The sequence below is a fragment of the Pelophylax lessonae genome (genome assembly GCF_965119305.1).
Source record: "Pelophylax lessonae genome assembly, chromosome: 5".
In the NCBI taxonomy this organism is placed as follows: Eukaryota; Metazoa; Chordata; class Amphibia; order Anura; family Ranidae; genus Pelophylax; species Pelophylax lessonae.
This window is the reverse complement of record NC_138772.1, coordinates 122,568,753-122,857,110: the sequence shown is the minus strand read 5'-3', so window position 1 is coordinate 122,857,110 and position 288,358 is coordinate 122,568,753. Positions and strand designations below refer to the sequence as shown.

At 42.4% G+C, this 288,358-nt stretch overlaps 1 protein-coding gene across 1 annotated transcript; it reads left to right on the top strand.

Annotated features, from left to right (window-relative positions):
* The first annotated feature begins 52,623 nt into the window (after positions 1 to 52,623).
* On the top strand, positions 52,624 to 251,234 carry ITGB8 (integrin subunit beta 8). The gene is made up of 14 exons (XM_082258511.1): positions 52,624 to 52,995; positions 149,931 to 150,016; positions 174,660 to 174,831; positions 189,074 to 189,320; positions 197,869 to 198,034; positions 202,447 to 202,605; positions 203,909 to 204,004; positions 204,086 to 204,175; positions 206,092 to 206,226; positions 216,943 to 217,351; positions 233,998 to 234,220; positions 236,638 to 236,741; positions 248,096 to 248,259; positions 250,228 to 251,234. The coding sequence occupies exons 1-14, from the start codon at positions 52,797 to 52,799 to the stop codon at positions 250,369 to 250,371; spliced, it is 2,394 nt and encodes a 797-aa protein (XP_082114637.1). The 5' UTR covers positions 52,624 to 52,796; the 3' UTR covers positions 250,372 to 251,234.
* The last annotated feature ends 37,124 nt before the right edge of the window (positions 251,235 to 288,358 follow it).

Here is a 288,358-nt window from a genome sequence, read left to right as displayed (position 1 = left end):
TAGAAGTGGGATAGTTAAGCTGACAACGGCGTCATCGGCACTGGCCATGTTGGTGGAGTACTCAAAACAGCGCAACAAGGCACACAGGTCTCGCATGGAGGCCCAGTTATTGGTGGTGAAGTGGTGCTGTTCCGCAGAGCGAACTCACGCGTGCGTGCTGCAGCTGAAACTCCACTATGGCCTGCTGCTGCTCGCACAGTCTTTCCAGCATGTGCAAGGTGGAGTTCCACCTTGTGGGCACGTCACATATGAGGCGGTGAGCGGGAAGGCCGAAGTTACACTGCAGCGCTGACAGGCGAGCAGCAGCAGGGTGAGAACTCTGAAAGTGCGCACAGACGGCCTGCACTTTCTGCAGCAGCTTTGACATATCGGGGTAATTTTTATGGAACCTCTGCACCACCAAATTCAGCACATGCGCCAGGCAAGGGATGTGCGTCAAACCGGCTAGGCCCAGAGCTGCTATGAGATTTCGCCCGTTATCACACACCACCAGGCCGGGCTTGAGGCTCGCTGGCAGCAACCACTCATTTGTCTGCTGTTCCATGCTCCTCCACAACTCCTGCGCGGTGTGTGGTTTTTCCCCCAAACAGGCAAGTTTTAAAACTGCCTGCTGTCGTTTACCCCTGGCCGTGCTGAAGTTGGTGGTGAAGGTGTTACGTTGACCGGATGAGGAGGCGGTAGAGGATGAGGAAGCGGAGTAGAAGAAGTTAGGAACAGGAGGCAAACTGAAGCGCCCTGCAATCCTCGGCGGTGGAAGGTGCGCCCAAAAAATTTGAAAGGTGTATCTCACACGTACCGATACAGACTATGCCGCAATTAAATTTTTTTTACCCCAAAAGGGTGTATATTGAATAGCGGAATAGAAAAAAGTATATAAAAAGGTCTATCTCACACGTACCGATACAGACTATGCCGCAATTTATTTATTTTTACCCCAAAAGGGTGTATATTGAATAGCGGAATAGAAAAAAGTATATAAAATTGGTGATTTTTCAATAGCACATGTGAACACAGCAGTGTCTTATGTTTTATGTCACGGTCAGCAGCAGGCTATGAAGGGGAAAAAAAAAAATTTCCCCTTTAATTTAGTAATTTTTAAATAGCAGATTAGAACAGCAATCTGTAGTAAAATATAGCTGAACGCTCCACACAACAGACTGATAAAAATATATTTTTTTCTCCCTCCTCCTCAGTGGGCTCAAGTGAGGGCAAAAATATCGTTCACTGCACCACCCCCCACACAGCAAAATCGATGTAGATCGCTAACGGACGATTGTTCTGTCCTGTGTTTCCTAATTAGGGATGATCGAACGGTTCGGGTCCACCATCGGTTCGACCCGAACATTGGGTGTTCGAGGTTCGGCCGAATTTAGAACTTTTTGCCCAAAAAGTTTGGAATTCGGCAACCAGAACCGCCCAAAATGCAATGCTTCAGGAAATGGGCTTTAAAAGCCCGTGATTGGTCCAGAACCATTAGCAAAAGCCAATTGAGGGGGCAAGAGAATGCTAGGAATGTGATTGGAGTGACTAGGGGGTCCCTAGACCAATCATTAGTGAATACGCCCCCCAGTATATAAGATCGCCCCCGCCATATTCCTAGCATTGTTATACTGGAAATGGAAGAGAGTGGAAGCAGTTCTGTTAATTTTACTTTAAAAGTGTCATTTAGCTATTTTTAGTGTGAGGAAAGGGATATCTAGTGTAGTTAGAGTGCTCCTTTACACTTAAGTTAGCTTCAAAAATTCAGTTTCTGTAGGGAAAGTGTTAAGTGTAAGGGGACCGTAGTGTAGTGTAGGGTTAACTGGCAGTGACTGCTATGGCAGGGTGACAAAACCCTTCCATAGCAGGGTGACCGCTATAGAGAAAAGATCATTTTTCTGAATAGCTTCAGCACACCCATATGGCTTCTCACCAGCCAAGCATTTTTTATGCTGCAGGGGCTGCCACTGCCAGTGCTTTTTTGAGGACATGTTTGATGTCAGACATGACATCTGAACATGTGTATAGGGGGTATATATAGACATATATGTCTGAATATATACCCCTAGACATATATAGGTGTGATAGTAGCAGAAATAAATGCTTGCACTAATGAAATCATTTACAGTAATATATTTCTGCTACTATCACACCTATATATGTCTAGGGGTATATATTCAGACATATATGTCTATATATACCCCCTATACACATGTTCAGATGTTTTGCCTGCCTCAAAAGAACCCAGAAAAATGCCCAAAAAACGCTAGCGTAAAAAAAAAAAATGCCCAGGTGTGTTTTTGCTGGCATTTTTTGGGGGGTTTTGGAGGCAGGCAAAACATCTGAACATGTGTATAGGGGGTATATATAGACATATATGTCTGAATATATACCCCTAGACATTTATAGGTGTGATAATAGCAGAAATAAATGCTTGCGCTAATGAAATCATTTACAGTAATATATTTCTGCTACTATCACACCTATATATGTCTAGGGGTATATATTCAGACATATATGTCTATATATACCCCCTATACACATGTTCAGATGTTTTGCCTGCCTCAAAAGAACCCAGAAAAATGCCCAAAAAAACGCTAGCGTAAAAAAAAAAATGCCCAGGTGTGTTTTTGCTGGCATTTTTTGGGGGGTTTTGGAGGCAGGCAAAACATCTGAACATGTGTATAGGGGGTATATATAGACATATATGTCTGAATATATACCCCTAGACATATATAGGTGTGATAGTAGCAGAAATAAATGCTTGCGCTAATTAAATCATTTACAGTAATATATTTCTGCTACTATCACACCTATATATGTCTAGGGGTATATATTCAGACATATATGTCTATATATACCCCCTATACACATGTTCAGATGTTTTGCCTGCCTCAAAAGAACCCAAAAAAATGCCAAAAAAACGCTAGCGTCAAAAAAAAATGCCCAGGTGTGTTTTTGCTGACATTTTTTGGGGGGTTTTGGAGGCAGGCAAAACATCTGAACTTGTGCACAGTACCACTATACACAAGTTCAGATGTTTTTCCTGACTGCAAAGATCCCAAAAAAATGCCTTCTATTAAACCGGCAAGGTGTTACAGGAGCGAAGCAAACCCCCTGTCAGAAAGTTTTCTAATACAAACGATCTTTTTTTTCTGGTTCTGGACATGCTACAGAGCTGAAACTTCACATGCACACCTTTTAAACCCCCCAGATGCAAAAATCCAAAAAAATTTTTTCAATAATTGGCTTTTTTTTTATCAAAAATTACAATTTTTAAGAACTTTTTTTGTGTGATTTTGTGTCTGGGGGGGTCTAAAAGGTGTACCTCTGAAGTTTCAGCTCTGTAGCATGTCCAGAACCAGAAAAAAGATCATATAGGTGTTAAAGTTAAAGGAGGGTCCCGACCCACATCCCTGTTCTACTGAAAAATTATCTTTTTTTTTTCATGGTTCTGGACATGCTACAGAGCTGAAACTTCACATGCACACATTTTAGACCCCCCAGATACTAAATCCAAAGTAAAAATCAAAAAATCTCTTTTTTTTTTTAATTATTCAATAATTGGCTTTTTTATCAAAAATGACAATTTTTAAGAACTTTTTTTGTGTGATTTTGTGTCTGGGGGGTCTAAAAGGTGTACCTGTGAAGTTTCAGCTCTGTAGCATGTCCAGAACCAGAAAAAAAGATCATATAGGTGTTAAGGTTAAAGGAGGGTCCCGACCCACATCCCTGTTCTACTGAAAAAATATCTTATTTTTTTTTCATGGTTCTGGACATGCTACAGAGCTGAAACTTCACGTGCACACCTTTTAGACCCCCCAGATACTAAATCCAAAGATCTCTCTTTTCTTTTTCTTTCAATTTTTTCCAATAATTGGCTTTTTTATCAAAAATGACAATTTTTAAGAACTTTTTTGTGTGATTAATAGTTAATGGGGCATGACCCAGAACCCTAGGCACTTTTTAGGGGCATTTATTGGGTTTTAGGGCTTAAAAATGGTGTTTTTTGATTACCGAAGTTCGGGTCCCATTGATTTCAATGGGGTTCTGAAATCCGAACCGAACTTTTGGAAAATTCGGGTGTTCTGGTCGAACCGAACTTTTCAAAAGTTCGATCATCCTTACTCCTAATCTCTCCCTGCCTACTCTCTCCAGCCTGTCCCTAAAATGCTCAAATATCTTTCCCTGCCTACACTCCGACCTGTCCCTGCATTCTTTTCGGGCACAATGTTGTTTTTCCCTGTCTGTCCCTAATCAGCAGCAGCCAGCACCGTTATGTGTGCTCTCTCCCTACACTACAGCAGACTGACGCACAGCGCGCTGTGTCTCGAGCTTATAAAGACCTGGGTCACATGCTTCAGCTGGCCAATCACAGCCATGCCATTAGTAGGCATGGCTGTGATGGCTTCTATGGCACACCAGTTAAACGCTTGTTGATTGGCTGTTGAAAGCCCGCCATTAAAAGCGCGCCATTACATACAAAACAGGAAATAAAATTACCGAACACGGATTTTCAACCCGAACATACAGTAAAGTTTTTGGGTCCGTGTCCGGGTAACAAAAATCCAATTATCCGGTACGGACCCGAATAATACAGTCCGTGTTCGCTCAACACTATAAGCCACCAAACATGATACAGTAAAACTTTGGGTTGCGAGCATAATTCATTCTGGAAACATGCTTGTAATCCAAAGCACTCATATATCAAAGCGAATTTCCCCATAAGAAGTAACGGAACCTCAGATGATTCACTCCACAACCATTTATTCATAAGTCCTTCAGTTTAGAGTTCATATAAAAAAAAGTATAGCAATGTGATAGGTTGTATAACCATAAAATGTCCATCAACAAATGGCAGCCTCCACAAGGGGATTAGAAGCAAAATCCAGCAGGAGCTACAGAGTATAAAAGAAAAGAGAGGCTGATGATTAAAAGAGGCACATCTAAGTATGCAGTCAACTGGGGTAAAGCTGTCCACATAGACCGTCCTCCTCACCGCCCTGCAGTAGAGCGATCTGAAATGCGGCTTGAAGCACTCGTGGAGCGCAGCGTGGAAGGGATGGCAGTGAGGACGGTCTATGTGGACAGCTGTACTCCAGATGCCTTCATACTTAGTTGTGCCTGTTTTATTCATCAACCATGTGAGTTGATAAATATTGTACCTTTATTAACCACTTAAGCCCCGGAAGATTTTACCCCCATTCCGACCAGGGGGTATTTTGCGATTCGGCACTGCGTGACTTTAACGGACAATTGCGCGGTCGTGCGATTCTGTACCTAAACGAATTTGACGTCCTTTTTTTCCCACAAACAGAGCTTTCTTTTGGTGGTATTTGATCACCTGTGCGATTTTTTGATCACGCGCTATAAAAAAAAAAAGAGAGTCAATTTTGCAAAAATAGCAATATTTTTCACATTTTTTTATATGAAATTCCCCCCAAAAAAAATGTAAAAATCAAAATTTTTTAAAATTTTCGGCCAATTTGTTTTATGCTACCTATGTTTGGTAAAAAAAATCGCAAAAAGCGTATTTTGATTGGTTTGCGCAAAAGTTATCGCGTTTACTAACAAAGGGAAAGATTTTTGTCATTTTTGTTGTTTTTTTTTTAACGCGTAATGGCGGCGATCTGCGATTTTTTTTGCGGTACTGCGACATTGCGGCGGACAGATCGGACCCTTGACTGACATTTTTGACACTTTTGGGGTTACCAGTGACATTTCTACAGTAATCAGTGCTATACATATGCACTGTTACTGTAAAAATACACTGGTAGTGAAGGGGTTAACTTTATTTGGGAGGGAGGGGCTGTGTGTGTCCCTAGGGGCGTGGTTTCTACTGTGATTGGCTGTGGCTTCAGCTGTAAGGACACTGATCAACGGATCTACATACTAGATCCGAGTGATCAGTGTCTTTGCAGCGAGGAGAATGACAGGCAGTTTGTTTACACAAGCTGCCTGACATTCTCCCTCTCCCCCGCCGATCGCCGAGTGGCCGGCGGACATCGGGTCCGCTGGTCACACGCGCGGGGGGGTCCGTGACCACGCGGGAGCGCGCCCCCGGGGGCGCGCGCTCGCTCCCTAGACCCTCACAAGCAAGCAACGTAGCCCTACGTTAGTTTGCCTGTGAGGGGCTGACCGCCGACGTAGATAGTCGTGCGGCGGTCGGCAAGTGGCTAGATGTTACCATATTGCTACACTTAGAGGCACCTCTCTTCTCTTTTATACCCAGTGGTGACATGACGCTACTTGTATAGCAAGACATCGCTTGTTTATCAAGTCAAGATTTATAAAAAAATGTTGCTTGTCTTGCAAAATGCTCTCAAACCAAGTTACTCTTAATCCAAGGTTTTACTGTATACTATATCTAACAGCTGATTATTGTTAACACCCTGTTAGTGGTAAATGGTTTGTCTCATCTTTGTAACTGAGACATTCTGCTGGAGAGCAGTGGTGGGTGCCCCCCCCCCTCCCACAGTTCATAGAAGGATTTATTTTTAAATAAATTATATTATGGCTAACAGTTTTTTAACATCTTAAAAAGATTGTAAAATCTTGTTTTTTTTTTTCATAAAAATAAGGAAACATGTTATACTTACCTCCTCGATGCAGTTGGTTTTGCACAGAGCAGCCCAGATTCTCTTCTTCTCGGGTCCCGCTTCAGCTCTCCTGGCCCCTCCCTCCCTTTGTGTGCCCCCACAGCAAGCAGCTTGCTATGGGGGCACCCGATCCGAGGCACAGCTCCATGTTTCCATTCAGACACGGAGCTGCGGTTCAACCTCGCCTCTTTCTCTCCTCATTGGCTACCTGACATTGATTGACAGCAGTGGGAGCCAATGGCGCCACTGCTGTGTCTTAGCCAATGAGGAGGGGAGTCCCGGTCGGCTGAGACAGTCATGGACATCGCTGGATCGAGAGGGGGCTCAGGTAAGAATTAGGGGGGTGCTGGGGAGGCTGCTGCACACAGAAGGTTTTTTTATCCTAATGCATAACTACATACTATAGAGCGGATGGAGTTGGATAAATGGAAATTTGTCATGTCCAAATATAGACAAAGAACACAAAAAAAATTCAGGCCTGAGGCCTGTATCTCCCCTTATGGACTGAATTGACAAATACCATATGTAAAAAAGTATAAATTTATTCAGACAAAACGGTATATAAAATCATGAAACATACATAATACAGATTATGTCACACATAGGAGATCATAAACATGTAACATCGGTTAAAACATAAAATGCATGTTGAACATAGATGCTAGAGAATACAATAGGCCTGACATGTTTCGGACTACTTGGGGGTCACGTCCTTCTTCATAGGCTGTATTCATATTCACATACATATATCTAAATGAAAACAGATATAAGTACAACATATTGCAATATAAGCGAAGTATCATTGTGAAAAAACGTTTTGTAAAGCAGTACTCACAAAAGCGTGAGGGATTGACGTGCATATCTATCCGTCAATACCGACACGGGAGATTAGCTGATCATGAGATGCTGCTAATGAACGGGTGCTTGAACTGGCAAATATGCTGCAGAACGTTGCATGGAATAGTCTTTAGACCCCTCAACAAACTGTGTCACGAGGACCCACGACTGGTATATAACCAGTCAACATCTCACTGTGTGCCAAAAAGAAAAAACAAGGTGGAAGTGGTAGGTATGTAACTTTAATAATGCAAGCAGTGACTAGATGCAGTCAAAGATAGCATAACAGAAGAAAAGATATGGCAAACTAGGTGTATTTCAAAGGTGATTAAAACATGCACATCTCAACCTCAAATAATGCACTATCAGCGCTGGTATATCATAAAATATACAAATCCAATAAATAAATAAATAGAATCTTTGGTATTGGTAATAACAATGTGAAAAGATTTCATGCATAAAGTCCCAAATAACAGGGTGAAAATCCAAGGATAAAGATCATCCACAATAGTGCATCCAAATCCCAGAAAGCCTCCACCTCACCGCTGTGCGCGCCTTATGGTAATAAACTTACCAGAGGCCACTTATGGCACTTTTCCACTGCAAGTACCGGCTAGTACCGGCTCGGCTCTACTCAGCCCTGCTTGGCCCGGTTTGCTTTTCCACTGCGGTACCGCATGGTATAGTGTCGGAACGGTTCGGTACGGTACGGTATAGGTTTGCTTTTCCACTAAAGTAGTACTAAAGTTAAGTGGGTGGGATAACAATGGGGTGGGTGTGATTCTCTGACCAATCGGTGGCTAGAAGTGACTGCATGCAAAGGATTGTGGGATATGGTACCAGTTTGGTACCTGTTGGAACCACAATCGAGTAGGTACTGTTTTTTCAGAGCCGTACCATACCGTACCGTTCGGTTCCATGCAGTGGAAAAGCAAACCTATACCGTACCGTACCGAACCGTTCCGACCCTATACCATGCGGTACCGCAGTGGAAAAGCATAAAAGCGTGCCGAGCCGGTACGGTTCTATGCAGTGGAAAAGCGCCATTAGTAAAGGCCTATATTTGCCAAAAGAGGGGATGACGAATCTTCAAAAAACCTTGGAACCCTGGATGGGACACTCTCCTCACACTGGTACTCAGGAGTCATTCAGCATAACCATGGTGCATGTAAGCAAATCAACAAAACCACATAGCGTAATACTGTATGACTCCAATTTTATTAATTATCCCAAACAGACAGACCCTTCAAATGTTGCACTCACATAACAAGCATAGGTGAAAGCATGTGTATATATGGGTAAACCTGTGTCCTGCAGTCGTTCCCCGCTAGTGTTCAGCTCGCCGCTCGGTACCTAGTCGGCCGACGTGAACTTAAGTTTGTATGAATTGTTTTATTACAGCGGGGCTCCAGCAGCGCACGCGCACGTCCCAGAGCCGAAGAAAAAAATCATGTACAAGTACGTGATTTAGCGCTTAAGGGCCGCCCTGCCGCAGTATATGTATGTGGGGCGGTCCTTAAGCGGTTAAACTAATGCAGCCATCACATCTAAGAATTTGTAAACTGCAATATAATAAATGTGTGCTTTTCGGTTTATTGCTGCTTTAAATTGAGCTGTGTTCTGAAAATGTGTCAGCTTTCCTATATGCCTAACACAGACAGGAGATTTAATCTGACCGTTTCTGTTACTGTACTTGTAGGATTTCTGTGAAAATACGGTGTTTATTAATACTCCTCCATTCTCTCTACATAGTTTTTGCCAATGTGCAAATATATATCAGTTACCCATAGAGAAGTTTTTTCTATGCTGTCAGTTGACATTAAAGCGGTATTAAACCCACAGCCAAAAATGTAATACTCCATATTGCAGCTTACCAGTCATTGGATGTGATGGCTGCATTCATTTTCTTTCTAGGCTTTTTTGCCTTTGTTTTTACCTGGTGATCTGGCCAGTAAAACACCTCCTGTATTAGAGTGTCCCCACCCTGGGTGAATGAGCATGGGGCACCTTTGGACAGCAGCACTGTTATTCTGGGGGGAGGGAGTGTTAGATGGACAGGCAGATTTAGATACAGTTAGAAATCGAAGCTGAATTCCAGCTAATTACAAGTAATTTCAGCATTTTGGGATGAAGGTTTCACATATGGTAATAAAAGCTGATCACTGTAAGCGCCCCTGTCAGTAGTGAATAGTTTGTCTCAAGCCTGTAACTGCTACATCTGTAGGGCAGCTTGTTCTTTTGAAAATCAACAGACTTAGTGCCCAGATCCCCTGGTGCAAGAAAAAAAAGCCTAAAAAAGAAAACAAATGCAGTCATTGCATCTAAGAATTGGTAAATTGCAATATAATAAATGTTTGCCTTTGGGTTTACCAATGCTTTAATGCCCTAATACAAATACCTAGCGGATCATAACTCTCATACCTTTCAGTACTCAAATACAGTACAATAATTAATGCAAAAGTCCTGTTGCACAAAAAAACTAAAAAATACAATATGTAAAAGTTGAAGTTGAAGTTGAAGAATTGCTGAAAGCCTTGGTGTATGGGAGATTTAATACATTCTCTTTTGGTCAATTTTTTGACTAATAGCGTATACCTATTTTCTTCTACATGCCTCTGAAGCAGATGACTACTTTTGTAAAATTTCTGCGTTATATATGCTTTTTATTTAAAGGCCCATTTCGGGAAAAAGCTTTTTTTTTGGTATCATCCCTCCCTCCCTCTTAACTGATCCTACTATGCATTTCTTCCTTCTTTTCTTGTGAAGCCAGATATTCTCCCCTGTTTCTCATCCAGGTCCCCCGTTGCTGCAGGCTCTAGGTGGGGGGAACCGCTTATCCAGTGCTGTGATCCCTTCAAGATTACTGATCCCCTGTGAGGACATCCTCCTCTTATGTGATCCTTCCGAGATTACTGATCCCCTGTGAGGACATCACCCTCTTCTGTGATCCCTCCAAGATTACTGATCCCCTGTGAGGACATCATCCTCTTATGTGATCCCTCCAAGATTACTGATCCCCTGTGAGGATATCATCCTCTTATGTGATCCCTCCAAGAATACTGATCCCCTGTGAGGACCTCATCCTCTTATGTGATCCCTCCAAGAATACTGATCCACAGTGAGGACATCATCCACTTCTGTGATCCCTCCAAGATTACTGATCCCCTGTGAGGACATCATCCTCTTATGTGATCCCTCCAAGATTACTGATCCCCTGTGAGGACATCATCCTCTTATGTGATCCCTCCAGGATTACTGATCCCCTATGAGGACATCATCCTCTTATGTGATCCCTCCAAGATTACTGATCCCCTGTGAGGACATCATCCTCTTCTGTGATCCCTCCAAGATTACTGATCCCTGTGAGGACATCATCCTCTTATGTGATCCCTCCAAGATCACTGATCCCCTGTGAGGACATCATCCTCTTCTGTGATCCCTCCAAGATTACTGATCCCTGTGAGGACATCATCCTCTTATGTGATCCCTCCAAGATCACTGATCCCCTGTGAGGACATCATCCTCTTCTGTGATCCCTCCAAGCTTACTGATCCCCTGTGAGGACATCATCCTCTTCTGTGATCCCTCCAAGATTACTGATCCCTGTGAGGACATCATCCTCTTCTGTGATCCCTCCAAGATTACTGATCCCCTGTGAGGACATCATCCTCTTCTGTGATCCCTCCAAGATTACTGATCCCTGTGAGGACATCATCCTCTTATGTGATCCCTCCAAGATTACTGATCCCCTGTGAGGACATCATCCTCTTATGTGATCCCTCCAAGATCACTGATCCCCTGTGAGGACATCATCCTCTGTGATCCCTCCAAGAATACTGATCCCCAGTGAGGACATCATCCTCTTCTGTGATCCCTCCAAGATTACTGATCCCCTGTGAGGACATCATCCTCTTCTGTGATCCCTCCAAGATTACTGATCCCCTGTGAGGACATCATCCTCTTCTGTGATCCCTCCAAGATTGCTGATCCCCTGTGAGGACATCCTCCTCTTCTGTGATCCCTCCAAGATTGCTGATCCCCTGTGAGGACATCATCCTCTTATGGTTCCTGACAGCACCCAATACAATAAAATATAAACATCCAATAGGAAGTGTCCATGTGCAGGTATGGATGTGGACACCTGTAGAAGAACAGTTCCAGAAAATAACCAGAAGACTCAGGGCTGTGGCACCACATAACCGCCATTTACAGTAAGTAAAAAAGGGCTTTTAGATAATGATTTTTCTTTCCAGCAATCAAACGGGGGGGGGGGGGGGGGCTTTAACCACCTGTTTTTAAACAGCACGGTAGACAAGTGGTTAAATCTAGGTCGCAGCTGCTTCTGCAGCCCTGAGCTTGGTACTGGCTTTAAAACTAAGCAAAGGGGCTGTCAAAGGGTGCTCCGCCCCTTAATCCCCCTCCCCCACATGCCACGAGAACCCCAATGAAAGAAAGTTGAATATTAGGCGGCAGGTACTCAGCCATGTTCAGGGGTACTCCAGTCACTAGAAAGAAAACACGCACACACCATAGGGGATTACATTTACCTTTTCTTAGTTGGTTATGACCACTACAGAGATTCTAATTGCACCTGTTGTAGTTAAACTTAACATTCCTATAGCCTTTGAGTTAGCAGGCCACTGACCATATTGCTCTTAGGTCTGTGTAATTGACTGTTGGTTGATTTATACCAAGTTGCTTTGATTTGTCATAATATGTTTAACTGATTTACTGCTAAGCTGTTTGTGACCTTATACCTGTGCATCCTCATAGAGTGGTAGCTTACTAACTCTAAAGCTGGATACACACTATACAATTGTCTATAGATTTTTTCCTTAAAGGCCTGTACACACGATAAGAAAATCTGTAGGGAAAATTCGTCCGACGACCAACTCCGACTTTTCGACTGACTTTTCGGCTGACAAAATCCTGATGTGCAGGCTATAAAATTTTTGTTGTCTGTAATACAACGTCCGATTTTCATCTCATTAGTACAGATTTCGACAGAAAAAAATCTTAAGAGCAAGACTAGGCAAGCTCAGAGACGAAAGAACATATACAAAGCAATCCAACACATGACATCACTTCTGAAGTAGAATTCTGTCGTATGGGAAAATTCGTATGAAAATACCCACTTTCCACATCAGACTAGCATGCCAGAAAAAACGGATGACAGATCGTTCGATAATCTGATCGTGTGTACGGGGCTTTAGATTTACCAAAACCATATATGAGGTCAAACCTAAACACTTTCAATTAGTATGCAATCAGGCGGGCCCTTGCACTACATAGTTGAAGGTAAATCAAACCACAAAAGTTGTATAGTATGTATCCAGCTTTAAGCCACACAGGTGTAAACTGCTTTTAATCTATGACCAAGTGTGTCAGTGACTGGGCAGTTGAGACAAGGCAGAACAGAGTACCCATTGTCACAAGCAGCTCCTGAGGGGGTAAGCGCTACACACTATAGAGTCTAGACAGTAGCGTGTGTTTTTGCGAAAACCTATCTACTAGCCTTTTAATTGTTGGAGAGCAGTGTTTTCTGACTAGAATCTTCAGAAGCGCGGGAGTTTCAAAAACCCATCTTGTGTGAGTGGTGGCAGGCCATGTATGTGTGCATGTCTACCACATTGAAGAATTCTCTTTATTGCATTATTGGCCATCCATTCTCCACCCTCTTCCTTGTATACATGACAGTTGGTGGCAGTGGTAGGAATTTAGAACATTAGTGCTTGAATTAGGCAATTCAACTTTGCACTAAAGAGTAACCAATTAGTAATTAGGAGTAACTAGTCTTCAAAAAAACTGCCCATTTTTTCCAAATACGTATTTGCAAACAGCTTTTCCTTCCCATTATGCTTCTCTATTTGGAAAATTACTATGCGAGCATCTTCAAGATGAAATCCAAAAAAGCTTTAGTGAACTATTATGACCAAAGTGGCATTGATGAAGGAAATGCTGATATTCGCACTGAGAATTATAAACACTAGAGAATGACGTAGAGCCTTGTACCACGGTGTCTGAGCCCAGCAACAGTACCATTCCAGATGACACCACATGATTTTATGTAGATTTGTTCTTGGACCCAACCAGTAAAAGGTTGTTGATACCTTAAAACGTCTACAAACTGCTGACTCCAGTTTTTAAATAACATAGAGTCAGAGAAGGACTGGGGAGATTTATAAAAACTAGTGCACCTATAATCTTGTGCAGCTGTGCATAGTAACCAATCAGCTTCTATGTTTAAGGCCCCTTTCACACTATCCATCCGTCGGACAGATTCAGTTTTTCTCAGCGGGGGATCAAGCCATCGATCCCCCGCTGAGCAGCAGGAGGACAGCTGTGTCTCAGCGCTGTGTGCGGAGACACAGCTGTCAGTTCCCCATGCATCTCTATGGGGGAAATCGGATGGGAACGGACCGTTGGTCCGTTCTCGTCCGATCCCATCCGCTGGACGGATGGAAAATAGGGTTTCCATCTGTCCAGATTTGACGGATCGGATTGGGTCGGATGTCAGCGGACATGTCTCCGCTGCCATCCGACGCCCCATAGGAATGCATGGGGGGACCGTTCAGATCTGCCAAAAAAACGAACAGGCGGGCCTGTGTGAAAGGGGCCTTATTGTCAAAGCTTAATTGAACCAGCTGAAGTTAGAAGCTGATTGGTTCCTATGCACAGCTGCACCAGATTCTGTGTGCACCCGTTTAGTAAATCACCCCCACTGTGTCCCCACAACTAAAGGAACCACACCTTTCTTTTGTTTGTGAAGGTCTGTGCTCTCGATACCTTCTTTTGGAGTCTTGAATGAACCTGCAGGCAGTATCAACTACTGTGTGAGTAATAGACAAGGTATCTGACCCCAGAACTTAAAGGAAATGCACGTGTAGCATTTGTGGATCTCCTGTTAGAATTAGATAAGGATGATAATAATGTGCATTTGTGGATCTCCTGTTAGAATTAGATAAGGATTATAATAATAAGGTCAAACAAAGCTTGAATCGCATCTAACCTCCAAAAGTTACCTCACAAAATTCAGGACTGTACAGTGGGGCCTGTATAGCTAGAGTGATGCTGTGAATTGCCTATGAATTGCCTTTCAGCAGTGGCTCAGAGGATTCTCTGATACCACATTTAGCAATTTGTTGTAAGTTCAGTTCTTGCACTTTTGTCATGTGGATGCCTTTGCTGCTAATGTATATCCCACTTGGGGAGCTTTATCGCCCCCCCCCCCCCCCAACTTTCTATCCTGGCATCCATCATATAGACAGAAAGAAGGAAGAAATCTCTGAAATGGGGACCCAAACCGTGGTAAAAACTAGAACACTGAATGGTATGTAAAATGCAAAAGGTGTAAGAATCCAAATGATGTGCAAATACAAAGTAAAAACTACGGTGCTATTTCTAAGTTCTGATGTCAGCTTCTGAAGTCATGCTTTGGATATTTGTTCTAAAATTCCCAATGAAAAATGTCATTCTTCCATCTGTGAAGGGGAAAAACACACTGCTAGATATACTTTAAATATCCAGCAACACCTACATACTTTTGAAAGAAGGAAAGCTAGACCGTAGAATAGATTGCAGATTTAGTGTTTACAGTTGAAGAAATTGATCTATGTGTGTTTTTAAGAATGCTTAAACTTAAATTATAACTAAAAGCATTTTTCTTTTCAGTTTTTCATAGAGTGGAGAGGGATTGGAACACCTTTTATGTTTTTATTGCTGTCCCTGTCCCCATTATCAAGATCCATCCTCTCCATTTGTCCTGTTTACTGGTATAACTGATAGTGAAAGAAAATGACAAATTTTAGGTTGTCACCAAAACAGTAATCTTACAATGAGAACATTCGTTAGGTTGTCACCAAAACAGTAATCTTACAATGAGAACATTCGTTCTGGTGACATCCAGAAATTCCCTCACTTTAGGGGATTTATCTCTCAGTTCCAGCTGTGGCTATAAGACAGGAATTGAAGGGAAATCTCCCCAATGGGACACAGCTGGCAAAAAAAAAAAAAAACTGAAGGAGCTATGATCTTCCCTTGTTCTATCAAGACTAAAGCCTCGTACACACGCAACAAATTTCCGCCGACCAGTCGTTCGTCTTTTGTCCAGAGTGGTGTCTGTTGGTTGGAATGTGCTCTAGACTGCACACGAATTTTCCCGCACGACAGAATTCTACTTCAGAAGTGATGTCATGGGTTGGTTTGCTTTCTTAGTGTTTTTTTCATCTCTGAGCATGCCTAGTCTTGCGCATAAGATTTTTCCCCATCTAAATCTGTACTGACTGCACGAAAATCGGACGTGTTTTGACAGTCGACAAAAATTTTATAGCCTGCACACCAGGATTTTTTCGGCCGAAAAGTCTGAGTCGGTTGTCGAGAGCACCATACTAACGAGCCGAAAATCGGCAGATCTGTCGCCGGTCGAAAATTCCCGGCCGAATTTCGACTCGTGTGTACGGGCCTTAAGGCCCCTTTCCCACATGGAGTCCATCAGGTGGACTCAGTTTTTCTCAGCGGGGAATCGATCCGCCGATTCCCCACTGAGCAGGTGGATGACAGCTGTGTGGCCCCCATTCTTCTCTATGGGGGAATCGGATGGGAAGGGACCATCTGTCCGTTCTCATTCCAGATGGATGGAAAATAGGGTTTCCATCCATTCGTTTTTGACAGATCGGATGTCAGCGCACATGTCTCCGCTGACATCCGATGCCCCATAGAGATACATGGGGTGTCCTTTCATATCCGCCAAAAAAACTGGATCTGAATGGACTCCCTGTGTGAAAGGGGCCTTAAACTTTAATGTTTGATTTTAATAGGCATACATAAGATGCACTTAACATGATTAGTACAATCAGCTCAAAACTATGCTGCCTGGCTGGCTATATATAAAAAGTATGCATATGCTTCACAAAAGCATAGATCCGGTGCAGACAGGGTAATCGGCCCAGTCTGACCTTTAAAGAAATGGGAATTGTACACAGCATACTGCCCTTGAACCCCAAAGCCCGTAATGACCACTAAGACCAATAGTCTTCAAATTTAGAGAATTCATTATAAAGTATTGGCTTTTCCCTATAATGAACAATGTGCTATCACTACTCCTACTGTACCCAAGCGTCATTTAAAGGTATTGGAGAGGATGTCTTGATCTGTGTTCCAGTAATTCCGCCACTGATGCTCCTTTATAGTTTATAATCCGCTGATTTAAATTGCCTTGCAAGACATTTTTGTGTTACACTAATCTCATCACTTATTATTCATACTATGGCCTTCAAACCCTGTAGATTGTACTTTCCCATCAACCACAGACAAGACCTTCATGGAATCTTTATTGCTTTTTACTTGTCTCAGTGCTCAAAATAATTATTATTCTATTCATTCAGCATAACAGTTGACATGAGAAACTAGATAAAAGACCACAGTTTTTTTTCAGATGCAGCCTCGACCTTGACAACAGAAAGAGAATGTTACTATCTTTTAAGGTGTTACACAATCATATTTTGTTTCAACTAAGTGAAACTGCTTTTTGCTAAGCAGTTTAATGAGCTTTCTTATATAATAGCTGGTCCAATTAACAAGAGACTTTCCCATCTGGTACTATTATCAGGCTAAGAGCCGGGTACTTTCCAACAGACTATGTAATACTTCTGTTTATCCTCTTAAACAGCCAGACAGACATGCTTTTGCTTTCCTTTGTGTTTGTCTGACTAAGAGAGATTAGGTAAACTTTTAATAGATTATTGTAATAAGGCCATTCAACGCTGTACTTCACAATATTTTACTCTCACCTAACCTGGTTATACCACCCAAGCCCTGCTGTATAAAAGCAATGGTTTCCATGTCTTCTGCTGGCAATGGCTAACAAGCCGGTAACACCTGTATAAATAATAGGTATTTGGTTCTATATTTTAGGCTGTATCTTTACTACATTATAACAAAACAATTCTTGATGCATGGCGTTTAGCGCATAAAGGAATTATTTCCATGGCTCGGTTCACAATAGGCAAATAAATAATAAACCTTTTTTTTTATTTGTGGGAGAAGTGGTGATATTTAAAGCGTAGCTCCACCTAAAAGGGGAAGTTCTGGTTGTTTCCACCCTCCACTGATACATTTGGCACTTTTTGGGAAGGAGGGGGGAGCGGGTTCCTGGTTTTAACAGGGACCCGCTCCCACTTCCGGCTCAGATCACCACAGTGGTCTGAGCTATAAGTTCGGCCCCCCTCCTTCCCCTGGAGTGCCCCAGAAGACTATGGGACCATTCACAAGGTACAGCATGGCTTGTGCAGTAGAAAATTGGCTGTGAAGCCTCAAGGCTTCACTTCCTTTTCCTCTTACTTGCTATGCCGGTGCCTGCACCTGTACCTGAAGCTAACTGAACAGTCGGTTCAGGTGAAGACATCGCTAAATCCCTGGACAAGTCAGTGTCCTAATAGTAAAAGTCAGTAGATACAGTATTTGTAGCAGCTGACTTTAAATTTTTTGGGGGAGCCTGGCGCTCCTCTTTAGGTACTGTCTGTATGAACAAAGTAATATTGTATTCCCTCAAAATGTTTTGGGCAGAGATATATGGATCCCCTGTTCCTAGAAGAAAGGTACACTATTTGGCCAAAAAATAAAAAACAAAATAGTCCACCAAATTATCAGCTTTAACCTTCCTTTGTGCACCGGTGTGCAGTCATGTTGGAACAGGAAGGGCCAACCCCAAACTGTTCCTACAATGTTGGGAGCATGAAATTGTCCAAAATGTCTTGGTATGCTGACGCCTTAAGAGTTCCCTTCACTGGACCTAAGGCCAAGCCCAACCCCTGAAAAACAACCCCACACCATAATCCCCCCTCCACCAAATGATTTGGACCAGTGTACAAAGCAAGGTCCATAAAGACATGGATGAGTGAGTTTGGGGTGGAGGAACTTGACTGGACTGCACAGAGTCCTGACCTCAACCAATAGAACACCTTTGGGATGAATTAGAGTGCAGACTGCGAGCCAGGCCTTCTTCCTAAAATCAGTGCCTGACCTCACAAATGTGCTTCTGGAAGAATGGTCAAACATTCCCATAGACACACTCCTAAACCTTGTGGACAGCCTTCCCAGAAGAGTTGAATCTGTTATAAGGGTGGGCCAACTCAATATTGAACCCTACGGACTAAAGCCCCGTACACACGCACCGATTGTTGGCTGTGAATTTTTGGCCAACGTCCGATCGGCCGATTGTCGGCTTGTTAGTATGATGCTTCCGACAACCGTCTGCAACTTTTCGGCCGAACAAAATCTGGTGTGCATGCTATAAAATTTTTGTTCAGTACAGATACAGATTTCGGCAGACAAAAATCAGATGAGCAAGACTGGGCATGCTCAGAGAAGAAAAAACAGCACATGCCATCACTTCTGAAGTTGGTTGTTGTTGGCCGACAAAATTCGTGTGCAGTCTAGAGCACATTTCAACCAACAACCAACCAACACAACAACTATGTGTGTGTGTGTGTGTGTGTGTGTGTGTGTGTGTGTGTGTGTGTATATATATATATATATATATATATATATATATATACTGTATATATATCCTAAAAACCAACAACCAGCCAACACAACAACTATGTGTGTGTGTGTGTGTGTGTGTGTATGTATATATATATATATATATCCTAGAAATAAAAAAAATTTCCCTTACCAGATTAATCCCCAGGTTGCTACAATGAAGTTGGATGATTTGGATGACATTTGCGTTGACCGCACAAGCATCAAAAGCTAGCATAAGTAAATGCAATGTCATTGAAATTTTTAGACATTGAGAACATGTGAAGAAGTCAGTGCCATGCTAATTTGTGCCCTTGTCAACCTGACTTATTTGTATTGTAATATTATACCTACAATTTATGGATACCGTTTTTTTCCTCTGTGTGTGTAGGAATGTAGCGTTGAAAGGGTAATAAAACTCTCCTAAAGTAAAATGTGTACATTTATATTAAGTATACCATTTTAATATATAAAATTCACAACATCGTGTTATTTTAAACAGTAGAAATATTTATAATGTGGGGTTAATATATATGGGGGTTCGCATATTACGTACATTTTACATACAGGAAAATGCTTTTCTTTTAAAAAATATTTATCCCCTCAAAAAAAAAACAATGAAATAAAAATATATGTATTCAAATTTGTTACAAAATTATTTCCCTCTCGGTCCTAAAAAAAAATGTATAATACATTAGGGTAGACTACAAAACCTAAAAGATATAATGTGCAGAACTGAGACATCACCAAAACCAAATTCTGGGGGACTCAAGCGCATAAAAAGTGTTCAGTAATTGTCCTGAATGCTGTACTCACCCTTTTTAACTGTTTACTTACATACAAAAAAGTTTAAACAATTCATAGAGTGTTCTAAAGTAAATACAAATCCAGGCAACATATAATCAATAGTTGCTACTACACACATATCAGAGAGAAAATCGGCCCGGGTGCACAGCAAAGCCTGTAGTTCATATAGTCCCAGAGAGCGGAACTCACGGGTCTTGAGACATTAATGCACAGTGAAGATTTTATTTTGACGTTTGAATGATGCACAATATATTATATCCTCAGGAGATCATATAATTTTCTAACACATACACAATGTGCAAAAATTAGAATATGTAAAAATGTAAACATAATAATGAATGAAAGTAAAAATTAAAAATGAATCGATCCACTGTATTTTTTAGTCTTCAGATCAAATAGTGTTACTCAAAAGGCTTTGGCAAATCAATACGTGCTCACCCCTTTGCTGATTTTTCAGTTGAAAATGGGTTAAACTACATTCAATGTTTGTATGTCTGATGTTTCCTTGGACCTCCTTTGTTCCTTTCATCAACTCCCAGAGAATTATCCATGCAAGGAAACAACTACCATAGCGTGCAATTGTTTGTTGTTCATTTGATGATCCAAAAAAATAATCATCTAGCTCAGGTGATTATTCTCTCATTTCTCAGAAAACTTTCAGTATTCTATAATCCCAGTTTATAATTTTTTATTATGATTTTAAAAATATATAAAACTTGAGTACACACCAGTAGAACATGACTTTATAAAAGAATGGAAGGAAAAGGGGCTTTTTTCCTCATGGGATAAGTGGCAGGTGAATAAGTAGGAAATTCTAGTCAGAATTTAGGCGTTTTTTTCCTCAGGTTTTTACCTCAGGAAAAGAAGCGGGATTTTGCCTAGGGATAGCCTAAGGAGGTGGGACAAGTTTTTACTGACAGGTGATAGGTTCACCTGTAGTAGGCACACCCCCTCTGCTAGAAGATTCTGGAAGTTACTGTGGAGCCTATATAAGATGTGTACTTTCCTCAGGGGACTGATTTGCCTCAGAGGATAGCAAGCTGTGCGTTCCCCACCCCTCCTCCCCTTATGTTGCGACTGTTATTATGTGGTAAGTCACCTTTGTAGCTATGCAAAGGGGGACCAGTGGTTTATTAAGTTGTTTGGGAGTTGTTTTATGAAATTAAAGCGGAGTTCCGGGCACAAAATCGACCTAATCGATTTTGTGCCCATCCGCTGGCTCTTCTTCACCTGAAAAGGAATTGGATAGTTAGGTATATTTTTTTTTTTTACTCACCTTGTAATTGTAGATAGAAAATACTCACCTATTCTCCACTTCCTCCCTCTGTGCCGCGGCCCGCGCCGTCACTTGCTCTTTGCGATGATTCCTGGGAGCTGAACGTCATCGCTCCCAGGAATCAATGCGACGGCACCGGGCCCGCTCGTCACTTCCGGGGCGACGCCGCATTCCCTGCTAAACAGCTTCTGGGCATGCCCCCGGAAGTGACGAGAGGGACCGGTCTGGGAGAAGAAGACACGGAAGAGGACGCAGAAGAGGATCGCGCCGGCTTCAGCTGCCCACAACAGAGATGGCAACGCTGTAGAAGAAATTTTATAAGTAAGTATTTCTTCTTGCAGGTAATTGCGAACCGGGACAGATCAGAGGCTAGCCATTGTGGAATATACTAGCCCTGACTGTCCCGGGGGTATGTTTATTGAAAAACTGTTTTTGTGCCCAGAACACCGCTTTAATCTGATTATTTATTGATATAGCCTGAGCTGTAATGGCTAGGCTGTTTTTAAAATGTTTTTTAAGAAAATAAAATTATTTATTTATGATTATTTATTTGTTTAAACCAATAATAAACTGCCGCGGCCAATTTAATCCATATGATAGTCTTGGGTTTTTATTTACAGTGATAAGGGTTATTTAAACAAACATACTGCCTACTATCCCATACTTTTATTACTTGAGTAACTCTATAGATCTTTGTCTATTTCCTGTTGTATATATTATTATATAACCTCAAATAGTATTCAAGATAGAAATGCATTGTTACTTTGGGGCACATTTGTTAGCTATAACCAAAGAAATGTCAATGTCTTAAAACAAAAGCCTGTCTCATTGGCTTTGTGACAGGGATCGGCTTTTCAGTTTTTTTTCCCTCTGTAAATATTTATTTGGCTTTCGATGTTTACGCAGAACTGCTTGCTTTTCCTCACACCTTCTAAATCTTTTCTTCTTCCTTATATGCTCACTGTCTTTCCATCATGATCTCTTCTCTTCTCACCTAATCTGAAACCAAACAAGCCATCCTCCTTTCTTCACTGGTCCATTCCTCTCAACAAAACATTTGACCTTTCAGAGTCACAGATCATCACCTCTCTCTTTTGCTGCTTAAGCTATCTCAAATCTCACCTAATAACCAAATAACTTTCTGTGTGTTTTAGACATGTCCTATACTTTCCTAAGTATCACCTGGAGCTTTACCAGCAGCTGCTATTGTTGGATTTTCACAAAGGAGATTGAGATCAGATCACTGAATAGCAGAATTTGGGAAGAACTTTAGTCTTTCGTGTCGGAGTGATTCGGTTTTCAAAGTGTACCCGAATGCAGCAGTTATTACAATTCATATCAAATTACTTATTTTCTAGATGTAATAATGATCCCTGTTACTCTTGAGTTTTTGAAAGTACAACCTAAAATTGAGTAAAAGGTTGGGTTTGTGTAGGTGTCCTCACCAATGACATTCAGTGTGATATTAGTTTAACATTAGTCCACCCACCTATGAAACCATCTCTCTGAGGACTCCTGCAGGGGTATACCCACCGGGAAGGTTAAGATCTGGCTGCTATGGTGCCCACAGAGGCTTCTAACCATCCAGTCCACTGTTCAGTGAGTACAGGGGCTTGGTCCCACCTTTGGGAGGTTAATAGCCTATGCAGTGGATGTTCAGGTGACTCTGTGAAATCTTTTCAGCCCAGGCCCCTTCCCTCCTCTGGAGTTCCTTCCTCGCCTATAATCTACAGGATCGAGATGCAGGGTATTCCAGTGATTCTCATCACAATGCACTGGTCCAGGAGGATGTGGTACTCAGACCTTGTCAGGCTCTTGGCAGACAATCCATTGGGCCCTCCCTATTTGTTAGGATTTTCTGTCTTGATTTACCACCTTGCTTCTTGGTCATTGGCTTTTATGGCTTGGCTGTTGAAGCCCAGGTCTGCAGGGACAAGGCCTTTTTGGTATGGGTCAGCCCTATGCTCCTGACAGTTAAGAAATCGATTTCTTGTAATGTCTTTCATTGCACCTCAAAAACGTACTTCACTTGGTGCAAGGCAAGATCCTCAACATCCAGCATTCCTTAGTGAGATGAATCCCATCTTTCTCTATTCTGGTCTGGATCAATGTTTGGCCTTCAGTTCAGGGATCAAATCTCAAAGTCTTAAGCCTAGTACATACGCAATGAATTTCCGCCGACCGGTCGTCCATCTTTTGTCCAGTGGTGTTTTGTTGGTTGGAATGTGCCTAGACTGCACACGAATTTTCCCGCACGACAAAATTCTACTTCAGAAGTGATGTCGTGTTGGTTTGCTTTCTTTGTGTTCTTTCTTCTCTGAGCATGCCCAGTCTTGCTCATAAGATTTTTCCCTGTCGAAATCTGTACTGACTGCACGAAAATCAGACGTGTTTTGACGGAGGACAAAAATTTTATAGCCTGCACACCAGATTTTTTTCTGGCGAAAAGTCGGAGTCGGTTGTCGGAAGCGTCATACTAACAAGCCGAAAATCGGCGGATCGGTCGTCGGACGAAAATTCCCGGCTGAATTTAGACGCGTGTGTATGAGGCTTATTTCAGAGACCATACTTTACTCATCTCTATCACTTCTGCAAAGGGGTTTCTTGAATTTGCAGCTTTAACCCACACAGAACCATTTTCTTTGTGCTAGAACAAGGTTGTTTTAAAGCCCAGTGCAACATTTCTTCCCAAGGTGCTTTCTTTCCTAACCAGAACATTGCTTTCCATCTCTCTGCCCTGCTCCTTAACATCTTTGTGCTGATTGAGCTTATCTCTCAGCTACAGATCCAACTCTCTGTTTGTAAGGTCTTAAGGGGACTACCTGCTTCTGTGCAGAAGCTGAAGCTTACACCGTTAGGCTTGTCTGTGTCTTCTTCCCATGCAGCAGCTTTCTAAGTGCAGAGCTCTTCCCCTGGGCAGCCTGTCTCATTTGCTAACAGAAAACATTCCCTTTGTAGGTAACCTGCCAACAAACTTAATGGCTGTAAGCCGCTGATCCACAAATGTTTTCTAACAGTCCTGTTCCACAGACGTAAATTGTTGGATCGACTTTTGTCGAGTGGGAACTGCCATAAATGCCATAAGTGGCTTGCTATGAGGGCACACTCAGAAGAGGAAGATCCAGGAGCACCGGCGGGGGCAGCAACAAGGAGTTTCAGAGCAGTTTAATATATCATGTTTGCTTTAAAAATAGACTAACCAATCACTTTAAAGGTAGAGCAGGAGTAAATAACATCGAAAAACTTTTGGACTATGCCAAACATCATGCATTATTATTATCTTTGATGCCGAGAAAGTCTTTGATAAAGTAAATATCACTTGACTATTTCAGGAAATTATGGCTTTCGACTTTCAAGGTAAATTTCTATCCTTCCTGCAATCCATATATGCTTCACTCACTGCCTGGATCTACATCTCCGGCCAATTATTAAACTCATCCGCACTCCAAAAAGGTACCAGGCAGGGGTACATATTGTCCTCCCCTTTTATTTAACTTTTCCCTTTAACCACTCTCCAGGTACCTAATAATGACCCCCTAGGATCCAAAGGATTAGTGTGGGTGGGACAAAACTTCGCTCCACAGCCTTCGCCGATCACATACTGCTTTTTTACCTCTAGACCTACGACAAACAGCTCTAACATACAAAACATATTTGATGAGTTTACATCCTTTTTTGGGACTTACATTACATTTTTCCAAGAGTCAAATCCTATTTCTTTCCAGACCAGCATTCAAGGTCGCTGCTGCAGGGTCAAGATTATCATTAACCAAGGATGCTATAACATATATAGGTATTAGGATTGGCAAATACCAATACCTAGATTGGTATTAGGGTTCCTCCTCTTATCTCTAAAATTGTAAAGGAATTGGAGACATGGAGTGAAGAGATGTTACCTTGTCAAAATGACTAACTTCACTGCCTACTGTATACCCTCCTTACCATTTCCTTATTTTTGAAACACAAAGATATTATAATCTTCCAAAAGCTACGACAACCTCATACTCTACCCCCACATGACCCCTTCTTATAGCTTTTTGGCTTCATTAACCAATCTGTGAACCTTCTACCAAAATCCCAACTTTCTGACTCAAAGTGGATGCATGTTTGCCTTCTCACCGCTGGGCAATCAATCACTAAAAAGTGGAATTCTTCTCTTGTTCCGACCAAACACTGATGTCAAATCAGTTATCTGCTATATCTATGCAAAAAAAAAAACTTGATGCAGAACTTAATCTTTGTCTAAATTGCCTAAGTGGTGAAATTACTTTCAGAGAACCTGTCAGGGACATGCTAGTCATAGCCCGGCCGAAGCTCCAAGGCAAAAGCCAATGCGGATGCACGTTTATGGAGTCCCCATCTTGTTGAGCACAGGCAAACGAGTGTTAGCGTGTGTTAGCCATTAACACTGGCGCCAAATGGCCCATATAAGGGCAGCAGCTGCACTAGTGCTTTGCTATCTGACCTGCAGCTTTATCCATATACCTGTTCCTGTGATCTCTGCTTGATTCCTGCCTTTGACCCGGCTTATCCTGACCATGCTTGCTCTCCACCTATCCTGACTTTGGCTTGCCTTAAGACTTTGTTATATCTTTCATCTGCCTGATATCCTTTTGCCAACCTCTGCCTTCACCTTGACCATGCTCTGCCTGCTGTTTTATGCTTGCATCTGATCATCCATTGCTGACCTGGCTTGTCTGACCCTGTATCCAGTTATCCATCTGCCCTGCTCTGCATGGTGCCTGGTGACACTGGTCCTCTATCCACTGTGTGTCTGCATGTACGGTTCTTGCTGCCATCCGCTGCTTCAGCTATACAGCCCAGCCCTGGTGACGCACCTGCCACACACCTTTGCGACCAACAGAGGATTTTGCAGGCACTCTTACCTCACGGCGCTCTCACCGCCATTGTCTCAACACAAGTGCCCCTTGGGTCGGGGCTGTACGAGAGGTCTCCCTCTACACGTCAGGTTCTGCCACAAGGTAAGTGACAGAACCTCTCTTTCCCCCCCAAGAGTGAGAACAGGCTGTCTATCCTTTTCAACACCCCCAGTGGCTCCTTGACAAAACCAAAGAGTATGCACCTACTTGGTAAGCACTGCATGAACTCTTCTCTATACCCACACTTCATGTCTCCTAACTTGTCAACAGTTTCAGCATCAGACTCCCTAAGACAACTCATAGTGTCAAAAACAGTCAATCACAATCATTGTGCTCTTATGTTTTGAGGTTCATTGTTTTCCCTCCCCCTTTTTGTTTGAAAACTTTCAAGTCAGCTCCCCACATCTCCAATGCTTACGTTTCTGCGAGGCCTCAACAGGACCAAGTGATCTATGATTTTAAATTAAGATCTCCTTTTATTGGCTTTATTACTTAGCCCTATTATATGAGGTAAAAGGAACTTGACCAGATCTCTTTTTAATTGAATTCTGTAATTGTTTATAGATAATGATTTAAACCAGCGCCCTTTTTACTTAAGGCCCTTTCACACTGATGCACTTTTGTTGTGCTTTATTGCTGCTGAAAAGAGCAAGAAAAATGCAATAAAAAACATTTCCCTTCAAATCCTGTGGAACACCAGTGCGGGTGTAGTGCATTTTGTAAAAGTCCTGCATGCTGCATCTTTAATGGCTTGTTTCAAAAATGCATCAAAAGCGCACCAGCAGTATGTTTTTGGTGAGTTTTTTTAAGTTACATGTTTGTTTTGCAGCCGTCAAGTGTCGTCACTGGGACGATGTCATCTACATCGAAACACGCAGGGTGGGGCCTCCGAGAGGGAAATCATCACACATGCCAAGTTGATTGACAGCCAGGATCTGTCACGTACCTGGTTGGTGAGCCGCTGATAGTGGAACAGAAGCCCCTCAAGTATGGCAAGGTATGAGTGCTTGTGATCAGTTCCATATTCTGCACTGGTAGTATGCAGATACTTCACTGGGAGAATACCAGGTAACCAGAGCAGTTGACAGCATGAAGATGTATCAGACTGGTAAGGCCAGTAAAAGATTAGCGTTGAGCTTGGTAGGCAGCCGGCTGCAGATGCATGGTAGGAATAAGAAGCCAGATAGCAGCGTGCAGGACTTAAGTAGATGTAACTGACTGGATGAGCAGAATCCAGGGTCAGGCAAGTCGGGTTGATAACAGACAGGCAGATCAGGCATAAAGGGCAGGCAGAAGAGTGGTCGGCTCACAAGCCAGTGACAGCAATGGTAAGCCAGATCAGGCAAGAACAGGAGGCAGAAGCAGAATCAGGGGACAAAGCCAAGGTCAGGGCAGGTAGCCAGCAAATGTAGTCAAGAGAAAGTCAGGTCAAGATCAGAGGTCAGGCACAGGAATCAGGAACAAGCACACAGAACACTATAGACCAAACAGCAATTAGCCAGTGCAGCAGCCCTATTTATTTAAGCCATTTGGCGCCAGTATTGGTGACAAGCGCATGTATGTGCACCTCTGTGCACATCTGTTTGGCCAGTTCCCCGCCTGCACATTATGTGCCTGGGAATTCCATCTTTACTATGGTGACACTTTCACTGACAGGATCGCTGCCCATAGGAATGCTCCAACTTGTGGTATGCATTCATGATTTTCATCTTTGTGAATGCACACTTTACATTTTTAAATAAAATAGTTTTATACAGTATTATGCTATGAGATCACACTTTATCCTTTCTCTTTGATAATTATTGTGGCTGTTTATCCTATATTATTGTGGCTGTTTATCCTATATTCGGCTCGTCTTTCATGTTTTTTTTTTTTTTTTATTGAACAAGCTGAAGTTAAAAGCTGATTGGCTACCATGCACAGCTGTACCAGATTTTGCACACTCCAGTTTTAGTAAGGGTCCTTTCACACTGCTCTGTAGCAAAATTGTGCACATTTTTACCACAATTTTGCTGTTTCAGATGCATTTCCTGTGCATTTTTTGGGTTGCCTGCACCTGTAAAAAATTGACATGTTACCCAAAAATGCACGAAAAAAAACGCAAATTATGCTGCATTTTTACTGCGATTTTACTGCAATTATGCCATGATTTCCATTCATTTCAATGAGAAGCTGTGTTTTTGGTGCAGTTTTCTAAACCCCACCAAAGATGCAGCATGCAGTACTTTTCAAAATGCACTGCACCCACAGCACAGTGGTGTGAAAAGTCCCATAGGATTTAAAGGGAAACATTTTTATTACATTTTCTTGCACTGTAAAAATGCAAGAAAAACATGTAAGGGCGAAAGGGGCCTCAATCAACCCCTATATGTTGATTGAAGGATCGCAGCAGATTATTTTACACCTGTGAATAGTTATGTTTATGTTTTTTGAGCTTTTGCGATTTTATGTTGAATTTTATAGCACTGCACTTTTTCTTATACAATTAGTGGAAGTCTGGTATCAATTATTGTGCTGGCAGCTTAGTTGTATGGTTTACATAAGCAAAGTGATTTTTGTTTTTTCTCTATATTCGTCCTGCATTTTGAGCAGCTGTGCTCTGGGAAGGACTCACCTAGGTTATCCTGACCAAAAAAGTTGTAGATAATTGAGGAAGGGCTACAAAAAAAACCTACCTTATTACTACATTGAAAGTGAATTTAGGTGAATTTCCAACCTTTGATATAGCTGCTTGATGTGTTGAAGTATTCTTATAGGTGAAAGGGGCACAAAACCCCTTAGTTGCTACTTAGTGCCCTGTCCTGTCCCTTCTTCCCTCCCTTTCCCCACCTTTTTCTACCCTTCTACTGTCTTTCTCTTTCTGAGTTCCTGTTGTTCTCTTTCTTAGCTTTGTTTTACACACAATTGTGTAAATCGTACTTTCTTCGACCAAGGAGTGACGTTTACGATACAATGATAAACCATTTCTCAAGAGGTGGGTGGTGTGGTCCTCAGACTCTGGCACAGTTTGTTCCCATTGGGGTGCTGAGGCCTGAAGGACCTATACCCCCCCCCCCCCCAAATTGGTCATCATTACATGACTATTTATATCAAGAAATTATATTACACGCTCTGTTAAACATGCAACTTATTGTTGGTTTGAAAAGTTTACTTGTCCTCCACTGTGGTGACTCTGTATCCAATGTTTTCATCTTTAATAATGTAAGTTTGTTAAGCATTTTTATTGTGTGCATTCAATAAAAAACATTTAAAAAAAAAGTGAATTTAGGCTACACATTTATTCCTAACAATGATAAAATGTCTTCCTCTTACAATATATGATCGCCACCCAAATACAGGTTTCAAAATGTAGATTGCACCTAATACTATTTAGTCAGCATAAAATTGTCTCTAATAGTATTCCCCAGTGCTGGAGATATAGCATAGGAATGGTGTCCTTACACATATTTTTGGGTTTTTTTCTAGCCATAAGCCAATGTTGGCTCTCTTGTGCCGCTATTGAATTATACTGACAAGTATACAAGTGCTTAGTGATTCTGCTTTCTGCTTGCTTTGCTGTAGTAAAATGACAAGAAGTATGGAAAGACTCCTGATTCATCTTGTGAATGCTGCCAGAGTGTTAATCCTCACATTCTGGAAGGAAAGCTAGCTCCATCTGTTACAGATTCTAAGAATAAGAGGAAAGTCTATTAGAAATTAAAGCATATCTAACCCAATGACAAAAGTGTAAAATATAGCCGCTTAGCAGTAGTCCTAAGGCTTCCTGTACACAGATGTAATAAAGTGTACACCAATGTGAGGGCTGTTTTTGCCCACACATGATATACCGGTGTTCTGTGCATCTGTGTGACTGTGCAGGCAGTCCTATTCATGCCTATTGTGACGCAGAGGCTGCTCAGACATAGCCACTGCTCACAATTTGGCATCCTTGTGGGTGCATGTGGGTTTCTGTTTCCAAAATCACAATGTCTGCATTCAGGGACAAATTGGGAGCAGTGGCTGTGTCTGTGCAGCTGCTGTGTCCCAGCAGACAGAAATGAGACATGGAACACCTATTTATCCCATGCGGGCAAACACTGAGCTTTTGAGCGTTTTTGGAGCTGAAAAACGCTCAAAAACGCCCAGGTGTAAATGGAGCCTAAGTCTATGGGCTGGAAGTTTGGCACTTACTGCACTGTCAGAGATGAATAAAATAAAAAAACCTGCGCTAAATGTGAATATGCGTAAAGAGAATACTGGTGAAAAAGCTGCTAAACACTGGATCAATAGAAATCCAAAAACAATATATAAAACAATCGTGTAGCGCTAATCTTACATGGTGAAAATACAAGTAAAATGAATGCATGAAACAAGTGACAAAAAATATAGGTCCCAGAATGGACGATGAACAAAGGTTGATATCCAAAGATGGAATTCCCAACAGATGGTGAGGCAGGAAGAAAGCACCCGTGAGGAATGGTACAAAAATGGCTGCTTACCAAAAAGTGTGGGCCCCCAAATTAATAGACAGGTGGCGGCCCGTCCTCCGCACATGGCAATCTTCTGCAGGCAGGGAGAGAGGAGGAAGACGGTGTGTGTCACATCTGTGCATTGTTGGAGTTGCCTGTGAGTTTGTGATTTAACCCCTGACTACCTGGAGGTAAAGACCAGAATATTGATCTGCAGATAAAGTGTTTGTGGCATGTCCATTAATTTGGGGGCCCACACTTTTTGGTAAGCAGCCATTTTTGTACCATTCCTCACGGGTGCTTTCTTCCTGCCTCACCATCTGTTGGGAATTCCATCTTTGGATATCAACCTTTGTTCATCGTCCATTCTGGGACCTATATTTTGAACTTTAATATTTTTTGGACTTTATTTAATGCACGTTTTCACACACCTTGTATGTCCTATTTTGTCACTTGTTTCATGTATTAATTTTACATGTATTTTCACCATGTAAGATTAGCGCTACACGATTGTTTTTATATATTTTATCTAACGTAACAGCCACCTTCACATGGGAAACACATAATTAAAAGTAATTTGCTGGTACGTAGCAAATGTGAATTAATCAGAGATGTATAGTAACTAAGTAGAACTACTTCACTACTGTGCTTAAGTACCGAAAGGCGGTATCTGTACTTTCCTAGAGTAGAATTTTTTTTTCCTACTTCCACTTTTACTTCACTACATTTTTTCAATGATTTCAATACTTCTACTCCAGTATTTTTTTTTTTTTTTTTTGTGCTGCATAGTTACTCGTTACAATTATAAAAATTACCACTGCCAGAACAGTAGATGGCAGGTTTCATGAAGCTCAAAACATGTGTATTATCAGCGCATACGAAAATAAATGCTACTGTATGCATAAATAAAAGCTGCATTTGAAATAATAAAAAACAATATGAGGTTCAAACTTTTGACTTCTTTCTTTAATAACTACATAACACAGTACTTGTACTTTTACTTTCAGTACTTGAGTAGCAATTTTTTTTCAAAACTACTTATACTTTTACTTTCAGTACTTGAGTAGCAAAATTTAAAAAAAAACTACTTGCAATACTTAAGTACAAAAAATGTTGAATACTTTAGTACTTCTACTCAAGTCACTTTTTGATCGAGCACTTCCACTTCTACTCAAGTCACTTTTTGATCGAGCACTTGTACTTTTACTCAAGTATGGGTTTTGAGTACTTTATACAACTCTGGAATTAATATTTTTTTCTGCTTAATATTAATTAAAAAATAATGTTTATTTTCAACCATAAAAAATATGGGAATGCAAAACCTGTATTAAAAATCTGTAAGGTTCTGGATGGGGCTTGGTGTCACTGTGGGACGAAGGGTGTTATTGAGTGGGTTAGGATCTTTGCAGCTTACATGATGGCCATAGAGGAAATTAGGTTCCTGGAGGGGCAGAGGAGCACTGTGGGAGGTTGAAGGGCACTATGGGACACTGTTGGAGGTTGAGGGCACTATGGGGGCTGTATGAGATTCTGCAACAGGCTGAGGGGGCACTGTAGGAAGCTGGACAGCACTGTGGAAGGTTGTCAGATACTGTGAAGGCTGACGGCTCTCAGGGGGCCTAAGGGCACTGTGGGTGACTATGGGAGGTGGGAGGAGGTGGGGAGGGGGGTACTCCAGGACCTGGAAGACAATGTGGAAGGTTAAGGCTGGGTTCACACTGATGGGGCCGCGGGTCACAGCAAGGGGCCGGGTGCATCCCTGTACACCGATTCAGGTGTGAATCAGGTCTGAATTTTTGCCTGAATTCGCATCTAAAATGGAACTAAAGATGCACAGGACCCTTTTCCAATGTGGACCACCCGGAGGTGTGTGAACCGGCTCCATTGAGGCTAAGAACCACTGATTTAGCAGATTCTCAAGTAGCCCTACTTGTACTCTGGGATCGACTTCTAATCAGTTCAAGCGGTATTTTCATCTGTCCATTCATACCTATTAGGTTATTAAATAAGATATCCAAACAAAATAAAGTTGGGTAAGTTAGTTATCAAAAAGCACAAGTAGTTACTTGGAAAAAAAAATTGGCATACTTCATAATATTTAGAGAGTACTTACAAAAAATGTACACACTTTAGGGAGTACTTGAAATAAACTAACAAGCACCAGGTGAGTCTTGGACATTGTACAGTGATGTCAGATTGCAAATGCAGAACTTTACAGGAGTGTTGCATATATCTAACCTGCTCATCTGCAACAGTTTAGCACTGGCAAGAATGGATTTTGCTCTCCCATGACTCATGGGGCACATGCTTATGTGAAAGGAGATCACAAACCTACTCATTTCATTGCTCAAATAAAGCAGCTTATCTGGGGTTTAACAGAATGGTCTTTTCTACCAGAAGCACTGCCTGTCAGATTGTATACATCAGTTGTTCTCAACCACCGGGCCATAACTACTCCCAGGCTGTGGCCTCCCTCCTACTGGGCCTCTAAACTTTCATAGTGCCTCTCAACCCTACATAGTGGACCACAGTACCCCTCAGCCCCTACAGTGCCTTCTACCCCCTGCAGTGCTCCCAAGCTTACTGCTGAGGCTCCAGGCCCCTACATTGCCCCAATCTCAAACACTGCCACCCCCCCCCCCCCCCCCCTCACCACCACACTAAGTCTGCTACAAAGTCCCCTAATCCCTTCCAGAAGTCCTCTTCCTGCCACAGTGACCTCCAACCCCATGCAGAGCTTTCCAGCATTTCAAGACATATTTTGCATTATCAGACATATTTTGCATTCCCGTACGTTTATTGTGATGGTATTAACTTTTTTTTTTTTTTTTTTTGTACTGCTGGGGTATGGAAGGTTTTGGAAGAAATTACCAGGCCCTAGTCTGAATAAGGTTGAGAACCAAAGGTCTGAATTACACAAACATTAATCTACTTATCATCATTTAATCAGAGAGAAACTGTAACAAAGCTAGTGAAAATAGTTCTTAAAGCTGTAGTAAACTCTCAATCTCGACTTGTACCTAAAAGGGAGCTTATAATAAATCTTACCAGTAAGTACAATGAATATTTCCTAAAGATGAGCCATTCAGAAGATATTCACGTCGGCTCCAGACAAATACCTGGAAGGAAGACCAGGCAAAGATGGAAGAACCAACAGTGGTAATGGCGTTCTGCTAGAGGGCTTCATTTAAGAAAGTAAGTCTGTCATAATGCGGCACATATTAGCACATTATGGCATTAACCTTAAGGGGCCTGGCTATTTTTTATTCCAAGGAGTTTACTACCGCTTTAAGGATGTGGCCTTCATATCTGATTGAGGAATGTATCTAATCTGTCTTCCATTGACATAGCCCTGAACATTTCTTTGTGCCTTTGATTATAATACTTGGTTTTAAAAATAACTTTCTGGTAATAAGTTATATGTTTTCTATTCTGATTTACCTTCACAGATCTGTCACCTGAGTTGCTCATTTTACTTTCACTTTTAGTTTTTGTAACGTCACCTATTTATTGGAAGTGGATCAGAGGTGTCGGGTGTTTTATGTGTTCATAGTGACTCAACAGCTAATTGGCCTCTAGCCTTAGGGAATTTTTCATTATTCCAGGTTTTGTTGATTTGTGTATGTCATAAGATATGATCATTCATTGATCACTGAAAGTCAGCCTCTAAAATAACTATGACAGCGATTAGAATTCAAATAAATGTTAATGTACTGAGTGTGCTTTCTGACATTGACATGGACTAATGATTAATGTGTTATACATACACCCATGCATTACCAACATGGGTCTATAAATACATGGATTTAAAAGGTATCTGAACCCAAAAACAACCATTTATATTATTTCAGCTTGTTGAATCTTAGATGTGGTGGCTGCATTAGAGTTCTTTTTTTTCCCACACATTTTTTAACTTTATTTTTGCCTGATAATCCTGCAATTGACACAAGTCCTGTCCTAAGGTGACAACCATTCTGAACAGCATTGTCATCCTGGGACAGGGAGTATTTTAGAACTATATATAACTATATTAGAACTACAAAATACCTCCATCTCTTCTCCATAAGGTGTTTTGTAGTTCACGGAGTGAGCAGAGAACAATGCTAACTGATAACAGTTCAGAGACAGATCAGCTCACAAGATTTCTGGCTGGGTGAACCGCTGAATTTCTGCATGGTTGTAACTGCCTCCAAAACAGAAATCTCCTTTTCTCATAAATTTTTAAAGATTAAATCTGTTTAAAGTGGAATTTAAAAATAAAAATGCCAACAGGAAAGTTTTTTTTTTTTTTTTTAATGCAAAAGAGACATACTAGATCTCTTCTTTATTAAAGTTTCTTACCTTACCTCAGTATACTGAGCTGTGCACACAATTTCTGCATCTGCCAAGATAAATGAACTTTTCATTAAGGCCCCTTTCACACTAGCGAACCATTCAGATCCGCCTGTCAGTTTTTTTGGCGGATCTGAACGGTCACCCCATGCATCTCTATGGGGCATCGGATGTCAGCGGAGACATGTCTGCTGACATTCGACAAGTCAACTCTGGACGAATGGAAACCCTATTTTCCATCCGTCCAGCGGATCGGATGGGATCGTCCGTTCCCATCCAATTCACCCATAGAGATGCATGGGGACCTGACAGCTGTGTCTCCGCACAGAGCACGGAGAACAGCTGTCATCCTCCTGCTCAGTGGGGGATCAGCGTATCCATCCCCCGCTGAGAAAAACAGAGTCCGCCTGACGGACTCCATGTGTGAAAGGGCCCAAATTGTTAGGTACCTGGCTATCCAGCTGACCCTCTGGCTTCAGTAATTTTGAGTTACTGACATGGGTCAAATACGTGGTTTTCATTTTACACACAAAAAAAAAAAAGAAAAGCTGAGGATTTTTTAGGGGCCAAAAGAAACCCCATACAATGGACTCACATCATTATTAAAAATGAAAACATTTTATTGGTTACAGGTATTAAAATTACACCATTAAAAACTCATCATAAGGTGTAGAGCATTGACATGCCCTAGATACATATTATTATTAGCCCCTGATACCAGAGCAGATCTCCTGTTACTAATCTACCAATATAAAAATGGCAAATGTAAAAAAAGCTCTATACGAAGATGAGATATTACAGCTGTGTGCTGTGCAGGGGAATAATCATAGGTTCCAACGCATTTCGTAGACCATTGCTTCCTCAGGAGTCCCAATGAAACTGGGGAATAAATGTGTGTGGATGGGTTGGTGCCTCCCTGCCACCTCTGGGCATGCGGGGCAACATTTATATTGTGTTATTGGTATATTAGTGACAGGAGGTTTGCTCTGTTAGCAAAGGTAAGTGATGGTATGTATCTATGGGATGTCAATGCTCTACACCTTACGATGGGTTTTTAAAGGTGTAATTCTAATACTTGAAACCAATAACATTTTTTCAATTTTTAATAATGATGTTGTGAGTCCATTTCCTGGGATTTTTTTTAGGCATGTATCTGTAATTTATAAATTTCATTGTATATAAATACATTTCAAAAATAGTATGTGATGCTCAAAAACTATATATATATATATATATATATATATGTATGTATGTATGTGTGTATATATATATATATATATATATATATATATATATATACAGTCAGGTCCATAAATATTGGGACATCTACACAATTGTAATCTTTTTGGCTCTATACACCACCACAATGGATTTGAAATGAAACAAACAAGATGTGCTTTAAGTGCAGACTTTCAGCTTTAATTTGAGGGTATTTACATCCAAATCAGGTGAACGGTGTAGGAATTACAACAGTTTGTATATGTGCCTCCCACGCACATATACTGTTGTAATTCCTACACCTTTCACCTGATTTGGATGTAAATACCCTCAAATTAAAGCTGAAAGTCTGCAGTTAAAGCACATCTTGTTTGTTTTATTTCACATCCATTGTGGTGGTGTATAGAGCCAAAAAGATTAGAATTGTGTCAATGTCCCAATATTTATGGACCTGACTGTATATATATATATATATATATATATATATATATATATATATATATATATATATATATATATATATATATATATATATACACACATACATACATACATATATATATATATATATATATATATATATATATATATATATATATATATATATATATATATATATATATATATATATATATATATATATATATATATAGTTTTTGAGCATCACATACTATTTTTGATATATTTTCATACTATTTTTGATATATCCCAATATTTATGGACCTGACTGTATATATATATATATATATATATATATATATACACACTCATAACTATACATTTTCAAAAGCTACCAACTGTTATGCCACTTATAAATTAACCCTCCTTATGACGGATCAATCTAATAGATAAAGTAGTATAGTATAGTATATATTTTAAAAATATGGTGGAAAACAGTATAAATTTGATAACACTTTAATAAATATGACATAACACACTATTTGCATTTGTGTATGAATATATAGATGCCTGAATTTGTTAATTAGGCACTCTATAATTACAAAGATATTTTGCAAAAAAAAAAAAAAAAAAAAATCTCTATAGCTTTAGTGCCGGTTCACATTATAGCGATGTCAGACATCTCACTGCTGTGCAATTGCATTGGATGTCTGTGTGATGCGAATTCAGCCATACAGATTGTATGGCTGAATTTGCATCACATTCAGACCAAAGTCGTGCAGGACCCTTTTTTTGGCACGAATCAGATTGCATGGGTGTTCACACCTATGTGATCCGATTCCTGTCTGAATTGACAGTTCGCACTGTGATATGCAAACGAATTTGGGGGGTGTCATTAACTTTGTATTGACACTCCCAGCAGTTCACATATGGCAGTGTGAACTGCGAGTCTGGTGCAATTCGGGAAACCACAGTGAATTTGCAGGGTTCCCACATCGCACCAGTGTGAACCGATGCATAGTGAGCTTACTTATCAGTAATGAAGGTTATCCCAAGCAGCTGGATCTTGGGTAAATCTTCTGTGCAGGGATGCCCCATCTTCATCTTGTCTCTGAACTTCCGCTGCTTGGGTTAAGAGCTTTGGGTTTTGTGTAAAAACACTCCCCGTTCACAGATGCCCCCCTTAGCACACCCCTTCCACTAATGTCCCCCACCATCCCCAAGCCTCCTTACCCCCCAGCACTGCCACCAATGTGCACCCAGCACACCTCTACCTCCAATTCCTCCACACCTTATCCCAGAACACCTCTGCTTCCAATCCCCCCTCCAGCACACCTCTCCTACCAATGCCTCCCCTAGCACATCTATTCTGCCCATGCTTCCCTAGCAGGCCTCTTTCTACAGTGCCTCTGCTGCCAGTACCCCCCCCCCCCCCCCCACTGCTACCTCCAAGGCTTCTTTCAGCATTTCTTTACCACTAATGCATTCCCAGCACACCTTTGCATACAAAGCCCCCCCTCCCCCTCCCCTCCCCCCCCCCCCAGCACACCTCTGCCTTCTGATGGGGACCCTTCCTTCCTAATCCTGCCTGTAACATGACCTGATAAATGGGGAGAAAATCTCATGACTCATCAGACTCTACCCCATTCACAGATTCCCCTAAACATGCTTCAGTCTCCAGTGCCTCTACCTCCATCAAACCTCTGTACTCCCCCAGCACTCCTCCTCCAATGCCCCTCAGAGTACTCTGCATCCAATGTCTCCTCCAGCACACCTCTGTCTCCAAATTATCAACCCAAGCACACCTCCGTCTCTGCCCCCCCCCCCCCCTAGGACACCTCTGTTTCCCATCTCCCCAGCACACCACTGCCTCCAATTCTCCCCAGGTGGTGTATCACTGCCTCAAATGTTTTTCTTCTCCTCCAGCTTACCTCTGTCTGCAATTCTCCTCTCAGCAAATCTGTCACCAATGCCCCCCCCCCACCAGCACAGCTCGGCCTCCAGTGCCCCCCAGTATACTTCTGCCTCTAATGTCCCCTTAGCATATGCCTTCATTTCCCCCATCTCCTGCAAACCACTATCTCCAATGCCTTCTCCAGCACACCTCTGTCTCCAGTTCCTCCCCCTGTATAAGGCCCTGTGCAAAGGTAAAACAAGAGATTAATGTAAACTTCAACACAGAGAGAACAAGAACTGCTTCAGGTGAAGTTCAAGCTGCAAACTATGATGGGTGGCCTGCAAAAGATGCACAGTGCCATAAATGCAAGCAAATGGAACACTTTAAAAAGATCTGGTTTACGTCCAGCGTTCGACAGCTTTATGCAGTTATTGCCCCAGAGTTTACTGTCTTAGGCGTAGATAAATTTGATGTTTGCATTCAAGATAAACTTTTGTGGTACACTATAACTAATACTCCTGCTTCTGCTTACAAGGGCTACTCTGATATCCTGATGCTACAGGATCTGCTGTCACTATTCTTCCCCGAGAAGCAAGTACTTCTATTGGAAGTACTTTGCAAATGAACTATTTACCACACCTACTCTGAAACTGGTTAGTTATCTTAAGCTGGCCATACACCAAGCAAATTTCAGTCATTTTCTAATGAACCATCTGCAATTCGATCAGTGGGCCGACCTGTCAGCCCCCTTCTACGCAACATCCTTCAATTAAAAAATCAAAAGGAGCCAAGCCAAAAATGGTCAGCCGAATAGCGTAATCATCCAATCTTTGGATAGCTGGTGAGGTTGGCTGTCAGAATACAATAGCCACAGTGAGGATTTATCCATCTGCACTATGTAGCGTGGATGGAGATATCTGTTAGAATAAAATCTATACTGTATGTGTATGGCCAGCTTTAGAGACCCTATTCCTGTGCCTGGTACTGAATGCTAAATTTTAATCACCTAGTAAGTATACTGGGCAGGGCTGCACTAAATCTACAGTTAGTGACTGGTCTTATCCCAACAGTTTCAGTTGCCCCTATGCTATTAATGTCCACATTTCACTACTCAGGAACACGTCATTGAGCTGTGCAAAAAAAAAACTTCTACACAAACTTAAAGTACAATCAGATGTGTGTGTTAGAAATTGAGACGCTTAACCTTCTCTGGAGAGAATCTATTTCCTAGAACTTAAGAAATTACAGAACAAGCTTGTCTTGAATGTCCAGTACAAGTACACATGCAGAACATTCTACAAAGCAAATGTCCAAAGTCAAAAAATAAATTGATCCCCGCTCTATTACTTACTACATGGTAAGATATGAACTGTACTTAGTTGATGGCTTTAATGTCCATGGATCTCATCTACTAGTAGCAGATTTTTTAAGAGAATACCTAATACAACCTGCACTTGAGAGTCGCCAAGGAATTTTAAGAACAATGCAAAGACTATGGGGTCTATAGTAATGGCAAGCATGGATGCCCAAGTAGTGCCATTCGGTCTTCCGTTGCTTGTCAGAGTCATGGCAACTATGTTTACATATAATCAAATGAGAGCACCAAACAAACGTCCAAAATTCCAAGGTTATTTACTGATAAAATTAATTCATAACAGAATATACCCAATGTGATTCATGGCCAAACATTCCCCCAGGGGCGTTTTATCAGTTAAATTAGTGTGCTTGTGTGCAAGATCATATGTTGGGCCCAATTGTTTCATATAAAAAAAAAAAAACAGTGGCGTGATTAGTATTCCAAAGTGAAGAGCGGGCATGGTTTTCATTGCGCCAATGGTGTAGCTAGGACCTGGGGCACCTTTGGGCACACCAACTAGAATAGTAATGCGGTGCACGTAGGGCACTGTGGTGAACAGTGGGGGTGGCCAATTTGTGTTTATAGTGGGAGGAGCTTAAGGGACATGGTTAAATAAAACAATTCTCTCCAAGTATAATCCCCCCTAGGTCAGTCTGTCCCCCAGTATAATCCTTCCTCAAGCTCAGTCTGCCCCCCCCCCAGTATATCCCTTTGCTCCAGGTCAGCCTGTTTCCCAGTATAATCCTCCCCCCCCCCCCAGGTCAATCTGTCCCCCAATGTAATCCTTCTCACCTAGGTCAATGTGCTCCTCAGTATAACCCCCCCCCCCCCTCCAAGTCAGTCTGTCTCCCAGTTTTTTTTTTTTTTCTGTTTCCTGAACTGAATGGGCTTGTGTCTCTGTTTTCAACCAGACTAACTATGTATTTTGTATTTCCCCCTGGGTCATTCTGTCCCCCAGTATAATCCCCCCAGGACAATCTGTCCCCCAGTCAAATGACCCCCCCCCAGGTTAGTCTGTCGCCTAGTCAAATCCTCCCCCCCAGGTCAGTCTATCCCCCAGGTCAGTCAGACTGACATAGGGGGATAGTACTGAGGGAAAAACTGACATAGGGGGATAGTACTGAGGGAAAAACTGACATAGGGGGATAGTACTGGGGGAAAGACTGACATAAGGGGATAGTACTGGGGGAAAGACTGACATAGGGGGATAGTACTGGGGGAAAGACTGACATAGGGGGATAGTACTGGGGGAAAGACTGACATAGGGGGATAGTACTGGGGGAAAGACTGACATAGGGGGATAGTACTGGGGGAAAGACTGACATAGGGGGATAGTACTGGGGGAAAGACTGACATAGGGGGATAGTACTGGGGGAAAGACTGACATAGGGGGATAGTACTGGGGGAAAGACTGACATAGGGGGATAGTACTGGGGGAAAGACTGACAGTATGTCCCAGTAAAATCTCCCCAAGGTCAGTCTGTTCCCCCAGTATAATCCTTCCCCCCAGGTCAGTGTGTCCCTCGGTATAGTCTTTCCCCCAGGTCAGTTTGTCCCCCAGTATAATTCCCTCCAGGTAGGTCTGTCGCCTAGTATAATCCTTCTCAGGTCAGTCTGTCCCCCCGTATATTCCCCCCCCCTTCCCAGGTTAGTCTGTCCCCTAGTACAATCCCCTCAGGTCAATGTAATAGTTGTTTTTTTTTTTTTAGCCTCCCCAATAGTTGCAAAAATGTTTATCAAATCACTGTTTTCACTAAAAATATTCTAAAATCATTATTAGCACAGGTAAACATAACGTAACTTACAAAATTATTGGTAAACTCCTACTAAGGCCTTATTTGCATGGGGTGTACAAAAGTGTACACGCGTGTGAGGGCTCTGTTTTCATGCATGGGGACTCACAGGTGTTCTCTGCATCCCTATGCAGGCCATAGCATTCATGTCCGGTGGGACATAGCGGCTGCAAGTACACAGTTGCTGCCCCCACTATGACATCCGTGTGGGTGCACAGCCTGAACACAGACAGCGCACCCACACCCACATGGATGTCAAATAGAAAGCAGTGGCCGTGTCTATGAAGCCACTGTTTCTCAACTGACATCAGTGGGACTACCTGCACAGGGATGCATGGAACACCTCCTTAACCACTTGCCGACCGCCGCAAGTACATATACTGCGGCGGTCATCCCCTCATAGGCAAAGTGACGTACCGGTACGTCACTAGCCTGTGAGGCTCTGGGGAGCGAGCGCGCGGCCACGGAGCCCCCCCCGCGCGTGTGCCCGGCGGACCCGATGTCCTCCGGGCACTCACAATCATCCGTGACAGCGGGAGAAAGGCAGGCGGCTGATGTAAACAAGCTGCCTGTCATTCTCCCCTGTGTAGGAACAGTGATCATACGGTTCTTCTATGTAGGACCGTTGATCACTGTTCCTACACCTCAAGCCACAGCCAATGACAGTTAGAATCACGCCCCTTGGGACACACACCACCCCTCCCTCTCAAAAAAAAGTTAACCCCTTCACTACCAGTGTAATTATACAGTAACAGTGCATATGTATAGCACTGATTACTGTAGTAATGTCACTGGTAACCCCAAAAGTGTCAAAAATGTCAGTCAAGGGTCCGATCTGTCCGCCCCAATGTCGCAGTCCCGCAAAAAAAAAAATTGCAGATCGCCGCCATTAAAATGACAAAAATCTTTCCCTTTGTTAGTAAACGCGATAACTTTTGCGCAAACCAATCAAAATAAGCTTTTTGCGATTTTTTTTTTTTACCAAACATATGTAGCATAAAACAAATTGGCCGAAAATGTTAAAAAAATTTTGATTTTTACATTTTTTTGGGGGAATTTCATATAAAAAAATGTGAAAAATATTGTTATTTTTGCAAAATTGACGCTTTTTTGTTTATAGTGCATGATCAAAAAATCGCACAGGTGATCAAATACCCCCAAAAGAAAGCTCTGTTTGTGGGAAAAAAAGGACGTCAAATTAGTTTAGGTACGGCGTCACACGACCGCGCAATTGTCCGTTAAATTCACGCAGTGCCGAATCGCAAAATACCCCCTGGTCAGGAAGGGGGTAAAATCTTCCGGGGCTTAAGTGGTTAACAATGGAAGTCTATTCATAATGGCCACAGCAGGTGGATGGACCTGTCAGTTTTCCCAGTCAAAGAGAAGGTCAAGATGATGGATAAATGATTGCCAACATCCATCAAAAACTAAAATACCAATACCATAATTGGTTGGAGCTTTAAATGTTACCCCTCCAAAACTGTTATTTGGTGGTATTATTTCAAGTCATGTGAACACAGTTCCCTACCTAATTCCTGTGGAGAATAAATGAAGTCTGACGTGACCACATTGCTTGGAATAATTCACAATTATACATAGGAGGATAACTTCTAGCCACAGACCGTGATCTCTGTGCATAATGAGGCCCACTAATGCTCACATTACTCTGGACAATCAATCTAATTGGATGGACCCATCTTTCAGATACTGTAACATTGCCCCCTGTGTGGGCCATCTGTATTGGGAGTTAATCCTACTTGTGTGGTTTATAATATCATGCTTACAGTGCTGTGACTGCAGTTAACACATCCAGAACCTGTGGTTGCATCTTCTCAGCTTTTAAAGGCACGCATGCATGCATTGATCATAAACGTTTAGGTAGCTGCAGTTAAAGTATGTCACTAATGACTGAATATGTGTGGAAATCCCTTACCTCTGTCAGCATAGTCTGCTGTTTCATATTTGTCACAGTACAACTGACTCGTGCCTAACAGCCTGGGACGGCAGCTGACAAGCTTTAAAGTAATGCAATTTTCCACGGGCACCTGCCATGTGTTCGAGGATGCTGCAAAACATGTTGGGATTAATTGGAGATCCATGATCAAATCAATGCAATCAGAACGGTCAGTGATGAACCATGTCCAGGAGTAACCATAAAAGCCAGACATGAGCCACTTGCCAGAGAAAATATTTCTGTTGACAGGTGTTCTTTGTACAGAATTAGGAGAAAGTCATGTATCTGACGGAGAGATATTCAGACCATGGCAGAATTCCTGCACTGGGATTCAGGCTGTCAAGAGTATGATTGTACTTATACTTTGGCTACAAGCAAAGTTTATTATGTTAGCTTGTTATGGAAATGTACTACTGAGACGTGGATATGCATAAATGTACAGCCCTTTTACCCTATAACTGATTTACAGCTGTCACAGCCAGTCAGGATCCTGAGGGACCCACCTAACAGGGCCACCACAGAAGATATATGGCTTAATTGTCCAGAACCTAACAAGGCTAGACTTGTCACATTTTGGTGTGGCATAGGTGAAATATAGTCAAATTAGGATCAGGATTTGGAGAGTTCGTGGCTTAATGTGTCCCCTAGTTTTATTTTAAGGGACTACCAGCCTGGTGCCTCACCAGTGGTCCAAGGGCTGCATGCAGCCTTACAGCACCAACTGAGCAGACCCCGCAGAAGGTGGTCTGTTTTGGTGCTTACTCCAGTCAAGTGAAAAAGGGGATTCCAATGGTAAATGGTTTGGTTTATTTCTTTCACACTATCCTACTTTTTCCTGTGCTGTCTAGCCCTTTTCCCTTTTTATGTATTTTTATGTAATGTACCCCTAAGGCTCCGTTCACACAGGCGGACTGTTCAGATCCGCCTGTCCGTTTTTTTGGCGGATCTGAACGGATGCCCCATGCATCTCTATGTGGCATCGGATGTCAGCAGAGACATGTCCGCTGACATCTGCTCTGATCCAATCCGTCAAATCTGGATGGATGGAAACCCTATTTTCCATCTGTCCAGCGGATCGGATCGGATGGGATCGGATGAGAACGGACAGACGGTCCGTTTCCATCCAATTCCCCCATAGAGAACAGCAGGGACCTGACAGCTCTGTCTCCGCACATAGTGCAGAGATAGAGCTGCCATCCGCCTGCTCAGCAGGGGATCGGCGGATCGATTTCCCGCTGAGAAAAACGGAGTCCACCAACGGACTCCACAGTGTGAAAGGGGCCTAACTCATACACATGGGGGACGGGTCTAAGGACCTGATAATTTTTTAAAGGGGACTTCCAGATCCTACGGGTAAGAGGCCCCTTATCCTTATCAACAGTGGCAGCTGGTGCTCCATGGGCCGGGGGGGGGGGGCGGCAGACGGACCACACCATACCCCCCCCCCCCCAGACCACACCAGGCCGCCGCACACCATACCCGAGACGCCCCGAGCCCACCCTTTTTTTTAGCCTGTGAGAGCCTCTGGCTCTAAACACATGGTTAAAAAAAAAAGCCCCATTGAACTCCATGCATCCGATGCCCCGCATATAGATTAGGGGGCCGGACGCATGGATAGGGGGGCAGCGCCCCTGCGCCCCATATACACCAGCCGCCACTGCTTATCAACATGGTACTCCCCCTATGTTGAAGGTATGTGACCTGTTTGATTCAGGAGGGGAAAGGTGCCCACAGGGCACAGACATACCTCTCTCATGCAGGGCACTCCTTTACTGGCACATAAATGCACAGGTGCTGCGTGCATCCCTGTCCCAGCATCCCCTTCATTTTTATTGGGACATGTAACTGTACAGACACAGCTACAGCCAATATGCAGGGCAGCTGATAAGCGGGTACAACTGGTCCTGTTATACTGGGCCTGGGCCCCATCAGCTAAACAGGGTGCCCAGGCAGCCTTATTATTTATTTCTGACTAAATTAATAAATTGATACTTGCTTGCCAGGGCTTAAATTAAATTTCCCTGGGCCCCATCGGATCAACAGAGGGGTTCAAGAAGTGGAAGCAAAGGAGGGAATTTTCTTTTTCATTTTCGGAACGTAAGTGGGAGAAAGTCTGTGCCGCATATTCTGCATCACAAGTCATAGTTCTGGTCCACTTCCTCTGCTATGCCTTCCCTGGTGGAGTGATGGGATAGTAGACAGGATTTCTTATACTCTAAACTTATTCTAAAAAGATGACACTGCACACTTAACTGTTGGATTTAAAAAGGCCACGGCCGTTTATTATTTGTTTAAATACTTATAACTTGAAACACAGTTCAAAGCAGTCAAAATAAACCCGGCCACTACTATATATAATGAATGTCAATGCAAGTCACTCCGATGTCGCCCCAAAGTAGTACAGGAACTACTTTCTAAGTCAGAGTGACTTGAGTCGCTCCTATTAGAATGGTTCCCGTAGCACAGAATGGACCGCGACTTGTCAGGCTGACCAGTCGCCTGACAAGTCGCGGTAGTGTGAACGGGCACTCAAACAAATAAATAATAAATAAATCTATTATCCACACTTAAATCAAAACATATTGTTAACACAAATTCAAGTAAGATATTGCCCCCCTTTGCAATATGCAAAGGTGACCCTACAAATAATATACTGGCCGCGACAAACAAAAAGGGGAGGGAGGTAGGGGAACAGCACGGTTTGAGTTGTGAGGTGATCTGAAATCCTGTCACTTGTGAGCCCCCTTAAATATCGCTGAGGCGAGCTCTGGAGGCGGGAAAGATACAGGAAAAAACAGGTACAGTACCTAATCTTCCTAGCTACAGGGGACGCTTGATTGGATAGGGGCTTATTCTAACCAACAGAATGCTACAGACCTTATCACCCCCAGCAACAAGGTTTCCTCACACTCTAAGCCCGCCAAAATAGCTCCCAGTTACTAAGCTTAGTACCTGTCACTATCCCATAGATAAAAGGGGGCTATTGAACCCCCTTTTCTTTCCATTCTTTGCACATACTCTCCCTCAGTATGAGTGCCGAGGAACGAGGGAGAGACTGATTTGAGGTGGCTGAGAGGGGGCAGAACTGAAATTGGGCAGCACAGTGGCTAGCACTTTCACCTAGCAGCAAAAGGGTCACTGGTTTGAATCCCAACCACGACACTACCTGCCTGGAGTTTGCATGTTCTCATTGTGCCTGTGTGGGTTTCCTCAGGGTACTCCGGTTTCCTCCCATGCTCCAAAGACATGCTGGTAAGTTAACCACTTAAGCCCCAGCCCTATTTCGGACACTTTTTGTTCACACGTTAAAACCAGTATTTTTTCCTAGAAAACTACTTAAAACCCCCAAACATTATATATATTATTTTAGCAAAGACTCTGGAGAATAAAATGTCGGTCATTGCAATAATTTTTGTCACGCGGTATTGGCGCAGCGGTCTTTAAAGCGCCATTTTTTTGGAAAAATTTTGAAAAATCACATTTCACTGCATTTAAAAAATACTAAACAGTAAAGTTAGCCCAATTTTTTTGTATATTGTGAAAGAACATGTCACGCCGAGTAAATAGATACCCAACATGTTACGGTTTAAAATTGCGCCCCCCGTGGGATGGCGACAAACTACGGTCAATAGAGATCTCAATCTGCGACGCTTTAAATTTATTTAACGGTTACCAGTTTAGAGTTAGAGTGTAGCTCTTTTTTAAAAATTATTGCTCACGCTCTGGCGATCGCGGCGATACCTCACATGTGTGGTTTGAACAGCGATTTCATTTGCGGCTCGACTTGCGTGTACGTTTTTTTTTGTGCGCGAGCTAACGGTGACGGGGGCGGCTAAATTTTTTTTTTTTTCCCCATTTATTTTATTTATTTTTTTAACTTTATTACAGTTTAAAAAAAAAAAAAAATCTTATCACTTTTATTGCTGTCACAAGCAATGTAAACATCCCTTGCGACAGCTATATGTGTGACAGGTACACTTTATGGAGGGATCGAGGGTCTAAAAGACCCTAGACCCCTCCACTACACTTCCCTGTATGCAAAACGCCAAAAACTGCGTTTTTGCATACAGCCGATTTTCAAATTTGCCGCCTTTTGCAGCACAGTAACCCGGAAGTGACGTCATGGACGCCGCCTCCGGGTTACGTCAACAGAGACCCGATCGATGCCGTTTCCAGCATTCATCGGGACTCCATCCAGCCGGCGGACACACCGGCTGGGTGCTCGGGGCTCCCGGTGGCACGGGAGCCCCGAGCAAAGCCACGGAAGGCGGCGGGAGGGGGGGGGGGACGTCCCCTCCCGCCCCCCGGGTACCGATCGAGCGGCTCCCGAGCCGCATCGGTCGGTACCGACGGAAAGCCAACCGTCGGCTTCAAACCACGGTACCGGGATGGTGTCTCTAGCTAGAGGCATCATCCCGGTACACTACCGCAAAGTTTACCGACGTAGACCTACGTTAGTATGCGGTATGTGGTTAATTGGATCCTGTCTAAATTGGGCCTAGTTTGTGTATGTATGAATGTAAGTTAGGGACCTTAGATTGTAAGCTCCTTGAGGGTAGGGGCTAATTTACAATGTATATGGAAAGCGCTGCATAAACTGACTGCTATATAAGTACCTGAAATAAATAAATAAAATCCCGGTGGTGGGGGACAGTGCACAGGTGAACTGCACACAGAAGGATGGTACGGTCCCCAGACCTCCCGTGCTGTGCTTATGATCATCATTATTATGATGATCACAGCACAGCAGGTGCTCCATGGCAGTCTCACATGACTGTTGGGTGCTGAATTTGTTATGGATGTACAGTGTTACAGTTTTTGAAACACCCAGTACAGCCATACCAATGTCTGCACCAAAGAGCCATGTGACACTGTGACAGAGCCATGAAGCACCTGATTCATAATGATGATGATCATAGGCACAGTGAAATGCTAGTTTACACTTGTGGCTGAGACACATTTTTACTTCCCCCAGCCACTCCTCTTTAGGACCCTCTCACCCAAGCTTTCCAATAAATTTTTCATGCAGACCTGATCAAAAGCTCCATGTAGGTCTATGGGTGGGTGGGTGGTCAGATGTAAGTGGATTTGTGTCTGTTTACACCTGCCCACCACCCATGTCCATTCAGGTCTGGAAAGAAAAATGAAATAGGGTTGCACTCTTCTCCTTTTTGCAGACCTAAATGTGACGGATGAGATGGAGCTTGATGTAAATGGACACATCCGTTTATATCTGGCCAGCCATAGAGCCATTTCAAGTCCACCTCTGTCCGCTGTGTGTATATTGACACAAACTGAGCTGGCACCGATGTCCAAACACTGACATCTGTCCCATTCAGCTCCATCCAGGAGGGGATCCACTCACACATTTATGACATGCTGGTATAAAATCACTTAAAGTGGAGTTCCACCCTGGAATACTTTTTTTTATTTATTATTTTATTTTATTATTTATTATTATTTTTTTTTTTAATAAAAATACCCCCGGGACAGTCAGGGCTAGTACATTCCATAATGGCTAGCCTCTGATCTGTCCCGGGTTGCACTTACCTTTTAGGACAAATACTTACCTTGAAAAAGTATTGTCCAGCGCTGCCATCTCAGGTGTGGGCAGCTTGAAGCCAGCGTGATCCTCTTCTGTGTCCTCTTCCGTCTTCTTCGGTCCCACGATGCACTGCACCGGCCCCGACGTCACTTCCGGTGCGCGCGCGTCATCCCTCCACAGCTTCTGGGCATGCCCAGAAGCTGTTTAGAAGGGAATGACGCGCGCGCACCGGAACTGACGTCCGGGCTGGTGCAGGCGCAATGATTCCTGGGAGCGATGACGTTCAGCTCCCAGGAATCATTGCAAAGCCAGGAAGTGACGACGGGCCGTGGCCGCAGAGGGAGGAAGAAGGAAGTAAGGTAAGTATATTTTCTTCTTTACGAGGTAAGTAAAAAAAAAAAAATATGCGATTATCCATTTGTTTTTCAGGTGACCCGGAGCGAGAAGATGGAGGTAAGTATAAATTTAGGGTGGAACTCCACTTTAAAGACAAAGCTGCATTTTGGCTCTTGATTTTTTTCAACACAACATGCGGTGAAAGTGGGCCAGGGGGGTAGGCGGAGTTGGGGACAGGGGACCATGTCAGGAAGGCTGAACAGGACCCCATGATTTCTAACAGCCCTGCCAATATGAGATCTGTGAGGGTGCAGATCCCCAAAGGCACCCTGTATGCATTTTGGGACCTGTATCTGCCAGCACTCACAGGATATATTGGGACACAGCAGCAGTGTCTGTGCAGTCGCGTGTCCCAATAGAAATATATAGGGCACCAGCTAAAGGCGTGCGCACAGGGTGTGCCTGGGCACAACCTAATCATCCTGTGTGGCACAGATTCCCCTGTTTAGACCCTACAAATATTGCAAAAAAAAATAATTAAAAAAAATAAAACTAAAAATAATAATAATAAAAAAAAAAAAACTACAGACACTGTCCACTGCCCTACTGACACTGTCCACAGCTCTATGGACACTGTCAGTATATATATATATATACACATGCACGCACACATATGTGTTTGAGCTTTGGGGTGCACACCCTAATGCAATAGGCTGCGCACATCTTTGACACTGGCAAGGGGATGCATGCAACATCTGCGCATCCCTGTGCCAGTAAAATATGTCCCGTGTCTACGCTACATGTGAATGCACCCTTAGGGGTTAAAGTGGAACTCCAGGGAATAACAAGATAAACAAACCAGCTGATGCAGAATGTAATCAATGTTGAGTCTCCATGGCTTTGCTAGTCAGAAAAGGGTTAAACTTACAGACACTGAAAAGCAAATGTGCTACACTGTATAGATATTAGAGAATTGTATTACACTTCACTGACCATCCAGCTACAAGAGATGGTGTGTGCTACAATGTTGCACATGTTCCATATAGAAGGGTAAAACCATTAGAGGACACCATGTATAGTAGAGATATCATCCTGCCTTTATAAAAAATAATAGGTGGTAGTTGAAGGAAAATGTGTCTTTATAGATAGCAGCCACTCTCTGGTGCCATAAGTCAGCATTGCTCTGAGCTCTGCATTGTACATGATGACATCAGAGAACCTGTGACAGCCCGAATGTGGAGAAGAGCCTGTGGGGATTGGTCTGGCAGTAAAGAGGGATTCTGCGGGAGCGGAGTATCGGATAAACAAATGGGCTTTTTCCAGTATTCTAGTCCTTAACAAACATTTATGCCTTGTTCAAACCAGCAGGTCATCGGAGCGTGTGAGCCTTTCTGGGTTTCCCCGCGCGTCACGATTTAGGGTAAACTCTTACATATACCCAGTGAAGGGGCTATCTTCAGGTGGTTCACAGAGATGAAACAAATTATCCTACATTATTGTACCTGTTTATCTGCAGTCTTCTCTCCTTTACATCCGTTCAAAGTGTGGAATTTATAACGCTCGTCTGAGCTGTCAGAAAAAAAAAGGGGTGTGGATTGCTGAAATTCTGCTCTGTAGATCTCAGTGAGAAGAGCTGATTGGAGGGGAGGGGAGGGAAGGGAAGGGACTCCCCCCCCCCCCCCCCCCTCCACACAGGAACAGAGCTGAGGCTGCCAATCAGCTGGAGGTCCCTCCACTGTCACCTTTTTTCTCTTGGTGTCAGGAAAACTTGTCAGAAGTCACTCATGCTGATAGCAGAGGAAAGAAGCAGCAGACAGAAATTATATTTAGAGCTGTTAACCACCTCCCGCCCGCACTATACCTGAAAGATGGCTATAGCGTGGGCTTACTTTGCTAAGAGGGCATCAATGGATGTCCTCGTGTGATTGCGCTGCCTGCGCACCCCCTGCGGCGTGCGGGCAGCATTCTCTGTGATTACTACATCCTTTGGATCAAAAATTGGGGTAAAAAGTCAATCACAGCGGCCTTTTACAACATAATTAGCTGTGTCTAATGACATCTGATCACGATATAAACACAAGCTGGTTATCGGCATTCCTTTCCTCACACTGACAGTGTAAGGAGAGGAGAGCCAATACCAGGCTTGTGTGAAAGGGAAATCTACACTGATAATCAGGGCATTGAATATCAATGTCCTCATTATCAGTGCAGTCCCAACAGTGCTGCCAATTAGTGCCCACCAATGCTGCCAATCAGTGCCCACCAGTGCTGCCAATCAATGCCCACCAGTGCTGCCAATCAGTGCTCATCAGTGTTACCAATCAGTGCTACCTATCAGTGCTGCCAATCAGTGCCCACCAGTGCTGCCAATCAATGCCCACCAGTGCTGCCAATCAGTGCTCATCAGTGTTGCCAATCAGTGCTACCTATCAGTGCTGCCAATCAGTGCCCACCAGTGCTGCCAATCAATGCCCACCAGTGCTGCCAATCAGTGCTCATCAGTGTTGCCAATCAGTGCTACCTATCAGTGCTGCCAATCAGTGCCCACCAGTGCTTCCAATCAGTGCCCACCAGTGCTGCCAATCAGTGCTCATCAGTGCTCATCAGTGTTGCCAATCAGTGCTGCCAATCAGTGCCCACCAGTGCTGCCAATCAGTGCCCACCAGTGCTGCAATCGGTGCTCATCAGTGTTGCCAATCAGTGCTTCCAATCAGTGCCCATCATAGCCCATCAGTGCTGCCAATCAGTGCTCATCAGTGTTGCCAATCAGTGCTGCCAATCAGTGCCCATCAGTGCTGACAACCTGACAGGGGATATAACTCTCCTTTTACCCATTCAAAATGAAAAAAAAAAAAGTTTTAACTTCAGTTTTCAAGCGGTAATAAAAAACAAAAACCAAAAATGTCATCTATTGCAGCTTAGCAGTCATTAGATGTGGTGTTTCACCTGGCCAGTAATAGGGCCCCAGTATTAAAGCTCCCCCACTCTGGATGAAGGAGAACAGGGGGTACCTTTGCACAGCAGCATTGTGAGTCTAGTGGAGGGGAGTGTTAGATGGACTATCAGCCCAAGAAGAGAAGAAAAGGAATGCAGCCATCTCCTCTGCCATCTAAGCCATTCTTGTTTTTGGGTTCAGGAGATGGGCATTGTAGGAAAAGTGGAGTAATCCTTTAGGAATGTGGGGTTCATGTAGTAGTGGGAGTTGCCGGAGAAGGGGGTCCTAGAACAAGGCCGGCTGTGAGAGCGAGCCAGGAGAAAACAAAGAAAAGTGGGAGAAGTGATGGCGTGACGTCATGCCTCCCCCCCAGGCCCCGCCCCAGTCACTAGCAGCCCAGGGAAGAGTGCGGGGCTGTGCACAGTGTGCTGGGATCCCGGCGGTCTCCTAGCAACTCCGACACCCCGACCACCGCTCCGCTCCTAATACACTAAACTTTGTGTGTACCTGGGCTGTGACATGCGGCCACCCGCTGCTGACTCGCTGGGACATGCGCGGAAGAAGGAGCCGTCATCGTCCAGTGTGTGAGGACACCTGACAGCCGCGGATCGGTGGGAGAAGACTCGGCTCTTTGTGTGCGGAGCATGGCATCCCGCGATCTCTAGGCTCATCCATGACAGCCCAATGCTGCCCATAGGGGATCGGACGATATGCCCGGAGGATCGTCCCCGGACAGCTGTCAGATTGGAGGACACTTACCGCCGTCCGATCATCGGATCCTGCCGGCTATGCGCTATGCTGGGGCCCCCCGCACTCATCAGTCCGCTCCGCCGGGCTCTGGCTCTATGGATCCTCTCTCTTCTCCTGGGACTGAGCCAGGCAGGTGAGTCTATGGACGGGTGAGGACAGGTGCCGAGCACATCGGCCGATCTCTGCATGCCATTAGTATAGGAGCACTGAGGGGTCAGCATAAGATTCTCCACTATCTCAGCCTGTCACATTGGGGATTATTCTCATCAGATCCGATAGATTCTAGAAAACCCCATTGTACATCCTTAGATATGATCAGTAAAATCACTGAAATGTCATCATAGGACATCATTATATTTCATGTGTAACCATCTGATCTAATCCAATAATGTGATCAAATTGGAGATCAGTTTGGAAAGAAAATGAATCACAGATCATTAAGGGATCGCTCAGATGGGAGATCGGTACATGCGATTACCATGTGAGCACTGAAGTGTCAGGACAGGATATCATTGTATCTTATATGTAGCCATCTGAGCCAATCACATAATATCACATTGGAGATTATTCTGATCAGTTCAGAAGATTCTATTGTAGATCCTTTGATGTGATCAGTAAGGACCCATTCACATGGGAGATCACTGGATCTCTTCCGGAGAAGGATAAGTGATTAGCATACAAATACTGAAGTGTCATCATAGGACATCAATATATTTTATATACCCTCTGAGCCAATCACATAATATGATCAAATTCCAAATCAGTGTGGTAAGAAAATCAATCATATAACCTTCCAAATGATCATTAAGGGCTCATTCTGATGGGAGATCACTGGATCTCCTCCAGACTGAGGGATAGGTAGGTGGGGGTTGGCATATGAGCACTGAAGTGTCATCATAGAACACCAATATATCTTATATGTAACCCTCTGAGCCAATATGATCAATTTCGAGGTCAGTGTGGAAAGAAAATCAATCCTATAACTTTCAATGTAATCATGAAGGGCTCATTCAGATGGGAGATCACTGGATCTCCTCCAGACTGAGGGATAGGTACATGGCGTCAGCATATAAGCACTGAAGTGTCATCATAGACTATCTTTATATCTTATATATAAAAATCTGAGCCAATCAGATAATATGATCAATTTGTAAATGATTCTGATCAGTTCAGACAGAAAACCCCATTGTAGATCCTTCAATATGATCATTAAGGACGCATTCAGATAAGAGATCACTGGATCTTCTACAGATGGGAGGTGGTGGGTACATGTGATTAGCATATGGGCACTGAAATGCAATCATAGGCTATCATTATATCTTATATATAATCATCGGAGCCAACAGAGATAATATGATCAAATTCTAAAATCGTTCAACAGAAAACCAATCATAGATCCTTCAATATGATCATTAAGGGCTCATTCAGATGAGAGATCACTGGATCCCCTCCAGACTGAGGGATAGGTTGGTGATGTTGGCATATGAGTACTAAAGTGTCATCATAGGATATCATTATATCTTATATGTAACTATCTGAGCCAGTCAGATACTATCTATCAAATTATTAAATATAATCAAATTCAAAATTATTCTTATCAGTTCGGACAGAAAAGCCAATGTAGATCCTTCAATATGATCATTAAGGACTCATTCAGATGAGAGATCACTGGATCTCCTCCGGACTGAGGGATAGGTAGATGGTGTTGGCATATGAGTACTAAAGTGTCATCATAGGATATCATTATATCTTATATGTAACTATCTGAGCCAATCAGATACTATCTATCAAATTATTAAATATATTCACATTTGAAATTGTTCTTATCAGTTCGAACAGATAACCCCAATGTAGATCCTTCAATATGATCATTAAGGACACATCAGATAAGAGATCACTGGATCTCCTCCAGTCGGGAGGGGGGGGGGGGTGATGTTTGGGTGCATGTGATTAACATATGAGCATTGAAGTGCCATGATAGGATATCATTATATAAAGCTATCTGACCCAATCAGATAATTTGATCAAATTTAACATTAGTTTGGAAAGAAAATCAATCATGGATCCATCAATATGATCATTAAGGGCTTATTCAGATGGGAGATCACTGGATCTCCTCCAGACTGGGGAGTACATGTGATTAGCATATAAGCACTGAAGTGTCATCTGAAGATGGTATTATAGTGGCCCAATATCTACACTTCTGATCCAATCAGATAATTTGATCAAATTGAAAATGACCCTAGGTTCCCACTTGTGTCGGGTATGAACGCTCACGTTATTCGGGAAATGCGCTTCTCTATGGCAGAGGCGCGGTGGCAACATTGATTCTCAAGGCTTGGGTCACATATTTCCATCTCTGTGCAGGTGCGTTTGCATGGGCACTGCAGCCCACTTGTTTGAATGGGCAATCTGTGGCTGTGGGAAATGCAGATAAAAAGTCTCTTCTTAGCTAAAATGCACCCGCAGGGCAGCTGCACAGAACACACTGCATTTTCAGATTCATGGGGCTATCATAATGGCACCCCCTGTGCGTCTGCCAAAGAGCAGCTTGCTTTGGCTGCAGGTGCAGCCGGAATACATGCGATTTACATATGTGTGAACCTAGACTAATGCAACCATGCAAATCGGTGCTGTGCGATATTTTTTTAATTTTTTTTTAAAGGTAGAGACTTCTTTCCGGCATTTCTGCAGGTAGGGCAGCCCATTGACATAAATAGGCTGCCTGCCTGCAAATCGCAGGTTGCACAAGTGTGAACCTAGCATAGGTGTATGGTGCATCAAATGATCGTATCCGTCTTCTGATTGTATTTCAGCAATATGATTGTGTATAAAAAAAAATCTCCATGTATGGCCGCTATTAGCGATGAGATAAAATAATCTCAGTGTGGATCATACAGAGCCAGACAACCAATCATAAAGTTTGTATTTTTGGGTATTTTGGAAAGTTTGGATTTTCTTTAGCCATTGTTATTGCAGATATGTACAAACATTCTCCATGATTATACTGGCCGTACATCGATTGTAATCTGGCTGACTCAGCAGGGACCGGCCACATTCTGATTGGTGTGTGGCAATCCCTGCCTGATTTGGTTGATTTCTGTGAAAGGGAATATTGTAAATCCGATGCAGCTAATGTTTGTGTATTCTGTCAGCTGTCAGAATACATTGCCCTGGCGCTGGATGGAGGAGGGGGGCTCCATCCATTCTCCTCCTTTGTGTGGATGGAGGAATCTGTTAGATTTCTTTGTTCAGTCTTCTGGCTATACACTTTTTTCTTTGATGCTGCCTGTGAGCTGAAATTAGTCAGATTCCCCCATCCATGCTAACTGCACAGATAAAGGAATCTTCCTTGCCGGCTATTGTACTGTGACAGCCCCCACCTGCAGCTGTCAGAAAGCTTGTAGTTAGCCAATAATATTTATCACCCTAAATCCAGACTTTGACAGTTAGGTATTATAAAGCTGAGTACTAATGAATTGTGATGATCCATTAAACACACATTATCACCTACAGAGAATACCCAGCACGCTGGAAAATGTCTGAGGTCAAAAGTCAATGTTTTTATTTTCTTTTTTCCAGAAAAAATGATTTTACTATGTGCTTATTATTGGTATTAGCTAGTAAAATAGATTGTAGGACTACAATAGTTGTGGACGATGATTGGATTACAAAGTGAGTCATCTCAAATGCATAATCAGAGAAGATCCCCACTATTCTGCACTATTTATTTGTATAGCACTGATAATATACGTCAGTAATCCAGAAAAAAAGAGTGATGCTGAGCACCCTGCTCCTGCGCTCAGAACTAGGTCCTCAGGCTGTCTCAATCTTGGAACCCACACTTGGCATCCCAAATGGCTAAGTCTTGCTGCCCTCTACGACCGGGGTGGTCGAAAACACTGTAAAAACAAACACAAAGAAAGGGTGCATCAGCCTAGCGCATTATCCTCAGCGGGCTTTTTAATAACAGAAGTTAAAATCATCTACTCACAAACATGCGTGGTAAATCAGCATATCAATTCCAAAAAGCAGCATCAAATGGAAAAGTCCAATGTCTCATATAGACGAAGGGCTGACACGTTTCGAGGCCGTGTCTTTTCCTCAGAGCCTCATCAGTCCCTGCCTGCAAGGAGCTTACACACTAATGTCCCATATTACAGACAGGTGCCAATCAATTTACAAGCAATGTTGGAGTATGGGAGGAAATCAACATGTCCCCAGGGAGGTGACGGGGGGGGGGGGGGGGGCGTCTCCCCACTAGGAGAGTATGCAAACTCCATGCAGATAGTGATTGGAACGAGACAGGGCTCTGCAAGAGAGAGATGCTAACCACTAAGCTGCTGTGCTGTCCTATATGTTCAATATGGTGCCCAGTAAGGCTACTGTCATTTCTTAGTCTAATAACATTAGTTAACACTCTAGGTAGCCACAGAAGTAGTACAGTAAGGAGTAAGGATCGACCGTTATCGGTTTTTCGTTACCGATACCAATATTTTGGCCATCGCATATCGATATCGGCCGATATTTTGTACATCCTATGTCAGGGTCCGAGACTAGTCTCCTCCAACCATTAGGTGGTGATGCTCATGTAAGGGTAAAATGACGTCACATAGCATAATTCTGTTTACAAATTTTATTGAATATGCCACTCGCATATATACAAATTAAAGATATAAGCAATTACACATTTGCAGATCTGCTGGCAGATCGGTATCTCTCACCCACTTGCCGTAAGTGATAACGCTCTGTTCGGCATCCACTCAATATTGCTCTGTCTTTCACCCGCTCCATCTCCCACCCACCGGATACCGATCCGTCTCTCACCCACTTGCCGTAAGTGACACCCGGTGATACCGCTCCTTCTGGCATACGATCTCTGAGGTTACGTGCGTGGTCACGCCCGACGTGACCATGTGACCTCCGAGATCGTCATTGTATACCGGATGGAGCGGTATCACTCCACTCGGCTGTTACTTACGGCAAGTGGGTGAGAGACGGATCGGTATGGGGTGGGTGGGAGACAATAGAGCAATATTGAATGAATGCCGAACAAAGCGGTATCACTTACGGCAAGTGGGTGAGAGATACCGATCTGCCAGCAGATCTGCTAATGTGGAATTGCTTCTATCTTTAATTTGTACATATGTGAGTGGCTTATTCAATAACATTTGTAAAACGGAATTATGCTATGTGACATCCTTTTACCCTTACATGAGCAATATTTGGAATATTAATAAAATCGGCCAGTTCCCGGGGCTGATACAGATATATTGGCAAAAGTCAATATCGGCCCTCGATATATCGGCCTTGCTGATAATCGGTCGATCCCTAGTACAGAGTGTGGATTAGTGAATACTATTCATGATACATGAAGTAAGGATATTATACAATCACATTCAGGTTAATCACTAAGGTAGTACAGCCATGGTTTGATGACTGCTGTCTGTAACAAGATTGCTAAAGTTACATTAGAAAAAATACATTCATGTTGTATGTTATGGGTGATGGAGCTTTGTATATTTCTCTTTGCCTGGTTGGATACGTCGTCCTATAATGGGAATATTGCGGGGTCTCTAAAATGAACATGTGCCTTGCAGCATTGAAGTTGTAGACCTGCATCTAAACCACTACTTTTCTAAAAAACAATCCACATTCAGATCGTTTTTCAGAGGTATTTGACAGGAAGGGGGGAGGCAATGTGCCGTCTCCTCGCCACCTGTTTTAACCCCATAATTGGTGCACCAACACACTGCAACCCCGGTCATTTTTGGCGCTCCCCTATTTGCCTGAATGGATCGCATTCATTGGGCTTGCTGCCTGCAGAGGGAGATGTGACAGATCAATTTTGCTGTAGACACGAAGCATCGCTACTGTGGCACTTTGCAGCTAAAAATGCGGCTCAGCCACATGTTTTTAACACCCCCCCAATCACAACTCTAAATGACCCTTACACCTGCTGTCTCTGTATGGACAATGAATAATCTCTGTATGAACAAACGGGTTTGTTTGATGTGAATTTATGAATGTTTAGAAAACCTTTTTTGTAAGTCTTTAATACTGGGCATAGTAAAAGGATCAACATGTGTTTGTTGTGATATAGAGGATAGCCAGCGGTGAAGTCATTTCATGCCTTTTTCATAGTCAGCTTGTGAGTCCCATGAGAAGGCAGTGCAAAGATTTGTTCATTCAGTAAATAAAAAAGACAGTAAAAAAAAAAAAAAAAAGAAACTGCACATTTTTAATGCGTTGGAGTAAAATGTGAAGTTCACTTGACTCCGCTGGCATCCACTTATCCAAGATTTCCCAATATCATTTTTGGAGTAAAAATTGCAGGACTTTTATAGATGGGTAGTAAAAAATACATATATATATATACACAGCAATAAAATAAAAAGTTGGATGTACACTGTTATAAGCTGTTGCAGCCAATTGAAAATAAGTTTTCCAATTATTGAAACCCAACTCCAGGCTGGAAAAAGGAAACCCTTGCAGTTGGGCCCCTTGTAATGCAAGGGTTAAATGCTTGTTAGGTGTAGGGCAGTGGTCTCCAAACTGCTGGCCACGGGCCAGATGTGGCCTTTTGCTTACCTTTATCTGGTCCTTGGGGCACTGTTACTTCCACTAATATTAGGAGCTAATTCTTCCATGATCACAAATGGTGGGGCACCATTCCTCCCACTGACACCCACATTGGGGCACTATTTCTTCTGTGGACACCAATGACGGGGCACTATTTCCTTCCACTGACCCCAAAGATGAGGCATAATTCCTCCCACTGATACCAATGATGGGGCACTATTTCCTTCCACTGACCCCAAAGATGAGGCATAACGCCTCCCAATAATACCAATGATGGGGCATTATTTCCTTCCACTGACCCCAAAGATGAGGCATAACGCCTCCCAATAATACCAATGATGGGGCACTATTTCCTTCCACTGACCCCAAAGATGAGGCATAACGCCTCCCAATAATACCAATGATGGGGCACTATTTCCTTCCACTGACCCCAATGATGAGGCATAATTCCTCCCAACAATACCAATGATGGGGCACTATTTCCTTCCACTGACCCCAAAGATGAGGCATAATTCCTCCCACTTATACCAATGTGGGGCACTATTTCCTTCCACGGACTCCCATGATGAGGCATAATTCCTCCCAATAATACCAATGATGGGGCACTATTTCCTTCCACAGACCGCCATGATGAGGCATAATTCCTCCCACTGATACCAATAATGGGGCACTATTTCCTTCCACTGACCCCAATAATGAGGCATAATTCCCCCCAATAATATAAATGATGGGGCACTATTTCCTTCCACTGACCCCAATGATCAGGCATAATTCCTCCCAACAATACCAATGATGGGGCACTATTTCCTTCCACTGACCCCAAAGATGAAGCATAATTCCTCCCACTGATACCAATGATGGGGCACTATTTCCTTCCACTGACCCCAATGATGAGGCATAATTCCCCCCAATAATACCAATGATGGGGCACTATTTCCTTCCACTGACCCCAAAGATGAGGCATAATTCCTCCCAACAATACCAATGATGGGGCACTATTTCCTTCCACTGACCCCAAAGATGAGGCATAATTCCTCCCACTGATACCAATGATGGGGCACTATTTCCTTCCACAGACCCCATTGATAAGGCATAATTCCCCCCAATAATACCAATGATGGGGCACTATTTCCTTCCACTGACCCCAAAGATGAGGCATAATTCCTCCCAATAATACCAATGATGGGGCACTATTTCCATTCACAGACCCCCATGATGAGGCATAATTCCTCCCATTATTACCAATGATGGGGCACTATTTCCTTCCACAGACCCCCTTGATGAGGCGCAATTCCTCCCACTGATACCAATGATGGGGCACTATTTCCTTCCACAGACCCCATTGATAAGGCATAATTCCTCCCAATAATACCAATGATGGGGCACTATTTCCATCCACAGACCCCCATGATGAGGCATAATTTCTCCCACTGATACCAATGATGGGGCACTATTTCCTTCCACAGACCCCATTGATAAGGCATAATTCCTCCCAATAATACCAATGATGGGGCACTGTTTCCTTCCACAGACCCCATTGATGAGGCATAATTCCTCCCAATAATACCAATGATGGGGCACTATTTCCACCCACAGACCCCAAAGATGAGGCATAATTCCTCCCACTAATACCAATGATGGGGCACTATTTCCTTCCACAGACCCCAATGATGAGGCATAATTCCTCCCAATAATACCAATGATGGGGCACTATTTCCTTCCACAGACCCCAATGATGAGGCATAATTCCTCCCAATAATACCAATGATGGGGCACTATTTCCATCCACTGACCCCCATGATGAGGCATAATTCCTCCCACTAATACCAATGATGGGGCACTATTCCTCCTTCTACTGACCACAGGTGCAATGTAATTTTTACTCCCACTGCCTCTCAAGCCTGAGACATGGTCTACTCCCACTGATGCTGGGGTATTTTCTGCTCTTAACAGCTACAGTCTGGCCTCCTAAAGTCTGAAAGACCATAAATTGGCCCTTTGTTCAGAAAGTTTGGAGACCCCTGGTCAAGGGGATATGAAAAGGCTGCATCTCCTTCCTTATCTTGCTCCAGCACTGTCCTCTTCTTCCTTTGGTACTCTGATGCAGTGTTGGGACAAGGTCATCCAGCCCCCAGGGCAAAGAAGCAAAACTGCGCCCTTTGCCCCCCTTCCTTATGTGTGAGCTTAGAGCAGTGATGGCGTACCTTGGCACCCCAGATGTTTTGGAACTGCATTTCCCATGAAGCTCAACTACACTGCAGAGTGCATGAGCATCATGGGAAATTTAGTTCCAAAACATCTGGAGTGCCAAGGTTTGCCATCACTGGCTGAGGATGCTACCCCCAGCAGTCATCAGCTTGTTAAAAATGACAGGAATGAGCTCACTGGAGCCCCCATCTATACAGTAAACCACTGTGTCCGGGGCAGCCGCCTCTCCTGCCCACCCCTTGTCCTGGCTTTTTTTTGATGTGTTGGTAGTCCTTCTGTGTCATCATGTACAATGCAGGGTTAATAGTAGGTAAAAGAGGTAAGTGTGCAACTACAGTCAGAGCACCTTAAAAAGGAGGGTGTCGGGGAACAGTCTCATCACTGGAGGGACCATACTGGAGCAAGGAATAAGGTAAGTATTTCACCTTAGACAAAAAATGAGTATTCAACCCTTGCACTGTGAGAGAGACCCACTTTTTTGTGCCTTGTTTTCTTAAGTTGGCCTATTAAAGGAGAAGTATGAAAATATAAAATACTTACCTGCTGCAGCAATGGTCCCATGCTGCAAGCTGTCCCCTGCCGGCTCTAAGTTTGAAACTGAGCAATCACATGACTACTCTCAGGTCCACTCTGAGTAGGGCGAGGTGACTGTCAGTTACTGGCTCTGTGCTCTGCTCCTCCAATGCTTACTGAATCACCAGGCTGTAGAAGGGGTGGGAGCGGCTGGCTCAGGCTCTCAGTGGCATGATGAGAGGCTGAGCCAGCTGCCAGTAAGGCATCTGGGTGGATCCTGAAACTGTTGTTTGGGATATATCCAGAGTCTGGAGTGGTGCCCATTGTCTGGATTCTGGGTTGCAGGAGAGCAAAAAGTAAGTGCGCTCCTGTGACCCACATGTGACAGAAGAGTTTTGGCCATATTTCTCTTTTTAAAACAGAGTTCCGCTTAAAAGTGGAACTCCGCTGATCTGCTTTCTCCCCCCCCCCTCCGGCGCCCCCCAATTTGGCACCTTTCAGGGGGAGGGGGGACCGGGTACCTATTTTTGGCCGCGGCGCTGTCCCTTGGAAGTTCGGCCCCTCCTTTTTCCTCCGCAACTGGGCCAATTACAAAGCGCAGCGCGCTTTGCGCATGCGCAGTAGGGAACTAGCAGTGAAGCCGAAAGGCCTCACTGCTGGGTTCCCATACCCTGGATGGCGGCGGCGGCACCCGAGAGCCGATACGTAAAGCAGCTTCGGGTGCCAACATCGTGGGCTCCCTGGACAGGTAAGTTCTACTATTTAAAAGTCAGCAGCTACAGTATTTGTAGCTGCTGACTTAATTTTTTTTAAGGGGTGCGGAACTCTGCTTTAAGAACTAAAAGCTTACCCGGGATCAGTTGTTTTGTATAATAAATACTACTAGAGTGTCTGCAGCATACACTCACACTTTAGCCATCATCATTTCTGTTTCAATGGGTGCTGATGTGTGACCCCTGTATATACTGTGTGTGCTGTATACCCCTGGTGCATGCTATTTTACATAAGGTTCAACACACCTCAGAGCACAAAAAACATATCTGTGCTATTTAGAAATGCAGCGCACCACAAAGCGTATTTACATCTGTAGTATTTATTTTTTATTTTTTTACTATATATGTGGGTTGGGGTGTCATTCTAAATGAATGGCATTGCACCACCCACAATACAATTACAGGTATTGTATAGCGCCATCAGTTTACACTGAGCTTTACATTCAGATCAGTCCCTGGCCTCAAGGAGCTTACAATCTAAGGTCTCTATCTCACGTACTCTAGGTCCAATTTTAGATCGGCACCCTCTAAACTTGTCATTAGTATTCCCTGGTGTACACATACTGCTGGTAGAGAAACTGGGGTTTACCTTTTGAAGTCCGCTAAGTTATTGCCCCTATTCTCTGAATATGATTGAAGATATTATTTGGTTTACACCTATGGGGGTGCACAGGTGAAATAAGAACAAATACCAATGTAGAATAACTATTTAGCAGCTTTTTTTTGTTGACCTGTCCCAACTTTTTTGAGACATGTTGCTGCCACCAACGTCAAAATTTGCTGATTTTTTATTTTTTTTTTAAATGTTACATTTTCTCAGTTTAAACATTTTTATATGTTTTCTATTTTCTATTGTGAATAAAATATGGCTTTTGAGTTTTGCAAACCATTGCATTGTTTTTATATCGATTTTACACAGCGTCCCTATTTTTTTCAGAATTGGGGTTGTATGTGCTTCAGCCCGGGTTCACACTGCTGCCACTTATCATGCAACTTGAGACACATAAAGTCGTATGACAAGTCAAAACACATTAGGTTCAATGGATGCCATCTTAATCAATGCGTCTCAAGTAGACATATGCCGGTTTTCGGTAATTCGATATATCGCGGTATTGCATAGCCACGGTATTGTTATTGTGGCATTTTTAAAATACCGAGTTTCTCTGTCAAGTCTGCCTGACTTGTGAATTGATACATTTCAGTGAGCTGGATGACTCATTCACTCACTCAGCTAACACCTTTCAGCATTAAGTCTCCTAACTATAAACAAAAATGATTACATTTGTATCTTTTCCTTCCCTCTGCCAGGGAGAAAGGAAGTTTAACCTCTTAAAGACTGGATCTTTTTCTGACACTTGCAGCTTGCAAGTTAAAATCAGTTTTTTTTTTTGCTAGAAAAGTACTTAGAACCCCCAAACATTTTATATATTTTTTTAGCAGAGACCCTACAGAATAAAATGGCGATTGTTGTAATATTTTATGTCACACTGTATTTGCGCAGCAGTCTTTCAAACGCAATGATTAGACTTTAATGAATAAAAAAAAAAAAAAAAACGTAACAGTAAAGTTATCCCAATTTTTTTTTTTTTTGTTACACAGAGAATCGTGAGAGAATCGTGATCTTTATTCCAAGCTAAAAAATCGTGATTCTCATTTTGGCCAGAATCGTGCAGCTCTAATAAATATATATATACACACACACACGCCTAGCAGCCCACATTACATTATTATATAGCCATCAAGCAGTGTCTGGCCTACCTGGTGATGACTGGTCCTGGCGCTCTGATCCGATGGCCTGGTCTTTAAAGGGGCAAATCCTTGCGATCCAGAAGTGGTTAAACCTGCAGGAGGACCGGTGTTTTTATCTATTAATGACTTTACTATTGCTTTAGGCCTGGTTCACATGTATGCGGGTTGGTGGTTCACATGTATGCGGGTTGGCGGTTCACATGTATGCGGGTTGGCGGCCCACATTTGCACAGGCATAGCAGCCCATTGATTTGAATGGGCTGCTATGCCCTCATTTTCCGCAGAAAAAAGGTGCATGCAGCATTTTTTTTAAATTCAGTGGCCTTGAAATCCATCCTGCTTTTGCACCATGCGACTAACCTGCAGTTCCTGCTCTGGCAAGCTTTCTGCATTTTTTGTATACGTGGGCACGGCATTTAAAAATAAACAGTTTGCGTGTGCAGCAACGGCAGGTAAGTCGCATGGTGCAAAAGAAGGATGGATTTCATGGCCACTGCATTTTTTTAAATTCTGCATGCACCTTTTTTCAGCTGAAAACGCAGGCATAGCAGCTCAAGCCCATTCACATCAATGGGCTGCTATGCCTGTGCAAATGTGGGCCCCCAACCCGCATACATGTGAACCAGGCCTAAAGCAATAGTAAAGTCATTAATTGGTTAAACCTGCAGGAGGACCGGTGTTTTTATCTATTAATGACTTTACTATTGCTTTAGGCCTGGTTCACATGTATGCGGGTTGGGGGCCCACATTTGCACAGGCATAGCAGCCCATTGATGTGAATGGGCTTGAGCTGCTATGCCTGCGTTTTCAGCTGAAAAAAGGTGCATGCAGAATTTAAAAAAATGCAGTGGCCATGAAATCCATCCTTCTTTTGCACCATGCGACTTACCTGCCGTTGCTGCACACGCAAACTGTTTATTTTTAAATGCCGTGCCCACGTATACAAAAAATGCAGAAAGCTTGCCAGAGCAGGAACTGCAGGTTAGTCGCATGGTGCAAAAGCAGGATGGATTTCAAGGCCACTGAATTTTAAAAAAATGCTGCATGCACCTTTTTTCTGCGGAAAATGAGGGCATAGCAGCCCATTCAAATCAATGGGCTGCTATGCCTGTGCAAATGTGAACCACCAACCCGCATACATGTGAACCACCAACCCGCATACATGTGAACCAGGCCTAAAGTAATTTATAAACAACACCTCCTTCAGGTTTAACCACTTCTTGACCACAAGGATTTGCCCTCTTAATGACCAGGCCATCGGATCGGAGCCGAGCGCCAGAACCAGTTATCACCAGTTAGGCCAGACACTGCTTGATGACCTATTTTAGGCCTGGTTCACAGAGTCTGTACTGACTGACTATATAATAATGTGCATAAGTGAACCAAAGCCCCTAAATTCAGCAATGAAATTGAAGTGAGGTGGAAATTTAATAATTTAAATTTAATAATAGAATACCGTGATAATACCGTATACCGTGGCAAAACCTTAATCAATTAATCGCAGCATGAAAATCTGATACCGTCACAAGCCTAGTCTCAAGTAGGGATCGACCGATTATCTGCAACACCGATATATCGGGGGCCGATATGCACTTCCCCTGATATATCGGAATCGGCCCATGAGTTTACTGATATTGCCCATATTTCGGGAAAGTTCTTGTATCAGAGTGATGCCTGCAGCTAGAGGCATCACCCTGGTACCGGTGTCCATAGCCAACGGTCGGCTGTCTTGTAATGACAACCGATGTGGCTGAGAAGCTGCTCGGCTGTCATTACAAGGAGCGGGAGGGGACGCCCCCCCGCCGCCTTCCGTGGCTCGCCCGGGCATCCTACCTGCATGGCCGCCGAACAGAAGACCCGATCAAAGCCGCATTCAGCTCTGATCGGGTCTCCATATAAAAAACCCAGAAGTGATGTCATCACCTCACTTCCGGGTACTCGGCACCAAATAAAAAAAAAACGACAGCATTCAAAACAGCTAAACTTGGTGTTTTGAATGCTTTTAAGTTTTAAGTGCAGAGGAGGGGTTTGGGGTCCCCAGATCCCTTCACAACAGTACCTGAGAAAAAAAAAATGCTTAAATGTCCGAAAATATCCTCCGATAGCCGATGACCAAAATATCGGTATCGGCATTTAAAAAAGGATGTCGGTCGATCACTACTCTCAAGTCGCAGTGATAAAAGAAAGTTCCTGCGCTGCTTTTCTGGGACTTGAGTCCTATAGATTGCAATAGTAAATCACAAAAGTTGCACGACTTTGGGGTTGCAGCAGTGTGAACCGAACCCTAAAGTGTTTTTAAAGGCAGAAAGTGTTTTTATCTTAATGCATTCTATGCATTAAGTTACAAAAAAATTCTGTGTGCAGCAGCTGAGACAGCAACGGGCGCCATTGGCTTCCACTGCTGTCAATCAAAGTCACAAAATAAAATTCCTGCGCTACTTTGCCAATGCCAATGCCAATTGAGAGTAAGGTGGGCCGGGCCCGAGCCACAGCTCTGTGTCTGAATGGACACACAGAGCTGCAGCACGGCTCAGGGGCCCCCATAGCAAGCTCCTGGGCACTCGGCAGGAGGGCGGGGCCAGAAGAGGAGGATCTGGGCTGCTCTGTGCAATGTCACTGCACAGAGCAGGTAGGCGTAACATTGTTATCTTTTTTTTAACAAAAAACAAACCTTTAGTATCACTTTAACCTCTCAGTATATATTTTTAGGCATATCTCTTTTGCTGATGTGCATCGATCTCTCAGTTCTCCAGTGCATGTGTGATAATCCCTCACATTTCTTCAGTGCGTTACACAAAATATCAGCCACATCCTCATTGATTCTGGTCCAGTGTGAATAAATCTCATCGTATGCTAGTAGAATTTCATTAGAAAATATCCTTTAAACAGTCTCTAACAATGCCCTGCCCTGTCTCCCATGTCCTCAGCATAACCTCCACAGTTCCTGGACTCCATGGCACAATTATTGCTAATAATCTGATTAGATTTTAGTGTCTCCTTTTTAACATCCATTGTCCCCTTTTCCACTGTCACACTTCTGTTTCGGTATTCTACCCACCACCTTCACAGCCTGCGGTGCTGCTAACACAATCCTTACCACCTCCACTGTCTGAGAATAACCTGCTTCAATTTTAGCAAACCCATTTCCTGCCCAACCCCTGTGTGAAAAGCTTGGCTCCCATGCCATGGATCTATAATTACTAAACTACTTACTAGTATAGTAAATGGGTACCAAATGCACCTATTCATTACACTCATTATGGGGCACATTTCTTCACCCCTGTTATTTATGAGTCAAATAAGATTAACTGTTCTTCCTACTGTCATACCATACTGTTAACACTCTCTTGCAAATAATGCCGCCTGTCATACTTTCTACAATTCTCTCCAGCACATACTGTCTGCTGTCATACCCTCTCACCCCACTCCAGCACATACTGCCTGCTGTCATACCCTCTCACCCCACTCCAGCACATACTGCCTGCTGTCATACCCTCTCACCCCATTCCAGCACATACTGCCTGCTGTCATACCCCCTCACTCCACTCCAGCACATACTGCCTGCTGTCATACCCTCTCACCCCATTCCAGCACATACTGCCTGCTGTCATACCCTCTCACCCCTTTCCAGCACATACTGCCCGCTGTCATACCCTCTCACCCCACTCCAGCACATACTGCCTGCTGTCTTACCCTCTCACCCCACTCCAGCACATACTGCCTGCTGTCATACCCCCTCACCCCACTCCAGCACATACTGCCTGCTGTCATACCCTCTCACCCCACTCCAGCACATACTGCCTGCTGTCATACCCTTTCACCTCACTCCAGCACATACTGCCTGCTGTCATACCCTCTCACCCCATTCCTGCACATACTGCCTGCTGTCATACCCTTTCACCTCACTCCAGCACTAACTGCCCCTTGTCATACCCCCTCACTCCACTCCAGCACATATTGCCTGCTGTGATACCCCCTCACTCCACTCCAGCACATACTGCCTGCTGTCATACCCCCTCACCCCACTCCAGCACATACTGCCTGCTGTCATACCCTCTCACCCCACTCCAGCACATACTGCCTACTGTCATACCCTCTCACCCCACTCCAGCACATACTGACTGCTGTCATACCCTTTCACCTCACTCCAGCACATACTGCCCCTTGTCATACCCCCTCACTCCACTCCAGCACATACTGCCTGCTGTCATACCCCCTCACTCCACTCCAGCACATACTGCCTGCTGTCATACCCCCTCACTCCATTCCAGCACATACTGCCTGCTGTCATACCCCCTCACCCCACTCCAGCACATACTGCCTGCTGTCATACCCTCTCATCCCACTCCAGCACATACTGCCTGCTGTCATACCCCCTCACTCCACTCCAGCACATACTGCCTGCTGTCATACCCTTTCACCTCACTCCAGCACATACTGCCCCTTGTCATACCCCCTCACTCCACTCCAGCACATACTGCCCCTTGTCATACCCCCTCACTCCACTCCAGCACATACTGCCTGCTGTCATACCCCCTCACTCCACTCCAGCACATACTGCCTGCTGTCATACCCCCTCACCCCACTCCAGCACATAATGCCTGCTGTCATACCCTCTCATCCCACTCCAGCACATACTGCCTGCTGTCATACCCCCTCACTCCACTCCAGCACATACTGCCTGCTGTCATACCCCCTCACTCCACTCCAGCACATACTGCCTGCTGTCATACCCTCTCATCCCACTCCAGCACATACTGCCTGCTGTCATACCCTCTCATCCCACTCCAGCACATACTGCCTGCTGTCATACCCCCTCACTCCACTCCAGCACATACTGCCTGCTGTCTTACCCCCTCACTCCACTCCAGCACATACTGCCTGCTGTCATACCCTTTCACCTCACTCCAGCACATACTGCCTGCTGTCATACCCTCTCACCTCACTCCAGCACATACTGCCCATTGTCATACCCCCCCCCCACCCCAATCCAGCACATACTGCCTGCTGTCATACCCTCTCACCCCACTCCAGCACATACTGCCTGCTGTCATACCCCCTCACCCCACTCAAGAACATACTGCCTGCTGTCATACCCTCTCACTCCACTCCAGAACATACTGTCTGCTGTCATACCCTTTCACCTCACTCCACTCCAGAACATACTGCCTGCTGTCATACCCTCCTCACTCCTCTCCAGCACATACTGCCTGCTGTCATACCCTCTCACCCCATTCCAGCACATACTGCCTGCTGTCATACTCTCTCACCCCACTCCAGCACATACTGCCTGCTGTCATACCCTCCTCACTCCTCTCCAGCACATACTGCCCGCTGTCACACTTTTCACACTCCTCTCCATCACATACTACCTGCTGTCATTCCCTCCTCACTCCTCTCCTGCAGAAACTGCCCACTATCATATCCTGCGTAGTACTTTCCTGCACATACTGCCTATGACACTTCTTAAGCATTGTTAGTTCTATCCCCAACCTCTCCTGTTCTGGAGCGGGCACACTTTTCTTGTCTATGTTATAATTAGTATTCTGCGCTGCTTAGATCTAAAGACTCTGACAATGCAGCCGTCAGCTAAATTTAGTCTTGGCATGCCTGTTGTATTGTATTTTTGAGCCAGTTGAAAAAAAAAGATGGACACAGATCTTTAAATAAACCACAAGTGTTATTGCATGAACTTAGACACTTAACATACAAGTTCCTCTGTTGTGTCACTGATGGTACCCTCAGACTTTGGCCAGATCTAGCTGTATTCCGTGAGTTCCTTTTGACATCGGTGGCCAAGTGTGCACTTTTCTAGGAACAGCTGACCCCCCAGACATTCACTGAAACAGATGTCTGATTGCCTGTTTACATAGGTGCCAAGTAGCTATCCTTTGTGCTTGAGCCTAGCTCCTGCAATGTAAATTTATGGTTAGAAAATCACCGGTAAGGAAATAAGAGTCACTGATTTATGTTTCTCGGTTATTCCGCAGTGTACAGAGATGTTTGCACGCTCCTTTACGATGTGTGCTGCACCTGTATCTTTGTTTTTTACTCAGAGTGTCTTGTCTATACATTACCTTATATATTAAAACAATATGGACTGGTGCTAAGACAGTGTAAAAAAAGAACATAGAGTGAAATATAACAATGAGTGTAAAATCGGTAAAAGTGCTGTACACAAATTCTAAATCTGAAAGTGAATGTGCAAAAAAATACATAATATACAGTGCACACTATCTGACAAGTGGAATGATGGATCATAGTCCCAAACAAATATATAGTAGGTCCAAATAATAGTGATGAAAAGAGTCAGTTTGCTCCGTGAATAAAGTAATCCAGAAATTGTAGTGACAACAGCGCAGTCTCTCAACAACCGACATCCAACATTAAGTGCAATGGCCTCACCTTAAAGCGGAGTTCTGGCCTCGGAAACTATTTTTCAATAAAAATACCCCCGGGACAGTCAGGGCTAGTACATTTCATAATGGATAGCCTCTGAACTGTTCCAGGTTGCACTTACCCTTTTAGAAGAAATATTTTTTTCAATTATAAATTTTATTAAAGTTTCAAGGTGAGGCTGTACAATAAAGAATCAAATAAACAAAACATATCATATTCAAGTATGTTCTTCCATTAACTTCTTCGTAACTTAATTATATTCCAGTAGGTTCTTCTCACCTTAACTTCTCTATTTCTATTTCAGGGGGGGGGAGGAAAGGTATATAGGAAATTATCTCCTCCCTTTCCTGCCGAGTTTTCATTTTATTACTCAGGAGTCTATCATATCCTCTTCCAACAGGGTTCTCCCTTGATTCGAAATCATAAACGAATTCCATACACCTTAGAAGAAATATTTACCTTGAAAATGTCTTGTCCAGCACTGCCATCTCAGGTGTGGGCAGCTAAAGCCAGCGCGTCCTCTTTGGCGTCCTCTTCCGTGTCCTCTTCGGTCCCACAATGCCCTGCACCGGCCCCGCTCGTCACTTCCGGGGCAGGCGCGTCATCCCTGCACAGCTTCTGGGCATGCCCAGAACCTGTGTAGCAGGGAATGACGTGCCTGCACCGGAGGTGACGAGCGGGGTCGGTGCAGGCGCATTGATTCCTGGGAGCGATGACGTTCAGCTCCCAGGAATCAATGCAAGCAGGAAGTGATGGCGCGGGCGCCGCAGAGGGAGAAAGTGAAAGAAAGGTAAGTATACTTTCTTCAATATCAAGGTAAGTAATTGAAAAAAAAATCTGGACTATCCATTTCTTTTTTAGGTGACACTGAGCAAGCGGATAGGCCAAAGTGGATTTTGAGGCCGTAATTCCGCTTTAAGGCGCAATAGCATAGTGTGTTCACATAAAACAATCATAAGGTTGAAGGAATTCACTCCATGGTAGATATTTCTCCGCTCATATAAAATTTAAACAGGATCTCCATAGTGTAGTATGTAATAACTTTAAAAAGATAAATAGAAACTTACAGTAACACTGATATGTAAAAATGTAACAGCAAAATGGACCGAGGGGTCCCAGGATAAAAGCAGCTGCATTGTTGTTTGTCAAAAAGAACACATTGACGCCCGATGTAGCGTGTTAATGCGAATGCCTCAACACAATGGTGTAAATGGGCCCTTTAAACCTTTCCGAATAGTGATGTTAAATTGGGAATACGTCATCAATATATCTTTTGAGACATATTTGTCATAAAATTGCAGCTTCATGAATGCTCTCCTCTGCTGTGGGGAAACAGCATGCTTCTGTGTCAGACATGAACCTGACTACGTCCTCAGTATGTGTGTGTTTTACCTGGCAAATTGTCCCAATGATGAATCGGACACAGATGTTTGCTGTGCCTGCAATCCTGAACAGGGACAGTCCAAGATCGCACGCACAATGGTTGCAAATACATGCAAATCCTTTGCTAAATGAAAGGCAGCTGGATTTGTTAATTTAGGATTAGCATGCAACAAAATATGTAGGGCTTTAAAGGATAAATCCATCCAAAACCACTAACTACTGGTGGTAGTAGCCACGTGAACCAATAAAGTATAATCTTTTACTCCCTAGCCCTGTGACCGGACTCGAGCTTGGGTAAAGAATAAAAGTAATAATAATTACATTTGCTAAAGTAAATAAATAAATAAAATCCCCTCTGGGTGATCAATGTACTTAGCAAGGATTTTAACAAAATGTGTTGCAGATTGCTACCTGATTCTGATAGCTGTTTGTTAAATCTGTCTTGTGCAGTGTAGTTCTGAATGGGAGCGACTAATTCATTATATGCTGCTATTGCACTTTCAGGGTTCTGATAAGAAAAGTTGTAGTGTTTGCATCCCTTTAGTAATTAACCCTTAGGGAGTAGCTCACCAAAAATACTGTATATACTATATTCATTTTTTTAATTTGCTATATTTTATTTCCACAAAAGTGGAGTTACACTTTTAACCGCTTGTCGCCTGCCACAGTAGTTGTACTGCGAACTGGCAGCAACTCCAGGCTGGGCAATGTACCTGTACGTTGCTGACTTTCCTCCGGGTTCGGGGAGCACATGGAGACGATCATCCTGTGGCACTGCTGAGGTGTTATGGAAGCCCAGGATGCTTTGATTGCTTTGAATGATGCAGCCTTCAGCTCGTCTATATTGTTGGGTCTGGTGTCTCTCATCTTCCTCCTGACAATACCCCACATATTCTCTATGGCAGTGGTCCTCAACTCCGGTCCTCAGGGCCCACTAACAGGCCAGATTTTAAGTATTACCTTGGGGAGATGCAGACTAGAGTACTGCAATCACTGAGCAGCAAATGATATCACCTGGGATGTATTTCAGTTATCTTGCAAACCTGGCCTGTTAATGGGCCCTGTAGGCCAGGGTTGAGGACCACTGCTCTATGGGGTTTAGGTCAGGTAAGGTTGCTGGCCAATCAAGCACAGTGATACCATGATCATTAAACCAGGTATTGGTACTTTTGGCAGTGTGGGCAGGTGCCAAGTTCTGCTGGAAAATGAAATCAGCATCTCCATTAAGCTGGTCAGCAGAGAGAAGCATGAAGTGCTCTAGAATTTCCTGCGCTGACTTTGGAGTTGATAAAACACAGTGGACCAACACCGGCAGATGACATGGCTCCCCAAATCATCACTGACTGTGTAAGATTTTGCATTTCATTTGGAAATCAAGGTCCCAGAGTCTGGAGGAAGAGCACAGAGGCACAGAATTCAAGTTGCATGAGATCCAGTGTGAAGTTTCTACAGTCTGTCATTAATTGGGGAGCCATGTCATCTGCTGGTGTTGGTCCAGACCAACAATGCAAAGGAGCTGAAGACCGCTATCAAAGCAACCTGGGCTTCCATAACACCTCAGCAGTGCCACAGGCTGATCACCTCCATGCCACGCCACATTGATGCAGTAATTCACGCAAAAGGATCCCAGACCAAGTATTGAGTGCATACTATACTGTACATAGACATACTTTTCAGTAAGCCAACATTTCTGTATTCAAAATCCTTTTTTTATTTGTCTTATGTAATCTCCTAATTTTCTGAGATACTGAATTTTGGGTTTTCACTAGCTGTAAGCCATAATCATCACAATTAAAAGAAAGAAATACTTGAAATATATCACTCTGTGTAATGCATCTGTATATAAAATATATGAGTTTCACTTTTTGAATTGAATTACTGAAATAATTTAACTTTTTGATGATATTCTAAATTTATGAGATGGACCTGAATATACCATAATTCGTAGAAGCTATAACATTCACAAACCAATTAATATACACTTATTGGAATTTATTTTATCAAAGACATGTAGCCGAATACATTTTTGCCTAAATTTATGAAGAAATTCGATTTTTTGATTGGATATGTTTTATAACTGAAAGTAGAAAATATTGTTTTTGTTTGTTTTTTTTCAAAATGTTCCATTTTTTTAAAATTTTTCTTGTTTATATCGCAAAAAAAAACCAAAAAAGAAAACACAGTGGTGATCAAATGCCCTCAAAATAAAGCTCTATTTGTGTGAAAAAATGATTCAAATATCATTTGTGTACAGTGTTGCATGACCGTGCAATTGCCAGTTAAAGTAGCACAGTGCTGAATAGCAAAACATGTTCTGTTATTAAGGGGTAAAACCTTCCAGAGCTCAAGTAGTTAAATTCTATGTACCCCAATCACTAAAATTTAACTTGTATATTCATTTTTTGTAATTGTTTTTATTTTTTTTAATATTCAGGTTTCATTAAATAATACCTAGTGATCCTGCCAAGAATGCAAGAATCTTTAGAAGCTCCCTGTTATAGGGTGACACCACTATATTCTTTGCTCCTGTGTTGTCACGCTGTCTCATGGGCTTCCCATGGAAACTACAAGTGGCTGTTTCAATGAACATTAACCACTTTACCACCGGAGGATTTTGCTGTCTTACGTCCAGGCCACTTTTTGCAATTCGGCACTGTGCGATTTTAACTGACAATTGCGCGGTCGTGCGACGCCGTACCCAAACGAAATTTACGTCCTTTTTTTCCCACAAACAGAGCTTTCTTTTGGTGGTATTTGATCACCTGTGCGATTTTTACTTTTTGTGCTATAAACAAAAAAAAGAGCGTAAATTTTGAAAAAATAACAATATTTTTCAAATTTTTTTATATGAAATTGCCCCCCCCCCCAAAAAAAAATGTAAAAATCAAAATTCTTTTTAATTTTTGGCCAATTTGTTTTCTGCTACCTATGTTTGGTAAAAAAAAAATCACAAAAAGCGTATTTTGATTGGTTTGCGCCAAAAGTTATTGCGTTTACTAATTAAGGGAAAGATTTCTGTCATTTTTGGTGTTTTTTTTTTTGTAATGGCGGCGATCTGCGATATTTTTTTTTTTTTTCTTGCGTTACTGTGACATTGCGGCAGACAGATCGGACCCTTGACTGACATTTTTGACACTTTTTGGGGTACCAGTGACATTTCTACAGTAATCAGTGCTATAAATATGCACTATTACTGTAAAAATGACACTGGCAGGGAAGGGGTTAATTTTATTGGAGAGGGAGGGGTTAATGTATGCCTGGTGCTTACTAACGTGTGTGGGGGGAGGTGACTGAGTGACACAGGGACAGATCGCATGTTCATCTATGCTGAATCCTGCAATCTGTCACTGTTTGTCACTTAGGAGATGAAACAAAGTGGGTGGATCTCCAGACTCGATTCCCCGACGATCGGGGAAGAGCGGCGGTGATCACCGCCGCTCCTACCCTGGCCCGACTCCCGCTGTGACTGAAAACAGCGGGAGCGAGCCTCCGGCGGCGCGCGAGCGCCGCCCACAAGGGGAGGAGTCCAGCGACATAGGTCTACGTCGCTGGACGGAATTGAGCCACTTTGCCGCAGTACAGTCCCAGTGACTGGTCGGCAAGTGGTTAAACAAACATGTTCCACTATTGTCACCACTAGGCACCTGCTCTAGGAAATGCCATGTAGCCATCACTAATATGTATGCATGAAGTCAGAAAGTGAAATCGTAGAGGCTGCTCGAAACCAGCCGCCTTGACATGCAATAAAAAGTGAAAAAAAGGAAAAAAAAATATTTTATTTTATTAACTAGTTTATGATATATGGTGATTTAGCAAACGAATTGTCATTCAACTACGGTTTACATCTACTTTACAGTAAAAAGTGCAAGAATGTGAACTAGGAACCAACATTATCTCTACAGTATTAGTAACAACAACCTACAAATATTGTTAAGAGTAAGGGAAGCATTTTATGTATTAGCATCTTACAGTAGTTGCCATCTAAGGACTTAATAGAGGCTAATAGCCTATAGCCTAATAGAGCTTAATAGAGACCAATGCCTAGAGATCAATTTCTACACTAATGGCGGTAGAATCCACCTTGCTGCCCACAGACTGCATACAGTATTCTATGTAGAAGCTAATCTCTTGGCCATGGCAAGAAAACATATAATATCTACATATGTAGCTTCCACATCTCATCTTTGATCATGTTTCTTGAAGGTACACAGAATAAATTATATAAATCTAAAGCAGAGTTTTTTTGACCATTTAGCCTCAGAAGAACACTTGAAATAATTATCAGTTTTCAGATAACCCATGTTAAAAATTATGCCTACAGCTCACAAATGGCGCTTTTCCACTGCATGAATGGTTTGGCTTGCTTTTGCGCTTTTCCATTGCATGGTACCTCATGGTACGTGTTAGAACGGTTCGGTACGGTACGGCGGCGCTTTTCCACTACATGATATGGCTCGGTACGGCTCGCTTAAATAGTACCACCTCGGTTGGGGTTCCAAGCGGGCCGTAACGTTACCATATTCCACAATCCTTTGCATGCAGCATTGATTATTTGTCACTACTAGCCACTGATTGGTCAGAGAATCGTTGTAATCCCACTTACTACTAAGTACTACAACAGTGGAAAAGCAAACCGAGACAAGTAGAGCCAATACAATGCTGAAAGGTGCCGACTCGTACCACGCAGTGGAAAAGCAAACTGAGCCGAGCTGGGCCAAGCAGTGCCGAGTGGAGCCGAGCCGGTACTTGCAGTGGAAAAGTGCCAAAAGTGTCATCAAGGTGAAAGTAAAAGAACATGGTGTACATAGAGAATTTTACACTAATAATGCACTAGGTATTATTAATACCCTAACACAAATATAATCTGAAAAAAAAAAACTGTTATAATCACAAAAAATTGGTAGTATTAAACACAAATTTAAAATAAAAAAGTAATGATAACAGCCAAAAATTAAATCTAGATGGACTGCCTTACTTCAGTGGCAAATGGAGGAATGCCTTCTTACCTTGGTGGTCAATGAGAAGAATGTCACCCAAACAGGCAGCTAAAAATTTTGGTGGCATTTTACTTACTGTGCATAGTGATGTTGACCCCATAATGAAGCTTTTCCACTGCATGGAACCGAACGGTTCGGCTCGCTTTTGTGCTTTTCCACTGCTGGTACCGCATGGTATGGTGTAGGAGCGGTTCGGTACGGTACGGTGGCGCTTTTCCACTGCATGGAACCGAAAGGTACGGCTCTCAAAAACAGTACCATCTCGATTGTGGTTCCAAGAGGTACCATACCCGGTACCATATCCCACAATCCTTTGCATGCAGCCACTGATGGGTCAGCGAATCCCACCCACCCCGTTGTTATCCCACACACTTAACTTTAGTACTACTTTAGTGGAAAAGCAAACCATACCGTACCGTACCGAACCGTTCCAACACCGTACCATGCGGTACCAGCAGTGGAAAAGCAAACCGGGCCAAGCAGGCCGAGTAGAGCCGAGCCAGTACTTGCAGTAGAAAAGTGCCATAACTATATAGGAACTGTTGGTTGGGAGGTCAGTCTGCCAGTGGTCATGAAACACCTAGTAAGCTCTGGATTAACTTGAGTGTTCCAAGGAACCATGGTTGAGAGTAGCATATAAACTGACACCGCAGTTTCTTTGGGTTTTCTCCCTAGAGCTCCTGGTGACCATTTTAATAAAAAAGAAGGGGTAACACCACCACAAAAATATTTTCTACCTAAGCCTGGGTCACTACCTTTTTTTCAGGGATCCCCCATAACATTTGGTGGTGGTGGGTTAGAAGTAGGAAGTCTACATGGGTGTCCCTAAAGCCTGGTACACACCATTAGCTTTTCAGTTCAGCCCAGCCGGTTGAACACAAAAGAAAACTGTCAGCATCAGGTCGGAGTGGCTGTACTAAAGATCAAATGTTAGTACAGCGATCTCCCCCACTGAACTGTTGCAAATCCCCCACCAGAACACTCCTATCAGCGCTCTTGGCCATCATTGGCTCAGAACGCTGATCGGGAGCTGGTTGGCTGCTGGTTTTCTAGTATCCTCATCCAAGAGAAGCTAGCCAAATGGCCGGCTTCTGTCAGACCAGCTGGCATAAACACGGGGCAAATGTCAGCCATTTTTTATTGAACCAGCTGATAACGGCCAGCATTCGGTCTGTGCGTATGGGGCTTAAAAGATAACACTATCCTTTGCTTAATTCAGCCTGCTAACATTATCCCAAGTATTTGTTTTGGGTGGATTAATCCTTTAACGTCTGCTTTATTTCCCCAGAAATTTAAAAATAAATCATCACTTTTGAACTGGAAAGGAGAAATGTGGACAGTGACTATTTTTCTGTTCTTTTGGACAGCTCTCAACTCTTTCACCGTGATATGAGCGTCACCCTAGAATGACACTGTTCAAACCACATGAATAGGGATGTAAGATTCTTCTAGGTTCCGTTTTGCAAAGATCAATATGAACTTGTGTTCAGCAGGAATACAAAGAGCTTTATTATTGCAGACATCAGTACCTTATAATAAGTTTATACCACATGCCACATCGTGTCATGTTTATTTAATAAAACAGAACTTTTTCCGTAGCCATTTCCAGCTGATGTAAGTCTTTTGGCAGGAGAAAAAGCACAGTTTATCATTTCTCTAATGTACAATGAGAGATAAAAATAATGTTTCTTACTTAGGAAGTAACATATTATTAAGACATATGAAACAATATAAATCACATTGGTACTGAAATGTTTTTCTAAAAACACACTGCCATAGTAGGCATCAGGGTTGACCGAATCTCAGCAGACTGAAGGGTACAGTACATGAACATGAATGCTGGGTCCCAACATTTGAAACCTAATCTTCACCAATGTCAGTAGTAGAAACAGATTAAGACAGAACGAGGTCCTAGGCTTTGGATTTCTCTGCAATCTTGTTATAGGCCAGATAAATCTTCCCATTTGTATTTTCTGTACTGGCATGACGACCCATCTTAGAACACCAATTACCTACAAGGGCTTCCTACCCTTTTAACTTACAGACATGTACACAACACAACTTTTGACTAATTTTAATTTGCTTCAGTTTACAGCAGGAAAATGAAGGTTATATAACTGGGCTACCTTAACATCCTCCGGGCCCAAAGCTCCTGTCTAGCTTAGCTTGTCACCCACAAGTCAATAGTAGCTAGCTTAAAGGGCCTACACCCCTGATCATATAAAATATCCTTATAAATTGGGGCCTGGATTTCAAGTGCAGCGGCTCCTTTGATTCTGACCCCTTTTCTGATTGCATTTAGTTTGAAATACACAGGGAATACTGTAGGTGCAGGTACTCCCTCCTTCTGAATCGCCCCTTGTCTCTGCCCTCCTCCGAGCATAGTCCCTTGGTTCCACCCCCCTACCCACCTTCCCATACCACCCCTTTTAGAGAATACAGAACTGAGTAATTTGTATGGAATTTGATACTGATGACAAGAAAAGCAATAAAGTAGATCTCCTGCAGCAAACAACAAAAGACCCCCCCCCCCCCCAATCAATATTAGACCTCCCAGGAACAATAGAGGTCCACAGCAACAATAGAGCTGCCACAAAAAAAATACCATCAACCCCAGCAACAATGGACCCCCCTCCCCACTAGCAACAATAGATCTCCCAGCAGCCAGCAAAATACCGCTTCCTCAACTGTAGATCCCTCCAGCACCAATTGACCCCCCTCCAGCAATAAGAAATCCTCCACCAGCAACAATAAACCTCCCCAGCAACACTAGATCCCTCCAGTGACCATAGATTCCCCCAGCAGCCAGCATCAGTAGACCCTCCAGCACAATCTAGTATCCCTTGCCATTATATACATTCTGTGGTGTTAGTGCCAGAACTGCGTTCTCCCACGTTTCTGCTGAAAAAAAAAAGCCCTGGAAACACCTGTGATGAGCAAGTCTGGCCTGGTCTGCAAGGTGCAATGTTCTTATCTAGTTGCAGTGTTCTTATTCTCTATCATTTCTGGCATTATTTGTAATCCAGCTCATGTCCCAGAGATTACAGAGTAATGGCTATCTCCATTTTCTGGCATTCTTTGTAATCCAGCTCATGTCCCACAGATTAGAGAATAATGGATATCTCCATCTTTAGCCTGGTGCATGTGTCTAGCAGAGACCCTATTATCTATGCCAAACCCAGCACATCTGCTAAACTTCAACCCATTCTGGAGGATAGGACATCACCAGCCTTGAGCAAACTAGACATTGTGCACATCACTGGTGGTGTGGTCTGTTAAAGCTGAATTCCAGACATTCAGCTTCTTTGTAAAAAAAATGAAGTTACATTATGAGTTAAGTCCAGTGAGGCTGCATGACACCTCCTGGGCTTATCTCTATTAATTATATCGCACAGCCTTATAGTACCCCTGAGAGATGCTGATCTTTCTAAGCTTGGAAAAGAAAAGTCCAATACAACGGTTGCTCATGCAGGGGGATTTTCAGCTACACCATCTGGCTCTCTCCTTAGCAGCACCACTGCTTTTGGCACTGGTCCCTTAGACCATCGGATTTCCAGGCTCACTCAACCTTTTTGTTGCAGCACCCAGCTACACATGCTCACTCCCGGCCTTTCAATGTAGGTTCTTCTGACACCCCAGGCTCTCCCACTCTTCTAAGACCTACAAACCTCCAGGCCCCTAAACACCCTAGTTGCCTCAGCTCTCTCAGTCCTGCAGACTTGCTTAACTGTCCTAATTCTCCCAGTTCTGCGGGTAAGGGAGCTCTTCAAAATTGAGTCTTGTCTCCTTAGTGGATCACCTCTCCTGGATGGAGATACTCGAGTGAAAAAATATCCTCAGCACACCAAGGATTCCTCGAAAGAGTCCAAAGCTTTATATCCTTGGTCACATGATAAATATATAGCAACGTTTCGGAGCCACGCAGGGCCCCTTCATCAGTCACTTGCCTATAGAAGGGGCCCTGCATGGCTCCAAAACGTTGCTTTATATTTATCATGTGACCAAGGATATAAAGCTTTAGACCCTTTCAAGAAATCCTTAAGTGTGCTGATGACATTTCTTCACTTCAACTATCCACGTTTTCCAACCTATGGTCATTAGAGCACCCAGCATCACCGAACAGCCGGTTATCTTGATTGTGTGCTTGGAGAATATTGCATTTGGATTCTCCTGGCTGGAGCACACACCTATCTCCAAACAAAGGCCCCCTACTATGGCCAGCTGCTGGTTTATAATGAATATGCACACCTGTGCACTCACAAGGCCTGCAGCTCCCCAGCATGACCTGGACACACGATTGAAAGATTCGTCCCACCCTAGACACTTTGAAGCCTTCAAGGTCCAGGCCCCGATCCAGAATTACGAAACCCAGAGAAAGTTGTAACCCCAGTTTTCTCCTCTCACAATAAACATGCTGGTGCCCTGCACTCTGCATTAGTTCAATCCCAGTGTCGTTCCTACATTCATTTTCACAGTGACAGGGCCTTACCCTGTCACAGTCAGGGCCGCTGATAGGGGGGGGGGGGGCCACCAGCCCTCTTGTAGGGGGCCCTAGCACACGGGGGGGGCCCACACAGAGAGGGGGATTAGTGATGGACAACAATTACAGAAATCTTCCTCCAGCACCTGAATCTGATCTGTCCCTCTCCCTGCTATCAGCTTTTATCTGTTGAGAAAGAGACAGTTGTCCCTCACTAATCCCCCTCCCTTGTGTGGGCCCCCCTCCCAGCACTTATCTCTGCTCAGGAGTTTATTTGTAAATTGTAACTTTGTTTCTCTCTCTCTGTCTCTCTGATCACTGAGCTCCAACTGCCCAGCCTGTATATTTTTCTCATCTCATCTTCTTTTTTATTTAACATAGTTTTTTTTTTATTTTTTAGATTTAGCAGGGATTATGCGAGTTATGTTATATTTGTGTCTGATAATAGTAATTTTGTTGTAATTTTAGCTAAATATATCTTTAATATTTTCTTGAGGGGGCCCTGCCAGGTAGTCTGTACGGGGCCCCGCAATTTCTAACAGCAGCCCTGGTCACAGTACTCATGAGTGATTTGATATAATACCAATTAATGTATAATATCATTTAGCTGTCATACCGCTGTATATCTCTGTTTTGTAAAAGTCACATCTCACCTTACTTCATTTAGGTTTTGGTATTTCTTGCTCCCATTCTGTTTTAAATGATTGGATTCATGTGAGTACTTGGATTGTTCTGGATATGTAAATGTTCAATTCTGCTCTTTGGAGTATAATACGAGTGTTGTAATGCCACAAAGCACAGCTGCCAATTCCCTCTTTTATGACACAATGGCTCCAGTCATATCTTTCTAAAAGCTGATGTAATGGAGCAGGGAGTTCACACAATAATCCAGTTTACCTGCCCCAGAAGTGTTATTTACAACAGTGATTTGTTAGGTTAGATTTTTTTTTTTTCTTTTTTTTCCTTTATATTCTGTTTGTTGACCTGCTTTGGTTGGATTTAGTAAATTATCCATTATCATCTCATATCTCATATTAGGTTCAATCGAAATAAAATTATTCTAGCTCCAAGATTTAATGATTTTCCTTGCATGCTGTTTGGATTGTACAAACATTTTCAAGGAGGCTCATGTCACATGAGTGCCAATGCTTCTTATTGACTTAATATATTATTCAGAACATAAGACTACCATACACTTATTTAAAATGATCATAGAATAAACATGTGTACATGTAATGGCTTGTCCAGACACCCCTGATAAAAGTCAAATATTGGTAGAACAAAAGCAGGTGTTCCCAAAAAATATATTCCAGGTAATCATTTCCTTCTCCACCTTCAGTTGACCAGGGAATGTCTGCACAGGTAAATGAGTTGCATATAGATATTGAGAAGAAGCATGTAGGCAGGTGCAGTCTGCTTTCTCCACTGTAGGTGGCTCTTGTCCGCAGGGGCATTGCAGTTAGAGAGGAAGTCAAGTGGAACATGGTTCCTCTATGGTGTCCTGGGTCACTGGGAAAGCTATCCAATCTGATGCTGCAGCTCCGTGTGACTCTAGCAGCCATCTTGGGACAGGTAGAGCCTTTTTAAAGCCCTGGCTCCCTAGCTTGGCATGCATTTTGCGAGTGGGTAGAGTAAGGACAGAACTAGCATCAGGGAAAGGTTCCTGATGAGGAGGGAAAGTGTAGGGCTCGCAACGTCTCTGAACATCTTCCCACTTGGGCGCAAGATGGCCAAGACGCATTCTGCCTCTCCTAACAGGTGCTGTCAGTTCAGCTGAAACCTGCTTTCTACATGCTGTTGAACCTCTAAGTTTTCCCAGTTGGGCTGTTCTCCCACCTTGTTTTTTGTGAACTGTCTTTGCATTATATCAATACAAGCTGTTTCATCGCACTTGGACTGTGGGTGTATTCGTTACCGCACTGCACCCCACCTACAGGCGTGTAATGGGAGATATGATCACCATGTGTGAATGTGGTCCATAAAGTGAACTTGGTGAAACATTGTTCACTTAAGGCCACTGCAAATAACAAAGAGGAACACTTTACCTCTGAAGGAAAATGGATTAAGACTCCATTCACACTGCCGCGACCAGAAAGTCGCTTCATAAGGGGTAACTTGTTAGCGCGTCTTTCAGCGCGACTTTGCGTGACTTCAGCGCGACTTGTATGATAGACGACTTTGTACGACTTTGTATTTGGCCAAACAGAATATGATGGTTCTGGGTCATGCTCAATCACACAAAAAAAAGTTCTTAAAAATTGTCATTTTTGATAGAGAGCCAGTTATTGAAAAAATGATTGAAAAAAAATAAAAATGAGATTTCTTTGGATTTAGTGTCTGGGGGGTCTAAAAAGTGTACTTGTGAAGTTTCAGCTCTGTAGCATGTCCAGAACCAGAAAAAAAAGATAATTTTTCTTAGAACTTTTAGTAACACAGGGATGGGGCTCCGCTCCTTTCACACCTGGGCGTTTTTGTTGCAGGCGTTTATTGGGCATTTTTTGGGCGTCTTTGGAGGCAGGCATGACATCTGAACTTCTGTATAGGGGTATCTATACACACACACACATATATATATATATATATATATATATACACATGCACACATATAGGTGTGAAAGGAGTGGAACCCCATCCCTGCAAATAATTTCATTAGCGCAGGGATGGGGTTCCGCTCCTTTCACACCTATATGTGTGTATGTGTATATATACATATATGTGTGTGTGTATATATACCCCTACACAGAAGTTCAGATGTCATGCCTGCCTCCAAAGACGCCCAAAAAATGCCCGATAAATGCCTGCAACAAAAACGCCCAGGTGTGAAAGGAGCGGAGCCCCATCCCTGCGCTACTAAAAATTCTAAGAAAAATCTTTTTTTCTGGTTCAGGACCATTTTAATGGAAAGTCGGATCACAAGTCGCTTCAAATAAGGTAAGGATCCGACTTGGAGGCGACTCCCATTGAAGTCTATTGGGACAAGTCGGATACAAGTCGCCTCAAAGTAGTACAGGACCCTTTTCTGAAGTCGGAGCGACTTCAGTAGTGCCAATTAAGACGGCTCTCATTGATTTACATTGCTTTTGTTATGTCAAGCGACTTGGGGCGACTTGAGGGCACACAAGTCTCCTCACAAGTCGCGGCAGTGTGAATGGACTCTTAAGCTCCACAAATGGAAAGACCAGCTCAGTGTTTTGCTTTAAAAAAAATACCATACACGTTTCTAAATGTGCAGAGTACACAGTGGATATAAAAAGTCTACACACCCCTGTTAAAATGCCAGGTTTTCTGTAAAAAAGTGAGACAAAGATAAATCATTTCAGAACTTTTTCCATCTTTAATGTGACGTATAAACTGTACAACTCAGTTGAACAACAAACTGAAATCTTTTTGGTGGAGGGAAATAAAAATAAAAAAACTAAAATAATATGGTTGCATAAATGTGCACACCTTTAAACTATTACTTTGTTGAAGCACCTTTTGATTTTATTACAGCACTCAGTCTTTTTGGGTAGGAGTCTATCAGCATGGCACATCTTGACTTGGCAATATTTGCCCACTCTTCTTTGCAAAAACACTCCAAATCTGTCAGATTGTGAGGCCATCTCCTGTGCACAGCCCTCTTCAGATCATTCCCACAGATTTTCAATTGGATTCAGGTCTGGGCTCTAACTTTAATCTTCTTCTGGTGAAGCCATTCCTTTGTTGATTTGGATGTATGCTTTGGGTCGTTGTCATACTGAAAGATGAAGTTCCTCTTCATGTTCAGCTTTCTAGCAGAAGCCTGAAGGTTTGGTGCCAATATTGACTGGTATTTGGAACTGTGTAAAAATGTAAACTTAAAACCCGCGCTAAAAATTAAAAAATAATATGTGAAAACGTGCTACCTGAAGCTGCTGCCCACTTAGGTAAAAACCAAGATAAAATGAAACATTGTAAAAACTTGGTGATTGCACTTGGTGAAAGGAATATATCAATAAAAATTATATCTAAAAATATACATATAAAGTGCAAGCATCTAAATACTTTAGTGCTAAAGTGAATTGGTGCAAATAAAGTGCAGTCCAAAATTATAAGTCCACTGAAATATTTGAATAAGGTGCTGGACAAAAAAGTGCTTGTAGTGCTCCACGCAGTGAAAAGTGCTCCAAACGGCCCCTTTTGGGGATCCACTCACCAGATGCTAGGGGATAATCAAGCCTCAAAAAGCAATGACTCTCCAGGGTAGCCTTTGGGATGGATGGATCTGTATTCCGCTAGACGAGCTGGAGGCCACATCTATCTTCTCACATCTTCCGTCCGGGTCTGCGGACTCCGGCTGTGCTACTGGCTGGACCCGCACGCAGGCACAGGGCTCTGAAGAAAGAGCACAGGCGGCCGTTCCATCAGAGCGCATGGGCCGATGACGTCATCCGCTGCATGCAGTGTAAATATCTCCTAAATGGTGCATGTTTAGGAGATATTTACATTACCTATAGGTAAGCCTTGTTTTAGGCTCACCTATAGGTACAAACAGTACAGGGGGGGTATACAACCGCTTTAACCACTCCGGAAGGTTTTACCCCCTTAAAGACCAGGCCATTTTTTTGTGATTCGGCACTGCTTTACTTTAACGAAAAATTGCACGGTCATGCGACGCTGTACCCAAATACAATTGCTGTCCTTTTTTTCCCACAAATAGAGCTTTCTTTTGATGGTATTTGATCACCTCTGCGGTTTTTAGATTTTGCGCCATAAACAAAAAAAGAGTGGCAATTTTGAAAAAAACACCATATTTTTTACTTTCTCCAATAAAACATTTGCAATAAAAAAAAATTAAAAAATCTAATTTTTTTATCGGTTTAGGCCAATTTGTATTCTGCTACATATTTTTGGTAAAAGAAATCCCAAAAAGCGTATTTATTGGTTTGCGCAAAAGTTAAAGCGTTTACAAACTACGGGATAGATTTTTGGATTTCTTTTTTTTTTTTGTATTTATTAGTAATGGCGGTGATCAGCGATTTTTTTTTTTTTTTTTTTTTGCGGGACTGTGACTATGCGGCGGACAAATCGGTTCCCTAACTGACATTTTTTACACTTTTTGGGGACCTGTGACACTAATACAGTAATCAGTGCTAAAGAATATGCACTGTTACTGTATAAATGACACTGGCAGGGGAGGGGGTGATCAAAGGGGTAAATGTATGCCTAACAGTGCTTACTTACTGTGGGTGGGGAGGTTCTGTGACAGGCACAGAGAGATCAGGGTTTCAGCTTAGCTGAAACTGCTGATCTCTCCCTGCCTGTGTGACAGAAGACTCGCCTACTTTGTTTACATAAAGAGGCGGGTCTTCTGTCAGTTTCTCTGACGATTATGGGAGACTGGCAGCAATCGCCGCCATTCCTCCCGCGGCCCGCCTCCCGTCTAAACACTGTCGAGACCACCTGCACAAAATCTATGTGATTTTGCACAGCTGAGCCACCCTGCCACAGTATATTTGCGTGGGGCGGTCGGCAAGCGGTTAAGGGGTCATAAAGGAACCATTTTCCCATTTGGAGCATATTGGACTATGTTTCATAATGGTTCTATGCCTTCCTCTGGATCAACTGTGGGTTTAGGGTTCAATATATGGAGGCTTTTGATTTAGTTATGTATTCATTCAGTTTTCTGTTGGTTGAACTTGATGGCTTTTTTTTTTTTTCAACCTGACTAGTGCTAACCACACACAAATAGATTCCACCATCTATGCTCCATCCTGCTAGCTATTATATTCAGATATCCACAATGTCTGCGACTGTCTGAATACCCAAACAGTGACTGCATCTGATATGCTATGATCTGATCTAGTCACTAATTTGGGCAACAATTTTCCATCCGATGCCTACGATTTTTTTTAAACTGAAGGTTTGTTGAGTCAGGTGGCGCAGACAAGGCCATGTGGCCACAAGCTCAAATTTCTGCCAATGAAGTAGTGATTGGCCAAAATTCAGGCCATGTACCGCCAGCTTAACCACTTGCCTATAGGGCACTTAAACCCCCCTCCTGCCCAGGCCAATTTTCAGCTTTCAGCGCTGTCGCACTTTGAATGACAATTGCGCGGTCATGCAACATTGTACCCAAATTCGATTTTTATCATTTTTTTAAGCAAATGGAGCTTCCTTTTGTTGGTATTTAATCACTACTGGAGTTTTTATTTTTTGCTGAACAAACAAAAATAGACCGAAAATTTTGGAAAAAACAAAAAACAGTTTTTTTATAGTTTGTTATAAAATTTTGCAGTAATTTTTCTCCTTCATTGATGTGCGCTGATGAGGCGGCACTGATGGGCCCTGATGGGCACTGGTAGACTGCACTGATAGGCACTGATAGGCTGCACAGTTGGGCACTGAGAGGCGGCACTGATAAGGCGGCACTGATAGGGCGGCACTGATGGGTGGCACTGAAGGGCACTGGTAGGTGGTGCTTAAGAACACTAATAGGTGGCACTCATGGGCACTGATTGCCACTAATAGGGGACACATGATGGGGCACTGATAGGTGGCACTGGTGAGCACTGATAGGTGGCACTGGTAGGCACTAGTAGGTGGCACTGGGGGCACAAATAATCCCTCTTCTCTTTGGACCGCTGTCCCTCTGACAGCAGCCGGCGATCGTTGTTTTTTCTCCTCACACTTACAGTGTGAGGAGAAAAAAACAACTGATTTCCGGCTGCTGTTTACTTTACATGATCATCTGTCATTGGCTGACAGCTGATCACGTGGTAAGGGGGCAGGATCACCCCGATCTCCGATCTGTGATCAGGCGAGTCTCATGGACTCGCTGATCACAGAGCGAGCCAGGCGCGCTCCGTAGGGAGTGCGCAGGCCCCTAGTTACCGAGAGGACGTCAGTGTACGCCCTTTCCGGCAATTCAGGTCCGTGCTGTAGCCATCATTCAGCTATAGCGTGGACGTCAAGTAGTTAACTAGGGAATTATTGTTTTCTAAAGTGATCTTTATTTTTATTTTTTGGGTAGATTGGATTTTGATCATCTTATGTCTGGAAGCACCTTTAAAGAGACCAAAAGTGGCAAGAATATTGAAGTGAAGATATTGTATAATAACTGCAAAGTGTATGGGTTAATATGCCGGCCAAATTGAAGACATGTGGCCAATAAAAGCACTTGTTATTGCTCAAAGTGATACTTCAGAATGTTGGGAAATCTCAGTGACTGCAGATGGATTGTTCCCTCAAGCACCATAGAAAGTGATTGCTCTTTCTACAAATTGTGTTCCAAGAAGAATATATCAAGGTAATTTACTAAAGGCAAATAGGCTTTTCAGTTTGCAGTTTGTAGTGAAAACTACATTTGGAAAGAATACTCACTCATATGCAAAGAAAATAAAACAAAAATGTATTTCTCTTACGTCCTCCGACAGTCGCCGCCCCTTCATATTCATCACCAATGGGTTATGTCCTCTTATCCGTAGGAGTAGCTAGGCAATAGAATATGTTAGTACAAAAGACTTTTAACATATCCCCACCCCCAGGGGGTGGTCCCCTCAGTACATAACCCTCCACTTCCTGTAACCAAACCAGTTTCATTTGTCTAGCTGTCAGGAGTGGCTGGATGTTTCTGTGCTGGGACACCTTGTCTCAGCTCTCTTTCCTTTCTTTGGATTTTATTTGAGTTTTTTCTCTCTTTCTTGTTAGCTGTTATTTTATCAGCGTTAGTTAGTTCTTCGGAAGAAGAGGATCATGCGGGCTGCGTCTCGGGCTGACCCCCCTGGTCGCAGGTTGTGGGTCGGTGGTTTCTCAGCCCGCCATCGAGCGTTCAGTCAGGTATCGCTCCTGAGTTTTCTGAACGACCCATCCCTGTGTCGTGCAGGGATGCCAGGTGAGGTGGCTACCTCACCGGACGCTGTGCGGTTTCTCAACCCACCTTCTGATGCGTCCTAGATGCGACTCTCCCTGCCTTATGTTCAGCGGTTTGTTCGCCTGTGCGGGTTCCCCACGCCATGTTAGAGGTAAGTGTATGTATGTGGGGACCTGTCTGTCTGGGGGGTGTCAGTCTGGGACTGTGTTACCTTACCCTGTGTTCACAATGTTACTGTCTCCCTATCCCTCATGTTGCATGCTGTGGGCTGCAGGAGGGGGGGGTTGTGCTGCACTCTGTGTCAGTCTGTATGTGAACGGCTGTGTGCTGTGGGGCTTGAGTTTCTCATGCTTGGGGCACATTACAGCGCCGCTGCGGCGGTTTAACATGCTTCCTTTTGCTGGGCAATTTGGATGTTTTTTTACTTCACCCTCATGGGGTGTGGGAGCGGCGGTTTCGGCGCCAAACGGCGCCATTTTGGCTGCGATCGCTCCGGCCGCATGTTTTACATGCATGGTGGCCATTTTCTTGTAGCCTCCATAGGCTTTAATAGAGCGCCCTGTATACCAGCACTTCCTTTCCATCAGGAGCACCGCAGGCAGCAGCAGCAGCAGCGATCTCCAGGTTCATTTCCCTCTATTCCCTGTATCCTGCCTTGGTTTAATTGTCCCTGTGGGGGTCCCTTGTGTGGGGTGTTTGTGTGCAGTGGGCTACGATCGCAGCGCTCTCTTAAAGGGGCGGTCACCCATTTATTTTACTGCTACAGGGGCATGGATTCTCAGGAAAACAAATTTCCTACAACTTTAGTGGGAAGCCAGGGGTCTGCACTCTCCCCCCCTGGGGGGGATTTGGCTGCGATTGTGGCTAGCCTTGCGACTCAGGTGCAAATGCTGGTGGCTGCTCAATCCACAAAAAGGCCCAGAGTTTCAATTTCCTCTGATTCAGAGGGTGATGGTGCTGGGGCTGATGTGGCTGGGGTCTCCTTATCGGGGTCCCGTTCCTCCCTGGACCTTATCGGGTCAGAAATGGAGGCTGAGGTGGAGGGGGTTGATAATTCTCCCCCTGGCTCGTCTGAGGAGCTTGCACTCATGGATGAATTGGTTGCTTCTATCAAGCAAACACTGCGGTTAGAGGAAGAATCATGTCCTCCAGCTGCCTTGGCGGCTTATGGGACGCAGAAAAGGCGCAAAACGTCGCAGGTGTACCCCTGCACTGATGATTTCCAAAACGCTGTAAAAGAACAGTGGCGTAATATACGCAAGCCATTTGCTGTACCTAGTAGGTTTAAGCTACGCTATCCCTTTACGCCTGCTACTGATGAGCGCTGGTGTATTCCACCGCCGGTGGATCATGCGATAGCGGTTTTGAACAAATCCACTGCGATTCCGGCTGAAGACACCCCGGTGTTCCGGGATGCCACGGACAAGAGGATGGAATCTCTTGCCCGTCACACCTATTCTATTATGGGTTCTATGTTAAAAGCCTTATTTGCTTCTCTTATGGCGGCCCAAGCGGTCGCGAGCTGGACGCAGGTGCTTAGGCGGGTCCTGGTGGCTGATTCTGCCCCCCAGGCGACTTTGGATATGGTGGATCAAATCCACCAGGGTGTCATGTACTTGTGTGATGCGGACCTGGATATGGTTCCGTTGGCTGCACGTGTACACAGTGTGGCGGTGTTAAATCGCCGCCTGGTTTGGTTGAAGTGTTGGTCTGTGGATCAATCTTCCCGTAAGACTTTGGCCAATCTGCCTTATGATGGTTCTCGCCTTTTTGGCGAATCCTTAGATGCACTAATTAAGGGAGTCACGGGTGGTAAGAGCACGCTCTTGCCCCAATCCCACAAGCCCAAGGCGGCTCCTGGTAAGAAGCATGCTTCCTTTCGACCCCATCAGGGGTCCTTTCGTGCCTTTCGGTCACACTATAGGGGCAAGCCGTCAAAGGGTCAAGGCTCCCACAAGAAGCCGTGGGCTGGTAAGCAAAAGTCCGGCCAATCCGGTTCTGCGGCCCACAACAGTGCGGCCTGAAGGGGCGCCCTCACCCGAGTCTGGGGTGGGGGGACGCTTGCTCGCTTTCTCTCGGCCATGGCTGTCCCGGGTTCGGGACAGGTGGGTTCAGGAAGTCGTTCGATCTGGTTACAAGATCGAGTTTCTCTCTCGGCCGAAGAGCAGATTTTTTCCCTCAAATCTTCTGTTATCCCCGGAGCGTTTGCGGGACCTGCGTCTAGCGGTGCAGGACCTGAGGGCTCAGGGTGTGGTGGTCCCGGTGCCTCATCGGGACAGATTTCGGGGGTTCTATTCCAATCTGTTCACCGTGCCCAGGAAAGAGGGCAAGGTACGTCCGATTCTGGACTTGAAGGCGCTGAACCGCTTTGTGCGGGTGCGCAAATTCCGCATGGAATCCCTGCGGTCGGTGGTGGCTGCCCTGGTTCCGGGGGAGTTCATGGCTTCCATCGACTTGAAGGATGCGTATCTTCACATCCCCATTTTCGAGGGTCACCAGAGGTACCTTCGATTCGCCATAGCGGAGGATCATTACCAATTTGTGGCTTTGCCTTTCGGTCTCGCCTCGGCTCCGAGGGTGTTCACCAAAGTGCTGGCTCCGGTTCTGGCCTTGTTGAGAGCCCAGGGCATATCGGTCCTGGGATATCTGGACGATATTCTGGTTCGGTCTGCGACCAACCAAGGTCTGGTGAAGGATCTGTCCGTCACGTTGCAGACTCTGCAAGGGTTTGGTTGGACGATCAATTTCCCAAAATCAACATTGTGCCCGTCAGTCCGCCTCCCATACCTGGGAATGATTCTGGACTCTGTCCAGGCGAAGGTCTTCCTACCGGACGACAAACTCAGGACTCTTTAGGAGGGAGTCAGGTCCCTCAGGGACAATCAGTTCTCGTCCATTCGGACGTGCATGCGGTGTCTGGGATTGATGGTCTCGGCTTTCGAGGCGATTCCCTTCGCTCAGTTTCACACTCGGGGTCTCCAAGCGGAGATATTGTCCAAGTGGGACGGGCGACCGCACTCTCTGGATCTTCAGATATCCTTGAGTTCTCAGACCAGAAGGGATCTTCTGTGGTGGCTTCGGTCCCCCTCAGTGTCGGGGGGCAAGTCTTTTCGTCCCCTTTCGTGGACGGTGATCACCACGGACGCCAGCCTGTCGGGCTGGGGTGGTGTTCTGGGCGTTCTGTCCGCCCAGGGTGTGTGGTCGAAGGAGGAATCCTCCCTTCCGATCAACGTTCTGGAACTGCGAGCGATACTCCTCTGTCTTCGTCGTTGGACGGACAGTCTCCACGGCTGTCCGGTCAGGGTGCAGACGGACAATGCCACGGCGGTGGCTTACATCAATCACCAAGGGGGCACCGGGAGTGCCCAGGCGGCTCGAGAGGTGGCTGCGATTCTGTCTTGGGCCGAGACGCATGTCCCGGCAATATCTGCAGTTCACATTCCGGGAGTGGAAAATTGGCAGGCGGATTATCTGAGCCGCCAGACCCTGGACCAGGGGGAATGGTCCCTTCACCCGGATGTCTTCCAGATGTTGTGCGCGAAGTGGGGTCTTCCGGAGGTAGACCTGTTCGCGTCTCGTCTGAACAACAAAGTTCCACGGTTCGTGGCAAGGACGCGCGATCCTCGGGCAGACGCGTCGGACGCGTTGGTTGCCCCGTGGCATCAGTACCGACTGATGTATGCGTTTCCACCGCTCCAATTGCTGTCCAGGTTCCTTCGCAGGTTGCACTCGGAACCAACTGCGGTGATTCTTGTGGCACCGGACTGGCCTCGCCGGTCCTGGTACGCAGACCTCGTAAATCTGGCAATCGACGTCCCGTGGCGTCTGCCTCTTCGAGAAGATCTTCTGTCGCAAGGACCGATCTTCCATCCTGCTTTACAGTCGCTGGCTTTGACGGCCTGGCTGTTGAAACCGAGGTCCTGAAGAACAGGGGTCTTTCCCCTGAGGTCATTCACACCTTGATCAATGCGAGGAAGTCTTCCTCGGGGAAGGTTTACTACCGTACTTGGAAGGCGTATTTTGCCTGGTGCGAATCCAGGGGTTTCTCTCCTACCACTTATTCAGTGTCTAGGGTATTGTCCTTCCTTCAGACGGGTGTTGAACAGCGTTTGGCGCTGGCTACGATCAAAGGTCAGGTGTCCGCTTTGGCCGTTCTGTTTCAGCGTCCTGTGGCATCTAACGCTTTGGTTAGCACTTTTGTGCAGGGGGTACGTCATCTGATCCCTCCTAGGAAGGACCCTCTACCCCCTTGGGACTTGAATCTAGTCCTGTCTGTATTGCAGCGTGCTCCGTTTGAAAGGATCAGGGAGATCTCGCTGTCTTTGTTATCCAAGAAGGTCGCCTTTTTGGTGGCTATCACTTCGGCTCGTCGAGTGTCGGAGCTGGCAGCCTTGTCCTGCAAGTCTCCGTATCTGGTTGTGCATTTGGACAAGGTGGTCTTGCGACCTAACCCTTCTTTTCTTCCAAAGAGGGTTTCGGACTTTCATCTCAATGAGGATATTGTCCTGCCTTCGCTCTGCGCGAAGCCTAAGCATCCGACGGAGGTGCTGCTTCACTCCTTGGATGTTGTCCGGGCGATTAGAGTCTACTTGAAGTCGACTGAGTCTTTTCGCAAGTCGGATGCCTTGTTTGTTCTTCCGGAAGGTCCTCGGAAGGGCATGACGGCGTCGGCTTCTACCATCGCCAAATGGATCAGACAGACCATTGAACAGGCCTACGCTTTGAAGGGGAAAGTTCCCCCTGTACCTGTGAAGGCGCACTCTACCAGGTCTCTGAGTACGTCTTGGGCCTGTCGTCATGGGGCCTCTGTGGCCCAGGTGTGTAAGGCGGCGACTTGGTCGACCGTTCACACTTTCACAAAATTCTGCAGAGTAGATGTTCAGGCATCGGCTGATGCTTCCTTTGGCCACAAGGTTCTTAGTGCGGCTGTTCCCTAGAGCCCTTGTTGCGGGTTCTTTGACTGTTTGGGACTTTTGTTTTTTCCCTGGGTTTTCTTGCTCCTGTTGAGCGAGTGTTTTGTTCTTATGCCCAACTGGTTTCCTTCCTTTGGTAAGGTTCCTTTCTCTGATGGGGAGACGGCGTTGCCTTGGGCGCGGCTGCGTTCTTCCCACCCCTCATGTTTACACTGCTTTGGGACATCCCATTGGTGATGAATATGAAGGGGCGGCGACTGTCGGAGGACGTAAGAGAAAACGGAATTTTTGTAAATTCTTACCTGTAAAATTCCTTTCTCTGAGTCCTCCGACAGTCGCCGCCCCCGCCCCTCTTTTGGGGTTTTTCATGTACTCTCTACTGCTATTTCACTGAAACTGGTTTGGTTACAGGAAGTGGAGGGTTATGTACTGAGGGGACCACCCCCTGGGGGTGGGGATATGTTAAAAGTCTTTTGTACTAACATATTCTATTGCCTAGCTACTCCTACGGATAAGAGGACATAACCCATTGGTGATGAATATGAAGGGGCGGCGACTGTCGGAGGACTCAGAGAAAGGAATTTTACAGGTAAGAATTTACAAAAATTCCGTTTTTTTCTTGCACTTGATTGGATGATGGAATTCAGCAAAGCTTCACCTCATTCACTAAGCTAAGGGAAGATTAAGGCCCCTTACACACGAGTCGAAATTCGGCCGGGAATTTTCGTCCGACGACCGATCTGCCTATTTTCGGCTTGTTAGTATGATGCTTCCGACAACCGACTCCGACTTTTCGGCCGAAAAAATTCTGGTGTGCAGGCTATAATTTTTTTGTCCTCTGTCAAAACACGTCCGATTTTCGTGCAGTCAGTACAGATTTCGACAGGGAAAAATCCTATGAGCAAGACTGGGCATGCTCAGAGAAAAAAGAACACAAAGAAAGCTAACCAACACATGACATCACTTCTGAAGTAGAATTCTGTCAGTCGACAAAATTCGTGTGCAGTCTAGAGCACATTCCAAGCAACAAAACACCACTCTGGACAAAAGATGGACGACCGGTCGGCGGAAATTCGTTGCGTGTGTACTAGGCTTAAGTTGCAAAGTGATCATTCTCTTGTCCTATTTGCCTTTAGGAAGTCAAACCACTAATCCAATATGGGTTGAAAACTTGTGTAATGACAAGGAGTTGCTCCTGAATATTGCAGAAATTATTCCACCATTGGTTATTGTTCTATAATTGGAGACTTGACAGATATGCACATGTGAACTATGTAAGCAGGTGACTATGGGGTGGCTGATACATTGTCTGATGGTTGGACAGCTTCCTAATGTCCAGCTCCCATCTGATGTCTATGCTCCGGCCTGCAGTTTTGTATAACAATAACTTCATGCTAGCAGTGTCAGTGTAGTATACTAAGAAGGAGTTAGCCTATGACAGAACAAGGTTACCATTTCATGGAAATGTGTTTTGATAAAGGCCAAATGCATTTTTCCCCTTGGAATTCCTCTGTTGATCAGTAGAAAGGTTACATTTTTCCAGGCTTCCTTCTTCACAGATCTCATATAAGAACACAATGCTAGAACAATCTGCACACGTGATATTACTTAAGGTGCAACGAGGTGGAAAACAAATATTCTTTTTGACAGCTTTATGTTTTTAACGGTGCCAGATAACCATACAAGGATAATGTAACATACTTCAAATCTCCGAACCCCGGAAACAACTAATTTCCAGCAGGTTCTGTTTTATAACTGTAGCCATAGTGGAATGGCCAGTTTTACATTATCACATATATTTCAGAACTGAAGAGGGGAAACTTTTTAGATGGGCATATGTAAAATAGCTTTCAGCTCATCAACCTTGACATTGAGATTAATGTCTGGGCATCGAAGCAGGTTATTATAAGCAGGCATGGGAAGTTTTGGACACTGTTCAAACAACGTGCATTTTTAGAAAATGTGTTGCATGGGCCCGTAGGACCCCATTCATTTACTTTGCAGATCAGTGAACCAAAACTGCTGCATGCACATGTTTTTCTAACACATAAAAGAAAGACCTTCTAAGAAAAAAGGACGTACCCCGGATCACCTCTCAGTAGTATACCCTGATTAATCAGGAAAGGTCAGTTGGTGATTCCAACTATAAAGACCATAGCTACAAAGTCTTCTATCACAGTCACAAGGGCTGAGCAGTCTCCAACCTAAGCAAAACAATTACAAAAAAAAAATAATATGGAACCTGTATAGTACAGGATCCCAAAAAAGAGGTTGATCTAAGGACACACGGAGATTAAAAAAGTAGCTTTATTGTTTTCAAAATTTGAAGTTAACTAAAATCAACCTGACCACCATAGTCTGTGCATTCAGCCCACACAATTAAAATCAGACAACGTTGTCTATAACAAAGAGGGGAGATAGCGGCATGCTGCTCATGCATTACCCAGTACCATTCAACCAACATACACAAGGCAATTGAATGGGGCTTGTAGCTGTTAGGCTCAGCTCATTATAGAAAATAATAAAGATGATGATGATAAAGATGTCTTTAATTATTGTTCAAGCCATATGAAATGTCATTGTAATTCATGGTACCAGTGCAGATATAGGGATTAATAGGTGGATTGAGGCTATCGCTGAGTGTCAGGAATGTAACTTGCACTTCATACAGTCTTTGGCAGAGGCTGTGTCCAACGCACAAAGCCAAATGGCCAAGTCTCACAGCTGTTAAGTTCACATAGGCATTGAAGTCATCCACTCACCGCTCAGTCACCCTAAAGTAGTTGCACAACCGTGCTACAAGGCAAGCCGCCACGTATGTACGGGGGACACTCTGGTTACTTCAGATAGCCGACTCTATCCCAACTAGGCACTGTGTGTTCAGGGATGCATGTCTGCCTAGTCACTCCCCATGAAACATCGGAGATGATGAGGAAGTGCTGACACATTTCGTTAGCCTATCACGCTAACTTATTCGGACTATACTAGATATGTAAAATAGCTTTCAGCTCATCAACCTTGACATTGAGATTACTGTCTGGGCATAGAAGCTGGTTATTATAAGCAGGCATGGGAAGTTTTGGACAATGTTCAAACAACATGCATTTTTAGAAAACGTGTTACATGGGCCCGTAAGACCCCATTCATTCACTTTGCAGATCAGTGAACCAAAACTGCTGCATGCTCATGTTTTTCTAACACATACAAGAAATACCTTCTGCTGAAATATGCATTTATTTCATCAGATCTTTACATTAGTGTTTTTTAGACAATAATTTAAAGGAAAAATTATGGAAAGAGCCCTTGTAAGTTTAAAGCCCATTTTTGGGTCAGTAAGAAATTATCCCTTGCAGATGGCCTGCCCACATGCAAGAGTTCATATTTTTTTTTTTTGTTACCTAGGGGAGAGGAGAAACTATTTTATTTACCTGATCCTCCATTCCTTGGTGGGCAATCCGGTGGAGTGTACCTCAGAGTCCTCATGTGGACCCTGCTTTGATTTTGGTGATGTCATGACCCTAGACTGGTTGAGCAGAGGCTACAGGGAATGGTCTAGGTACCGTGAGGAGTTGAAGATTAGGTAAATAAAGTGTGGGAGAAACATGAAGGAGAATTTGAGTTAGTTGGGAACGGTAAAAGCATTTTCGTTTAATTTATGAGACGTGTGCATCACATAGCAAAGGAATTTGGGACTTTTACAGACTCTAATACAAGAGGTTTCAGTAGTGTGCACATTTGCCCTGACTGTTTACATATTCTTAACGAACCGTAAAAGAGCTTTAAAACAAGCCATCCCTAGGCTTCTAGGTGCACTTAAACAACTAAAGGCATTTTTTTCAGTTTTGGGTAGAACATCTGTCTGGTTTTTATTGCTTCTGTTCCCCCCAACAGGAAGATTCACCTTCTCTAGGTGTTCTGTTTACTGTTATCATCGAGAGTGAAAGTAAAGGAAAATTCCAAATTTTGAGTAGGACGTTTTGGCGACACTGGTGACAACCAAGCATTTACTCACTTTGAAAGGATTTTATCTTGTTTCCTGTTCTGGCTAGGGGATAGGAAGTGATGGGATTGAGACACCAATAGCAGGAAAAAAAATGATGGGTTATAGCTCTCCCTTACTCATTTCAAAGTTTAGAAAAATTTTACCTTTAATGCAAATTCAAATCTTCTAAAATATCCTCAAAGAATACAATAAAGACTCTAGATTCCAGTTTAGTTGGTTTCTAACAGCTTAGAAACACCTGCTGGTTGTTTATATAGGAGGGCTGCCAAGATCTGTTCTCCATAAGATTTCAATAACTGTGTTGTGAGCTTTGAAAATTATATTGCTCAGCAATATTTAAACCATGTCTAAACCCAAGAACAAAAATATGAAATATTGCAGTTTACCTGTCCTTAGATGTGGTGGCTGCATTTGTTTTTTTTTTTTTTTTTAAGGCTTTTTTCTTTATTATACCTTGTGATGGTTCTGCCAGTAACTTCCTGTCCTCGAGATACAACGTTCACTTATTGTACTATATCTGTGCAGAAACTGCATTGTCATCTTAGGCTAAGGTGACCAGATTTTTTACATTAAAATTTGGGGATAACCTACAGACCACTTCCTACACCAAATTTTGGGTGGGGCCAAATTGTGCTAGTAGCGGAAGGGTCCTAAAAGGATATGGTTTAACACCTGGGCTTACTTTGCTTTGGGTCAAGAGTGCATATCACACAAAGCATACGACTGTAGAGGCCAAAAGTGAATAAAGTAAAAGAGTGCCTGCCATATAAAAGTTTCTCCCTCTTCTCAATACAACCCTCCCTTCCCTTTGACAAAACCATCTTCAGCACAAATTCCCTGCTTCCTGAATTGTGCTCACTGGACCTTGGCTTGGCATTGCTGATGAGTTTGCATAGTCCAAAATCAACTGGTGAGTTCCCTCCCTTCATCTCCAGTGGTAGCACCTGTACAGCTGCAAAAGGTACCATATACTTGCAGGATGGGGAGGAATCTGTGGCATCAGATAGAAAATGTCACCTTTCCACCACACCCATGCCTCTCTCTACAAAGGAAATCTCCAACACGCTAATGTTACAGGTCATGTACCAGGCTGCCAGCAGAGGATAGTACCATTGTTGTCTACTGATTTACTTTGCCGTATAGGATCCCCCCCCCCTTCCCCTAAATCACTGTGCACAGGGAAGCTTCTCCTACTGGATGCCCACCCACCCCCTTGTTCTGACCCTGGCACCCACCCTAGTGTAGTGCTGACTCCAGACCAAGATGTGCACTGCAGGTCACCAATATAAAGAAGAGCAAGGCGCCAGATTACCCACATGTTTACACAAGCCGAAAGGGGGGGGGGGACTAGGTAGACTCTGTAATATTAGCATCAATAACCCTGGACACGGCCAGGAGTAGACACATCCTTCCCTTCCCTCCACCTTCTCCAAGCCACTCACAGAAAGGTTGATAAAATGGATTATCCCATAGTCGCCTAGGCTGGAGACATCAATATTAAAGCTGAAAAGAAATCCGAGACACGTTATTTTAACTAGAGACGAAATCAAGGATACTTTTCCAAAAGACAGCCCCTAAAATCGGTGAAATGGGGGATGTCTATAAACACCTTTTTATCTCCAATGCATGGCAGGGGTTTGTAGTTCAGAGAAGATAGCTGGGTGGGCAGATGGCATTGTTGGATATTTCAGTTCAGTGCACAGGAAGTGACAATGATGCTGGACTTCTGTCAGGACCAGTATTCAAGTATTTTTCTGTACTTGGCCTGAAAAAAGGAAACACCACATCCAAGGATTGGTAAACTGCAATATGTAACATTTTTGTTCTAGGTTTTAGATACAGTATACTTTAATGATACCTAGATTAAAAATGTATAAATACACATTGTGGTTTGCAAGCAGTTTACTGGGATTATGGCTGAATATATCAGTCATAACCCTGGTACCATTTTTTTTTTTTTCAGCCGGGAGCTGGCTTTTTAATGAAAGCATTCTGATCGGCTCATGAGATGCTGAAATGCTTTCAGAAAAGGCAGGAGGGGACTTCTCAGGGCTTACCGTTTCGACCAGTTTGCCTAAGAAGTGCGGTTATTGCTACAATAGGTGATCAAAGACTCTATGACCTTGATCGACTCTATGGCCTTAGAGGACGTCACTTCCAGTCCAGGTTGAAAGTAAATAATTTTTATTTTTTTAAGCAAAAGATCAAAAAAACTTTTTTTTTTTATCTTTTTCTTTGAAAGGTAAAGAAGAGATTTGGGGTCTTTTTGACCCCAGATCTCTCCATAAAGAGGACCTGTAATCCTTATTTCCATTACAAGGCATGTTTACATGCCTTTTAATAGGAATAAATGTGATTAAAAAAAAAAAAATGTAAGGGACAGTAAAAAAATAAAAAGTTAAATAAATAAGAAAAACAAAAAAAACTTAAAGCGCCTCTATCCCTCCGTGCACGCAGACAGAAGCGAACCTAAATGTATGTCGTGCACGCATATGTAATCGGTGTTCGCACCACACATGTGATGTATTGGTGTGAAGGTTAGAGAGAGAACAATAATTCTAGTGCTAGACATTCTCTGTAACTCTAAAAAGGTAACCTGTAAAGGCGTTTATTGAGGTTTTTAAGTACCGCAGTTTGTCGCTATTCCACGAGAATGATATGTTCGATATCTATTTACTCTGTGTAACATCATCATTTACATTTTACAAAAAAATTAGGGTCAATATTGTGTTTTTTTTTTTAATTCATTAGTCCCCCCCCCCCAAAAAAAAATGCACTTGCAAACCCACTCCGCAAATACAATGTGACATAAAAAATTACAACGATCGCCATTTTATTCCCTAGGGGCCTCTTCTAAAAACAAATGTATGAAATGCTGGAAACAGATATTAGATATATTGTCTAAAATTCTCTCGTTTCCTGTGCCATGTGATCCACTTATCTGTCTATTGGGTATACTAACTAGATGAGGAACAATGGCCAAAATTTACTAGAATTTTGCTGAGAGAAATGCTGTTTTTGGCCTGAAAGGCTATTGCACTTAAATAGAACCAATCTGCTCCCCCATCTAATCGTCAATGGATTTAAGTGGTGAATCAGATATTGCCTTATGAAAAAATAATTTTTGAGCATAGGGGTTGTCCCAGCAAATACGACAAGGTGTGGAACGTTTGGTGCTCCTCCATCCTCACTGCTTCTAATTAGTCAGAGGTCTGTTTCCCATATTTAAAATGTGAGAGAATTGGGGAATATAGTTTTGTATAGGGAACAATGTTATTTTGTATCCAGGCCAATCTTTACTTGATCAAAGGAATACGTAAATGTTCTTTATTGGTACTTAATGCTCGAATATATACAAATGTGATTATGCATTTCCCATGTATTTGTGTACCTTATACTTTTTACGTTCATGTTGAGCATGTTGGTTGCTGTACCAACGTGTTTTTTTTTAATTTACATATTTTTCAATAATAAAAAAAAAAAAAACCAAACCAATGTATATAAGACCCCTTTCACACATGGGAGTCCGTCGGTGGACTCCATTTTTCTCAGCGGGGGATTGATCTGACGATCCCCCGCTGAGCAGGCGAATGGCAGCTCTGTCTCCGCGCTGTGTGCAGAGACAGTGCTGTCAGGTCCCTGCTGTTCTCTATGGGGGAATTGGATGGGAACGGACCGCCTGTCCGTTCTCATCCAATCCCATCCGATCTGCTGGACGGATGGAAAATAGGGTTTCCATCCGTCCAGATTTGACGGACTGGATTGGATGTCAGTGGACATGTCTCCGCTGACATCCGATGCCCCATAGAGATGCATTGGGCACCCGTTCAGATCCGCTTGAAAAACTGACAGGCGGATCTGAACGGCCTGCTAGCGTGAAAGGGGCCTTAGGGGTTCCAAAAATGTTTCTAGTAAAAAATACTGATTTAAATTTGTAAACAAAAAGTGCCCAAAAAAAGCCTGATCCGCAAGTGGTTAAAGTGCTTTAAGGCCGGGTTCACACTGATGCGATTTCAGATGTGACCTAGGTTGCGAAGAATCGCATGACAATGGAAATAACATTGCTTCAAACAGTGCCTGTTCACACCAATGCAGCGCAAATGCAATGTGACTTTGGGTAAGGGTCACATGCTACTTTGTTGCATTTTACAGCACAATGTGGCCCCAAAGAATATACAAACCATATCCAAAACACAGAAGAATGGGCAAATAAATAGAGAGCTAACAATAAAAATTGATTTAAAAATCAATGTGATGATGAAAAAGAAATATGATTATCTCTCATACATAAGTGTCTGAACTACAGTTATTGGAAGCAGTAAATGTTCCTTAAAGTGGAGTTCCACCCTATTTTTATACTTACCTCCATCTTCTCGCTCCGGGTCACCTGAAAAAGAAATGGATAATCGCATATTTTTTTTTTTTTTTTACTTACCTCGTAGCGAAGAAAAAATACTTACCTTACTTCCTTCTTCCTCCTTCCTCGGCCGCGGCCCATCGTCTCTTCCTGGCTCTGCAATGATTCCTGGGAGCTGAACGTCATAGCTCCCAGGAATCATTGCGCCTGCACCGGCCCCGACGTCAGTTCCGGGTCGCGCGCGTCATCCCCTTCTAAACAGCTTCTGGGCATGCCCAGAAGCTGTAGAGGGATGACGCGCGTGACCCGGAAGTGACGTCGGGGCCGGCGCAGAGCATCGTGGGACCAAAGAAGGTGGAAGAAGACGCCGAAGGGGATCTCGCTGGCTTCAAGCTGCCCACATCTGAGATGGCAGCGCTGGACAAGACGTTTGCAAGGTAAGTATTTGTCCTAACAGGTAAGTGCAACCCGGGACAGATCAGAGGCTAGCCATTGTGGAATGTACTAGCCCTGACTGTCCCGGGGGTATTAAAAAAAAAAAAAAAAAAAAAATCCAGGGTGGAACTCCGCTTTAACTCAAGTCCATGCGTGAGTAAAAATAAATACAATAAACCAACATGAAAAAATATAATCAAAATATGTCTCTCAAATGTTGTGAGGAAAATACGACATCAAAAGTGGGATGAATAAATCAATGCCAAGGTGACGTGCCACAATGTGCAGACAATGGTGTTTCACACAAACTGATGTTCTTAATGCCAGGGTGGCCTCTTACCGCAAAATACTCCTATATTGGCATTCAAGTGGTAGACGTGACAGTGTGGTAAGGTGGTAACATCTGTAGTTCAGACACTTATGTATGAGAGATAATCATATATCTTTTTCATCATCACATTGATTTTTAATAAATTTTTATTGTTAGCGCACTATTTATTTGCCCATTCTTCATTATTTAAACCCGTCTAGTGCTGCTTTCTAATTTTTTATTTTTTTTTGTTTTGCGCACCTTTCACTTTCACCATTATATCCAAAACACAACCAAAGTCACATAAAAGTTGCACTACATAATCATACCTGCAAATGGAGTCACAATTCACATCACAGTAGTTCTAACCAAGCCTTACTGCTTGTTCAGAATAAGTAAATATGTGGATAATCTGGGCATAGATTCACTTTAGGCTAAGTTCACATGGGCAGTAAGACGAAATAGCCTGTAATGTTTGCATTTAAACACGTTTTTGATGCATTTTGGAAGCATAAGCCCTCATTCACACCTAAGAGTTTTGTTGCACGATCCCCAAAGCATGACAACTCTAAAGATGAAGAATCGTTTTATTCTCAATGGCCCATTCACACCTGAGTGCTTTATCACTTGTCATGTGAAGCTAACTTCTTTGGTGGGTGTTTGATTGCTTATGGCGCCACTCAAAGTTGAGGTGAAAACATATCCCTGGGTCCAATGGGGTGCAGGCTTGTCCTGATACCAATCAAGATGGTTCGGGTTCGTAAATGTAAACAGGAACGAATCTCTGCTACTCCTGACCAGTTCAGGTGAATAAACCATAAAGAGTGATAGAGTGACCTCGGCCTACATGTCTCCACCAAACCACACACCCTCTCTATCGTTTCTTCACCGGGGTGGGGGTCCTTAGCAGTGCTGTATCTTGGCCTAGGCCAACAAGGCCTAGGCCTAGGGCGGCACTTTGCAAGGGGGCAGCAAAAAAGCTGCACACCGCAATAAAAAAAACAGCATCCTCCCAGCTCCCACAAGAAAAGGGTCCCCGCCAGATTGCGCAACACTTTTAGTTTAGTGCCAGTATTATGGGGCGAATTGGGCCAGAGGGCAGGGTCCAGGAGGCAAATCAGTCTGGCACCCCCATAAAGCAGTCAGACTGCTACCTGCCGGTATGATAGGCTGCACTAATGGGCACTGATAGGCAACACTGGTGGCCACTGATGGGGCTGTACTGATGGCGACTGATGAGGCCACACTGATAGGCAGTAATGAGACGGCACTGATGAGGCTGAACTTATGAGAACTGATAAGGCTATGCTGATGGGCACAGATAGACTGTGGTTGTGGTCTGTGGTGGGTGGGTTGTGGTACAGATGAGGGGTGGGTCATATTTAAATTAAGGGGTGCACAAACTTAGTCAGGCCTAGGGCAGTACAAAACCTAAATACACCACTGGTCCTTAGGAACATTCCATATCCTTTTTAGACACTGGGGAGAGAACAGTATGTGCAGTTTTAACCTTTCTTTTCACAAAAATACACATATATCATTTGGTCTCTTGATGTCATATGGTGCTCACTATTTTTGGTTACAATATGTTGCTGCACAAGGGGACAGATGTAATTTCCTGCAGCGTCGGCCCTGGTGGTAATCGATTTTTATAGTACAAAGGAAGAAGGATTGAGACTCACAAGTGCTGTGAGCAGCTGGTTAGATCTATGATTTTTTTTATGACCCAAGCACAAGAAGCATGAACTTTTACATTGTGACAGAGTCCTCTAGTGAGAGGAGGAATTTGCAACCCACTTTTTATATTATATTGGAAATTATAATGCATAATCTTTCCTTATCCAAACTTTGCAATCCATTAGACTAGGGGACCTAGGGCAGTTTACCATATGATGTTTATCTGAGCTCTTGCAGGTTCATATTGTATATACTGACCATCTACCCAGCTTCAAGCTTACCTTTTTCCCTCAGTGCTTGGCTGGCCATAGACATGGCAGCTGGTTCCCAGAGACTGATGCATGCTGAAACATGTGCTCTTCCTCAAATACATTAGCACCAGGAAGTGTGGCCATGTTTTTTCTGACTCAACCTATACTGTATTTTTAGTATAGTTATTATTTTCTGTCCTATCCTCAACCTCTCAAAAACGAGTGTTCTGTAAAAATGTGGAGGTTGGCAGAATCAAGGTCTGTGGAAGTTGGTCTCCCCAGCTGATATCAGCAGAGTGGCGTGAAATTCTGGTGGCGCAGGTAGTGAGAAAGATGATCATCCTTTCTCCTGTTTGGCATGTGCACTTGGAATTTTTTTAAGACAAGGTTGCTTTAACCACTTAACCTCTGGAAGATCTACCCCCTTCATGACCATGCCATTTTCTTTCTGCGTTACTTTAACTGACATTTTTACAGTCATGCAACGCTGTACCCAAGTAAGATTTCTGTCCTTTTTTCCCACTAATAGAGCTTTCTTTTGATGGTATTTGATCACGTCTGCGCTATAAGCAAAAAAAGACCAACAATTTAAAAAAATATATATTTTTTACTTTCTGCTATATAAACATATTTTATAGGGAGTTTGGGGTGGAGGAACTTGACTGGCCTGCACAGAGTCCTGACCTCAACACAATAGAACACCTTTGGGATGAATTAGAGTGGAGACTGCGAGTCAGGCCTTCTCATCCATGTGCCTGACTTCACAAATGTGGTTCTGGGAGAATGGTCAAACATTCCCATAGACACATTCCTAGACCTTGTGGACAGCCTTCCCAAAAGAGTTGAAGCTGTTTGTAATGGAACCATGACCCACACTGTGCTTGTGGGCTTCCGTCAGTATACGGTTTCCTTCAGTCTTGAATATAGCTATCAAATATTCCAGCCGGCCCTATACAAGGCTAGTCAACAACTTAGCTTGTACAAGATTTGGAACCTTCTCCTTTATTGACAGTGTCACACAGAATATATACAGCATGGACATGCCCCTCCTGATAAGATTACCACACACAGGTCAGGGGTTGTACATTATCATATGCAGATGAAATTGTATACAGAAATAGAATTAACCTGAATTAGTTATCTAGCCATCTGGACAGAAACAATATGTGAGTTCATTAACAATTAACAATGGGACAGACATGCTTAACAGAATACACACCACACCTCATTACAAAGACAATAGAAAAAGACTGGATGTGGGTGATGTCATGGCGCTCTCTAATATAGCTGGGTGGTACAAGGGAGGGGGATGAGAAGGATAAGGGGGTATGGAGCAGCGGAGAGGGGATCCAAAAGGTGATGGGTGGGGGGGGCCACGTTCGGCGGCTGCCAACTGGAGCGAGGAGAGGCTCTGAGGAATAGAAAGCATAAATTTATTCAGCAATAATGAATGTAGCAACTTACTCTGAGGTAAGGTTAGACAGGTACGATGGGTGTAGTGGGCTCATCCATCTTCTTCTCCTGGGGAAGTGCCGTAGAGGAGGGTGGTTTAGTGCCGGTGGTGTGGGGGAAGCTGTTGTTCGGCAGCCTGTCCGTAGGATTCAGCGGCGGCGGCGGAGCGTTCACAGCAGGGCTCCGGCTACCTGCTTCCGGTCTGACCAACGTCACTTCCTGGTGGGAAGAAGATAGGGGTTGCACGCGTTCGGAGCATCCGTGCTCCTTCGTCAGGCAGTGGGAGTGGCTCTCATGGAGCAGATGTCCCAGCAATTCTTGCAGAAACAGGGTATAAATTCCCTGCTCCGAACGCGTGCAACCCCTATCTTCTTCCCACCAGGAAGTGACGTTGGTCAGAGCGGAAGCAGGTAGCTGGAGCCCTGCTGTGAACGCTCCGCCACCGCCGCTGAATCCTACGGACAGGCTGCCGAACAACAGCTTCCCCACAACACCGGCACTAAACAACCCTCCTCTACGGCACTTCCCCAGGAGAAGAAGATGGATGAGCCCACTACACCCATCGTACCTGTCTAACCTTACCTCAGAGTAAGTTGCTACATTCATTATTGCTGAATAAATTTATGCTACACTAAGCTGGTGCCGCTCTTTCCTGCTTTCTATTTCAATAGAAAAAGACTGCCAGTGATAGATTGTCTGTCTCTGACATTGAAGTACAATACACATTATCGGAAGTGTAAACACAGAACCCAGTTGAAGCAATCTAAACCATATTCTCAGTGTCCATTAAGTATCTGTCTTTCACTCCCAGGGACGGCGGATACCATCAAACTCTTATAGCTGCAAAGGGTGAGCCATCTCAATATTGAACCCTACAGAGTAAGACTGGGATGCCATTAAAGTTCATGTGTGTGTAAAGCCAGGCCTCCCAAAACGTTTTACAATATAGTGTATATTCGTCAAAGCTGGACTAATTAAGGCCCACACTTTATGCAATATCACATTTGCCAGTTGTAGTTCTCTATGATCAGGGTAGATATGAATAGTCTGAAGAAAAGTCCTGGTTGCCTTAAAGTTGGCTTGTGTGAGACCATGATCATTGCAGCTCCCAGTGTTCAAATACACAGTGGTGAGCCTATTCACCTGTCTGAGCGAGAGCTATGTTTACCAACTCTGAGTGGAAGACTAATGGCTACCCTGATCAGAATCAGCAGTGCATAAAGGCAGATGTTTCACTGCAAGCAGTGTGCTTAGTAGTCACATAGTCTAATATTGTTACCACAAAAAAAGGAATTGACCTTACTTCATATTCTAAAGTAACTGATGCATATACTAAGTAGAAAGATAAAAAAAAACTGCCTGTGTGTTGATCCCCAGAAATTCACAGTATATTTGGATAAATGAGGTATGTTTTATTTATTTTACTTTCCATCAATGTGGTTTCATACAGTGACCACTTTAATGCGCTAAACTTGAATTTTAATAATCCAAAACCAAACCACCTGATTCTGAAATTACTTAAACTCACAGCAAGTCTGTTTGAGAAAGTCATTAGCTAATCCTCAGGCGGCGTGGAAAGTTCTACCAGCCCCTCCTGTCAGGTAAATAAACATTTCAATCATTGAATCAGATGGGAATTTCCTCCCTGTAGTTCGATAGATGCAGCAAATGACTTCTTTTGAAATGCAATGAATACATCGCTTACAAGCGCACACATATTATTTTGGAGGTTTAAATATGATTTTCTGGATCAGGTAGATACAATGCATCAAAAATGCATCACACCCAATATAAAGGTTTGAGTGGGTACTTAAAGCTTGCCATACACAAGAAAATGTAAGTATTCACAGCCTTTACTCAATACTTTGTTAAAGCACCTTTGGCACCAATTACAGTCTTGAGTCTTTTTGAGTATGATGCTACAAGTTTGGCACACATATTTTTGGGCAGTTTCTCCTATTTTCTTTGCAGGACCTCTAAGACTCCATTAGGTTGGATGAGAAGTGTTGGTGCACAGCCATTTTCAGAGATGTTCAATCGGGTTCAAGTCTGGGCTCTGGCTGGGCCACTCAAGGACATTCACAGAGTTATCCTGTAGCCATTCCTTTGTTATCTTGGCTGTGTGCTTAGAGTTGTTGTCCTGTTGGAAGACTAACCTTTGTCCCAGTCTGAGGTCTAGAACGCTCTGGAATTTCAAGGATGTCTCTGTACATTGCTGCATTCATCTTTTCCTAGATCCTGACTAGTCTTCCAGTACCTGTCACTGATTACCATTCCCACAGCGTGATGCTGCCACCACCATGCTTCACTGTAAGGATTGTATTAGCCAGGTAAAGAGCGGTGCCTGGTTTCCTCCAGACATAACACTTGCCATTCAGGCCAAAGAGTTCAATCTTTGTTTCATCAGACCAGAGAATTTTGTTTCTCATGGTCTGAGAGTCCTTCAGGTGCCTTTTGGCAGACTCCAGGTGGGCCTTCATGTGCCTTTTTACTAGTGGTGCACCGAAATTTTCGGCCGAAAATGGGTCAAAGATGCTGAAAATGAATGGCCACTAATAGCTGTAATGAAGTGTGCCCTTCACTTTCTTGTCAGGCGGGTATCTCCGCTGAACGCTCCGCTTTGTTCCTCCGCCGGCCGATTTTGTTTGAACTACACTGGTTGCTAGGATGGCCAGCCGACTGGCGTCTAGCAGCCAGTGACGTCCCAAGGGGAGAGGACCAAGCATGCAGAGCGGAGGAGGATCTGCCTCATCCTCCTCCGCTGCGCCTATTCCAGAATGGCTCCACCCACCTCCTCCCTTGATGTGCTCTGGTGCTGCCGCTGTGCTTCATGTGCTGCGGAAGGTAATCTGGCTGACTGCTGCTTCATTGTCTCTCTCTCTCTCTCTCTCTCTCTCTCTCTCTCCCTCCCCCTCCCCCTCCCCCTCCCCCTTATGATTTCTTGTGTTTGTATACAGAGTTTGGCTCAGCTTTGGGCCAGGTTTACTTTAAACCACAAGTAATATTTCTTTAAACGACAGGAGTTGTACTGGAAGAAAATAACCCCATTGAGTGTCACTATAAAGCAATATTAAATGAAACCTCTGATTATGTCTACTGAATGTCATTGTCTGTGATAAAATAACTTTATGACTTTATCACTTGTTTATATGGTGATTGCACAAGTGTAATCTGTATTGCTTAGTCTCTGTAGAGACAGTGTCTGTAGAGACACTCAATTAGATCCTTGATTTTACAAAACAGCCTGAAAATGCACTTTCAAAACCAATTTATTCCACTTTCCTTGCCTACAATTTTATTACAAGAGACAGTTTTAATCCTGCCCGTGCAATGGTTGCCTGCCCTAAACAATCCCTCCTCTTGTGCGATCCACTGGAGTCAAACTGAGGTAGGTATGCACACACAATCCTGCGACTCTGCGACACCAACACTGCCAGCAGGTCCATAAACACAAACCTTCCACTCAACTCAACATTCTTGTTAATGGTGGAAACTTACTGTAATACAGGGCACAGATATGCATTTGGCATCTATGAATAAAACCAAATTCAACAGCCATCGTCCTACAAAATGTACCTGATAACAAAGTCTTCATAAAAACTTCAAACCCACTGCTGGCAAAACACCTTATCGGTATGCACAGACACACGTCTGCTTGATAAAATCATTTGGGGGAAATAAGTCATTTTTGGTTTCGGTTTTTTTGGCCAAGGGCATCCTGAATTTTCAGTTTCTGTTTCGGCCCACAATTTTCATTTCGGTGCATCCCTACTTTTTACTGAGGAGTGGCTTCTGTCTGGCCACACTACCATACAGACCTGATTTGTGTAGTGTTGCAGAAATGGTTGTTCTTCTGGAAGGTTCTCCTTTCTCCACAGAGAAATGCTGGAGTCAGAGTGACCATTGGGTTATTGGTCACCTCCCTGACTAAGGCCCTTCTCCCCCGATCACTCAGTTTGGCTGGCAACCCACTCTAGGAAGAGTCCTGGTGGTTCCAAACTTCTTCAAATTACAGATAATGGAGGCCACTATGCTCATTGGGACCTTCAATGGTGCAGAAATGTTTCTGTACCCTTCCTCAGATCTGTGCCTCGATACAATCCTATCACGGAGGTCTACAGACAATTCCTTAAACTTCATGGCTTGGTTTGTGCTCTGACATGCACTGTTACCTGTGGGACCTTATATAGACAAGTGTGTGCCTTTCCAAATCATGTCCAATCACCTGAATTTACCAAAGGTGGACTCCAATCAAGTTGTAGAAACATCTCAAGGACGATCAGTGGAAACAGATGCACCTGAGCTCAATTATGAGTGTCATGGCAAAGGCTGTGAATACTTATGTACAATCGTTTTATATTTTTAATACATTTGCAAAGATTTCTAACAAATTTCTTTCACATTGTCATTATTGGGTATTGTTTGTAGAATTTTGAGGAAAATAATGAATTGGAATAAGACTATAACATAGCAAATTGTGAAGCGCTGTGAATACTTTCCGGATGCACTGTACATATACACATACATATAATATCTTAATCATCATTGCCATAGTAACTGAGGGATCAGCCCCCTGGTCATGGTAATGAGAATTGTCCTAGTGCTGTTGCCATGCTGTTGAGGAATCTTCATTATCGCCAATATGATGGAGTCATTGGCCCCATTAATATGGCAGTCAGCTCTGTTGTCAAGATACAGACATATCTGTGGGATTTCCATGGCAATAGAATTATCTACCCCATAGCCATGATGATGGCAACAGTTGTCAGACCTTAGGGGACCTCATCTCACCTTTTAGCTTTGAGTCATGTTAGCCAGATGAAAGCAACAGCACTAAAATAAAATGATCATGAGGCCAATTGCTTATCCTAATCATACACGTATTAATAGACCCTGGGGTTTAGATTATGGTGATTGGACACTGATTTTCAGGACATGCCCACTGGGCACCTCCCCTGTAACCCTATCCTACTTTGTGAATCTTCAAGTTTGTGCTAGTGCCCTAAGGTTATGGCCCACTTCTTCTTCTTCTTCACTAAGAAAGCTAAGCTTAGAGCAGTACATTTGGATTGACATATCCTCCATAAATCTTGGAGACATACCCAGACACCACATAGTGGGGACAGCTTGTAATGTTCCTCCGGGACTGGATCCTGCATGGGTGCTCACCTTGGCACTAAGTGCAACTAATTTAGTCAACGGCAAGGGTGCTTTACAGCTCCAGGGCTGTGGTCCATCTTTATGGAACCCAGTCCCTGAAGACCCCTTCACTCCATGTTAGTAAAGACAGACAGAGGCGCCTCTAAGTTTAGACTTTATGCAACAGGTTTAATGAATAAAATTATGCACTCACGTTAGTAAGTATATATTCATGCCCATAAAACAAAGTTCCAGTGTGGAGAAGTGTACATCATCCGGTCACGGTCATCCGTCCTGCTAGAGCCGAAATCCTTTCGCCGTGGCCGGCTTGTACGGCAAACCAGGAAGTAGGCTCTGTGTATTTGCTTGACATAAAGATACTTGCCGTGAAGAAGGAGCGCGGCTGCCCTCCCCCAGGCAGCAAGCACGCTCGGAAACGCGTCGCATGTAGATGACATCATCCAGGTTCGACTATCCACCAAGCCTCCCTGTCAAGCAAATACACCGAGCCTACTTCCTGGTTCTAACTTTGCCGTACAAGCCGGCCACGGCGAAAGGATTTCGGCTCCAGCAGGACGGATGTCCATGACCGGATGATGTACACTTCTCCACACTGGAACTTTGTTTTATGGGCATGAATATATACTTACTAACGTGAGTGCATCATTTTATTCGTTAAACCTGTTGCATAAAGTCTACACTTAGAGGCGCCTCTGTCTGTCTTTGTTTTAGCCCTGTGGAACCCCTGGCTTTTGGTTTCTGGATGGCTGCCCTACATGGTGGACTTTTTCTCCCCCTGTGCCATTAATGACTTTTAACTCTATGGACTTTTGGTTCGATATGTGATCAAGCGCCTGTTAACATTGTGTACTCCATGTTAGTAAGTGGGAGCTATTTCTTTAGGTAAATTATTAGGACAGTATTATACTATAAACATTGTTTATGTAGCTGTACTAGATACAGTCAGAAAAATAACTTTTTTGAAGTTCATGTGCCTTTGATGTTTTAATCCAATGGATTGGTTGAAATAATACTTTCTGTCGGTTGATTGTGTGAAATGGTATTCCAGTAAAAGGACATTTTGTATAGCCATTAAAAAAAGTGTACGAATACAATTTTAATTTAAACACAGAAAATGAGTCACTGCATACAATGACAACGGTAATGGCTGTGAAATGTCTGAAACAAAACAAGTGTACGTTTGTACAGTAGTTTGCGGGTACTCGCCACTTTTGTCAAGTCTGCACTGTTTCAGCCGAGCCCTGCTTGCTCTCTAGTTTGATACAGACTCTGCATTGTTCCCAAAGAATGTGCTATTTAGGGAGAGGGCTTATGCCGCAAGTGGAAGGGTCTGTTTGTACTGCAGAGCTACATTGATTTGTTTTACATATGCCATATCAGATACTAATCAGCCACCCACTAACTCCCAGTAGTATCTTTCTTGCTTTCTTGCTCTGTCTACACCCAGTGTTGAATGTACTTCCTTGTTTTTCTTCAATGACATTAATGGAAAATATGACCCTATCTATTTACATACACATTTTCAATCACTTTAATTTTTTTTTTTTTTAAAAGACTGAAATGTCTGTTTTCTCTCAGCACGTGACTGGAAAGCCGTGTTTAGGTAGGCCTCTAGTGAATTTGGATAGCAGGATTAAATCATGTATGAAAAAAATAAATAAAATGTTCCATAGTAAGTAAAGTGGACCTTGCACCAAAATACAAGGCCTGCCTATTAAGGACACATTCTACCTTTCATAAAAACTCAAATGCACCCATATTGCTAAAAGAAAAAAAAATGTGAATGTATTCATTTCTTTCTTCCTTTGGTATTGAAACCGTGATCAGTGCATCACAGGTTTTGCAGACTATTCCTTCAGTCCTGGTTCTCTACAGAGGTATAGAACTGGAGGAAGTAAACAATGGGATACAAATGTGATGAGTCCCTTTGCTGCAGTGGCAGTGGGTCTTGTAGTCTTTCATTAAAGAGTTAATTCACCTTTCAAAAAACAAAAATGTAAAGGTGAGCTAACAACCAACACCCTCTCCACCCTCCCTGGTCCCTGCTTACCTCCAGGGTTCCCAAGATGCCAGCACTAATGCCAATGTTACAGCATTCAATAGATCTGAAATCCCTAGTCTTCTCCTTCTTCTCCATCAGCACTTCCAGGACAGAGCAGATGGATTCTGATTGGTAAATACAGTGGGGAACAGGTTGTCTGTTGTTAGTTCAGCCTTATATTTTTTCTGTATAAGAGAACTAACACTTAAATGGGATTGTAAAGTCTCATTTGTTTTCTATTAAAATAAGAAACATGTCATACTTACCTGCTCTGTGTAGTGGTTTTGCACAGAGCAGCCCAGATCATCCTCTTCTCAGGTCCCTGGCTGGAGCTCCTAGCTCCTCCCTCCTGTTGAGTGCCTCCCACAGCAAACGGCTTTCTATGGGGGCACCTGAGCTGTGCGGCAGCTCCATGTATCCATTCGGACATGGAGCTGCCGTTCAGCCCCCCCCCCCTCTCCTTCCTGATTGGCTAACTGAGTTTGATTGACGGCATCGGGACCCAATGGCACCACTACTGTTTCTTAGCCAATCAGGAGAGAGAGTCCCAGGCGGCTGAGGCACTTGTGGATATCGCTGGGTAGAGAGGGGGCTCAGGTAAGTATTAGGGGGGCTGCTGTACACAGAAGGCTTTTTATCTTAATGCATTAAGATGAAAGAAAAACCTTCTGACTTTACTACCTCTTTAAGTGTTGGGTGCTGAATATTTTGGAGTGCAACACAGGCTTTAGAACTCAGATTGTTTGCAGAAGCATGTTGGGACATTTCAATAATTCCTCTGGGGACAGAAACCAAGATGGCAACAGTACCTGGGATGGAGAGTAAAAGGAACTCCCTCATGGATATTCCGAAAATTGAAAAGAGGTTCTTAACCTTACCCACTTGAAAAAGGGCTAAAAAAATCTTCCTTCTGATAGAAAGATAGTGAAGATGTACAAATGAACATTTAAAAACAGTAACCATATTTTATTAGAGCATCTGGTGAAAAACATTTTTGATTTAAAAAAAAAAATAATTTTTGAAAAACTGTAATAGGTATAAAGGCAGCTTTAGAGATGCCACCGCTCAACATTGTCTCCAAAATGTTTGTATTAACCACTCTACTACCGCTCACGGTAATAGTACTGCGGCAGAGTGGCTCGTTCCCGTCCAGTCACGTAGTATTAACGTGACTGGACTCCTCCCCTTCTGGGCGGCGCTTGCGCGCCGCCGGAGGCTCGCTCCCGCTGTTTTCATTCACAGCGGGAGTCGGGCCAGGGGAGGAGCAGCGGCGATCGCCGCTGCTCTTACCCGATCGTCGGGGATCGAGTCTGGAGATCCGCCCGCTGTGTGTAAACACAGCGGGCGGATCTCCATAGTGACAGGGAGTGACAGATCGGACTGTTCAGCATAGCTGGACATCCGATCTGTCCATGAATCACATAGTCACCTCCCCCCCTACACGTCAGTAAGCACCAGGCATACATTAACCCCTCCCTCTCCAATAAAATTAACCCCTTCCCTGCCAGTGTCATTTTTACAGTAACAGTGCATATATATAGCACTGATTACTGCAGTAATGTCACTGGTACCCCCAAAAGTGTCAAAAATGTCAGTCAGGGGTCCGGTCTGTCCGCCGCAATGTCGCAGTCCCGCAAAAAAAATCGCAGATCGCCGCCATTACGCGTTAAAAAAAAAACACCAAAAATGACAGAAATCTTTCCCTTTGTTAGTAAACGCAATAACTTTTGCGCAAACCAATCAAAATACGCTTATTGCGATTTTTTTTACCAAACATATGTAGCATAAAACAAATTGGCCAAAAACTTTTAAAAAAATTGGTTTTTACATCTTTTTTGGGGGGAATTTCATATAAAAAAATGTGAAAAATATTGTTATTTTTTCAAAATAAACGCTCTTTTTTTGTTTATAGCGCAAAAAGTAAAAATCGCACAGGTGATCAAATACCACCAAAAGAAAGCTCTGTTTGTGGGAGAAAAAGGACGTAAATTTCGTTTGGGTACGGCGTCGCACGACCGCGCAATTGTCAGTTGAAGTCGCACAGCGCCGAATCGCAAAAAGTGGCCTGGACGGAAGACAGCAAAATCCTCCGGTTGTAAAGTGGTTAAAATAAATCAAGTGGGCTCTGCTTTGAGGAAGATTTTTTATCAAGCGAAGTAGATTTCACGTCTGTTCACATCTAAGCAATTTTCTGTCTGAAGCTTGTAGCTCTAAAATGCTCAACAAACAAAATCTCATTTATTTCAGTGGCCCTTGTTCACATCTGAGCAATTTGTCACCTGTAGAAAAACGCTTGTTTCTCAAAAAAGTACATGAGCTTCTTTTAGGCAGATTAGAGGCAGATTGGCCCCATAGATTTCAACGGGAATGCCTGAAAAATGCTCAACATGAACGCTTTACAAGTGTTTTGTCGCATGTTTTTGTGGCAAAACAGTAGCTCTTCATCCCTAATCTCCCTCTCCCAGTGCTTTCTATTGGCCAAAATAAAAACACCTTAAAGCGGTTGAATCCTCTGCAAAAAAAAAAAAAAAATCCTGCAGGACAAAGGCATAATGAGCTAGTATGCATTGCATAGTAGCTCATTATAAAATACTTACCTTAAAAACGAAGCCCCGAAACGGTCACCCGGACACCGCTTTGGGAGCTGTCATGTTCCCTCAGTGTCTCTTCCGGGTTCGGCGGCTCCTGCGCTGTGAGTGGCCGGAGCCGCGATGACATCACGCATGTGTGGGAGTTCACTTTCCGGCAAGAAACCAGCAAGGAACTCTGAAGGTTCGCCGGACCTTCAGAGCGCATGCGCCGCTGGCGTCAGCGGCTGCATGCAGGGCGAATATCTCCTAAAGCTTGCAGGTTTAGGAGATATTAATTTTGCCTACAGGTAACCCTTATTATAGGCTTACCTGTAGGTAAAAGAAGAAAAATTGAGTATACTACCGCTTTAAGCTTGAACACAAAAGTAAAATGGTCCTAAAACGGTTATAAAACACTTCTAAAACGCTCGTATACACCTACAAAACTGTAAAATAAAAACGCCTGTAAATCTCTCAGGTGTGAACACTTTCTAAAACTTTTCTATACCTTTTAATCTTATATTCTGATGATCTGGCCAATTTATTATATCAATCTACAATGCGTGTCTTTTGATTGAAGTAGATATAAAGGCAATTTTTTCCCTAAAAAAATGTATACTTACCTGCTCTGTGCAATGGTATTGCATAAAGTGGTCTTTTACCTCCTCTTCTGGGGTCCCCCACTGGGGCTCTCCGCTCCTCTTGCTTCCGAGTCAAGGCTTTGTGCATCCATATACACACACAGCACGGCTCAGCCCTGCCCCCCCCACTCCCTTCTCACAGGATTTGATTGACAACAGCACGAGTTAGTGGCTTTCGTTGCTGCCTCTGTGTCTGGATCGAGAGAGCACTCAGGTAAGTGTTTGGGGGGGGGGCATACAACTACTGAGATTTTTTACCTTAACGCAGGGAATGCTTGACTTTAAGCAAACCACAAATGACACACAACATGATATGTGCTAAAACAGCGTTTGCAAAATTGATCATTGTTGGTAATGTTGTGATAAATTATTACTATCGCAACAAATATAGTATCAATTAATATATAAAGTGCTCAGTGCCAATAGTACTTGATTTTGATAGTAAAGTTGATAGTAATTGAATGATTGATTTGAGTGAAAGTCCATTCAACAAACTGTAGAAAAGCTTTCTGTGCTGTATCGCCAAAATAATGCCCCTGGTGTTTCTGTATCACCTCCTGCTCAAGTGAAGGTCCGCACTCACCAGATGGTGTTGACACATTAGTGATATAAAAAAAAATTCAATCTAGCTTGTTGGTCACCCCGGGACCAGGGGTATCTGTTGCCTGATATCCTCTCCTCGTGATGGTGTAATTTGATGGCTCCAATGGCAAATCAATTAATAGATTAAAAAAAGAGAGAAGAAGGGCCTTTCATAGCATAAAACAGTTTTGTGTTTATTGTTAGAAAGCGTTTGTATTATATACAAACATTATAAAATGTTTGTATGTAACGCGTTGTGAGTTACGCTTGATGCGTTTCGTCATCACATGACTTCCTCGGAAGCTGAAAGTCACGGTGCATGCCTCCATCTTATAAGCGAAGCCCAAACACTACGGCCCCACATACAGCTACACCAGGGGGCATTATTTTGGTGATACAGCACATTACATTTTTCTACAGTTTATTGAATGGATTTTGACTTTGTATTCAATTATAAGTACTATTGGGACTTAGCACTTTATACATTAATTGATATTTATCACAATAGTAATAATTTATCACAGCATTACCAACAGTGATCAATTTTGCAAGCGCTGTTTTAGCACATATTATATTTTTGTCTTATTTGTGGTTTACATATATTGGTTTTGGACAGTTGCTGTATATAGAATTATAGCGGCGTGAGTGCTTATATAATATTAATGCTTGACTTTAGACTTTAAGTAATTGTATCTGAAAATCTCCCCTAGATTATTGGCATCTGTCAAACAGCCATAACTGTAAATGCAGCTTATTAATGGCTCTCAGGCAGCTTGGCACTTTCTGCACATCTTGGCTCAATGATCTGGCCAGTGACACCATGGAAAGAGGTTAGTAGTTTCTTTGCTCTCCCTAGCAATCCTGTCACTAGCGAATTGCTGCCAGCAACAGGACTGCGACTGTGACATAGGCCTAATACTGCAGAGCAGACTTATCCAGTAACTTCCAGCCCTTTTAACTGCACTGCACATTAAACTGGAGGGTACCTGCTGCAAGCTACTTGGCAAACGTACCTTTCTTGAATAGCAGTTTTCTCTGTTCTGTTGTTGTAGGGGCAAAGCTCACCGCAATATAGATCCACCCACAAGTATGTAGCGCAAGAGCCTACCTGTTTGAATACAGATTGACAGGATAGTTTAGGTACGTCCGATAGTTTCATATCTTTTAGTAAGACTAAACCTGATGATACAAAGATTGTATGGTCAGATTTCAATGTGTATGGAGAGCCCTGGCACTGATGTGGAGGAGTCAAGCCATATAGCTTCATGTTACATTTGAGAATCACTACCCAAAAACCTATCAAAGGGTACTGGCCAGGAGAGAGAACATGTGTGAATTCTAGGGATGATCTTCACTCAACTCATGGTGTCCCTTGTACAGGGGTTGTTTCCTGCAAAGGCTCTGCCCTTTACACTGTGTCCACAGCTTATTCATATGCAAATCACAATTTGCATATGAGGGTCTATACTGGTAGGAGAAGGTCTGTGCTAGAGGGGCAAGGTCTGTACTGTTGGGAAAGGAGGGTGTCTGTAATGGAGAGGGGAGTCTGTACTAGTGGGGATGAGAGGGGTTTATACTGGAGGAGGGTGAGCTGTATGGCTGGGAGGGAGGGGGTTTCTACGTGTGGGGGGGTCTGTACTGACAGGAAACTCGGAGTGGGATATATGCTATGGGGGGGGGTGGTCTAAACTGAGATGGGACTGAGAGTGGTGTGTGTGTTAAGGGGGGGGGGTTTAGGGCTGGCCCCCAAAATAAGGGCCCATCTATAAAGTAAGCTTATACCCTTGATGGTTCCTAGTGGTGGTCTTCACACTATCTGCGATTCATCTTGGATAGGATCTCACTTTGCACACCGATTTACTGGACATTGATGTGGTTGAATTCTCAGAATTTTGAGCACAGATTGTTTAGGACTACACTAATTGCAGGACTCACAATGTATGTATTTATATGTTGTATTTTTTGGATTTATTGATTTGCCACTTTTAATAGGGATATTGATCCTTAAGAGCCGGTTCACACTACTTCCATTGCTGTGCAATGGAACCTTTCTAATCGGAGCGACTCAAGTCGCTCCGACTTAGAAAAAGGTTCCTGCACTATTTTTTGGTGAAGTCGGAGCGACTTGCATTGACTTCTATTATGAGAAGTCGTTTGCAAGCCGCGATGAAGTCGCGCTGCACGGGCGACTTCGAAGTCGCCCAAAGTCGGGGCGACTTTGAGTCGGATTAGTGTGAACCGGCTCTTACACATTTCAGAAGTATCATTTTGTATTGGTAGTGGAGCACTGAACACATCCATTTTGGAAATACACTAAGTTACTGTACAACTGCTGATATCCCCATGGGATTCTAAAGGCCATAGCAGTCAGATGGCAATCCAGTGTATGTGCACAGTTTTTTTTCTGTGGACTGGTGCCTAGACATAAACACTTACAAGTCTGTGCACTCATCAGACACTCCTGGGAACAGACTTATCATGGGAAACAATGGTGATCGGGTGGGAAATTCCGATCTGTAGACTGTGATTTCCCCCTGAGATCTTCTGTTGGTAGTGTCTGCTTAGAAGCCTAAAAGTATATCTATACTTTATAGATGTTGCCAGATCAGCTCATAATAGACCTCATCAAGCAATGGTTATACTGTGTCTTACAGGTTCCTTTAGTTGCCAAGGTATTTCATATTTGGCCATAAACATGTATTGTTAGTTTGTTTCTTGAATCGTTGGTTGAGCATCTGGATATGCTTTTGCATGGCCAGCCATACAAAATGAAAAACGTAAAAATAAAAATGACACTGGAGATAAATGCAGCACAGATGTTAGGCTAATATATAATAGCTGAATTAGAGCTAAACGAGCAGTTTAAATAATAGAGAAGATCAAGATGTGATAACTGAATGGCCTTTGAGGGGATTTTTCTTCTGTAAGCCAAAAATGTGCAATGTTCATGTACACTTCTGAGTCAGATGCAGCACAAACCCATCTTGTTTATTCTGCATTTAAAAAAAATAGAAGAAACTGCAGATTTTTTTAAGCTTTGTAGTTCTTAAAGGGACTGCACCACAAAGCAAAACACCCATGTAAGTAGGCTCTGGTAGAAGCAGGTCTTCCTTGACTCATAGTAAATCAGAAGCAGAATCTTTGCACAAGTCTAAGTATGTCTGCTTCCACCGGAGCCTTCTTGCACAGGTGTTTTAATGTATGACCAATTCCCTTTACCAGTTGTCAAAGTAAATAGGTGTTATATTAAATACTACTAAAGGATTGCCAACCTGGGCTCTGCTGTGAGCTGAAGTTCATGTCTTCATTTTCTAGTGGACACTCTTTTATATTGCTATAGAGTAGGGGTGTCAAACTCAATTTCATTGTGGGCCGCATTGGAATTATGATTGCCCTCAAAGGGCCAGTTGTATATAAGGCTAGATGTCCAGAGCCCCACACCCCCCTCCTTTACATTAGATGTAAAGAGCCCCCCCCCCCCCCACCAGAAGTCAAGAGTCCTCCACCTTCCCTTTCATCACAGTGCACCCCCTTACCATGCGCTCTTTCCAGGAAGAAGCTAGGGGTGGAGCTGGAAAACAGAAAGTGCAGTATCTGGAGAAGGAGGGGAGGAAGGTTGGAGCCGGCTGAATGAGTAGACCACAGGAGGCAGAGATGAGAGGGTGCTGCGGCTAGATTTGTAGGAGGCACAGGATTTGTACAGGACAGGGCACAGGATTTGAAGGAGTTGTGTCCTCCTCCCTGCTGCCGACAGTTGAGATGGGCGTAAAGGAGAGGGGGGGGGGGGGGAATAGGAAGGGAAGCGAAGATGAGCCTCTGTGATGCTGCACTGAGAAGAGCAGGATGTGGCAGAGGATTTCCTTCCTCCTTCCTGCTGCCGACAGTTGAGATGGGTGTAAAGGAGAGGGGGGGAATAGGAAGGGAAGCGGAGATGAGCCTTTGTGATGCTGCACTGAGAAGAGTAGGATGTGGCAGAGGAATTCTGTCCTCCTCCCTGCTGCCGACAGTTGAGATGAGCGTAAAGGAGAGGAGGGGAATAGGAAGGGAAGCGAAGATGAGCCTCTGTGATGCTGCACTGAGAAGAGCAAGATGTGGCAGAGGAATTCTGTCCTCCTCCCTGCTGCCGGCTGCTGAGACAAGGTTGGGGCAAAAACAAGGGGGTTGCCACAGCTGCAAGAGAGGAGTGAGGGCCAGAAGAAATATCGGTTTGGCCTCGCGGGCCTTGTGTTTGACACGTGCTATAGAGAATCCCAGTAAGGAGCACCTGATTCCATAGTGCTGGTGTCCATGGCCCTCTAGTGGACTGCCTATCAGATTAAGTGAAAAAATGCAATCTAGAGCAGGAGTTTTTTAGGCAGGAGGATACTCTGATCCCATACTCCTCAGGGGTGTGGGAACCAAATGAATGGTATTTGAGATTGCACCCTTGAGTCATAAAAAAAAAAAAAAAAAAAGTTAGAATAGATCTAAATAAAGAGATTGGATTATAAAAGTAGAAGTCCTGTCTAAGCCTAAACCTGCTCCCACCCCCATTCTAAGCCCTATACTAACTGAAGGAAAATGTAAACTAATCTAAGGGCATGTGATCTCCCCAGCAACCATTTCAGGGGAGAGGAGATAGCAGCTTCAATGGCTGCAATGCCTGGGCGGTCACATCACCCATAGACTTACTATGGGACATCCATTGTCTGCTGTCCCTCCTCTCCCCTGAAGCTGGTGCTTGGAGCTGATCACGTGACAGGACTAGAGTGCCCTTCGATAATATACATCTTTCTTTTACAGGCTAATTAATATAGGGCTTAGAATGGGGGTGGGAGCAGGTTTAAGCTTAGGTAAGCTGTAGACCGGACTTTTACTTTAACTTTCATCGTTATCAATCAGCAGTCAGATCACTCAACATGGAGGTCTTCCCACTACATTATTGTCAATGTAACATTAACCTTAACTTAATCAGTGTAGCCCTGACTTCTGAAGGAACTGTTGAGCTGTTGGCTTCTCCAGCCCTTTAAAGTGGTAATCTGCCTTTAACTCGGCCCAAAAACTCATCGACACACCAGTAATCATACAAAGAAAAAGCCCTGCAAAAAGAACAATAGTAAGACAAATATTATCACAGAAAGACTTAGGTGTTCTAGAACAGTGTTTCTCAACCTTTTTTCAGTCAAGGCACCATTTAAAAGCTATGGACAGTCTCGAGGCACCCCATTCTAAAATGTAAAAAGTATTCTAATAGTTTTACATAATGTAGCAACATCCACACAAGTAGGAGACCCAACGTTAAGAGGTGATTTATTCTACCAAAGCAAATACACTTTTACAAACTGGTACTGACTAGTGTTCCAATGTTTATCTTCTCTCTCAGTTTTTCTCCATCACTCAGCTAATGTGACCCCAACGCTGATGGAGAGGGGCAGGGGAGGCTCAAACAAGGATGCTGTTCTGGTGACTGACATCCTCCTTATCAACTGATGATGTCATTTGTCTTTAGGATATACAAGGTTGAAATGATGCATAATGAAAACCTGTGGCTTCATCTGCACGACGCATTTTGCCAAGGCACCCCTGAAGAAACCTCAAGGCACCCCAGGGTGCCTGGGCACCCTGGTTGAAAAAGGCTGTTCTAGAACATCACCTTTAAATTGCCTGTAAATGCCTAGCCAAAACACACTAGGCTAGATAAAGGGACCAATACTATCGGCTGAAACAACAGCATTAAAGTAGCTCCCTTACTTTTACGCAGAGGCATAGCTTGAAGCTTGTTGTCCCCCGCAAAAGTTGACCTGGTGCCCCTCCACTATCACCCGCCGATTGAGCTTAGTCCTGCTCAACTGTGCCTGTGCACACAAGGTGGTGACAGGCAGGCCACACTCTAAACTGCCGGGTGAAAGTGGTGGGCTTGTAGACAAAAGAGGAAACTCAGAGGGCCTGGCCTGGATTTCGCCCGTGGTCATTGGGCCCCCAGACTTCCAGATTCTCATACAAGCCCACCGCTTTCACCTGGCAGCTCAGAGTGGGGCCAGCCTGCTCCCACCTTGTGTGCATGGGCATGTTTGAGCAGGGAGGGAGGGAGGGGCTGTACTGGGCTGAGTGGAGGTACTGAGCATAAAATGTGCCTCTGGAGGAAAGAGCTTGGTCCGTCACCCTGTGTAGGTAAACTGGTGATTGGCTGCTATGACCACCCTGCATCCTAGTGACCAATCGTCTGCTTGTTAACTCGGGCAGCTCCCGCCCTCCAGCCTGCTGCCTTTCAAGTAATAGGTGTTGGACAAACCAGGAAGTGAGGGGAACTCTTGTCAAATGGGGGCAGTATAAACCTGTCAGGGTTTCTGACCCCACACTACTCCATCCAAGGCCACTCCGTAAACTACTCTACTCAAGCCCTTTCAGCACACTACGCCATCTAAGCCCACTCAGCACACTACCCCATCCAAGCCCTTTCAGCACACTACACCATCTAAGCCCACTCAGCACACTACCCTATCCAAGCCCACTCAGCACACTACACCATCTAAGCCCACACAGTACACTATATCCAAACTCACTCAGTCTGTGTTTTTGCTGTTACTGGATTTGCACCCTACAGGTTCCCTAAAATACAAACAACTCTATTCAAGCCCATTCAGTATACTACTCTATTCAGGCCCGCAGTACTCTATCTAAGCTCACTCAGTGGATAGTGATGAGCTATTGTGAAGCTGTCATATGATAGCAATACACCAGCCCAGCCATCTGCGACCAGGGAATAAGAAAGGGGCGGGGAAGCTATTGATATAATTGACCTAATATTGCCACATGGTTTAGCTCATCACTACTTAAGAAAAAGTATTTAAGGGTTATTGTTTGAAACATTAGCTTTTTCACAAATGTTTTTATTGTTATGAAACATCTGTATTTAACTAAATTCAGTTTACAGCTGTTTGTACAGTTTTTATAGTAAGACATTTCCTATTTTTCTGAACTCTTGTGCTTTTACATTCATAAAATGTTCTCTCTTTGAACGTGGATCTAAACCTAGGAATAAGGATGGAATATATTGAAGCTTACCAGTCCTCGCGGTGAACCTACCAGTAACTCACTTCCAGTCCTAAGGTGACAATGCTTACTCCTTGTACTCTATGTATGGAGGAGCAGCTGGTCATGCTAAGACAGGAAGTGTGTAAAGACTACTGAACACCTCCCTCTCTCCTTGTCTCTTTGTTCTGTAGTCTAATAACTGGGAACAGTGTATCTTGCAAGATTCGTGGAAGATGCAACAGGTATTCTTTCTTACTTTCAATAGTATATTTAAAGGTGAAACAGGACCAAAAAAGATGGGTTTATTAAAACACTTGATGTTCTTGATGTACCTAAAGCTGAAGCTTAGCAGCAAGGACAGTATTTACATAAATGACGAATGTCCCATGTGCTAGTGGCTGCTCCTTTTTTTTTTTTTTTTTTTCTTTTCTTTTTAAAGTTCACTCCTCTGCTGATACTCCTGCAGCTGTAATCTTCTGGTGCTGCTGGTTTGTCACGGGGTAAAGTGGCAGAGCCTGACGTAAGAGGAGTGGCTTACCGGGTAACTTGCGTGGCACAGGTTCACCAGAGGTGCGGAGTCTAAGTGTTAGCCGGTTTTCACCAGGGCCCCAGATGGTGGGGATGGACTTGGCTGCTTGCTAACACCAGGTCGCGGTCCCCCGGATTCCCTGGTTGAGCCAGGAGCAGGTCCAGGACCAATAGCCGGTAGCAGATAAACAGATCAGGATAAGGCAGGAGAATAGTCAGGACAAGCCAAGGTCAGGGCGGGCAGCAGGTAATCAGAATCCAAAGACAAGCCGGGTCAGGTAAGCAGGAACAGCAGATAATAAACAGGCACAGGGTACAGGAGAGCTGATGATCACACAGCAATGACTCAGAGTGATCACTGGCTTTAAATAGGCCGTTTGGCGCCAAAAGCGGATTGCGTGCGCATGTGCGTTCGCGCGAACGAAAGATAGCTGCGAACTACCCATGGTAGCCTCAGCGCCTGCGCAGGGTATTGAGTCCCTGACATGGTTAACATGTGCAGTTTCACCTGTGGAATTGGCATGCATTTGTCAAAAGAGTGGACTATGCTTGCTCTTTCTGCCCTTCCACCCCAATCATAGAAGCCGTGTTATCACTTTCCACATTGAAAGCACTCTGAATGGAAGAGGTAGACATTTCATTTATCCACTTGTCCTCTGTTGATTGAAAACGTTTATCACTTCCCGCAATGAAAAGAGTTCTAACAAAAGAGCGGCCACCAGCACACAGGACACTCATCATTCATTTAAGTACAGTCCCTGGTGCTGATTAAAAAGAGAATCACTACTAAACTTCAGCCTTAGTTTTATCTTTTTTTACTTTATTTCCTGTCCTATAGACACAACAGGCAGCACCTCATCATAGGTAATGATAGACTGCTTGATTTTTGGACACAGAAATGGAATATACACAGAGGAAAGGAAAGCACATTCTTGTCCGATCAACGTAATGTAGCCTTTTCCCTGGACTTGGGCCAACAGCAGAATGCAACATTGAGCTTGTATAGCTGTGGTTGAAAATAAGTAAACTATTTTTTTCCAGGCAAATATTGCTCAAAATATATCCATTGCTTGGAATCTGGTAGTTTTTGGATAGTCTGAAATCTGAGCTAGCAGAGATTACTTGTTTGAAGTCTTGGGAAAGCATGCATTAAGTTGCTTTTATTTCTAAATAAAACTTTTCTACATACCCACATCTTAAAAAGGAAAGGGACTTTGCCTGTGGCTGTGAGTTGCCACTTTAGAGGTGAAATGGTGCATTCTATTTAAATGCCTTTTGAAAGCATGAATTCGATGGTTGTGCTTGCCAGTAAAACCAGTGAAATTGTCAGCTTCAGTAGCATTGTTAGATTAGTTATAACTCATTTATTTTATTGCACCTAAAATGTATAATGATTTGTAAAGTAGAACAATCGTTAGCAACCAATCATCTATCAGCTGTAGATTTGGGGTTTTCAGCATGTGGGATGCAAACCACAAGGGATTAAGAGTACTTCTGGAAGAACTAGGGATACTCTGCTTGCCAGGTACGAAGAACTAAAGTCTTTTCCATGTATTTTTAAAATACAAGGGAAAGGCAACTGCATTCTTATTATGTGTGTTCATTGTTGTAATTAGTTGTAATTACATGTATATTTAGGGAACATCCAAAATATTTGTATCTTGTTTCCCCATATAAAAGTCTAGTTCCATGTACAGATAATAGATAGTGCAGCAACATCTGTATACCAAATTAAAGAATTGCAAGAACGGGACTTTTAAGGTGCCAGGACTCCAACGCGTATACACTTATCAGCAGGGTGAATTTCAGTTAAATCAAGTCGATTTAAATAACAGTTTAAATCATGATTTAAATCACTAGTAAAAAGGCTTGATTAAAATCTTTTCGATTTAAATCACAATTTTTAAAGAGCAATTGTCTTCTCTGTCTCCTCGGCTCTTCTTTTGACCCACTATTGACTTACTGACAGTCCTATTTACTTTAATGGGATGGCTGGTGATGCGGCAGTGATTCAACAAGGTGAGGGGCGTGGCAGCAGCTGGAGAGTGGATGCCCACTAACAGGCGCTGCCATTATGGATCTGAAATGACAGGTGCTCTTTAAATCTAAGGACTTATTCTTGCTGGTAGTTAGAATCGTTAATATTTTCAAACAAAATGAAGGTTTCCTATTTAGAATAATAAGCTGTCAGGTTAGTAAAACAGCGATATCAGAACTGAGTCAATCATACGGTTTGTAGTGTACATAGCCTTAGTAGATTAAGATTATGCAAATCACAGTATCTTTCCCCCTGTGTGCCGGCTACCCGGCTCCACAGTTTCCTAGTCCTCAGATTGCAACCCGATCAGCTGGGAATTATGTCGCTGGCTCCTCCTACGCGTTGTGTCACTGGTCACGTGACTTTGTCATATACGTGATTGAACTACCAAATGTAATGTACTACACTAATCTTTGCATCCACCCTATAAATGATTGCATTTATTTTGAAAAGTCAGTATAAGAAATATGTAGCAAAATAGCACTTGTGGGTTTTGTGTGTATTAATTATAAATTGGCCATGCAACTGGGGACATGGCAGGGGTGTGGTATTTGCCCATATGCTTTGCCCTAAAATGTGCCTCTCTTTATCATCCCAGAAAGTCGGAAGGCATGAACATGTATGGCTACCCAAGCACATGGAAAATTTAAATTTCAAAGTTCACTATTAAGACTACATAGGTCTCTTGATAATAGCTTGTTTTATTGTGCACCAGGAGATGAATTATCATGTTATCTTAAAGCATTCATCTGTCAAGTAAATATCTAAGGAAGATATACAGTTTTTAATAATTTGTAAAACATAATAACAAATACATCCTTGACAGAATTGCAAATGATATACAGTTTAATATTTCCTTTTTTCATATCAGCATCTAACCATATGACACAAATTACTGACTTAAGCTACGTGGAAAACCATATGTGCTCTGAAATGATTGAAGCTAGAAAAAAAAATGCCTTTTCACTTTAGGAGCTGTGTGGGATTTTCTCAGAAATGAATTTACACGCCTGATTATGAATATATCATTTTTTATTATTATACTAAGTTCACACAGGCAACAAAGTAGTGGTAAAAATAGGTGGTTGATCTGATCTATGCATCTACTGCCCCCAACCACCTACCTAAAAAATACCATTACAGTTGCTCAGGTCTGTTCCCTTTGCTGTGGCCCCAATGCTTTGCAGTGCAGCAAGTTTAACTTGTCATGTTGCGTTTGGCAGGTGAAGCAAAGTCAGCAGAACTGCACTGCAATCACGCGCCAAAGGCTTGGCATGTCATTGCAATGAGGTATTTTTTTGTAGGAGACAACGGAATCCCGAACATGAACACCTGCAAACTACCACTGAAAAACGATTCACAGCAGATCGCTTTCAGAGGGGCAATAAAGTCTGCTGCCCACATGAAAGGGCATCATTTCTGCAGACAAGTCCAGTTTCCAGAAAAGCTTCCTAGCTCTGAAAACATCTGCTATGCACTAAAAAATTAAATACACAAAATACTTGTTCATTTTAAGGCAGAACCAGTCTCCCATATTCCATTATTACCCTCTAGAGGTGTTAGGGAGCTGATTGTTTACAGCAAAGATTAATGCAAGCAGGTGGCCAGGTCATGGTCATAAAATCTATAAGCACTGTGGAAGAATTCATTTTGAGAGATTACATAACATTAGGCATTCTATTTTTTCTATGGGAACAGAATCTTTGCAGGCAGGCAAGTTTGATAACATCAACATTGATAACATCTCTCATTAAAGTAGAGCTTCAGTCTTCCCCAAAAAAGTTAAAAGTCAGCAGCTACACATACTGTAGCTGGTGGCTTTTAATATAAGGTCACTTACCTGCCCCTGGCCCAGCGGTGCCCTCATTCAACTTAATTCTTGCTTCTGGTGCAGGTGCTGCCATCTTCATTAAGGGACACCAGCAGTAAAGCTTTACGGTTTCACAGCCGGCTCCCAACTGCGCTTTGTGATTGGTCCCGCAGTCTTCTGGGACCTGTGATGCGTCCCAGAAGGCTGCGGGGGAAAGAGGGGGGTCTAAACTTATGCTCAGATCTCTGCGGCTATCTGACCGGAAGTGGGGGAGCGGGTTTCTTTTAAAATAAAAAAGAAAGGAAGAGGAGAAACACCAGAATTTCTCCTTTTGGGTGAAGTTACGCTTTAATGACATCTCCCGGGAAAGATATTCTGTCTTGTGGGAAATCAGTTTGTTTTATATTTTCCATTTGTTGGTGGTTAATGGTGCACCTAAACCACTTGCCTTAAATTGTCTCAGTTTTACATTTTGTAAAGCGCTGTGCAGACTGTTGGCACTTCATAAATTTTGTATAATACTAATAATATTGTTCATACAGTGTAGTCATTTCATCACGGTTTCTGGAACCTTGGTTGAATTTCTAAGGTATTTTAGATGAAGGGTCCACATGACAGCCAGGAAACTAGCATTTTCCAAAGCATGACATTAGGAATGGTAGCATCCAGGTTTCCCTCTTGACTTCTTTTCACAAAAACACACCTATGGGTTCTGATAGTGTTTTATACATGACAAAGGATTTACAAAGCACTATACATTAGCTAAACAGACAGAATACCAGTCATAGTCTTCTTTCAGACAGGCTGGTTATCACTGAAAGTAGGGACTGAGGCACTAAATACGGGATGAGTCACTTCAATGATTCATTTGGTTCTTTGTGTAAATTTCACATTGAGCTACTTATCTCTGAGAGCAACAGTGGGGTCAAGTGCCTTATACAGGTTAGAAATGAGGGAATATCACAAAATATCAATATGCAATGTGTACAGTTTACCTGTCTAAAAAAAAAAAAAGAAGAAAAATTAAAAATAATATTTAATTGGCCCACACCATAATAAATAAATAAAGAAAATATGTGCAAGGACATTTCTCTCACTTTTGGGATCCTCCATTGGGCACTATGGCAAATCAGAACAATGCATGCAATGGGCATGGCCATAGACATATAGAACAATCACCATACTCATACCTAGGTTATTGCATTGCCTTGGCATCATATTACTGGGGCCTCAAAAAAAAAAAAAAATTAAATAATTTGCCAAGACTTGGCCAGAAAGACCTCTTATTTAAGCCTCTTGATATTTTATGAGACTAAGAGACGTTGAATGTAAACCTCAGACATGAAATATGAACAAACCATATCCCTCTATAAGTGTACTTGTCTCAAATAAAAGCACCATATGTCATTTCTCTCTGCTGCTGAATTCCTCTACTATCGGCATGGATCACTTCTGAGAAGTTTTCAAAAACACCAAGAGAAAAAGGTGACAGAGGAGGTACCTCCAGCTAATTGATGGCCTCAGCTCTAATCCTGTGAGTTGTGTGAAGGGGCTGTGTCTCTTTCCTCTAATCAGCTCTCGGAGCTCTTCTTACAGAGCTCTGCAGAGTGTAACTTCAGCTCTCCTCCCCCTTTTTTCTGAGCTCTCAGACAAGCTTTTTAATTCAGCACTTTGAATGGCTGTAGAGAAGAGAATGCTGCAGGTAAACAGGTACAACTTATGTAGGAGGATTTTTTACATCTCTGTGTATCACCTGAGGATAGTCCCTTCACTGGGCGTATGTAAGGGTTTACAACCACTTGTTTCACATTTTACGCTATACAATTTTATTCTATAAAATAATTTTAAAATAAACGATAATAAACAATACATCTATAAATGGCCTTTATTAAGAGGAACTTTTCAAATTCTCCCTGGGCTCTAAGGCCAATCTACAGTAATTGGGTAGTGGAATGTTAGTTGGTAAAGCTTCAGCGGTCAAGTCAGGGCACTTGTAATTGAAACCTAACCATAGAGGGGCACTGAACATGGTGGCTTAGAAAGGTGTTAGTGGGCATCTTGTGGTGTTCACTTTAAATGTACCTATACTTGTACCAAAAATATCAAAATGAGCTAATCTGTTTATAGAGGTCCATTTAAAGTGCTCAGAAAATACCTATGCTGGAGAAAAAATCCTCTGTTGGCAGCTATCACCAGAAATACTTCAATGTTGGGGGCCTAGGGAGGGAAGGCATGCCCCATTCCACAGTGCAGTGTTCCATGTTGAAGTCTACCTAAAGGGCCCTTTCACACTTATGCGACTTGTCCTGCGATTTGGGACTGCAAAGTCGCATGACAAGTCGTACTCCATTGGCCCTTTTCCACTGCATGGAACCGAATGGTTCGGCTCGCTTCTGCGCTTTTCCACTGCATGATACCGCATGGTACGGTGTTGGATCGGTACGGTACAGTACGGCGGCACTTTTCCACTACATGGAACCGAACGGTACGGCTCGCTTAAACAGTACCACCTCAGTTGTGGTTCCAAGAGGGCCGTACCAGTACTATATCCCACAATCCTTTGCATGCAGCCTTGGCTGTTTGTCACTACTAGCCACTGATTGGTCAGAGAATCGTTGTTATCCCACCCACTTTACTTTAGTGGAAAAGCAAACCGTACCAAATCGTACCGAACCATTCCAACACCGTACCATGCGGTACCATGCAGTGGAAAACCAAACAGGGCCGAGTGGAGCCGAGCCGGTAATTGCAGTGGAAAAGTGCCACATGATTCCCAATGATTACCGTTCATATCTGTACGACTTCAAGTCGTAACAACTTCAAAGTAGTCCCTGCACTACTTTGGGCCGATTTGAATGCGTTTTGAGATCCAAAGACATAAGCATTGCTTCAAATCCAGTCAAAACCGCAGTAAAATAGCAACAACAAAATCCCGGTAAAATTGTGTGACTTTTAGGTTGCACAAGTGTGAAAGGGGCCTAAACCAAAGCAGTCCTTATTTACGTAAAAGCTTCTGTGGGGTCCACAGGAATTTCCTACAACGCTCACAAGAGTGCATAAAATTACACTCTTGCTCATGACATATTCATGTATTACAAACAGAGCCCACTTATAGTCCAAGTGATACCTTTAGATAACATAGCTCAGCACATTGGAATTGCAATGATTCTTTGGATAGCGCAGTGCCAAATTAAGATCCTATCTACAGCGGAGCCTTGTCCATTTGCTGTACAAATTAAGCCGACACTTCTGAAGTCTGAAAACTTTGTTCTTTGAGGAGCTGTCAGTTCACACATCTATTTTAGGAAATCAGTGATGTCACCCTGTTTTGGATTATTATTTCTTGAGACACATTCTCAAACTTGATGCTGTTGTTTATACAGTCATTTTCTTTTGATTGTCATTGTTAGTATTCATGCCAGTACATTCTGGCTGTGTAGTTCACATTTATGTCACCCTAGAGCTGACATTCAATATTCAGTAGTGATTGCCATTCCTGTGACAAGTACTAATTTTCCAGCATAGGAATTTATATTTATATTTATTATTGCTGCTGACATTTTGCAAGAAAGCTATGTATGTATGAATATTATTTTTTATTTTTACCATTTACGGAAAATATGTGATTACCTATTTACAATTTATAGACAAGGACACAATACAAAGATATAGGAACAAGGGTTGTAGTAATTGCAGCTTCAATGCAACTATCCTAACATACAACCACCTGCCCCTTCTGCCTTTTCATTTTACTACCCAGCTTGGTGCTTTAAAGCTGAACTCCAGCCAAGAATGTGTGGCTAGGGAAGGGTTAAAAAAGCTGGACAAATTGAGTGCACCCCATGCACAAACCTGTTTGCCAAAAAAAAAACCATAGAACGCATGGCCAGTAAAAGTACAGCAATAAATTGAAGAAACAAAGATAATGGCCAGCACATAGACGTCTATCAAATGGAAATTTCAGCTCGGCATGTTTTAAGTAAATCTCATAATTTTATCTTTAAAGCTGAATTCCAGGAATTCAACTCCTTTGTAAAAAAAAAATAAAATGAAGGCACACTATGTGAGTTAAGTCCAGCGAGGTGCACGACACCTCCTGGTCTTAGCTCTATTATTTATATCTGATAGCTTTATAGAACTCCCAGAAAACAGCTGTCGCTATAGTTCCGGGGGAGCGACGCTAATCCTTCTAAGGTGTGTATCTTGAACAGAAGAGTTTCTGCAACTGCTATCCCCGCCTCGCCCCTCACCCTACCCAATCACAGAAGCCTTAGTATTATATAAACATATTCACAAAATAAAAAAAGGCTTCTCTGAATGGGCAGCAGAGGGGAGAGGCGGGGATAGCTGCTCTTTGTGTTTTTCTCCCTTTGATCCCTGAGAGTGTCTCCCTGGTAGAGTAATTAATATTTATTGAAAGTAGACTACATAGAATTAACTAAACATTTTGCAAATGCATGCTTTACAGTTATAAGACTGTGGGCCCAATTTCCACATTTTCACTTTGGGTGTACTCACTTTTGTTGCTAGCGGTTTAGACATTAATGGCTGTGTGTTGAGTTATTTTGAGGGGACAGCAAATTTACACTGTTATACAAGCTGTACACTCACTACTTTACATTGTAGCAAAGTGTAATTTATTCAGTGTTGTCACATGAAAAGATATAATAAAATATTTACAAAAATGTGAGGGGTGAACTCTTGTAAGATACTGTATTCATGAGCTTTTTCTTGAGTCAATTAGAAACCTTTTTACTACATTGTCCAAGCCCTGTTGAAGGGGGATTTTTGGCCCCTGAAATGTGTTGGCTTTCTTTTTCCTTCCTGTTGTTATGTGTGATAATAACGATGAAGGATCTTCTACTCGTTTGGTGCTCTCTCCTATTTCATTCTCATGTGGACTTCTAAAAATTGGGTGACCCCTGTCTTTTGGAGGCCCCCAGATTTCTGGAGAGCTGCTGAAGCAAAGCCATTAAACATAACTGATGAATTGGTTACTGTTTAGGAATCTGTGTCCAGTGCCTCATCTCCATCTTCCTTTTAGCAATAAATATCTGACAAACTTTCTACCTCTTCTGCACAATATCATAAGCTAAAAAGTTTTGCTGGAGTTGGACCTTAACTCCTCTTTTTTTTTTTTTTTTCTGCTGGCGTTCATAGTCATGAAGTTCACCGTTGCAATCCAGTAATTGGGAAGGTAATGTGAATGTTGTGTTAGGTTGGAGGGAGCGCATTGATGGAAGGATTAGTAAGTGCTAGAACAGCATAAATTCCAAATACTTCAACGTCTAAAATAAACAGTTGCAGCTATTTAGTCATTTGGAATTAAATTTGTGTTTCTAGCCAGGACAGCTGTTTCCACCTACGATATACAACCATTTCGCAGTGCAACATGGATTACTGGAAAGCCAGTTAGAAATGATAAATAATGTAATTAATTGAGCTTGTGAGCTTGCAGCCCCACCTATTATTTGGCAATATGTCAATTGCTAAGCAAAAAGGGAAACTGGAGCCAAAATGTAAAGGAAAGATACAATCTTAACAAATCCCAAACCTATGTGAAACTCATTCATGCATAAACATGAAGAGGTGCCCCTCCCAAAGTGTGTTTTACCCAAACCAGAAGCTCCAGTTCCAGATTAGCAGTGAGACCACAGTGGAATTTCACTGGGAGGTGAAGTGTACCATTTACACATAGTTACATAGTTAGGTTGAAAAAGACACAAGTCCATCTGGCTCAACCAATAGTTAGAATGCTGGAGGAATAGTGAATGGAATACAAGCGTGATGATCAGTACACTTGTAGCCCATTGAGAACTGCAGCCTGTCCATCGTGGTGGCAGACGGGACTTGTAGTTTATTAATTCTACATAGTTAGGTTGAAAAAGACACAAGTCCATCTGGCTCAACCAATAGTTAGAAAGCTGGAGGAATAGTGAATGGAATACAAGCGTGATGATCAGTACACTTGTAGCCCATTGAGAACTGCAGACTGTCCATCGTGGTGGCAGACGGGACTTGTAGTTTATTAATTCTACATAGTTAGGTTGAAAAAGACACAAGTCCATCTGGCTCAACCAATAGTTAGAAAGCTGGAGGAATAGTGAATGGAATACAAGCGTGATGATCAGTACACTTGTAGCCCATTGAGAACTGCAGACTGTCCATCGTGGTGGCAGAAGGGACTTGTAGTTTATTTATTCACATATTCCTGTAAATGATTGATGGAACTGTGCAGGCAGAGCACCACACAGCTGTACCGATTTTAAATATGACATCAGCTTTGGGGTAGTAGAACTCCAGCCCACTGTCACAAGGAAGGGGGGGGGGGGCTCAGGGGGAAGGGGGGTGCTGGACATGCTACACCCTAAATACATGTATAACCTGTAACATTTTCTAAAGGTGAACTTAGGCTTTAAATACACAGCTGAAACGCATACGCTTGCTATAGGATTTGTACACTGCTCAAAAAAAATAAAGGAGTATAGCATCAATTCAATGAAATCCTGGGATGTTGATCTGGTCAGTTAAGTAGCCTGGGATTGGTAATCAGTTTCAGCTGCTTTAGTGTTAATGAAACTTGATGGGCAACAGTTAAACAACCTCCTCCTTTCTGACTGTTTTTCACTAGTTTTGCATTTGGCTAGGGTCAGTGTCACTACTGGTAGCATTAGGTGATACCTGGACCCTATTGAGGTTGCACAGGCAGTCCAACTCCTCCAGGGTGGCACATCAATAAATGCCATTGCCAGAAAATTTTCTTTGTCTCCCAGCACAGTCTCAAGAGCATGGAAGAGATTCCAGGAGACAAGCAGTTACTCTAGGAGAGCTGGACAGGGCTGTAGAAGGTCCTTAACCCATCAGTAGGATCAGTATCTGCTCCTTTGTGCAAGAAGGAACAGGATGAGCACTGCCAGAGCCCTAAAAAAGGACCTCCGGCAGGCCACTGGTGTGAATGTCTCTGACAAAACAATCAGAAACAGACTTTATGAGGGTGACCTGAGGGCCCAACATCCTCTAGTGGGCCCTGTGCTTGTTTAAGACCCGCTTCCTGATTGGCGGAAAAGGTGAACACATGCCATTGGTCGAGGAGGATGCGGGAGGACTCGAGGAGAAGCTGCCACTGCAGGTAAGAGCACTGACTTTCTGCATTGAAAGGGGGCACGCTGTGGTCAGTCTTCATTGAAAGGGGGCACACTGTGGTCAGTCTGCATTGAAAAGGGGGACGCTGTGGTAAGTCTGCATTAAAAGGGGGCATGCTGTGGTCAGTCTGCATTAAAAGGGGGCATGCTGTGGTCAGTCTGCATTAAAAGGGGGCACGCTGTGGTCAACTGCATTGAAAGGGGGCACACTGTGGTCAGTCTGCATTGAAAGGGGGCACACTGTGGTCAGTCTGCATTAAACGGCGGCACACTGTGGTCACTCTTCATTGAAAGGGGGCATGCAGTGGTCAGTCTGCATTAAAAGGGGGCACACTGTGGTCAGTCTGCATTGAAAGGGGGCACGCTGTGGTCAGTCTGCATTGAAAGGGGGCACGCTGTGGTCAGTCTGCATTGAAAGGGGGCATGCTGTGGTCAGTCTGCATTGAAAGGGGGCACACTATACTTTGATTACTGAAGGCCCCTTTCACACTTTCGTGACCTCAAAGTCACGCAATTTTTTGCAGCGTTTTTTGCCGCAAAGCAATGCCTATTACATTTATGCATACATTTTGTACGGCCCCCGAATGATGTTACAAAAATCCAAATGGCCCTTGGCAGAAAAAAGGTTCCCCACCCCTGATCTAGGGGGGTCATGGAGATGGGCACACAGAGAAATGCCAATTTTTTCAGTGGAGTTTAAAATGGTTGTAAACCCTTACAGATACCCACTGAAGTGATTAGCCTCAGATGATGCACAGAGATGAAAGAAATCCCCTTACATAACTTGTACCTGTTTATCTGCAGAGATCCATTTTAAACAGTAGTTCAAAGTGCATACTTTTATACAGCTTATATGAGCTTTCAGAAAGCAGGTGTCACGTACCTGATCCGAGGCCAAGATGCAGAGAGGGCTCCCCTTGCGGCTGAGTGCGGCACACCCCTGGGGTTGAGACAGAGGGTGTAGCGCCCACAGAAGCACTGGTTGCCGGCAGGGTCCTGATGGAAGACAGGCGGTCTCTAGCAGAGTGCTGGGCAGGAATACACCGGACAGTCCAAGGAGGAATCAGGAACAACCAGGCAGTAGGTGTAAGACCAGCCGGGGGTCAAACACAGGAAGCTGCAACAGGTGCAAGCCAAAGGTATAGTAGAAAAGCCAGAAGCAGACAAGTCCGTGGGGAAGCCAAGATCAGGTACTGGAGGACAGGTAGACAGGAAGCAAGTCCGTGAGCCAAGCCGAGATCAGATAATGGGAGAGCCAAACTGGAGCAGGGATGGTCAGACGAAGCCGAAGGTCAAAGCCAGTAGAGAGAGCAGACAGGTCAGGAACAAGCCGGGTCAAACTGGAATCCAGGAAGTAGCAATGCACAGGAAACAGGAAGAGCTGAAGACAATCCAGCAATCTGATGGGCTGAGCAGAGCCCTTTTATAGGCCAGTGAATTAGTCTATGGCCTGAGTCCATTGCGGCCATGGGAAGTACTGGCAAAGTTGCCAGTTTGCAGCACAGCCATTTCACTGGCAATGAGTCTATGGCCTGAGTCCATTGCGGCCATTGGAAGTACTGGCAGAGTCGCCAGTTGCAGCATGGCTGTTTCTCTGACAGCAGGGGACGGAGGGCTGAATTCACACTCTGCAGAGCTTGGTGAAGAGAGCTGATTAGAGGAAAGGAACACACTCCCCTTAACACAGCACACAGACACAAAGAGTTGAGGCTGTCAATCACAGGCTGTGTGCTGGAGATCCTCCCTGTCACCTTTTTTTCTCTTGGTGTCAGAAGTGACTCATGCAGATAGCACAGGAATGAGGCAGCAGAAAGAAATTACACTTAGTGCTCTTATTTGACACAAGTACACACTAGAGATGAGTATGCTTTGTTAATATTTCATGTCTAAGGTCTACAACCACTTTAACCGGTTGCTGACCGCTTACCGTATATATACTGTGGCAGTGTTGCTCTCCCAGGCAAACCGACAACGCTATGTCTGTCGTGCACCTGCAGCTAGGGGCGAGTGCACGACAGCGGCGGCGCGCTCCTGCCCCCGCTCGTCAGCGGGGAAGCCGATGCAGCGGGCAGGCGGCTCCGATTGCCACCTGATTCCCACGATCATTCCCCTCTGAGAGAGAAGAATGGTCAGCTGTTGTAAACACAGCTGACTGCTCTTCTCCCTGCAATGATCACAAAGCCCCTGTGATCCTTCTATATAGGATCACAGGTCTCTATAGCCATTCCACAAGCCACGCCCCCCACAGTTAGAAACACACCCCTAGGTACATATTTAACCCCTTGATCACCCACACTGTTAAACCCTTCCCTGTCAGTGTCATTATTACAGTAACAGTGAAGATTTTTAGCACTGATTACTGTCACTGGTCCCCCCAAAAGTGTCAAAAATGTCATTCAGGGGTCCGATCTGTCCGCCGCAATGTTGTAGTCCCGCAAAAAATCGCAGATCGCCGCCATTACTAGTAAAAAAAAAACAATAACACATAAATCCTTCCCGTAGTTAGTAGATGCAATTACTTTTGCGCAAACCAATCAAAAGACGCTTATTGCGATTTTTTTTTTTTTTTTTACCAAAAATATGTAGCAGAAAAGAAATTGGCCTAAAATGTTAATAAAAATTATGATTTTTAATTTTTTTTGGGAATGTCATATAGCAGAATGTGAAAAATATAGTTTTTTTTTCCACAATTTTTTTGTTTATAGCGCAAAAAATAAAAATCGCAGAGGTGATCAAATACCACCAAAAGAAAGCTCTATTTGTGGGAAAAAAAGGACGTCAATTATATTTAGGTACAGCATGGCACAACTGCGCAATTGTCCATTAAAGTAACGCAGTGCCGAATTGCAAAATATGGCCTGGTCATTAAGGGGGAAAATCTTCCGGTCCAGAAGTGGTTAAAGGACCATTTCTTGGCAACGGAGTGACCTTCATCAGTGCAGAAAGCAAGGAATGTAGGTATATGCACTTTTCTGTACTGGTAGACCTTTCCTTGAAATATTAATATAGTGATGGGGTCACTTTAAGTAGTGTTTTTAAATTCATTTGGGGTTCAGTTTTAATTCGCTCTATATTTCTAGGACGGTGGTTGTTGATTTATTCCAGTTTTGTGCTGGATGGAAATTACTGGTAAATTACTATGTTGACTTCTATATTCATTTTGCATAGTACTCTGCATTTTTGCATTTTCCTATGTGTGTGTGGAAGACTCTGTATTTTCCCTTTCTGTAGTGAATGTTATTTGACAGATTGTGTTGATGTTCATGGCATGCAGAAGATAGGGGTTTCTGTTGCCAACATTTTCTTCTGCAGTTTGCTAGTGGATCATCAGCTGAATCAACATTGGCACTGTGAGGGAAAATACAGTAAAATTCACACAGCCATGCCAAAACCACTGCGAAATAAATATTTGTTAACTACCATTTCTCATGTACCCTTTGACTTTTCTTTTGTCTTCTGAATGGGGAGAGCCATAAAATATCTATTATACGTAGTGGGCTAGGCTATTGCAAAGTTGTCCCAGGCCAGTGGCAAACAGCTTGCAGCTTTGGAATAAAAATGTGGGGGTAGCTGTGACCTAAAGTGATTCTAAAGGTTACAATTAAAAAAAATAAAATAAAATAACAAACATGTTATATTAACCTGCTCTGTGCAATGGTTTTGGGTCCCCTGCTGGCGTTCCTGGCTCCTCCCCCTTGCCGAGTGTCCCCAATAATAAGCCTCTTGCTATGTGCGCAAGCTCGCTCTTGAGCAGTGTTGCCAACCTACCAGATTAAAATTTACTGACACAACACCCCACATTTACTGACACCGCTATGTTTTTACTGACATTTCCAAAAGTTCCAAAATTACAGTTATAATTGCAAATTTCAGTATTTAGGCTCAAACAAGTACAATATGCAACTAGCAATGTGATTTAAGGTAGATATTAAGGCAAAAAACATATTTCTTATCTTTTTTTCGATATAAGTAAGTAGCTAGGGAGGGGACAGGACTCGGAATGCCAAGAAAGTAGAATGGGCAGGCACAAACTGACTCTCCCAGTGACACTGACAGCATTGTGCAGCAGCACAGATGATGATGACACCTCACCGACACAACACGTCCCCTCCTGAGTCACAGTTACATTCTCTCTCCATGCAAGGTGGTCCCTTCTGTCCACTCAAGTCCAAACATCACGGACAGTCCCGGCTTGCGACTTGTCCAAGCTCCTGGCTTGCCTTGGCTCCGTTCGGCTCCCATACACCATGACATCACATGACACATTAATGCATCACCTCTGCCAAAACCTAGTGAAGGAGTAGGACCTAGGTTTCCTGCTGGGACTTCGGTCTCAGTTTTTTATTCTTTTAAGATTTTGACTTAGGCCAAGGAACATGTTCCAGCTCTTTCAGCAGTTCACATTCCAGGAGTGGAGAACTGGCAGGTGGATTACCTGAGTCGTCCAGTTCTGGACCAAGAGGATTGGTCCCTGCATCCAGAGATATTTCAACTCCTGTGTGTCTAGTGGGGCTCCCCAGAGGTCGACCTGTTTGCGCCTCATCTGAACAAGAAGGTACGAAGATTCGTGGCCAGGGCTCAAAACCCTCTGGCCGACGCCACAGACACATTGGTGGCTTCTTGGAGCCAGTATCAGCTGCTTTATGCCTTTCCTCCGATACAGCTGTTGTCGAGGTTCCTCTGCAGATTGATGGTGGAAAAGGCGCCAGACTGGCCTCGCCGGTCTTGGTACGCAGACCTGGTAAAGATGATTATCGAGCCTCCCTGGTGGCTGCCTCTGAGGGAGGACCTACTGTCTCAGGGGCCGATCTTCCTTCCTGCTTTATGGTCGCTGACTTTAATGGCATGGCTGTTGAGGGCCAGGTGCTGAGAGACAGGGCTCTCTCTGAGTCTGTGACCCCCTACCCTGCTGAGGGCTAGGGAAGCGACTTCCAGAAAAATGTATCATCGTACTTGGAAGATGTATATTTCCTGGTGTGAATCGCAAAACTTTCACACTCGCTTGTTTTCGGTTGCGAGGGTCTTGGTTTTCTCGCAGAAAGGAGTTGAGCAACGGTATGCCTTGGGCACGATCAAGGGCCAAGTGTCGGCCTTGGCTATTTACTTCCAACGCCCGGTGCCAACTAATTCCTTGATCCGCACCTTTACTCAAGGGGTGCGTTCTCTGGCTCCTCCGAGAAGATCCCCTTTGCCTCCGTGGGATCTGAATTTGGTTTTGTCTGTTCTTCAAAAGCCTCCATTTGAGAATATTAGGGACATATCTCTGCCTTTGTTATCCCAGAAGCTTGCCTTTTTGGTGGCTATTACTTCTGCCCGCAGAGTGTTTGAATTGGCGGCGCTTTCCTGTTGTTTGCCTTATTTGGTGGTTCATAGAGATAAAGTGGTTCTCCGACCTAATCAGTCCTTTCTTCCTAAGGTGTCTGATTTCCATTTAAATGAAGACATTGTTTTGCCTTCACTCTGTCCTAAGCCTAAACATCCTAAGGAAATTGCCTTGCATTCTCTGTATGTGGTTCGGGCGATCAGGGTTTACCTGTCAGCCACGGAGCCTTTTTGGACATCAGATTCTCTTTTTGTCCTTACTGAGGGATTTCGTAAGGGTTTGGCTGCTTCTGCTGCGACCATATCCAGATGGATTATGCAGACGGTTGTTCAGGCTTATTCATTGAAGGGTCAGGTACCTTCTTTCCCTGTGGGAGAGCATTCTACCAGAGCGCTGAGTGCCTCTTGGGCCTTTCGTCATCAGGCATCTGTTGCTCAAGTGTGTAAGGCGGCGACGTGGTCGTCCGTGCATACTTTTACAAAATTCTACAAGATTGATTTATCTTCGGATGCCTCTTTTGGCTGCAAGGTTTTGCAGACTGCTGTGTAAAGAGACTTGATTTTTTTTCTCTTTAGGGGGTCAAACTTTGTTCGTGGGTAAGCTCCTGTTGTTACTGGTTGACCTTTTTTCTTACCTAGTTGGCTACGTTTTTAGCCTTGGAAATACGTTAACTGTTTTTTGATTACGTTCTTCCCACCCCTCATGCCTATACTGCTTTGGGACGTCCCAGGGGAAAGAAGTATTGCTGCTGTGTCTGTCAATGGACTTCAGAGAAAAGGATTTTACGATAAGTTCTTACAAAATCCAGTTTTTTTACTCGCTGCCAGAAAAAATACTGACGGTTGGCAGTTTAGACCCCAGACCCCTCCACTGCACTTCTTCAAGCCAACGTACAGGTAAGTGGTTCGTGACAGGGTCCCTTTATTGTGTGTTTATGAATGAAGGCTACAACTACAGTGTTCATTCATAAATGAATGAAGAGCAGGACTGGGCTGTTACACTACAGCTGGCCAGAGATGCCTTGTTTTTTTTCAATCAACCAGAGGAGGTTCCCCCATACCTGCAACCGCAGCAGATGCAGACATCTTTGCTGCATTCTGACAGTGGGGACTCCTCTGCTGATTGGCTGCAACCACTGATTGACAAAAGTTTTCCAACAGTCTCATTCTATAGAAGTCGATTGTTAGATTGAGCTGGAAATGTCATGGGTGAATTGAAATTCTGCATGTCCCTGTTGAACCCAAAAATTTTGATTCATCCTCCCCCGTGCAACATAACACCTACAGCCAGTGTGTCTCCATTGAAGGGCTGCCACACACCAAAACGTGGTTTGGGAAAGAGGTGTTCTGTGCATAGGGTCTGTGATCGGCTGTGAGTTATCAGTATATACCTAACAACATCCCAAACGCAGATCGCAAATGCATTGCCTTTGCCTGCTCCAAATTCCAATTGCTGGCACTCAAAATCGCTTCTCCACCAATGGTAAGTTGACATATGGTTTACATCTAATTTGACATAGCCCTTCCAATGTGGACAATAGTAATATAAAATATGTATAATAAGCAACAATGGCACATTTTTTACACACACTACATAGTGTAAGGCATGCAAGTTGTTTTAGAGAACAACACAGCAGATTTAGTCAGAGGACTAGGGACTAAACATTATATTGGATTGTTGGGTCCCGTTGAAAGTTTCCATATTTCTGAAACATTTATTATTGTGTTTGGGAAAGTGGAAAATGGTTTCAGGAAAGCCATATTTCAAACAGCAAAGTAGGTGTGATTTCCCACATTCCAAAAATTATATGGTGACTGCTTTCCGCTTGTTTTTCCACATCACAAATTTATTAGAGATTGTTACTAATATACAGATATACGGTGATCAAGTATTGGTGTACACCCTGTAGTAAAAATAACTGTAAGGTTCCTTCCAGGTAAAAGAACATCAGAAATGCCTGATGAAAAGCCAGTAACATTACAGTGCCCAACAAAAGGAGCAGACCACATTCCTGGCCTGTTCTCTGGAAACTGTCCCTACTCATTAAATCATTAATGCATGGCAGATGACACAAGTGACATTGTTATTGGAAGAAATTCATTGAACATAAATCCAACAGCCATTTTAAATGTTTAAAGGAGATGTACAGCCAAAGCTTGTTTGGCTGTACATTTCCTATAGATCACAGGAGTGCAATTCAATTTGCACTCCTGTGACCTGTTTTCAGCAGAGAGCGGGCTGAAATCCGCTCTTCACTGACGTCACAGAAGTCGGACCAGGCACTACGGGCCGCTGAGAGTCTGAGCCGGCCGATCCCCACCCCTCCATAGCCCAGCGCTCCAGTGAGCGAGGAGGGGCAGAGAAGAGAGCTGCTGACTAACAGTCACAAGCTCTTTGATTGTGGAGCTGTCAGAACAAAGTGATCGGCAGTTTTTGATCTATCAGTTCTCAGTGCGAAGGTGCCAGGGGACAGATGCAGCATCAGACTGATGCTGCATCCACATAGGTAAGTATAAATGGGGGGAAAAAGCCAAACCCATACTTTTTTAAAAGTAAATGTCCTGTGTGTCAGGGGCCAACTAATACATAGTTGCCAACATTTTAAAAAAGTTTTTAGGGACACCTTTTTTTTGTGTGCCTAAAAGGCATGTACTTAGGGGCGGGGCATTCATTTAATATTAGTTTGGTTTGACAAAAAAGTTAATCATGTGCTTCCATCAGGGATCTGTTAGCAATTAAGTACCGGTTCACATTTCCGCGTGTGTGGCGATCGCATGTAATATTGGAGCGCACTGCTCCTTCATTACATGCGATCGGATGTGCAGTGCGAATTCAGCCATACACTTTGTATGGCTAAATTTGCACTGCACCCGTACAAAAGTCGCACATGAGGCATTTTTTCAGCCGCATCAGGATCGGATCGCACAGTGGTTCACACTTGTGCGATCCGATCCTGTGTGAACTGTCAGATCGCATTGCGATATGCGATCAAACTGGGGGTGTCGTTAACATTTCATTGACACCCCCAGCGTATCGCATATGGCAGTGTGAACTGCCAGATGTGCGTTTGCGATGCGGGAACAGGCTGCAAATTCGCAGCCTTCCCGCATCGCACAAGTGTGACCCGGCATTAAAGGTTAAAGTGACACTACATTTTCTGTTTTTGTTTTATTAAAATAACAAACATTTAAAGTTAGGAAGGAATTATTAACCTCTCCACAATTTATATATAAAAGCATTAATCTATTTCATACTTGGAATTGTCAGATACAATTACAGTATTAAAATAATAGCATATAAAAAAATAGAAAAACAATTATTACTTTTACCCTTCTCTCTGTTTTGTGCATTATATACAGTCTCTCTCTCTATCTCTATCTCTATCTATATATATATATAGTTAGTGAGGTTGAAAAAAGACACCAGTCCATCCAGTTCAACCTATGATGATGTGTGTGTGTGTAAATATACTGTAAGTGTTTATGTTAATGGTACATTGTATACCGCTGTATGTTGTGTTATACTTGCTCTGTGAAATGGTTTTGCACAGGGCAGTCCAGATCCTCCTCTTCTCTGGTCCCTGGCTGAAGCTCCTGGCCCCTCCCTCCTGTTGAGTGCCTCCACAGCAGCAATTTGCTATGGGGGCACACGAGCCGAGCTGCATCTCTGTGTATCCATTCAAAAACAGAGCTGCCATTTGGCCTCGCCCCCTCTCTCTCCTGATTGGCTAACTGAGTGTGATTTACAGCAACGGGAGCCAGTGGAGCCACTGCTTTTTTTATCCTAATGCATAGAATGCATTAGGATAAAAAAAAAACCCTTCTGACTTTACAGCCTCTTTAATTATGTACAGACAGCAAGGATCTGCTAGCAATAAAAGGGTTTATTATGTTTCTAGCCATCAAGGATCTTACTAGCCGATTGTATAGTTGCCAAGAATGTACAGCTAGCAAGTATCTGCTAGCAATAAAATAATTAATCGTGTCTCTAGCCACCAAGGATCTTACTAGCCTAAAATCCCTGGTGGCTAGAGACATGATTAAGGCAGGCCATACACGGTTCGAATCTTGGCCGGTTCAGCAGGAACTGGCCGAGATTCCAACTATTAATGGGCAGGCTGAATCCACTCCAATCGATCAACTTGGGTACTACTAGCCTGCAAGAGTCACTTGCGATTATCGCAAATGGCTGCTATAGCCACTAGGGATAATCACTGTCTTCTCCCGGCGGGGGCGGCTTCCTCTGCCCCCTGGCTGGGAGCAGACAGTTGCTTGGCAGGAGGGTTTCCCCTGTCTACACTGTCTGTGTTGATGGAGGAATCGTGCAAATTTGCATTGTCTATAGCTGGCCTAACTCTTTTATTGCTAGCAGATCCTTGCTGGCAGTACATTCTGGCAACTATGCAATAGGCTTGTAGGAACCCAGTGGTGGCTAGAAACATGATTATTAATCATGTCTCTAGCCGCCACCACAGGGATCTTTAAAGCCTGTTTCATAGTTGCCAAGAATGCGCAGCCAGCAAAGATCTGCTAGCAATAAAAGGGTTAATCATCTGCAGCTAAGGATCGCTACACTGTCTCATAGACTTACTGCTCCATTCCATTCTCTCTGCAGCCTGAGTCCCCATAGCCACCCAAATGATCACTGCTTGGGAGGAGGAGGTAGGGGAGGGATCTGTGCCCAGCATGGTCCTTTGTTGATGATCGCAACCGGCAGCACTGCAGTGAATGAGGGCATCTGAGCTTTGAATGTCCTGTCAGTGACCGGCCTTGATTTCCGGGACACTTGGGACAAGGTCGGGTCAGGACAGGTTTTCAAAATCCTTGAGTGTCCCGGGCAGATAGGGACAGTTGGCAACTATACTATTACCTTTTAGAAAACGGAAAGATTTTTCTGCCGTAGTTTAACTTCCCTGACCCCTAAACAAAATTGATGGAATAAAACATGCACTGATTTCCTTAAATCTCTACCATTTCTTGATTGTCACACTATGATCATTCTCCCTAGTCTACATGTGCTTGTAGAGGACAGTGACACCAAGTCTAGTTATGAAACTGTTTAAGAATACTTATGTAGCACTGCCCCCTTGAGGGTTGCTGGTTAATGGGTGTTCTTCAGCACTACCATGACCCTGTAAACCATCCAGCCCACCTGACACCCTAGGTTCAGACATAGTGTATACAACTATAAGGAACACACTAACACAATATAAGTGAGTTCCAACTTTTACGCAATGAATAAGCGAGTGAAATTATGTCAGTCAGCTAAACCCTACATAAACTGTCCGAGTTCAGCAAGAACCAAATCAGATAAAAAGAATGTTACAATATCAAGGAACAGTATTAAACATAATCTTCTATTTTCTGAAAGTATATAGATAGTCTCTACTCTAGTAAAGCAATACTCAGGTTAAAGAGAAACTCTAAGCTAATCTATACCGTCAGTATCTTAATTAAAGATATGGCAATAGAAACTAAAACATGTCCCCTTTAAGAGCAATTGTGCAACAAAGTTCCTCCCTTGCTATTTTCTTCACCGGCAGTTGGAGCTCATATAAGACAATTTCCACTGTGGCTTAATATAACGAAATGGGGCAAGATGATAAATTGTAATCCTAAGGGATCTGATATCTGCTTTAAGGTTTGTGTTCGGTGTAAAGATGACGTGTATACTTGTAGTCTGGACCAAGAACAGGCACCCTCTCACAAACTTCTGATGTCCTTTTGTAAAGACCCTGTGGAACAGGCGATGTGGTCTTCCATGCTTCGGCATCTGAAAAACCTGCAGCGCTCTGCTGCCTCAGGATAATTAGCCGACCTCCACTTTCTCCCTCAGAGATCCTGCAAAGACATCCGCAGTGCAGCGACAGACATCCGCTCTGCTGAGGCTGAGTACTGTAGGCGTGTCAGGCCTCGTGCAGTAGGCTGCACTCTGCTGTCTCACCCACCACTCAGCAGGCTTATGTGCACTCGATGGGTCCCAGGCGTAAGAGAGTTCAAGTCTGTCTCGCAGATAGTTTTTTTTTTTTTAACCCCTCCCAAAATGCTTCACCCCCTCTTGGCCTCATGGAAAGGTCGTTTCCTGAGCAATCCAGGCACATAATCAGCACTCTGCAAAAGACTACAGTTCCCACAATGCCAATCTTCCATTTCTTGCAATTTGACGATCCCATCTGAGTCCAGCATTAAAGGGGCACAGGAATGATTTCAACAAACAAAAGATAAGTCTGTATACTTAGTCCGGACCCGGCTACACTTACATCATACTGTAAGAGACACTCAGGGGTTGATTTACTAAAAACAGAGTGCAAAATCTGGTGCAGCTCTGCATAGAAACCAAACAGCTTCCAGGTTTTTTTTTGTCAAAGCCTAATTGAACAAGCTGAAGTTAGAAGCTGATTGGCTACCATGCACAGCTGCACCAGATTTTGCACTCTCCAGTTTTAGTAAATCAACCCCTCAGTGTCAGTGCTACTAGCGACTAGAATGTAAATGTACAGTATTCAATCATGGCATCAAATTGATGTAAGTGGACTTTTACTTTTTTGCACAGCATTTTTCTTCCTGCTCCCCACCCGTGACCTCCCCCCAAGACTTTTCCAGACTAATAATACAACTATCCCTGAAAACTCACTTCTTCTGGCAAATGTATCCCTCCTCTAGCTAACAGCTGAATTTTCCTTTTTTTAACAACTCATCCCCACAGCTATTACTTTTTCTATCACTTGTCCTTCCCTTTCGATTGTAAAGCCCCGTACACACGTACTGATCATCGGCTGAACGATCGGCCGTCTTTTGTCCAGGGCTGTCGTGTCTGTTGAAAACTGCAAAAGACTGCACACTAATTTTGTCGGCCAACAACAGCCGACTGCAGAAGTGATGGTTAACTTTCCTTGTCTTTTTTCTTTTCTGAGCATGCCCAGTCTTGCTAATCTGCTGTCTGTTGGCCGAAATCTGTACTGACTGGTGAACAATCGGCCGTTCTGGTGACGGCCAACAAATATTTTAAAGTCTGCACGACAGATTCTGTTCGGCCGAAAATGCGCTGTCGGCTGTCGGAAGCATCATACTAACAAGCCTACAATCGGCCGATCAGTCAGCGGCCAAATATTTATGGCCGACAATCGGTACATGTGTACGGGGCTTTAGTCTATGCAAGCAGGGCCCTCCTAACTCTCTTGTCTTGGATTGTATCGTAACTGTACTGTCTCCCCTTATTTTCTTGTAAAGCACTGAGCAAACTGTTGTTGCACTATAGATCCTGTATAATATTATTGATTCCACCTAGATCATGAATTCGTTTTTTTATGTACTGTATATTCAGTATTTATTTTTCACAAGTTATAAATACCTATTGTGTTTTAGAAGTGCCTGTGCAAATGTTTGCCTGAATGTTTGCACAGGAACAGGATTCCTAAGCTTTATAGTGGAACATTTCTTCCTACACTTAAGAGGGCAATTTATTGCATTGGATGGGGGAAGGAGGGCAATATCAGTTTACCAAGTTTTTATCTTACACATTTCTTTTTTGCATGTTTACCCATATGACTAGATATTCTTATTCACGCATACATATATTTTCATCGTCGCAGAGTACTTCTGAGAACTTTTCCTGGCGTTGTAGACGTTTCCTAAGATGTGTGGCGTATTCCCCGTTGTCTACTGAGCTTGTATTGTCTGTGGCGCCATTTATACCTCTGCATTCTACTACATTGCAGTGTGTCACAATAAAATCTTTACTTGCTGCATACAGTATGTGGTTTCTAACAGAATGCATCTTCCATAAGGATGAATAGCAATGAATGTGAAATGTATCTTAAACGCGTTGCACTGGAAATGTGGGGTTTTGAAAGCAATAAGGATACAGCAATATGTATATTTATGCAGCTTTTCTTGCTCTTTTACAGTTGAAAACAAATGCTCCTCTTCAAATGCAGCTACATGCACAAAATGCCTTGCACTTGGACCAGAATGTGGATGGTGTACTCAAGAGGTATGGACTTTGTGTAATACTTCTTTAATTAAATGCATAGAAAGCTTTAGTTTAAAGTAAATGTATACCAAAACTTTTTTTTATTTTTTTTTATTTCAGATAGTAAGTAGAAAAGGGTTAAAATTATTTTTCAGTTTATTTTTTGCTGTCTGTCTCCTGTTGCAGAAATTGCCCTTTACTTCCTTTCCTGGTGATGCAACAGGAACAATTGGGAATATCTACAAAGGGAGGGGAATTCCTTTTTTTAAAGCTCAATTATACATGCTTTGCCCTCTTAAAAGCAGCCCATGGTGGATCAGCACCTGTTTTAATGGATACCTGTTTTAAACCACAAAGCCCGCTCTATTGTGTTGCAAGCATGCATGTTCCACATGGTTGCGGAGCAACCCCTTTAACTTAAATGGGTCGTGTTTGATGGGTAGAACTGCCTGCTGAAGCAGCAAAGATCAACTTTGCCATTATGTGATGTAAAATCCACAGCATCTGTGACTTTGCAGCTTAAGCCTAGTACACACGCAACAAATTTCCGCCGACCGGTAGTCCAGAGTGGTGTTTTGTTGGTTGGAATGTGCCTAGACTGCACAGGAATTTTGCCGCACGACAAAATTCTACTTCAGAAGTGATGTCATGTGTTGGATTGCTTTCTTTGTGTTCTTTCTTCTCTGAGCATGCCCAGTCTTGCTCATAAGATTTTTCCCTGTCGAAATCTGTACTGACTGCACAAAAATCGGACGTGTTTTAACAGAGGACAAAAATTTTATAGCCTGCACACCAGATTTTTTTCGGCCGAAAAGTCGGAGTCGGTTGTCGGAATCATCATACTAACAAGCCGAAAATCGGCAGATCGGTCGTCGGACGAAAATTCCCAGCCAAATTTCGACGCGTGTGTACGAGGCTTAAGAGGGAGCAGCTGGGGCGGTAAAAATGTGCTCAAACATACAGATTCATCCCCCTAAATATGTAAACTAAGTCTTGGAGAACTGTCACCAGAACAAGTTCCCCCAATGGAAGGGTTACCCTCAACTCCTCTTGCTTTGGGATGACAGCTGTATTATTTTGGAGTGTTCTGTTTCATTGGCGATTGTCATCAGGGCAAAAAAAGAGGGTCAGTCTACCCAGTGGGGGCACAGACAGCAATATAAACTTGGCAGGGGTTCTAATCCAGTGTTTCTCAACCTTTTTTCAGTTGAGGCACACTTTGAAAGCATATTTAGTTCCGAGACACCCCAGTCTAAGAATAGGTTCACACTAATGCAGGTAGTTGCGGGTGTGGGAATCGCAGCTGTTCCCACATCTGCAATCACCCACAGCTAAAATGTGTTGCTCTTTACAGATGCATAAGGTTGCCATTCATTCCTAATAGCATCCTCACCCATCTAAAAACACAACATGTTTGCAGATGTGGGAACCGCCGTGAAATTGCATGGTGCAAAAACAGCATGCGATTTCCCAGCAACTGTGTTTTAAAAATGGTGCCGGAACTGTTTTCCTGCATGAAACACTGGCACAGCAGCCTATTCAAATAAATTAGCTGTCATCCCCAAGCAAATGCAGCTCGTAGAGCCACAATAGTGTGAACCTAGCCTAAGAGCTCACTCACACGTTAGCTCTGGGGTGGTAAAACAATGTAACAGCCACATTTTTACCACCAACTGCTTTCTCTTTACCTACAGAGGCGCAAGCCAGTGTTGTACACATGCAGTAGCCACAATGCTTTGTGGCTATGGCATAAATTATACCCCCTGTTGCGTTTAGCGGGCATTACTGATGAATGGGGCCTTGCTGCAACCACGTGCACTGCATGCAGTTGCAGCACAATGGTGGTGCATACAGTGGAAGAAAAAACAAGCAGTGAAAAGGCGACATTGCCTCCTTACTGTCTGTAAATGCCTCTGAAAAGCAACCTGAGAATGGATTGCTTTTCAGCGGAGCAGCATTCTCTACTGCTAGTGTAAATGAGCCCTAAAAAAAAAGCAGTCCTGCTAGCTTAGAAAAGCAGTTCTGATCATACAAAGTGTAGGGGTCAGGATCAAAAGTAACGTACATACATCCACAAATACGCACACCCACTGTACATACCCTCACACACACACATGCTGTACACACACACACACACATATTTCATACATTGTACATACATACATACATACAGTGGGTACGGAAAGTATTCAGACCCGCTTAAATTTTTCACTCTTTGTTATATTGCAGCCATTTGCTAAAATCATTTAAGTTCATTCTTCTTCCTCATGAATGTACACATAGCACCCCATACTGACAGAAAAACACAGAATTGTTGACATTGTTGCAGATTTATTAAAAAAGAAAAACTGTAATATCACATGGTCCTAAGTATTCAGACCCTTTGCTCAGTATTTAGTAGAAGCCCCCTTTTGATCTAATACAGCCAGGAGTCTTTTTGGGAAAGATGCAACAAGTCTTTCACACCTGGATTTGGGGATCCTCTGCCATTCCTCCTTGCAGATCCTCTCCAGTTCTGTCAGGTTGGATGGTAAACGTTGGTGGACAGCCATTTTTAGGTCTCTCCAGAGATGCTCAATTGGGTTTAAGTCAGGGCTCTGGCTGGGCCATTCAAGAACAGTCACGGAGTTGTTGTGAAGCCACTCCTTCGTTATTTTAGCTGTGTGCTTAGGGTCATTGACTTGTTGGAAGGTAAACCTTCGGCCCAGTCTGAGGTCCAGAGCACACTGGAGAAGGTTTTTGTCCAGGATATCCCTGTACTTGGCCGCATTCATCTTTCCCTCGATTGCAACCAGTCGTCCTGTCCCTGCAGCTGAAAAACACCTCCACAGCATGATGCTGCCACCACCATGCTTCACTGTTGGGACTGTATTGGACAGGTGATTAGCAGTGCCTGGTTTTCTCCAAACATACCGCTTAGAATTAAGGTCAAAAAGTTCTATTTTGGTCTCATCAGACCAGAGAATCTTATTTCTCACCATCTTGGAGTCCTTCAGGTGTTTTTTAGCAAACTCCATGCGGGCTTTCATGTGTCTTACACTGAGGAGAGGCTTCCGTCGGGCCACTCTGCCATAAAGCCCCGACTGGTGGAGGGCTGCAGTGATGGTTGACTTTCTACAACTTTCTCCCATCTCCTGACTGCATCTCTGGAGCTCAGCCACAGTGATCTTTGGGTTCTTCTTTACCTCTCTCACCAAGGCTCTTCTCCCCCGATAGCTCAGTTTGGCCAGACGGCCAGCTCTAGGAAGGGTTCTGTTCATCCCAAACATCTTCCATTTGAGGATTATGGAGGCCACTGTGTTCTTAGGAACCTTAAATGCAGCAGAAATCTTTTTGTAACCTTGGCCAGATCTGTGCCTTGCCACAATTCTGTCTCTGAGCTCTTCAGGCAGTTCCTTTGACCTCATGATTCTCATTTGCTCTGACATGCATTGTGATCTGGAAGGTCTTATATAGACAGGTGTGTGGCTTTCCTAATCAAGTCCAATCAGTATAATCAAACACAGCTGGACTCAAATGAAGGTATAGAACCATCTCAAGGATGATCAGAAGAAATGGAAAGCACCTGAGTTAAATATATGAGTGTCACAGCAAAGGGTCTGAATATTTAGGACCATGTGATATTTCAGTTTTTCTTTTTTAATAAATCTGCAACAATGTCAACAATTCTGTGTTTTTCTGTCAGTATGGGGTGCTATGTGTACATTCATGAGGAAGAAGAATGAACTTAAATGATTTTAGCAAATGGCTGCAATATAACAAAGAGTGAAAAATTTAAGGGGGTCTGAATACTTTCCGTACCAACTGTACATACACTCACACACATACAGTACATGCATCCACACACATATATATGTATACACATACAATACATACACAAACACACAGAGAAACACTGTACATACATACACACACTGATAGTACACACATATAGCCTTTTTAAAAAAAATGCAGATCTACTGACCTGCCTGATGCAGACACCTCCTCGCTTGGCTGACTTTCACTTTCATGCCGGGAGGACACCGAGCAGGCCAGCAAGCTGGAAGAAGCCTCCCCGTTCAGGGCTCTGTTCATCGTCAGCTCTGCACATTACTGACAACTCTACGGACAGTTTAGAAACTCTTCACACTTTTTTTCTTTCACACGGGTACACATGCCTCCCTGGCTACTCCGACAAGAGTGGGAAGTATCACATCCCAGCAAGCTGTGCGGACATCAGAACGGCCCTTAGCAACCGATGATGATGTCATCGGTTGGCAGGACGCAATCTGGCGGCTCACATAGCTTTCCCAGTGTATGCAGCAGCTACATGCATGTTTGACACAGCGGACATGCAGCGCTGTTATCAAAAAAGGTTTAACTGGTGGCAAAAATAATCTTTTACCAAATGCCTGCTTGATTGAGGATGTTTTTGGCCACTTTGCTGCGGCACCCCTGGGAACTCTTCACGGCACACTAGTGTGCCGGGGCACCCTGGTTGAGAAACGCTTTTGTAATCATTCCAAATTCAAAGCTAAAGTAAAATAAAATTGGCTGCACATTCACATTATTGGATAATAGCTATGTATAGAGCTTGTGCATTTTGTTTTGCCAGATAGAAAAATATTATAAAGAGCCTAATTATTTGCCTTAATCTAGACCAGCCATAGTGTCATATGTGGTGTACAATCCTGGGACTGCTTAAAATATAACTTTATTCCCTCAAGCTTGTCTCCACAGAGGCATGACTTGGAGCTTACACAGTGCTGAAGATTTTCTCCCTGTGCCCATATGACATTGCTGGTGTCATGGACTGGGAACCGGCTCCTACTTGGGCCTTATTGACTGAGCAGAACTTGGTTGTAGCAGTAGAGCAGATGGTGGCAAAAGCCACAAAGTAGACACAGAGAGCCCTGCATGTTTTCTTTTAAGAGGGACTTTGTGATTGTCTAGTAAGAGCGCCAAGAGCAAGAGTCTCTGTCCCTGCTCCTGTCCTGCTAGAACACTGCCCCTGCTCCTGTCCTGCTAGAACACTGCCCCTGCTCCTGTCCTGCTAGAACACTGCCCCTGCTCCTGTCCTGCTAGAACACTGCCCCTGCTCCTGTCCTGCTAGAACACTGCCCCTCCTCTGCGACCAAACCCTTCGCCATATTGTGCCCTACTACTTGCCGTAGGCCTCCACGTGACATTCCCAGCAATTGACCTTTATATCCCTAGGAAGGAAAATCCACACCTATGAATAGAATCTCTGAACTTTACTGAAGGTACTTAGGGAATGGCATAACAGTCACATCATATCAATAGCTACATTCATAATACATGGTCAATCACATTTAGTAGATGGTCCACATCAGTCACTTGTGAAAGTATATGTAGCACTTTAAGCAGCCATCCCTTTCTAACAGTCTCTCCTTCTACCTGGGGTCATAAGTACTCACTGGAATGAGATCTCTACAGTCACCTCCTCCATAGGTACACCTCTACCTGGACCCTCCAGGGGAATAGCCTGCCTCAGGGAACTCTTGGCCTGGCCTAAAAGGCCTTTTGCAATATGCCCAACCCCCATCTGCAGAAAGTCTTCAGCTGGCTGTCCTGGGGTGCTGTTCTTCTCTTCTCTGGCCTATTGTACAGGGCCTCCAAGTGTTGGTTACATCTGTGCTGGTGGGGGGTGCTTGACTCCCATGCCCCAAGTATACTACGGCTCCTCCCAACCCAGCTTATAACTGGGCACTGAATCACCCATGACATCACTGTAGGAGGGCTATACCTAAAAGGGGCCTGATGACACTGTTTGCTGTAACCAGACACTATTCAGGCACACAGCCACCTGGTGGCAGACTTACTATTGCCTACATGCTTGTTAGTGATGGTAAGAGGTCAGAGAATGACCAAGGCGCAATATAAAATACTGCCTGGTCTTCTCCAGAGTACCTAGAGGTGGAGATGTTACACTGCAGGTGATACCCAGGTTGCAGTCCCCTGGCTCACCCAAGCAAGCAGTTAATGGTAAGTGAGGGTAGGTGTGCTGGAGAGAGGCATTAGAAGTGCTGGGGTGCAGCAATCACTGGTCAGTGGGTAACAAATTCTAAAGCCTAGGACACACAGGCCGAATGCTGGGTTGAACAAATGAATAAAAAACTGATAGTGTGTACTAGGCTTAAAGCTGGCCATGGATAAGTCAGTTTTTTTTTTCAACCAGCGGGCTGAATGAAAATAACTGACCTGATTCCCACCATCCACACAACCTCCCGCTGTGTCATTGTAGTACAGCGGACAGGCTTCCCCACCCACTCAGAATACACTGATCAGTGCTGAAAGCTATATCGCTGATCGAGAAGAAATTTTCCAGCAGGGCACCTTTACAGAAGTTTATCGCTAGATTGACTTCTGTACACCCACAATGTCCACGCATAGATAGAAATTTGGCTGATCCCTGCTGAACAAGCCAAATTTCAATCCATCTATGGGCAGCTTAAAGCATAACTCCACTTTCGTTAGAAAAAAAACATTCCCCTCTGGGTGATCTATATATATGTATATTGCAGGGATTTTAACAAACTTTGTTGCAGATTCCTACGTTTTGTTATTGTGAAGAAATCACAGTTTGTTCCTCTGTGTCTCTACTGATTGAATCAAATGGGAGTAGTTTAATAATTATCAACCAGCTGCTGCAGCTGCACATTAATGAGGTAATTTGCTGGGTCTGCATCCCTTTTAGATGTGATTTTCATTTGGGACTATCTCACCAAAATTTTTTGTTGCAGGGGATGCCAAAAATCTGACTTCAGAAAATCAGATCAGATCTTAGTGTAGACTTCTAGGAATATCAGCGAGTCAATCACACAAGCAAGAAATTATGTTTTCTGCGGGACGCTCTGTACACATTCTGTCTACAGAACACCTCCAGGTTTTCATATTGCATTTCATTTCACAGAAAATTACAGTGGCTTCACATTGAAAAGGAAAGTCATTTTTAATAACATTCAATTACAATATGACTTTTGTTGCAATTGCATATGCCTATATTATTATTATTATTTATTTAGTTTTTTTCATGAAAGTGGAGCTACCCTTTAAGCAGGGAGGACAGTGCAAACACACAGAAGACTATAAATGGATGGAGCTGCACAGAATCACAGGGGGTCATTGTAAGCAGGTTGCAGATGAGGCTGCATGGGGTTAATGAAGCAGGATTTGGACTGGGAGTGTGCGGGTGTAGCAAGAAGTGTCTGGTTGAAGCATTCAGAGATTCACACAGGTCCTACAGAGCCAGTACTAGCAGGCAGGGCTGTGGAGTCGGTAGATAAATGTTCCGACTCCGACTCCTCAGTTTTTTGTACTTCCGACTCCGACTCCTGTATTAATATGTATTAATCTTTCAACACTGACTTGGGTGGGTGGCATTGCAGTAACTGTTCTAGCCACATCACTAACGATCTCTGGATAAACAAGGATGGCTTCTTCAACAGTAAGTTTTGATGAGCGATCATACTTTTCAACTTCTTTTAGTGCTTTATAAAACTCCTGTTGGAATTTTTTTTATTTGGACATTTACTGGTTCTGTAACGCTTATGCAACATCGCTTTATTTTAGCAACTTCCATTTTGTCTAAGAAGGAATCAAAGTCTAATTCTTCGTTTGAAGAAGATGATCCTGAGTTACCACTATTGCTTAAAAGAACTTCATCCTGTGGAGGTATTTCAGGTCGTAATCCCTTCATGCGAGCTGCTACATCATAGAGGGCCTTTTTCCCAGTAGCAGTCTGTTCACTGTTCAACAAAAGTCGGCTCATTGGGTCGACATAAATAGCCACTAACAAGATTTCATTTTCCAGCAAAAGACTCTCTTTTTTCATCATTGAAGATGCAATGCCCTCAGCTATTAACCCTTCATTTTTGTTCAGGCGATATAACAGGCTCTTCCATTCCAAGAGGAATTTACCCAGGGTTAGATCGTCACATTGCAACCTCTTGGCGACAGTGAAGGGGTGAGAAAGAAGGTTCTCCAGCTCTTTTGTTTGTGTCCACTGGCTTTCAGTTACTGCAAGATTTTCATTGTCCATTTCTTCTATGAAGTCTTTAAGTTCAAGCAAACGCTTCACCATTAAATAAGTGCTTCCCCAGCGAGTTGTTTGATCCAAAATGGCTCCTTTTCCTGCACGTCTTTTCAAAATTGCATCTGTTTTTCGGGGCCCTGGCTGCAACAGTTACTTGCCGTAATTTGCCAATTAGTGTAGCTGCATGGCGATCTTTTAATCCATCTCTTATGGCAAGTTGCAGTGTATGAACAGCACATTGCATATGATGAATAGTAGCAAGCTTCAATGCTTCTTCAACAAAGTTGGCTGCTCAGTGTTCAAACAATGTCAGCATTCTCTTCAGTTTCTAAACTTTCTCCAATACTTGCAGAGCTGTCTTCCTCTAACTCTAATATCTGTTTGTTACCTTCTTCATCTGCGTTCATCTTCTCAATTGTGCTCAACATGTTAGAAGCGTTATCTGCCACAACACATAAAATCTGTTCCTTTGTAATTTCAAAATCTTCTAGAACACCCTCCACTAGCTTCTGAAGGTAATCACTGGTGTGATGTGCCTGAGTGTCTTTTATTTCGAGGGTCCGTGTTATTGTTTTGTTATTTTCATCCACAAATCTAACATTAATAGCAAAATAATTGACTCTGTGATGTGTGCATGCATCCATTTTAAGGAAGACAAAACATCCTTTCAGAACTTTCTGTAGTTCTTCCTTTTTACATTTGGCCTCCTCAATTATAGGTTTCCTTATACCAAGTCATTAACTATAACTTTTTGTGAATTGGGACATTTAAACTTTCCTTTTTTTAAATTCCAATCTAAATTTAGTAGGAGTCTGTGCATTGTTTGCCGACTCCGACTCCAGGTACCCAAAATTTCCTCCGACTCCTCGACTCTGACTCCACAGCCCTGCTAGCAGGAAGCAGAAAACACATTGGAAGCACACAGGAAAAGAATGAGTCTCTTGCAGTGTCGGGGCACTGGATACACAAGGCCATAGGTACCACAGTAGGAACACAGAGGAGAAACACAGGCAGTGAGTGCACAGGTGCTGATAAAGAAAGGTTGGCTGCAAATCACAGGGAATGATTCTTGTTCAGGTCAGCAGCAACTGAAGCGCAGAGGGAGATACAGTGGCGAAGAAAGACGGGGTACTAACATGAGAACACGTTTGAACACTGAGCAGCCAGCACGCTTGCCTTTTAAAGCGGTTGTAAACCGTTGGACGATTGTTTTTTTTTTTTTCGTACCCTGCAAGGTAATGTCATAATGTGCTAGTATGCATCACATACTAGCACATTATGTTAAACTTACCTTTAAAATGAAGCCCTTCCAGCGCCCTTATGTCAGAGCTGCAGGTTCTCCTATCTTTACCTGTCTTGCATCCGGGTTCCTGGACTCCGGCTCTGTGACTGGCCGAAGATGCGATGACGTCACTCCCACGCATGAACACAGGGCTGTGAAGGAATGGTTCGGGTGGCCGTTCCTTCAGAGCACATGCACCAGTGATGTCACTGGCTGCATGTACAGTAAATTTTTCCTAAACGGTGCACGTTTATGAGACATTTACACTACCAATAGGTAAGCCTTTTTATAGGCTTACCTATAGGTAAAAGTCAGAGATGGAAGTTTACTTCCACTTTAAGTTATTGCCCCCTCTGTATTTGGCTGCAGCACTGAAGGAAGCAGGCAGCCAGTGATTGCACACAGACTTGGTGTGGATTGTGGAATTGGTGAGTGTAACAGCTAGGTGTCCAAACAGCCAGTCACTGAGCACCATTTCTGTCACATGGGAGGAAGCAGGCAGCCAGTGATTGCACACAGACGGGTGTGGATTGTGGGATTGGTGAGTGTAACAGCTAGGTGTCCAAACAGCCAGTCACTGAGCACCATTTCTGTCACATGGGAGGAAGCAGGCAGCCAGTGATTGCACACAGACGGGTGTGGATTGTGGGATTGGTGAGTGTAACAGCTAGGTGTCCAAACAGCCAGTCACTGAGCACCATTTCTGTCACATGGGAGGAAGCAGGAAGTCAGCGATTTGCTCACAGACGGGTGTGGATTGTGGGATTGGTGAGTGTAACAGCTGGTTGTCCAAACAGCCAGTCACTGAGCACCATTTCTGTCACATGGGAGGAAGCAGGAAGTCAGCGATTTGCTCACAGACTGGTGTGGATTGTGGGATTGGTGAGTGTAACAGCTGGTTGTCCAAACAGCCAGTCACTGAGCACCATTTCTGTCACATGGGAGGAAGGGGAAGAGACACATGCACCCCCATATAAGAATGCATTGATCTCCACTCTCATTGGCCAATCACAGCAGCAAGGGAAGCTGAGAATGTGTTGCTGCTAGGACCGCATTTGAAATAATCCCGTTGCTTTGCATTAAATGACCAGTTTCAGACGTTGGCAATCGTAGATATGATGTAGACAATATGGCACATTATTTCTCCAGAATTCTTAATAGAAATATTGACAAATACCGTTTCCATGCAGCAAATGTGTGGGCCAGTCCAGCTGGCTGCATTTTCACAGTATTTCTAGAATCTATCAAAGCTTCGGCTGAGTTCATTTAATCATTTACATCTTATTTCCGTCGATGTGTGGAAAAACTGATGTTCTTTCTTCTGTCATCTGAAACCTTGCTCTTTATGCTGTAATCTACAGTAGTTTCAATATTCACTTAGTAATCTTTTCTTATTTAGGCAGTGATGTCATGTTTTGGAACAAACCCACCTTTCGGAGATGTTTTTGTTCTTGGTCATGTGATATTAATAGCATTGTGTGAATTATCCAGTTACATAAGAGGGAAAAATATATTTTCAGTTCGTACAAAATCCACATGGGGAATTTTTTAGCTTAATTCAATAAAATGATTTTTATTTTTAATTAAAGAAAATTATGTTACAATAGAAGATGTTATTTTTAACTCCTTGGGTTGTGCCTCACCAAGCTGGCTGCTTTAACTCAAGTGTTACTAAACCCAGGACCCTGCATTCACTATATCTGGTCTCCCACAGTACACAGAACATGGAAATACAATAGTTTTAGTAAAAAATAAACTGCTAAATACCTTTTCTCATCAGCAGTTTATATAGCAGTCTTGTGACTTCTATCAGTTCCTGGTAAAGCTTGTAGGAGGAGTTTTCATACTGCACTGAGCTGTCCTATTAGGATGCTTGACCTCTGACTCTCTGTCTAGACAGTGCTGATTGGCCCTGTGCTGATCACATGCACTCTCCCAAAAAAAAAAAAAAAAGCTCTACCAATACACACTAAACTGAGCATGTGCATCCTGACTCCAGTAACTCTGTCTTATCCAGACATGTTTTGGGGACAATGCAAAAAGAGGATGATCTGAGCATACAGGATCAAACAGCCTTGTTACACATTGCAGAGGATTAAGCCCTTATGTTCCACAGGTGAGTATAACAAGCATGCTTTTCTGCATGATTTTAATTTTGTGGGTTTAGTAACACTTAGAAAAGTTGCACTTACTATGCACTGCGTTCTAATGTGCATTTTAGGCCCGAAAATTACTTAAAACACTCAAACAGTATATATTTTCCTGAAGCAAAGAACCATTAGAATAAATTGATGGCTGCTGTAAATATTTACAGTGATGGGAAAAAGTATGTAAACCCCATAGAATTCACAGTTTATTTATTTATTTTTTTTGCATAAATGTGATCTGATCCTAATCTAAGTCACAATGATAGACAAACACAATAAGCTTAAAGTGATTGTAAATGTAGGAAAACAATAACAAATAGGTTTATACTTACCTCCTCTGTGCAATGGAATTGCTCCTCCTCTTCTCGGGTCCTCCGCCGTTGGTTCTGGCTCCTTTCTTCGGTGAGTGCCTCCATAGGAAGTCCCTTTCTATGGGGGCACTCATACAGGCTCACTCCTTAGCCTTGCTGTCTGCGTCTTTAGACACAGGCAGTGTGAATTGGCCCTGCCCTTACCACTAGCTTTGATTGACAGCAGTGAGAGCCGCTGCAAACGAGCACAGCGTTGGACCAAATGACGGCTCAGGTAAGTATAAGGGGGGGGGGGGATACTTCTGCCTAAACATTTTTTTAACTTCATGCAAGGAATGCATTAAGGTAGGAAATACTTAGGCTTTATATCCACTTTAAACTAATAACACACAAACTGTTCTAATTTTTCTGTGTCTTTATTGAACACACCCATTAAACATTCACAGTGCTGGAGGAAAAAGCAAGTGAACCCTTGGCATTAATAGCTGGCCTAACCTAATCTGGTCTAATAACTTTAAGCAAGCCCTTGCAGTAGCTCTGGATCAGACCTGCACAACGCTCAGGAGGAATTTTTGACCACTCCTTTTTACAAAACTGTTTCAATTTAGGCTCCGTTCACATGTAGGCGTTTTGGGGCGTTTTTGGGGAGTTTTTCTGCTCTAGGATCAGCTCTCAAAACGCCCAACAAGACAAATCCTATTCATTTCAATGGCCCCTGTTCACATCTGAGCGTTTTGACGCTGTGAGCAAAACGCCCAACGATCAAAAAAGTACATGAGCTTCTTTTTGGGCAGATTAAAGGCGTTTTCCATTGGTCTCTATTCAATCTAAAAACGCCTGCACAAAAAACGCCTGTAAATCGCGGTAAAAACCGCAACGCTCAGGTGTGAATGTAGCCTAAGACACATTTATAGGATGTTTGGTGTGAGCGACTCTCTTCAGGGCACACCATTGCATCTCTATGGGGGTAATGTCTGGGCTTTGACTGGGCCACTCCATAAGGTGCATTTTCTTTTCCGGAAGTCAGTCTGTGGTAGATTTACTTTAATGCTTAGGGTCATTGTCCTGCTGCATCACTCAACTTCTACTAAACTTGAGCTGGCGGACAGCCACCCTGATGATATCCTGTAGGATATTTTAGTAAACTTAGAAATTCATTTTCCCCTTAATGATGGCAAGTAGTCCAGGCTCTGATGCAGTGAAGAAAGCCCAAATCATGATGTTCCCTTCACCATACTTCACTGCTGGGATTATTGATGTTGGTAAGCTGTGCCCTTTTTGCACCATACATAGTGCTGAGAATTCTTCTCGAACAATTCAACTTTTATTTCATCAGTCCACAAGACATTTTCCCAGTAGTGTTTCGGTTAGCCAGGGTGCTCTTTGGCAAACTTCAGGTGTGCAGCAAAGTTATTTTTGGGGAGCTGGGGCTTCCTCCATGGTATTCTGCCCGACCCCACCCCCTTTCTCTCCTCAGTGGCTCACTGAATTTGATTGACAGCAGCAGGAGCCAATGTTGCCCTGCTGCTGTCTTAGCCAATGAAGCAGGGAGACTGACAGCCGAGTCTTAGCTGGATCGAGATGGGGTTTAGGTAAGTATTAGGGGGGCTGCTGCACACAGAAGGTATTTTTATCTTAAAATCAGAAAAATCAGAAATGTTATTTTATTTATATATATATATATATATATATATATATATATATATATATATATATGTATATATGCTAAAAGTAACTAGTACCTCATTCATATCAGATATCTACAAAAAAAGAGAATTAAAAAAGTTTTGGACTGTACTGGTACCAGAAAGGACAGTGAAACCATATTTTATATTAAAAATAATATTTTATTACAGAAAAAAATGTTTAATTAAAAAGGATTCTACATATAATCATACAAATCGGTGCTTGTGGATGAGGCTGTGATGGCTCCTGGTATTCAAAAGAAACTTTATACTGTGGGCTGACGGTGCACATGAAGAAATATATATGCAGGGGAAGCTTCATGCCCTGGATGTTTGATGGCTACTAGTTTGATCAATACCCTCACTATGGAATGCTAAGTTGTGACCATATCTGTCATATATTTCCTAAGGGTCCTTTCACACAAACGATCCAATCAGATCTGTCAGTTTTTTCGGCGGACCTGTTCGGATCCTCCATGCATCCCTATGGGGCAGGGGATGTCAGCAGAGACATCTCCGCTGATACCCGCTGCTATCCGATCTGATCCTGTCCGTGAAATCCGGACAGATGGAAACCCTATTTTCCATCCATCCAGAGGATCAGATCTGATGGGATCGGATGAGAACAGACAGGCGGTCCGTTCTTATCCGATTCCCCCATAGAGGACAGCGGGGATCTGACAGCTCCATCTCCGCACACAGAGTGGAGACGGAGCTGCCATCCGCCTGCTCATCCCCACTGAGCAGAACGGAGTCCGCCGGCAGATGCGGACAGTGTAAAAGGACCCTAAGGAGATCCTACTAAGTTTGGCATAATAGCATCTTTTGGCACTACAATTTTAAATCTTGTTGTCACACCTCACATGTTATCCCTGTGTTACATGGTATACCCTTGATTGCCTAATGATCAATGATTTTTCTTTGCAAAATATAATGTTTGAGGTCCTGAGGAAGCAATGATTGAGAAACGTGTCTTCACACGTTAGCAAAGGAATATTGAAGAAAATTCCTATTAATGATCTGCACCTCATCTATCACAGTGTAGCACCCTACGGGTAGGTGCTAGGTAAATATATAGTGGGCCTTATCTGCCTAACAGCAGGGCTGTGATCTGTTTAGATAGGGTGTCAGGGCTTCCAGATGTGCCTGCTGAGGGGAGAAGTATCCCCACTGGCTCCTGTGAGAGGCTTCTCATTGGGCAGTGTGGGAAGCCCAATCAGGGGACACATCCCAGCTTGTAACTACCCTAGAAGGCAGATTATGCTACAAAGGATTCTGGGAGTGGGTATAAGTTTCGGGGTAAGTGCGTGGCACGGTGTCTTTGGCGGGAGCAGAGTTCCAGGAAGGAGAGTGCGGCTGTCTCTCCTCCTGTCTGAGGAAGGTGGATGTCTCAGGGTGTCTCCTGAGTGTGCAGGGAGGGCTGAGTTGAGCTGAGGGGATCCGGTGTGCCGTGAGCCTGCGGAGAGAGAGAGAGGGGTCCAGTCCCAGGAAAGCCTACACAGGTCGTGAGTACTGAGGATTGCCCCTGGGGGTCTGCTTGAAGTTAGAGGGGACCACTCCGGAAGAGGTTCTGGGATCCGGTGTCAGCTAGCTGCAAAGGGGGTACCTAGGTTGAGGACCCTGAAGCTACAAAGGGGGTACATAGTCAGTGGACCCCGAAGAGTTAAAGTCAAAGGGGGGCACCTGCAGCTGGGCCCTGAATTGTATAGAGTGCGTCAGTTGCATGTACAGCTATACAAAGTTCTACTTCATACTACCTCAAGCTGGCCAAAGCGGGGGACAGTATTCAGTGATTTATACAGCACCACAGTGTCAGGAGTTCTATAGTTCTCAGTCCTGAGTCTTCTGGTTTAAAAGTCGTGGATTCAGCACTTCTGTGTTCTACAAAGTATTCTCAGCGTTAGTGGGCGCTGGCTGGCGGCAAGGAAGCTCCAACGGGCATTTTCAGGAGTAAAGTCCCATGTGTAATTAGTTTAAGCCTCAAGGAGTATCCCACCCATTCCCTTCTCCCATCCCCTTTAAATCAAATAAAAACCACAAACAAAGATGCCGGAGTTGTCGCTGCTTCAGTTCTCATATCCAGGGTCAGATGGGCCGCAGAGACTACCGGTACTAATGGCAGACCCACATCAGGCCACAGGCCTGGAAACCGTGCTACAACTATAAGCACCGATTTGTATGATTATATGTAGAATCCTTTTTAATTAAACAATTTTTTAATTGTAATAAAATTATTATTTTTTAATATAAAATATGGTTTCACTGTCCTTTCTGCTACCAGTACAGTCCAAAACTTTTTTTAGTTTTTTCTTTTTTGTAGATTAATGCATAGAATGCATTACGATAAAAAAGCTTCTACCTTTTACAAGCACTTTAAGCATTTTCTTTTTGTCTATTGTTGTTACTTATATGAGGATCAGATCACATTTTGTGATAAATTACTGAGAAAAAATTGTATTTCCAAGGGCTCTACATACCTTTTTCTTGGCACTGTATTTAGTATGATATCTGCACAATCATCAACATATATTTTGAGCATTTATAGTATTTTCAGATTTTATTTTTTCACCTTATTGCTTTTTACAAGGGGGCTGACAAACCTTTATGTGGTTATTTTATACAGGGCTTTTTTTTAGCGGGAACGCGGGGGAACGCAGTTCCGGCACCTCCAGTTGAGGATTTATTGTTGCATGGGGGAACTATTGTTGCTGGGGGGCTATTGTTGTTGGGGGTCTATTGTTGCTGATTGCAGGGGATCTATTTTACTGCTTTTTCTATTGTTGCAGGTGAAGATTTATTATTGCTTGGGGGAACTATTGTTGCTGGGGGGGCTATTGTTGTTGGTGGGTCTATTGTTGCAGTAGAGGATTTATTGGGGGGGGCTATTGTTGTTGGGGGATCTATTGTTGCAGTAGAGGATTTATTGGGGGGGGGGCGATTGTAGCAGGGGAGGAATTATTGTTGCTGGGGGCCTATTGTTGTTGGGGGGGCTATTGTTGCTGATTGCAGGGGAATCAGGGAAAAATTTTACTCATTTTTCTATTGTTGCAGGGGAAGATTTATTGTTTCTGGGGGGGTCTATTGCTGCTGATTGAAGGGAATCTGTTTTTCTAGTTATCTTTAACAAATTCTTTAAAAATGACCTAGAACCACAACATGATACTTCTGTATTCTCTAAAAGGGGCGGTACTGGGAGGTGGGTAGGGGGTGGAACCAAAGGACAGTGCTCGGAGGTGGGTAGGGGGTGGAGACACGGGGTGACTCAGAAGAGGGGAGTACCTGCACCTATTCTCGGAGAAAAAAAGCCCTGATTTTATATAATAGATCCTCTTTATGGATCTATTAGACCTCTGTTGTCTTACCTGCAACACTTGCAATCAAATTAAGTTTGTCTGCAGTTCATCTTTAATATTACCCCTTTTCTTTTTCTGTTTTTTTTTTTTTTTTTTGCATATGCGCTATACTCATGTTTGCATTAGTACTGTCATATACCCAGAGTACAGTTGCACACAGCAAATTATGTCAAATTTGCTGCTCGGGCAGGAGGTAAAAGCACAAAATTTGGGTTGAACGGCTCAGGCGCCCGTGTGCAAGAGGCCTTAGCGTGGAATGTTGTCCTCCACAGACGATGTACTTTATCATTGGCTCTTAGATTAAAATTAAAATTTTCTGTTTCTGTAATACCCAGCACTTTGTTTCCCACTGTTTTTTATGTGTGTGATTCTCAGTCTGTCACCGGGACAAATGTGTGCTCATATTTAGGTCGATTCATTCTGGAGACCTATTGCAGTTAAAGAAGACTTGGCAGAACGAAGTAAAATAGCAATATCCTAATCCAGAATTTCCAGGATTCCTAAAAATGACAAAACTGGATAATAAAGTCTTCATTCTGTAAGAAAATGAGAACCATAGCATATTTGAAACTAAACTGAAATGCTATAAAACTGAGCTTTTAATCTATTTTTGTATTCTGACTGCACTAGACAGTGATCTACGGCAACAGAAAAAGCTTTTCTCCACCAAGTTTTGTTAGAAAATAAATTCAACGCAGTCTTTAAAAGTAAGCATTTGTAAGCACCTGCACAATAATAATGTCAGCGTCCCTTTAAATTATAAAGGGCTTCTTTGACACTTTACAGCTGTGACTTACTCCCGTGTTTCCAGACATTCTGCTGATCAAAAAGTTATGAGAATGAACAAAATGCAGACTGGTGGAGACCTAAAATGAAGAGTTTATTAAAATGTATATATAAAAACTTTTTTTATTCTTAGTTTGGTCTAAAGTGTGAAGGGTTAGAACCGTTGTCAGGTTTTTATTGCTGTCTAATTCCCTGCTGGGGATTCACTCTTTCTGTTTGTTCTGATGATTATTGTCACCCAGAGTAAAACAAAGAGAAATTCAGATTTTTTTAAATGAAATAATATGGTGGGGAAATCTTTCAGTGCATAAATTTGTTTAGGTGACAACTGTCTGAGGGCCCGGTTCCCATACCGCGTTCAAAACAGACTGAGTGTGCGATCTGCTGCGTTTATCAGTGTATTAATAATGACATGGCAAAGGCAGATTGCAAATACAGTGCATTAGCCTGTACTGGATCGTTTTTTAAAATTAGTGCATACACTTTTTTTGGTGCGATCCAGTGCGATTTTTTTTAACTGAATCGCACATGAATGCGGACCACGTTCCTGTGTTATTCAGGTTCAAACCAGCCCTAAGGGAGGATTACCATTGGACTATTGCATATTGTTTTCAGGTGGTTTTTTTTGGGCTTTTTTCATGCGTTTTTTGCAGGTGTTTGGAGGCAGGCATTGACAACTAACAAAAACACCTGTAATCTGCCAAAAAAAGAAGCTTGTGTTCTTTTTTTGAGCTTCGGGTGTTTTGCTTCAGCCGACAAAGCGCTCATATGTGAACATGGGCCTTTGAAATGAATTGGATTTTGCTTGTTGGGCATTTTGAGACTTTAGAGATGAGACGAGCTGAAAAACACTCAGGTGTGAACAGGGCCTTAAAGCGGAGTTCCAGCCACAAAAAAAAAATTTCAACATACATACCCCCGGGACAGTCAGGGCTATTACATTCCACAATGGCTAGCCTCTGATCTGTCCCGGTTCGCACTTACCTTTTAGAAGAAATACTTACTTTTAAAATTTCTTCTCCAGCGCTGCCATCTCAGGTGTGGGCAGCTTGAAGCCAGCGCGATCCTCTTCTGCGTCCTCTTCCATCCTCTTCGGTCCCACGATGCACTGCGCCGGCCCCGCCGCCACTTCCGGGTCTGCAGCGTCATCCCTGCACAGCTTCTGGGGATGCCCAGAAGCTGTTTAGCAAGGTATGACGCGCCTGCACCGGAACTGACGTCGGGGCCGGTGCAAGCGCATTGATTCCTGGGAACGATGACGTTCAGCTCCCAGGAATCATTGCAAAGTGGCGCCGCGGGCCACGGCCGCAGAGGGAGGAAGTGGAAGAAAGGTGAATATGTTTTTCTGCAATTACAAGGTAAGTAAAAAAAAAAAAACAATCGTAACTACCCGTTTCTTTTTCAGGTGAGCTATAGCAAGCGAATGGCCCAAAATCGACAATGTTTGTGGCCAGAACTCCGCTTTAAAGAGAGAATTGTGAAGGAAAATCTTACCAATGGGACAAAGACAGCAAAAAAAAAAAAAGAAAGAAAAACAAGTGTCTGTAGAGCTAAATGGCTATTAGGGATAACATCTTCAAAAGTATTTAGTTCACAACTGCCACTATGTAGTAATACATGATACTTCCAAAAGAAGTACTGTATTACTAAAGCCTCTAATTTTATTTATTTTTTCAATATAGTCTAATCTAGCACAGGACAAAAAGAAGAAGCTTACATTTAGTCTGTTCACAGCCACATCCTCTGACTTCCTTTGTGCCACTTTCCTGAACTTCTGGGTGGAGAAACAAATACTCATTATCAGTTACTCATCGGGAATACATGTCCCATAAATCTCTGTATCAGTGCATATGCATGCTTCCTCATTCAGAAAATGTACCTGACATGAGGACCCCACAGAGCAGCTCCAGGATCTGGAGGGAGCCCAACCATATTGTCAGGATCCACCTAAATGCTTGATTGTCAGCTTACTCAGCCTCTCAACGCATGACTGAGAACCTGAGCCAGCCCCTCCTGCCCCCTTCCCAGCACCCCAGTAAGCACTGGAGGGGCAAAGCAGAGAGTGGGGACTGACAGTCACTACTCTCTGCTCAGAACTGACTGAGAAGTGAGCCATCAGTGGTTTTGTAATCACTCAGTTCTCTGACTTAGGATCAGCAGGGGACCATGGAGGGAAGTATGAAGATTTATTTTTTAAAAAATCCCAAATTTCTCCTTTTAAGAAGCAAATACATACCAGCCCATAGAGTTCAGTGCTGTCTTCCCCCTAGTCATTTCTTTCCTGGGCTTCTGCTCTCCGGCACCATCTTTAGCATGCACAAGGCAGGGCAGCACTGTGAGACCGATTCTCTCACATGTCCCTGGAGGCTGCAGGCGGGAGGTTAGGCCAACTGGACTCTTTTCTCGCCTAGGCAAATATTGATGAACATGGAACAGGGTACCCATCAAAAAAGGTGCCCATACCCCGCTTACCCCCCCCCCCCCAAAAAAAAACAAAAAAATAGAAATTTGTTAGAAATGGGGGAGGAGAAGGCGGAGTGGTACTTTCATTTGTGAGTGAAAGTCAGCTTTAGCTTGCTGAAATTTCTAGAAAAAGAATCCAGTAAAAGCAAATATTTTCTAAATACACGAGGCATGTATATTCATTCTTGTGCATTGCATATTTCTTCCACATCTGTGCAGTAATCCTATGTAAAACCTCAGCAGCTTCCTGTAATAAAGACTGGTCACTGCTGCTCTCTCTCCTTGTGAAGGGTGACTGGTCTCGTTCCCGCCCCCTCTTGTAGTGGGTGGGGCCTGCTGGTCCAGCCAAGGCTATGTACAGCATAGTGATGATGTCACTGCTACATTGAAAATTTTTTATGAGTTTTTAAAGATATTTTGTGCACACAAAGTAGATTTATATCCTTTGTAACTAATGAGGAATATATTTAAATGAAAGTTTATGTGCCCCGAGTTCAGTGCACTCCACTCAGTCATCCTTCCTAGTAGGAGCTGCACTCAGCCCTAAGGTGAACCTTAATATTATAGGAGATCATACCAACTAGTTTCCAAAACAGGATGCCTGGACTGCCGAAAAGAGTTGTGCACTGACTCACCACTGGCCTTTATTAGCCAGATCGAGTTCTGGACACATAATAGAGAAAGGATGCAAGAATTTGCAGCAGCAAAAGATTCTTGATTAAAAATAGATTGACTTAAAAGCATGCTCCACCCGAGCTCACGGTGCCTAGTATAATTATAGCACAGCGTTACTAGAAACTCCGTCCAATGCGCTTTGTAATACATGACTTCATCGGGCAATGATGACATACTAAACCCCTTTGATTTTTATTTAGGACACCAGCTCCCTGCTACCCATTCTGGGTTCCTTCCATTATGTAGAAAAAAGTTTTTCTACCCAGGGAAAAATGGTTACAGGGTGGCTGTTTAAAAAAAAAAAAAAAAAAAGCTTCAGAAGCAAAACTTGCTTGATTTGCCACTTTCAACTGTCAATCATTGGCCTGCTGCATAGAGTACACATCACATTTATCGGGTACTATTTCACCCATTTCTTTGATTCATGACATATTTCTTTTGCTATGTACACTGCACAGTTGCCATGGACAATGTTGGAGTTACATCCCTATTGGCTGGACAGATGGGAGCATCAGGGGACCCTGAAGAAGCATCAGGGTAGGTAACAGCAGATGGATTGGCGACTGGTCTGAACCTGTCATCGCTGGAGGAAGTACATAATGAGAAGTAGGAGTACCATAATGGAATGTATGAGGTAAACACTTTTACATTATAAAGTGAGCCCACCTACCTCATGGGGAATTTAAACCTATTTAACATGCTTCACAGGTGTCTTTGGTAAGTGTATTTAAATACCATTAATGCACCATAAGTAACGGCATTAAAGTGTATGTATAGATACTTTTTTTCTTTTGCCTAGAGTAGGAAAGGGTCAAAATCTCTAGCAATTTCTTTTATGCTGACTCATCCATCCCATTGGTGGGACTGTCCGTTACTTCCTCTACTGGGGACACAACAGGAAGTGAAGGGAAATTTCTCCAAAGTAGATGGTATTTCCTTCTCAGCAGCAAGTGTCCCTATTGGAAGATTTTCCCAGATTTCTAGTAAAATCTTGGATTTGCCATTATTCTATCTTGGTGCCAGTAGTAACCAAGAGTGTGGCTCTCCAAACTGGGACATAGACTACAAAGGCAAACAAAGAAAAAAAAAAAAGGCATTTTCTCTCCCTATGACAGTGGCTACCAGGACAAGTAGGTGGTGTCACAATGCCCTAATACATTCCCACTGCACATTGGGCAAAGCATATCTAACCCATGGGTTTAATGCAGGTTAGCTACGCTTTCCTATAGACTTATATGATGTCCTGTAGTTTTGGTGCAATTTTAGAAAGTGCACCAAAGAAGCAGCTTGCATGAGTTTTGGTGCGTTTTGTGAAACCGCACTAGAACCGCAGGACCTCATAGAAGTCTATGGGAAATTGCAGCTAACTTGCACTAAAACCACGGGTTAACTGCACTTTAACAATTTTAGGAAAAGTGATGTAGGGCAGTGTAAAGCACCTTGAATCTTTTTAGTGGGGGACACAGAATGCAATGAAAATCTACCAGGAATTTGTTTCTTACTAATATTTTTTTAGAAAATATATATTTTGATTATAGAATGCAGCCTTGACACTTTACATCACACTATCTTCTGGTTTCTAAACACAGAGCAGAAGCTGTTTGTTTTCAGACGGTCTCTCTAATTGAAAATCTATGAAGGCCGCGAGGGAAGATGGGTTAACTGAGGATGACAAACTCAGTCAAGTATGTACAGAAGTTAAGGGCAGCCCAAAAAACATTTGAAAAGAAGCTTAAAGTTCCACCCACTGGCTGTTTTTTTTTTTTTTTTTTTTTTTAGCATATTAATTTTGTTTTTTACCTCTAAACACTCTAAGCAATATATAGAGGGCCGATATGCACTTTCCCCAATATATTGGAATCGGCCTCCAAGGTGACCGATATTGCCGAAATTTCGGGGGAAATGCTTGTACCGGAGTGATGCCTGCAGCTAGAGGTATCACCCCGGTACCGGCGTCCATAGCTGACGGTCAGCTGTCTTGTAATGACAACCGATGCGGCTGAGAAGCCGCTCGGCTGTCATTACAAGAAGCGGGAGGGGACATCCCGTCCCCTTCCTCAGCTCGCCCAGGTCTCCCTTTCTTCCGGGAGACTCGGGCAACCAGCCTACAAGGCCGCCAAATTTGGCTCTGATCAGGTCTCCATGCAAAAACCCGGAAGTGATGTCACGAGTGACATCACTTCCAGGTACTGTCTGACGCCAGATTAAAAAAAATGACAGCATTCAAAACAGCCAAACTTGGCGTTTTAAATGCTTTTAAGTTCAGAGGAGGGGTTTGGGGTCTTTTAGACCCCCAGATCCCTCCACAAGAGTACCTGTAAAGTTAAAAACAAATTTAAATGTACAAAAATATCGGCCGATATCGATATGCATTGGCCAAAATATCGGTATCGGCAACGAAAAACCGATATCGGTCGATCACTAGTCACAGCATAAGAGAACAGAGCCACCCAAAGAGCAACAGAAAATACAGACGAGCCCCAAAGTGGTGCAAAGGAGCAGGGTTTCCATTGGAGTCTCGGTTAACCGAAAGAAGTCTAAGCTGGAGAGCGGACAGTCTGCCTCGCTGAACCCACACAACTAACGGGACACACTAAATCTCCAAACAAAGAGAGGAGCCCGGGAGTTAACAGAGCCCCTTCGGCAAGAGCAGACAGCCACACACGGGGGTGTTAACCCCCACTACTACCCCATAACTAAATTCCCCAGTTTACTGGAACCCACTGTTCCACAGAACCTGGGACTATGCTGAAGAGCTGCTTGCACTCGTGAGATGTGGTGAGTGCCTTCCTTCCTCTCCTCTCTTTTTCTCTCTGTGATGGACATATATGTTTATGATAATTAACACACCACTCTTGGGGGGCTTTCTAGAAGGAAACTTATTGACAGACAACGTGTGAACACAGACGTTAGTTCTTGAACGGGTAAGGAGGAGGAGGAGTGTGGCTGTAAGAGAGGGGACAGAAGCAAAAGCATAACAAAAACCAAAAGGGGGGAAGAAAAGAAGAGGAAAACAGCAATGAGGGGTCAACTATCTAAAGGAAGCGTATCTAAAGGAAGCGGGACTGTAAAATCTCCTAAAATAAGTGCTAGCCCAAGGACAATTAAAAAGTATATGTCCCAAGAAGGGAACACAGATAAGATGGCAAATGAAAAATATTTGGGAGCCTGTGGGAAACAGGTGACAGGAAGCAGCAAAATTGTGCACCATAGGTCATCACTGGGAAAAAAGTATTCTCAACCAATCGAAAATCGACTTGAAGGACAAAAGTGATTTGGAAAACAGATATGGAGGAACAGAGTTTAAAAACACAATTGTCTACTAAATGAAAAATGGCAGATATGTTTGCCAAATTCGAACTCTCCCATAAAACAGACATGGCAACATTGCATGGTGACCTGGGTCAGATATTGACGCGAGTGGAAGATGCAGAAAGGAGATTGGACATCCACGCTCAAGCAATAAATTAACTCGAAGAATAAATGAAAAGTCTCCTAAAGGAAGGCTGTCAGTGCTGGCCTTCTTTTTTCAGGAACAATAGCGGTCTGGGGTATATGCCATTTTAATCCCATCAGTTGCCCTTTACATATTACTGACCCCACGGAGCATTTCTTAAATACAAAGAGCTATTCCAGATCACTCTTTGACATACAACAATACAATGTACTGTCTTCAGGCCTGCTCTAAAGGAAAACAGATTACATTTATTGTGTCCTTTATTCTCCTTAACCACACAGCAAAACTACTTTATTTAGCACGGCAATAAAATTTTAACTAAAACATTTATTACATGAAACAGTTTTAGTTATTAATAATGTAAACCAGAATGCCTTCCTACTGGCTTTCAAGAAGCTGGCTGGCATTTTATAAAACTATGAAAAGCCATCTGTTTACGCTTTGCTCTTTTATTCATTGTCTTCTAACAGGATTTTATGGTGGACTCAGCCGAGAGTGAAAGATGTGACACTGTTCTTAATTTAAAGACGAAGGGGTGCAGAGCAGAGCTCATAGAACATCCGGCAGTCCAGCTGCAGGTGGTTAGCCCCAAGGAACCCAACATTCAGGTCACCTTGTCAGAAGCTGTTCATCTTAGACCAGGTGAGTACTGGAGGAAAACATCTTTTTTGTGTATCTGCTGTGCAGAGCAGGAAAAACGCACAATATCTACATATACTGTACATACATGCACATATTTTTATATTTATATAAAACATTTGGAACCCCAAATCTTTGATGGTAGACACAAAGGGGTGTATTAAAAAAAGAAATTGCAAAACTATTTGTTGTGAAGCTGCATGTATACCTATTCTGTGTCACTTGGGGCAAAAACAAATGTTCTCGTCAGTTCGAATGTTGCTCATCATACAGACAGAATGAATCAGAAAAAAACACATTATGGCCACTAGATGGAGCTAATGATCACAGTAAACTATTTTTTTTTCTGTGATCATTAGCTCCACCTAGGGGCTGTAATGCTGTATTTTCCTAATTCATGCTATAGTGTAAGAAGTATAGCAATCAACCTAAATAGAAATAGCCTAAAAACATTGGATGTACATGAGGTTTTACAAGAAGTATAGCTCTATGATTTATTTATAAACAGACCACAAACTGTCTATGGCATCTACCATCAGTCCGTTCTGGCTAACAATACTGTTTTTGTTTAATTTTCTTTTAACATTATTGGGTATTCTTTGCAGAGTAATGCTTCATCACATTTACTAAGCTCTGGGCAGAGTGCAACTTTCCTTGCAAAGTGTGTATTTGCCTTTGGTAAATCAACCCCACTGTGTCTGACTTTTGTAGTGCCTTAAAATGGATGTTTTTTGCCCATGTATGACAAACAGCAGGTTTATTTTAATGCAGAGCTCCACAGATGAATTTACTATCACATTTCTAAAGGTATACTTCCATTTAGCGATTTAGTGCACAACAAAAAAATTAATGTAATTTCGGATTCACTTGTTAAGTTAAAGCGGAGTTCCGCCTCCCCCTCCAAAAATTAAAAGTCAGCAGCTACACATACTGTAGCTGCTGACTTTTAATATTAGGACACTTACCTGTCCTGGAGTCCAGCGATGCCGGCACCGCAGCTGATGTATCCATCAGCTGTTGGATGCTGCAGCCATTGCTGGTAAGGGAACCCGGCGGGTCCCTACTGCGCATGCGCGAAGCGCTGCGCAATCCTATTGGCTCGGCGGCAGAGGAGGGGGCCGAACTTCCGAGGGACAGCACCGCGGTGCCGTATCCTGGAAGTGGGGAAGGGTACCTGTCAAAAACAGGTACTCATTCCCCCTCCCCCCTGAAAGGTGGGTGGAAGGAAACAAAAGAGCGGAAGTTCCACTTTTGGGTGGAACTCCGCTTTAAGCTGGCCATACCTGGATTGAATTTCGAAAGAATTTTCTTGCGAAAATCAGAAATGTTGTGCGTTTTGTGAATCGATGGTGCCTCCATTGATTTTTCGAAATTCAACCAACCGAGCCTTCAATTTCACCTCATATTGCTACAGAAAAGAATTTTCATGGCTGGGAATCTTCCTTTCTTTACGGGAATTTTCTTTTCTAGCACTCATGCGCATTTATTTTTTGATTATATTTCTTGCACGATTTTCCCATCATTGATTAGCAAATCGCTGATTTTAAAAAAATTTCCAACATGCTCGATCACTTGAATTTGATAGCTGCACGAAAATCGCCCATTGCTGCCCGCTAATGGTGCGAAATACGAACTAAAATTCTTAGATTCGATTTTATAAAGAAAATTCTTTCGAAATTCGACCCATATATGGCCAGCCTTAATCATTTTGTTTCCTCATATTTGTTATGCTATAATGATTCGTTTTCAGAATCCTTTTTGTATATTCAGATTCGTTTCATATATTTGGATTCGTTTTGTATATTCGTCGTTCCGAATCGATTTGTATTTTTGAAAGTTATTTCGGGAAGATTCAGATTAATTCGATACGTTATGATTCAGAGATCCACCTCCATCCACAATAAGTAGGAATCATCTTAATTCACGGTTACACTTTACTGTAACGATTTATTGCAATATGTTTTAATTTCTTATTCATTATGTAGTGCATTTTTTTATAATTTATGCTACGCTCGCTAAAAAAAAAAATGAATGGATCCGAATCAATTTGGATCATTCGTTATTTTATTATGTTTTTTTGCATGCTTTTAAACATTAACAAAAGGCCCAAACTATCACATCCTGTCATCTGAATAAAACTGATGAATACGAATAAATTGTTTTTCGTTCTAATCTATTTTGGATTTGTTGCAATTACAAGATACATCCAAATCTCTAAATAACAAAACATTTGTCCCAATTTCGATTTGTAACTAAACAAATCGCACAATGTCTACTTCCAATACTCCTATGTTACTCTGTTCTGTAGCTGGAAGTAAAAGGAAAGTCCTGTGTGAGCTCCAAATTACAGCTCACATGTTCCCCTATACACAAAAGTTCTGGCCACATGGAATTACAGAGTAGTACTGGGATGGCAGTGAGTCAGCTATGCTGTAGGGCCTCAAGTGCCACTATGCTTAATAGGCTGCATATGTTTCTCTTCTGTGTGAACTAATGAAAGTAGATGGCTTGAAGTATTATTTAACCTCTTCCCGCAGGCCGAACGCATGAATATCAGCGGCCTCTCAGCGAGTGGGCCCTAACCCCGAGAACTTGCATATATATGCGGCCTAAATGTAAACATTCCTGTGCTCTCCCAGCACTGTTGCCAGCAAGGATCGGAAAGCTCCCAAAGCATACTTGCGATCGGGAGCTTTTCGATCATGTGACTGCTATGACAGCCAATCACAGTGGTCACATGACCCGAATGTCTGCCTCTCAGAATCTAGAAGCTTTTAAAGGGCTGGAAGGCGACGGCGGGAAGAGGTTAAAATAAGAGTAGGGAATTGGTAAAGGAGTTCTGTGGTCACTGCATACACTCTGATTTTTGTAGCATTAAGGGTCCTTTCACACTATCCGCTGTCTGGCACGGTCCGTTCTCTGCTCAGCAGGGATCGACCTGCCAATCCCAGCTGAGCAGGCAGGTGACAGCTCCCTCTCCGCTTTGTGTGTGGAGACAGAGCAGTCAAATCCCCGCTGTCCTCTATGGGGGAATCGGATGAGAGTCCGTTCTCATCCGATCCCATCTGATCCGATCCGCTGGACGGATTGAAAATAGGGTTTCCATCCGTACAGATTTCACAGACAGGATTGGAATCGGATAGCAGCAGGTGTCAGCGGAGATGTCTCCACTGACATCCGCTGCCCCATAGGGATGCATGGAGGATCTGATCCGGTCCGCCTAAAAAACTGACAGGCGGATCTGATTGGATCGTTTGTGTGAAAGGACCCTAACAAACAATAGTCATGCTAATAAAAGTGATTATAAAGTTTTGTTTATTTTAAATTAAAAAAACAAACATGTTATACTTATCTCCTCTGTGTAGTGGTTTTGCACAGAGCAGCCCGAATCCTCCTCTTCTCGAGTCCCTGGCTGGACCTCCTGGGCCCTCCCTCCTGTTGAGTGCCCCCACAGCAAGCAGCTTGCTATGGGGGCACCCGAGATGAGCCGCAGCTCCGTGTGTCCATTCAGACACAGAGCCGTGGTTCGGCCCTGCCCCCTCTCTCCTCATTGGCTAAGTCAGTTTGACAGCAGGAGGAGACAACGGCGCTCAGCCTATCTGGAGGGAGAGACAACCAAGACTCCTGTGCACATAGCTGAATAGAGATGGGGTTTAGGTAAGCATTTGGGGGGGGGGGGCTTTTTATCTTAATGCGTAGAATGCATTTAGATAAAAAAAAACCTTCTGGCTTTACAATCACTTTAGGTTGCCTCAGGCTGGCCAATTAAAACGGCAGGGGATCGATACGTGGAAGCCGCTGGGCTAAAGATGTCAATGGCTGGCAGAGAGCTCCGTGGGAGTATAGTTTCATTATAACATCCTGAGAAAGTATGGTGCTTAGTGAAGACCTGACTGAAAGGAAGTAGACATGACTTGGGTATAAAGGATGCTTTTTTTTTTTGTTCTCGCCACTACTTCTTAAAAAAAAAAAAAAGGGAAACTAAATTTGCTATTTCAGCCTTTGCATTCTGCAGGACTAGAATAACTACCAGACAACTAATTTCTACTTTGTCAAAAGACATGACAGGGTTGGAAGTAACAAGCGTATAGCTTTACTTGTATCCCTGTGTGTTCCTCTGGGACAAGTTCACGGGTCATTTCCTTCTGACCTCTAATACCTTCCTATGAGTGTGAGGTCAGGTAAAGTCATTGTCAGAGCATAGAGCTGCAGTAGTATTCAGCATATCATCTGCTTGTTCTTAACTGAATCAGCACTGCGTCACTATAATGTGCTTGATTACTCACTGTGAAAAAAAATTAGTATTGTGTCCTTGCTGACCTCAGCCCTTGCCGTAATGACATTGAAAAACAGCAAGGCTCCTGTTGCTGAATCATTTTATGATGTAGGGAGAAGCAGTTTAAATACATTAAATAGTTTTAATGAATATTATGTTTCTTGCATAAATGTTTTCTTGTGACCTGCCATCAACTTTCCAAATCCCTTTACAGAAAACCTTTGTTTTTGCTGCTCATTAGATGTAAAATACTTGTTATACAGTAATTCTAGTCATACACCAAATACATTTATGCTATATGCTGATAAGATGCTCTTTGGCTGGAATTTTCATATTTTAAAATGGCTGACAGGGTCACTTTGAAGTAAAATGTTTTGAGGTATGATCCCCCTTTGTTTGTGCACCGTTTAGAGATCATGCAGGCAGCCCTAAGCTACTACATGGATGGGTTAATGGATGTCATCTGTCTTATTTCCTGTATAATTCTCCTGTCAGAAGACATACAGAGAACTCTTTGACCCAAATATTGGGAAGCAGAACAGGCCTGAAAAAAGTGGTTGCTGCACATACCCTTCGAGGGACAGCGCATCAAAGATGTTGTTGGGGGTAAGAGTGCTTATAAGCCCCAGCACAAGAAGCTTAGACCTCCCACAGGGAAGACAAAACCAGAGAAAATTCCCAGCTTAACTCGCCAACCAGTCTGCTGGCCAACTGAATTAACCTGTCCAACAGTATGCGTTAAAAACAGAGGTTTCGTTGGCACACATTTGCAAACACAGCTCACACAGGGAAGATCCTTCTCCAAGGCCAAGAAGAGTTCAATTGATCACTCCTGGGCCTTAGCCTAATAAGTTGGCTGTAAGTCAGGTGCCCAAATTAACGGAAAATATTCACTTCTAAATCCCAACCATGCTAACATATCCTCTTTAGCAAGAAGGCACGATTACACTTTCTAAAGTTGGGGAATGTCTCTTAGCCTTTGCATATATATGGACAGACAACATCTCAGATGGTTTCCAGAGGCCACAAGCTAGAGTTCTGGTCTCTGCCCCCTCCCTGGTTCATGTCTGCCAACCTGCTTATGTCAATGCAGTGTCAATAAATGAGAAAGAAAATTTGATTCATGTACTGTATTTCACTTTAATGTGGAACTATAGACAAAACTTTTTTTCATTTTGGATAGAGCAAGGGTGGGTTATAGCCTCTATCAGATTTATTTTTTCCGCCATCTTTGTCCAATTGCTGAGATTTCCCTTCACTTCCTGTCCCATTGCCAAACAGGAAGTGAGAGGAAATCCCTGCAAATTAAGAGAATTCCTTTGGGACCCCCAAGGTCATCAGAACTAATTTCCCCATTGGAATATTTCTCATCTATTACTTTTCTGGGGACAACCCAAAATTTGGGATTTTTTTTACTTTCACTTTCAACGTTAATGGTAAACAGGACAAACTGAGAGGGTTAATCCCCTTAACGGGGGCAGAGACAGCAATAAAAACTGAGAAGTGTTCTAATCCTTCTCCACTCTATCTAAAAGAAAAGGTTTTGTCTTTAGTTATACTTTAAATCATTTTCTTGGAGTTCATTGAGGGATAAAAGTCACACCTGTTATGTTTCTGAAATCTTGGTATTGCTTTCTATAAAACTGATGTATGCTGGGAGTAGTAGGTGTTATACTAGGCTAGGTAATGTTTTTTCCTTTCTGGAGTCCAAATCCTCCTGTGGGCAACAGTATAACCCATAGTCTCTGAATCCTATGTCCCTCAATGAACTCTAAGAAAATGATTTACAATAATCCAATTATTATTTCAAAAGGTTTGAGTTAATATGAATTAACACTTCGAAGATTTCCCCTAGGGCCAGCTATTACACGTATGTTAATTTTTTTAAGTTACGCATATTTTCTGCTGGTTTGTGTGTCAAAATTGAATTTGAAACAGATTGTTTTTTCTGAAACCGGCACTTTAGTTATTTATTGTGCTGACCATGATGTCCATGTATTTTGTCGTCTCAAGGTTTTGTAGATTCAGTGTTTTCTTTGACTTTGAAAGTGTACGTTGCTTTATTGGGCCTGGGACCCTAAATTGAATCTCTACATTTGTGCAAGTTTATCTGTAAAGTTGGCTAAATGTATAATTTGGTTATATAAACACATCTGACCCTTTACATGTCTGAACAATTTAAAAGTTATGAAGTGTGGCTTATAGCATGTGTATCTTTTGGTTTCCATCATTTTTACAGTTTTTTTTTTCAAATACCGTAAGAAATACAATAAAAATTTGTCAATGGGACTTTTTTTCAATGGGAACTGAAGAGGAATGTAAAAAATTGGGAAACCTTGTGTAGAATAAATGACATATACATTAAGAGTTGAAACAAATGGCTAATATGCAGTATGTGGGCAGGAGAATATGTGTGTGTGGCAGAATTTCTTGGCACATATTTTATTACATTATCATATTATAGATATTAAATAAGATATTACATATCTTAATTAAATCACAAAATTAAACAGCAAAAAGCTTTACACTTGTTTTATATTATCTCTGAAGTTATATTGTTTTACAGTGCTGCAAAGAAGGGTGGGAATTTAGAGTGTATTGCTTAGCTGATTATCACATATTTGAATAAATATATTGTACAAGCAAGTGGCGATTTTAAAATTAAAAAAGTTATGTGTGGTAAATAAACCTTTCAACTATTTTGATAGTATTATCCCTTTAAAATTTGGTTAATCTTTGGTTATGTTGAGCCACAATATGGATATTTTTTTAGGAAGTAATGCAGATCGAAATTACAGTTTTGCCAATGGAATTCAAATTGTGATGCTTCAAATGTAGTTTCAGAAATAAAAGCAAGTATCTGGATAGTTGCCATAAATAATATTTTCCTTTTATTCTGGCATTTACAAATATTCCCTATAGTGGATAAACTTTAACCTCATTAATATGGTATATCACCCCAGGCAATAAAATTATCCATCAACAAATTTTATTTATTGCATTTTTGTAAATCTTTTTATTTTTTGTTTGTATAAAGAGAAATCCTTTATTTCATGTTAACAAAGAACGCATTAAAAAAAAAAAAAAAAAAAAAAAAAAAAAAGCGAAGCTCTTTGACCTGGTTGATGGCTCATTCTTTTTCTAAGCCCTAAATGAGCCAATTATGGCGCTACCCAATTAGCAATTTACACTTTATACAACAAATTGCCTAAGGAATATGAGATCATAAAAATAACCTATTAAAAGTCCTAAAATAACATGTCAGTGAAATAATGGAAAATATTCACTCAAATTATTGCCTCTAAGCCTTCTATAGCTGAAACCCTGTGTACTTTAGGTAATGAAAAGTCTAGACTTTTTGGGGCCGTATTGCCAAGTGCTTGGCCTGGCGCTACTGAAATGCATGAGTGGCTGCGTTGGCAAAAACGTAAACTATACACATTTTATCTTCAATGTTAAATGTTTTTACATTTCAATTAATGTGTCAGAAGTGACACTTAATCGCACCTAGAATTAACATTTCCATTGAACTAATAAAATACGAAAAAATATCTGTATTAAATTGTAAAAGAATAGAAATCTCTTTGAAATGAAACAAGTACTGTGATCGTATGCGTATTGAATGCTAGACTGCCAGGTGTTCAGTGATGCAATGCAACAGTTATGTTAAAATAACGTTATTTGTGCTGCCAGCAAAAACACTTTGCCTTTGGCCACCATCAGATGCCCAGTTTAAAATTCCACTATGTGCAAACTCCCTTAATGTTTAAACCAGAGATGTACAAATGCCATTTTGATACAATTATATTTTGCTACGCCTTGCATTCATCTGTAATACATTTTCTTGCTGTTGATGTTTCCAAGAGTGGAAGCCTTAGCTGAAACGGTAAACTTAGAGAGATCTAATTGCTGAAATGAGCAGGGCATGCTGGGAAATGTAGTTGTTTCCTGACAGAGGGAGTGATTCAGGTCAGGGAAGGGTTTTTGCCCCCCATTCATTTGGGCATTAAAGAAACCTTTCATGGGAGAAACATGGAGGCTGATTTTGCTGAATTATTCTGTAAATGCTAATTTCCTGACTGTCATTCTGACAATCCATGCTTCAGTGATTTAATCCTCTGGACCATAACAACTATGCACAGCTAAACCTAAAAAAAAAAATCTTGGACTTTAACCACTTAAGCCCCGGAAGATTTTACCCCCTTCCTGACCAGAGGGTTTTTTGCGATTTTTTTTTTTACTGCGTGAATTTAATGGACAATTGCGCGGTCGTGCGACGCTGTACCTAAACGAATTTGACACCCTTTTTTTCCCCACAAACAGGGCTTTCTTTTGGTGGTATTTGATCACCTGTGCGATTTTTTGATCATGCGCTATAAACAAAAAAATAGTGTCAATTTTGCAAAAATAACAATATTTTTCACATTTTTTTATATGAAATTCCCCCCCCCCCCCAAAAAAAAATGTAAAAATCAAAATGTTTTAACATTTTCGGCCACTTTGTTTTTTGCTGCATACATTTGGTGAAAAAAATCGCAAAAAGCGTATTTTGATTGGTTTGCGCAAAAGTTATCGCGTTTACTAACAAAGGGAAAGATTTTTGTCATTTTTGGTGGGTTTTTTTTAACGAGTAATGGCGGCGATCTACGATTTTTTTTTGTGGTGCTGCGACATTGTGGCAGACAGATCGGACCCTTGACTGACATTTTTGACACTTTTGGGGTTACCAGTGACATTACTGCAGTAATCAGTGCTATACATATGCACTGTTACTGCAAAAATTACACTGGCAGGAAAGGGGTTAACTGTATTGGAGAGGGAGGGGTTAAGTGTGTCCTAGGGGCGTGTTTCTAACTGTGATGGGACATGGCTACTAGTGTAAAAACAGAGATCAACGGTCCTACATAGTAGAACCGTCTGATCTCCATTTTTACACAGGGGACAATGACAGGCGGCTTGTTTACATTAGCCACCTGCCTTTCTCCCTTCACGGCGAATGATCGCGAGTGACCGGCGGACATCAGGTCCGCCAGTCACACGCACTGACTTGTTAGGGAACAAGCCGGGGTGGGCGCGCTCCCGATATTGGCTCACAAGCCAGTGACAGGCTAGTGACGTACCGGTACGTCACTTTGCCTGGCCAGGGCTGACCGCCGCAGTATATGTACTTGCGGCGGTCGGCAACCGGTTAAGAATTCACTGGGTGAAATAGTCCATTGAAATCCATCGTAACTGAATATTAATTTTGTTTGTATTATTAATGTCTGATTAGGAAATGCAGAGTACATTATATGGGCAAATGTTTGTGGACAATTGACCACCGCACCTATGTAAGCTTTCTTGATTTCCTATTCCAAAATCATAGTCATTAACCAGTTCTGCCTCTGAAGAAATCCTATTGGATGAAACATGTCAGGCTGGACATTGTGATGCTGGTACGCTTTCTGAGCCGCAGCCACCAGTGTTGGTCATGTCACTTAAAAAAAGTAATTAGTTATAGTTACTATTTACTTCTCCCAAAAAGTAACTGAGTTAGTAACTGAGTTACATCAGTAAAAAAGTAACTAATTACCAGGAAAAGTAACTATTGCGTTACTTAAAAAAAAAAAAAATCAAATATGTCAAATAACTTGTATGAGTGGTATTTGCTGAGTGGTACTGGCTGGCTGTGTTGTACACTGGTACCTGCGTGGTACACTGCCGGTGTATAGGGTGGGTGGGTAGGTGTATATAGGGGTCAGTGGGTGTATAGGGTGGGTAGGTAGGTGTATATAGGGGCCAGTGGGTGTATAGGGTGGGTAGGTAGATGCATATGGGGGGGGGGGGGGTTGGTGGATGTACAGGGACAGTGCAGGGCTTTCACCGTTCTCACGGTTCCCCTCGGCCGTTCCGCTCTCCCTCTCCGCTCTCCTCTATGTCAGACATGCCAGTACCGCAGACAGCCCCGGCAGGGTCATAGAGGAGTGAGTAGGAATTACACTACTGCCATCTAGTGGCGGTAGATGTAATTGCGGTAACCATGCTTAAGTAATGGGAACAGCGTTACCGCAGGGGGAAAAGTAATCAATTAGATTACTAGTTACCCGCAAAAGTAACGCCGTTTACTTTAACGCTGTTATTCCCATCACTGGCGGCCACTGCTTTTACTTTCAAACTGCTTGATGTTCTATCATATTTGTAAGTAGAATTCTAATACATTTTTGAACTACTACCAAACAGGGCTTCATAATTATTGCCTCATTGTCTTTTTGATGGTGGCTCTCTCATTCATGAGAGCTTAGGCGGCCCTATCACAAATGTGTATAGACACTTTGAGGAGAAGAGGATAGCAGAAGAGGGGATTTGGATGGAAGGTCGCCCCTTCGCTGCTGGCTCTCCCCCTCTGTGGTTTTTTGTCATTTGCTCCATACATATGGTGGTCTGGTAAGCAGCCCCTTTAAGAGCACTTCTATGGTGTTGCGTGCCATCATCTCACATGACTGATGGTGATGGGATTTCATCTGTATGGACATTGGGCATATATTGCTTTTTCACTCAGTGCTGCATTTGGACTCTATTTTTATCTGTCTGCCGTCAAACAGATTTTATGCTAGCTTCTTGTTTAGCGTCTTTTTATGACTAGCGCGGATATTTCCATTTTACACTTTTTGTTTATTAACCAGTTCTGGAGCGGAAAGATTTTCCCGCTTAATGACCAGGCCATCATTTGCGATTCGGCACTGCGTTACTTTAACAGACAATTGCGCGGTCATGCGATGCTGTACCTAAATAAAATTGATGTCCTTTTTTTTCCCACAAATAGAGCTTTCTTTTGGTAGTATTTGATCACCTGTGCGATTTTTTTTGCGCTATAAAAGAGCGACAATTCTGAAAAAAAACAAAACAATATTTCTCACATTCTGGTATAGAACATTCCCAAAAAAAAATGTAAAAGTCAAAATGTTTTAACATTTTAGGCCAATTTGTTTTCTGCCACAAAATAAGCGTATTTTGATTGGTTTGCGTAAAAGTTATCGCGTCTACTTACTACAGGAAAGATTTATGTCATTTTTATTGTTTTTTTTTTTTTTTTTTTTTACTAGTAATGGCGGCGATCTGGGATTTTTTTGCGGGACTACGACATTGTGGCGGACAGATCGGACCCCTAACTGACATTTTTGACACTTTTGGGGGGACCAGTGACATTACTACAGTAATCAGTACTAAAATATGCACTGTCACTGTAATAATGACACTGGCAGGGAAGGGGTTAACACTGTGGGTGATCAAGGGGTTAAATGTGTACCTAGGGGCATGTTTCTAACTGTGGGGGGGGGCGTGGCTTGTGAAATTGCCATAGAGAACTGTATCCCTATATAGACGGATCACAGGAGCTCTGTGATCATTCCAGGGAGAAGAACAGTCAGCTGTGTTTACAACAGCTGACCGTTCTTCTCTCTCAGCGGGGAACGATCGCGGGTGTCAGGCAGCAATTAGAGCCGCCTGGCCTGTGCATCGGTTTCCCTGCTGACAAGCGGGTGGAGGATGCACGCTCGCCCCCTAGCTGCCTGCATGAGACCGATGTCTACCTACGGCGGGCTGTCGTTAAGTGGGTATTGACCAGGCCATTTTTTGCAATTCGGCACTGTGTTACTTTAACGGAAAATTGCACGGTCATGCAACACTGTACCAAAGTAAAATTGATGTTCTTTTTTTCCACAAATAGAGCTTTCTTTTGGGGGTATTGTGCAATTTATATTTTTTGTGCTATAAACAAAAAAAGAGCGACAATTCTGAAAAAAAAACAATATTTTTCATATTCTGAAAACAAAACAGAAAGAAAGGGGCGCTGCTATGGTGACAACTGACCACACCTATAAGGCGAATTGCAGCACCCACCAGTACAAGTATTCAAATGCTTGTGAAGTGAAAAAGGAATATATAAAACGGTGCGCTATTCAGGTGTGAAAGTACATGAATGCAGAAAATCCCATAAATGGCAATAAGAAAACAGAAAATAAATATGAAATAAATATGAAATATGTGATCTTATATGAGTTGATGAAGAAAAAGTCTAATATGGCAGGAATGATGTTTTGTCCTCCTAGAGCACAACTCGCAATAAATATGAAACACAAGGGGAGATCCATATTGAAATAAACAGCTAAAAGGTTTTATTGAACAATAGCAGATCTCACTCACATTAAAGAAAGGAACTGTGTATTTGTCTCTCCTCTCCACATGTAGCTAATCCTTAATTGCAATGTGGCAGCATGCCAGACAGTCAGCTGCCTGAATTTCTAAGGGATAAGTATAAGGATCAGTATAAAGCCGATACACCCAATCTCTCCGCAAGCCGGACGATCAGCTGTTTCCGTCACAGCGAGTGTGTAGAAAGCCTTCCATCACTAGCTCCTCCTACGCGTTGCGTCACAGTCACGTGACTTCCTCAGGGCTTCCCATCTGATCATAGGGACCTGTGATCCTGTATAGAAGGATCACAGGTGCTCTGTGATCATTTCAGAGAGAACAACAGTCAGCTGTGTTTACAACAGCTGACCTTCTTTCTCTCTCAGTGGGGAGCAATCGCGGGTGCCCGGCGACAATCTCCGCTTGCCCCCCCCCCCCCAGCATCACTCCCGCAAACCGACGTACCCCTACATTTTTTGCACAGCTGAGCCAGCCCTGCCGCAGTAAAAAGTGGTGAAGGAAATTTTAAACCCTCAGTTTTTAGGCACTTTCAGCAGCTGATGTAATCATTTACTGATTATGTAGCTTCTTTCTTTAAATCCTTGCCTGTTTAACCTGGTCCCATGACTGCTGTCATGCAGATGCCAGGTTTCCTGCTTCAGGGTGGCTCCTTTCTCTTGCAGAATCCTTTGGGGTCACCCTTGCATTAAAGGGCTGTATTTGAATCTATCTCCATACACTGTGTACATCAGTAGAAAAACACAGCTCTGTAGCTCAAGATGGCAAGGCATTTGCTTGTTCCTCCTCCTCCTTCCCCCTTCCTTCTCCAAGCTAACAGACTGACTGGAGACTGCACTGTCCACCGTTAACTTTTTCCTAAGAAAACTGGAAGTTCAGGAAAACAGCAGGAAGAGAGCAGGAGCCAGCAGCATCCCCTGTGCTACTGTGGGTAAAAAACAAAACCTAATAAAACATGCTTTGGGGTCTGCCACTATATACCTATATGTGTTCCCACATATACCAAGACTGTGAATGTAAAAAAACGTGGTGTAGTGCTACCCCTATGATAAGCAATAAATGAAAAACCGTGACATACACAATGGGTTAACTCAAATAAATCATGCTAATAGTAAATATACAATTCTCTGTAGTGAATATATCATGTCAAACTATGGACTACAAACTCCCACCTAAAATATCTATATAGTCATAAATACACTTGCTCAGTGATACAATACCATGCCGTGCAAATAAAATAAACAAATGAAAAAAAGTCTAGTGTATAATTACACTCTTCTGTGAACTGTGTGTAGGTAAACACAAAGCACTCTTCTATGAACTGGATGTGAATGAACACAAATCACCGCAGGTGACTCATTGAGGAAGTTACGTGACAAGCGACGAAATGTGTTGGGGGGAACATAGTGACGTCATTGAAAATTGTAAACTGCAAGTGCTGAGCTAGGAGATTTAAAAAATAGTTTACTAGGGAAAATATTTTATTGTTCTCATTGTGTTAAACAAGAAAATGCTATGGGGTTAATATCACTTTAAGGTTCGAAGGTGCACAAAATGAAGGTACTGTGTGCTTTATGATTAACAGTAGCCTTCCTCCTTTACCCTTCCTGACCTAACTGAGCCTAATTTAGAAGTTTTTGCCATTTATTCTATTTATACAGATTGTGGCCCTGAGATTCCTGTGTTCCAGTGTTTCTTTAAACGTACATCTGAAACTTTAGAATTAATGCTTTGTACAGTGATTATACTCTTGGTAACCTGCGCTGTGTTTCTTTTGATCAGGGACTAAAGTAAACTTCATGCTAAGAGTTCATCGCCTGGAGAAATATCCACTGGATCTGTATTATTTAGTTGATGTCTCCGCCTCAATGGATTCCAGTATAAAAAAGCTGAACTCCATTGGTCTTGACTTATTTCAGAAAATGACGGACTTCTCTCCTGACATTCGTTTTGGATTTGGATCATTTGTAGATAAACCTGTTTCACCTTATATTAGTATTCATCCTGACAGAATAAAGAATCAGTGCAGGTACGTATAAAACACTTTAGAGACCATTCAGATATTACAAGGCGTTACCATTTAGACCTGTCTGTTCTTTGTTGCATTAATGTGCATTTCGTCACTTTGAGGTGCATTGCCTTATGGCAGCTTAATCATTTTCAAAGCCCATTCTTTTTAATGCACAAAAAACTGACGTATCATTTTTTTTTTTGATGCCACGCACTAAAGCACATGGCAGATGGTTGTGGTGCACTGAAATACATGTATGTTGCAGCTGGATTGCCTTAAAGCAGAGTTCCAGCCTATTTTGCAACTTTAGTGATTCCTGGAGTTCTCGCTATGCTGATCAACAATTGGGCATTTTCAATTTTTTTTGGGGGTCCCTTACCTTATTTTCAGGGCATTTTTGATTGTACTTCCTCCTTCTCCCCCCTCTGTGGCCACGGCCACCAACATCACTTCCGCCTTTGCATTGCATCCTGGGAGCTGTTTGTCAACACTCCCAGGAGGCTGGATTCAGGAAGAATTCCCAGAACACTCCCTGGAATCAGGAAGAAGGACACAGCAGATTACACTGCGGCTTCACATGCCCACATCCAAGATGGCCGCACCCAGACAGCGTTTTTAAAAGTAAGATTTTGACTAAAATCCAATACTGTACACCTTGTAAGTATGAGAATAGCGGTTCTGTAAAGGGCGATGGATTAGTATTATAGGGGTATTTTTAGTTAAAAAAAGGTATTGAGGCCGGAACTCCACTTTAATGCGTTGGAGTGTCATTCAGAATGTATGGCACCGCAATGCGCTAACTCACATAACATGCATGCTACCACAGCCACTTTCCTATAACAGACCATTTTACTGGTATTGGGGGCCACATTTTTAAAGTATGCACGTACTGCACCTATCAATGTGACATCTAGACTATTCTGATTAAATGAACTTCTGTGCATGGTTTTGTGAAAAATGGAGGTGTCTTTTCTAATATGAAGGGGAACCTTGATATGATGGAATGACCACCATTCTATTTTTTTTTTTTTGACATTGGAATAAACATTTTCCTGTATATGTGCCACCTTTTACTCTGGGTCAGGGAGCCAGAGAGAGGACTGAAGTGAGCAAGAGTGGTCTTTTGAAGATTAGCGTTGAGTTGACCTGTCACACCCATGATTCTCAGAGATCTCTCTGTAGTATCACATATAGCACCTTAGGGTTTGGTCATACTTGGGGCACTGTCATGGTAAATGATCTAGTTCATGCAAAATGTATGGACATAAAAATGCATTAGTTCAAGGCATTTGCTAAAATCAACATGTTGCAATGTCCTGCAATGAGTCCTGCATGCTAAATTTCAGGCGTGTTGACCTACAGTTTGCCATTTATAGCCTAACTCCAGTAAATTTTTACTTTTTCATTTTGGTTTTGGATAGAATACAAAGTGGTGAACATGTTATTTTTAGTTTTTATTTGTTATTTCTAAGACTCCCATTCAGTGGCGGCCCGTGCATAGGGGGCGCCAGAGCGCCGCCCCCCCTACCCCCTAAAAAAAAAAAGAAAAAAAAATAGAAAAAAAAAATTACAAAAAGAACAAATAAAGTTTTGAAAAAAAAAAATCGTGTTTGCAGACCAATGCGATGGGCCTGGTGGCTATGGGGGGGGGTGGGGTTTACGACCAGAAGAGGCGCCAATTGGCTGCCTTCTGGGGGCGTAACCTGGGCGCAGGAAAAAGCGCTGAGCCACCCCCACCTTCGTGATATCCTGGCTGTGATTGGTCCAGTCTCCAGCCTGGACCACTCATCATCCAGGACATCGCTGACTCGCAATGGGGGCGTCCCCGCCCGATCTCCTTCCCGCCGCCTGGACCGGAAGACAGAAGACTGAAGAGGAGGACGTCCACGGCGCTGCTCGTCTCGGTTCCCGGAATCCCGCCATCCTGCCGCCATCAGAAGGTAAGTGATTGAAGCAGCCGCGGTGTACGCTAGCGGATCCTGCCTGCCAGTAGTGGTGTTGGCCAGTGTGACACTGACAGGACCCAGGGGGGACGATCCGGCTGTGCAGGTAAAGAGCAGATGTCAGTGCAGTGCCAGGATGGAAGTAGTGTGGGCACAGTGTGTGTCATCCTGGGTGATGATGGATCGGAGCCCCCTCCCCAGTGAGACTCATGTCCTGTTATCCCCGGAGTAGTCCAGGTCTCAGGATTATAAGCAGGATCTGGACATATCCCATACTCTGATTTCTACAGATTTCAGCAGATCAGCCCCCCTCCCCTATAATAATAATAACTATAACTGCCCCCCTCCTTATAAAAACAGACAATCTTCATCTCCCTTTGTATTTGATGTTATCATTACCAGGTAATGCATTATGAGAAGGCAGACATGCTTTGTTTCTAACTGTAAAATGTGTATTACTGTAGTATGTGTACAGTGACAGCATCAAAATCTGAATTTATGGCCAGGCCTCTAACCCCTTATTATTGGGATATATACTGAGAGACACCTTAATATGGGATGTACTGAGAGTGGGAGACCCCCTATTATGGATATACTGGGAGACCCTCTATTTTATTACATGGGTTCTCTCAGCATATACCAGAATAGGGGTCTCTCAGTATATATCCCATATGTGGGGGGTCACTTTCAGTCAGTGTATCCCATAATAGGGTGTCTCTCACAGTATATCCCATAATAGGGCCCCTGTTCCCTCTTATGGGATATACTAGTACTGATGGACCCCTTAATATGTGATATATTGGGAGAATTTGTTCACGCAAGCGAAATACAGGGGGCAAAATGGGTGGAGTCTGTAAGGGGTGTGGCTTCTGAGAAGTGGGATGGGTCAAATAGAAGGGCGGGGTCTTGCGCCCCACCTTTTTAAAACTTCACCAGCCGCCACTGCTCCTATTTGAGATGTTTTGCCTCACTTTCTGTCCATGTGACATCCTTACAAGAAATGGGGGTATGGGCACCACCGGGACTTTTTTTGTCTGCAAAGGAGATTTGTCATCACATCCTATCCAGTTAACGGAAAGCTCTCCAGTAGATAGCAGATGGCAATAAGAACTTGATAAAGGTTGTAATTCTTTTCTGCTCTATTCAAGATGAACAAAAATGGTTTGTTGTGACAAACATCCACACATTTAGAACAAAATTGCCATGTTTTCCTCAAATAAAAAATCACCAGCCACTTTTATAGGTACACTTTGCTAGTACCGGGATGGACCCCCTTTTGCCTTTAGAACTGCCTTAATTCTTTATGGTGTAGATTCAACAAGGTGTTTGGAAACATTCCTCAGAGATTTTGGTCCATATTGACATGATAGCATGTTGCTGCAGATTTTTCAGCTGCACATCCATAATGCAAATTTCCTGTTCAACCACATCCAAAAGGTGCTCTGCTGGATTGAGATCTGGTGACTGCGGAGGCCATTGGAGTACAGTGAGCTCTCATTGTCATGTTCAAGAAACCAGTTTAAAATGATTTGAGCTTTGGGATATGGTGAATTATCCTGCTTGAAGTAGTCATCAGAAGATGGGCACACTGTAGTCATAAAGGGATGGACAGTGTGCCAAGAAAATATCCCCCACACCATTACACCACCGCCACCAGCCTTCACCATTGATACAAGGCAGGATGGATCCATGCTTTCATGTTATTTACGCCAAATTCTGACTCTACCATCTGAATGTTGCAGCTGAGATCAAGACTCATCACACCAGGGAACGTTTTTCCAGCCTTCTATGGTCCAATTTTGGTTAACCTGTGCAAGTTGTAGCCTCAGTTTCCTGTACTTAGCTGACAAAAGGGGCACCTTGTGTGGTCTTCTGCTGCTGTAGCCCATCTGCTTTACTGTTCAATGTGTTGTGCGTTCAGAGATGGTATTCTGCATACCTTGGTTGTAACAAATGGTTATTTGAGTTACTGTTGCCTTTCTATCATCTCAAACCAGTCTGCCCATTCTCATCTGACATCAACAAGGCATTTTCATCCACACAACTGCCACTCACTGGATATGTTCTCTTCCTCGGACCATTCTCTGTAAACCCTAGAGATGATTGTGAGGGAAAATTCCATTAGATCAGCAGTTGTTGAACTACTCAGACCCCATTCTCATGCTTAGTTTGAACTTCAGCAAGTTGTCTTCACCACATCTAATTGCCTAAATGCACTGAGTTGCCGCCATGTGATTGGCTAATTAGCAATTTGTGTTATCAGACAATTGAACAGGTGTACCTAATAAAGTGGCTGGTGAGTGTATGTAGTTCCTTTATCATCAGCGCCACCTATTGGCCATCGTGGCTTTCTTCCTGATTAAAATAATCATGGAAAAAAAAGCATTATGATCACTGGATGGAACTGGCAATAAAGGAATTACATATATTAGAGAAAATACAGTGATTTCCGTTCTAAATATGCAGATGTTTGTAACATATGCACAGCAATTGTTTTTACACATAGACCCCTATATGTCTAAAATGCATGTCAGTAAAAAGTCATTAAAACGCACATTAGTACATGTTGAGTTTAATGAATGATAATAAAGCTCTCTGTATGCTGTCACAAAATTTTAGGAAATAAATAGTCATACAATTTCCCTGTTTTTCTATGAGTGATGTGTTTATTAGAAGATTCTGCATGTAGTAACACAGAATGCTTTATTTTGTGCATACAAAGCCTGTTTTGTGTATACTGGGAGAAAAGAAAATGAAAGTTTGTCTATAAAATTCATTTTGAGTCCAGTTAAAAAATGAAAACAAAATGCTAAGTGGTTGCCATGGCTGGCAATCTTTCCTCTACTTCTTGAGTAACAGTAATTGTATTAGCAGGAGAACATTTGTGAATATCGTATGGATAGAATTCATAGTGAGATAGTAGTCAAAGACAGGAAAGAAAGAGGCAGTCCAACTCATCCAACTCTTCCATTACAGATCATCTAAGGGCAGTATTTCTCAACCTTTTTACCCCAGATGGCCACTTGAAATAATTCAGGTCTCAGGGTTTTGTGCTAAAATTAAGTCATCAAGGATCAGTGGGCAAAAATAGAACTGATCAAATTCGAAGGGGGTGTTTCTGCGCAAAAAATTGATGGATTGATTTATGATAAAGTAAGAAAAAGCAGCTAACACAAAATCAACCAACAGTGATTCATAGAAACCATAATAATAAAGTGTAGCGCTAAAAATGTGAATAACTAGTGAGAAAAATTAATCCACAAACAACAATATTAGGATAGTGTCCAAGATAAATTATGGTGAGTAAGATCACAGAGGATAATACAAGTCCAAATAAATCCAGGTGCAAAATACTGTGAGAAACGTTCCTTCCAGTGACACCCAGGGAAAGTGTAGGATGGGGACACCACAGTGCACAAATGAAAAGACCAGCTTACCAGAATGCCATGGCTACTCAAATGAATGAGAAAGCCTCTCCCAGCATGTAGATATACAACCATACATCGGTGAATCCAAGAAGGTGGGTGATACCTCTTAATCTCTCTTAATCACTCCGTTTGGTCAGATAAATATATGAAGGGAAATGAAGACAAAGGACCATACAGTAGTGTAATCCCGTAAACCACATATAGTATATTTACTGCTGTGAATGCTGTTTGGATACACTCGGGACTGCGCGATCGAACTTTCAGCTGTCTATTTTATGTGCCTGCATATGTCTTCTACATTGTGAGTAGTGTTTTTAATAAATATACTATATGTGGTTTACGGGATTACACTATGGTCCTTTGTCTTCATTTCCCTCCATATATTTATCTGACCAAACGGAGTGATTAAGAGAGATTAAGAGGTATCACCCACCTTCTTGGATTCACCGATGTATGGTTGTATATCTACATGCTGGGAGAGGCTTTCTCATTCATTTGAGTAGCCATGGCGCTCTGGTAAGCTGCTCTTCTCATTTGTGCACTTAGGTGTCCCCATCCTACACTTTCCCTGGGTGTCACTGGAAGGAACGTTTCTCACAGTATTTTGCACCTGGATTTATTTGGACCGCGATTATTTATTATTTTATTTATTTGGACAGAATCACCGCGACTCTGCCTGCGATCCGTAAATCATTGCAAATCGCTGGATGCCTGTGCGATGCCCGTGATTTGCAATGGCACCCCAAATGCTATGCAATGTTGCCGCGATTTGGCATGATGCACACAAGAAGCTCTTGTACCTTTTTTGGGCGTCATGCGTCCCGCAATTCTGTTTGTGCGATGTTACCGCGATTCGGCAGGTGGAAAATCACGACAACATCGCACAGCGTTGGGGTGCCATTGCAAATCACGGGCATCGCACAGGCGTCCCACAATTTGCAATGATTTCCGGATCGTGGGCAGAATCACAGTGATTCTGCCCTGATCCGCTGCGCCCACATGTGAACGTAGCCTTAGTGGGGCATAGACAGATCGAAATTCAGCAGGTTCCTGAATTTCAGTCCATCTATGGGAAGGTTGGTTGTACTTAAGACAACTTCAGTACAATCAGCCTGTCAGGTTTTTTCTCCATACTATTACTGCCCCTGGCTATAGCCAGCAGCAGTGATCATTGTATTCTGACACCCGGGAAACCTCCCGCTGTCACAATACAATAGCACAGTCAGTGTTGATGGGGGAATTGAGCGATTTTCTTTCCTTTAACCAAAAAAATTGCATAATGTATGGGCAACCTTAGCCAGGTTTTAGGACTTGACAACTCTACTATAAAGGTACAGTCACTAACCTGCATGTACACATAGACAGATTGATTAGCGCTCCACACTGAAGAGTAACGTGTTGGTTGTTTAGATGGTCCATTCATGACTTGGTAACTATAAATATCTTCTTTGATGTCCGTTTCATCAGTCACGCAATAAAATGTAAACATTATGGCTGGTGATAAGTGGTCCTGTGAAAACATTGTTTTGATTATGTTGGAATGTGTGATTACAAAGCCGGCTAGAATGAAGAGGAGGTCTAAATAGAATTCATTGCCTAAGAGATTTCTCATTCAACCCTAATTTATTTATTTTTGCACAATTTTGATGGACAATTTTTGTACACAGCATATCAAGAAACTATTATAATTATTCCTTCTTCTTTTAGGTTGTGAATGGGATTAGAATACAGATTTTTTTTTTATGACCACCTCAAATATATAAAAGTGTGCGCGCATTTGGATTTAGTATAAACAGTGGATGGGATGGACAGTGGAATGGGTAAAAGGTTCTATCCCGGCATGACCATGTGATTAATCAGTAAAGCCTCGTACACACGTACCAATTGTTGGCCGTGAATTTTCGGCCGCCGGCCGATCGGCCGATTATCGGCTTGTTAGTATGATGCTTCCGACAACCGACTGCGACTTTTCGGCCGAACAAAATCTGGTGTGCATGCTATAAAATTTTTGTTGGCCGTCAGCAGAACGGCCGATTGTTCCTCAGTTGAGCAAGACTGGGCATGCTCAGAGAAGGAAACACACACGAAAAGTAGACCAGAACATGACATCACTTCTGCAGTTGGTTGTTGTTGGCCGACAAAATTCGTGTGCAGTCTAGAGCACATTTCAACCAACACAACAACACTGGACAAAAGACGGCCGATCGGTCGGCCAACAATCGGTGCGTGTGTACGGGGCTTTAGAGCCCAGTAAGAGCAAAGTAACACATTTGCTTATTAGCCCTTTCCCCTTCTGCTGACACTTGTGCAGTCCCCACGCCTCTCCAATTTACTGACGGAGACCTTGAAAATAAAGGGGAACCTCCTGGGTATGGGAGCTTATGTCTAGTTTTAGTTACGTTGGCGTACGTCTCTTGGACATTTGGCTTACTGTTCTTTAATGTTTGAAAGCCGTAGGGTCCAACTCCAAAAGCATGTTCTGTTCCAAATGGTCAGTACATATAGCACGGTTCGGCCAAATTGTTCCACAGCAGTATCCCAAATGCTTTATACAGGTATCACCAGTCCTACTGGGAGTAATTCAGACATGGCGTAATGCTGCTTGAACCACACACTGCACTAGTCTACGTAGTGTGAACAAAGCCATGAGAAACCCTTTATTATTATTATTATTATTATTATCAATAGATGTGGCCAGAAAACTTAAAAACTGAAATACTTTTATTATTATCTCACATCTATTTGATGTATTTAGAATTTTAGAGCATCCTATGTGTGTGTTCACAGTGTTGGCCATGTAGGACCATCGTACACCAGAGCAACCTGGAAGTGTTTCCTGGTAGCAGGCTGGTTTGTGCTTGTTTCACATTATATGTATTTATATTTCAGTGACCTTATTAGTTTCAATCTGAGCAGTGAAAAACAAATAAATGCTACTTGGAGTGTGTTCTAAGAACAGTTTGTATATCGGACATAGGGAATCGGGTGGAGCATAATGGAAACCAAATGATTTTACTACATCTTTTCTGTAAGATATACATTAAAGAATACCTTTTTCACAGTAGCACTGTACCTTTTATCTATGAGCATCTATTAAAAGTTGTCTTCTAGACAACAATTGTTGCTGTGACAATTTCCTTGCAGATGACATTATTCCCCTCCTATATCATGCTAATATATAGTTTTATATTACAGCGATTATAATCTGGATTGCATTCCACCTCATGGATTCATTAATAGGCTGCCTTTAACAAATAACATTACGCAGTTCATACAAATTGTTGGCAAGCAGAAGATCTCAGCGAATATTGATAATCCAGAAGGTGCTTTTGATGCTATGTTGCAGGCAGCTGTTTGTCATGTGAGTATGTTTTTGTTTAGTATGTGATTTATATTTATGCGGCCTAATTTAGTGATCATTCACAAGGTGTAATAGTGCTTGTAACAGACCCTTAAGCCCCGTACACATGGGCCGAATGTTGGGCCGCATTGGCTAGTTCAATAGAAATCGGCCAACATTCGGCCCCGAGAAATATCCGAGAAAGGTCTGTCGACTGCCTCCCAATCAGCGCTCTCAGCCAGGACTGAGACCCTGAGAGGAATGTTCTGGCCGGGAGCCGTCCCCCTGCCCGAACACACTAGCTCGGCAGGGGAGATCACTGTACTAACATTGGATTGATTTTTGTTTAGGCCGGTGGGTTGAGCAAAAAATCCCAGTTTCCTATGATACATGCACCTTATTTACGCTTTATAACCTTTGTGATGAGGGTCATCTACATCTGGTAAGGATCAGTGTGTGCAGGTGTTTGGTGGTGGTTTTTTCCACTAAGGATCTTCACTTCCATCTGTCCGAAGTCCTCCATACCTATATATATGGATTACCCGTGAACTGTTATTTCTCCCCTGGATTTGTTAAGAACATTCTGTGCAAACAGTTTTTAGAATAGCGCCACATTTTGATGCATATAGACAGTTACTCAGGCCTACTCTATTAAAGGTCAGGTTCCTTGTCACAGTGCATTCTACTCGGGTGCTGAGTACTTCTTGGGCCTTCCATCATCAAGCAACTATATTGCAAGTTTGCAAGGCGGCCTCTTGGTCATCGATGCATACATTCACAAAATTCTACAAAGTAGATACAGTACTTTGGCATCTGCCGATGCTTCTTTTGGCTGTAAAGTTTTGTTTAAGAGGGGCTGTTCCCTCTTCAGGGGTGTTTTTCTTTAAATATTTTATTTTTGCAGATGGGGCTCCTGTGACCCGGTTAATGTTCCTGTGTCCTGGTTAGGGCTCTTATGTTTAGCCTTGGGTTATTTTCCCCACCCCATTATTTTCCTTTTGGCACTGCTTTTGAACGTCCCCCTAGTTATGATTTATGGATCGCTGTGTCCATCGATGAACGAAAGACAAAATGGAATTTTTGTATTTACCGTAAAATCCATTTCTCTGAGTTCATCGATGAACACAGCACCCACCCTTCTAAGGAGTTGTGATACTTCTAATACTGCTTGCTACTAAAATGATTACTTAGAGCAGAGAGAGGGGTTATATACCAGCTGAGGACGGCCCATGGGCGTAGCCAGGTTTTTTTGTTCTGCTTAGTACTACTCCTGGAGAAGACAATATAACCCCGTAGTTATGATTTATGAAACGCTGTGTCTGTCGATGAACTCAGAGAAATGGATTTTACGGTAAGTACAAAAATCACGTTTTGAAACAAATCTAGCAAAAAATAATAATATAGCATATACAATTGCTACACAAGCCATTTTGTAATTTAATGTTATTAAATGTAAAAATTACATTTCCTATTTAATCTGCAGCATTGTCATTTTCTGAAAAATTCAATGCAATATGGCAACCTGCAGGCCTTCTGTACACAGTTGGCGTACAGAACTTTTCCAGAAATATTGTTTCCTGCTTTTGTGTAAGTCTACACTAAGATACAAATAAGAATTTAGAGGGGGAGAGAGAGTGGCACCGATCTAAGTGCACCGTGTAGATAACTTATTGAAATAACAACGAAGCATGCTGCCATCTGGCCTGATGAAGGAGCATGCCAACCAGGACACACCCACCGCTGCCACTCGAGTCGACAGGTGACGACAGCTCTCCTCCTCTCCATGCCTGTACCAATTTTCACAAATGTGAGTGTTTTTATTTCAATAAATTGCCTGTTATCTACATGCTGCACTTATATCAGCGCCTCTCTCTCTCTCTCTCCCTGTTTTGCCTATTACAGAGCTGGTTCATACTCGGCGAGTTGGTAGCAGACCTTCAAAGTGCATTTAGTGTGATTTGCACCAGCATCATGAACTCTTGTTTGTGAATTATACTTTGATCTACACACTGACTTTTATTTGACATTTGACACAATTGATGTCAAATTGCTGCCAATTTGTCTCATCGGTACTTTCCCCTTAGCACTCATCATCCTCCCCTCCCTCCAAATCAGATTTTAGACATTCTCTGCAACAAAAATGTAGTTTTTGGTGAGATACTCCTAAAGGGTTAATCAGTTTTAGTGTGCCATCAGAAATGCACCAAAATCGCCCGATGCAATAGAAGTCTATGGCAAAACACAGGTAACCCGCACACACCTGTACACTGCGCTTAACGTATAAAAATACCCTAACTAATATAAAGTAGGTGTTATCTCAATAACCTAAGGGGTCTCATCCAGGACCCCCCCCCCCCCCACTCCCAGGTTTGGTGATTCGAGCAACCAATGAGAGATAGCCACACACGTGGCCTGACAAGCATGTTTTTAACTTGTCTGTGAGTAGACATCTTTATGATTTTATTAATATTTTTAATAAATCTGTTGAATAATGCACTAGGCCAGTGCACCCACTTTTCTTTTTCTGTTCTCACAGCACTGTCAGGACAACCCCAGTCCTAGAGGGCAGCAAGGCATCTATGAGATTATTCACGATTTGACCAGGCACCTGTGACACTATACAGCCAGCTGACTCTAGCGCAGGAGTGTGTTGTTCTTTTTTGTTATTCCAATATGCTTGCAAAAGTAGAAGTACACATTTTAGTACTTACTTTCGTACTGCACCAGAAACAGCACCTGTTATATTATGTACAAAACTCCTCTTGTTATAGTCTAAATCTAATTTCCAGAAAGTACATCTTTCATAGGAACGAATGATACATTATGTAGGGACTGCAAGAAGCTGATACCAAGTCAAATTCAGGTACTTGCACTGCTTGCAAAAAATAAATTTAACGATATATTAAGGATTCTGCATTAGGGCCTGTGTTGACGAGCTTTTTGGAATCAGTTTGAGATGATTCAGGGGTCATTCACAATTATTGCAGGTGCAATTGATCTACTTCTGACCTGCTTTTGAACTTCAAGCTGCTTTGCATTACCAAAGACTTGTCTGGGAAGGATGCGGTTCTGGCGCAAAGGAAAGCCCATCAACACTGGTGCTTTAAAAAAAAAAAAACAACAAAAATCGTTGTATTTAGTTAAATGCATGTGGAAAAATTAAAATTACCGGATTAACGTGTCCAGAGAAGTATCCATTTTGCATGGTATTCTTATGATTGGCCTTTAAAGATACACTATATTACCAAACGTATTGGGACGCCTGCCTTTACACGCACATGAACTTTAATAGCATCCCAGTCTTAAGCCTCATACACACGATCATACTATCAGGCAAATATTCGTCTGTTTTTGTTGCATGTTAGTTTCATATCAAAAGTGAAGAGGTTACTCAACATACGAAAATTTTTCTACGACAGAATACAACTTCCAAAGAGATGTAATGTGTTGGATTGTTATGTATGTATTCTTTTCTGAGCATGTGTATTCTTGCTCTTACAATTTTTTTGGACGAAAACTGTACTAATTAAACAAGAATCAGATGTTATGTTCACGTATGATTAACATTTTAAAGCCTGCACCTTCAGTTTTTGTTGTCCAAAAAGTCGGAATCAGTTGTCAAAAGCACTATACTAACAATCAGAAAATCGCTAGAACGTTCGTTGTACGAAATGTTACTGCCAATTTTCTTATCGTGTGTACAGGTCTTTAGTCCGTAGGGTTCAATATTCAGTTGGCCCACCCGCTGCGACTATAACAGCTTCAACTCTTCTGGGAAGGCTGTCCACAAGGTTTAGGAGTGTGTCTATGGGAATATTTGACCATTCTTCCAGAAGCGCATTTGTGAGGTCATGCACTGATATGGACGGGAAAGGCCTGGCTTGCAGTCTCTGCTCTAATTCATCCTAAAGGTGTTCTGTCGGGTTGAGGTCAGGACTCTGTGCAGGCCAGTCAAATTCCACCACCCCAAACTCGCTCATCCATGTCTTTATGGACCTTGCTTTGTGCACTGGTCCAAATCATTTGGCGGAGGGGGGATTATGGTGTGGGGTTGTTTTTTCAGGGGTTGGGTTTAGCCCCTTAGTTGCAGTGAAAAGAACTCTTAAGGTGTCAGCATACCAAAACATTTTGGACAATTTCATGCTTCCAACTTTGTGGGAACAGTTTGGGGATTGCACCTTCCTGTTCCAACATGGCTGCGCACCAGTGCACAAAGCAAGGTCCATAAAGACAAGGATGAGCGAGTTTGGGATGGAGGAACTTGGCTGGGTGGGCCAGCTCATTATTGAACCCTATGGACTAAGATTGGGATGCCATTAAAGTTCATGTGTGTAAAGGCAGGGGTCCCAATACTTTTGGTAATATAGTGTATATACTGTATACCCTGAAAATCCTAATTATTCAACTCAGTGATGTCTATTACTCTGTTTCAGAAAGATATTGGCTGGCGAAAGGAAGCAAAACGTTTGATTATCATGATGACAGATCAGACTTCTCATTTAGCACTTGACAGCAAGTTAGCAGGCATAGTCACTCCAAATGACGGCAATTGTCACCTCAAAGACAATGTTTACACCAGAGCAACAGATATGGTATGGTTACAGAAATATTTGTCCTTATTGATATTTCAGTGTTGCACAGGAAGAGTGCTAGACATAAGGGTCTATATATAATGTGTATATATATATACTGTGTATATATATATATATATATATATATATATATATATATATATATATCTACCTAGCTATCAAGAATAAAAAAAAATCTATTAGGCAAATTACAGCTTAACAGCTTGTGACATTTTACAATTAACAGCTTGTGACATTTGTCCAACAATTTTTTTTCCTATAAGTAGACCCATAGGGAGAGAATTACTAAAACTATTGCATACAAAATCTGGTGCAGCTGTGCATAATAACTATTAGGTGTTATTGTCAAAGCTTAATTGAAAACGCTGAAGTTAGAAGCTGATTGGTCACTGTGCACAGCTGCACCAGTTTTAGTAAATACCCCCCACCCCCATATAGTGTTTTGTATCATTTTTTGTTATGCATTAGTTAAGTTCAGGGCTAAAATATTATTTTAACATATTTTTTACATTTCTTCTTGTCAGGTAAACATTTTTAATTTGAAAATATTTTTAATATTTTATATTTATAAAATATTTATATTTTAACATGTCAGGTGAACATATTCAGGTTAAAATATTTCATAATTACCTCTTACATCCAGAGGGTGAAGCAGTTAAGCCAGTTCTCCACCATGTTTGTCTTTTACCACTTTGCTGTGAATAGGCTGTAATTTGAGTCACAGGAAAGACTACCACCAGTTATTCTTGTGACAAGGTTCCAATAAACCCTTTGTGTTGCAAGAGGCAACAGCCAACAGAAGGGTCAGTTGGTGGAGTGTTGGAAATTCTTAGACAGAAAATTACAGTAAAGACACAGTAGCCGCCTGTAATTCCTTTCCTGAATTTAGTAAATATAGTTTTCATTACAGGTGACATGGCTGATATTTAGGCCTAATGAACGTAGCTGTTGCTACCGACTTGACATCTTTGAGGTTGTGGTTGCTTGCCCAGATGCAGACAATGTGGGTTCAGGGATCCACACCCACACAGATGTCATTTTGGGAGCAACAGCTGTGTCTGCGCAGCTGCTGTGTCCCAATTGACATGAATTGGACATGAATAGGACTGCCTGCTCAGATATGCACCTGTGCATCCCATGCAGGCAGAACACGGCCATCACACGGATGTACTCATAAGTATGCCCTTGTGAATGAGGCCTTGTTCTTGTTTTTGTTTTGTTTTGAAGGCATTGTTACACCTATTTACGTTAAAATCTGTTTGCACGAATGTTACAATTTGCTTATTTGTTTTTTTCTCCATAGGAACACCCATCACTGGGCATGCTTGGCCAAAGATTAGTTGACAACCATATTTATGGAATTTTTGCTGTACAGGGAAAAGCTTTCAATTGGTACAAGGTAACACAATCTTAACACGATCCCTCTAGTTTATTATTTAATTTAACTTTCTAAGCTGCATTTTCCATTTTACTTCTGCAGGACCTCATGCTGTTGCTGCCAGGGACAGTAGCCAAGCAATTTGACGCCACTGCCTCCGACATCAATAATTTGGTGGTTGAGGCTTACAAGGTCAGTGTTTTCAACAGGCAAATTACTTCAGCAATACCTTTGTGAAACATTTAGTAGTATTTTGGTTTTAGAGTTTTAGTTGCCATTTTCTTGTGCTTCCAGGTACGTTATCATTACAAATGCATTGGATGGGTCTAAAGTTTACTATACATATATATTATATAAGATTGGCACAAACGATATTCTTTACCTTCAGTGTGATTTGTCCCTTGTGTTGATTTGTCCTAGTTTTCCCAAATGTTCCTCTTACATTGCACCCCACCCTGCCGCTGTAAACTTCCAGTACAGTGGGGGTTAATATCAAAAGTCAAACAATACCAAAGACATTTTCAAGCTTAACGTACCGACCAACCTGCGACCAACCAAATTATCCTGTCTAACAATATGCGTTAAAAACAGGGCTTTATTCTGCTTACATTTGTGAATACTTCTGTAAACTACAGGCCCTGTCAAGGTACCCCCTTTTCTGTAGTTCTAACTCTAAATTTTGAGAGCCTCCACAATGAAGGTACATTTATTATAATGTATAGGCAGAGAGCAGGTGAGCCTAGAGGGAGCCCACCCCTCCTTAAAGACACCGTGACACACTGGACACCCAGCACATAGCACTGTGGCAGCAAAGGTATCCAGTGCATTGCCTCACCAGTATTTTAAGTACAAACAAATGGCCACTGCTCCACCTATAACTGGCCTATAAAATGGGGTGCCTTGACGGGCCTGTAGTTTACGCATGTATTTGCAAATGTATGCAGGCGAAACATCTGTTTTTACGCATATTGTTAGACAGGAGAATTTGGTTGGTCGCAAGCTGGTCGGTAAGTTGAGCTTGGAAATTTCTTTGGTTTTGTTTGACATGCGTCACCCTTCCAGTGCTTAATATCAAAAGTACCACACTATGCCCACCCTTTCTGTCCAGCTCCACCAATTAAAGAAGTCGTATTACAAGAATGAAATGTAATATTGAATTGATTGACAAACGGATGATTGAATGGCTTGCCTCCTCTATTCATAGGCTTTTACCTTACTGGAGTTCAGCGTTAGCTAACATGTTACGAAAGTTGTAAATGTGGTGGTCAAGGAATAACATAAAATATAACTAAAGGCAAACGTTCTGGAGAGAATTAGACTACCTGTCTGGTTTTTATTTATGTCTGTGCCTCCTGTTATAGACATCTACCCTCTCCATTTGTCATTTTTACCATTATCACTGAAATTAAAGAAAATCCCAAATTTTTGGTTGTCCCCAGAATAGAAGGGAAATCTTCCAAATGATACACTAGTTTTGGTGACCCTGGTGGATGCTTTGGAGGGATTTACTCATACTTCTAATTTTGGCTATGGGGCAGGAAGTGAAGAGGAATCTCCCCAATGGGACACACATGGCAAGAAAAAACAGACAGAGGTTATAACACTCCCTTACTTTATCCATAATGAACAAGAAAAAACAAGTTTTGCCTTGACCTCAACTTTTTCCAGGTCAGGGCTGAAATCAAAGCCTTAGCTCATAATGAAAAAGAGGACTTCCTCAGGTGGGAAAGAGGACCTCCTCAGGTGCAATGGAAGTGTCTACCTATAATGGGTAATGTTGGTTGTAAATATAAAATATTTGTATGGGTTAATTTCAAGAAACACAGAAATCACTTTAGTAATCTAATGGAATGCTGAAAAATATATTTCCATAGAACCTGCATCTGCTGTTTGCAGTAAATTTCCTCCACAGTAAGTTTTTGGTCCTATTACAGAAGTGTGTTGCTATGTAACTTGTGAACAAAGCTTACAGTACATTCTTTATGGACTGGAAACAATTCATCTATTCAGGCTAACTTGCACAAATAGTCTTTTCATGTTGCTGCAGAAAGGGGAGATGAATGTTTTTCTAAATAAAACTTAGGATGAACTTTGATGTCTTCTTCCAGGCGCTTGTCTCAGAGATGAAGATTCAAGTGTATAATCCCATAAAGGGTATTTCTGTAAATATCACTGCTATCTGTCCGGATGGAAATAGACATTCTGGAGTGGAGGGATGTCACAATGTAAAAAATAATGATAAGGTATGTTACAGCCTGGATATCCTTTACAGCTGTGGACATCAATAACTTTGAGTTTTTTAATAGTCTATTTGCAGTATTTGTACTGTATTCATCTCAGTTGATAGTTTATAATTTACTTCTTATTTTAAAGTGATTATTCATTTTATTCATAGTAATTCTACTACTAGACTTAAAAGACTACTTGATTTTTGGCAGTCACATACCCATATACTTCACTTTGTAGTCCTAGTGCTGCATTGAACCATTGCAGAAAAAAAAGCATGGCTGTGTCTAGCTACCATTGCATGTGTGTGCCACTCAGCCTATTTATGTTTATGGCTGGTCTTCACTCATGTCGCCCCAATCATCCAGAGTACGGCTTCAGTCATAGGAATAATTGTAAAATCAACAACACTAAGTGATAGAGTGAACAAAAAAGTCCATAAATTGATAATCGTGACTCCAAATCAAAAAAGTCCCAGAAAGGTGATGTCAGAGTGGAAGGCTTGAATCCAAAGGAGAGACAGGAATACACCCGTGGTATATATGTCAAAGTGGCCGCCAGACTTGTATAAAGTACTCGAAATTTCTACTTGAGTAAAAGTACAAGTGCTAGATCAAAAAATTACTTGAGTAGAAGTGGAAGTGCTCGCAGAAAAAGTTACTTAAGTAGAATTACTAAAGTATTCAACTTTTTTTTTACTTAAGTATTGCAAGTAGTTTTTTCAAAAAATTTGCTACTTAAGTACTAAAAGTAAAAAGTACCAGTAGTTTTGAAAAAAAAATTCTACTCAAGTACTGAAAGTAGAAGTACAAGTACTGTGTTATGTAGTTATTAAAGAAAGAAGTCAAAAGTATGAACATCATATTGTTTTTATTATTTCAAATGATTTATTCAAATGATTAACCTGTGTTTGTTAGTAGTTTCTTGATGCACTTTAAGCGCTGTAGCACCATTTATTTGTTTGTTTCATATTTTCTTTTTATTGGAAAGATTTGGTATAGCAGCTTTTATTATACACAGCCTTTATTTTCGTATGCGCTGATTTACAAATGACATTATACACATTTTTTTGAGCTTTATGCAACCTGCCATCTACTGTTCTGGCAGTGGTAATTTTTTTAAAAGTAACGAGTAACTATGCAGCACAAAAAAAAAATACTTGAGTAGAAGTATCGAAATCATCGAAAAAATGTAGTGAAGTAAAAGTAGAAGTAGGAGTAAAAAATTCTACTCTAGGAAAGTACAGATACCGCATTTCGGTACTTAAGTACAGTACTTAAGTAGTTCTACTTCGTTACTATACATCTCTGGTGGCCGCTTACCAGAGATGAAGGCCTCCAACCTAATGGAATGGCCATACACACTTTAGATGTCAAACCAGATAAATTGTATCCTTCATAGTCCAGGGAAACCAGATGTATTCCACTATATCATGTACCGACTCCTAACGTGATGTCAAGGGTGTATAAAGAGAAATTAAGTACACATAGCGTAATCCTGTTATGGTTAAACTCAAGGATTTATTAAAATTGCACTTACATTGGAAAACTTGCAATACGGCACATCAGAGACACAGAGCAAAAACCGCGTCGTCCCGCGTGTGTGGAAGAGCCGGCGTCTAGGGGGCGTGACAGTCGTATGTCCGGTACCGCCCGACCGGTTTTGTCATACGTGACATCGTCCGAGGCGTGGTTGTACAACGCAGCATCGTACTGTTAGTCTAGGCTGCATTATGCCCCCAGGGGTATGGCAATGATACCTTGGGCTCTCAAAAAGTTATTTAATAATTGTGGGCGTCATTCATTACTAGAAAGGACAAGCAGCACAGGATGGAGCAAAGTTTCTGAAAGGGACAATGCAAAAGGGTGGGTATTGCAGAGAGCTGCTTTTCTTCTTTTTAAAAACACCTGATCAATTTATTTTTTAATTATCAACTTAAAGTATAACTAAAGGCAAAACTGTTTTTTTTTTTTTTTTTAGTTTTGAATAGGATTAGAACACCTGTCTATTTTTATTGCTGTCTGTGCCCCCGTTAAGGAGATTTACCCTCTCAATTTGTCCTGTTTACCATTATTATTAAAAGTGAAAGAAAAAGATAATCACAAATTTTGGGTTGTCCCCTGAAAAGTAAAAGATAGGAAATCTTCCAATGGGGGCACTAGTACTGGTGACACTTAATGTGCAGGGATTTCCTCTCAATTCCTGTTTGGCTATTTGACATGAAGTGATGGGTAATCTCTTCAATGGGACACAGATGGCGAAAAAAAAAGTCTGACTTGGGTTAAAACCCTCCCTTGCTCTATCCAAAGTTAACAAAAAAGTTTTGCATATAGTTCTACTATAAGGTGGAAATGAACTTTTAGAGTTACCCTTTATGTTTCTGCAAAGCTTTGTCCAGCATCTTTGAACCTTGGGAACTCCTAAACCTTAGTCACTCTGAGGTTGAGGGTTGGCAATGCCTCTACCACTGTCTGCTATAGATTATTGGTTGATCAATAAATGGATCTCATTGGTGTCCAGTAGGAAGTTGCAGAAACCAGGCCAGCAAGATTGACTTATCAGAACAGACAGGGTTTAAGAGATTTCTGAATACCAGAAAATGCTGGTCAAAGTTACAGTGTATGGAGAAAGTTGAGGAGGTCTACACTGCCTTACAACTATTAAATTACACTACTGTAGCAAAAGAAAGGTTTGCGTTTAAAGTATTAGTGCACATTAAAAAAAAATCCATACTTATCTCCTTCCATTTGACTTCTGTAGTAAAATAAATAGAAGCAGGTGTCTCCAAAAACCCTTAGGAGAACCTCTTAACCAACCCACACTGAAGCAGCATAGCACATCTGCTAAAATAAGGATGGGGAATTGGTCATGGGGAGTAATGGCCAGTCTACCTAGTTTCCCATTTTCAGAAAAGAGGTCATTTTTTAATAAAGTTAATGAACATGGTACTAGGATACTAGCAATGGATAGTTTGTAGAAGGAGATAAAAACTTTCTGGGCTAACATATAAAAAAGGGAAATCACAAAAAACGTAAATTTAGTCTCGATGACAGCAGCTTTAAGGCCTTATGTACACTGCTACTTGTAAACGGACGTTTAGGAGCAGTTGGGCGTTTTTTTTTCAGAAGCCCCTAAACCCTCCTCTATGCTATCTTATCTGTCCATGTACACTGAGTCGTTTACAGTCATTTAGAGGCAGTTGAGTTCAGTGTCGTTTTTTGAAAGCAATTATTTGCGTTCCGGATGTTCAGAACGTGTGTTTACCGACGTTTCAAACTCAAAACGTGACCGAACGCGACCAAGCGCGATCACCCGCATTTAGCGCTTGCGTTTTTACTGTTTAAAGGAGAATGATTTTTTGACCTCTAAAAACGGATCTGAGCGCAAACGCCCGCTAAGCGCGGCTGCAAACGTGACCCAACGGACATTTTAAACGTCCTTTACATAGCTGTAAAATTCCAGCGTTCAAAGGACTTTTGAAAACGTCCCGTGTACATGTAGCCTAAAGCAAACATGTCAGCTTGTTCTTATGCAGGACTTTTACTTTTAAAAGTTTAAAATAACTTACAGGTTTGTGGTAGTTTTCAACCACAGAACATTGACATGACACAGCTGTAAGTCACGTTGTATTTTTTTGTATATTGTCCGGTGTTACTAGGGAGCATACAGTATACTGTAGTGTTACTGCAAATCATCGTTAGTCAGTCCCTACTGTTCATACACACTGACATTAACAGAACAAAGCAAAATTAGAAAGATATATTGAAGGTTAAGGCAAATTTGCTATGGATACCACAAAAATATACAAAAAGTGAAAGGCCATTCTAAAAGGTTATAGTTAGTTTTTCTTTGGCAAGTTGAAACAGTGTTTACACGAAAAGTGAGAGCTTATTTTCCTTTTAATGCAATGGTTATGTGATGTTTAGCCTAGAAAAAAATATTCTTTTCACTTTTTATATAAAATTGCAAATGAAAACACTTCGTATTCCTTGTCTTACAATCATTTTGTGGACTATGTAGCTTATGTGTCTATTATCTGCATGTATTCAATGTCTTGGTTTCTTAGAAAAACAAAGACTGATGTTCTTTGCGGACAGTTCTAAAAATTAGCCTCACCTATAAAACTGTACGTGGTGCAGTTGGCCTTTGTTTGACCTGAACATCTGTTATGGGAAATGATTGCACAAACTGCAGATTAAAAGTGTCAAAGGGTTCCATCTGCACTTTCCACCTTCAGTTAAATTTTTCATCATTTTATACTGTTGCCAAATTTTCTAGTGCTAGTTCTAGATAATGTTCTAAGGGTTATATTGATTTCTTTACTGTGGAAAAAAATGGACACATTTTTAAACATCTTCCTTTTAGGTTTCTTTTATTGTTCCTGAAAAACTTGTCCATGGTATTTTTCTTTTTGGCTTTGGTTTCTATCAGCGGAACTCTAATCTCAAAGGTATAACTATATTTGTGAGTTGAGAAGAACATGAGATCTACAAATAATTTTTTAGGTCAATTGATGTGTTTTCTATTCTGAAGTTTACTAAGAACCATACTTTTTGGGGGATTTCAGAACAATGGAAAACTGACAACTGGGTTTCAGAAAAATGGCCAATGTACCATTTGGATTCCACTGGGATTATTGTAAACCATTATATGTTGTCCCTCTGTTAGGTTTCCTGCTCTCTGCTATTTCATTTACTAATGTTATATGGACCTGCCTCCTACTTAGTGATGGGCAGAAACATTTTTAGTATATTCTGAAGCCTTTATCATGTCTCCAAAAGACTGTGAGGAACATTTGTAGCAAACCCAAAGAACTCATAAGCAGATGAAACAATGGAAAAGGAGAGACGTATGCTACCTGTATATTTAAGAGATCGTACATGCATGATCAAATGACCTTTAGAACAGCTGACTGCCCAAAATAACTATATTGGACAATTACTGTCTTATGCTTGTGTTTTTTTCTCAAAGAAAAACTGTATTGTAGCGTTTATTATAAGTAGAGACTGCAACTTAATAGCAGGCACTATATATAAGGAGCATGTGAAGCTTACGTTTGTATAAGTATTTTTGCATTAAAGCTTTATATTGAGAAAAAAAAAAAGGAGCAATGTTCTATTTGCGCTGTTGTAGTCCACCACCCCGAAGTGCCACATTAGGCTTCTAAGTTTCAAGTTGAAAGGAAAATGGGCATTTCCACTTCTGCTTTCCACTATGCAGTATTCTGTGCCTGAACAGCCTATCACCAGGCCTAAACATTGGAACACACGATGGAGAGAACAGGGAGTTGATTTACTAAAGGTACCGTAAATAAGCTGTTTGCTTTGCAAGGGAAATTGCACTTTGCAAGATCATTTATCCTTATCTTAGTGAATCAGGTGAAGCTCTGCTGACTTCCATCATTCAGTGCTGTAATGATCAAGCAAAATACTGTTGTTTTTTTTCTCTTGTATGTGATTGGGTATTCTTTTCAAAGTGATTTTTTTTAGTGTCACAAAATAAGTAGTAACAGTCTCTCAGAAGTAAGATCATATGGTTACTGGTATCTACAGTAAGTCCCTTACTTACAAACGAGTTCTGTTTTGGGAGCCCGCTCGTAAGGCCAACTTGTTCGTAAGACCAAAAAAGATCAGTGCTTGTAGACAAAGGCTGGGTGGGTTGAAAAACTGTGCAAACACATGTTCGCAACGTTAAAAGTTTGTAACTTGAAGGTTCATACGTTCATATGTTCCACAATGCTACACTACAGAGAGCTGGAACTATAAGCAGATACCTGAATGTGTCTCCTACTGTAAGCAGTGGGTTGGTTAAATCCTTTAAAATCAGTGCAGGTTTGCTTTAAAACTTTTGTTGAGAAAAAAACATTACCCTTTGGATGATCTCTGTACATTGCAGAGATCTCAACATGGTTTGTTGCAGATTGCTACCTTTTGCTATTCTGAAGAAATAGCTGTTTGTTTGTGGGAGTGGTTTCATAATTATCAATTAGCTGCTGCACTTGCATGATTCTAATGAGGAAAATTGCAGGGTCTGGATCCCTTTGAATTACTTTTTTGTTGCAGGGGATGCTCAAAATCTGACTTGTATCTTAGTGCAGACTTCTGGGAAAATCAGTAAGCCAATCACGCAAGCAGGAATTTACTTATCTGGGGTGTACTGTACACCATTTGTGTACACAATGCCTCCAGGTAGCCATATTGCATTGCATTTTACATACATTTACAGTGCTGCAGATTGAAAAGGAAAGATATTTTTATTAACATTCAATTACAAAATGACTTGTGTTGCAATTGTATATGCTATAATATTTTTTTTTTTGTTTGCTATTTTCTTATTTTTTTTAGTTACCCTATAAGCTCACAAGGATGAACAGGGTTATAGGCCTGCCAATATCCACATACATATATGCCCAGAATAGTTTAAACTTTATAAATAGTACAATATAGGTTGCTACAATATGAGTAAAACATTGTCTTGCTGAAAGGTGTTACAAATTTCTGTGTCAGAAATAAAAGCACACCAGACACGTTCTGCACCAGATGGTTATCCGCATGCTATTGTGCTGTCCTGGCAGCTGTCCAGGGATGGACAGTTTCTAATACGCTTTAATCATTTTTCAAGTAGAAAACTGAAACAGAAGCGTTAACAATTCTCCTTTTAATGGCCTAACTAGAATTTGCACTGGTGTGCGATAAATGTCCTTGCTTAGATTAATCGTTACACACATCCATGTAAAAGTCTTCTGGATTGGTAAAGAAGATTTTGGACATGGAGTGCCAAAATCAATTAATAAGGAATCACATGCTATTTGTCATAGGGTAGGTAAAAAAACAAAAGGGATTTCATTGCTTTGCTGTATATGAGATCCTGTCTCAAAATTTCCAAAAATGATATTCCAGTTTTGATGTTGCTGGCAATGACACCACCTGGTTTCTTAAAGAAGAAAAAGTGTATTGGTTCAGTTATGGGTGTCTGGATGTGTGTTGCCAACATCCCTAATACAATGTCAAAAGAAAGGAATTCCCCTAGAGGTGGGATTTTAAGGGCAACCTCACATCCAACAAAAGTAAATAACAACAATCTAAAAATGCAAAAAGTTTATTGATTAAATACAGTAAAACTGCATAAAGTGGTGCATCTAAATATAGATACTATAAAAACCTCTTAAAGAGGTTCAAGCTGTCTGCTCTGGGGGCACTAGTGCGTGCTCACTCCCAAGCCACCTCTGTATGCCAGTGAGAACCTGGCTTGGTCCTGACCCCCGCTCCCTCCTCATTGGCTGTGATCGAAAGGCAGCAGTGTGTCTCAGCCAATGAAGAGGGAGAGACCCTGGAGATTTTCTGCTCTCGTGCATGTTGCTGGACCAGGATCAGGCTCAGGTGAGTATAAAAAAAAAACCTTCAGTCTTTAGAACCACTTTAACTTTTTTATAGAGACCTCAACTTGGAGCATAAACTATTCCTATCTACAATGCCAAGCCCCACCCGGCTGCTGTTTTTCTTTCCTTGATTCCTAGGCACCCTTATTTGACAGAGGGTTGGTGGGTATGTAGGGTTTAGTGAGTTGGGTAAGCAGGGTGTATAGCCCAAGTCTAGGAGTCATGGCCTTCATAGTACAGTGACAGTAACCTCAGACAGGGCACAGATGAGGCTTTTGTGGCAAGAAATATGAGTTTTAGGCAGAGTGGAAGGAAGGTCCATGTTAAGCAAATCAGGCCCTCTGTCTGTCCACCCTCTCTTTCTTCCCTCTTTCATCCTCTGTCTACCTCCATGTATGAATAGCTGCCAGAACAAAACTCAGAATTCTTACTTTTTGACTTAGTTTCCCTTGATTTTCAGCCTTGAACACTACAATATAATAATAATTTTTTTCCCCTTCAAATACAAATACTTTGTTCAAATCGTGTAGCTTTTTTTTCTAGTTTTACTACATGACCAGTTATTCATTTCTGGAGCCAAAACTAAGCAATTCAGTGAAAAGAATATTGCTAGACAGATTGATTTAAGTTTAAATCCCCATGTGCTACACTGCCAAAAGGACAAAGTGTGACCAAGCAAAGCCTTTATGTGGGATGGTATGTACTTTTCCCTTAGCCATGAAAGGTGTTAACAGTTCAAGATGCTCTTTAGGAGGTCCATCCTCTTCTATTTGCACAGCAGTGCTTATTACATTGTATTCATAACTCCCAATTGTTCCCCATTTGGGGAGACTGTCCATTTTTTTTAACTAGTTCCCTCTGTTTTTCCTCTTCAGTTGTTTTGTTATATAGTATAAACCTCTGTAAAAAAAAAGTGTACGGTTTAACTACCTAAGGTGTTATACTATACCAAACCTTTTATTAAACCTCTCAAAGATTGTAATTGCTAGTTTAAGAAGTCAGTATAATGAAAAAAATATGGCGAAAAAAGCACTTTTATTATTATTATACAGGATTTATATAGCGCCAACAGTTTGTGCAGCGCTTTTATGTTTAATGAATCATTTTTGCTTATTCGTTCTTAATGGTCCACATAGATTAGTGTATCATTCGATTTCATTCGGTGAGCTAAAGGGGTTCCCTCTTTCTCATTCCAGAAAGTTGGGAGGTGCTTTATATTTTTAGTGTCAAAATAGCCTATTTATTAAATCTGCAGTAAAGGGAAACTAATTGTATTGGCCTGCAGCCAAAAAATATAAGGACATTTTTTTGAGTGGAAGTATTTTAGGTACTCATGTGTCACAGAACAAAAGCTATGACTGGCTATGACACCTAACAACTATGTTTTCATTTTCTTCATCAGCTCGTCCCCCACATTTTCCCTTTTGTTTCACTTGACCCTCCCTTCTAGATTGTAAGCTCTAACGAGCAGGGCCCCCTGATTCCTTAATTAATTTTGAGGGTCAAAACCCGTCAGATTTTTTTTTCGCCATCTGTGTCCCATTGCAGAGATTTACCTTCACTTTCTGTCCCATAACCAAACAGGAAGTGAGAGGAAATCCTTGCAAATTAAGGGAATTCATGGACAATTAAAAAATTGAATAAATTGGTTCTGACTTAGTCACTTACGCAGATCTGTGCAGACTTCATCCCAGACTCCAAAAGGAATTCCTGACCTACAAAAAGATTTATAGTATTTTGCCCTCTCCCATTCCTACACACATAGAGTTACCTGAACCCATATCTACTTTTTGCTTTTCAACGATGTCCAATCGCGGCGGTATTGGCCTCTTTTACAATAACATGCAAGACAGACTTAAATTTGTTAAAACAAACCATCACCTGAAATGGGAAAGGGACCTAGGCCAAGCATTCACGGTGGCACAGTGGCAATCTGAAGTCAAACTAAATTACTCCCTTACCTGCTCCAATTTCAGGGAAGGCGCGCAGAAGATTCACTTGCGATGGTACAGAACACCTTACATTATAGCTAAATTTCACGCCCAACACTCCCAATCTTTGCTAGAGAGGGTGTGGACAGATTGGCACCCTCCCCAACATCCTATGGTCATGTTTATCCCTAGGAAGCTTTTGGACCACGATTAATCGTCTCATTGCTGAAGTGACTGGTATCCTGAACAAACTAAGAGTAGAACAGGCTCTATTGGGCATAGGAGTAGATTGGTACCCACCTTCCTGTAGAGTGGTAGTGCAACATATCCTGTATGCAGCACGACTATCCATTGCCGTAAGTGGAAAGACGCCCCCCCCCCCCGTCTCGGAGGGAGGTGATACAACTAGTGAAAGAATCCTACCAATACGGAAAAACTCTCAGTCCCCATTTGTCTAACACCAAAACATTTAAATCCAGGTGGCTCACTTCAGAAATATTCACAGCTCAGAGGACTTATTAATGACAGTGCATGTGGCTTGGCGACCAGGGGCCTGCGGGACCGGCTCCCCTTGGGACGTAAAAGTGACCCCAGTTGGGTGTCCTGAGGGGAGTGGGTCACGCATCCATATATGTACTCTATATATTTTTGTCTTATTCCTTTTTCTCTGTACCTCCATACCTTACATCTCGGAACATGATTCATTTCTTGCTGATGCTACTAGTTGGATCAACTTGTTCTTAAGTCATTTTCTACATGTATCCGTTTAAACAACCAAGCAATGATTATTGTTATTTTTTCTATATTTTTGTGATGTTTTATTGTTATTCCTGTTTAAATCCAAATAAAAAGATAAAAAAAAAAAAAAAAAAATAATAAATTATTTTAGTGAGTTACATATTAAAATAATCAGTAGGACCTGTGATTTAAGCAGCTGACGTTCACAGAGGCCACCTATTATATTAAACTACCAATATAAAGGTTTAGGAGGTCTTAGAGATAGAGCATAGTTTAATTTTTATAGGAAAAGTCAAAATTATAATTACATTTTTAGATTTCTATATTTTTGCTCCTCTTGTTTGAATTGCCATGGTTTTAATGGCTTTCTATAAGAAAATGTTTCATATTCATATACTCATTTAAATAGGGGTTCTTACTAAATAAACCAAAAAGTAGTGTTGCGCCAGTCATGTGCACACATAGTGTAATAAAACTCAAAATCAGTGTCCATACATGTTCCAATTCTTACTAAAATCTGTACCAAGCAGTAAATCAAAAATACATGCTTTAGTTCCAGATTTTGCCCAAGGTACTACCTATTGGTGAAATTTGGTATGATGTGTGTTTATTATATTTGCCATAAAATGTTTTTTTTTTTTTTTGTTTATGGTCCGCAGCTAATACTGCTATTTTTTGCTGTTTAGGTTCTATTTAATGTAACAGTTACAATGGAAAATTGTGATGTAGAAGGAGGACACAACTACATCATCCTTAAACCCATTGGTTTCAATGAAACCGTAAAAATAAAGATACACAGGACTTGTTCATGCCAGTGTAATGGCCCAATGAGGCAGAAGGAGCAGAAGTGTATAACTGAGGTCCATCCGGACTGCCCTGGAGCTCCATGTAGAGACGGTAATTGTAGCTCTGGAGGACATGCACATTTATCAGGAACATGTAAGCACTCCCCCACCGAACCCGAGTGCAGTGGTCGGGGAATATGTCTGTGTGGAAAATGCTACTGTCATAAAACCAAACTGGGAAAAATATATGGGAAATACTGTGAAATGGATGACTTTTCTTGTCCATACAACCAAGGAAAACTGTGTTCTGGTAAGTAATTTGTAAGTGTTAGAAAGTCTATGCTGTTTTTGTTACTTGTCTTCATTATTGTACACATAGTTACTAAAAGCAGTCATTTTGGTGTATTTTAAAGGATGCACCCAACCCACCCATTGTAATCCACTAGCATCATCATAGCAGGGACTGATTTTATTTTAAAGAATATTTTTAAGCACGAATAAAGACATTTTCAGGAGACCTGGAAATCTGTTTTTTTTTTTTTTATGGAACATTAAAACAAAACCCTAATGAAGGGTATTAAAACAAGCCTGCATTGGCAACATATTGATTTGCTTTAAGTCCATCTAGTACTTCCAGTTACAGCAAGATGGAGATTTATGGAGGCTATGAGCCTGTAGATGGTGGACAAAACTGTTACAACTTGATTCCTAGGATAGCCTTTTTTTCTTGTGACCATTCCATTCCATGCTTATACATCAATCGGCCATAGCTTTATTACCACTGACAGGTTAAGTGAATTACATGGATCATCTTGTTACAATGGAAACTTAAAGTTGGTGGGATATATTAGGCAGCAAGTAAAAATGTTGTCCCTAAAGTTGATGTGTTGAAAGCATAAAATATGCATCACACTGTGTTGTGTATGGTACTGTGTAGCTCCAGACTGGTCAGAGTGCCCATGATGACCCGTGTCCAAAGCCAAAAGCACCTACAATGAGCATGTGAGCTTAAGAATTGGAACCCTGATCAATGGAATAATTTGGTCTGGTCTGATGAATCTTGTTTTCTTTGACGCCATTTGGATGGCTGAGTGAGTGTGCATTGCATAATTGGGGAAGAGATGGCACCAGAATGCACTATGGGAAGAGGGCAAGACTGCAGTGGTAGTGTGATTGATACTTGTGTGGGCAGTATTCTGCTGAGAATACTTGGTCCAGCCATTCATGTCGATGTCACTTGACACCTACCACCTACTCAAACATTGTTGCTGACCAAGTACATCCCTTCATGGAAACGATATTCCTTGATGGCAATGGCTTCTTTCTGCAGGATAATGTGTCCTGCAACACTGCAAACATAGTTCAAGAATGGTTTGATGAACACAACGAGTTGGATGTGTTGATTGTGCCTCCAAATTCTCCAGCTCTCAATCCAATCAAACATTTGTGGGATGTGCTATAAAAAAAGTCAGATCCATGGAGGCCCCGTTTTGTAACTTGCAGGACTTAAAGGGTCTGCTACTGACAGCTTGGTGCCAGACAACAAAGTATACCTTCAGGGGTCTAGTGGCACCCATGCCTCAATGGGCCAGGGCTGTTTTGGCAGGAAAAGGGAGACCTCCTCAACATTAGATGGGTGGTCATAAAGGTGGCTGTGTTTAATCTCTTCAAACAGAGTTTTAGGATGTTGGTGATACACTTGTGACACTTTTTGTTTGGGGTAATCTGACATTATTTGGGCTTGTGTTCACATTTTAGTTAGGTTTCAAGATGCAAAATACAAAAGCTTTCTGAGCTACGCCTCCTAGACACAAGTCTATTAACCACTTCAGCTCTCACATCTGTTTACCCCTTGTGGACCAGAGCAATTTTCAAATTTCTGCTATGAGCCTGTTTATTCCGTGATAATTTTGTCATTGCTTAAGATAACAACGTAATACATGCATTGTTTTTTTAAGGACAAACAAGGCTTTCTTTTTGTGAATATTATTCTGCAACAATTTTTTTTTCCGCAATCCTTAGACAATAAAACGTAATAAAACTAAACAAAAGGAATTTTTAAAGAGCAGTGTTAGTTTAAACATAAATAGTGTTACTGCACATGTGCATTTTATTCCTTAATGTGTCTTGTTTAAAACAACACTAAAATATGAATTTGGCACAAAGCATTGCAAAGTTATTTACAAATGAAGTAAAGTGTTTTTTTTTTTTTTAATTTTGTGCTTTTTTCAGTGTGATACGTGTAAATATATGTAAAAGGTATAAAAATATGAATGAACAAGGCAAGCAAAAACAGAAAAAAAGTTTAACTATTAGTTAAGAAAAAAGAAAAATCCTTAGGAAAATTTACAGTTGAATGGAGAAGGAGAATACAGAGTTAATTAGTGCTGGTTATAGTAAATTAAGGGGTTAATAAGAGGTTCAACAGAAGATTATTTAATTAGAAAAAAAAATGTCATGTTGCTTTAACTCTTTTCATCTGCAGATTGAAGTTCATCCCTTTGATCTGTAGATGAAAAACACAGAAAGTTACAAATGATACAATGTTTCAATGTAACTTTTGGTTTCCCAGCTGAGCAATGTTGTTGATAAACACTGCGAGACTGCTTTTTTTTTTATTACAGCTCCTGCTGCTGACCTTCTCAGTGTACTAAGCAATGCAGCTGGGATTAATCAGAGCTATATTGCCCAGGTACTGGGACAGGGAAGGGTCCCAGCAGCAGGGCAGATGGACTGGATGTACTAGACACGCCGTGTGTACAATGATGACATGTTTTTGGATGTGTCTAATACGTCCAGAGTCTGCAGCTGATTATGATAAAGTTTAGATCCAGAAAATTTGATTATCTCTCAAGGCAGTCATACATACCGTAGACCAAAATTTGGGCGGTTTAGAATGGGACCGGCTGAATTTCAATTCATGTACGGGAAGGCTGGTTAAACAGAAGTCGATCGGTAGATCCACTTCTGTACAACTGCCCTCTTGGGTTTTTCCCACACAATCAGTGTTAAGGAATACAGAATGATTTTTTTTATCTTTTGATGAGGATAATCTTTTTTGAATAGGATTGTTCTGGGAAGAATCCTAAGTAAAGTAAAACTTTTAAATTCAGAGTACCCTGAAAGTGCTCGATATTTAGCAGTTGGGTAATGTACAGTATTATGTTCAGCAGTACAATGTATCTCAGGTTAATATCCTGTTTCAAGAAGGAGATTCTGAAAACGAATCACTCTCTTGATAAACAGTGCTGACCTATTAACCACATAGGTAATAACAACACCTTGTACTGTGATTATTGGGACTTCATTTTAACAAGAGAACATATAACTATATTGTAAATACTTACCAGCAAATACTGGAGCTGCCGTCAATGACTTTTGTTATAGGTTGCTTGTTCCCTAGAAGTTGTGTTCTTTTGACTGATTTTCAGACTCAGAACACACACGCACACACTCAGACAGTATAGTGTGCAAGTATATAGCAAGTGAACATGTTGTTCTTAAAGTAAGTGATCCAAGGAAGCAAAACTTGTGGCATGGTCATGGGTGGCCAAGGCTCATACACGTGGGGAGCAAAGGCTGGCCCCCATAGCCTAGTCTACATAATAGTTAATGCTGGTTCCAATAGAAAGGTGTCAGAACCCACAGTTTGTTGTGTATGGGGCTGTGCAGCTGCAAACCTGTCAGGGTGCCCATGCCGACCAGTGTCCACAGTCAAAAGTTCCTAGAGTAGGCATATGAGCCTCAGAACTAGACTGCGGAGCAATGGAAGGTGGTGGCCTGGCCTAAATAATCACATTTATATATAAATATATATATATATATATATATATATATATATATGCAGTGTTCAGTATAAATGAGTACACTCCTTTTCAAAAATAAGATTTTAATCAATATCTTAATGAACACAAGAACATTTTCCAAAACCGAGTTTTATAGAACGTGTTTAGCTCATTACATGCAGTGCCAGGACAAGGTCACCTAGAGCCCAGGGCAAACATACCAAACTGTGCCCCCCCCCTCTCAAGATACATGAACATTATGTGTAAGCAAAAATCCCCCCTTCCAAAAAAAACTGAGCAATAAAATGCACGATTACCCACTAAGCATATATTCCCCTTCCCCCAGTACAAATCCACCCCCCCCCTGCTGAAATCCCCTCTCCCCGAACAAATTTTTGCCCCTCCATCCTCCAAATTCCCCCTTCATAAATGCCAACCCCCCCCCCTCCAAAAAAAAACAAAACAAAAAAAGCACTGAGCACTAAACTGCACAACTACCCTGTAAGCATAAATGCCCCTTCCTCCCATTACAAATCCACCCCCTGCTAAAATCCCCCCTCCCAGAACAAATCTCTGCCCCCCCATCCCCCCAAATTCCCCCTTCATAAATGCCACCCCTCCTAAAAAAAAATCACCCCTCCTTTACCACTAAATCTTCCCCTCCAGGTACACCTCCTCTTCCCACATTCCATATCCCTCCCAGGACAAATTCCCTCATCCCCACATTTTCCCTTACTAGCACAAATCCCCCCAATCATTCCTGTTAGCACAAAGCCCCCCCCCCCCAAAAAAAAGTCCACTACTAGCACTATCCCCCCTGCACCATATCTCTCCTAGCAAAAATCCTCTTCCACCATCCCCCCTTCCAACACATCTCCCTAAATCACCACTCCTGGCACCCCCCTCCCCAATCCCCCCTTCCAACAGAAATCCCCTCCAATCTCCTCACAGCTCCCTCCCACCTCACATGATACCACAGTGCCCAGGGCAGCCCCCCCCCTCCCCCTGCCCACCCTTGCCCCAGCTCACCCCTTGTCCCAGTCCTGATTACATGAAAGTATGGTTAATAATATACAGTAACTTTGATTACAAAATCTTCAGTTTTACTCAAATGACAACAAAAACTACATCTAGTATGACCTTCATGATTTGTAAGAACAGCACCAAGTCTTCTGGGCATGGAATGAACAAGTTGGCGAAATATTGCAACATCGATCTTTTTCCATTCTTAAAGAACAACCTCCAGAGCCTGGATCCTTGATGGAAAATGATGCTCAACTTGCCTTTTCAGAATTCCCCATAGGTGTTTGATTTTGGTTCAGATCAGGAGAAATACTTGGCCACTGAGTCACTTTCACCCCGTTCTACTTCAGAAATGCAACAGTGGCCTTAGATGTGTGTTTTGGATCATTGTCATGTTGGAAAAGTGCATGAAGACCAAGGGCACGGAGTGATGGTAGCATCTTCTCTTTCAATATAGAGCAGTACATCTGTGAATTCAATGAAATGCAGCTCCCTGACACCAGCAATACTCATGTAGCCCCACAGAAGGACACTGCCACCACCATGTTGCACTGCGGGCACCATGCAATTTTCTTTGTACTTCTCACCTTTGCAACGCCATACAGTTTTGAAGCCATCAGTTCTAATAACATTTCTCTTACGTCCTCCGACAGTCGCCGCCCCCTTCCAAGTCCTCACCAATGGGTATTGACCTTTGCTCCGTAGGAGTAGCTAGGCAACAAGAATTGTTAATACAAAAGCTTTTAGCATAGACACACTCCTAGGGGCTGTCCCCTCAGTCAATACCTCCCTGCACCAGCATTCCCAACTCAGTTTGATCTTGCCTAGCTTAGGAGTAGCTGGCTTTCCTGTGCTGGGGCTCAGTCTCAGCCTTCTACCCTTTATTTGATTTTATTTCAAGTATTTTTCTCTTTTCTTTACTAGCTGTTATTTTGTCAGCCTTAGTTTAGGTATCTTCAAATGAAGAATCGTCATGCGGAGCTGGGTCTCGGACTGGCCGCCCTGGCTCCCAGGGCTGAGAGCCAGATGGATCCCCAGCCTGCCATCGAGCGTTCAGCTTAGGTTTGCCATGGCACATTGAACGACCCATCCCTGTTCGCTGCAGGGATGCTGCCTGTGAGGTGGCTACCTCACTGGACGCTATGCTGCGGTCTCTGGCTGCGGTCCACAAGCGTCCTGGCTGCGGCACTCCCTGTCTGCCTTGATAGCGGTTTGCTGCTGGAGACGGCTCCCCACGCCATCTGGTACGGTAAGCACCTTCTGTGTGGGGACCTTCTGTGTGGGTGTCAGTCTGTGGCTGTGTAGTACCCCCCATGTCTGTGTAACTGCGGGCTCCCTGTCAGATCCCTGTGTGGCTGCACTGCCTGTGGGCTGCAAGGGGGGGCCATCCTGATCTGCTGTGAATTATGCTCTGGGTGCAGTTTTGTGTGCAGACATGTGTGTGTGCGGCGGTCGTTGCGGCGATCCGCCATTTTCTTTGCCTGAATGCTGTGACCGGCCCTGTCCCTGTGCAGCGCCGTGTTTTAGCGCCATTCACCGCCATTTTGGCGGGCGGTGCTCGTCCGAGCACATGTCAGCGCCATTTTCCTGTAGCCTTCCCCCCCCAGCCGAGCGGCCATTTTGCCGGAGCCTTCATAGGCTATATCAGTCAGCCAGCATTGCATCACTTCCTCTTTCTCTGGGAACAGCGATCGGTGGCAGCAGTCTGTTGTGCTCTCTCCAGGTTTTTACCTTCTTGTCCTGTCATTCCTTGCTCAGTGTTATCTACCCCTGCGGGGTCGGTGCATACAGTAATGTGCGGTGGGCTGTGCTCGCTGTGGTATTAAAGGGCCAGTACCTTTATTATTTTTCTGTGCTGGGACATGGATTCTCAGGATAGCAAGTTTCCCCCCGCCCTGGTGGGGGACCAGGGGGCTGCTGCACCCCCCGAGGGGGCCGATCTGACCGCTGTAGTGGCTTCTTTAGTGTCTCAGGTGCAGATGCTGATGGCTGAACGATCCGCAAAGAGGGCCAGGGTGTCCGTTTCCTCTGATTCAGAGGGCGATGTGGCTGCTGTGGCTGGCGTACCCTTCTCGGGGTCCCGCTCATCTTTGGACCTTCTGGGGTCCGAGGGGGAGGTAGAGGTGGAGGGGGTTGATGTTTCTCCCCCTGGCTCGCCTGAAGAGCTTGCACTCATGAATGAGCTGATTGCTTCCCTAAAAGATACCTTGCACCTGGAGGATGAGCCTACTCCTCCTGCTAGGGTGTCCTCTTTTGGAACGCAGAGGACTCGCAAATCAGCGCAGGTTTTTCCCTGTCCTGCTGAATTTCACCATACGGTTAATGAACAGTGGCGCAATTTAAAGAAGCCCTTTACTGTGCCAAATAAGTTTAAACTGCTTTATCCGTTTGCGCCCTCCACCGACGAGCGTTGGTGTGTGGCGCCTCAGGTGGATCACGCGGTGGCCATTTTGAACAAGGCTACTGCGGTGCCTTCTGAGGATACCCCGGTTTTCTGGGACCCTACGGACAGGAGAATGGAGTCTCTTGCCCGTCATGCCTATATGGTGGCTGGTTCTATGCTAAAGCCTATTTTCGCTTCCATTATGGCGGCACAGGCTGTTGCGGATTGGACAAAGATGCTTAGGCACACCTTGGTGGCTGATTCAGCTTCACCTACCACGTTGGCTATGGTGGACCAGATCCATCAGGGTGTCATGTACTTGTGTGATGGGGACTTGAATTTAGCTCCCTTGGCTGCGCGCCTGTCCAGCGTGTCGATACTGAACCGTCGTATGATTTGGCTGAAGAATTGGTCGGTCGACCAATCTTCTCGCAAGACACTGGCGGATTTTCCCTATGCGGGATCTCGCCTTTTTGGCGAGGCTTTGGATACTCTGATAAAAGGGGTTACGGGGGGCAAGAGTACTCTCTTGCCCCAGTCCCACAAGCATAAGTCTTTCCGTGGTAAACGGAATTCCTCGTCTAGGCCCTCTCAGGGGTCCTTTCGTGCCTTTCGGTCACAGTCCAAGGGCAAGCCCTTCAAAGGCCAAGGCTCCCAGAAGAAGCCGTGGGCAGGGAAGCAGAAGTCCGGCCAGTCCGGTTCAACTTCCCATACCACTTCCGCCTGAAGGGGCGCCCTCACCCGTTTCTAGGGTGGGGGGACGTCTGCGCGGTTTCCTACAACCTTGGCTGACCCACATTCGGGACAGATGGGTTCAGGAAATCGTTCGATCTGGTTACAAGATCGAATTTCTCTCTCGGCCGGCGGGCAGATTTTTTCCCTCAAATCTTCAGCGGTCTCCAGAGCGCTTGCAGAATCTGCACCTGGCGGTGCGGGACCTGCGGGCCCAGGGGGTGGTGGTTCCGGTGCCTCATCGGGACAGATTTCGGGGGTTTTACTCCAATCTGTTCACTGTGCCCAGAAAGGAGGGCAAAGTGCGTCCGATTCTGGACCTGAAAGCTCTGAACCGCTTTGTGCGGGTACGCAAGTTCCGCATGGAATCTCTGCGATCAGTGGTGGCTGCCCTGAGTCCAGGGGAATTCATGGCCTCCATCGATCTGAAGGATGCATACCTACACATCCCCATTTTCGAGGGTCACCAGAGGTACCTTCGATTCGCCATTGTGGAGGATCACTACCAATTCGTGGCGTTACCTTTCGGTCTCGCTTCGGCTCCGCGGGTTTTTACCAAGGTGCTGGCGCCGGTTCTGGCCCTGTTGAGAGCACAGGGCATTGCTGTCTTGGGGTATCTGGACGATATCCTGTTAGGGTCAAACGCCAGTCAGAGCCTGGTGACCGACCTGTCCACCACGATGCGGACTCTGCAGGAGTTCGGTTGGACCATAAACATTCCGAAGTCGACTCTGTGTCCTTCGGTTCGTGTTCCCTACCTGGGAATGATTCTGGACTCTGTCCAAGCGAAGTTTTCCTACCGGAAGACAAGCTTCGGACTCTTCAGGACGAGGTCTGGTCCCTCAGGGACAACCGACAATCGTCTCTCCGGATGTGCATGAGGTGTCTAGGTTTGATGGTCTCGGCCTTCGAGGCAATCCCCTTTGCCCAGTTTCACACGCGGAGTCTCCAAGCGGAAATTCTTGCCGAGTGGGACGGGCGGCCGCAATCCCTGGATCTGCGGATTTCGTTGAGCCACAACACCAGAAGGGATCTTCTGTGGTGACTCCAGTCCCCGGCGGTGTCGGGGGGCAAGTCTTTTTGTCCATTATCGTGGACGGTGCTCACCACGGATGCCAGTCTGTCGGGCTGGGGTGGTGTTCTGGGCGTTCTGTCCGCCCAGGGAACTTGGTCGGGGGAGGAGTCCTCCCTTCCGATCAACATTCTGGAATTGAGGGCGATAAAGCTTTGCCTTCTGAGATGGACGGACCGCTTCGGGGCCGTCCAGTTTGGGTTCAGACGGACAATGCCACCGCGGTGGCCTACATCAACCACCAAGGGGGCACCAGGAGTGCCCGAGCGGCTCAGGAAGTAGCCGATATTCTGTCTTGGGCCGAGACGCACGTCCCGGCGATTACGGCAGTTCACATTCCGGGGGTGGAAAACTGGCAGGCGGATTATCTGAGTCGCCAGACCCTGGACCAGGGAGAATGGTCCCTTCACCTGGATGTCTTCCAGATGTTGTGCGCGAAGTGGGGTTCCCCAGATGTGGACCTGTTCGCGTCTTGTCTGAACAACAAGGTGGAAAGGTTCGTGGCAAGGACGCGCGACCCTCGGGCAGACGCCTCGGACGCGTTAGTGGCGCCCTGGCATCAGTATCGTCTGATGTATGCCTTTCCACCGATTCAACTACTGTCCAGGCTTCTTCGCAGGTTAGCCTCGGAACCGCACACAGTGATTCTGGTGGCACAGGACTGGCCTCGCCGGTCTTGGTACGCAGACCTCGTAAATCTGGCAGTCGACGCTCCGTGGCGTCTGCCGCTTCGAGAAGACCTCCTGTCTCTAGGGCCGATATTCCATCCTGCTTTACAGTCGCTGGCTTTAACGGCCTGGCTGTTGAAAGCCAGGTCCTGAAGGATAGGGGTCTCTCCCCTGAGGTCATTCCCACTTTGATCAAGGCTAGAAAAGCCTCTTCGGGGAAAATATACTACCGTACTTGGAAAGCGTATTTTGCTTGGTGTGAGTCCAGGGGGTATTCCCCTCGCTCATACTCAGTGTCGAGAGTGTTGGCTTTCCTTCAAACGGGAGTGGACCAGCGTTTGGCGTTGGCCACGATTAAGGGTCAGATTTCTGCGCTGGCCGTTCTCTTTCAACGCCCTGTGGCGTCTAATTCATTGGTTAGCACCTTTGTTCAGGGGGTGCGACATTTGGCCCCTCCTAGGAGGGAACCTTTGCCTCCATGGGACTTGAACTTAGTTCTGTCCGTGTTACAACAGGCTCCCTTTGAAAAGATCAGGGAGATCTCGTTGTCTCTGTTGTCCAAGAAGGTTGCCTTTTTGGTGGCGATCACTTCGGCTCGCAGGGTGTCGGAGCTGGCGGCTTTGTCCTGCAACTCTCCCTACCTGGTGATTCACAAGGATAAGGTGGTCCTGCGACCTAACCCATCTTTTCTTCCGAAAAGGATCTCGGAATTTCACCTAAATGAAGACATTGTCTTGCCTTCGCTCTGTGCGAAGCCTAAGCATCCGAAGGAGGTTGCCTTACATTCCTTGGATGTTGTCCGGGCGATCAGGGTTTACCTGTCGTCCACTAAATCTTTTCGCAAGTCGGATTCCCTCTTTGTCCTTCCTGAGGGACCTCGGAAGGGCATGGCGGCGTCGGCTGCGACCATCGCCAAATGGATCAGACAGATCATTGAGCAAGCCTATGCCTTGAAGGGGAAGGTTCCCCCCTTCCCTGTGAAGGCGCACTCTACCAGATCTTTGAGTACGTCTTGGGCTTACCGTCATCAGGCTTCTGTGGCCCAGGTGTGTAAGGCGGCGACTTGGTCGTCCGTTCACACCTTCTCAAAATTCTATAAGGTGGATGTTCAGGCATCGGCTGATGCCTCCTTTGCCCGTAAAGTTCTCAGTGCGGCAGTTTCTTAGGGACCCTTGTTTTTGTGGGCCCTTGGTTATTGGGGTGTTTTACCCCTGGGTTACTTGTTTTCCTGGGTTGTTGCTCCTGTTGAGCACGTTTTCCTGTTGCCCAGTTGGTTCTCTTACTGTGGTAAGGTTCCTTTCTCTGATGTGGGTACTGCGTTGCCTTTCTATGGTTGCGTCTCCCACCCCTCATGTCTACACTGCTTTGGGACGTCCCATTGATGAGGACTTGGAAGGGGGCGGCGACTGTCGGAGGACGTAAGAGAAAACTGAATTTTTGTAAAATCTTACCGTAAAATTCCTTTCTCTGAGTCCTCCGACAGTCGCCGCCCCCCGCCCCTCTTTTGGGGTTTTTGTGTACTCTTACTGCTATGCTACCAAACTGAGTTGGGAATGCTGGTGCAGGGAGGTATTGACTGAGGGGACAGCCCCTATGCTAAAAGCTTTTGTATTAACAATTCTTGTTGCCTAGCTACTCCTACGGAGCAAAGGTCAATACCCATTGGTGAGGACTTGGAAGGGGGTGGCGACTGTCGGAGGACTCAGAGAAAGGAATTTTACGGTAAGATTTTACAAAAATTCAGTTTTTTCTTAGTCTCATCACTCCAGAGTACAGAGTCCCTGTAGTCTTCTTTTTCAGCATGGGCCCTGGCAAATTCTAGGCGGGCTTTTTGGTTCATGAGCTTTAGGAGAGGCTTCCTTCGTGGACGACACTCATGCATGCCAATCTTCTGCAGTGTATGCCATATTGTGTCATGGGAGACAATCCCCCCCAGTTTTGCTTTCTACTTGCAATAAACTTGCATAGTGATTTTCTTCATTCCTTCTCATCAGAAAATGCACCTGTTGAGGTGTTAACCTCTGTGGACGGCCTGGACGTCTCTGTGCAATTTTTGTATCACTTTTGCTACAGTATTCTGACTGATAAGTAAAGATTTGCTGATCTTCTTGTAGCTTTCACCTTTCATGTGTAAAGAAACTATTTTATTTCTCAGGCCTTGTGACATTTTTCTTCCATGTGGTGCCATTGCTGACAGCATAAAATAGGACCGGGTTTTATTGTTAAGTAACGCCCTTTTATAATCAACTGTCTGCTGTAAACCTGTTTAATGAATATTTAGAATCACCTGTAGTTGAATTCTTGTTAATTAGGATTTTGTTGGCTAAAATTTAGCTTTGCTCCTATGACTTTCTTTGGGATGCATTCATTTTTGCAACATGTGCTTCAATGAATTTGTTAGGAAAAATACATTTTTATGTGAGCAAATTAACAAATCTTGGTTGCAATCAATGGCCCACATTTTTGGGAGCATCTTGTAGTATAGTGTCCCATAGAAAATGTTGACCCTGAAAGGAAAGTAGGAAAGTAAAGGTTTTCTGACAAATCTGTTGGGGTGTACTCATTTATGCTGAGCACTGTGTGTGTGTGTGTGTGTGTATATATATATATATATATATATATATATATATATATATATATATATATATGTAGTTATTATATACACTTTTAACATACCATCTCTCACTTCTTTCATTTCTTTGCTTCCTAAAAGCATTTTTTAGCTATATAAAATGATGTATATGGTTATTAATTGTTGATGGTTAGTCAGGCAGGGGGCATTGCATTGCAGGATGTGGTAAAGAGGTAGCCTATTCTCGATGTTGCAGCAAAAAAAATCAAAGTGGCTCTAGGTGGAGCTGGAGGGACAAAACAGAAAGCAAAAGCTATGTCCTGATTGCTAGCACTTTGCTACAGCTCTTAGGTTAGTTACCTAAAGTTTGAGATTTGAGCTCCCAACAGTCTCATTGTCAAATCTTCATATTTATTTTATTTATTACAGGTATTTATATAGCGCCATCAATTTACGCAGCGATTTACATATACAGTATATTGTACATTCACATCAGTCCCTGCCCTCAAGGAGCTTGCAATCTAAGGTCCCTAACTCACATTCATACATATAAGGGCCAATTTAGACAGGATCCATCCAATAAACCTACCAGTATATCTTTGGAGTTTGGGAGGAAACTGGAGTACCTGGAGAAAACCCACGCAGACACAGGGAGAACATGCAAACTCCAAGCAGGTATTCATTCATCCTGGTTGTGATTCGAACCAGCGAACCTAGTGCTGCTAGGCAGAAGTGCTGACCACTTAGCCACTGTGCTGCCCCATTTAGGTACTTTGCTGGGCCTCGGGAAATGTCAAATTTTACTTATTAAAACAGTCCTGTAATCGAATGGCCAGTCCTGGTGCAATATACACTATATTGTCAAAAGTGTTGGAACCTCTGCCTTTACACGCAAATTAACTTTAATGGCATCCCAGTCTTAGTCTGTAGGGTTCAATATTCAGTTGGCCCACTCTTTGCAGCTATACCAGCTTCAACTCTTCTGGGAAGGCTGTGCACAGGGTTTAACCACTTAAGCCCCGGAGGATTTGGCTGCTAAAAGACCAGGGGGTATTTTGCGATTCGGCACTGCCTGATTTTAACGGACAATTGCGCGGTCGTGCGACGCTGTACCTAAACGAATTTGACGTCCTTTTTTTCCCACAAACAGAGCTTTCTTTTGGTAGTATTTGATCACCTGTGCGATTTTTTGATCACGCGCTATAAACAAAAAAAGAGCGTCAATTTTGCAAAAATAACAATATTTTTCACATTTTTTTATATGAAATTCCCCCCAAAAAAAAGTAAAAATCAAAATTTTTTAACATTTTCGGCCAATTTGTTTTATGCTACATATGTTTGGTAAAAAAAATCGCAAAAAGCGTATTTTGATTGGTTTGCGCAAAAGTTATCGCGTTTACTAACAAAGGGAAAGATTTTTGTTGTTGTTTTTTTAACGCGTAATGGCGGCGATCTGCGATTTTTTTTTTGCGGTACTGCGACATTGGGGCGGACAGATTGGACCCTTGACTGACATTTTTGACACTTTTGGGGTTACCAGTGACATTTCTACAGTAATCAGTGCTATATATATGCACTGTTACTGTAAAATGACACTGGCAGTGAAGGGGTTAACTTTATTTGAGAGGGAGGGGCTGTGTGTGTCCCTAGGGGCGTGATTCTAACTGTGATTGGCTGTGGCTTGAGCTGTAGGAACACTGATCAACGGTCCTACATAGTAGAACCGTATGATCGGTGTTTCTACACAGGGGAGAATGACAGGCAGCTTGTTTACACAAGCTGCCTGCCTTTCTCCCTCTCCCCCGACGATCGCAGAGTGATCGGCGGACATCGGGTCCGCCGGTCACACGCGCGGGGGGGTCCGTGACCGCGCGGGAGCGTGCAGGCGGCGGCGCACGCTCGCTCCCCAAAGCCTCACAGGCTAGTGACGTATATATACGTCACTTTGCCTGTGAGGGGCTGACCGCCGCAGTATATCTACTTGCGGCGGTTGGCAAGCGGTTAAGAGTGTGTCTATGGGAATGTTTTACCATTTTTCCAGAAATGCATTTGTGAGATCAGGCACTGATGTTGGAGAAAAGACATGGCTCACAGTCTCCAATCTAATTCATCCCAAAGGTGTTCTATTGGGTTGAGGCCAGTCAAATTCCTCCACCCCAAACTTGCTCATCTATGTCATTATGGACTTTACTTTGTGCACTGGTCCAAATCATTTTGTGGAGGGGGATTATGGTGTGGGGTTGTTTTTCAACCTGATAGAACACCTTTGGGATGAATTAGAGCGCAGACTGCGAGCCAGACCTTCTCTCAAACATCAGTGCCTGAACTCACAAATGTGCTTCTGGAAGAATGGTCAAACATTCCCATAAACACACTCTTAAACCTTGTGGACAGCCTTCCCAGAACAGTTGAAGCTGTTAAAGTAGCAAAGAATGGGCCAACTCCATTTTGAACCCTGCCGACTAAGACTGGGATGCCATTAAAGTTTATGTGCATGTAAAGGCAGGTGTCCCAATACTTTTGGTAATATAGTGTATATGGCTTGTCCTGATGGTGAACAAACCAAGGGTTCTTTTTTGGTGGGTGGAGTAAAAATAGAGACAACTAATGAACTTAGAAACTGCACAGTAAAGTAGGGTAATTCTCATTGCCCATTAAACATACAGTATATTATGCATGCGCTCTAGCTGTTCATTGTTCCCATTGCATAATGTGGGTTAAACAGTGCTTTTTGTGCTTCACATCGGAACACCCAAGCTTTTATGCATTATCAAAAGTGTACATCTGGTATTAGGTCAGGAGTTAGAAGTGAACTGTCCTGTATAATAACTTTGAGCTACATTCTCAGGAAATGAAGGCCTGCAATGCTTGACTGATTAGTACTCCCTCTTTATGGCTGTGTACAGAATCCACAGCTCCCCTCCTGCTCAGAACTCATCTAGGCTGTGGACATGTATGTTATTCACAGCATGTGATAGGGCATAAACTGTGAGAGCTAAGCACTATATTGTAAATGATTTGTGCTGTTTGTTATTTTAACCACAAACTCCTCTGCAGGGGAGCCATTAAAAACACCACTGAATTACATTAAAAATTTTGAATGTTTTTTCTAGGCATCACTTGAACAGGATCGTTTACACTGGAATGTCTTTGGCTTATGAATTACATATAATCTTGTAAACTATATTGTAGAAAGAACTTTTAAAAATGCCAAAACAATGCTAAATCGTGTCATGGACATTAGAGAGAAGTTTGACTTGCACACAAGCAGATTTTGAGAGAAACACATTAATGTCCATGTGTGCTTCAATGAGGGCAGGAAAGGAAACGTGAGCCAGCTTATCCAGGGCTCAGCTAATTCCAAAGTATACAATAATATCTGGCTAGAAATATCCAACTTGGCTAGTTTCATCTAAGATCACTTGGGGTGTCTACAGTAGTCTGCTAGTACACATAAACATGAAGCCTGTCATCCAGGTCTGTTGTTTCTCACGCCTTCTTCATTTCCCTTAACTCCCTTTAAGTACAACATAACTCAACAACCAATAAAGTCCTCAAAACAAATAGGCATGGATAAGTTGTGTTGGTAGCTCCTGGGTGAAAAGGTGAAAGTAAAAATGAAACTCAACATCCAGCACCTGCTTTGTCAACTGATCACTTGGAGATCCTTGTCACAGGGACACAGAGAGCCTTTAGTATGCCCTGTCTTCCTCCTTGACTTGAAGACACAGATGTCTTTGGGAAAATCTCTGACACTTATCCTAATGCACAATACTATTTTTTTTTAAATTTTCTCCTGCTGTGCTATTGTGTTCTGACAGAACACCACGGGAGTCAGTCGGCAGACCGTTTTTGGCCATGACCCTTCAACAGAAGATGTCCGAATGTCGGCTGGTTTCTATTGAAACAAGGAATTCAGCTTTTTTTTAAAATAGTGAAGGCACACTATGAGTTAAGTCTAATGAGATGCATGACACCTCCTTGGCTTATTATTTACATCTGACAGGTTTATGGCTCTGCTGAGGATATACTCTTGGCTGTGAGAGGAGAAAAGCACAAAGAACAGCTATACCTGCCCCTCCACTCTGCTGCTCATTCACAGAAGCCTTTGTATTTTGTGCTCACATAATATAGTGGCTTCTAGGATTGTGCAGAAAAAGGGGAAGGGCGGGCATAGCAGCTGCAGTGACTCTACTGTTGAAGATACTGAGACCAGAAAGTCCAGTGTCGGGGTCCTGGAACTTCAGCCATAGCTTTCTCCCAAGAGTTCTTTAAACCTGTCAGATGTAAATAACAGAGATAAGTCCAGGATGTGTCATGCACCTTGTTAGACATAACACATAGTGTGCCCTCACTTTTTACAACGGAGCTGAATTCCTGTATTTCAACTTTAAAAGCTGAGAAACAAGCCTGGCCTCCTACTATTACATCTGTAAACATCAACACCTGGGCTATATCATGGGCATAGGTAAATGCCAAAATTGCTTATTAGAGTTCTAATTTAATGACAATGTATTAGCTATTTTGGTCTGACATGTTTTGTTAAAGTGACTGTCGCTTCTGAAAACAATTAGGCAAAGGCCAACCTACAAAGAAAAACAACAAATACTTACCTGTCCTCCTGCTTGCAACACTGAAAATGTTCCTATCTAGGATCTACCTTTTTTTTGAGTCTGAGAAGAGTAATAACACTAAATGCTTTTTTTTTCTCTTTGTGCCAGGTAATGGGGACTGTGAAAATGGCAGTTGCAAATGCATCAATGGCTGGGAAGGTGACCGATGTCAATGCACCTCCTCAAAGAAACACTGTATGGACACAAATGGACTGTTATGCAGTGGGCGGGGGGCTTGCATATGTGGAAAATGCGAATGCACTGATGACAGAAGCTTTGGGCCTTTGTGTCAATACTGCTCTGAATGTAGCAATACCTGTACAGGCAACTGGTACGATTTGTATGACAAACCTTTTTTCCAAGAACATTCTCTCAGAGCGTAGATGTAATATATTATTATATGTCCTAGTAAAAGTGTGCTTGTTCCAGAACCAGAAGACATGGGGATTAAACAAAAAGAAGTGTGTTAGTGGACAGTATATGGAGATAAGGAGTATTGAGGGTATGACAGTGGGCAGTAGATGATACACTGTACACAGGTCACTATGGGGTTAATGCTTATAAGATGGGCCACTGAGGGGTTATTGCCTCTATGTTATGACTGAACATAGAGGTTAATATACATACACTGGTGGCCACTGATGGGTTATTATTCAAACTGGTCTAAAACTGGCCTAAAGTGCTCTTTGTACTGGAGGGCATCTTAGTGCTGGTATGGATACTGCGGAGTGACATGTGTGTCTGGTGGCAGGATACAAAGGAAACATTAATGTGTATCGTAACACACACAGGCCTGGACTACCCAATGGTAAGTAAGGAGATACTTACCTCTGAGTTTCACTCTGAGGCTCCATTTTCACCTGAGCGTATCGTTTTCAAGCGTTTTTTGGGGCATTTTTCAGGCATTTATTTGGGCGCTTTTCATGCGTTTTTTGCAGGTGTTTGGAGGCAGGCATTGACATCTGACAAAAAAATGCTTGTAATCTGCCAAAAAAGAGACTCATGTACTTTTTTGAGTTTCGGGCATTTTGCTTCAGGCAACAAAACAGTCATATGTGAACAGGGGCCATTGAAATGAATGGGCTTTTGCTTGTTGGGCGCTTTGGAACTTCAGAGATGAGAGTTTTACAAGCTGAAAAACACTAAGGTGTAAACAGGGCCTTAGGGGGAGATTTGCTAAAACTGGTCCACACAGAATCTGGTGCAGCTGTGCATAGTAACCAATCAGCTTTTAGGTTTTATTGGCAAAGCTTAATTGAACACGCTGAAGTTAGGAGCTCATTGGTTAGTATGCACAGCGCCCCCACCAGATTCTGTGTTCACCAGCTTTGGTAAATTTCCCACTGAGTGTTGAACCTTCAGACTGTGTGCCTGAGCTCAATGTACAATGTCTATGGGAAGAATATTGACAATGTTGAATATGCAATTTTGTGTGGTGGGAGGGTGTAAATGCAAACCTATAGCCACTACAGAAGAAACTAGAGAGTCTGTGCTGGAGGTGGGATGCAGGGGAAATACCAATGTATGTGGTTAGAGGTGGCATATACCAATGTGTGTGTGCTGGAGGTGTAATACAGGAGAAGAATCAATGAGTGTCTGCTGGTGGTGGGATACAGGGGAGAGACCAGTGTGTGTGTGTGCTAATGCAGTCTTTCTCAACTCCGGTCCTCAGGGCACACTAACAGGCCAGATTTTAAGTATTATCTTGGGGAGATGCAGACTAGAATACTGCAATCACTGAGCAGCAAATTATATCACCTGTGATGTATTTCAGTTTTCTTGCAAACTTGGCCTGTTGGTGTGCCCTGAGGACCGGAGTTGAGAAACACTGTGCTAATGGAAGGAGACAGGAGAAAGACCGATGTGTGTGTACTGGAGGAGGGATCTCAGCTGGGGAACGACCAATGTGTGTGCTGGATGTGTGATGTCACTGGGGTAGAGCGAGGAACCTGCTGATTGGCACAGTGACACAGTGAAAGCAGAATCTAAAAAATATATAATGTAGTATGTTGTATTGAGATAGCTAATAAAGAGCAGTCAGAAGAAAGTAGTTCACAGTACATTTCATCTTGTGCCTATTTACTATACTAATGACAATGGCTGGGAAGAGGTTAACATCTAGGACGATCAAAGAGTTAACTGTGTGCCTTACAAGTATTACTGTGTGTACCGTGTGCTGTGTTCACTAAGCAATGTGGCAGTTTTTACTCCCTGCTTTGCAGGGAGCAAAAAAACAAGACACATCCCTGCTGTCTGTAGAGAGCCCTGTGTTGTTTAACAACACAGAGCTATCTTCTGTCATGCTGATCAGCTTGTGCTGCATCGAATTACAGCCCAAGCTTTCGGGTGCACTCTAAGACCCAGAAGAAAGCTGTGACGTACAGGTATGTGTCTGCGCCTGTAAGAGCCGACCTGCCACAGTAAATGTACTGCTGTGGGTCGGCAAGTGGCTAACGAAAACCTGAAAAGAGAGAAACATGGAGGCTGCATTTGGACATGCCCATTGCCTAGCTTTGTCTGTACTCTCAGTAACTAACATGGAACCAGCATGAAGCTGATAAATTCGGAGGAAGCTCAACTCCTGATCTGCATACAATGTCAGTGTACTAAACACTTTGGGTCAACATAACAGCTAGGCAACTAGGACAGTTGAAATATCAGTCTAAGTATTTTTTCAAAAAAAGGTTTACTTTGAATGCAAAAAAAAGTATAAAAAAATAAATGTGATGTTTGTTGTATAATACACAGGAATTGTGAGCAAGCTCAACACTCTTTGAACCTCACTGTCTATCCAATGAATCCTCACAAAACCAAATGGAACACACTGGTGTATTATATGGATCAGACTTCAGGTATGTTGGTCCCTTGTTTAAATATACAAGCTGTCAAAGACCGCTTTCAGTCCCCACCAACGATCAGTAGCTGGCAGGACTGGCTTCTGATCATGTGACCACTGTGACAGCCAGCAGTCACATTGGTCACATGATTGTGACCAGGTGTGCAGACCCTGTTAAAGGCATTCCAGGGCTGTGATACCAAAATTTTGCAATTGACAGCACTGACTTTTTGAGATAGCAAAGATCAATACCGAAACTGTCTTTGTAAACTAGTACATAAATTCATTTAATGTAAAAAGAAACAAAGTACAAGAATAAAATCAGATGTCAGTGTAATCAAAAGCTGATTGGTCAAACTAATATTATCTTTTATTGTTGCTGGAAAGAATAAGTCGGACATAATTTTCTTAGATTTCTCATGGACGAAAGAAATGAGATTTCTGCATGAGTTCCTAACTCCGACCACCAGCCACATCCATTTAGAGAAAGGGTGTAACGGTCACTGCCTTCATTTATTTTTTATTGTGGAGAACGCAGCAAAAAAAGTTAGGGTCCAGTATGTGTCATGCTGCTCACGTTTCCAGGTGATTTATCCCATCAGCATCCATGGGTAAACTGGATAATTTAGTAATGTGTACCATTGCCTCTTCTTCATAGTCTGACAATCAAAAAGAAATATTGAATGGTTGCTTAGGTTATTACAGTTTTACCATTTTTTTTCTACTGGAATAGACCTGAAAATGTCAGTTTTGGGTTCCAAATTCTCCATATGTAAAGATATACTGTATTCTATGTATAGAAAATAAAAATCCAACAGGGAGAGTGAAAGCCCCTCATAATGGCAACAGCAAGTATACAGAGCCTAGAACTCAAGCAGGAATAGTTCTGCTGTAGAGACCCCAAGGGATATCAGGAATTGCCAGCTCTCCAGCATCTACCAGTGATACAATTAATTACCAAACGTATTGGGACACCTGCCTCTACACACACATGAACTTTAATGGCATCCCAGTCTTAGTCAGTAAGGTTCATTATTGAGTTGACCCACCCTTTGCAGCTATTACAGCTTTAACTCTTCAGGCAAGGCTGTCCACAAGGTTTATGTATGTGTCTATGGGAATGTTTGACCATTCTTCCAGAAGCCCATTTGTGAGGTCAGGCACTGATGTGGCTAAGAAGGTCTGGCTCGCAGTCTCCACTCTATTTCATCCCAAAGGTCTTCTATCAGGTTGAGGTCAGGACTCTGTGCAGGCCAGTCAAGCCCCCCCCCCCCCAAACTTGCTCATCCATGCTTTTATGGACCTTGCTTTGTGCACTAGTCCAAAAAAATTGGTGGTGGTGGAATTATGGTGTGGGGTTGTTTTTTAGGGGTTTGGCTTGGCCTGTTAGTTCCATTGAAGGGAATTCCTAAGGCATCAGCATACCAAGACATTTTGGACAATTTCCCAACTTTGTTGGAACAGTTTGGGGATGGCCCGTTCCTGTTCCAACATGACTACGTATCCATGCACAAACAAGGTCCTTAAAAACATGGATGAGCGAGCTTGGGTGGAGGAATTTGAGTCCAGACCTCAACCTGATAGAACAGCTTTGAGATTAATTAGAGCGGAGTCTGCAACCTTTTTGTCCACATCTGCGCCTGACCTCACAAATACGCTTCTAGAAAACGGTCAAACATTCCCATACACATACTCCGAAACCTTATGCCCCGTACACACGTACCGATTGTCGGCCGTAAATATTCGGCCGACGACCGATCGGCCGATTGTAGGCTTGTTAGTATGATGCTTCCGACAGCCGACAGCGCATTTTCGGCCGAACAGAATCTGTCGTGCAAGCATTAATATTTTTGTTGGCCAACACCAGAACAGCCGATTGTTCGCCAGTCAGTACAGATTTCGGCCGACAGACAGCAGATTTGCAAGACTGGGCATGCTCAGAAAAGAAAAAACACACGGAAAGTTAACCATTACATGACATCACTTCTGCAGTCGGCTGTTGTTCACCGACAAAATTCGTGTGCAGTCTTTTGCAGTTTTCAACAGACATGACAGCCCTGGACAAAAGACGGCCGATCGTTCGGCCGACGATCGGTACGTGTGTACGAGGCATTATGGACAACCTTCCCATAAGAGTTGAAGCTGTTATAGTTGCAAGGGGTGGGCCAACTCACAATTGAACCCTACGGACTAAGACTGGGATGCCATTAAAGTTCATGTACATATAAAGGCAGGCATCCCAATACTTCTGGTAATATAGTGTATATCAGTTGGGGGTGGACTGTTTCTATAAAGACCTCCTCTAAATTGCTTAAATTAATTAGGAATAGATAAGTATGTGGCTCAAATGATACCTTCCATATATTAGTAGTCTGTCATTGCCACTTCCCCAAAGTCCGACAATCAAAAATACATTTTGAATGGTTACTTAGGTTATTACAGTTTTACATTTTTTGTTGTACTGGAAAAGATCTAAAAATGTCAGTTTGGGTTTCCAAAACCTTTCTTTAGTTAAATTAGACTGTTCAAGCAAATGTTCAGTATTTTGAAAAACTAAAACTTTACATATATTTTTGACAAAAATATAGGAAAGAGTTGCATGTCCCATGGTGCATTTCTGAATGTTCAGCTTGCAGGGATATACAGGGATAGGTCACTGACATTCACCATAACAGGGAGACAACAAAGCAAAGTTTATTTACCTGCTGCCTAACATGAAGACAGCTGTGCAGCCTAAGAAATGGTTGTCTCAAGATTTCCAGACCTTATGTATACACTTCAAAGTTCTCGAAGTTCATCATCAATGGCAAGGTCATGCTGTCTGATAAACTGAACGTCTGCTAATTTGTAGCCTTACAACAACACAATATGTCATTATTTCAAATATGTTAAGGTTATCAAAAGGTCTTGTGGTATCAGGCACAGACTGTTCCTCCCCTGGTTTATTAGCAGCATTCTATTATGTTTAGGAAGTCAGGGGAGTTAGAAGAAGTAATTACAAGTCAATGACAACAACAACTTTCAGCTCTTGGTATCTTTAGAAGTCTATCTCTACAGTTTAAATTTAAACTGGCTCCAAGTTCTGGAAATGGATCACACAAGGATCTGCAACAAGGCTTCCATTACTGAGCTCTCCTAAAAATGTTAGTTGCCTGGCAATCAATGCTGACACTTTTGCTTCAAAGCTTTGAATCTCTAACAACTTCTAATTTTTTATTAAAAAAGAGGCAGCTACTTACTGTAATTAAATTATACTGAAGAACATTTTACCAGAAGTGCCGTAGAACCCCAATAAAACCAGCCCAGCCAGCAGACCTAAAATTATTTATTTGGTCACTAGTTAGATAACATTGTTTGTGATTCCATTGCTTTGGAGATGAGCAAAAATTATAGATAGTTAGGTGGGGGATTAAAGTAACATTAAACCTTCAGTTTTTTTCCTTTAAAATACCAAACATGTTATATATAACTGCTCTGTGCAAAAGTAATGCACAGAGCAGCCCCGAGCCTCCTCTTCTGGGGTCCCCCCACGTTGCTTCTAGCTCCTCCTTTATGGTATGGGCTTACTTATTCCCGAGCCGATTTTGCCCACCCCCAGCTTGCTCGTTACAGAATTTGATTGACCGCAGCGGGAGCCAATGGCACCTGCTGCTATCAATCTGTGCAGTGAGGCAGGACAGAGCTGGGGAAACTGCTGCTCTTGTGCACATCGCTGGATCAAGATTGGGCTTGGGTAAGTATAAGGGGGGCTGGGGAAACACATGTAGCAGAAAAGGTTTTTTTACCTTAATGCATAAAAGGCATTAAGGTAAAAACCCTAAGGGCACTTTCACACTATGTGTCCGTCAAACGGACTCCGTTTATCTAGGCGGGGGATCGATCCCCCGCTGAACAGGAGGATGACAGCTGTTCTCAGCACTGTGTGCGGAGACACAGCTGTCAGTTCCCCATACATCTCTATGGGGAAATCGGATGGGAACGGACCGTCGGTCTGTTTTCATCCGATCCGCTGGACGGATAGAAAATAGGGTTTCCATGCGTCCAGATTTGACGGATCGGATCGGATGTCAGCGGACATGTCTACGATGACATCCATAGGGATCATGGGGGGACCGTTCAGATCCACCAAAAAAACAGACAGACACTTTAAAGGCCTCAGATGCCTTCATTATAGGTTAAATTTACTCAGGACTGATATTTTAGTTATGAGTGGAGATTCTCGGACTAAGCCAACCCCTTGTATGTCTTTAATATACCAACAGTGAGATCTGCTTGCCATTATTCTCTACTAATGCACATCTTGGAGTTTTGTGTGTTCCAGCAACTCATGCTCTATTCCCCATATGTAAAGATATACCGTGTTCTACTTATAGAAAATAAAAATCCATTAGTGAGAGTGAAAGCCCCTCATAATGGCCACAGCAAGTGTACATGGCCTGGAATTCACGCAGGAATATCTCTCCTTTAGAGACGACAAGAGATATTATCAATTGTTAGCTCTTGAGCATCTACCACCGATATATCAGTTTTGGGTGGACTGGTTCTATATGACCTCCTCTAAATTTCATAAATTAATTAGGATGTAAGGTATGTGGGTCAAATGATACCTTCCATGAGCCATTGCTGACATCCCTCTAAGGTCATTATTTGCATAGGTGTCTTGCTGCTCAAATAGATTCAATTCTTATGGGGTCACAGACCTGCAACAAGTATGCAAACCAAGAGGAAAAATTTTAAGTTGTCATTGATTCAAGACTTTGATGCAAAATGGCCAGCTTTGATTGCCAGGCAACTAACATTTTTAGAAGGAGAGCTCAGTAAGCCACTAACACTATTAATTCTATGACATTCAGAGAAGCGTTGAAAACGTTCCCAGGTCTTTACAGGTCAACTACAACTAGTGTCAGGTAAAAGTATGTAATGAGGAAGGTAATATGCAAATCTGCTCAGTTATAATTATTGACTGAATATTCAGATTCCTGTATAACTGGTTCTCTTTGAATCATCTTGGGTTGCTCTCATATAAATTTTGACAAACTGTCTTACATTCAGGTTCATTGCATATCTTCTGGATGCTGCTTATACATGTTGTCAATGCATAACTCTACAATCTTGGAAAGGTTCAAACTCATTCTTGTGGCACAAGGGACTATCTTTTTTAAGTCTTTCAGATCACACTTTAAAGCCATCCTCATTAATCTGTTCACGTGCAAAGACATTCTAGACATAAAGTTGCTAATGCATGTCTCTATGTATTTTCACATATGCAAATGGATAGATGAACCCACTTCTGCTGTAAGGGCAGGATTTTTGTTTTAATGGCCACTACGTGTACATCTAGAGTTTATGCACTCTTGGCAATGGACAAGGTAGTTTTTATTACTGTACAGAAAAACATAATTCACAGCTTGCCTCAGAATGAAGTCACTGGAATGTCAAGGTTATGTTGTTATCATCCCAACCCTGCCTTGTTCACATCAAAATGTACTGTTCTCATAAAAAATTCATCGTGTGTAGCTGCTGTTCTGCACATTTTTGGTGTATTTTTAGTTTATGTGAATTTCTGGAATAGGTAGTCTGTGTTTTTGTTTTTAGGTTTTGTAAAAAGGCATCCTCTGCTTTGACATAACTGTTACCCTTGCTTCTTGCATCTGTGTGGGTCTTCTACACTCACATTTGCCTGTCCTATTAATATTGCTTGCTAAAATCTAGGATTGGTCAATCAAGAGTCTAGCTGTCTGATGGCCAAGACATGCCACCAAAAAGAATCCCCACATTCCTTGATGAGGCAGGCAATCTTAAGCCCCGTACACACGTACCGATTGTCGGCCGTAAATATTCGGCCGACGACCGATCGGCCGATTGTAGGCTTGTTAGTATGATGCTTCCGACAGTCGACAGCGCACTTTCGGCCGAAAAGAATCTGTCATGCAAGCATTAAAATTTTGGTTGGCCAACACCAGAACGGCCGATTGTTCGCCAGTCAGTACAGAATTCGGCCGACAATCAGCAGATTTGCAAGACTGGGCATGCTCAGAAAAGAAAAAACACAGGGAAAGTTAACCATCACATGACATCACTTCTGCAGTCGGCGGACAAAATTCTTGTGCAGTCTTTTGCACTTTTCAGCGGACAGGACAGCCTTGGACAAAAGACGGCCGATCGGTCGGCCGACGATCGGTACGTGTGTACGAGGCATTAGTGTTGGTTTTTTTAGGTAGCAAAGTCGCCGACAACGATCCCACACACACATATAAACACATACACACACACACATAATACACACACATACACACATATAAACACATACACACACACAGACACACACACACACACATACACACACATATAAACACATACACACACACATACACACACACACACATATACACACACACACACATACACACACACCCACATTATTATTGCTTGCTAAAATCTAGGATTGGTCAGACAAGAGTCTAGCTGTCTGATGGCCAAGACATGCCACCAAAAAGAACCCCTGAATTCCTTGATGAGGCAGGCAGTCTTCGTGTTGGTTTTCAGGTAGCAAAGTCGCCGACAACGATCCCACACACACATACACACACACATACACACACATACACACGCACACACACACATACAAACACATACACACACACACACACACAAACATACACACACATACCCACATTATTATTGCTTGCTAAAATCTAGGATTGGTCAATCAAGAGTCTAGCTGTCTGATGGCCAAGACATGCCACCAAAAAGAACCCTTGATGAGGCAGGCAGTCTTAGTGTTGGTTTTCAGGTAGCAAAGTCGCCGACAACGATCCCACACACACATACACACACATTCACATACACACACATACACACCTACACATACACAAACACACACACACACACACCTACACATACACACACACACACACATACCCACACACACATACACACACATACACAAACGCACATATATATACACACATACACACACACACAAAAGGGAAGAACAGACAGTGCAGTCCCTCAGTTGTAGGCTAAGGGTTGTTCAAACAGGGTAGGCTCTTTCTTTTAAGGAAATGGTTAGCATTTTTGGATATGTAAGCAAATAACAATTCAAACATGTTTTCACTACAAGTGTAAAGCCTTGTACACACGCAACGAATTTCCGCCGACCGGTCGTCCGTCTTTGTCCAGAGTCGTGTCTGTTGGTTGGAATGTGCTCTAGACTGCACACAAATTTTCCCGCACGACAGAATTCTACTTCAGAAGTGATGTCATGTGTTGGATTGCTTTGTATGTGTTCTTTCATCTCTGAGCATGCCTAGTCTTGCTCATAAGATTTTTCCCCATCGAAATCTGTACTAATGAGACGAAAATCGGATGTGTTTTGATGGTTGACAAAAATTTTATAGCCTGCACACCAGGATTTTTTCGGCCGAAAAGTCGGAGAAGGTTGTCGGAAGCACCATACTAACAAGCCGAAAATCGGCAGATCGGTCATCGGACGAAATTTCCCGGCCGAATTTCTACTCGTGTGTACGGTGCTTTCGATTTTTTGGCCTTGAAAAAGTATTCATACCCCTTTACATTTTCCACATTTTGTCATGCTGCAACCAAAAGCATAAATGTATTTTATTGGGATTGTATGTGATAGACCAACACAAAGTGGCACATTATTGTGAATTAGAAGTAGAATGATAAATGATTTTCAACATTTTTGACAAATATCTGAAAAGTGTGGCTTGCATTTTTATTTAGCCCCCTTTACTCTGATGCCCCTAACTAAAATCTAGTGAAACCAATTGCCTTCAGAAGTCACCTAATTAGTAAATAGAGTCTACCTGTGTGTCATTTAATCTCAGGATAAGTACAGCTGTTCTGTGAGCCCTCGTAGATTTGTTAGAAAACCTTGGTGGACAAACAGCATTATGAAAACCAAGAAACACACCAGACAGGTCAGGGATGAAGTTGTGGAAAAGTTTAAAGCAGAGTTAGGTTATAAAAAAAAAACATCCCAAGCTTTGAACAACTCATGGGACACTGTTTAATCCATCAATCCGAAAAATGGAAAGAGTATGGCACAACTGCAAACCTACCAAGATATGGCCACCCATTTAAACTGACAGACCGGCAAGGAGAGCATTACTCAGAGAAGCAGCAAAGAGGCCCATGGTAACTCTGAAAGGGGCTGCAGAGATCCACAGCTCAGGTGGGAGAATCTGTCCACTGTCCAATCTGTCGTGCACTCCACAAATCTGGCCTTTATGGAAGAATGGCAAAAAGAAAGCCATTGTTGAAAGAAAGCCATTGGAAGTCCTGTTTGCAGTTTGTGAGAAGCCATGTGGCAGACACAGCAAACATGTGTAAGAAGGTGCTCTGGTCAGGTGAGACCAAAATTGAACTTTTTGGCCTAAAAGCAAAACGCTATGTGTGGCGGAAAACTAACACTGCCCATCACCCTGAACACACCATCCCCACCACAAAACATGGTGGGGGTAGCATCATGTTGTGGGGATGCTTATCTTCAGCAGAGACAGGAAAGCTGGTCAGATTTGATGGGAAGATGGATGAAGCCAAATACAGGGCAATCATTGAAGAAAACCTGTTAAGAGTCTGCAAAAGACTTGAGACTGGGGCGGAAGTTCATCTTTCAGCAGGACAACTACCCTAAACATACAGCCAAGAGGTACAATGGAATGGTTTAGATCAAAGCATATTCATGTGTTAGAATGGCCCAGTCAAAGTCCAGACCTAAATCCAAATGGGAATCTGTGGCAAGACTTGAAAATTGCTGTTCACAGACACTCTCCATCCAATCTGATAGAGCTTGAGCTATTTGGCAAAGAAGAATGAGCAAGAATTTCACTCTGTAGATGTGCAAAGCTGGTAGAGACATATCCAAAAAGACTTGTAGCTGTAATTGCAATGAAAGGTGGTTCTACAAAATATTGACTCAAGGGGGATGAATACAAATGCGTGCCACACTTTTAAGATATTTATTTGAAAAAAAAAAAAATGAAAAGTCATTTATTATTTTCCCTTCACTTCACAGTTATGAATAGAATAGTCTTGGAATGGGTGTGGAAGTAGATTTAGGCTTAGTTGAATAGAATAGTCTTGGAATGGGTGTGGAAGTAGATTTAGGCTTAGTTAAAATGATCACCTTGTAAAATAACCCATTCTGTTTAAAATAGAAATGAAAGGCAAAACATTTGTGTATAAATAGAAAAAACATAAATACCTTTTTTCCTTTTTTTATAAGTGATAGCAGTAATGCATAAGAGCCGGGGGAGGAGAAGCAGCAGCACACTGAGCTTCCCAGTGAATGGCTGTGCAGCAGGGTGTTTCAGGATAAGTCTGATCATTTGAAAGGAGCATGCGGAGTTCCCAGCATAGCTAGAGAACTGACCATGGTATGCTCTCCTGCTTAGTGTGATCAGTTTTTATTAGGAAAGTAAGGGGACTAGCAGCAACACCAGGGATTTCAAGGAAGCAAGGAAAAGAGACCAGAATACTTTCTCATACAAGTACTTGGTACAGCAGGCACAGATCAGGAATATGAAGTGTTGTGGTAACAAACGCTTTAAGGTATGACTGGGATTCCATTTTAATTGCAGGTGTCATCTAAACAGTCAAGTCATGAGCAAGGGTCATACTTCCTCTTTTCTGACATCAGCTGTGAGCAAATTTAAGTACTGATAGAACAGAGCTCGCAGTGGGATTTGTGATTTGGGTTTGTGTGCCTAAGCTGCATAATAAAGCTAGCCCAAGAATGTGTCATTGACAATCTGAATTCACAGGAAGTGGTTTGAATAATACAATTTTTTTTCCATAAAATAAAGTTTATTGAGAAGAAAAATCACAGTAGAACATAATAAACAAATGCCAAACAAAAGACAATATCACACAGTGAGTGCAATGTATCCAGGAAATCTGAGCAGCACATATATCAGGAACAGAAAAGCAGAGAGACTGAAAAAACAGCAACATTTGTATGGTCGCCAGAGTCATAAATCAACAAAAATATAATTACAGTAAACGTGGCGTGTTCGGAGCAAAAGGATCTTCCCATGAGGCATTGTTAATCTCTGACATTCACATACATAGCTAGGCATGATGAGCATTGTAGTTCCTGAACAGCTGGAGGGCCATAGTTTGCACATAGCTAAATATATCCATAGTAACCAAGAGAAAAGGGGTAGGGAAACCTAAGGTTGATTTTTTAGATTGCTATGTACCCCGAAAAAGCTTTAGTATACAGTATATGAGGTTCTGGTGGGTCGGTCAAGCGAGGATGAAAGGGAATGAATAATACTATTACTGATTATCATTTAACCCAGAAGTGAGCAGCCGTGACTTGATGGAGTAAAGCTTCTATGGGTGTTGTTGAGTATTGTACCCTTCTATGTTGAGTGTTGGTGACGTTGGGCAAATGTTTTTTTAGAAAGCTGGAGTTGGGCTTTAACATTTATTTACAATTCTATGTTAAAGCGGAGTTCCAGCCACAAAATCGACATAATCGATTTTGTGGCCATCCGCTTGCTTTTCTTCATCTGAAAAGAAATTGGATAGTTAGGATTTTTTTTTTTTACTTACCTTGTAATTGTAGAAAGAAATACTCACCTTTCTTCCACTTCCTCCCTCGGCGGCCGCGGCCCGCGCCGTCACTTCCGGTTTGCAATGATTCCTGGGAGCTGAACGTCATCGCTCCCAGGAATCAATGCAACGGCACCGGCCCCGCTCGTCACTTCCGGTGCGACGCCGCATTCCCTGTGGAGGAATGCGGCGCCGCACCGGAAGTGACGAGAGGGGCCGGTGCAGGGAGAAGAAGACACGGAAGAGGACGCAGAAGAGGATTGCGCTGGCTTCAGATGCCCACAACAGAGATGACAACGCTGGAGAAGAAATTTTAAAAGTGAGTATAACTGCGAACCGGGACAGATCAGAGGCTAGCCATTGTGGAATGTACTAGCCCTGACTGTCCCGGGGGTATGTTCATTGAAATTTTTTTTTGTGGCTGGAACTCCGCTTTAATTTAATATTGGTTTTGTAACTACTATAAGATGCAAATGCTCTTGTGCACCAAAATTATTCTGTACATGTTTTGGCTAAAAATCAACCATAAGCTCAAGAGTGTCAGCTTTGTGTAGTTTTGGTTATATCTATGACTATGATAAATATGCTACAACCTGCAAACCTACATAGTAGAGGCCTGAGTTTTCCTTTGCCTTGATTAAAGTAGTGAGCAGAGAGGCAGGTTTTCCTGACAAAGAGTAACATCTACAGTACACGGACAATATAGAATCAATTTAAAACTAAAAACTACATGAACAATCGATGCACTTATTCTTAACCCATGTTTTTTTGTTTTTTTTCTAACAGAATACTTCTCAGACCCGTGGAATCTAAAGATATTTTTTATCATTTTTACTGCAACCTTCTTACTTGGTTTTCTCATTGTACTTATAATAAGAGTTATTATCCTGCAAGGTGATAACAACAAAAGCACCTCTTCATCCAGTTACAGGGTGCCAACATCAATGAAGGTAAGTGTTCATTAAGAGAAAGTAAAGTACATGTATTTCATCATTGTGATTGTGGCATTATTTGCATTGTAATTCTCCAAGCAGTTTTGGTTGAAATAGAGAAATGCACATGTTGAGCAGCAAAGTGGGTGTGATTTAATGATCACACGATTCACATAAATGTGTATTTCGAGGAGTTGTCTGTGAAGGTTCTCATTTGTCCAGGTCATTCTATATCTAGTAGTATCACCTGTCTTCCACGTATAATGCTCTTTTAACATCTCTACACCAGTGTTTTGGCAATCATTCGTACCTTCAGCCATGTAAATCAAAGGATTACCAATTATGAAGCCTTCCTGACACAAAGGATGGGATTATGTAACTAGCACAAGTTTGTTCCACAATTTTTATACTTCCCATCCTTAGACATGCTTTTCCATGGTAATTGAATCAAGTGTTGTGCTGGGGTATTTTTCCGAAACTCATTAGAACTGAAGAAGTTCCTTGGTCAATCTACGAAATATCTTCAACTTTACAGAACAATTGCAGTTGAATTTGACTAACTACTGCTAGATATCTCCAGGAATTAGATTCAGATCCCTCAGTGCTACATAGCTCTTATGGTTCCTATCTGCAATGTCAGAGGAGTCTCTAATAAATTGTTTTTACAGGCAAAACTCTTCTTTAGTTTTGGATAAAGTAGGGAAAGTTTAGAGCTCCTGTCATAGTTAGTCAGGTTGAAAAAGAACACAAGTCCATATAGTTCAACCAATGTTAGGGAACACTTCCCTACAATGACCACCAAAGTGTTCACCTCTCCCAATGACCACAAATCTAAGAGAGTGCCTCCTCCACTGACTTTTAAATATAAGAGAGCACCCCCTACTGACCACAAGGGAGAACTTCTCACTGATCTCCAACTAACAGGGACAATACCATTTTGTTTCTTTTCAGGACATCAGTTTTTGATAGCAGTTTGTGCTGCTACTATGTAAACATACCCTCTCTCTTTGTCCTGGTGACAATTGTCATTGAACACAGAAAGTGATGAGAAACCCAAAATATTACAATAGTCACCAGAACAAGAGGTGAGGGTGTATCTTCCAATGAGAACACCTGTTATAGGGTAACTGTCCTTAAGGGGATTTCCTCTCTCTTCATGTTGTGTCTCTGGGAGAGGACATGAAAGGAAATCTTAACCGAACACAGCCAAACTAAAAAATTGCATACACTTTAAAATTAATGCTGGCAAAAGCAGTGGAGACTAAGGGAGACAACCCTGAAGTTTGGCTCATTTTTCCTCCACTCAAAGTAAATCATTTTTAGTGGAACTTTCTTTAGGATGGGCTGACTGTTAAATGTGAAGTGGATCAGGAGATGTGGAAGATGTGGACCAGGAAATACAATAACTATTGTTTTGATTAAAGCTGAATCCCACATAAGGGTTTCATTGCTTAGTTACATTGGTCCAGCTGAAACCAATGTTAGTATGCATAGGCTATACCTGTGGGACCACTGTGGAAGTAGAGAATCACTGTAGAGATTGCTGCTATCTTCCAGGTGCCTACAATGGGTTATTCAGTCTTTTCACAGAACATCTTGCATTCTTCTCAGTGAATGCAAAGGGTTCCTTGACTGGATGAGGTGGCAATGACTCTGCCCCGCCTCTCCACCTCGTTCAGTCATAGGAATTCTTGCATCCATTGAAAAAATGCAACGTCTTCTGTAAATGGCACCTGTGCTGTGCAGGTGACCCCCTGTGGTTACTATGCAGCAGGGCAGCCGTTCAACATGGGACCTGGAAGACAGCAGCACTGTGGAACGGGTGACTACTACAGCTATTCTCCACTTACACATCAGTCCCGAAGCCATGACATATGCATACTCCAAGCTGGACCAATGTAACTATACAATAAAATCTATACCTGAAATTCAAATTTAAACATGTTTACTTTTCTTAAAATTAGTAATATTGTCTTTTTTTCTTAGGATAAAAATAGTTTACACAATGGATACTCAAGTACAGTAACCTACACCCGGGAGAAGCCAGAAGACATTCTTATCAGCAATGGAAGTCTGGCGGTACATGAAGCATTAAAGTACAAGTTTGAAGAAAAGACACACATGTATTAGGTGATCTCTATCTACTGACAAGCTGCTCTGTTACAGTCATGTAGACGACTTCCATAACTGAGCAGTTTTTTTCAGTACATCAGAAAACCAAGTCTCTGCAAAGAACAGGCTGTGAAGTTCCTATCAGTAATATGCAGCGGTCAGTGTTCACAATGCCATGTTTTGAAAATTTGTGAATTGCTTGGTAGATCTGAGACTCCTAGAATTGACTTACCATATTGCATAGCTAAATAGCAAGTGTTTTTTTTACCATCTTAGCTGCTCTAACAGATTTATGTGCATTACTACTGTATGGTACATTGTTTGAATGTAGCACTTTATATTTTTTTTTTATATTTTTTATACAAAGCACTGATTACACTTTAGTGAAAATTTAAAGGGGAACTTCTCTTAACTGTTTTGGGTAGTAGGATTGTTTTGTGGCCAATGTGGTCATATCACTGGTTTCCTCATCCCTATTCTTCCATTGCAGTTTCAGTTCTCTTTTCTATTTTGGGAGATGAGTATAGAAAGGGAGAATGGGGACAGAAATTGAGTGATACCAGTCTCGACTCTCTCGAAAGCAGTGGAGTTCTCATTTTTTAACTGCACTCACTGAAAAGGTTTCTTTCCTTTTCACTTTTTTTTATATGTTATGAAGACAACATGAAACAATTGTTTTATAGAGTGCTAAAGACTTTCACCCAGGATAATAGGGTGGCAAAGGTAACCTAAAACGGGACTTTACTTTAAAAAAAAATTGGGAGTTTACATTTATATAAATATGTAGTTCACAACTGCAGTTGACTGTCTGATTCATTCACATATAGTGCAGCTACACCTACCCAACATTTAGAATTCAATTAAATGACCAGGGAAATTGAAATAACAGTATTTAAAGATGCAAGAACACCTTTAAAAGTATGATTGGAAAGTTCCAATTCATTTACAAATCATAGCTGTACTTAAATCTGTACTGCAGGTATGATCTTCATTATTGGTCCTGCTTTGTCCAATGTAAGTAGGCATATCTCATACCTGAGGGATTGCAGTGGAATGTGACAGTGGGGTTGATTTACTAAAACTACTGCAAAATCTGGGCAAAGCTTAATCGAACAAGTTGAAGTTAGAAGCCGATTGGCTACCATGCACAGCTGCACCAGATTTTGCTCTCTTCAGTTTTAGTAAATGAACCCCAATGACTGTAGTAGTCACTGGGTCCTGTACCGAGCAGCCTCCCTTTTACCTAGTGTCCACACTACTACAATTTTTCAGAACACCTTGAATTTTTCAGTGGATACAAGGCATTCTCTGATTGGACATAGTGGAGATTGATGTTATTGCATTTGCCTCTACACCTCATCCAATCATAGGACTCGGGAGATTTTAACTATCACTTTAGTAGCAGCACCTGCTTCAGGGATTGTCGCCTTCCACAGCAGTCCTACATATATGAGATGCATGCTTACTTTTTTACAAGCTGGACCAATGTAACTATGCAAAAAAAGAATTTCTAGACTTCAGCTTCAAACATACAATGCAATTGTAACAATGAACTATAATCAGCCAGGTTAGACTGAACACAGGTTGCTAATGATAGAAAGTCAATCATTAGACTATATATATATATATATATATATATACACATTTGTGAATTTATCTTATCAATACAGTATTAGTTTAATGACATCAAACTTCCCCCAAAACGTATTTCTGCTTAATTTAAGAGAATCCGTGTTCCAGGGCAATTTGAATTAACGTGTGATGGTGCATTTTAACTGTTTGTTTAATGTCGGTTGCCACCAGTTTGCACAATCTTAACCCAAAAAACAAAAATGTAATATATTGCAGGTTACCAGTCCCTTGATATAGTGGTTGTAATACTTTCCTATTTTTCGTTTTTCCTTTATTTTCTACTGATAATCCTGTCAGTAACACATTTTTATTTTGTCATAAGGTGACAAAGCTTAATTACCTTACTGTATTTAAAAAAAGAACAGCATTGTCCTTGTAAGCGTCTCTGCTGATGTGGACTACAAACACCCTCTCGTCACCTTCATTACATGTTTAGTTGGGAAGGTTGATAACATTGTTTGAGATTTCAGTTCAGTACACATGTCATTACAAGGAAGTAGCATTTCTGGCAAGATCTACAAACATTTTTGTGTACTTGGAAAAAAAACAGCTACTAAATCTAATGAATAGTATTCTGTAATATACAACATTTTTGTTATTGGGTTAAGATATACTTTATTTGGGTTAAGAATAATTGGCTACATTGGATTGTAGATTGACTTTTTACAGTGGATATAAAAAGTCTACACACCCCTGTTAAAATGTCAGGTTTCTGTGGTGTAAAAAATGAGACAAAGATAAATCATTTCAGAACTTTTTCCACTTAAAATGTGACCTATAAACTGTACAAATCAGTTGAACAACAAACTGAAATCTTTTAGGTAGAGGTAAGTAAAAATAAAAAACTAAAAATAATATGGTCGCATAAGTGTGCACACCCTTAAACTAATACTTTGTTGAAGCACCTTTTGATGTTATAACAGCACTCAGTCTTTTTTGGGTATGAGTCTATCAGCATGGCACATCTTGGCTTGACAATATTTGCCCACTCTTCTTTGCAAAAACACTCCAAATCTGTCAGATTGTGAGGGCATCTCCTGTGCACAGCCCTCTTCAGATCACCCCACAGATTTTCAGTAGGATTTAGGTCTGGGCTCTGGCTGGGCCATTCCATAACCTTAATCTTCTTCTGGTGAAGCCTTTCCTATGTTAGGTTGGATGTATGCTTTGGGTTGTTGTCATGCTGAAAGATAATGTTCCTCTTCATGCTCAGCTTTCTAGCAGAAGCCTGAATATTTTGGGCCAATATTGACTGGTATTTGGAACTGTTCATAATTCCCTCTACCTTGACTAAGGCCCCTGTTCCACCTGAAGAAAAACAGCCCCAAAGCATGATGCTGCCACCACCATGCTTCACTGTGGGTATGGTGTTCTTTTGGTGATGTGCAGTGTTGTTTTTGCGCCAAACATATCTTTTGGAATTACTGTATGGCCAAAATGTTCATCCTTGGGTTCATCAGACCATAACACATTTTCCCACATGCTTTTGGAAGACTTCAGATGTGTTTTTGCAAAATTTAGCCTGACTTGGATGTTTTCCTTTGTAAGAAAAGGTTTCCATCTTGCCACTCTACCCCATAGCCCAGATATATGAAGAATATGGGAGATTGCTGTCACATGTGCCACACAGCCAGTACTTTCCAGATATTCCTGCATCTCCTTTAATGTTGCTGTAGGTCTCTTGGCAGCCTCCCTGTCCAGTTTTGTTCTCGTCTTTTCATCAATTTTGATAGAACAGCTGAACTTTATTTGGGGTTAATCAGAGGTACTTTAAATGTAGACAGGTGTGTACTGATTCCTATTTAACATGAGTTTGAATTTGATTGCTTAATTCTGAACACAGCTACATCCCCAGTTATAGGAGGGTGTGCACACTTATCCACATTATTTAAATCCCCCCCCCCCCCCCACTAAAACATTTCAGTTTGTTTTTCAATTGAGTTGTACAGTTTATAGGTCCTATTAAAGGTGGAAAAAGTTCTGAAATGATTTATCTTTGTCTCATTGTTTTTTAAATCAAAGAAATCTGACATTTTAACAGGGGTGTGTAGACATTTAAAATCTGTTGTATATCATATTGATGTATGTCAATAAAGGTTCCTAAAATCAACTAGGATGTAAAGCCAATGAGTGGATTTTCACAAGATCTAAAATATTTGGCTAACTTGCAACTGTTCAGCTAGTCTTGACTACAACAATTGTTTTTAAGAGTTGCCAATACCTATAGAAACCAAAACAATACTTTAATATTCCATCTATTTATATTTCTATCGTAAAGAAGCAAAGGGAACAGACATAAGGGTACTTCCTGGAATATCTGTAGCGTCAGCTGTACAGTAACACACAAAGTCCCATTTTATGTATGTTTAGTATGTATGTACATCATTTCTGCTGTATGTGTCTAGTCGTGTCAAACAAGATTTAGTTTTCCCTCTGATTATGTTGCTTTTGTATGATATATGCATTAAGGGGTGTGTTTACAAAAAATATTTGCTGTGCAAATGTTTTAGGCATTTACACGAATATTTTCTGTAATTTGCCCAATATGTTTATTTTCTATGATCTTCAGCTCCATCCAATGGCCATAATATGGATTTTTCTGATATACAGTACCTCGGTTAGGAAAATATCACAATATGGTCAGTGATAATCAAAGGAAATAAACGTATTAGGCAATTTACTGTGAATATTCAAGAAGGCTTTGCAAATGCTTAAGACCCTCCCACATCAATTTTTTTTTAAAACTAGACTCAAGGTGTTTTGTGTACTGTAGATCATTAAAAAATGGATGATGGATTGATCTGCATGACTTATCAAATTGGTGCAATTTATGGAAAATGTGTATTCAAATGGATCAGTGTACCCAATAATAGATTAGAAAACTTCAAATTACCAGTTGGAAAGCCAAGAGCTTTTACTTCTCAATAGATGTTGTTTCCTCCTACCAGATCTTCACCGAGTCAGAAAAAAGTGTACACAGATGGCATTACAAGCAGAGAGTAGTGAGATTGAGAAAATGTTGTAGTAACCTATATTTCATAGCAATATGCCATTATAAAGTGACCGTCTTTGAAAAAGAGGTACTTGTGTACAAAACATACCAGTTGGCGTTTTGAAGAAACCCCTTTGAAGGTAGATGCAGACAGGTCTTATAATATGTGAGGTGCGCCAAAACTTTTAAAACAGTTGAATTTCCTTGTTAATAAGTAACTACAAGTATCTGACCAAAGCAAGGAAAAATGTCATCCATCGCAACCAGTCTGATTTTGTTTTTCATTTTTTTAGTGAAGGATGGCAAACAGAGCCCAAATCCAGCCAAAACTTTTTGATTGATTTTTGATATAGCAGGCACACAATTAAATACACATTTTAATAGGGGGGAGGAACAGTTAGATCTTTTGCAATGTTTTTATTGCTCTCTTTGCTTTTCTGTCCCGCGAGAGCTACTCCCCTCACTTCTTGTTTGATCATAAGGGAAAATAAGGGAAAAATCTCCAAATGGAGTCACAGAGAAAAATAAAAAGCTAACAGAAATGTTAAGACTTCTCCACTCTAATACTAAAATATTTATGCCTGGATTGTTGCTGTGGACCTCCTTTCACACATACACACATTTGCTTCCCTTCACTGTTTGTACATGAAAAGCAGAGCCCAAATACACACGGTATTTCAGGTTAACACTTGAAAGATCAGATCAGCAGTACTATGACCCCAAATGTCAATTTAAAGAGATCCCAAGTTTTAGATTGTCTCTGTTCTGGGACCTCAACGAGATGTGGTTTGCAATAGAGATCTACATACAAGGATATAGCTATACATACCACGAATATTATATCTTACAGTTTGGACCACAACAATTGACTGTCTAGCTTACAAATTCCGAACCCCTACATTGGATGATCACAAGGATACATAGAAAAACAAAACTGTGTTCTTTTATCTTAGTAAAAAAAAAAAAATATAGATATAGCAAACATTATGAATGGGAAACAAATGGCACATTTACAAGTCCTCACACAGCTCTCCAACCCACTAAATCCTATCATTGAAGGTAGCATCTGTGTCAGGTCTTCAAACTTTAGATCCATAATCCACTGTCCTCTCCTCATACTGGAGGTGACATTTATTTTTTTTTTTATAGAAAAATTACTGAGACGTGGAGGCTAATTTACGAAGGAAGCTGAGAGTGTTTACACAAAAAAGGTCCACTTCACTTATCCAATCATGTGCCGGTAAAAAAAATCATGAATTTGCTTTTGAATTTGCTTTTTGTGATTGGATACTTAAAGAGAATCTTCAAATTTTTGTGATTATCTTTGTGTACATATTATTAATTCCTTTATGAAATCAGCCTCTACATGTCAGATTGGAGTATACATAGAGAGGAATATTGCTGCTGAAGTCCCTGGGAAATTTAAAACTACAGTGCGTGATTCAACCCATCAACATTTACTCGTAAAATCTCCTTGTAAATTAATTACCAGTTTTAGGGTTAAGGCTTAAGGTCTCGATAAGCAGTGTTTTTAATATATATATATAAACCATAAACATACTTGTTGACATGCTTAACATCTTGCTGGACTTGCAATGCATAGCTGGCCTTTAACATCATATGTATCCATGGGGGCCAAGGTTTCTGAGCTGAAATCTCTGTTCTCTGATCTCTGTTTATGATTGGGAGCCAGAAGGATGGGCTCCCGATCATGTGGCCACTGTGATTGTCTGTCACAGTGATCAAGTGATTGGGAAGTCTGTCCTGCTTTTTTGGACTTAAGACCCAGTTAAAGGGCTGCCAGGAAGAAACAGGAATGGGTAAAATATGTATGCATTGTTTACATATAATATACTCAGGGAAAATAATAAATGTTTTATGAAGCCCTAATGTGCTTGCCAAATGTTCTGTTATTTTTACTTTTTTTAATACGTATATGACCCTTTTGGGTGGCTATTACCTATGATAGTCTTTTTTTTTTTGATGTTGCACAGAATGTTGCGGGGTAGAATACACTTATTGGCACTAACCTTTCAGTTGCTTTAAGATAGACTGGTCGCTAATGACACAAAAAGTGGTTAGATCACTATGGGGGTCTTCCTTATTTACCCTTTTCATCTCAGAGCATCTTGCCCTCTTCCTATAGTCCATGAAACTTTAGAAGTTCAGAGATATTTACAGTACTAATGACATGATTGATTTTAAGTTTTTTTTTTTTTTTTTTTAGGACTTCCACATGTCACTTATTCCACACTTGTCACATGTTTCCACTTAGTGTTAGTTGTACCACTGAGCCACCTGTTTTTTTTTTTTGTACATTGGTACATATTTTGAGCCTAGATTAGTTATCATGTGCTTACATGTGTGATATACTTTACTGCTGCTCTTCCATTTCTAGTTTAGCAGTTCTCACTTTGTAAGCCTTACAATTTGGGTATGTGCCTCTAAGTGATATGCAAACCCCTAAATGGTACCACCAATGGTTGGTGTCCACTGCCTGTATAGAAAGGAGCATTAATGTTGGTGCTCAGTGGTAAATTGTGATGTATTGGCTAGAATGACCCATACGTAAAATATTTTTGCCCCATCAGCTATTTTCATCAACTAGTAGTCCAAGGCTTCATATAATGAAATGTGTCCTGGGGACTGCTGGCTGCTTTACAGTAGAAACAGAGAATAGAAATACAGTAACATATACAATATATATATATATATATATATATATATATATATATATATAGTGAATGCTTCTGGGAGATGGCTTACAGGAAGTGAATGCTGAGAGACATTCTACAAGAAGAGATGGAATCTGAAAATCAAGAGAAGATTTTAAACCTTCTGTGGATAAGGGTTTACAAACCTATGATGATATTGTTGGGTTATCGACGTGTGGAGACATAGGAGGATCCTGGATCTCTTAAAGGCCCCAGCTGGGTATTGAGCCACAAGTGTTACTGACCTCCGGTAATGCGGTCAATGTGAGCTGGTGAGAGACCATTTCAGCCTTTGGTGGTGGTGGTGGTGGCGATGTTATTGGTGCCTACTTATGGTGATGGAGAGTGGTTTTTATCACGTCAAGGATTTTTTTTAACCACTTCACTCATGGATTGTTTCTCAATCTTTATGGACACTAATTATTTTTAGCGCAACTTATATCTTTCATATGTAGCACGACTCCCTTGGGGGCTGCTGGTTAATAGAACATCCTCTACACTCCCTGAACCCTGAAAAACATCCGACCCGCTTGGCACTACACGTTCAGTCATTTTCTGTAAAGTTATGCAAAAATACTCTTACCACAAAGATTCCAGTTTAGCTATTTACTGGGGTAGAAATGAGTAGAACATACATACAAGTAAGAAACCCCAAATACTTATATAAGGATCAATATGGTGTCACCCTTCCAATTCCCAATAATAAAGATAGATCTTGAGAGATTGACACCGGCAAGAAGTTAATGCTCAAGCAATATACATTTATTTTAAGTGAGAGTGACTGTATAGTATTGTAATTGTAACTGTGTGTACTATGACTCAGATATAGTAACCTCAAACTGCAATCTTCTTCTTCCTATTCAGCTTAATAATCAGTCTAAATCAACTGGCAGAATTATAATCTATAACCGGGAGCCCCTTTTAAGAACTAAAGAGAATGTAGTCTCTATGCTAGCAAGGCCTTGCACTTCTTCACCGGCAGTTGGAGCTCTTTATCACTCTTCACGTGATATTTGTAATGCAAGGTTAAGGATGTTACTAAGATCCTAACTGCTCTCAATGTATTTTGTGTGCAAAGGCATACTTGCGGTTCCAAAGATCACCAGACACTTTATATAACGTCAGCGTCCGCGAGTGACTCTCTTGTCCACCAACCAGACCGCTCCTTCTGATGCGTCACAGGGAGACTCTCAGCATTCACTGTACCAGGCCACTCTTTCAGCGCTGCTCACTGTCCCTTCAGCTCTCACTCTGGACCAGTCACTTCCGTCATCCACTCCGCTAATGATGGGCTCTCCTCACGCTAGGCCGCACTCTCAGGCCTTCGTCTCGGTCAGTCCTTCCACAGCTCTCCTCCTCTTATCTGCACTCCACGAGTTCCCGAAGCAAGAGAGCGTGTACCCAGCCACGCCCCCAGTATATATCCCCTCCCATGATCCTGCATTAGTCCCAAAGCTCCCTGGGAGTGTGGTTCAGTCAATCATCCATCTCATGGTTTACGCCCTTCTTCAAACTACATCCCCCATAGTCCAGTTCGACCACTCCTAGGGAGAAAGCAATCCTACTTATGAAACTCTTAAAGGAGTCGACATGGTCCAGACTGCAGTTCAAATATAAGGGCACAGTAATTCCAGCCTGGCTACACACAATCATATATATATATATATATATATATATATAAATTATTTATTTTTTTCATTTTTATAAGTGACCAAATAATCTCTGTTCTCAGCTATATTTGGGGCTTAGAGAGCTAGGGGAGGAGAAAAAGCAGCATACTGATCTTCCCAAGGACTAGCTGTGTCAACAAAGGTTATGGCCATTTGAGGACAGGCAGGCTCCCAGTACAGCCAGGAAACTGATCACAGTGCGATGGATGTGCTTCTATGCCTGGTGTGGGCAGTTTGAAATCGGAAAGCAGGGAGACTGGCAGGATTACCAGGTATTTCACACAAAGGAAGAAATACAAAGACAACCGAATACTTTGTTAACACAAGTACATGGTACAACAGTCGCATATCAGAAACATGAAATGTTGAGGTAACCTATCCTTTAATGTGCAGTATAGGCACAGGTTCACTATAACCCTTTTTTATTTGTGTTTGACATTTTAAATATAGGTGATAATGATAAACGCTTAATTTGTATAATAAGTTTGAAGTGTCTTGATGGGGCATTCAGCATAGTATAGATTTTAAGTGACCTACAGCATTGGTAATATAGTATGGTATCACATCATTCATAAAACTCAATAGGCTGTTGTAGTACAGGGGAAAATGATATCAGTCCTTGGAGATAGAAGCACAAACTAAAATTATTACAGAAATGATAGGCCATGGAAAACGTTCTTACTTTGTGGCGTGCAAATTTCCTCCCAGCCATGACTAGGTTAACAGAAACTTTAACAAAGTACATTATACTGCATTTGTTATTTGACTCAGATAATGAAAGACAAGACAATACTTCTGTGGAGTACTTTAAGACGCATGCCTATGTATTTTTCTCCAACCAGCTCTGGTATTACTGTCTCCTGTTATGATAACCTTAAAAGCTTATTTGTTTCCTCTTTTTTAGAAAGGCCCTGGCCATGACTGCAAGAGTCCTTCAATAACACTGCAGCTATTATTTGGCTTAAAATTAGTGGCATCGCTTAAACACAAAGAGGTCTCTATGCTGTCTTTGGTTCTGGTTAAGTTGATAGGGTTCATTACAGGATTAGTGAGCAGCCTCTTGCTAAGTGTATCCTATGAAGCAGAGAACAGACAAGCAGTGCTTAATGCGGTTGGGCTTTTTTTATTGTTGTCAGAACACACTTGTACCCTGTCTTTACCAAATTACAGTGACTGGCTTTTGAAGTCTAAGTTAATCCAACCACTCCTGACTGTCACAGCGGTTATATTGCAAATACAAAATTGGAACCCTGATACTCATTGACCTGCTAAACTATGGCCTTTTAGTAAGCTTTCTTTACCAGACCATAGATGACAAGTGTCTCAGATTTTCTGGGACAGATCCACATCTAGGTGCCTGGTCCCAATGATTCTGTGTCCATGGTTGCCTCCCAAGAACACACCCTCACTCCTATGTGAGTTACTGAGAATGCAGTCAGGGGACTGCAGTCACAATAGGTGGCTACCGCATACTTAGGTGAAAGACCACCTGGAAAGATAGGTGTAATCTGGGAGTGGTTTTAGAAAGAATTGATATACAACCCAGAAGTGTACCTGGGATGTAGGCGGGGAATAATGGGCTTACCGACTCACCCCTACAGTGAAGATGGGGGTGTGGGACTCCCAATGGTATACAACCATAACAAAAAAAGAGACTAGCAAGAGAGCCATACAAAGAAAGGGAATGTACCCACGCAGTATGAGGCTAAAAAGTCAAAACTTTATTAATATTGAAGTGAATAAAAAAGTAGTAACATATATCGGCAACTGGTCACATACAAGGACATACACACATATTAAAATAATTCAGGTAGTGAATGGAACCAAAAATGGTACTAGCGGGCCATGCATCTAGAGCTCAATATGCATCATAATGAAAACGGAACAGTAGATAAACTGCAATATTCAAAAAATGTTTGTATGTCCTTGTATGTGACCAGTTGCCGATCTAGATTACTACTTTTTTATCCACTTCACTATTAATAAATAAAGTTTTAACTTTTTAGCCTCATACTGCATGGGTACGTTCCCTTTCTTTGTATGGCTCTCTTGCTATCCTCTTTTTTTGTTATGGTAATCTGGGAGGGACCACCGGGAAAGTGGATGTGATCTGGCCAGGGCTGCCTGGAAGGTGGACGTATTGAGTATAAGCCTTGGGCTGGGGTAGATGAATATGTTGGCAAGTTAGCCAGACATACTACTGTATCTAAGCTGACACGTGGGACTAAAAGCAGAAAGCATGCTTACTTGCACCATAAAACAAAATGGCTAGTAAGCAGCTTTGTAGTAGCTATATTATCGTATGCTAACCTCGATTTGTGAATAGAGGCATTCTTAAATAATTGTTTGATTGAATTTACTGAAATTGATCCATGCATTCTTGATGCTGTTTGAGGACAGGGAGAGCCAATCTGTGTCCCCCCCAAACATTCCACATTCTAGACGGCAAGTCAGGAAGCCAGGCTAGCCTGACATGACAGATGGAATTCCTAGCGGGTGACAAATTCTGATATCTGTTTTGTGTTAAAACCGTTTCTCACAAAATAATCTCTTCAGTAATGAAATCAGGGGCAGAGCAGAACCTTTTTTTTTTTTCTTTATTGACTCACTTTAAATCAGTTTTAGATGTGTCCTGCAGAAAAAAAAAATGGTTTGGAAAGTACAAAGTGGCCAAAATATATTGTTTAAGTTTGTGCATATCTTTTTCAATCATTGTTTTTATTACAACATTCCTTTGCTAAATTATAGGGATAATGGACAAAAAAAACTCTCTGTGTCATCAATGAAAAACAGACATTTTCTTGCCAAGTGACAGAAAAATGACAACAATTTATTTTGACTTGAGAAAATATTTGCTTGATAATTGAATCTGCTATTTCTGGGATACCAATAAATTTGAGCTGGGTGCAGAAACTAACTGAAAAGCCTGCATTTATATAGATGTGTTATGGATTTTCAGTTGCTTATAAAATAAGAACAAATTAATAAAAAAGGTCTACATTTTAAAGGTTAGGTTCAAGTATAGACCTAAACCTCTAGGTCCTATTCCCAGCACCCCCCCCCCCCCTCCACACACACACACACAATGTGTTTTAAGCTACACCCATCCCTCATACACACATATAAATACACCCAGAGGTCCACTTATCCAGTGATTTAACAATAGTCAAAGCAACTCCTGCAGCTGCTATTGGGCCTTGGGTTATAAGGGACCCCATTAGGAGAGCTCTTAATGCAAATTAAGCATAGACAGACTATGTGCATGTGGGGATAGCACAAATCCAGTACTGTATTATTAGAATTGAAGAACTGACATTGCTCCTGTACCCCCTGTGATGTTTTTATTCAAGAATATCTGATGTCAGATGTACAGGAGGAGACTTCAGAACAATTGTTGCTAGTCACAGATCACAAGAGAATCTGTTTAGCTGCTTAGCAATGTAGAGTTATTGCCTTTAGAGCTTCTGGTCATCTCATCCAGCACTGAAATTAACCCTGTATGCCTTATGCATTATTCTACAAGCTGTAAACATTCCCAGTGTGTGGGTAAAAATTTGCAAGACAGCTGTATGTAGTTCTGAAAAAAAAAAAAAAATGTTTAAAGAAGTTCGTATTAGGGGGTACAACTCTTTCAGCACTTGCTGAAGTGAAGAGGTGGAAGGGCATACATTTACACTGAGGTTTTAAGATCTGAGATGCTTCAAAAGACCAGTGAGATACTGAGTACCTAATAGTTAGCTGGAAATGAAGGTTAAAAGTTAATTCCATTAACTGATGCCCCCTCTTCGCCATTAACTGTCCACAGTTCTGGACCCTAATGCCCCCTCTTTGCCACAGCTCTGACTAGGTTGACAGCTACCCTGCTACTACCTGCCACCAATACATACATACCTTATGTTAGGAACAATGACAATAGAGAGGTCACCAGGGGGTTGAGCTGCTTTTTCAGTCATGTTTGGTGGGCAATACTGCCTATTGAATGCAATGCTGCGCCATAACAGCTTGCAATGCACACGGTGCACCTATAGAGGTGTAGCCTTTTAGGGCTTTAGACGGTTAGTGAGAAGGTAACATAATGCCTTCTCACTGCCTGTCAAACGCTTCCTGAAAAACAGTCCACCATGCATCATTTTTCAGAGGACTAGTGCAAAGTACTGTAGTCCTTCCACAACACTATAATTGCTTCAAAGACCTGTAATATGAAATTATTTCCCTGGTTTCTTGTTTTAAAATTTAACAATTTGGTTCAAGTACATTTGAATTTGTTAGTAGGACAGTTTGTGCATTTTCTTCCTCCACCAAAATAAATATGATTAGTACTAATGCTTCTGAATTATGAAATCTTTGAGTACACTGTTTCTTTTTCACATCTTGCTGATCTTTGAGATCAGATGACCATTTTCCTGTGTTCATGTTCTGAAGTGTAGATGTAACTGCAGTCAAATCTAGTTACTGCATAACTTAAAGAGGAACTTTATTCCCCTCATGATCTCCCCCCCCCCCCCCCAGATTTTCCCTCTCTTACCTGTCATCCAGGGTTGTCCTTACTTTACATTCTTATCTGCTCACCAGATCCAGCATTGTCCCGACGTGATCTGCTGTACCGCTGTCACACTTGTCCAATGTTGCCATCTTTGTTTTTGACATCAGGCTTCGGGTACCCCTTCTTTGTTCAAGTAGTTAACCCCATTATGACATGCATCAAGCCTGCATTCCTCTGGGCACTGTAAATGGAAAGTGATGCATCTGGGATATATGACATACATAATGTAAACCAGAAGGCTTTAGATTAGTGGAGATGTCATTCTTGGCGAAGAAGGGCAGCCAGGGGTCTGGGCAGATAAAAAAAAAAAAAAGTATTCTTTACCAAACACCCCAGATATTTTGAATCTTATGTAATCTCCCTCTATTTAAAGCTGAAATCCAGGCAGATCCCACAAATTGATGTTAATGTAATGGATCAAAGTCAACATTTCCTCTATGAGCAAAGCTAGGTTCTTGCCCTGGGGATCAAACATTTTTCCCTGCTTGTTATCTTCTTGGGCACTGGTCACCTCAATGTCCCGTCAGAAATCTTGCCTCTGGAGTCTGAGAGAAGACTAAAGTTTTGCTTTAATTAGTCCAATTACGTTTATGTGATAAGTTACTATCAAAACTGAATATTTTTTATAAATGGCAGAAACTGATTTTAGCCACTCCAGGTTTTATCAAAGTCTAAAGCCGGCCACACATGGATCGTAATTCGGCCGGTTCAGCGGGGACTGGCTGAATTTCGACACATGTATGGGCTAGCTGGTTGTACACAAGTCTATCTATCTATCTATCTATCTATCTATCTATCTATCTATCTATCTATCTATCTATCTATCTATCTATCTATCTATCTATCTATCTATCTATCGACTTGTGTACAAGCAGCCTGATGGGTTTTTCCCGAATGATCAGTGCCACTGGCTATAGATCATTGCATTCTGCCGGTGAGGAAGACTCCCTGCCTGGAGAATACATTAGTACAGTGGAAGGATTCCTTCATTAACATTGATCATCACAATCCATTCAATCATGTATGGCCTCCCTATCCCTAGGTAAAATTTTCTGTCACTTTGGGATCGAGTAGGGAAAGAACAGAAACTCTATTAGGCATTATATCATTGTCTGTGTTAACGTAGGGCTTTTCCCTCCCCTCCTATTCTTTTGGACACCCATCACCTGTACAGAAAGTAAGGAGAAATCTCTCCAATGGAGATAGAGCAACGTAAAAAAAACAGGGACTCACCATTTTTGTACTCCATCCAAAACTAAAAGACAGAAGCTTTGACTGGAGTTGGCTTTTAAAGTCTAGAGTGTTTATTTTTCACTTGAGTCTTGAGAGACTCAAAGGAAAAATAGTGTTGTGTTCTTCCACTGTTAGTATTTATACACCCATCCTGCTACCTGATTGCCTACAAACTCGCAGTCAGTGATAATAAACCAAGAGCTGAGCTGGGGAAGCACCGATGGGGAACTAACTTGCCTTGAGCTTGAATGACATCAAATTAAATTTCCATTACAGATGTGTGGTTTTCACTTTTATTTTTCTTTTTAGAATATTAATATGGATGTGCAGCATTAGGATAATTACATTAGAGCCATGAGATTTCAAAGGCATGTGCACTCATTGGTCTTACATCGTCATGATGAACTAGCTTCCTTTCAATTTCCAAGCTAAATATTGAAACCATGTCTATGCTCCAAAACAGAAAATGTGCTTCCAATTAGGTCCAGTCACGTATCATGCAAAATAATGTTATATGTTGTAATATTATGCACAACTACCTGCTTCTGTTCTATATATAACATTAAAGGGAAAACATGACTTTTCAGTGAGGGGATATTATTCTAGTATTTTTTTATTAGTTTGACATTTTACAAGCTTGTTCTTAACTAAAGAGAAGTGTAATTTAGCCAATAGGTGGAGCGCTCGGTGATTCAGTGCAATTACTCTATCTCCTTCTTTCTAAGAGTTGACATAAGATATCAGGTACACGGCAGGTTCTTTGTTTTCTGTATGGCCCTGGATGCTCAGCTTGCATTGTAAGCATGAGCAGTAAAGTAGAATAATTTGGAGGCTCTGAAAAACACAAAGGGGTGGATATAATATAACTAGAGAGTGGTACAACATAGAAACCAATCAGTTTTTTTTGTCAAAGTTAACAAAGTGAAGTTAGAAACTGATTGGCTACCATGTACAGCTCTACCAGATTTTGCACTCTCCAGTTTTAGTGAATCAACCCAAAAGTCTTGTATGTAATAAAAAGAAATTGCACCCCTTCCCCCCGTGTGCATGCAAAACTCAAAATTAGGCACAGAAACAAAGTTTATCACATTAAGCTTTTATTTTTAGAACCTTAATCTTTTACAAATGTAAAGTAGACTTTGAAAAGACTTTTCCCTTTAATTTAAATTGTGTTTGGTTTTACGGCCCACATAAATTTGACATTTTTCTGGCACATAAGTATAATAATGTAAACAACCCATTTACTGGCACAGAGCATGCTCACATACTAATATGGAAAACCTAGCTTAGGCAGGTAAAGTTGCGGTATGTCCACCCTTGGGAGCGGAAGACACTTTTATAGGGACATTTGCACCCCTGTAGCCTCGTTTTTTTTATTTTTTTTTCCTACCAGGTTTCTTTTGATAGTGTGTATGTGACAGCACGGTTGGAACATTAGACTGTGGACTGTGTTCTGGGATAGGGACAAAAAAGTACCACTCTAATGCTCCCATCACTGATCTCAGCCAACTTGACATGTACTGATCTGGTGTAGATCGTATAAAACAGCTTGTTAGGCTACAATATACTACAGAAACATGGCAACTGATCCCATACAGGATGCGGACTCGCTGTGACCAAAACTAAACTAGGTAATGTAAGATGGCTTCAGCTTTGCTCTCCACCCACAGGAGAGGCTACATTAGATGTGTTTGCACCCTAATGGGCTTAGCTGTTGAGGCCTCAACAATTACCTAGTTTAGTTTTGGTCACAGTGAGTCGGCATCCTGTTGCCATTTTTCTGGGATAGGGACAGATGTGATTGGTTCAAGGGTCTCTGTTAGGGATCTGTGTTAGGGACATTTGGGGGACATTGATGGGTACATTTGATTATGAGTTCTATTCTGGTACAAGGATTGATATTAAAATGTGACTGAAGGCAAAACTTTTTGTTTTAGTTGAAGTGGAGAGGGAATAAAATTCCTGTCGTGTTTTTAACGCTGTCGGAGGTCTCTATTCGTCCTGGTGACCATTATCAATAAAAGTGAAAGGAAATCCCACATTTTGCATGGTTACCAGAACAATAGTGGAGGGGAATTTTTCCAATTGGGGACATTAAGGATTTTCCTTACTTTGGAGAGACTTTTTCACTTCCTCTTGTGTCTATGGTATATGACATGAAGGGAAATCTCCCCAATGGGAAACAGATGGCAAAAAAAATCTGAAAGGGTTTTTTTTAGCCCTCATGTGGTCTCTGTAAAGTACTGTGTTAAAAAGTTCAATAGATATAGCCTTTCAGGCTGAAACAGACTGGCAGTAATGGCGGCCCACTGTTGCATCATAGCTATATTTAATTTGGTCCTCACATTGTATTCCATCATCATTCTACAATATGGATTTACTGTACTTGCTACATTAGTATTAGGCAGCAAAGTCTTCACTATGTTCCCATTTTCTGTTTTGGGTGTATTCAGCTTTAACCAGAGCATTCTCAGATAGCTTTTATGTCCAGTCTAGTCAATTTAGTTTATCTTCAGGCTGTAGCATCCATGATAAATCTTCCAGTGTCTTCTGCACTTTTAGTATTTCGATGTCTAATATTTATTGTAGATCATTTTCTTTTGTCTGCCAGCAGCCACTTTTGGTGCTGCAGTTTGGGTAGGAGTGCTCACAACTTACTCTTTTAACATTAGCAGCAATAACTGACAATAAATGACTGGGTCTGCTTTTCCTCTTATGTTTGAAGTCAAAACTGTGTATCTTCTGAAGTGGTGGTTCTCAAGACATGTTTCATACTAGCGTAGATTATGTGCTTCACATTTCGGCAGCAGTGAAAGGACGGTAGATAAGATCTCCATGGAACACAGAACCCATTTATGTAAATTCCCATGGGGCTGCATTGCTTATTAAATCTGAACTCCAGGCAAATAAAAAAAGACATGAATGAATGCAGTTCTGTATTAATTCATACCCAAGCACATTTATGGGTTTTTTTTAAGCAAGCAGTATAAGTACCTGATTTTGACTTGGTAACAGACTCAGCAATTCCCTATCCAGCAGCTCTCACACTAAGAGAGGGGAGGGGCAGCACTGGAAGCCAATCGTGTGCTGCAGGAAAATATCTTGACAAGGAACATGCTGATAGGAGGAGAGAGCCGAGCTCACCAGTCAGCTGGTTTTCATGTCACTGTCCAGTCGTATGCTGGGTATGTGATACCTTCAAGTGTTAATGAATGGTAGCAGAGACAAATCAGCTCTCCTCCCCTGTGTACTGGTAGAACTGTGCAAATCAGAAGACAGAATGGGCAGAACAACTCCAGGTTGTTGTTAAATTTATTCATGCAGTGGGATTCACCCTGCCCTTTTAAATGCTCATTTGGCTAGGAGAGATGCGTACAAATACCTTATTCTTCGCTCCTGCAGCAGCCAATGATGTCCAACACTCCAAAATGTGGGCGGCCTCATGCTGTCCTATACAATGCAAAACTGTTGGCCCTGCATTGTACTTGATGACACTAGGGAAATGAAACTGTCCATGCAGCAAAGTGAACCAGCTTAGGGGGACTGGTCACAAAGAGGGAAGGAAGCCTGGGGGGGAATGAGAAACAAGGTAAGCATTTGTACTCCCCCCCCCCCCCCCCTAGCCAATCAAGCATTTAACCCATGCAGTACAGGTTGGGGAAATGGCACACTGCATGGGTAAACATAACAGCAGCCTGGAGTGGGGCTTTAAAAACTTGGTAATGCCCTATACACTTTTAGTTTGTGTAATGAAGACTAAAGTGGTTCACATGTTCAAGAATCTAAAATGGGTCTGCTAAAAATAGGATAGTGATGGTATTGTGGTTGTGTCATCATTGTGATTCACTTTTACAAAATTGTTTTTATTTTCTTAAATGTCTAACTGTATCTTCATTTGTATTTTAATTTGAATTTCTGGAATGTTAATTGTATTTTTTTCTATGTATGTGCCATGGTTTTTGCATTAGGCTTTGTTAATTTAATGACTACTAAACTGTATGTTAATATATTTATTAATGAACTGACACTGTAGAAAATAGTGTTTATTTTTGTAATAAACATGCTTTTTTATTAAAAAGATTTATATGTCAGTGTTTTGAAATGGTGTGAGCGCTCTCTATAACAGAAGGTACATACTCTTGTGCCACTAGAGGGCACCTGGAAGCCAAATGACAATCAAAAGATCTTGGGATCATCTGCATAGTCTATCCATTTCTGGTAAGCGTAAGGCTTCTGTAGACTTATTTATTATTTGTTTATTAGGACAAATGCAGTAACCAATGTCAGCCAGTCATTATTCACCTTTTTTTAGATCCAATAACCGAAATCTGACTGAATTCTGAGAATTGTCTTATTGCATAGGGCTGCAGCTTTTCTAGAGTTTGTCTGACCATCTGCAAAATAAAAATTAATTTCTTTATCTGGTAATAAGGATACTGATCCATCAGAAGCTATAGTAACAGGGTGACAACACAGCAGCACAATTAGGAAACAAATTTAGAGCGCTGCCGCATCATACCCAAAAGTGCCTCAACAAGGACCTTTATTGCACGATCACCAGGAATCATTTTATTGACAGCTGCAAACTTTAAAAATGATCCAAAAAAGAAAACATTTTTGATATTACAATAACTTGTAATGTCTAAAAATGTATGAGGTTTTTTTTTTTTTTATATATATAGTTTTTGTCCCATCAATCCATTATGTGATTGATATGAACATACGGAGACATGTTTAAAGTCCAGCTTGTATGAGAAGCATGGCTGCCCCTGTAGATATAGTGGAAAAGAAAAGTGAAGACATGAATAGACAGAAAGTGTGTCGTTTGCAGGATTACCAGGTAAAAATAAAGGTGGCCAAAGTCTGAAAGAATATACTAATGCAGCTACTACATCAAAGAGTTAGTGAGCTGCAATGTATTACATTTTTTTGTTTTTGGCTTTAGATTCCCTTTGGTGTCTGTTTATATCTTGGAGTCTATTTGTCCAGCCTTAAAGTGGTTCTGAAGACTGAAGAACAACTTCATGACATTAAGAATTAAGTTTTTTATTTATCTTAATGCATTCTCTGCATTAAGGTTAAACAAACCTTCTGTGTGCAGCTCCCCCGCCAGCCTACCTAATACTTACCAGAGCCCGATCTTGATCTAGCACTGTGCCCAACAGCAGAGGCTCTCTGCTCTCTCCCTCCTCAGAGGGAAGATTGTTTTTTTTCCATTGGCTCTTGCTGCTGTCAATCAAATCCTGTGACGAGGGAGAGGGGGGCTGGGCCGAGTCCATGGAAACAGACAGTGTGGCTTGGGAACAAGTCCACAGTTGTGTCACAATAGGAAGCGGCTTCATATGGTGGCACATTGAGAAGAGGAGGAGCGCTGGCATGGTATCGTAGAATAGGAGTTTCAGGGCTGTTCTATGCAAAACCACTGCACTGAGCAGGTAAAGAAAATAAAATACCCTTTACAATCACTTTACTAAATTTTCCCTGTATTTTGCCTAATAGTTTTTTTTTCCTGTGATCATCAATTCCATTCAATGGCCATAATGCAACATTTTCCTGGAATATCTCATCTACGAAAATACTGCATTATGGCTACTGGATGGAGCTGACGATCATAGGAAAAAAAACTATCACACAAAAAAATGGTTACGTCTGAATGTACAGTATGCTTGTAGCATTCATCCTGCAATTCTTCTTTTATACATTGACTACTTTAAATAGTCTATCCCTTTTCATGGATAGATGTGTGTGTGTGTGTGTGTGTTTTTTCTTTCTTTGTTAGAGCAGAAATGTCAGCCCAGTTTCAGGCTTTAAGCCCCAAATAGAGGTTAACCTGTGTCAGCCAGCCCAAGGGTGATAACTGACATGCTATTTGGGCTGCTGGAATGGGGTAAAGCTGTCAGTTGAAAGTGTTTACCCATTTTTCATGTAATCCTGATACCATCTTGGTTATATAAAAGGGTTTTGAGGATCTACAACCAGCGCTGAGTTCATTCTGGAGACATGACATCTTTACAGCTTAGCAATTTTGAGATGACGAGGAGAGAATATAAGTGAATATTATTCATATTTTTTTATATATATTATTAAAAATAATAAAAAGTGTGGAGTTACAGAATATTACATATGACCATAATTAAACAAAGAAATCAATCTGTGCTAAGTGTTGTGATCTGAATTCAGTGATTAATGATTAATAAAAAGCTGCACTCACTGTTTTTGCACATCCCAATACTAAAACATAAAAATCCAAAAATGTGTTGGGCTGTGAATATACTCAAACACATATTTAAAAAAATCTAAATCATGTAGTGCTCATACACTGATGAGAATAAAGTGCTATAAGTGCAAAAAAATAAAATTCATCTATATATACATGTAAAGCTGTAAATATGTGCATTCATAAATTATATTATTTAACAAAGTGCCAAGTAAGTATACAGATTAGATATTTTCTATTAAAGTGCCAATTATTCTGTGCAATGCATAACATATGTCAAATAATGTCTATTCAAAATGACAAATCTTCAAATGTGGCATAAAATTAGTAAATTGTATAGACAGAGAAATCCTAATTACAAATACTGATGATGACACAGGTGCTTCACACATGCTTAATTACAATCCAGAAGTGCTCCAAGTGATCCCTTGTCCATGCTCCACCATATATAACAATGAATGGACGCTTACCAGATGAGGAAACCTCAAACGAGGTCTAGCCATGCATTAGTGGGCAACTCCCCCCATTGTGGGTATGAAGGTAACATTCCCTTCACAGGATGTCATCAAAAAGATCACCCGATAATGTGGCCGGTTAGTTGTCATCATTCATTAACCAGGCATGTGTATAAAAAGGAACACAATCTCATTGCTCATTGCGCAATTTTCCAGCATATGAAATGTATTAAAAGAACAGTATTCTACTCACAAGTAAAATGAATACATCAGGCATTCAAAAATGATCGTACTGCACCTCGGTGGGCAGAGGACATAGTGATGATGTAAGCATGCCTCCTGGGGCGCAGGATGACCATTTCTGAATGCCTGATGTATTCATTTTACTTGTGAGTAAAATGTGGTCCTTTAATACATTTATTATGCTGGGAAATTTCGCAATGACTGATTGTGTTCCTTTTTTATACACATGCCTGGTTAATGAATGATGACAACTAACCGGACGCATTATCGGGTAATCTATTTGAGAACTCATCTAACATACAGGTCCTGTGAAGGGAGTGTTACCCGCATACCCACTGTTTGGGGTGTTGCCCACTAATGCATGGCTGGGCCTGGACCTTGTTTGAGGTCTCCTCATCTGGTAAGCGTCCATTCATTATTTATATATGGTGGAGCATGGACAAGGGATCACTTGGAGCCGTTTTGGACTGTAATTAAGCACGTGTGGAGCACCTGTGTCGCCACCAGTATTTGGAATTGGGATTCCTCTCTCTGTCTAAATCATTTACCAATTATATGCCACATTTAAAGATTTGTCATTTTGAATAAACAATATTTGACATTTGTTATGCTTTACACATTTTGTAATTGGCGCTGTAATTGAAAATATCCAATTTGTATACCTTACTTGGCACTTTACTGAATAATATAATTTATATATATGCACATGTTTACAGCTTTACATGAATTTTCTTTTTTGCACTTATAGCACTTTATTCTCATCAGTGTATGAGCACTACATGATATGACCATAATTGACTCGTTCTCCTTAACCACTTGCCGCCCGGCCGGTACACATAATATATCAAGCTTTGCCTTTGGTTCATAATAGGACAAGGTTTAATTCCCCATTTGTTTAAATTTACCGTATGTTATGTTAAAAGTATTGCCTTCAAACAGTGTGACATGTAAAATAAACAACATACAGCATCACATGCTTTTCTTTAAACATGAATTAAAAAGGTTAGAAGTAAAGTAACTGATGCCTTTAGGCCAGAATATTAGTCCTCTGGGAGTCTGGGAAATGTAAACAAATTTCGCAGAACAGGAAAAGATGTTGCCTAAAGCACATTTATGACAGTGTTCAGCCAAATCCCAGGATGCAAAGCTTTGAAAATGAAACAGCTTTCCCAAAACTCTGTCGGCGGTAATTATTAACAGAGTTCATCTCTTCCATGGCAATCTTCGGTGTTGTCCTGTCAGCTATCACCATTGCACTCCAAGATGGATATACACCTCTGATCGGAGGAATAATCTGCATGAAGACTGCAATAAGAGAGCAGTGGTACATACTGTATATATTGGTTTCTTTCCTTTGGGAGAGCTGATTATATGCAAATTAGATTCTCTGTAACGTTGTGCTGCCTTATCTTTGTATAGGAACTTGTTAGTCAGCCCAGATAATAGCACAAACAAGACCTGGGAAGATTTGGGAAATTCGTCATCATCAGTACCCTCGTAACACATAAGGATTCATTCACACTTACAGTATGTGTGGGGTTACTACGCGGTAAAATATTCTTCTTCTCATGCTTTGTGTATGCAGTCATAACCATAGAGACACTAAATAATATGGCTTTTGTAGTTACAGATGCTCCAGCTAAACAGGCACCAATTATTTGTCCTCATTGGTATCTGACAAATCATCAATTTTACCGACCACTCATGCTAATTGCTGCTGAACACAAATGACGATACACTAGCATACAACTTAAAGAACATAGACCAACAAAAGATACGCACAACTTTTTTGTAAGTGTTGTTCTATAATAAGCCATATAATATTGGAGTTCAAATGATTGTTCCCCCCCTTTATGCATCACAATATCAATAATGTAGAGTTACTATAATCAGTGGGGAAGTTAGACACCCCCATCAGCTCACATAAATAAGCCATAGGATCGTAGTAATAATATACGTACAGTATCTCACAAAAGTGAGTACACCCCTCACATTTTTGTAAATATTTTATTATAACATTTCATGTGACAACACTGAAGAAATGACACTTTGCTACAATGTAAAGTAGTGAGTGTACAGCTTGTATAACAGTGTAAATTTGCTGTCCCCTCTAAATAACTTAGCACGCAGTCAATATTGTCTAAACCGCTGGCAACAAAAGTGAGTACACCCTGAAGTGAAAATGTTGAAATTGAGCCGAACGTGTCAATATTTTGCGTGGCCATCATTATTTTCCAGCACTGCCTTAATCCTCTTGGGCATTGAGTTCACCAGAGCTTCAAAAGTTACCACTGGAGTCCTCCTCCATGACGACATCACTGAGCTGGTAAATGTTAGAGACCTTGTGCTCCTCCACCTTCCATTTGAGGATGCCCCACAGATGCTCAATACGGTTTAGGTCTGGAGACATGCTTTGCCAGTCCATCACCTTTACCCTCAGCTTCTTTAGCAAGGCAGTGGTCATCTTGGAGGTGGGTTTGGGGTGGATATTATGTTGGAATACTGCCCTGCGGCCCAGTCTCTGAAGGGAGGAGATAATGCTCTGCATCAGTATGTCACAGTACATGTTGGCATTCATGGTTCCCTCAATGAACTGTAGCTCCCCAGTGCCGGCAGCACTCATGCAGCCCCAGACCATGACACTCCCACCACCATGCTTGACTGTAGGCAAGACACACTTGTCTTTGTACTCCTCCTCACCTGGTTGCCGTCACACACACTTGACACCATCTGAACCAAATACGTTTATTTTGGTCTCATCAGACCACAGGACATGGTTCCAGTAAATTATGGTCTTAGTCTGCTTGTCTTCAGCAAACTGCGGACTTCCTTGTGCATCATCTTTAGAAAATGCTTCTTTCTGGGACGACAGCCATGCAGACCAATTTGAAGCAGTGTGCGGCGTATGGTCTGAGCACTGACAGGCTGACCCCCCCACCCCTTCAACCTCTGAACCAATGCTGGCAGCACTCACATGTCTATTTCCCAAAGACAACCTCAGGATATGATGCTAAGCATGTGCACTCAACTTCTTTGGTCGACAATGGGGAGGCCTGTTCTGAGTGGAACCTGTCTTGTTAAACCAGTGTATGGTCTTGGACACCATGCTGCAGCTCAGTTTCAGGGTCTTGGCAATCTTCTAATAGTCTAGGCTATCTTTATGTAGAGCAACATTTTTTTTTTTCAGATCCTCAGAGAGTTATTTGCCATGATGTGCCTTGTTGAACTTTCAGTGACCATTTCAGTGAGAGTGATAACACCAAATTTAACACACCTGCTCCCCATTCACACGTGAGACCTTGCAACACTAATGAGTCACATGACTCCGGGGAGGGAAAATGGCTAATTGGGCCCAATTTTGAAATTTTTCCTTAGGGGTGTACTCACTTTTGTTGCCAGCGGTGTAGATATTAATGGCTGTGTGTTGAGCTATTTTGAGGGGACAACAAATTTACACTGTTATACAAGCTGCACATTCACTAATTTACATTGTAGAAAAGTGTCATTTCTTCAGTGTTGTCACATGAAAAGATATAATAAAATATTTACAAAAACATGAGGGGTGAACTCACTTTTGTGAGATACAGTATATATTAGGCATTTCAAAGTTTTGGTAATAGTGAACAACTGCACAAGTAGCATGAAGGCCTACACAATCACCGTAGAGGGAGAGGTTTGCATGAGGCAATTTCAAGCCTCCCTTCCATAGCGGATCAGGACGGGTGCTGCTGAGAAAGAAGTGAGCCAAGAAGCATGTATTTAAAAAGGCCTGCGTCTGTGTGCTCCTCTTTCATCCCGGCAGCACTCCTCCTAATCCGCTGCAGAGGTGAGGCTTGAAATCGCCTCATAAAGCTGCTTTCCTCTGGTGTGGCGGTTAGGGTTGCCACCTTTTCTTCAAGCTTAACCTAAACACTTTAGCAATGCACAGCAATTTTTTTATTTTTGTAATATACACTATAGGATTGTAAAAGATCTGGGACACCTGTGGGTGCCCCAAGAAGAGTAGTAATGTGGTGCGCGTAGTGCACAGTGGGTGTGGCTAAATTGCTTTAAAAGTGGGAGGGGCTTAAAGGGGCATGGTTAAATAAAACAAAAGTATTTTTGTACACATACATTAATACAACAAGAACTCAGCCTACCTTAAAATGGACAGTATCAGTCAGTAGGGCAGTGGGCTGTGTATAGACCTGTCAAGAGGGCAGAGTAGCGGACGGTGTCAGTAGGGCAGAGCAGCAGACAGTGTTACTAGGGCAGAGGTTGGTGTCAGTCAGCAGAGCAGTCAATGGTGAAAGCAGGGCAGAGGACGGTGTTGGCAGGGCAGAAGATGGTGTCAGCAGGGCAGAGGACAGTGTCGGCAGGGCAGAAGATGGTGTCGGCAGGGCAGAGGATGGTTTTGGCAAGGCAGTGGAAGGTGTCAGTAGTTTTTTATTTTTAGGGTCCGGGCAGCAGAATTAAGTTGAAACCTAGAGAGGCTGGGCAGCGGGGGAGCATTTACTAGAACGATTGGCTGTATTTTGCTACTGCCACCACTGAATGCAGGAAGGGAGAGTAAGTGTTGCCCCCCCCCCCCCGGCTGCCCCTCCTCTGCAGGTGTCAGTAGGGCAGTGCAATAAAGAATGGCAGCTTTCAAAGCGAACACTTTGAGGGTGCTGACCACTGCTTAAAACGTAAAAGTAATGGTGCATCTGCTAAAAAGAAAAAAAAAAGTTCTCCATTGAACTATGCAGTCTAATCCACTAATGAAATGTTCCAGAGGTGGAGAATAGGGGGGCAGCTTTATACAAAACAGAAGGCATGGTAAACAATGTTGGAGGATGGAGGACAGAAGGAGCCAGGACATCCATGCAGATAAGGGGTAGAAGGGAGCCCTTTCATTGGATGCTGATGAATGGAGGGGTGTTTTAGGGACAAAGGAGCGCTCCTCCTGCAAATCAACTGCAATCCCTCCCCAGCACTCTGCTTTCCATGGACTTCATGATCCCTGACTGCTGGGATGAGCTCCACGGCATGTGAGAGATTGATCATTGTGTCATCCAATCTTCTCTCCCTCCTACTCCGCGGGCACCCAATCTCCTCAGTGTCTGCGGCTGTAGTACTTGTGATGTGGAGGAGATTGGACGCGGGCGTAGTAGCAGAAAGAGAAGATGGGATGAGACCAATGGTTCCCTCTTTTCATGCAGCGCCCAGAGCCTGTTCCCTAGCCAAAACAGGAAGTGTGGGGAAATCCGATTGCGGCTCCAATTGATACATTTTTCCTGCACTCAACTGTACTTGAACGCAGTAAAATGCAACAAAAACGCACCAGAATGCACTGGACCACATCAAAAATGCACCGGACCCCAGTACAGTAGGAAAAAAAAAGGAAAAAAGAAGAGGAAATTTGGAATGCACCTGGTAACACTTAAAAAATGCACCGGAACGCTAAAAGCGTGCAGAAAAACATCCAGACCAGATCTGGGGTGAATTTTTGTGGTGTAAACCAGCCCTAATATTGCAAGTTTCCACTGTGTTCCAAGAAAGGTTTCAAAAACCTTTAACACATTTATTAACTACAGATTGCATATGTTTTTTTATTGTAAGATATGTGTACATACTGTATACAGTGCCTTGCGAAAGTATTCAGCCCCCTTGAACTTTTTGACCTTTTGCCACATTTCAGGCATCAAACATAAAGATATAAAACTGTAATTTTTTGTGAAGAATCAGCAACAAGTGGGACACAATCATGAAGTGGAACTAAATTTATTGGATATTTCAAACTTTTTTAACAAATAAAAAACTGAAAAATTGGGCGTGCAAAATGATTCAGCCCCCTTAAGTTAATACTTTTTAGCGCCACCTTTTGCTGAGATTACAGCTGTAAGTTGCTTGGGGTATGTCTCTATCAGTTTTGCACATCGAGAGACTGAAATTTTTGCCCCTTCTTCCTTGCAAAACAGCTCGAACTCAGTGAGGTTGGATGGAGAGCGTTTGTGAACAGCAGATTCTCGATTGGATTCAGGTCTGGACTTTGACTTGGTCATTCTAACACCTGGATATGTTTATTTGTGAACCATTCCATTGTAGATTTTGCTTTATGTTTTGGATCATTGTCTTGTTGGAAGACAAATCTCCATCCCAGTCTCAGGTCTTTTGCAGACTCCATTAGGTTTTCTTCCAGAATGGTCCTGTATTTGGCTCCATCCATCTTCCCATCAATTTTAGCCATCTTTTCTGTCTCTGCTGAAGAAAAGCAGACCCAAACCATGATCCTGCCACCACCATGTTTGACAGTGGGGATAGTGTGTTCAGGGTGATGAGCTGTGTTGCTTTTACGCCAAACATAACGTTTTGCATTGTTGCCAAAAAGTTTGATTTTGGTTTCATCTGACCAGAGCACCTTCTTCCACATGTTTGGTGTGTCTCCCAGGTGGTTTGTGGCAAACTTTAAACAACACTTTTTATGGATATCTTTAAGAAATGGCTTTCTTCTTGCCACTCTTTCATAAAGGCCAGATTTGTGCAGTATACGACTGATTGTTGTCCTATGGACAGAGTCTCCCACCTCAGCTGTAGATCTCTGCAGTTCATCCAGAGTGATCATGGGCCTCTTGGCTGCATCTCTGATCAGTCTTCTCCTTGTATGAGCTGAAAGTTTAGAGGAATGGCCAGGTCTTCGTAGAATTGCAGTGGTCTGATACTCCTTCCATTTCAATATTATCGCTTGCACAGTGCTCCTTGGGATGTTTAAAGCTTGGGAAATCTTTTTGTATCCAAATCCGGCTTTAAACTTCTCCACAACAGTATCTCGGACCTGCCTGGTGTGTTTCTTGCTCTTCATGATGCTCTCTGCGCTTTAAACGGACCTCTGAGACTATCACAGTGCAGGTGCATTTATACGGAGACTTGATTACACACAGGTGGATTCTATTTATCATCATTAGTCATTTAGGTCAACATTGGATCAATCAGAGATCCTCACTAAACTTCTGGAGAGAGTTTGCTGAACTGAAAGTAAAGGGGCTGAATAATTTTGCACGCCCAATTTTTCAGTTTTTTATTTGTTAACAAAGTTTGAAATATCCAATAAATTTAGTTCCACTTCATGATTGTGTCCCACTTGTTGTTGATTCTTCACAAAAAATGACAGTTTTATATCTTTATGTTTGAAGCCTGAAATGTGGCAAAAGGTCACAAAGTTCAAGGGAGCCGAATACTTTCGCAAGGCACTGTGTATATACAGTGCCTTGCGAAAGTATTCGGCCCCCTTGAACTTTTTGACCTTTTGCCACATTTCAGGCTTCAAACATAAAAATATAAAACTGTAATTTTTTGTGAAGAATCAACAACAAGTGGGACACAATCATGAAGTGGAACGAAATTTATTGGATATTTCAAACTTTTTTAACAAATAAAAAACTGAAAAATTGGGCGTGCAAAATTATTCAGCCCCCTTAAGTTAATACTTTGTAGCGCCGCCTTTTGCTGCGATTACAGCTGTAAGTCGCTTGGGGTATGTCTCTATCAGTTTTGCACATCAAGAGACTGAAATTTTTGCTCATTCCTTCTTGCAAAATAGCTCGAGCTCAGTGAGGTTGGATGGAGAGCGTTTGTGAACAGCAGTTTTCAGTTCTTTCCACAGATTCTCGATTGGATTCAGGTCTGGACTTTGGCTTGGCCATTCTAACACCTGGATATGTTTATTTGTGAACCATTCCATTGTAGATTTTGCTTTATATTTTGGATCATTGTCTTGTTGGAAGACAAATCTCTGTCCCAGTCTCAGGTCTTTTGCAGACTCCATCAGGTTTTCTTCCAGAATGGTCCTGTTTTTGGCTCCATCCATCTTCCCATCAATTTTAACCACCTTCCCTGTCCCTGCTGAAGAAAAGCAGGCCCAAACCATGATGCTGCCACCACCATGTTTGACAGTGGGGATGGTGTGTTCAGGGTGATGAGCTGTGTTGCTTTTACGCCAAACATAACGTTTTGCATTGTTGCCAAAAAGTTTGATTTTGGTTTCATCTGACCAGAGCACCTTCTTCCACATGTTTGGTGTGTCTCCCAGGTGGCTTGTGGCAAACTTTAAACTACATTTTTATGGATATCTTTAAAGAGGAAGTAAAGTCAAAAAAAAAAAAACGAGAAAAAAAAAAGCCCTGTAAAGAGAAAGGCATAATGAGCTAGTATGCATCACATACTAGCTCATTATGTAGTACTTACCTTAAAACGAAGCCCCCGCCGTGCCGCCACCTCAGCGACAGGACGGCGACATGTCCTGCCGTCCCCCTTCCGGGTTCGCGTCCTCCGGCCATCTGATTGGCCGGAGGCGCGATTACATCACTCCCGCGCATGCGCGCGGGAGCCGCCGTTCACGGCACTGAGCTCTGAAGGAACGGCACGGGTGGCCGTTCCCTCAGAGCGCCTGCGCCGATGACGTCATCGGCAGTTTGCGCTGTAAATATCTCCTAAACGGTGCAAGTTTGGGAGATATTTATAGCACCTATAGGTAAGCCTTAATATAGGCTTACCTATAGGTAAAAGTTATACAAGAGGGTTTACAACCTCTTTAAGAAATGGCTTTCTTCTTGCCAGATTTGTGCAGTATACGACTGATTGTTGTCCTATGGACAGAGTCTCCCACCTCAGCTGTAGATCTCTGCAGTTCATCCAGAGTGATCATGGGCCTCTTGGCTGCATCTCTGATCAGTCTTCTCCTTGTAAGAGCTGAAAGTTTAGAGGGACGGCCAGGTCTTCGTAGATTTGCAGTGGTCTGATACTCCTTCCATTTCAATATTATCGCTTGCAAAGTGCTCCTTGGGATGTTTAAAGCCTAAGAAATCTTTTTGTATCCAAATCCGGCTTTAAACTTCTCCACAACAGTATCTCAGACCTGCCTGGTGTGTTCCTTGTTCTTCATGATGCTCTCTGCGCTTTAAACGGACCTCTGAGACTATCACAGTGCAGGTGCATTTATATAGAGACTTAATAACACACAGGTGGATTCTATTTATCATCATTAGTCATTTAGGTCAACATTGGATCATTCAGAGATCCTCACTGAACTTCTGGAGAGAGTTTGCTGCACTGAAAGTAAAGGGGCTGAATAATTTTGCACGCCCAATTTTTCAGTTTTTTATTTGTTAACAAAGTTTGAAATATCCACTAAATTTTGTTCCACTTCATGATTGTGTCCCACTTGTTGTTGATTCTTCACAAAAAATTACAGTTTTATATCATTATGTTTGAAGCCTGAAATGTGGCAAAAGGTCGCAAAGTTCAAAGGGGCCGAATACTTCCGCAAGGCACTGTATATATATATATATATATATATATATATATATATATATATATATATATAAAACCTAGCAAATTAACTTATCTGATCCCTAGGGGGCAGCAGTTGCCTATTTTTCTTCTGTAATATACTTAAAGTATAAATAAAAGCAACACTTTTTTTAGTTTTAGATAGAATGGAGAGGGATTAGAACCCCTGTTAGTTTATATCATTGTGTCACTGGGCTGTCTGTGTCTCTGTTTACCATTAACATTGAAAGTAAAATAAAATCCCACATTTTGGGTTGTCCCCAGAAAACGAATATAGGGGAAATCTTCCAATTGGGAAACTAGTTCTGGGGATCCTGTGGGACCAAAGGGATTCCCTTTATTTGCAGGAATTTCTCTCACTTCCCAAATATACACCGATTTGGGTTATTTTCTTCAAAGAAATGTAGTAGTATACATTTTGGCCTAAATTTATGAAGAGCTCACACTCAAATCTGAAATGGCTGAAGGAGGAACTTTACCTCCTTCATCTTGTAGATGACTGGTGCCTGCAACATCCTTACGTCAGGAATTATGCGTTTTTTTTCCCTCTGTTCATTCAACACACTCCCAAATTGATCATTTTTTTTTCTCCCTCATAAAGAACATTTCTATTTCTATTGATCCTAATCTATTGATTCCTATTCTATTGCCATTTCTATTGATCCTATTCTGTTGTCTGACCACGATCCACTTCATTTAGAGTTGGACTTGTCTATTGGGATCTCAAGGACTCCGTCCTGGAGACACAATGAAACAATTTTAAAAGATCCTATCACCATATCAGAGGCATTACAAGCATTACCTGATTACTTCAGTACGAATGATCAACCTGAGACACTTCCAACAGTACTATGGGAGGCACATAAATGTATCATTCGAAGAATTTTTCTTAGATATGCTGCCAGGATCAAAAAAGAGCGACACGCAGAAATGACCTTTCTTTACTCACGGATAAAACACCTGGAGGCTACTCACAAAAGATTCCTTGCGCTTCAGACACAGGAGGAATTACTCTTCCTGAGACAGCAGCTTAATGAGTTTATGAATATGGGGGTCTAGGAAAAATTTCAAGGCTATAGATAATCTCTTTATGAGCTTGGAAAGAAACCTAGTATTGTGCTATCTAGAGCCCTGAGAGGGTCGCAGAGGAAACCCTCATTTCCCAAACTATTTCTTCATCTGCCACTAATGAGTCAGACTCAGCCTCCAGTGCCTAGGAATTTCAATGATTTTACAGTAGTCTTTATAATCTTCATAGTCCTAATTCTTAATATCCTCCTCTCTGTGCAGACTTGATTTCTTCCTATAAAGCCTCGTCAGACATGCTCTCTCTTTCTACACAGGCACGTGAAGAGATGGAAGCTCCCATAACTAGTAAGGAACTAGATATTGTACTAGCCTCCTCCAAAACAGACAAGGCCCCGGGCCCAGACAGGTTAACTGTTAGCTACTATAAAAGCTTTAGAGATATTCTTTCCCTGTGTTTTTTACATGCATACAACTCTTTTATTCAATCATGAGCTACCAGTAGACACTCTGAGGGCGAACATCACGGTGATCCCAAAGCCCGATAAGGATCATAATCAGTGTGGAAATTACCACCCTTTAGACCTTCTAAATGTGGACTTAAAAAATGTTCTGAAAAATTATAGCATTTAGGCCAGTGCCACATATTCCTCAATTGATTCATGATAATCGGACGGGCTTCGTCACCCAGAGAGAGGCCAGGGATAGCAACACGAGGGCTATCAACCTGATCCACAGTTGAAGGCCCGACCTATGTTGCTTCTATCAAAAGATGTGGAAAAGGTCTTCGACTGGGTAGACTGGCAGTTTTTAAGCTTTGATTTACTGCATATTGATCTAGGTGCATGCATGCAGTCCTGGATCCAGGCATTATATACATGGCCTACCGTGGCTGTCTGGGTCAACTAAACATACTCAGAGTTTTTCCCCCTGTCCAGTGGGATGAGACAAGGATGCCCCCTCTTTCCACTAATGTTTATTTTAACCCTTGAACCTTTTTTATGTACGGTCAGATTGGATCCAAAAATACGAGGGCTATGTATTTCAAATGTGGAACATACAGTCAGGTCCATAAATATTGGGACATCGACACAATTCTAATCTTTTTGGCTCTATACACTACCACAATGGATTTGAAATGAAACAAACAATATGTGCTTTAATTGCAGACTTTCAGCTTTAATTTGAGGGTATTTGCATCCAAATCAGGTGAAAGGTGTTGGAATTACAACAGTTTGTATATGTGCCTCCCACTTTTTAAGGGACCAAAAGTAATGGGACAGATTAACAATCATAAATCAAACTTTCACTTTTTAATACTTGGTTGCAAATCCTTTGCAGTCAATTACAACCTGAAGTCTGGAATGCATAGACATCACCAGAGGCTGGGTTTCATCCCTGTGGTGATGCTCTGCCAGGCCTTTACTGCAACTGTCTTCAGTTCCTGCTTGTCCTTGGGGCATTTTCCCTTCAGTTTTGTCTTCAGCAAGTGAAATGCATGCTCAATCGGATTCAGGTCAGGTGATTGACTTGGCCATTGCATAACATTCCACTTCTTTCCCTTAAAAAACTCTTTGGTTGCTTTCGCAGTATGCTTCGGGTCATTGTCCATCTGCACTGTGAAGCGCCTTCCAATGAGTTCTGAAGCATTTGGCTGAATATGAGCAGATAATACTGCCTGAAACACTTCAGAATTCATCCTGCTGCTTTTGTCAGTAGTCACATCATCAATAAATACAACAGAACCAGTTCCATTGGCAGCCATACATGCCCACGCCATGACACTACCACCACCACGCTTCACTGATGAGGTGGTATGCTTTGGATCATGAGCAGTTCCTTTCCTTCTCCATACTCTTCTCTTCCCATCACTCTGGTACAAGTTGATCTGTTGATCTTGGTCTCATCTGTCCATAGGATGTTGTTCCAGAACTGTGAAGGCTTTTTTAGATGTTGTTTGGCAAACTCTAATCTGGCCTTCCTGTTTTTGAGGCTCACCAACGGTTTACATCTTGTGGTGAACCCTCTGTATTTACTCTGGTGAAGTCTTCTCTTGATTGTTGACTTTGACACACATACACCTACCTCCTGGAGAGTGTTCTTGATCTGGCCAACTGTTGTGAAGGGTGTTTTCTTCACCAGGGAAAGAATTCTTCGGTCATCCACCACAGTTGTTTTCCGTGGTCTTCTGGGTCTTTTGGTGTTGCTGAGCTCACCGGTGCGTCCTTCCTTTTTAAGGATGTTCCAAACAGTTGTTTTGGCCACACCTAATGTTTTTGCTAGCTCTCTGATGGGTTTGTTTTGTTTTTTTCATGGCTTACTTCAATGATGGCTTCAATGATGGCTTACTTCACTGATAGTGACAGCTCTTTGGATCTCATATTGAGAGTTGACAGCAACAGATTCCAAATGCAAATAGCACACTTGAAATTAACTCTGGACCTTTTATCTGCTCCTTGTAAATGGAATAATGAGGGAATAACACACACCTGGCAATGGAACATCTGAGCAGCCAATTGTCCCATTACTTTTGGTCCCTTAAAAAGTGGGAGGCACATATACAAACTGTTGTAACTCCTACACCTTTCACCCAATTTGGATGGAAATACCCTCAAATTAAAGCTGAAAGTCTGCAGTTAAAGCACATCTTGTTTGTTTCATTTCAAATGCATTGTGGTGGTGTATAGAGCCAAAAATATTAGAATTGTGTTCATGTCCCAATATTTATGGACCCGACTGTACCTGAATACACAGATTACCTTCTATTCTTTCTTATAGAGCCAGAATCTTCATTACCACGACTGCTTCAACTCTTTTTCCATTGTGGACAGTTTTCAAATTTTTCTATAAACTATATCAAATCGGAAGCTATGAGTATTTCTCTTTCCTCAGAGGAGTTACAACATTCTTACTGATTCCAATGGGTAAAGTCTTTTATGAAATATTAGGGAGTTAAACTTACCCCGGACACTGCATTGCTATATGAGACCAACTTTCACCCAGTACTATCAAAAAAAATGTTCACACTTTCAGTTGTGGCAGACCCTCACTCTTACATGGTTCAGTAGATGCAACGCATTTAAGATGACAACGCTCCCTCAGATCTTATATCATATGCAGGCCCTACCCAATAAATTGCCTCAATATTTCTTTCTCTAACTTTGGGCTTTGTTGTCTACATTCATTTGGAGTAACAAAGTGGCTAGAATTTGCTACTTACTGTTGGTTCTTTCCAAGCAGCAGGGTGGAATTGGCTTATCCGAACTGCTATCAAATTATAGAGCTCTACATTTGTCCGGGGTGGTAACATGGTGCATATCTCCACAGGTTAAACTCTTTGCCCAAATTAAACAACATGCCTCACCGATTATTTTATCTGCCCTTCCCAGAATCGCATCAAAGTACTATCATAAGCTTAAATCTCATTCAACTATTGGCGCTACGATCGACGTGATTAATATACATTTGCTCCAAAAGGTCTTTCCCTTTATCCATCTTCTCTGATGATTCAGATTGCTGACTTTACACCTGGCTCTGATAATAAACAGATACAGAGTCTGATAGGACTGGGTTAGACCAGATGTACGCATTTTGCCACCCCACAGGGATGGCTGTCACCAGTGCCGGGACAAGGTCATCTGGTGCCCAGGGCGAAGATGGCAAACTGCGCCCCCCGCCCTCGGGGTATAAAGAAAAAGTCAGTGTCATTTCAAAACCAATATTTCCCATAGATGCCAATGTTAAAAACAAGGAGCAGTGCCATGTCAAGCTGACCAAGATTTCCTATAGATGCCAATGTTAGACAGGAAGCAGTGCCATGCCAAGCTGTCCAAGATTTCCCATAGACGCCAATGTTAGACAGGGAGCAGTGCCATGTCAAGCTGACTGAGATTTCCCATAGACGCCAATGTTAAAAACCGGCAGCAGTGCTATGTCAAGTTGACCAAAATTTCCTATAGACGCCAATGTTAAAAGTAGTGCTATTCCAAGCTGACCAAGCTGTGTCCGTACTGGTGAGCAGTGCTATCTGACACCGGTCCTAGCAAGCAAGAGGGTCATCAAGGCGGGCGGAGAGTGAGGAGGGGGGCAGGGAATTTGGAGAACTGAAGGCAGAAAAAACAGGCGCAGCCTGACAGGAATCTTCACTGAGTGGAGCACAATGCCGGACGTTGATCCGGCACTGACTTCATCCCCAGAAGCCTCTCATGGGACCCCCCACTGGTCCCGGGCACTCAGTCAGATGGGTCAGTCCACCCCTGGTATGAACTAACACACCAGGTGGGCGGGTGAGTGGCCGCTAATGGCTGCCTGTAACAAAGTGAGCCCTTCACTTCCCTATCAGTGGAGATACCCGCCTGACGGGGAAGTGAAGGTCTCACTTCGTTACAGCTATTAGCGGCCGCTCGCCTGCCCGCCCGGTGTGTTAGTAGTCACACACACTTGACCTGTGCTGCGCTGCGCCCCCCTTCCTCTACTAAATGGTGCCTACCAATTGTCTCATTTTTTGCAGTCTGTACCAGATGCTGGATTGTACGCCAGACCATTAACAGTCTTTGAACACCTCTGTGCAGAGGGTAAGAATGTGCCGCAGCTCCTCTCAATCTTATATAAAAAACTTATTGCGCTTCCAGAAAGGCATATTCCCCTATATATCCAACAGTGGGAGTTAGATCTACAAATATCCTTCTCTGGTCAGCAAATCAATAGGATACATTTCCTTGCACATAAATTGTCTATTGCAAATTGTTTCCAGGAGCAGGGATATAAGCTTTTTTCTAGGTGGTATAGGGTTCCAGTATTATTTAATAAACTCTACCCTCAACCCAACAAACTTTGTTGGTGCTGCAATAAGGAGCCTGCCACACTCCTACATATTTTTTGCCAGTGTTCATTGTTTACACAGTTCTGAACAGAAGTACAGAGGGTGATCACACAATTGACAATTGTTGACCTTATTATAGATCCCCTGGGATATTTCCTACACCTAAACTCGGTTCCCCTATGCCGTCACAAAAAATCATTGACAGTGCATTTGTTGAATGCTGCTCGGGCCTGTATCCCTGATCTATGGTAGAGTGTTACTATGCCAACTTTAAAACATTGGTTCTTAAGGAAAGATGAAATAAAGATAATGGAAAATTTGACATCGGCTCTCCAGGGGAGAGAAGACCAGTACAGAGATACATGGTTGCCATGGACGACTTTCACATGCTCGTCCCAATATACCAATGTCTTCTCTATATAGCTAAATATAGTCCAATAGAAACAACATCTACAGATGTGCTGTGACTCCCCTATTCCTCCCTTAGGAAGATGAGGAGAGGAATAGATAGTGTTGACCTCCCCCTTCCTTCTTATTCGTTATTTGCCCTCAACGGTTTTCTACATATTGTTTTGTTTTTTTGTTTTTTCCCTTTTCTTTTCCCTTTGTTTTTTACCCCTCCCTTATGTTTTTGTGTGGTTGTTCCTAATAGTAAGGAAGGAAAGAGAAAAAATGAAAAATCTCATTGTGTGATGCAGTCCATGTTATTCGTTTTAGTGGGATATTTTCTAAGAAACTCTGATTTGATATTGTTGTTTTGCAACTAATGCGATTAAAGAAGAGGCCAGAATTTTAGAAATGTTTGATTAGTTGCTGCCCAGAAGCTTGCTCCTTTTGATGATAATGTTATAACATAATTATGGTGTTTTATCTATGGAACTTTAGGTCTGGGAGATGCCTGTATGAAATTAGCTGACACTGTAATTGCACAATGGATTAAAGTTGTTGTTAACCCACTATTGTATAAGGATGCCATACCCTCTGTTATATAACACTATGCGTCCCTGTGCCTGTGCTGTATAAATAAAATGCAGATTATACCTTATATCAGAGCGTCTCCTGGTCACATAACTCCTCAGCTTTCTCCTCTCTATAGCTGACAGCTATAGTGGGCGGGCCTGAGCACTGCCGCTGACGTCATCAGGGAGGAGA

What these genes read in the sequence shown, in the direction of transcription:
- ITGB8 (XM_082258511.1), top strand. Translation starts at nt 52,797, where the DNA reads ATGCTGCCCATAGGGGATCGGACGATATGCCCGGAGGATCGTCCCCGG. An exon ending in AGAATAAAGAATCAGTGCAG is followed by an intron (nt 189,321 to 197,868) that starts GTACGTATAAAA and finishes TTTATATTACAG; the next exon opens with CGATTATAATCTGGATTGCA. An exon ending in AAGCTTTCAATTGGTACAAG is followed by an intron (nt 204,005 to 204,085) that starts GTAACACAATCT and finishes TTACTTCTGCAG; the next exon opens with GACCTCATGCTGTTGCTGCC.